The sequence below is a fragment of the Ochotona princeps genome, chromosome 21 (assembly GCF_030435755.1).
Source record: "Ochotona princeps isolate mOchPri1 chromosome 21, mOchPri1.hap1, whole genome shotgun sequence".
NCBI classification, from domain to species: domain Eukaryota; kingdom Metazoa; phylum Chordata; class Mammalia; order Lagomorpha; family Ochotonidae; genus Ochotona; species Ochotona princeps.
Genome location: NC_080852.1, coordinates 29,764,866 through 30,053,223, shown reverse-complemented (window position 1 = coordinate 30,053,223; position 288,358 = coordinate 29,764,866). Strand labels below are relative to the sequence as shown.

The window sequence follows — 288,358 nt, the reverse complement described above, 5'->3', positions numbered from 1 at the left end:
TAAAGTTTTTTATTGGAGAGACAAAGAGAAGGGACAGTGTAATCTCCCATCGGCAGGTTCCCTTTGCCTAAATACTTGCAATATTCAGGGCTTTTCTGAAACTCATTCCTGGTCCATCATGTGGCAACAACCAAGTCACTTTAGCCATTACGGCTGCCTCCTAGGGACAAATGAGCAGGAATCTGGATTCAGCAAGTGAATTAGGGCTTACGTGCAGGCACTCTGACATGAGATGCAAATATTTGAAATGGCACCGCAGTTACTGCATCAAACTCCTGCCCCTTTCATTCTTGATACTCCTAATGTTCAGTAACTACTTCTTACATCTCATGATGAGGATTTCTGCCTACGGGGATTTCTTGACATATAGCTGGATAAGCAAAACCTGTAGGATATGATGGGCACTAACTCAGACCTTGGGACTCACGGAAGTGACTCTTGAGCTTGGAGTAGAAGGACAAGTGGGAATTGGCAAAGAAGTTTACCCACAGGTATGCTTATCATTCTGCTGGCTCCTAAATAGTTTTTTCTCATTTTATTGATATGTAACTCATATATCATAGAATTCATACTCAAAAATGTATGTAAATGTCAGTGATCTTCAGTACGCTTATGATGCTATGCTTCTAATTCCCAAACACTTTAATTTAAAAAAAAGAAGCTGTGAGTCCATCGGAGTCACTTCCCGTCTCGTCTGTCCCTGGCTCCTGGCAACCCTTTATGTACTTTATTTCTCTATGGATTTATTGATTCTGAACATTTCATAAAAATATAGTCACATTATATGGTCTTTGGGACCTGGTTTATTTTGATCAACACAGTATTTTTCAAGTTCATCGGTATTGTGGAGTCTATCACTGCTTTATTTTTGCATTTGAATATTATCCTTATGATAGCGATATATTACATGTATTTATCCACCCATCAGTTGATAGACACTTGCACGGCTTCTGCATTGGATTATTAGAAATTATGCTGCTATGGGCACTTGCTTACAAGCTTTAATGTAAACATATGTTTTCAGTTTTCATGGAGAGACAGCGTAGAGCAGAACAGCTAGGGTCCATGGAAGCTCTATGCTTAAACGTTTGAGCAATAGTCAAACTCCTTTCCCACATAGCTACATCTTTTTACATTCTCATCAGCTGTGTAAGCACTGCAGTGTCTCCATGTATTTGCCAACTCTTGTTATTTTTCATGCCTTTAAAATTACACCCATCTGTATGAATATAAAGCAATACCTCCATGTGGTTTATTTTGCATTCCTTGAGTAATTAATGATGTTAATTATCTTTTTATGTGTTGATTGGCTTTGTGTGTATCTCCTTTGGAGATGTAAATGCAAATCGTTTGCCACTTTTAATTGCAGTATTTGTCTTTTGATTGTTTGGTTATTAGGATTCTTTTAATCTTCTGGTATAAGAGCCTTATCCAATATAGGATTTGCAAGAACTCTCTCCCATTCTGTGTGAATTGTGCGTTCTCAGTAGTGATCTTTTCTTTTATCTTTGACTTTTGATAGTTTAATTATATCTCTAGGTAGGAATCTTTTTGAGCTTATCCTGCTTGGAGTGTGTTGAGCTTCTTGGAAGTGTAAAGGATTTTTTTCAGCCTTTAGTTCTTGAAATATTCTAATGCCGCCCTTTTCTTTCCTGTTCCTGCAGGTCCCACTATGCAAATATTATCTGTTGCTTCAGCAGTGGTAGGGCTTCATTTATTTTCAACAAATGTCCCCTGGAGAAAAGGGAGTTCCCATGGGATGAGCTCTGAATCGAGTGCAATAAAGGCAGCTTTGCTCTTGGGTCTTTCTGGCGGGGCTCTGACCCCTCCAATAGTGACAATTCTCTGGTAACCAGCTTCAGAGCCACTCCCACCCCATAAGCTCCCCAGTGGCCGCCTGGGCTCGCTGGCGGCTGGGCTTGTGTTTTACTGTGAGTGTAAGCTGTAAGGTTTAAGGCACAGTTAGGGATGGGGGTGCTGCAACCGAGCACATTGGAATGCTGCTGAATTCGCTGTTCTTACTGAAGTTCAGCTGTTTTCCTTGAGTAAATGCTTTCTGGATTGAGACAAGCCTTTTGTTAATTTGCATAGTTCTGACCAAGCTGATCCTGATAATTGTTGCCAAGTTTATCATTGTTTTAATGGATGGAAGAATTTTAGATACTCTGACTGCATCATTTTCACTGGTGTCATTCCTACAATGTCATTCTTCTAAAAACTAAGTTGTTTGTATCTTAAAATAGACTTAGGCCTGGCATGAGAACAAAAATTTGTTTGACTTCACAAGCGTTATAATAATTAGAGCATTGTGAATTTTGCAGCTGGTATGAGGCCCACAGAATTCCTGGCAAAGTGATACCTACAATTAACGTGCCACCCTATACTAAAGAGTCAGAAGTTACAAAAACCCATTTTCCTGCACAAGAATAAAGACACCTATGGGGAAGCCAAATGGCTGTAGAGAATTACAGCTTTGTGTCTTATTAGCTCAGAACTTTCTCATGTAAGAGGTCCGCACTGAGGCCTGGCGCAGTGTCCTACTGGCTAAATCCTCTCCTTGCAACCACCAGTACCCCGTATGGACGCCGGGTCACGTCCCGGTTGCTCCACCTCCCATCCAGCTCCCTGCTTGTGGCCTGGGACAACAATACAGGACGGCCCAAAGCCTTGGGACCCTGCACCTGGGTGGGAGACCCAGAAGAAGTTTCTGGCTTTGGATCAACTCAGCTCTGGCTAGAGCAGCCACTTGGGAAGTGAACCAGTAGACAGAAAGTCTTTCTGTCTCTCCTTCTGTAAATCTGCCTTTTCAATAAAAAAAAAATAAATAAATCTTTTTTAAAAGTCAGAATCTATTTCTATATACTAAAGCACTGTAAAAACAAAAAAATCTTTTTATATTAATTTTTAAAAACAATCCTGGTGATTTTCAGAAGTATGAAATAGCTGTGCTTGTCCCTATTCCTCTGGGCAAACACAACTAAAATCCTTTGACCTTGTGTAGAGAACAAACATAAAAAGACTGCAAGATGGAGGGAAAGTGCAGACCATGGAGGGACCCCAGATGCCAGTTGGAGATTCACTTATTCACCTGCTTGGTTGGCAGGGTTGATGGCTGTCCTGGAGCTATCAGCCAGGACGTCCCTATGTGGCCTCTCCATATGATTGCCTGGCTTCCGTATAGCTTGGTGACTGGGCTCAAGAGTGAGCATCCCAAGGCAGCCAGGAAGAAGCGATGCTGGCTTTTCTGACCTCTCGTCAGATGTAAGCAACTACTCTTTCCACTGCCTCTAGGTCCACCCGAGATCAAGGGGAAAGAAAACACCTCCCAGTAGCAAGAAAGGGCATGGCGTTGCAGCCATCTTTGGAAGAGAAAATGCAGTTGTCCACAGTATTTCCTGAGCATCTATTATGGCTTTTGTCCTGTTTCAAGGGCTAGGAGATTCACAAGACAGAGTGCTACTAAATCCCTATTGGCTGGGTAGGGCTTAGTCAACTCCTGTTGGCTGCTTTCTGATTCATGGTGGCTCTGTCCTCTCTGAAATCAGAGATTTCAGATACTATGCTCTGTGTGTAACGCATGGCCCGTTCTCCTGGTGTGGGGATGGATATCTGATCTAGGCCCTTGGTCAGGAATGTAGAGGGCTGCCCAGGTCAAGGACCAACCAGGCCTCCTGTTGTCATGGATTCTCTTGAGTCTACCATCTCTGTCCTATTCTTGCTGAGTCCTCTTGGGCTTGAAACGCTGAAACTCAAGAAAATGTAACTTTTTCTCCAATCCATACCCCTTCCCTGAAGATGAACATGACCAGGCTGGTTGAATCAACAGGTGTGGCATGTGGAAGGGCCTGAGTGCAAGGGAAAATGGTAAGAAAAATCCAGTCCCTGTTTCAAGCTACTAATCCCACTCCAAAGATGACAAAAGTCAGGTGTAAAGAGATCAGATGTCATGATCAAGGCACACACTGTTCATATACAGAAATGCTGGGACCAGGACGCAATAAAATGCTACATGTAGCCAAAAGAATGACTTCCTGAGCAAGTATTAGAATCTAACATCCCATGTGGCATTAGCTGCACCTCCAGTGCCTAAGGCATGATATCAGATTGTGTCTTGTGGAAACCAACCCTGGCAGCAAGCCAAGAAAACCTTGTGATGCAAGATTATTCAACCTAAAGTACTGCCATTGCACCTGCTTGCTAAGCAGTTTCACGACAGACCCAGCGTGGTCTCCAGCCTCAGCATGTGGGGTTGGCACTTAGTCACTCCACCTTGGAGCCTGAGGAATGGGAAGTGAGAGCTACAGGATGTTTCTCTGGCTTGCTGATATATTCAGACTAGAAAGGCCTACTCTTTCTGTGCACCAAAGTGACCAGTTGCCTGCCATCTCTTTGCTGGCTGATTTTATTCAGACAGTGAAGGGAGGGCAGGTTCAGAAGCAATGACCTTACCCCACACGCTGGGGTGTGCTGCACTGCGGGGCCTTGGAGCCTGCCCTTCGATATAGGTGTCAGATGTCGGTACTTCTCTGCAGCCTTGAGCAGAGTGACGCAGGAATCCACAAGGAGCAGTGTGAAATTTAATATGCTGGGTTTTTTAGGCATTGCTTAGTTGAGGCTCTTTCTGATGCAGCTCTGGCATCCATCCCTTGTCATGCCTTTTCTCCTACAAAGGAAAGGAAGGAACAGCTTACACACACACAGGGGGCTAACAAGCAGCAAGGGTGTGGCTGGCTGACCCTGGGGAAGGGACTCCACAACCCTGAGCATCTCCAAGTGCCCCAGGATAAAGCTACTGCAGGGGGCGGGGCGTGGGGATAAGGAGGTGAGGCCCTGGGGCAGGGGAGGTGTTGCGGACTTGTGCCTTCTGGCAGTTTCCTGCTTCACGGAGACCTGCAGGGATGCTGCTCCTGCTGTCACACCTAGGAGCTCTGAGCTGCGTCAGGTCTCAGCCTCTCCCCAGCCCTGCCAGCTGAGACCTTTGGAGAAGGTCCTGGTTATTCTCCGCTGTTCAGGGATTTCCAAGGGGAGCCACTGAGGGGCGCCATCGCTTCATGAGACCAGCAGCCTGAGTCCAGCCAGAAAGGAGGCAGCTGTGTCTGTGGGATCGCGCAAGGGGGGGTCCCTCTGCAGCCGGGGAGCAAGGACACTTCTCCGTCCGGCGGGGTAGCTCTGAGCTCACTGTACTGATGGGAAACATCAGCCTGGCACACTCTGTCAGCTCTATCAGGTGACAGCAGGTCCATTTCCTCAGTGGTATTTATTATGTGACCAATCAAATGTATGAGAGCAGATGAATTTATTTGGTATAAAGAAGGTTGAAGTTCATGCATAGTTTCCTTGTCCTTGCATTTTTTGTGAATTTTCCCAGACTGCTTGCATCAGACAGCTCTGATAACATGGCAGTGTCGGTGAGGGGAGGCAGCGACCACGTGGCAACTAGATGCAGTTCTGGATGTCAGGTGCCCTGTCTAGGTCCACCTTTGGGGGCAGGAAATCACTCTGGTGGTCCTTCAAGGCCCCACCAACTGCCCTCCTAAGAAAGGACTTCATTTTACAGGAAAAAAATTAACCTTGCCCAAAGTCAGTCTCTATTTGGGGGCAATTAAACCAGACAACTGATCAACCCAGAGGTATACCCATCTGGACTTCTTGGGGCTGGTGTTACGGCACCAATCAGGTTAAGCCTGCAATGAATTTGACATCTCGTATGAAAGCAGGTTGGAGACGTGGCTGCTGCACTTACAGTCCAGCCCCCTACTAAGGCACCTGGAAGGGTAGCCAACAATGGTTCAAGTGTTTGGGCCCCTGGCACCTTCAGGAAGGTATTGGCTCTACTGTGTGCTCTTGGGTTTCTCATAGACCCTCTCTCGGCACAGACTAAAGGCAGAGCCAGGGCAAGCCCCTTGGGAAGAGGAACCTCTGTGCAAAGGGGTGCTCTCCTGGGGCTGCTTGGAGTCACGAAGAGCCACTGTGCCTCCCACTGCATGTAGAGCTGCCTGACATGTGGCCACTGACTTGGGGACCCTGCTCCCAGGAGCTGTGTCACCTTCCAGGCAAGCCCTCCCCTCCCCAAGACACCATATCTCTGCTTTAATCCCACTGAATTTCCCTATGCTTTTAAAACTACAAAACATTCATAGAAAATGGAAATGAAATACATATTAATTTTGTTTCAAGAAAGTTTTGAAAATCATGCATAGAGACACTTGTGAAAAAAAAAAAAAAAAGAAATGAAACTCATGGGATCGCCTATCATGGAAAACCATGCCTTGGGTTTCAAATCTTGTTGTACCAGAAGAAACTTCACCTTTAATTGCATCTCCCACTTGCGGGTGGGCAGAGAGTCAGTGAGGGGTCAGGGGCTAAGGACTCTCTGCAGCTAAGCTGCATGTGTCACGCAGGTCCCTGGGCACACCCATGCCTATCACTTTGCTTCGCATCGGGTACCCTACACCTTCACACCTTGCTTGAGACCAGCACGTGAGCCACAGCCCCACCCCAAACTCTACCACCTCTGATGCCTGGAGCATCACCCACTATGCTGTCAAAAGGATGCCCGCATGCCACCTGGGAGAATGGCCCACACTCATGCTTGGGTGTCTACTATCCCTTTGACTTATAAGCAGTCCTGCCTTTCTGATCACCTCTGTCTCCCCCTGCTAGTCTTGTTCCTGTGTTTAAGAAGACAAGAACTTGGACTAAGCCCAGCAGGGGCTCTCTCTGAGGCTGCCTGGGGCGTTGAACCCCACAACATAATCCAGCAGTCCCCCTGATCACTAACTGCTTGAAGTATGCTTGGGCTTGCCTTTCTGTTTCACATTTACAACAGCAAAGGAGAAATTAAAGTCAACTTTGGGCCCATCTTCCATAGACAACCTTCCCAGTCTTGGGTGTATTTCACTCTCCTCCTGTTTGCAAAGAATGTTTTTATATTGTTGGAATCATCTTGCAATATTTTTTCCTCTTCCTCTCCATTCATTTGCTTTCTTGGCTGGCCAGTCCCTGCAAACAGTGGGCAGCATATGGGAGAGGAATTTTCCACTACCTGGGGTTTTGGAAATCATTCAAAATGATTCTTTGGCATTTGTTGACTTTGAGATGTGTGTTTGGTTTTAGGAAGTCCTCTATTTAGAATCAGAAATTAAAAATCAGAATCAGAAACAAAATCGACCATAGTTTCCAGACACACACTGATCCCTATTAGTATTAGTGCCCACGGGAAGTGTGTGTGTTGTTGGAGCACCAAATCAACCAGGGCAAAAACAGGGAAATTCATGTTTGAGATGAATGAATATTGTATCTTGGAACCACAGTCAGGCCACCATGAAAATATGCTTCAGCGTTTTACGAATGTTGGCCATAATTAAAGCTAAAATAGCCAGAAGATAGTGGTAACATTAGTTGCCTGTCAGGCATTGTGGTGGGGACCACCCAGCGTCAAGCTGCCTTTAAGAAAAGGATTGGTGGGGAGGGCCCTGGCGTGGTAGCCTAGCAGCTAAAGTCCTCGTCACTTGGGCACTGGTTTTAATTCCAGTGGTCCTGCTTCCCACCCAGCTCTCTGTTTGTGGCCTGGGAAAGCAGTCGAGGACGGCCCAAAGCCTTGGGACCCTGCACCCGTGTGGGAGACCCAGAAGAGGCTCTGGGTTCTTGGCTTTGGATCGGCACAGTTCTGAATATTGAGGCCGCTTGGGGAGTGAATCATTGGATGGAAGATCTTCCTCTCTGTCTCTCCTCCTCTCTGTATATATGACTTTTCAATTAAAAAAAAGAAGAAGAAGAAAGAAATGGACCAACTATATATATAGTTTTAAGACAAGGATTGGGTTGGGGGGTTGCTATGGAGCCATAGATTAAGCCCTTGCTTGGAAAATCCACATACCCATATGCAAATGCCAGTTCAAGTTCCTCTGTTTGTAATCCAGCATTTCCATGAATGGAAGGCAGCAGATGAAGGCTCAAGTCCCCGGGGCACCGGTTACCTTGTCAGCCTGGCCCACACCTGGTTGTTGCAGGCATTTGGATGGAGAGTAAAGCAGCACGTGGGAGAATCTCTGTGTCTCTCTTCTCTCTCTCTCTTTCCTCACCTCCTCATCTTTGTGTTGCCTAGTCCTAAAGAAAACCAAAAGAAGAAAAAGGTTGGGTGTTTCTTTTTTTTTAAGATTTATTTATTTTTATTGGAAAGTCAGATATAGAGAGAAAGAGCGACAAAGAGGAAGATCTTCCGTCTGCTGGTTCACTCCCCAAGTGGCTGCAACAGCTGGAGCTGAGCCAATCCAAAACCAGGAGCCAGGAGCTTCTTCCAGGTCTCCCACGCGGGTGCAGGGTCCTAAGGCTTTGGGCTGTCCTCGACTGCTTTCCCAGGTCACAAGCAGGGAGCTGGAAGGGAAGTGGGGCTGCCGGGATTAGAACCAGAACACATATGGGATCCCGACTTGTTCAAGGCAAGGACGTTAACCACGACGCTATTGGGCCAGGCCCAAAGGTTGGGTGTTGTCTCAACCCCTAAGCCCCTTAGGAGACACACAGGAGAGGGGTAACAAACAGCTAACAAAAGTGAGTGGCCTGCCATGTGGCCAGTCCAGAGGGCAGCACGCGTTCGGGTGCATACGTGCCAGTGTGCAGGAAGCCCGGGTCCAAGGTTCTGCTGTGCGCGTGCCAGAAACCATTGTGGTTTCACAACGGCCTTCCGGCTGCTTCCCCCAGTGCCCTGTGCCGAGGCTGCCCGAATCCCATGTTCTTTCCTGACACGTCCCAGTGCCTTCTCTTCCCTTTTGGTTTGCTTGGATCTTTCCAGTCCCTCCATCCTCAGCAGCTCCAAAGCCTTCATTGTCACTTGCTTTTATTTTCAGAGCCGAAAGGCACCAGGTGCTCTGTCGTGCCCCAGCCGCAGTCCAGGGAGAGCCACACGCCCCAGCTGCCCAGGATGGCTCCAGACCCTGCTGCAAGTGCACCAGCTGGGCAGATGGCCAGAAAGGTCACCCTCGGCTTCATTTTAATAGTAAGATCTCTGCCTTCGAAGGAACTCAGCCTTATTATCATAACAAATAATCCAAAGAGAACAGGAGAGATAACAGACCCTATCTGCTCAGAGCTGCATGGCGAAGGCCGCTCCGCTTACTGCCGAGTCCAGAGATGCTTGCCTGACGATGGTCTCTGGCCTTGGCAGCCAGCAACGCAGAGAACTGGTGGTGCACAGCCACCTGAAACCGATGACTAACGGGAGCTGGTGCATCGACACTCCGGCTCCCTTAGCCTTTGGGAGAAGGGTGATTCCAAACACCTTGTCTCCAGCAGCTCCCAGAATTCCTCAAAGGGATACATTCCCAGTTGTCCACAGTGGCGTCTAGTTTGACACACCCTTCACGGCCTGTCTTCCCTTTGCTGTTTTCTGGGACAAAGGTGTGTCCTCCAGGAGTTTCTTTCTTGGCAAGACTGTAGGTAAGGAAGCCCATGTTTTATTTCTGGATCTTCTTGCTCCTCCGACCCACTCCTGTGCACCCAGAGCAGTTCCGACGTCTTCCTGACAGGGGGCAGTATTTAGTTTTTTAAAATAACCACAGTGACCTGTGTTTCTGAGCTTGCCAATGACTCCAGCTCAAAATAAAGAAAAACAAACTGAAAGGGAGATTTTAAATCACCGTGAAAGGAATGAAAGGCTGTGTCAGCATTTCCGTGGTAAAAGTGCCTTCGTTCAGGGATTTATCATCTCAGCTGTGAAAATATGCTTTATGCCAGCACTTGGCATGAGCAAGCCTCCAGTCCCTCACAATCTATATATTATTGACGATTTGACTTGCAGTCAAGCGGGAAACGTGGCTGCGTACACGCGGCACAGAGCACGCCTCTGGCCCTTGCGGCTGCTGAGCGCTGCCTGCCGTGGTCACCTCAGGGGGCTTGACACGCAGCCGTGGTGAAGACGCCGCCTGGCGTTCTGGAAACGGGTGACGCTGAGCAGGACGCAAAGTGATGGTCCTTGGGGAGTCTTGCGGCTTTGGAGGTGGCTCTCTGACCACTCACTGCCTTGCTCCTGCTCCCACTTCCCAGTCCCAAGGCCATCAACGGGTGGAGGGGGAAGTATCAGCACAGCCACCCTAGCCCACTGGGTGCTTGGCTTGTGTTGCGGATACCACTGCAGACCACAAGAAGCCCAAGGGAAGCTGAGGGGAGGCCTTGGGCGGCTGGCGATGTCCTGCGTTTTACCCAGTAGTTTAAGCCCCTGGGGTGAGAGGGAAATCAAGGCAGCCAGATCTCATTGTCTGCTTAAAGAACAAGCAAAACAGCACATATTTTGAGATCAGTCACAGCACAGCAAAGCCACCTCCGCTTTGCTTTCCATAAGATCCAATTTACAGAAACCTTACTATGTCCTTTTTTTGGAGTGGGGTTGTGGGGATGGAGGAAGGTTGTGTACCATAGAGAAGAAAAGCTAAGAGCAGAACATCCACATTTTATGAGCTGAAACCCTTGGGCTGGGTTTGAAGTGTTTCAAAAGGCCCCAGCGCAGGGCACTGACAGTAAAAGAGGTAGGGGAAACAGTCGGAAGCATTCAGGGAGTCGGATGTCCAGAGCGGGATACTGGGGTGTTCTGATGTGGGTTTTTTGGGGGGTGGGTTGGGGTGGGGGAGTGGTCTGGAGAGTCATGTGGTCTCCTAGCGACGCAGCCTACAGGTGGAAAGTCATGCATGGACTTGTCCCTGCAAGGGAAAGAAGCCCAAAGGCACACGGAGTTTTCATCTGAACATCTCCTAGGAGCCTTCCGAGAGGCAGGAAGGAAAGGGGTTTGTCTCTTGGGAGATGAAGACACCAGGTGGACATGAAATGACTGTGGTAAGCCTGTCATCTGGTCGAATCAGTCATTCTTTGATGCTAGCACTCTGCTTATTTGAGACAACGCAGGTGTGCTCTTTGTATCCAGCACCGTTAGAGCTGGGCTCTGGGAGGGTGCTTGACAGGGTCCAGTGTGCCTCACAGTTCCTATTACATTGGTTCTACCGCTACCCCCAGCCCGCTGAAGGGAAAACTGAAGTGCAGCCAGATTTCCTAACTTGCTGAAGCTCTGCCACAGCCAAGTGAGGCAACTCAGAGGTTTTGTAACTTGCTCCCCCCCACAGCTACAGCCTTCCCCTCATTCTACTGCTTGATCTGGCAGCCTGTCTGTAAATATGTACCCGCAGCGCTCCTGCCCTCTGCGCCCGTTACCCCACTGCTGAGAACGCTCTTGATCATTCTCAGTAAGTGTCTGCCATTTCACAGGGCCAAGGACATGCTGGGGTTTACCTCCTTGCTCCTCCGGATTCCGGGGATGTGACAGGAGACCTGCTGAAGCGATCACACAATGGTAGCCGTGATTGCGCAGAGTCAGGAGGGTCAGAGTCCAGACGAGGGAGGGCTGTCTGGGAAAGAAAAGGCAACTATAAGAACAGCTTGATGGTGAAATCAAACAGGACCTGTAATGCTACAGAGCCAGATGCCCAGTCGTCACTGAGTGAACTCTCCCAGGAGGATTTCAGAACAGAGCAGGAAGCACAGGAGAGGGTGAGCTGAGGATGGACTGTAAGACCGATGGCTGAGTGTGTGCCTTTTGCCCGTCCACTAACCATTCTCTTGTACTCACAAAGGTGTCTGTGGCCTAGATGGCTCATCTCCCACCTGCAGAGCTGTGCTTCTAGTGGGTGATGTTGACAGGGTGCGGCCGAGTTTGCCAGAGCAAGAACAGCCATTGGATTGAGGGAACAAATTATGGATCTAGGCAGTGGAGGAGACTGTGAGGCAAGCGAGACGGGGAAAGAGAGCTAGATGGGACAAGGCGAGAAGCATGGAGCTTGGTCTCAGGAGAGAGAGGAAATACAGACGGAAGGGGAGGGCGGCCCCGAGAGGCCAGCAGCGGCGGGAGCCCAGGAGACAGATGGCCAAGAAAGACTCCCTGAGGCGGGGCCGGCAGTGAACCTCGCCAGCACTGAGGTCTAAAATTTGACACAGGTTCCTGTTCCACACGGTGATACCTCTCTGCTGCCCCCAAGCCACCAGGACAGTCTGTTTCAGGCCTGCTTGGGGCAGGGGGAGCTGTGTCCACCCTCAGCAGAGCAGGGCCTGATGGGGCAGTGACGTGCAAAGGGCCCATGGGGCTAGAAAAGCAAGGAGGGGGATGCAGGATAGGTGGTTGTGAGGACACAGGGACAACTGGAATCGGGGAGCATCAGGTGGGGATGGGCAAGGGGGCTGCTCTCCTTGTACCAGCAGGCGAGGCTTGTCCTCACAGGCTGGGGACAAGAAGATCCTGGGCCATAATGCAGCAGGCCAGAGCGGTGCAGATGCTCAGGTGGCATCCTAGGCAATATTGAAACCCACACTGGAAAGTGATGGAAGTAAAAACACCCAGGATGCACTGTCAGGTGAGTAAGGGAGCAACACTCACACGCTTCTCCAGAATGTTCTCTGCACACGACAGTGTCATGGGGCGGGGTGGAGTGGGGGAGGGGCACGATGGTTCTGGCAGGTGATCTAGAGGGTAGGATGGGAGCTGGGTCCGCATGCTCCTGCCCTTGGTGGCAGCAGCTCATGTCTCTCCACATAACTCTGTTTTGTCCATACCAGCCCTGGGGTGTTGCCTCCTCCCACACGCTGCTAACTGTTCCTTGATTAATGTCCCTAGTTATCCACTTGTTTTTCATCCAAACCCCAGCTGATAATGTGTATACCATTGACTCACTTCTGTGGACATAAGGGAGTTGGCAGGATGAAAATACACGTTTGATTATGCACAGAGAAATACTAGAAAGATCCAGAACAGACTAACAAAAGTAGATTGCTATAAGCAGGGAGACTTGGCAGACTGGGGCAGAGGGGATATAAGATGTCTTGCATCTAAATGTTTTTAAGATTTTTAAAATGTTTTTAAGCTTTTACTTTTGCTTGAAAAAGAGGCAGAGGAAGAGAGATGAAGACACCGAATTCTTCCATCTGCTGGTTCACTGTTCAAAACCTACAACAGCTGGAGCTGGGCCAGGCTGAAACCAGGAGCCTGGAATGTCAGCCTGTCTCCCCCACAGGCAGCAGGGACTCAAGCCCTTGAGCCATGGTCTGTTGCCTCCCTGAGGGTACATTGGCAGGAAGCCGGACTCGGAAGTGGAGGTGGGACTCGAATCCAGGCACCATGATTTAGGATGTGGGTGTCTGTTCACCTCTCCATTATATCATCTTGAGTCTCGAGCCATGAGGATTATTATCTACCTGGGAAGAGCTGGCCTGTCCCCTAGGTCTGAGTGCTTTGGGAGAATCAGCCTGAGGCTGTTCAACCAGAGAGCTTTTGGTTTTCAGACAAAAAAGCCACCACGGCCCCAAAGGAAGGTGCTTCTCCGGCTGGCTCCACAGCGCCACAGCAGGTCCCCCATCTACTTCCCTCTCCACTCAGGCTCCCCTTGGGTCCTGGTCTCAGCCACTTGTGTCCTAGATGTGGTGCCATGGGGCTTGTCAACTGGCTAGGAAAGCTGGCAAAATTCACTCATGTCATAAAGTCCACCAGGGAAAGCAAACGTAGACAAGCGCGAGACGCAGCATCTCCAGCAAGATGATGCTGGCCTTTGCTGGGAGAGGGGTGGCCTGGTTTATGTGGCTTGCTACTTACTGAAAGCTCCTGAGAAGCCCAGCAACATCCATCCTGGTGACCTGAGCCCTTGACCAGTGCCTAGAGGACGCTACCCTCGCCTCATGCACGCACATTGGGCATTCTGCAAGTTTGTCTCCTGGGGGCCTTGGTGACAGTAGCACAGACACAGAGCTCAGAGCCACACAGGGAGAGACACCTGCTGGGATGCAGAGCTTGACCCTCACACAGAGAGAACCCTGACCTGGGCTGTCAGTCACGGGCTTTGTGGAATAATGGGAGGCCCCAGCATGGGAACAAAGCTGGTATTCACAAAGCTTAGCACTCATTTCCTCGTTAATCCTCCGTTAAGAGGCGGGGAGAGGCCAAACAGGCTTCCAGCCTTTTAGCCAGAAGAGCAGGGCAATGACCTGCCCTGTGTCATGCGTGAGTCATGGACAGACTGGGTCTACCCCTGACCTCTGGACCCTGGCACGGCATTATCGCCTGGCCCTCACCAGTAGGCAAGGAGGGAGAGGACACGAGCCGCACGTACCAGCTCGAGTGCTGCCCTGCGTTCCTGTGGCTCTGCCTGCTGCGGGAAGGTGTGGATGCTGGATTCACAGATGGGCCGGGCAGTTACCTGAGGCTTCAAGTTGTAGGCAAAGGCCTGCCTCCATGGGTCTGCCTGCTGCTGTCCAAATGCCTGCCATTAGTCCCCCTTTGGGGCTGGACATAGTTCATGGCAGCGCTGCCAAAAGCCAGCTCCTGGTCCAAAACATTTGGGGACTACTGGCTAAGTGACAGGCCAGAGCTGGCCCTGAAGCATTGTTCCTTGGCCCTGGTCACACATGACCTCAATCAGTCTGCACATTAAGGGTCGGTCACGGCCGGCTGAGTCCCGGGCAGGGACCCAGGATAGGTCTGTCTGACGTAGGAGGGAATCACAGACTTGCACTTGGCTTTGGGAGAAAGGGCAGGTCCGACCTCTTACATTTGTTGCCCCTCTGTCTTGTGCCAGGCTCCAGGAGCAAGCAAGCATGGTCACAATCTCACAGTCTCTTGGATGAACAATCTGACCTCAGAGAGGTGGACTGTCTGCTTGTGCCCACTCGGGACATGGTGGAACTGGAGCGTGAATGTTCCAGAACCTTCGCCCCTAGATTGACCCACCGACCGGAGCAAGCTGTGGGGATTGGCAGGAGGCGGGGATGAGCGAGACGTGCTCTGAGGCAGAGAGGAAACGGTGAGGTGGAGGCATGGGAAATCCTGCCGCCACACACACTTCACTGTCCGAACATAAACGAAGCTATTTTAAGGTCAAGGCCAGGATGTAGCTCAACAGCATAACAGAGAGAGAAAGAGAGGGGAAAAAATGTGTTTTCTTTTGCTATTTGGCTCTTAAAATATATTTGTCCTCACCAGTTAGAGCCCTGGTGAGGAACTGGCTCATCCTAAATTAAACCTTTGACATGAAATAAGAATGCCAGGACCCGGCGCCATGGCCTAGCGGCTAAAGTCCTCGCCTTAAATGCGCTGGGATCCCATATGGGCACTGGTTGTAATCCCAGCAGCTCCACTTCCCATCCAGCTCCCTGCTTGTGGCCTGGGAAAGCAGTCGAGGACGGCCCAAAGCTTTGGGACCCTGCACCCACGTGGGAGACCCGAAAGAGCTTCCTGGTTCCTGGCTTTGGATCGGCACAGCACCAGCTGTTGCGCTCACTTGGGGAGTGAATCATTGGACAGAAGATCTTCCTCTCTGTCCTCCTCTCTGTATATCTGACTTTGTAATAAAAATAAATAAATCTTAAAAAAAAAAAAAGAAATAAGAATGCCATTCGGTAACAGAGCAGGTCTCCTTCAGGCTCTGTAGCCAGGTGCCTCTCAGCCTCCAGGGTCCAGGCCGTTCCTGCTCCCCTGGTCTCTGCTTTCAATCATTGGGCTGGAAGGACCCACAGACAAGAGGGGAACGGGCCTGACAGAGTGTGCGGCAGAGACACTGAAGATGAAGGAAGGCAGGTGCAGCACATGGGGTTGGCTATAAACCAGCAGCCGCAGCAGGCAAAGCTTGGCTCACTCAGCTTCTGCACGCCCAGGGAGAGAGTTTCCTGTGTAAGGAGTAGTATGTGCTGGCCCTGCTGGCCCTGCTGGCTCGGGCTGTGCAGACTGCAGGGTGGAGATTCACGGCACACTTCCTCTGTGCAAACATGGTCTCCCCAGATATCTCCTTCATCCTTGGGAGCCGAGGGGTTATCAGCCGAGTTTACAGATGGGATACCAAGGCTCAGACAGGATCGACAACTTGGACCGAGGTCACGAAGTTCAGGGCCTAGGAATCCAGAAGTCAGGGTTTGCTCTCCCGGACAGCACTGGCCTCTGAGTCACGCTGAACTTCCTCCCCAAAGCATGCCTGGTTGGTTGTCTCGTTTGAGACACCTGAGTAGGTGACCTGGGGATCAAACCCCAGCCTTGGGGCCAGCACCGGGAAGCCTCACCACGCTCAGCTGTGACTAGCCTTGGGCGGGTCTCTGACACAGAAGTCCGGTTGGTGAGCCTGGTAGGGAGTGGCCAGGGCGGGACACCCAGAAAAGGGACAAGGGAGAAGACAGCTGAAGAGGAAGAGGAGTCCCTGGGGCCTGGCAGGAAGACACCTGCAGCAGCAGAAGCCTTGCTGTGTCTGTGGCCTGGGCCTTGAGGGATCCCCTAGGAGAGGCATTCAGAGTAACCGAGACTTGCCCTAGAGCTAGCCTTTGTGGCTGGGATCTCAGTGAATGTCCAAAGTGACCCTAGGTGATGATGAATATGCATTGCACAGTGGAGGCAACCAAGCCCTCAGAGTACACCTGAGATGCCTACCATTATTATTATTATTATTATTATTATTATTATTACTGCCTTTGGGGTTTTCCTAGTCTCATCAGGGACCAGCTCCCACCCACATGACTGCCCAGATGTCTGTGATGGCCTGCTCCATAATCTTTCTTTGGCATTCTCTTCTGGTTTCCTGGTGGTCTACACCCGGTGGAGTTGGTACAAAATATCATTCATCATGAGCTACACACTTAAAGGAGCTGAGATGTGCATTATCCAATCAGATCAGCAGACAACTCCAAGCGCTAAACCCTGCTGAGACCCGGTCAGGGATTGCCAGTGTGTGGATTTTAACAGAGGTCTGTTTTGCTCCTGGCTTTTCCACCACCACCTTCTGGGACACTGGGGGAGACGAGAGTCCCTCTGTGCTGTGGAGGGGCGCCCTTCCTGGAGCGGGTAGCTGTGAGAGGCTAGACACTCTTCAGCCGTCCCTGTTCCGGGCCATCGCAGACTTGCCTCCAACCAGCAGCACGACCATCAGCTCCTGTCCAGAGCTGTGCGTGCGTGTGTGTTTTCTTTGGAGCTGTCTCATGGAAAATATTAAACAGCTATTCAGGGAGGAAATCCAAAGAGACGCAAGCATTCCAAGAATTGTTGCGAGTGAAAATGGCTCACAAGGGCCCAGGTTCCAGGCATCGATTCGGGGACAAAGTGAACATGCAGTCTGTGCTCAAGCCCACAAATAGCTCTGCTGGTCATAGGTCACCTCAGAAAGGCTAGCTGGGACAAAGGCAGCAGGCAATGTTGCTCTCTCTCAGTTCCCTCTCCTATTTCTGCCTTCATCCAGCTTTATTTATTTTTTAATATTTTATTTTATAATCTAACATAGTTGATTAGGGTACAAAGGGTCAAGGGCTACAGAAAAGTGGGTAAGACCATTGTTTCCACACTCATATCATCATTTTTCCCCCTGTATCTGGGGTCAGGGGAAAACCACAGGGAGAAGCCCCACCCAGCCTCCCACCCATCCCAGGTCCCTGATGTGGGACATGCTCCGAGGGTCCTGCTCAAGCAGTTTTGATAGTTCAAACTTCTGACTTGCTGCCGATCTCACCATTTCAAGCACGATGAAATCTCTTCAGAATCCACTGGCTGACAGTTTCTCCATGGTTGGGGCTCTGAGATCAGAAGTTCAGTTGGGGGGACCCTCAAAGAAACTGCATCTGAGGTGACCCCAGACGCAGCAATGACGTGACTTTCTTCTTTCTTGGCTGTTGCTTTGATTTGTCTTTTTAAAGATTGAATAGTGTCCCATTGTGTGTGTTTCGTGTTTTTCTGTACCCATTCTTTTGTGAGTGGTTATTTATATTGGTTCTGTGTCTTGACAATTAGGAAGAATGCTACCAGGAATATCTGATTACGGATAGCTCTTCAACAAGCTGATTTTATTTCCTTTGGATATGTATAATTGTGTTGCTGGATCATATGGTCATTTGGCTTTTAAATTTAATAATATTTTCATTCCCATCACCAGCATACAGGGAGTCCCTTTTTTCATTTCTCCACCCTGTCACCAATATTTATTCTCTTTTATCCTTTAGATAATATCCATCCCAGCAGGTGTGAGGTGATAACTTGTGATGGCTTGAATTTGCATTTTCTTCCTAATTAATGAGGCTGAGCTCCTCAGTCAGCCACTCCAAGGCTGCTGTGCCTTGTTAAGCCAGATATTCCACAGGATAGGCAGGTTAAGTGCACACTTCCATCTTGTGATAGGTACACCAGGACTCAGCCCCATGGTGAATCCGGGAGCATCTGTTTGTCAAGGCTCCATCTCACCTTGTCACCTGTCACCTCCTCCTGATCCCAATAGCCAACGTCTCTCACCTGGATTACGCTGAGAGTCTCAAAACCAGGTCTCAGGCTGCCACCTTTCCCTGCCTGTGGTTTATTCTCAAGTTGAGTCAATAGGTGACTGCTGTGCTCAGATCCTCCAGTGGTTTCCCAGCTCAGCTGGCCACGTCCTCCCCTGCCTGGCACTGCAGGCCCTGGTCAGCCTGGTTGTCACCTGCCTCTCTCACCTCAACTCCCTTCCTCACCCTGATATGCTATTATTCCACATATTCAGACCTCTGTGCTGCTCTCAGGTCACCCCAGGGCTTCTGCACACAATCTCGCACCAGCTGGCATGCTTAGCCCCTCACCTCCAGGGGGCTCAGCCCTGCCTCTCCTTCACACCATAACCTGCATGTTGAGCTGCAACCTGCCCAACTTCCCTGCCCCCCTTTGCCCCAGCCAGTGCTTCCTCTGCTTTGATGTTTTCACTGCACCTGCCCTCAGCCGTTACACTCACACTACTTTTCTTATTCACTGGTTTATTGCCTGTCTCCTCCAATAGAATGTTCGCTGGGTAAGGACAAGGATTTTGTTTATTCTCATTACTCTATCTTCAGCACCTGGGAGAATGCCCAACACAGAACAAGCCCACAATGGATTTAAAGAGTGGGTGGTGGAGATAATTTCAATTACATTTAGAAAAATTCAGTGCTATGGCTTACTAAGACAAAAATGTCACAGGGAAGTCCATACCACGTATACAGAACAAATGTGGTCACATTGACATGAAAGGGTCACGGTGGCTTTGGTTGGTTTGTTTCCAAGGGGAGAGCTATCTATGATACTTTCTCTCTCTCATTTATAATTTATCTCTAATAAATACATTGCTTGTGTAACGAGGTAAAAGTAGATGAATTTTTTTATCTGCCCTTTGCCATAGTTGTAAGATGCACAGAAGCAAGGATTGTGTGTGCAGAGCGTATGGCTACTTCTAAATCCTTCAATTAGAGAATTTCTAAAGTTCTGGATACTCCATCTCTGACAAAATGGCTAATTCTCTGCTTACAAAGTTGTTATTTTTTAATTATTTTTATTGAGAGGCAGATTTTACAGAGAGAAAAGGAGGGAGGAAAAGAGAGAGAGAGCTACTGGTTCACTCCCCAAATGACCACAATGGCCATAGTTGAGCTGATTCAAAGCTGGGGAGCGACAAGGGATTTGGTTAGCACATGTTCCCCCAAAGGAGTAGTTCTTGGGGTGCCTTAGTCCTTGGGGGGTACTTAGGGGAGAATGAGGTGGAAAATGAGGTGGAGAACTGCTTAAGATTTTATCAGGGAAAAAAAAAAGTTGCTTTCTATCTGTTGTCTTTACAGCATAGCTGTACCTCTGAAAGCAGCTACTTTTGTTTGGGAAAAAGACTTTAATCAACAGCATGGGTTTGAATGGAGGCCTTGCAATTGAAGCTATGCCATTATTTTTGAGTGCTATTTTCAGCTCCTAAGGGAGTTGCAAGGGAAGGGGAAGGAGCAGAGGAGAGGGCAGGATGGAGAGAGGCAAGGGTCAGCGTCCGGCAGCCAGAGGCTGCCCGAGCGTCAGAGCCACACTGCCCCTGGACTTGGAAGTGGTATTGCTGAAGTCTAAGCATGCCCTCACCTCCACCCTGGCTCATTTACTCCTGAAGTAGCTGCTAGTCTGTTGGGCCCAGCAATGTAGGTTTTTAAAAAAATGTATTTGCATTTATTTACCTGAAAGGCAGAGATACAGTGAGAAAGGGAAAAGCAGAAAGACATCTCCTTTCGTTCACTCCCCAGACGGCTGCAACGGCCAGGAGCCAGGAGCTTTTTCTGGGTCTCCCAAGCACTTGGGCCTTCCTCTACTACGTTCCCAGACCATAAGCAGGGAGCTGGATCAGAAGTGGAGCAGCCTGGACATGAACTTACACCGATATGGAGTAGCAGCTCTGTTGGCAGTGGCTTTTCCCACGGTGCCACAATGCTGTTTCCCTGGAATGTATTCTTTGAGAGGGATATGCATCATAAACTTGACAATACCTGTGGCTTACAATTGGATAATGGAGAACAACCAGGAGTTCTCAGGGGTCCAGGGATACAGAAGGGACCACAACCCCCAGCCTCCTGAGATGTGCAGAGGTCCTGGACAGAGCTCTAACTGCCAGAGACGCCACAGCTTCCGACTGCTGCCACTTCTACCTGGGGCTCTACCAAGCCTGGGAAACCTCACGCACACCTGGGGTACACCACTAGGAAAGCATTGGGCTGCTCTTCTGTCAATAGCATCCTTCCCATCTCTCATCAAGTACCCTTACCTGACTTAAAAGGCGTAAGGGCAAAGAACAACAAATTCTTTTCTTGGGAAAAATATCGATCTTTTTCCTTTTAGAGACATTATTGCGTCACTAGTCATAACCAGGCTCTGATCTTTTTTTTTTTTTTTTTTTTGCATCAGGGAAGATTTTCAGACATCAAAGAGCTCAAAGAACTAACTGCGAGTGTGAAAGTAGGGTGTGGGGTTAGCCTTCGGTCCCCTGTGACTTTGGTAAGCATAGATCAGTTGCCGATTTGCTTGCTGCTTGTTGCCACAAACAGGCCGATGGCTGCCAACACTGGATATAAGCTGGAATTTTCCACTGCAAACCATTTCCTCTTCCTAGGCCTGGGCTTGAGCATGAGTGGCCATAGCTCTGACCATATGAGAAGGAACCCACGGCCAGTCTTGCATCCCAGGAGTATCTCCCTTTTTTTCTGTTTACTCTCTTGCCACTATCCACTGCCACAAGCGCCCGGCCAGCACAGCGTAGACCCGGAGAACTTCCATCTATTTCACTCCTTTCAACTTCCACTCCTCAAATGTCAGCCATGGCTGGGGCAGGGCCAGGCTGATGCGAAGCTGAAGCCAGGAGCCTGGGATCCAATCCAGGTCTCCCACCTGAGTGGCAGGGATGACTTGAGCTATTCCTGGCTGCTTCCTGGAGTGTGCATAAACAAGAAGCTGGCATCTGGAATGGGGCCAGAATCTGAATTCAGTGCCACCTGGTGTCTTAGCAGCTCTGACGAAGTCCCATCCTCCCCCAAATTCTCAGTGTAGCAAGAACGCTCTGGGTGTGTTTGCACACATGCGTGTGCATCACAAGTGCATATTCTCATCCTCAGAAAGAGACCTGGACAGACAGAAGTGTCATGTCAGCAAGCCGCTCGGCCTACTCTAGGCCCGAAGCTTCCCACAGCAAGCTTAGAAGTAGAGAGCCCAGGAACGCTTATTCAGCTGAGGCCAAGGTCTCCCATTGTACTTCCACCACAGTTAGCGCATGGGGAGAGTGCGGCCCCAGAGCAGGAGTGACAGTGGTTTGCTCAGGGAAGAGGAGCCACTGTCCAGCAAATATTCAGCTTGTGCTACCAGTTTTGCGGCTCTGCATCCCTCAGGACAAATACACATGCCGATACTGTGTCTGAAAGCATATGTCCAATCTGATACCGTAGCTGAGGAAGGAGGGCAGAACGAATCAGTCAACCACCCAGAGAAGCTAGACAGCAAGTTTCTAGGCAAATGGAGACTCTGGGTAGACTGTGGCAGCCCCAATGGACCTTGGAAGGATTTCCTCATCCTTGGATCAGCGAGATCAACAGCATGTCAGAACTATCGAAACCACTTGAACAGAACCGCAGGATGACCCATCCCTGGGTACTGGGGCTGTTGGGAGGCTGCGTGTGGCTTCTCCCCTTGTCTCCCTGCTCCCCGCAGATATAGAAAGAAGATAAGCAAGGTGTGGAAATAGTGGTCTCACCTGCTTTCCCCTAATCCTTGACCTTTCCCACCTTATCAACTGTGTAAACACCGTCAAAAACAAAAACCGTACAAGCCTGTGTCCAGTGACTTTGACTCCTGTCCATCAGCCCCTGGACTCACTTTTCAATAATAGTAACGGCAACAGTGCATCAGCAGTCATGTGGGTCAGCCATGTGCCTTGATTCGGCACCAAGCTGCTGATCATTCCCAGGCAGGTACAGCGTGGGGTGGGATGGGGGCTGGTGGGGATGGGTTTGTGCCTGAGAAACAAAATTAATCCTTGCTGCCCAGGAACCTGATGTAGGAGGAGAGTGTAAGACGCCACACCAGGGCATGGAGATGCCAAGCGGGGGTCCATGGTGTCTGCCTTCTCCTGCACACACAACACTGTGTCTTCTCTCTTGCCATGCCTCTACCTCACCCCACTTCCTCACATCCCTCCAAACCAACAGAAAACCTTCCCAGTCAGGGTGAAGAGGAAGCAGCTCTCCCCCAAAGGGAACAGAAACAGAGAGAGACACCAGATTCCTGTCAAACATCTCCCCGGGGAGGGGAAAGGCCACAGATGATAATGAAAATGTTGCTGGCTGCCATGACAACCGCAATCATCCACCACAGTGCCACGGGTTTGGAGGCAGCAACATCAATCGAATGTTTGTTTCTCCGGCATGACTCACATCCCGAAGAAGGTGGGAGCCAGCAAGGCGCAGCCTTGGGCCCCGCCTGTCACCAGCCAGATACCTAGAGTGGGTGGTGGTGATTGGACCCTTCTTTCTCCCATCCATCGTGGTGTTACCTACAGCCAGGCCCAGTGTCGAATTCTTGTTCTGCCTTGCCCAGTTTGGTTGCAGCCATTGGGAGTCATTGGGAATTGGGGAGGAAGGTGAGGCAGGCTCCCTCTGGCTAGAGGCCTGAGCGGCAACAAGGGGGTTATGGGGTTTGAGAAGACACTCAGCAAACCCAGTTCCTAGACTAGACTTAGGAAGATGGGGGGGCTGAATCACGCCTCACAAAGCAACAGTTAAAAGTTACACCTCAAACCAATAGTGAGGCACTCAGAATGATGGGCAGGGACAGGATTCTGCCTGAGAGCCCCAAATCCCACAGCTAAAGGTTTACCAGAAGGCCAAGCTAAAAAGCTGCGGTACCATGGGGTTCATCTGCTGTTTGTGCTGTCAGAGGTTTGTAAATGCAGACAGGAACGCTCTAGCATGGGTTTGCTCAGGCTGCATGCTGGGCTAAGGCCCAGGCCACTAGAAGGAGGCCAGAGAAGCAGCCACGGCTCTGAGGTTGACAGCAGGTGCAGACAGGTGCCATGGATACCTCACGAGTTGCCCTGCAACCAGATGTCAGGACAGTCTGTCCTCGTTCTGTTTCATTCCAAGACGTTGGGACACCAACCAAGGCTGAAGTTGGAGTCAGGATTCCTTTCCATTCCAGAACCTTTCTACCCCTCCCACATAAAGCAAGAAGCAGCTCGCAGGGGGTTCTGCATTTGAAAAACAATGTTGTCAACTGTGTGACATCCCCAACTGCAGGACAGAAGAAGGAAAAGACTCCCCAAGGTATGAGGTTGTCATTGGCCAAGTTCTTTAAGAGGATTGCTCTGGGCTGGGGCACATTGCAAAGGGGTTAAAGGTGGGGAGATGTGGGTTACACCTCCACTATCTGTCCCGTTGAGCACAGTGTGTGGCTGAGAGCCGGGTGGGGATCTGTGAACCCTACTTCTCTACTGGCTGACTGGATCGTGGTGGTTGATTTACATGTGGATCAAAAAACCCCTACTGATCCTGACGGGCTCTTACCTTCAGACTGCTCAGCAGGGAAGGCTGAAACAAAGGCTAAATTTGTTCACAGAAGAATCAAAGCAAAAAAACATCAAATAGATCAAAATGTAGAAAAAAAAAAAAAAACCCAAAACCACAAAACCAGCTCTAACCCAAGTTCTCCAATATTTCATATCTTCCAAAAAATTTCACAAGAGAAGGATGAACGATCCAAAAGGAATAAGTTCACTTTTATTTCCAATTAAATCCCTCAAAGTAAAAAAGTCCAGGGTGCCGATTCATCTCTCGCAGCTGTCAGGCAGCCTGGGGCCCCTCATCTTCCCTCTTACTCTTCCGTGTTGGGCTGGCCTTGCACTTCTAATGCGACAGTTGCTGTAATGTGCTTATTGCTATGGAATACAAGAAGTTGAATGTTCATTTCCAACTATCACATAGATTTACTAGGCTGCCACACGATCCTAAAAACAAACAAATAAATCCTGGTTTTCAAAACAAATGGTATTGGAAATGTTTAGCAGGTTCTTTAAAAGTTACACCTATATGTATACACTTGCCATACGGTGCAGCTACTCCCGTTGTAGGTATTTACCCAAGGATCCGTAAAACATCTTCACCCGGATGCATTCAGCGGCTGCTGTGTGTGTAGGGGCCTCCAACTAGAAACTGTCCAGATGTCCACCCATGACACGTGCCTACAACTGACATCAGTGCCTGAACAAATTGTGGCGCATTCATACAAAAGAATACCACCGGGCAGAGATAGATGAGAAACTGCTGATTTGAGCCACAGCGTGGGTGAATTACAATCATGATACTGAACGAAAAAAGCTGGTCCCCAAAGAGTCATGTTGTATAAGTTCATTTACATGCACGTCACAAAATGCAAATTCCTCCATTGTGACCAGAAGCTACGCAGTGGTTGCTCAGGGAGCAACTCCTAGAGTCAGGAGGAAGGATCTCAAAGAAGCAGGACAAAACTTCTTGGGGTGGTGAATGGAAGTTGGGGATGAGTTCATGTATAGCTACATATGCCCAAACTAACTGTATGCTGTACATATTTTTTGTTTGCTGTATCGATAAAAAATCTGCTTTTGTTAAATGCAAAATATGAGAATGGCGTGATGCGATAATGGGAGGTTAGTTGATCACTGTGCCTTAACCAGGAAAGCAGACAACATCTATGGAGCGACACTTTCCAACAAGGCAAGATTGTGGTCCTAAAAGAGAAGGGGAAAAATAAAGAAAAAAACATTGAGTCCTGCAAAACCACCAGCTCACTACCCAGGTCTCCCACATAGAAGGCAGGAGCCAAACACTTGGGGCATTTTGTGATGCATTCCCAGGCCATTAGCAGGAGTCGAATCCCAAGTGAAGCAGCCGGCACTCAGCCCCTATTGGGTGCCAGTGTCATAGGTAGACTAGGTCACAACACTGGCCGTAAACATCAAATCTTTGAGGCGCAATCAGTGCACAGGTGTGAAGGGATTTCTAAAGGGAGGGACAAGAACAGATTTGAGTAGAACCTTACTAATCAGTCGGTGGACAACAGGAGTCTGCCTGGGGGCATCATGCAATAATCTGCCCCAAGTGGGAATGGGCCAGAGGAAAGGTGTATTTACTTGTGACAAGTGATAAGGTAATGGCTTCTTTGTGGCTCAACAGGCTGGTCCTCTGCCTTTAAGTTCAGGCATCCCATACGGGCACCAGTTTGTGTCCCAGCTGCTCCAGGTCCCTGCTTATGGTCTGGGAAAGCAGTGGAGGATGGACCAGGTGCTTGGGACCCTACACTCATGTGGGAGGCCTGGAAGAGGCTCCTGGCTTTGGATCAGCTCAGGTGCAGTTGTTGCAGCTATTTGGGGAGTGCACTAACGGATGGAAGATCCTTTCCCTCTTAGTTGCTCCTTCTCTCTTTGTAAATCTGCCTTTCAAATAGAAATAAATAAATGTATTTTTAAAGAAGAAAGAAATGGCCTCTTTGAGAAGCAGTTGGCCAGGGATTTTAGAATGAGAATTTGGAAGGTGCGGAAAAGGGAAAGTAGAGGCTGCTGAGTGAGATGTCCCAGAGCATGTGCCGAAAAACAACCTTCAGCGATCAAATTATTTCCCATTCTCTGCCTGTGTCCACGTGGCCTCGCCTCCCCTGACTCCTAGACTCTGGGTGTCTGACAGGCCCAGGAAGAGTAGCTATTCTTACAAGCCCTAGAGCGAACTTCTTGAAAAGCTTGTTCATGACAGTGTCTTTAGAAGCATATTAGCAAAGCAATAGGACTAAATTAGTTCCAGACTTAAGGATTTTTTCTGAAGTTAGCAAAGTTTAAAAGTAAACCCTGAACAGGTTAAATGTTGTGTGCAGTCACCGTAGGCTGGAACAGAATTCAACAGTCACTCAAGCAATAAAACAAAATCCAGCACCCAACACTATTGCATTTGCATTATTTGGCATCTGTTAGAAAATTATTGACCATGTAAAACAACAGGACAATAGGGCTCATCAGGAGAAAGAAACAGAAAAAGACCCAGAAATGCCAAGCCTGATGGAACCAGCAAAGAAAGACATAAAAACAGTAATTATAAATCATCACTGGCCTGGTGAAGAACCTCACTACCTGGAACAAGTCCAACCTATTCTTTACAATGTTTATTTATTGTCTGTTTGAGAGGTAGAGAAACAGACATGCATTCAACAAGTCTTTAAAAAGTCCATGAAAAGGACCTGGCATAGTAGCCTAGTGGCTAAAGTCCTCACCTTGCACGCGCTGGGATACCATATGGGCTCTGGTTCTAACACTGGCGGCTCAGTTTTCCATCCTGCTCCCTGCTTGTGGTCTGGGAAAGCAGCCAAGGACGGCCCAGGGCCTTGGGACCCTGCACCTGTGTGGGAGACTTGGAAGAGGCTCTGGGCTCTTGGCTTTGGACTGGCTCAGCTCTGGCTGTTGCGACCTCTTGGGAGTGAATCATCGGACAGAAGATCTTCCTCTCTGTCTCTCCTCTCTGTATATCTGATTTTCTAATAAAAATAAATCTTTTTTTAATACATGAAAGCGTAAGCTATGACAAAACTATACAACTATTTCAAAATTGGGGTTTTTTGTACTCAAGTGAATTTCCCTCTTAATCTCATTTGCAAAAACATTTTGCAATATCCTTGTATACTGAAACAAACAAAATCAAAGTAAACAAACAAAATCCTACAACATAAAATCACTGTATAAGGTTATTTCCCTAACTTGGGGACCAACTTGGTGGCCTGCGACCTAGACTACCAGTCTCAAGAAAGGAAGCGAATTTTCTTCTCTTTAAATGGATTCAGGAGACCCAAAGACACCCCATTTTGGCCTTGCTCCCCCTCTTTCCCTTCTTTTTCTCTCCAGCCACTTTGAAATCCAGCCCCAACAATTCCCCTGACTTGCTGCCACGGACTACCTAAGCACCATGGGATACATGCCTTGATTTTCGGAATAGCTTTCCCAGTTACCAAGGTCAGGTCGAATGTATCCTGGGCACTTAACAGATGCTAAACACACATTATTTGTTGCCTTGGTCAGGGTGTCTCCAGCAAGCAGGATCTGAGCAAGCATGCGGCCTGGTTCATACACTGGAATTTGTTTAGAAGATATAAGCCCAGGGTCACGGAGGTGAGGGGAGAGGAAGGAAGTGAGGCAGGAGACACAGTCTTGTGACGGGAGACACTGTTCCCATGCTGAGCAGCAGCCTACGCGTCCTCTTAGCATAGGAAAGGCTGCAGAAAGGATTAATGGGCCAGGGTCACCCACAGGAAAAAGGAAAGATGCAGGGGTTTTTATCTGCAAGCACCAGCTTCCTATGTGCCAGGCCACCACTCACCCCAAGAGGAGCCACTGCCCCACTCACTGTATTGTTAAGCAGTGTGATGACTGCCCAGGGGACCAGATTCTCTCCTCCAGAGACAGTTTATCCAAACCCTGCATTGGTGGGGGGCATCCAGGTGCAGATGGGGCACCGGCCGTGAGAGAGTGTGAAGTGATACAGGGGCATCCACCAGACAGTTACCTTCCTGGCCCCTTTGCCAGCTTCTCAGAACTTCCCAGCATGGCTGGAGAAAGGCAGGAGCTTTGTTGTCTTTACCGCCCCAGTTCCTCCAACACACAATGTAGGTAGGGGACAAAGAGAGGCTGCACGCTGCTATAAGGTGACCTGGCCGACTGACAGACACACTCAGATCCTGGCATGCAAGACAGGGGGTGCTTTCTCCCTCCAGAAACTAAGATGGGCTCTCTGAGCTACGAGGTCACGGGGATGGTGGCTTTCACCTACCACTTAAGGACATGCAATTCCACAGGGCAGAGCCAAGGTGCCTAAGCAGTCATTGGGCTGTTTTTTGACAGAATAATAAAAAAAAAAAATTCCAACATCCTTGTTTACTGCTAGGGGAAGCGCTGTTTCCTCCCAGGGGTCCTGCTTGAAAGAAAGCCTGGGAATGCAGCTGCGAGAAGTCGACCCGCCATCCCATGAGAGCCTCGGACTCCACAGCACCAAGAGGCCCCGTCCAGCCATCCTTACATGTGAGGTTGGGTAGTGGGTGGGTGGAAACGTGGGCAGACGTGCGTGTGAATGGGAGAAGTGACTGCTCAGGTTTGGGAATGCCCGAGGGACATGGTCCGGTGCCCACTGCATCCCTGTGGGCTTCTACTGTCTGTCTTCCCTGTTCCCCCGACTCCAGCCCTCCTGCCTTGCTCTTCCCGCCAGGCTGTCTCTTTGTATTAAAGTGACATGGCGCAGCACCGGGCTGACGCTGGGAGGCTGGAGCTGTAATTGCGCTGACATTCATTGGCGTTATCCACTTATTGCCTGGGAGGAGATCTGTCTGATTTTGATCCCAGGAGGAAGAATGATAACTCGGCTCCGCGCTTGCCCTTCAAAACAAGATACCAGGCTGGGCTGCTGCGCCTTTGTGATGTGGGTCTTGGGTACCCTGATTCCTTGAGCGTGGCCGGGATTCCTTCCCAGGCCTGACGTCTGTGTGCGTGGGGCGGGGGGTTGGTTCGGGGTGGTGTGCATGTCATTTTCCCATCAGCCCCGGTGCTGGCCGCAGGTTACAGGGGCCTCAAATGACTCTTTGGGGAGAGCTAAGTGCCCCCTAGAAGTCAGACTTCAGCTGAAAATAACCTCACAGCTCTTTAATCACTCAACCTCTCTGTTTAAACACCCTCAGCTACAGAATGTGCATGACCCAGTGCAAAAAAAAATTTTTTTTTTTTTGCTGAAGACAAATTGAATTTGAAGTTATTAATCATAAAGCACATACTTTTCTTCAGTGATCGCTCTGACTTGTCATGGTATTTTTTTTAATTTGCCCTCTAATGCTGTTCTAAGTATAAATAATTGAAATTATCAGCATAAATGTGGCCATTAGTCTTTACATTAAGCTATTCTGGTTTTAAATGTACACATAAGAGTGTTTAACTCAGATGCCAAGCCACCTAAGGGACACAGTTTGCCTTTTGCAGGTCAAACATGCACATATATTTTCTTCCTGTGGGAACAAGGGGAATGCTTCATGAAATTAACTGTTGCTTTTCCCTCCATCTCTTGGTATACACACACACATCCCACCAACACCCTCTACCTTCACCGTGCTGAGGAGAAAGGACTGGAAGAAGAAGACGCTGTAGCTGCCCTACTTTCTTCTTCCCTCCTACGTCATAGTTTTCAGAGTAACTGGTTGGTTGGCATGGAAGTAACGTGAAGAACATGATTAGGATATCATTGGTTTCCTTCTGTGCTTGAGGCCAGCACAGAAGGATGCAGAGGATGGCCCCTCTGGGACGTCAGCAGCTACCATTCACAGAACTGCCAATCTTGCTTCCCTGGTACCCACTCTGATGTTGCTGGCCTTGTGGGTACCCTGGAATTCTGTGCTTGGGGATACTGTGACTGCTCTCTGCAGATGGGGCACCTGGAACAGCGACCATAAGAATCCTCACACAACTGACAGGCGTGCGCCCGGTCTCATTGTCTCCGTCAAACACAAGTTCAAAGACAGAAGGACTAGGACTTTCAAAATGGTAGAAATGAAGCATGTAGCCATACCCAGGGCCTTTCTGAGTGTGGGGCTCCGGGCTCCTGCACAGGTCTGCCCACGAGGTAGCTCTACCTGGCAGAAGCAGCGAGCTGATGGAGTGTTTTCAAAGACCAGAGGCTCGTTCCAGTGTTCCATGTGTATCAGTCATAGCATCCTCCTAACAGCCCAACACAGCAGTTAGGTTACCACTCTGCGGCCCAGATTTAAGACCTGAGACATGAAGACGTGAAGAGACTTGCTGAGGGTTGCAGATCATGCCACAAGCTGTCATCCCCAGAATCCATGGTCTAACCACTAAGCTCAACTGCCTTTTAGGGTAAATCAAAGAAAGGTTTGCAGGGAACCTTTCATGCCTGAACCTAGGTCTGCATGCCCGGGTTTAGAGTGGCTTTCCCTTCAAATGGGAATCCATAACTTTACTTCCTTAAGATGAAAATTTTGGTGGTTAGAATTGTGGCATAGTGAGTTAAACTACCACTTGTAGTGCTGGCATCCCATATGAGAAGCCACGGGCGATGCTCTGAGTCCTGGGCTGTTCCATGTTCAATCTAGCTCTCTGTTAATGAGCCTGCAACAGCAGTGGGAGATGGCCCAGGGTTTGGGGTCCTTACACCCACGTGGGAGACCCAGAAGAGTCTCCTGGTTCCTGGCTTTGCACTGCCCTAGTTGTTGCCATTTGGGGAGTGATCCAGCAGATGGAAGACTGATCTCTCTCTCTCTGGAACTCTGCCTTTACAAATTTTAAATTAAAATAAATAAATAAATAAATAAACAAATAAATAAATCACATTACATTTGCTGGGATCCAGGTCCAGGGGCTGAGAGACATTTGAAAGGTGACTCACCCTGGGAGCTATTGGAGTTGGCTGAGCCCAAAACCCAGAGAAGGAAGGCAGGGTCTGAAGGAGCCCTTTCTCCCAGCTGCTGTTGGAATTTGGGAGGTTGAGTTTTGTGCAGGAACCAAGCCAGGTAAGCCTTGGTTTGGTTTTCCTCTGCTTGGTGTGCACGGCATAGTGTACACACATATATACACACACACACACGGACACGTGAGACCAAGTGCTGCCTCCAGGCCACTGTCTTAGATACTGAGTGTCCCTTCAGTTGTCCTTCCCAGCATGGCTCCAAAGCATCCTGAGCCCCTGGCCTGGAGCAGAAAAGCCCTTCCTATCTGGATGCCAGCCAGGAGCCCAGGACGTCAGCAGGGAGGAAGGCCGCCCCGGGATGGAGGGAGCTGATAACTACTTGTCAGCACTAGTGCGGACGGGGAGCAGGGCTGTGGATGGGAACGGGAAGCGTGGGAAGGGCACAGAGGAGGGAAATACAAGGACAGATAAGCACTTGGCACAAAGTTCCCAGAACGAGAATGGAGTGACTCCATGCCCAGTGGCTTCCTGTGGACCAAAATCCTGCCTGTTGGGGCATCGTTAGGACTTACAGAGCTAGTCACCTGCTCTCCAACTAGCCATCCAAACAAGCATAATTTCAGTGGCAGCTGCATCGCCCCCACCCTGTGCGGGTGATGGGGAGACATCGTCCGGGCCCACTTGCTGCCATGCCCCCCGCCCCAGGCTGGATTGAAACAGCCGTTTGCCAGCCATGGATCCTGTTGCTGCTGTTGTTACCCGTGTTCCTTCACATATCCTCCATCCAAGCAGTGGACACAGAAAACCGAAATGTACCATCATGTGGGATCAAAACAAAAAATTCTAAAGTATAACCTAACTCCAGAGCATTTCCTCCAGACCGGGATGCCTGGGCTTGACGTAGGAACATGAGGAAGCGAGGTAAGGACTTCAGGCATTGTTCTAGCAGCAGGTGCAGCTGCTGCAGGCAACCCATCTCTGGTTGTTTTCCGTTTCCCCGGCACCTGGACGGCTCTCTGGACTCCTTCCCACCTTCTCCCATCCTCTGCCGCTCAGTGTGTTAGGAGACCGTAGTGACCGGCAACAGCAGGGCACAGAGCTCTTTGCTCCTCACATTTCCTTTGCTGCCTTGGCTTGCGACACTCTGTTTCTCTCTGGGTGTATTGTTTGGAAACCAACAGGCACGTGTGAGTGTTGCGTGCATGACGCCAATGTCATGCATAGTATGGGGAATGCCGCTCTGTTGACAAAAGGTGGCAAGGAAAGGGATCCCCTACCAAGGGGCTGGCTTTACAATCCAGGGACACACAGTGGACTGCTGACAGCCCGGCGCCAACAGCAGCTGCTCTGACAGCAGGAAAGACACCAGGCTTTGTGTCATCTCATGCAAGCATTCCCCCCACCCAAGCGGCTTTTTGGGGACCTTTATGCTTTTTCAGGGATTCCTCTTTTCTTTGGTTCTTTTTTTGTCACCCTCAGAATGGTGCTGGCCCCGGGACGAGGGAGTTGTTGTGCCTCTCAGCTTCAGCTTGGAATCCTGTGTCAAGAAGGAGACACAGGAGACAATTGTGGCCCCGATTAAAGTCAACAGGGATGATCTGCTGTAGAGCAGTGGGAAATGAAGGCACCTCTGTTTGTCCTCCCGGGTCACTTGAGGGACAGAGGAGAGTCCATGGGTGTGAGAGTATAGGACATCGATCGTTATGGTCTCTTGTCTTTATATATATATATATAAAAAAAATATATATATATATATATAAAGTAATATATACTAAAAATATACATATGTAATATATATTATATAATCATATTAAATATATAATATATACTCAAAATACATATCTATTTTGAGTGAACTGGCATATGGACGATTCTACCCCTGTCACTCCATCATTCTGCTTTTCACATTTGGTTCACTCCCCCAGATGGCAGAAGGAGCTTCATCTGGGTCTTCCACATGGGTGGCAGGGTCATCGGCAAGGAGTTGGATCAGAAGGGGAGCAGCCAGGACTCCAGCTTGGATGTCAGAGTGACAAGCATAAGTTTAAATGCACCATGCCATCATGCTGAACCCCTTACTTGTGTATCTATAATCAGGAAACCGAGATCCCAAATTATCAGCCGGTACTGGACCGCAAGGAGGAGCTCAACAACAAGAGCAGCAAAAAAAAAAGTTTTCTTCCTTTGATCATAGTTCTGTGTAACGTAATCAACAGTGTAGGTTGGAGGCAGAGAACCTGCTTGTGTCCTGGCTTACTGATCTCTAGATTCCAACGCTGGAGGGTTGGGGTGCTGAGTGCCCAGATGGAGGAGGCTGACCCTCAGCTGGCTGATTCTAGCTCAGGGTTAATCTTCTCCAACCACCAATCAGACAGGAAGCATCCTCTTGCTGGCTGGCCATGGAGGACCACTCCTTTGGAGCTGTTGTGTGTTGCCAAGGAAACAAGCACATCTTCATGTGAAGAATAATTGGCTCTGTAATAAAAATTGCCTATCTCTAAGGGAGCGCTAACTTGGAAGCCACTGGAATCATCCCCTGTTGCCACCCCCTTCTCACTCCTGCCCCACTTTCTTCTTGCCTAGCGGTCTTAATTTCGATGATCTATGAGGTGCCAGTCAGAAGGGTCTTGTGCTCTGTCGCAAGGCACTATAAAAAGGCAGATGTATGATGGTGTCATCCACAAATACCCTAGAAAGTTAAGTGTGAAATCCGTGTTAATAATGAATGTTCTCCTCTGAAGTAGGTTACGGTAATATCACCAGGGCTCCTTAAAATACCGCGAGGCAGCGGAGCCTCAGGGGGCTTGGGGGCACCTGACCCTACCTGTGTCAGTACAGGACCAACACATTGCCAAACACCATTCTGTCTCATCTGCAGAAACTCTCAAATGGAGGAACCTGATCTCCATGAATGGAAAGACTTTGGACAGTAAAGACTCTGAGAACACATAAAGGAGTCTTTCTCCCGGAAAACATGGTTCCTAAACCATCAGCACTCATACTCCTTCCCACCATTCTGTCCACCTCCCCTGATCCAACTGAGACCAGAACAAGAACAAAGACACAGCCTCTGATCGGGCCTTGCCTGCCCTCCCACCAGAGGGCCCTGCCTCCCGCTCCAGTGGCCACAGGTCTTGGCTCCTGTCTCCTACAGACTTTCCTGAAGATAGCCCGAAGGTGGAGAGCTGTCACAACGGCCCCAGCTTGTGTGCTTACAAAGCTGAAGCTTACTTGACATTTGTGATCCCTGATTGGCTTGTCTTCAAGGTTTCAAGAGAATTCCAAGCTCTCCTTTCTTGCTATAGATATGAAGTCCTTCTCATGTCTCATCCCCTATTGCTTCTCACCCCTTAGTAAGATCTGTCGTTTTGTTGTTTATTCATAGATCCTTTTGGGTGCTGGGCAAAGAGGCAGCGTGCCTGGAGACATGAGCCATGGTCAGGTCAGAGACAGAGAACCTACTTTTGTCCTGAGGAGATTAAATCTGCACCCAGACGTCCGAAGCATCTGCCAGGTCAGGTGTGGATCCAACTCCTCTTTTCTATAACAGGTCAATTTCTCTACCTTAAAAAAAAAACAGTCTGTACCATTATATAATCCAGGGGTTATCAGGCTATGCTGCTTCATGGTAATAAAATCCCTAGAGAAGTCTGGATGAAAAGAAAGCACACCATGGGGGCAAGGTATTCTTAGTAATCAAAGCAGTGTTTGGTAATTCCCTAACAAATAAGCTGACATGAGAGTTTTGCTCTGCATTTAGAAGAATGTTCCAGACCTCCTAGGCCCTTTATCTAAGAATCAAATGCCTCCAACAGTTATAAAACATTCCTGCCCCCAGTTTGTCTCACGACCTAAACATTTTTTTTTTTTTCTGGCAACACAATTTGGTAAAGTACCCCATGGATTCCAAGGAGTGCGACCACATGGGTAGCATTTTAGCGACAAGCTAGGTGGGAGGGTAACTTCAGGTCACAGCCACTCATGCCTCTGACCCTCAGGCTAACACCAGAGAGAGAGGAGAAAGGGGTTTGCAGTCAGAGGAGACATGCAGCTCCACCTGTGGAACGAAATGAGAGAAGTGCCAGCTATGTCCCTGTACTCCCTCGCCCCGCAGCAAAGGCTCACACCCAGTAGGATTTCAGATAAATGACACTGACCCTAATTAGTGTAAATACATCCCGAATATCTCATGGGACAAACTCACGCTGAATCACAATGTGTTGCTTTATTTGAAGCTTAAATGGAACTGGGCATCCTATATCATTTACTCCCTCTGGCAACATCACCCCAAGGTGTCCCCAAGAAGGAATTTCTCTCCACCCATTGCCTGTCCAGAAATAGGAGGTTAGATGATGGAGGAGGGCTGAGGCTACAGACAAAGCTTAGAGCTCTCCCGGGGAGCCAATGATCTGAAATCAGCTAGAATACACTGCCCAAGGTCCTTCCCCCATCAGACATGGGGTGAGGAATGTGTGCCCTTAATGCCAAGTCCCACCCACCTTGGCACGATGGCAGGCAGCTGTGTTCCTGGTTGGGAAAAAGGATATTGAGACAGAACCAAGATCAAGGTTCTTTAGCAGGGCCCCAAATTCCAGAACATTCTTTTTTTTTTTTTTTCAAACATTGCTCTTTAAACTTGCAGCCTTTGACAAACTTGCAGAAAAGTTTAACCATGTTTCATGTTTGCTTTTTAAAACCAGAACAAGGACAAGGTGCTCATCTAAAATGAAATGCCATGTGCAGATTTTAAAGCCAGGGCTCCCATCGTTCGCACCTGCTGCCTGGCACAGCCCTTCCCCACCAATGACTGCCTTTGAGCCCCGCCTTTGTCTTGGGAGCAGGCAGCACTGGCGTCTTTGGGGGCAGGCAGGTCAGGCTTCCACGGGCATACTCAAAATAGCAGGGGCGTCACAGAACCTTCTTCCCGATGATTTGAACAAAGCTCTTTCGGAAGCAAATCTGGAAACTGACTCGATTTGAAAGTCAAGGCCTAGAATGTGTTGGCTAAAGTCCCCAGACTCTACTGCCCACAGGGATCTGGTGGAGTCCCCAAATGCTGGGAGCCTTTATGAAAAATGTATAATTTCCCAGGCACAGATGTACAGCCTGCCAGGCAGACAGGTTCCTGTGTTCCTAGGGTTTATGTCCTGGAAGGGGTGGGCAAGCAAGAAATGCACAAGTAAACAGATTAGTAGAGGCCAGCATTGTGCCACCCCAGTTAAGCCTCCACTCGCAACAAAGGTGTCCCACATCCCAGTGCTGGGCCAAGTCTCACAGCTCTGCTTTTGATCCAGCTCCCTGCTAATGTGCCTGGGAAGGCAGCAGGAGGTGGCCCAAGGGCCTGGATCCCAACTGCCTATGTAGGAGATGAGGTTGAAATTCCACCTGGCCTAGTCTGGGCTATCGTGCCATTTGGGCAATGAAACCAGCGGATGAAATATCTGTCACTTTGCTGTCCGAATAAATAAATCTTAAAAACACAGATTGCTGAGCTCATGTCAATAGTGAAAAATTCTAGCTGCACAAGTGGCAGGCCAGGCTGCTTTAGGGAAGATTATCAAAAAGCATCTTCTGTAAGAGAAGTGGCCTGAGCAGCTAGCCGTGTGTCCCATCTGGGGTCCCAGTTTTCTGGTAGAGCATCTGCAGGCTCTGGGGTACACACTGAGGGTTGGAGGGGCAGCTTCTAGAACCCCGGTGTCTTTGGGCCGGGGTAAAGGGTCCGGGTTCCATTTGCAGTGTGGCTGGAGGGGCACATGAGATGCTTGACTACTGCCTGGGTGTCCCAAGACATGCACTTCTAATTTGCCTGGAGCTTCTTGTGCTTCTCCAGAAATCTACCAAACACCCCAGGAAGGTATTAGACTCTGTGAGAATAATTCTCAGGTCACCAAGGCCCCGTCTGCCTTTATGTCTCCCAAAAGGACCACCCACATCTGCCATGGCGCTGGACAGTCCTGGGTTGGGCACAGTGGCCACATGCTGATAGGCCCCAGCTTCTTGGACTGCCTAGAGCCTGATTTAAACATGTAGACCCTAGTTCCTCACGCTGTGGCCCCAGACCAGCTCTGCGGGCATCAGGTGGAGCCTTTTTAGAAGTGATCAATCAGGGGCTCGGGGCGTGCTCTCGGCTTCCCGCGTGAGGAGAGCCTGCAGGTGATTCTGACTCAGAGCTGGGAGCCACTGCTTTAGATGCTTGGAAAGACAGAAAAAGGAAGAAATCAAACGCGGCGTTTGCTGAGACGTGGTTCTCAGTGCAAAGTTAGATCAGAGCTCCGAGGACTGTGCTGTGACTGCTGCCCAAACCCCAACGGCCTCCAGGAGCTCACATCTGCATGGTGACTCTCCCGCTCAATGAAACAGGTTGGTAAGAACAAACTTTATGTTCCCATTCCCCACCGACCCACAGTTAGGTTGTCAAGTTCTTGGTTGTTCTTGGGTTGTACTTGGTTTGTTCTCAAGGCTGCTGGGAAAGGCTTTCATTCTTTTTCACATTCCAGACAGCTGACAAGATGGTGAAACCCCATCTCCACCCTCAAGTAGCTTGTATGAAGGAGACCACTGTGGTTTCTGAGAGGAAACTGACAATAGAGGGGAGCTTGATTTGGGGTTGAGGGGTGGGAAAGGGAGTGGTCCCAGCTTTGCCTGGAGGAACAGAAAAGAAACCAGGGCAGGGCAGGGCTCAATCCAGCCCAACCAGTCTTGTGGTTGAGTCAAATCTGGCAGGGTCAGATGGCAACCTTGGGCTCACCTTCCCACCTACTCCTGGAGGACAGAATTGTCTGGGAGCCTAAATACCCTCATGGCTCTGGGGACCCCTGTGTGTGCTCTGGGTGCTGGGCGTGGACTCCCAGCTCTTTTTTCTGAGCAGGGTTTTCAGTGGTTCAGTGATTGGTAGGTCCCAAGCCTGGCCTTCCCATCACTTCTCCTACCCTAGAATTCCATCCACTGGAAAGTGCTTGAAATTGAGCACGTTAGGGCTGGGACTAAAGCCCTGCCCATAGTCAGGACTCCAGGACCTAGCACCCAGCTCTAGTGAGTCCACTCATGCCCAGCACGGCCTGCTTTGATAACTCATTCAAAACCACTTCTGCCAGGCTCTGACCCAAATGCCCTCTGAGTCATCCTGTGCCAAATGGTTTTAATTATGCGGGAATGTTTAGCCTCACTGGGAATCAACTAGGCAACAAGGAACTCCTGTTTTCCACCTGTGAGATCAACAAAGCTTTGTGTTAAAGAGGTACGCAGCGCCAGTGAGGGGGCTGTGAGATGGGTACCTCTAACCCTACCGTTTGTGTGAGAATCAGGACATTCTTTCTGGAAAAAAAGCAGTCCAGCAACCTGTGTCAAAAACTGGTGTTAAAATTTGGCAGTCCAGCAGAGAGAAGTAAGAACACCATCGAGGAGTTAAGCAATAATTGCACTGGAGTTATGTGTATCCTGTACTGTGCACTGAAGATGCTCACCAAAACATTGTTTTAGTAGTGAAAAAAATCACAAACTACATTTACAACACTGGAGAATGCTTAGACAACTTAGAATCAGCCCATGCAGTATAATGATATGCATTAAAACCTGTTTTATAATGATTTTACATACCAAAGGAAGAATTTTTATATAAAAAAGGTATTTAAAGTTGGCAGAAAGATGAAATTAGAAGGTTTACATTGAAAAAAAAAAAAAACAAAATGGAAGAATCCACCAATATCTTTTGCAAACAAAGTCTTTTTTTAAAAAAAAATTTATTCATTTTATTACAGCCAGATATACACAGAGGAGGAGAGACAGAGAGGAAGATCTTCCGTCCGATGACTCACTCCCCAAGTGAGCCGCAACAGGCCGGTGCTGTGCCGATCTGGAGCCGGGAACCAGGAACCCCCTCCGGGTCTCCCACGCGGGTGCAGGGTCCCAATGCATTGGGCCGAAATCGACTGCTTTCCCAGGCCACAAGCAGGGAGCTGGATGGGAAGTGGAGCTGCCGGGATTAGAACCGGCGCCCATATGGGATCCCGGGGCGTTCAAGGCGAGGACTTTAGCCTCTAGGCCACGCCACCGGGCCCGCAAACAAAGTCTTTTAATCTATGCACAATTTTGTAATAACATTTCCTGTGGACATTTTGAAAACCCCCTCACATTCCTCATTATTCTAATTTATTACGAATACCCACTCATTAAAACAAGAATGAAAAAATATTATGGGGCACCAGGGGCATGTTTTAAGTGATTTCTACACCTTCTGTTTCTCCTTTGCTATTTAAAAAAAAAAAGATTTGAAAGACAGAGTGACAGAAGAGAGAGAGATTTCACATGTTGTTTCATTCCCCAAGTACTCGGGCCGTGCTCTTCTGGCTTCCCCAGGCATCTGAGCAGGGACCTGGATCGAAGGGGATGCAGCCAGGACTTGAACCAGCACCTGGGTGTGAACTGCTGGCATTATGAGTGATGACTTAACCCACTGTGCCACAATACTGGCTCCTAATTCCTACTTTCCTATTAGTGCCAAGTATCCTGTTTATCATGCTAACGTTAAAAACTAAATCACACACACAGACACCAGATGAAACTCCTTATCTTTATTCTTCTTTCAGACAGCTGCCTCCTAGACCAATCCTGGTGAGTCACCCAGCCCGTCTGGGCCTTTTCTTTTCTCTTTGCGAACTGGATATAATAATCCTGGCCTCACCACCTTGTCAGACAGCTGTGTGTCATGGCTGCCTTCTGCTCTTGAGCCCCCAGGTGAACACTAATTATTGTTATTACTAATACATTAATGTTTTTTGGGAGAAGTGAGTCACAGTGGCTGTGACATCGCTAGTGAGCCGCGCAGAAGGGAAGCATGCTCCCCAGAGACAGGACGGGACATGAAGAGAGTAGTGGGTGGAGGTGAATACCAACTAGTGCTTGGAACCCAGCAACTCAAACTCCGGAGCCCACCACTAGCATTAGTCTCACACTCACGTTGCAGGGGGCTGGGGCTTGGCTAATCTTGTCCGGGACAGGCTGGGTTGAGCCGCAAACTGCAATGGGGTTGTAGGTCAGTTCCACATGACCTCTCATCTTCCCAGCATTGGCAAGCGAGCTGGGGCATGTTCTTCTGATGGCAAGGGCAGATGCACAGGACAACGCACCCCGTTGCACAAACACCTTTTAAGCTCCTCTCTTGTATGTCTCATCTGCTAATATCCCTTGGACCAGTCCAAAGTCAAGGGTCGAGGCAAAATCAGTCTCCTCTTTCCAAGGTGATTGGAGAATCTCCATAGTGCCACGCATGGCGAAGGATATGGTGGCTATAGATGCAACCAATGGTGGAGAACTGAGGCCAGAAATTCAGCCAAGCACGAGGAGAGCTTGCAAGGGAACAAAAGTCATGGTGTTGTCTGGATGTGGTCTGAACATCCAGAGGAGGAGGGAGGGTCTAATGCGTGGACTCTGGCCTGCGGGAGGCAGCTGGGAAATGCCTTCTGCATATTTGTTCACCTGTGACGTGAACATTCATGAGGGTCAGTCTTGGCACTTGCTGAGGCCCTGAGCCAGAACACAATATACATAGGTGAGGATGGAGGTAGGCTCTTACTCCCTTTCAGCTGCTTTCCTGAAAACCGATTTCCAAACCCCTACCACCCATTGCCAGCTGTCTGCTCAATACATGTGAATTTGCTGTCTTACTTCTTGTGTTGCTATGGTTTTAAAAGGTTGTGTGTATTTTTATAATGTCAAGACGGTGTCTCAAGCACTTGGCCTGTGTGTAAATAGCTTTGTGATCTGAGTTCTCCCTGGGAGCAGAAAACAGGAGATGCTCTCGGGCGAGGCAAGAAGGTTGCATCTGATGATGTTGCTCTTGGCCAGGGGAAGGTGGGTTTGGTGGGCGCGTGTGGGCCCGCCAGGCAGGACAGCACCCGAGGAGGATAGGATGGGAGGAGGGTCCTACTAATATGCAAATGCAGATTTGCGGAGCAGGTGCTCTGCAGAGGCGGAGCCACTGGTCCGGATCTGGGAGGCAGGTGGCGATGCACGTGACCCAGGCTGTGGCTCTGTTTCAGCAGGGTGAGACAGAAGCATGAGCAAGCGTGGAGAACACAGCAGGAAGCAGAACCGGATGAGGGACCTGACAGGGCCAAGCCTGCTTCTGGGCTGCTTTGATGATGGTTTCCTGGGTTGGAGTTGCACTCTCAGCAGGGATGAGCAGGGCCAGGCTGCAGGGCTTGGGGAGTTGAATGCAGGTCAGCTGGGGTATTCTGAAGACTGGCTCTTCCCTCATACCAGCTGGAATCTGCATCAAGATTATTTATCTTAATTGAGACCAGATGACCTGGCCCAACTACCCAACAGGAGTCTGTTTTGCTTTCAAAAAGAAACAAGTACGCTCTGTGTGTATGTGTGTGTGTGTGTGTGGTGTAACTCTTGTACACTCATGGTAGCAGCCCTCTTACAGATATCTCTTAGCCAGAGCTCATCGCACCCCTCAAAAGCCAAGAATTGAACTTCAGCCTGATTATAAGAAAACGAGCATCAGACATATCCCCCGGCACCTGTCTGACTCTCTCAAAACCATCCGGGTCTTTAGGATTAGGGAGAGGTGAAGAAACGTCATGGCCAAGAGCAGCCTAAAGGGGAAGTAGTATCCTGAATGGGACCCTATGATCACTATTTGATTAACTGTAATCAATGAGCCATCCTAAAGGCAGAGGATTATGGCCAGAAGAATTGGGTGTGGCACCTATTGGAACCCTCAGTACTCAGTTACAACCTGGAGGGAGATACGTGACATGCATCTCGGTTCCTCGTCGTAGCATAACCAGAAGAGTCTTCGACTCCCTCCAGTTTTCCTGGGGACTAAATGCATCACACTTCTCCTGTGCTTATTTTAACCATCCAGAAAGAGTGTTCCCAAAGACAGGATTAGGCAAGCATCAGCTTAGATTTTTTTCTTTTTTCACTTCTTAAACATCAAATCTGATGGAGCAGGCTCAGGACTTGGTATGGTCTCCAAGGTCTTAGACATTCCCCCAACTCTACCTCCTCCCTGTAAGCTCAGCTGGGTCTCTTCCCCAACTCCTTCTTTTTTTTTTTTTTTTTAAAGATTTTATTATTATTGGAAAGCCAGATATACAGAGAGGAGAGACAGAGAGAAAGATCTTCCATCCGATGTTTCACTCCCCAAGTGAGCCGCAACGGGCCGGTGCGCACCGATCCGATGCCAGGAACCAGGAACCTCTTCCGGGTCTCCCACGCGGGTGCAGGGTCCCAAAGCTTTGGGCCGAAATCGACTGCTTTCCCAGGCCACAAGCAGGGAGCTGGATGGGAAGTGGAGCTACCGGGATTAGAACCGGCGCCCATATGGGATCCCGGGGCGTTGAAGGCGAGGACTTTAGCTGCTAGGCCACGCCGCTGGGCCCCCCAACTCCTTCTTTTAAGTGCCCATTCACTGCTGAAGTCAGAGCAAATGACTCGGTCAGCAAACTCCTCTCCAGAGGCCACCTTGACACAAGTAGATTCGTTGCCTCTATCCTGTTGTACCTGCTCTTTCATTCTCTGAGGATTCTATCAAACTTTGCATTCAGCACAAACTCCCCAATCTCCAACTCTACCTCCCATGCGCAGACCCATGGGCCCAGGTTCCTGATGGTCCAGCTACTCTCCTCCCTTTACTAATAGCCCTGCAGCTTGGAGCACTCTGCTAAGGAAAGGGATGTTACCACCTAACAGGATGCTGGGGAAACGTGTGTGTCCCTTGGTGCTCAGGGAGAGGCTCCCTGAAGAATGGTCCTGGGCCTCATCCAAGAGGCTGAGAGCTTGACCCAGGCTGCTTTCCTGTGAAGGCTTCCACCGCAGTTTCCGCCTCGCACAGCTGCTCTTGGCTTCAGCCAAGACTCAGCCTCACCAAAGCACGTATTATCCCTGCTCGTGTCATGCTCCCTCACAGGGGCGCCCAAACAAAGCAAAAGCCAAAGCAGTGTGTGACTGGGAGTCCTAAGCTATAGGCCAAATTTCCCAATCCTGTTTCTTAGAAGGCAGCCCTTGCTTTTTACTGAAAAAGTCCCCCATTTCTTTTCCAAAATCCAGAAACACATATAGGAGGTCATTGCAAAATTTCCCATTATGCAAATGGGAAAAGCATGCAGGTCCTTGGAGACGTGGAAGAACAGAGATCTGGGGCGTGCAGTCCCTCTCCCATGGTCTCTCTGGGTGAGCACATTTGCTTTTCTTTCCATTCCCCTTTCTTCATACCAGTACATGACCTACATAAATCACATGCCTAGTTTTTTGTGCTTTATTAGCACCCAACATGCAAAACCCCAGGGGATTTGGCAAAGGGCAAGATGTTTGAAATCACCGTCCTGTTGCAAGCTAACCTGTGCACCTCTAGGAGGCATTTGAAGAGAACTCAAGAGGCTGTGCCACTGCACTTCTTTTTCATTTTTTTTTTTAAAGATTTTATTTTATTACAAAGTCAGATATACAGAGAGGAGGAGAGACAGAGGAAGATCTTCCGTCCTATGATTCACTCCCCAAGTGAGCCGCAACGGCCGGTGCTGTGCCGATCTGGAGCCGGGAACCAGGAACCCCCTCCGGGTCTCCCACGCGGGTGCAGGGTCCCAATGCATTGGGCCAAAATCGACTGCTTTCCCAGGCCACAAGCAGGGAGCTGGATGGGAAGTGGAGCTGCCGGGATTAGAACCGGCGCCCATATGGGATCCCGGGGCGTTCAAGGCGAGGACTTTAGCCGCTAGGCCACGCCACCGGGCCCTCTTTTTCATTTTTGATGTGGAAATCTCTAAGGCCAGGGTTTGCTTGCTTGGGGTTGATGCTCAAGATTTAGGACAAGTAGCTCTGCTCAAGTATTGATGAATCAGAAAGGAACTTGGCCAGATCTCCTGAATTAAAATTGATTCCTGCTTCTGCTCTGGTTGGCCTGGCACTGCCCTTCTGGTGACAGAACTACAAGGTCTGTCAAGTCCTAATGATCAGAGTTGTAGAACAATGGCCATATTATGTAACATGGAATTAATTTAGTATTTGGCTATGAACCCTGAATTCATGCACTGTCTTGGTTTCTAGAAAGTGCTGATTGAACATAGGCTTGTTCCTAAGTGTCCCTGGTGATTAACTATAGCAGGACATCAGTAGGTGCATTTGGATTTGCAACGTGGGAAAACTTTGTTTCACTCTGTCTCACTTGTCCTCTGGTTCACTTAAGCTGGAGACAGAACTGGAGGTGGGTCAGGTGAGCGGAAGGAGACTAATGTAGGGATAACGAAAGTATAGGTACAAGTCATCAATGACAACCTGCCATGGACCAAACTGGGGAACCTCAAGAGGGTTTCCAAGCGCAAAGGGCAAGTATGGAATCAGACCTAAGAGAAAGGACCAAATAGGGAAGTTGCTAGTGAGACCCTTAAGGCAAGAAGGTTGACAAGTTCATGGCACAGTGGAACAGGTTGGTCTTAAACTAGGGCATCAGCATCTTCAGCACAGCTTTGCCAAGGGAAGCATGACGACCAGGAAGTAAAGGGTAAGGAAGCTATTTAGACTTGCCAGCTCTTAGAGCCTCCTTGTTGTGAAAAGATTTCTCCAAATGTTTACAGTGCACACAGCAAGTTCTTTCCAGAAAAGGCCTTCCAGCTGCCAATGCTAATGTGTCGGGAGGCCCGTTGTCATTGGAGGACTGTTTCTTGCTATGAAAACGCCTGATATGAGATAGGACTCGGCTGTCTCCAGGCAGCTTGCAAAAGTTTGCCAGTGCAGTGACTCTAAGCAGACTGCTGATGGCAGAAAAGAATTCTCCCAACGAACTGAACTGCTCTGCTCTGCTGGATGCTGCCTGTCTTCCCACTCTCCCTGCTTCTTAATAGTAACTGAAGAGAGCCATGAAAGATGACTGAATTTGGAATGTATGAACTGAAATTAGTGTGTGACCTGAATGATTTAGTGGCATGTTCCCCCAGCTCCCCCACCCTACATCTGTCATCTGTGCTGGATCTGGTAACTAACAAATTTCCTGCTGTGTGTCCTCACCTGGGGCAGCTGGAATGCCCACACTTGGAAGAAAGCAAATTTGTTGTTACTTCCAACCGTGACTGCTGCTGTTCTATCTGTAGAGTTCATTGCAGACCACCTGATTGCCCAAAATATTTAGTATTCTATCTTTACCACATCTGTCCTCAGATCCTGTGATTTCCTAATAACTAGATTGAAACACATACATACATTGAGATTCAAATAGGATTTAATACTCCCAGAGACCAAATGTGTATATGACACCCACTCCTCAAAGTCCTTGTGCAGTGACATCCCATTATTAAGAGAAGGCTCATCTTTTCTTACCTTTCAAAAGTGGGGGAAGATAAAGAAGGTGGGCAGTGAGGGCTCCTGTTCCACATCAGTGGGTTGATTGTAAAAACAAAACACAATGACAACCTCAGAAGGTGATTGTTCCTCCTGGAGAATTTTTTTTTCAAATGCCATTTCATTTCATTTGTCTGCACAGGTTATGAACAGCTGTGATTCCAAAGTCAAAATAAAACCCAAAGAAATGATAGAGAAATGTCCTTCTCAAGGCTGCCCTCGTCCATTTGGGTCCTCCAAGCCAGCCTCTGGTGTTCACAGCTTCACTCAACAGCACAGTTGTAGGCCCTTCCCAAATACCTTCATGCAAGATTTTCTAATCTTAGATGAAGGTCTTATTATTACTCTATTTCAGCAGTGTAAAAAGCTCCTGTATTCCTACCTCAGCAGTTGAAGTCAAATAAGGTAGATAAATGCAAGAAGTGACCCTGGAGGACTGAAACGACATCCAAAGTCCATGTTCCTGTAATCAGCAGCAGCACTTGACATTTCTCCTGTGCCTGGCTCTTAGGAAAGTGGTGAAATGGTGTTTGCTCCCCTCCGCCTGGCTGTTTCTCTATCTCTTCACACTCGCATGGATCAACAAGTCCACACAGCTCTTTAGTGAAGCTCTAGTTTCAGTTCTATACCCCATCCCCACCATCAAGAAACACAATGTTCTAGAGTCTCATCATATCAGTGCCTGTGGGATGGCTACATGGAGTCCAGTAGACACACCTGCAGGGAGGAGCTGGCTGAGTTCTTTAAGCCACAGTGTCTTCCAATGAGAAACAGCCCTCCAAATGTGCCTTCCAGGGAAACTTGGTATTAGTGGACATCCCAAATGCATAATGCTCAATATATTTATGGAAAGGGTTGTGATCCAGGGGTTGTGGCTGATGCTGAGTAGAAGTTTCTGCTTCCATAGATCTCACAGCCTCATGAGGACGATTACAATACAGTAACAAGAGCTGCTAGGAAACATAGAAGAAAGGCCCTCTCCCAGAAGGTTTCCCCAGGGAAGGCTCATCAAAGCTGGGCGCAGTAAGGAAAACAGATGCTGGGTGTGAGGGGTCTGAAGCAGTATTACCTGCAAAGGTACTGGGTTGAACAAGTCATAGTTCATTCCTTCTCTCCTCCAATTTCCTTTCCAGTTGGGACCTTTGGGAGATAACTGTGGTTGTGATTGTAATGGAGAACTAGTAGCCATAAGAGTTGGAACTTCTTGCAAAGGGTAGAGTTGTGGAATCTCTTATACTACAACACGTAGATATGGCCAGCTCTGCAAGGCCATATTCTGGGGTATGGTACCAGGTGAGAGTCAGGAAATCAAGACTTCTCTCCCTCCCAAAACCTGTAAGTTCTTGATAGACACCGCTTCATGCAATGGCTTTGGAAAACCCAGGCAGAGGGTGCTTCCAGGGTAAAGACTTGAACACGAATGACTCAGAAGTGAATCAACCCAATTCCCAACACAGAACAGGTGCCACACTGTAAACAGGATGACCTGCGGCCAGGAGTGCTGGAGGCTCAACCTATAGTGGGGTAGTTGGGGTCTCACCACCTGAGGTACAAAAGAAGAGGGTGAGAGGAAGTTACCAGAGCCCGGCAGGATTGAATTTAGGATAGAAGAGGCACCTGCTTTTGTTGAGACTCTGGGCACAGAGAAGCTTAAGGCATGGACCTGGAGGGGCACAGAAAGTAACAAGGCAAAAGGAAATTATGTCCTTCCTTGGGGTTCATGGTGGCCCCAGATGAACCAAGTTTTGTTTTCTTCTTTATACTATCAATTTTTCTGATATTCTCAAATAAGTGCTAACAACCCCTGGGGATAAGAAAATACTATTTTTACTTTGAAAACGGGGGGGGAGGGAGCGGGGAAGCAACACTAATAAAAAAGGAATGTGTCCCAAGGAGGCACCCTGGGGGAGTACCAAAACCTTCATTAACCAGTGTGGGAAAGGAGGCCTCAAAAATTCCTGTTCCAGTCTGAATAACCAGCCAACATGATCCCACAGATTGCTGATCACGAAGAAGGCAAATGCAACTGGCGGTGTCAAAGCAAGTTGAGGAAAAGAAGAATTCCTGGGCCCTGAAGAAAGTGGTGGCTGAACCCCTCTTGTTTCTCTGAAGTGAGTCTCCTAGGGAAGGATGTCGGCGGGGGGGAACATACTGGGCGGCCCAGGCATATGCAACCAGGCTCCATGTAACCCCTTCAGCATGGACCTCAGCAAGTCACTCACAGACTCAGAAGTCTGGGCACCCCTGGTGTGGTGTCAAGGCAGGTCCGTCCGTCTGAAAGTCTCTGTGAGGGTCCATGGCTTTATCAGCCGTCAGCCACTCTGCACATCTTGCTTGTAAGTCAGAGTTGAAGACATAGAGAGTCATAGACTGCAAGAAGGTGAAACACACACACACACACGAAACAGAAATACAGAACTCCTCAGGTCTCCTCTGCAGTGGCCCATAGCACCAGGAAGGCCTGCAGCACAGCTGGTCCAATAGTGGAAAGAACATATTTGTGCATTAATTGAGTGAGACACATAGACGGCCAAAGGCAGGTGTGATCTGTTTCTCTAATTTCCCATCAGTTGGCTTCTCTTCCATTTCTCCTTGTTATCCATGACTTGGTGCCCTGAGGTTTCTGCATCCAGGCCCTGGCCAGGAATCTCGTGTGGGGGCCATTCCCTTCTTAGGGAGGTGGACATCAACCCCACAGCTGAGAACTTTCAGAGACTTTGAGAAAAGCATCTGTGACACACAGTAAGGACACACGAGTCAATCTAAAGAGTGCACAAAATCGGTGATTCAGTAGCAAGCCTGCCTGCACACGTGGCCAGATTTTCCAAGTCCCCCTCAATCCTTTTTGACTTTGGCGCGATGGAGTCTGATGTACTTGCAACAGAGGATGAAGGCTTTGGGGCCAAAGGGAAATAGAGTTGCCAAGGAAAACTCCTCAGATGCTGCTCTCTCCCCGCCCCCGCCACCACCTCCAGGAGGGAAAAGAAGGCGCATCTGAGGCAGGCTCCTGGCTCTCCTGTTGGCTTGAGAGCATTGAAGCTGTCTTCTGCCACACGTTAAACCACCTGAGCATTGGCCTTCCACTAATGATAAGTGGGGTAGTGTGTGTGGTGGTTGCAGGGACCCCAGAAATAGAGAAAAGGTATAAAAATAGAGCATCTTCCCTTTTCATTGCTTAGCGTAATGGCTGGAGTGTGGTTGAGAAAGTTCAAGCACCAACTCCTCTGTTTCTTGTCTGAAGAGCCCACTTTCTTATTATCTTCTCCCCCATCCCCACCCTGCCCCTGCCATCCCCAGAGCCCTAGCTTTCTCGTGGCTCACAGAGTTCACCGACACCACTGTCACATTTATTTTAGCATGGTTTCTGATAGACGTACATGCTCAATCATCACCACCTGCTATTTTCATGATTATTGCTTTCCTTGTTGGGCAGCCGCAGATGACAAGGAGAAAAGACTGCTAAGTACCAATGTGTGGACTAGAGAAGCTTGGCAAATAAGAAGTAAATTGGCCTCTGCTACAGAGAGGCAGAGAGCCTGCTTCTGTGTTGGAAAAAGCCAAGGAAGACATGGAATTTAACACTGACTTGAATGAGAGTAGGTGCTAGGAGCAAACCTCGTAGATGGGTGAATATCATGGGTTCTACCGTCTTCATTCATCTGCATCAGTCATCCTGTCTTACTACTTCTACTTCATAAAATTCCCCAAAGTCAAAGCTATTGATCATGAGAATTAATTCTTTTGTCTAAGGGCCAGTGACTTGGTGGCAGACAGGCTGATCTAGGCTGGCCCCAACTGACTAACCCTGTTTCACACCATGGGTTGGCTGGGATTGACTCTATACTTAAGCATGGGTTCCAATGCAATACGTTTGTGTTTGTTCTGGGATTCAGGCAGAAAAGACAAGGGTGATTCAGACCACATTTTTCTCATTCTTGATGCAAAAGGCGCAGAAGCCCAGGCCAAACCACACAAGAACGTGACAGTCCTCTGCTTAACCCATATCCACACTCCTTCCACATCCAGAATGGGTCATATGGTCAAGTCCAACGCCAGTGGGATGGAGCAGTGTGTCTTCTGCCCACAACGGGAGCATATCGCACAGTTAATTGGCAAAGATGTCTGACCCTATTCCTGGGGAGTAGAGAACTGAGGCTAAGAATCCAATTTAGTGCAGCCCTCCTGTGCTCAGAGGACAACCAAGCATGTGGATCATTTAAGATGAAAACAAGTAAGTGTGTTGGCTTGTTACCTGGTGAGCTGTGGCTGAGTCAAGGGAAGCCAACGCATCATAGGAGGAGGTACCTGCACACATTCAAGCGTCAAGTCATCCCACACACACATTTACTGGACAGTTACTATGTCTGACTAAGACATAGTCATATGCATGTCGTATCTGCTAGGTACCCTGTTAAGAAGGAATGCAGACGAAGTGAAAGCAGACATTAGACAAAACTTAGAGTCTGGGAGCAGACACATGTTAACCAATTAACCACACTTAGGGGTAGCTGAATAAATGATAGGAGATCCATATATTGAAGCAAAACAAAAACTCTGTGATTTCAATTAGAAATGAGATCTGAAATTTTAATCCCTCCTTTCAGAAAAAAAGGCTTGTTTTTATTTAAAGGCAGAATTATTGAAGGAAGGATAGAGAGATTTCTTCCATCTGCTGGCTCATTCCACAAATGGCCACAACAGCCAAAGCTGGGTGCATAGGAACGTAGGAGCCAGGAACTTCTTTGAAGTCTCCCACATGGGTGCAGGAGCCCAAGGACTTGAGCCATAAGCAGGGAGCTGGATGGGAAATAGAGCAGCTGAGACACCATCCATCACCCATATAACATGCTGGCACCACAAAGGTTTAGCCTACTACAGCATGGCTCTGGTCCTTAATATTTTCCTTTAAAAGACACTTATTTGTAGAGCTTGCTACTGAAAAGATGCAGTTTAGGAGTGAGTAGAAAATGTGTAAGATGAGCCTGGGACATCTTAAACACTCAGAGGAAGCTCCTGCGTTTTGCTTGGCCTAGCCCTGTCTGTTGAACAGTGAATAGAGAGCTTTCCTGCTCTCTCTGTCTCTCCCTCTATAATTTTGACTTTCAAATAAATATTTTTTTAAAGATTTTATTATTATTGGAAAGCCGGATATACACAGAGGAGGAGAGACAGAGAGGAAGATCTTCCATCCGATGATTTCACTCCCCAAGTGAGCCGCAACAGCCGGTGCACGCCAGTCCGATGCCGGGAACCAGGAACCTCTTCCGGGTCTCCCATGCGGGTGCAGGGTCCCAAAGCTTTGGGCCGTCCTCGACTGCTTTCCCAGGCCACAAGCAGGGAGCTGGATGGGAAGTGGAGCTGCCGGGATTAGAACCGGCGCCCATATGGGATCCCGGGGCTTTCAAGGCGAGGACTTTTAGCCGCTAGGCCACGCCGCCGGGCCCAAATAAATATTTTTTAAAGCATGGGATATAAGCAATACTTAAAAAAACAAAGCAAACAAAAACAGGGAGTTTGGGGCTAGCACTTTGGTATAGCCAGTTAAGCTTCCACCCGTGGTGCCGACATTCCATATGGGTGCTGGTTCAAGTTCCAGTTGCTCCAGTTCCTAGCTGGCTGCCTGCAAAATGTGCCTGGGAAAGCAGTGGAAGATGGCCCAGGTGCTTGGGCCCCTGAATCCACATGGGAGACCCAGAAGAGGCCATTTGGAAAGTAAACCAGTAGATGAAAGATCTCAATCTCTTTTTCTCCTTCTCTCCTTCTCTCTCTCTGTAACTATGGCTTTCAAATGAATTCAGATACATTCCTTTTTTTAAAAAAAAAAAGTTCCATTTTCCTCGCGTCTTGCTGATGTGTATCATCTTTTGTCTTTGCAGTAACCGTCCTGACATGTGCAGTGATGTCTTATGGTTTTGATCTGTGGTTCCCTAACGATGCATGATGTTGAGCACATCTTTTTTTATTATATATATGTACCAACTGACCATTTTCATAGCCTTCTGGGGAAAAATGTTTATTCGGGTCCTTTGTCCATTTTAAAATCAGGTTACTAACTTTCTTGTTACTGAGTTGTCTGAATTCCTCACGTATTTCTGATATTAAACTTATATAAGATATACGATTTGCAACTATTTTCTGCAAGTGAATAGATTACCAGTTTGTTTTATTGACTGTTTCCTTTGCTGTGCAGAAGCTTTTTACTCTGCCATAGTCAAGAATGGGAACAAAAGAAATGTCAAAGATTTGACAATTAAGATGTGAGCCTTTTTGGATTCCCACTTGGGGGAAAAACAGCCTTAAAGAGATCTCTTTAAGAGACCAACCTAGTGTTAAGGAATATTTCTTATTTTTTTGTTAGGATGGATAATAGCATGGCAATTATGTTTCTTAAAGGTCTTCATCAATTACTGGTGCACATCCTGGTACAGTGAAAGAACATTTGGAAATCAGTCAGAGTGATGGGGACGGAACTGCTGTGAAGGTGAGTGATGAATGTCTAAGTTTCCAGGACGCGCTTCTGCCTGCTTGAAAGTTTTCATAATGTCACACTGAAAAATAACACATGAATATATGAGTAGGAATGGTGTCAGGTATGGGATCAGGCATCTCTGAGTGATCTCAGTATCTGTCCTAATTCCCTGTGCTTGCACCTGCAGCTGGGATGGGCAGCTCCATGCAGGCTCTGATCGGCCTTATTCCAAGAGGGAGACTCTGGGATAACAGTTCAAGGCTACCTAGAATTCTACCACCACACACGCTTCTGAACAGCAAAGGAAAGTGAGCAGCGAAATGGAATTTTCAAATCATGTGCCAGATAAGGGGTTAATGTCAAAATAGATAAGGAGCTCACACAACTGAGTAACAATCAATCAGTCAATATAAAAAATCTGATTTTAAAATTGGCAAAGGACCTAAATAGTATTTCCCCATAAGGGACACACAACTGGTCAGCAGGTATTTGAAAAGGCATTCTACCACAAGCAGTTCCCACATGTAGCAAAGTTAACGCCCCGTGGGTGATCAGCACAGGTGCCTTGTGTTAAAGGTTCAGGCCCAGTCTGTGTGAAGACACTGCTTTGTGATGGCTGGCAAGTGCGGAGTTGGGCTGCGGATTCTGTCTGGACATCTGTCGTAGCATTCTCCAGGCAGGCTTTGTCGGCTGTAGCCCTTTGAAGAAATGTTTCACATGATTAGATAAAAGCCTGAGCCAAAGAATAGACCATAAGGACACAATAAGGGGCATGATTGCAAATGGAGGATTCTAAAAATGGGTCTAGTTTGTTTCACAAGCTTGCAAGATCCCTAAGTGACAGAGAAGGAAAAGAGCCATGGTATAAGAGGGCAGACTTCATTTCACAGCAGCACCTGTTCACCTGAGCATTAAGATGACAGCCTTCCTGTCTCTTTACTGTGCCGTCAACCCTGTAAACATGAGTTTCCAAGCGTACAGATGCACACGCAAACAGGTGCGTGCTCTCCATTTTGTTGCAGATAAAAATAGCTCCTGAGCGTTGGAGAACAATCTGCTTTAATCCTAGGAGTTTGGAAAAACACTTGTAGCCAAGAACAGAATCTCATTATTGAAGATAATTGGCATTCCCCCTCAACCACAAGTATTTTAAATATTTAAATCAGCTCGTTATCACACAGAGACACCTCCTCAGGCCCAAGTCCTGTGTGAGCGTGAGAATCCAGTGTTTGTTCCCTCTTTTCCCAGTCTCTTCTCTGAGCTTTTGGGAGCGACTCTGCAGGATTGTCAAGAAATTAAAGGCACTTGACTTTCAGGTAAGATGGTCATCCATACTTCCTTTTTGGTGGAAAGAGCAGAGTAGGAAATATTTGTTGTTAGACAAGTGGCAAGAAGGATGGTTGAGCTTCCAACTGTGCAGGTAACCTGTTTAGCCAGGACCAGATGGTTTGGAGAGCTGGGAATAAGGAAGTATTCTCTATCTAGGTCAGCACCGAACCCAACCCAGGTCACAAATAACAGAGAACTGTTGGGCAGGATGAGTATTCAGAGGCTGCCAAAAATGAGCCTGAAACAGAAGTACTTGAATTTGGTTATCACTGGGCTCCTTTTTGGAAGCCTTTGGTCCCGAATGCGCTGATCAAGTTGCTGTGGAAGCAAAGCATTTTTCTTTTTAAAAATTACTGATTTACTTGCAAGTCAGTGTTGGAAAGACACAGAGTTGTCTTCCGTCTGCTGGTTTATTTCCTATATGGCTGTAATGCTGGGCCAAGCTAAAGTCAGGAGAGCTTCCTCCTGGCCTCCCACATGGGTGGCAGTGGCCTAAACATTTGGGTCATCCTACACTGCTTTTCCCAGGCTATTAGCAAGGGACTGGGTCAGAAACAGAGCATCCGGGACATGATCCGGCACCCGTGTGGGATGCAGATAGCAGCTTTACCTGTTGCACCGCAGTGCCAGCCCTGGAAAGTTTTCTTTAAAGGACAAATCTGCAATTGTAGTCTGTCCTCAAAGTTGACAGCATTATCATTGTCTTTCCAGAATTTTTAAGAAAACCTTAATGTCCAGCATAATAAAGAATGTAGAGAACCCTTTTAAATGTCATGAATAAGTAACAGTGATTACAATCTGCCTAGCTACAAGTTGATTTGATTATATATTAAAAGTTGTAAAGCATTTCCAAGTGGGTGGGAGAAGCATGATGAAGTCCATGGATTTTGCTCTTTGGCCCTCTGGGGCTAGTGATCAACACCACACACACACACACACACACACACACACACACATACACACACACACACACACACATACGCACATACACACTTTAACACAAGCTTGTTCTCCACAAAGGAGGTGAAAGCAAGCAATCCTAAGCTGAGCAAGGGCCCTCATACAGCATGCTAACATCAACTATCAGGGCAAGTGAGCCGGTACCCCAGCTTGGCCTGGAGTGATGTGCACATTTATCCATGGACCAAGCTCCTGACTCCTCCATGGCAGGATTAGGCATTAAGATGACACATGAGCTTGGACGTGACTATGCCTGGACCCACAGCCATCCCCAGGCAAGATTCTAGTTAGCACTTTTTGGCGCCACAGAGGAAGGAGATTTGGGAACGCCCAGGGCTGATTCTGAAGAACTTGGAAGTCAGCAGTATAGATTATATAGAATGTATTTGGATAAGTGACATAAGCTCTTGGGATCCTAATACTCCTGTTTGTAACATGGAGTTGGAAACAGAACTCCAGTAGAAGCCATGAATGCTAAATTTTATGATTAAACCCTAGGGTCTAGAAGAGTCTGTTAGCAAAGGCGTACAGATCCCTAGACTGAAAAGGAGCACCCAGAATTCAAACAGCAATGATTTCTCATCATATACCCACTAGTGCTCCCCTGCTTAGATTCCTGGAATAAACACCACTTATGCCAGCTTCTTTTGTGGTATGGCCCTGCAATTGTTCTAGCCACTGGGATACAATGGGAGCTTCGTGCACAACTTACTTCATTGAAAGGAGTAGTCCTCTCCACCTGCTGCTGCTTTTTTTTTTTATTATTCATTAATTACATTGTATTATGTGACACAGTTTCATAGGTACTTAGATTCTCCCCAACCCTCCCCAAACCCTCCCACCATGGTTGATTCCTCCACCTTGTTGCATAACCACAGCTCAAGTTCAGTTGAGATTCCCCCATTGCAAGCGTATACCAAACATAGAGTCCAGCATCTTATTGTCCAGTCAAGTTCAATGGCTTCTTAGGTATACCCTCTCTGGTCTGAAGGCAGAGCCAGCAGAGTATCATCCCAGTCAATTAAAAGCTCCAACATACCATCAGCAAAAATTTACATCATTATGGAATTAATTGACATAGTAATGAGTAACCAATATGTTAAAAATAAATGCGAGTTCTTAACCACCTTCTGTGACCACCTCATTGACATTTCAATTTTAGTTTATACACAACATATAACATACATAACATAACATGTTATACATAACATCATATCATCTTAAATTAAGGCAAACATGTGGTATTTAACCTTTTGGGATTGGCTCATTTGCCTTAGCATTATGGTTTCCAGTTTGGCCCATTTGGCCACAAAGAACTGCATTTTGTTTTTTTTTTTAATAGCTGAGTAGTATTCCATGGAGTAGATGAACCATAGCTTTCTTATCCAATCCTCTGCTGATGGGCATTTTGGCTACTTCCATGTTTTTGCAATTACTGATTGTGCTGCTATGAACATAGGAGTGCATGTTGGTTTCTCATAAAACAAGTGTTCTGGATATATTCCTAGGAGTGCTATTGCTGGATCATACGGTATGTTGATTTTGAGTTGTTTGAATGTTCTCCATACTTATTTCCATAGAGGCTGTACCAGCCTGCAGCCCCACCAGCAGTGGAGTAGGGTTCCCTTCCCCCGCCCCCCAACCTCACCAACAATCCACCTGCTGCTCCTTGCCTGAGGGCCAGAATACAAACTTGACAGCTGAAGCTTGAACACAATGGGTCTCCAAAAGTTCACCAAAATTAAAAAAAAAAAAAAACATGTTATGAAAAAACTCTGCATGGAAGGAATTTACAAGTTTTGCACCAAAATAAACTAATCTTTTAAATCCGTTTTCCGTGAACTGTTTCGAAGTATCCTTGTCATCAAATTGTTTGCTTAGAGCAACGAGACAAAGAGGAGCTGGGTTCCCTGACAACCTCACAGAGTCACCACACCTGCCCCAGCATCTTCAGCTCTGGATTCTCCTACAGGAGAGAAAGACAGACTTCTTTTTAAGCCATTATTGTGTTGGGGTGTCACCTACCGCCAGCATCACTCAGCTGTATTTCAAGCTGCTTTTATTTTTTGTCTCACTCTCTGGAAATGATGGTGCAGCAGCTTACCACTCCAACAACTTTTCACATGAGTATCTGCTAATAAATGCAGATAATAAATATCTGCCTCCCCCAGCTCGTAGCATCTTACTTCAGCCTTTCCCCATTTCGGTCTCCATTTTTTTTTTAAAGATTTATTCATTTTATTACAGCCAGATATACACAGAGGAGGAGAGACAGAGGGGAAGATCTTCCATCCAATGTTTCACTCCCCAAGTGAGCCAATCCGATGCAGGGACCAGGAACCTCTTCCGGGTCTCCCACGCGGGTGCAGTGTCCCAATGCATTGGGACGTCCTCAACTGCTTTCCCAGGCCACAAGCAGGGAGCTGGATGGGAAGTGGAGCTGCCGGGATTAGAACCGGCGCCCATATGGGATCCCGGGGCTTTCAAGGCGAGGACTTTAGCCGCTTGGCCACGCCGCCGGGCCCCGGTCTCCATTTTTCCTAGAGTAAGTCACCTTCCACCCCAGGGGTCCCAGCTGGTATAGTGCTCTTCTGTGGAACACCCACTGGAGCATCAAAGATGACTGCTATGAGAGAGGAATTAAAGGCATATAGCTCAGGGAGATGGTATTTGAAAGTCTTTAAGTAGCAAAGCTTCAGAGTCATTAATAAAGATCCAGAAAGATCTGCTTGTGAACTTTTGGGAATGAGTTTTTTTTTCCCCCTTTAAACACTAAGCTTATTTTAGTCTATCATTTCCTTTTATTCCCTTTGTTTATTTTATGATGAGCAATCATGGTAGGATAAAATAAGCTTGTCTCATACTATTTTTTTTCTGAAGACTTCTTTTTTCTGAGTGTTTGGTTAGAAAGAATCTCATTTATTTTGTTGCTAATGGTACTTGACTGGGAGTGTGTGTGTGCATGTTATAATGTAATAGACATTTTTGAAGGTCCTTCGGAAAGTTTGTAGAAAAATGGAATTAAAAGAAAAGTTTATTTTGGTGCAAAACACATTGGATTCTGTGCAGGGCTTTAACACAGCATGAATTTTTGCATGAGCCCTTTGAAGACCCTTTGCATGGATTTCAAGGATTTTTGTTTTATAAATAACATTTTAACTTCGTTTTTTTTTTAAATGAAAATGTTGAGGCTGCTTTATCCATGAGCATAATATAAATTTTACCATCTTAACTCATTGTAAGGGTACAGCTTGGTGATATAACCTCCACCGTCATCCGTCTCCTGAAATTGTCTTTCCTGTTGAAATGCGATACCCATTAAACACAAACCATGCCTTCCTCGTTATATCTCCTGCCAACCAGCATCTTACCACTGTCTTTGTGAATTTGCCCATGTAGAAACCTTACTTATTTGTGGAATCCTACAGTTGGACTTGCCCGTTGGTGTTCCTGGCTTATTTTACTTAGTAAAATCTCCCCCAAAATTCATCCATGTTGCAACATGCATCAAAATTTCCCTGCTTGCAAGGCTGTTGTATCCATTCGTCTATCAGTGGCCTGTTGGGATGTTTCTCCCTTTGGTTCTTGTGAATCATGCCATTTTACACATGGATATACATACCTAGTAGCTTCCAGGTTCTGCTTTTAATTCTTTTAGGAGTATGCTTAGAAGTAGAAGTGATGGAGCATATAGCAGTTCTATGTTTAATTTTTTCAAGGACTCCCCCCATCCAAGTTGTGTTAAGAATGACTTCAAAGTTAGATTATGGGGTGCAATTATTCTGCTACTGAGCAAAGCAATGTGTGCAACACTAGATTATGTACGCAAATTACCTGTAAAGTTTAAAATACAAATTCCGAATGCCTTATTCACTAAGACCACTAAATGAAATTGTCTAGCAGAGGAGATGAGAAACTAAAATTTTTATACGCCACCCATGTCACTCCTCTGTGGAGTGACCCCAGAGGTCCTCAGGGTGGAGAAGAAGGGTTGTAGCTACCTATTGCGTCTATTGCATTCATTGAAACAGACTAGCTTTGTTTAGACACTGGGTATGACTGGGTCACCTCTGCCAAGACCTCTTTTTGTGTTAGAAGCTTCTTGCAAGAAGATGAAAGAAGCAAGGAAAACTGTCTCTATATAGTTTCATGGAGAAGCAAAGTCATAGCTCCCAAACTTGTAGATTCATAGTTGTTGGTGGTGAGAGTGTCTTTGTGTTAAAACTCTCAGTGGTCAGAAATACTTCCTCAGGGAGATTTTTTTTCTTAAGATTTATATGATTTTATTGGAAAGGCAGATCTACAGAGAAATCTTCCATCCACTCTTTCACTCCCCACATGACTGCTAGGTTGGAGCTAAGCTGATCTGAAGCCAGGTGCTTCTTCCAGATCTCCTATATGGATACAGGGTCCCCAAAACTTGGGCCCTTCTCCACTGCTTTCCCAGGCCATATGCAAAGAGCTGGACCAGAAGGGGAACAGCTGGGAGTACAGCAGATGCCCAAATGGGATGCCAGTACTTACAAGTAGAGGACTAGCCTGTTGGGCAACTGTGCCAGTCCCCCTCAGGGGAGACCTTGGCCTGAACATCTCCTGATTAGCCCTGCCTGTCACTCTCTAATATTAAAGAATCCTATTGGGTGGTGTGTTGGCTCAAGCCTTCCCCCACCTACTGGAATCTTTTCACATAACAGAATTTCCTGGCTCAGTGGACTACAGTCAATGTGCAGGGTCACTTGATGACACGTGTGCCAACCCTGTGCAGGAAGAGGCAGTTGAACCTACCTCTTTCCCCACAGCATGAGTTATGGCTATGCTCCCAAAACTCCATGTTCTCCGCAATAGACATTAGTTTCCAAGGGTGCATGCACAACTTTCCCCCTTTGAGTACCAGAGTATTTTTAAAGATTTTTAAGTTTTTTGTTATCGTTTGTCTTTCATTCTAAGCCTAGAAAGTTTGAAGGCAAAATAAAGATAGTAGAACAGATGAAAAATAATTCCTAAACCCACAGCCCAGAGACGTTCTATTTTGCTGAATTCCCTTTTTGTGTTTCTGCATAGTCTTTGGTTTGTTAATCTATCATTCTATCAGAAATATCCCCCATGCAACCATAGATTCATAACCCTATTTTAGAGGGTGTTTGGACCCACAAGGGTTTACTTAATTCCTTCCCTGCTGATTAACATTTATGACTGGTTCTCAATTTTCTCTATGGCAAACAGTACTACAATGAAAGTCTTCAGTAGATACTTCTTATCCATTGTTTTCTTAGGAGTTAGTCAAGGAAATGGGATTACCAAGTCAAAATCAGGAGCATATTGATGCCTTTGAAATGAGACCTCTATGATTTATAAAAGAATTGGTAGCAAATTGTGCACCTATTACTCTCAAGATGCAAGAATGGACACCACCACGTAGACTGCAGCCCAGCGCTTCTCGATGAAGGGCCTTCTTATCTCTAGGATGTATTTGACAAGGTCTGGAGCATTCCTGGTCTTCATAACTTGAAGGATGTTACTGGCACTTGATGCATGGAGTCCAGGGATGTGACTAAGCATCCTGCAATGCACGTTACAGTTATATCCAACAAAGAATGATCTATCTTAGAAAGTCAACAGCATCAAGATGAAGAAAATTCATCTCTCACCATCACTTATGTCATAGTCCCCTGAGAAAGGAAAATAGAAGAGTCTTATCAGACCAGTTTCAGGGACCCAATGGTCAACTCCTGCTTCTTTTGTTAATGTCATGGGATGCTCGTGTTTAAAACTGGTCTAACACCAATGCTATTCGTCCTTGTCAAGATTTTTTTCTTCTGTTCCAGGATTTTATCTCCCCTTGAACAGCCTAGCACATCATTTAAGGATATCCCATTTTCAACTTAAAAAAAATCACAAATCTCTTCTGTAGTAGTGCCAGACCAGCTCTTCCTAATATCTGTTCTTTTTCTCTCTTCCATGATTTTAGAAAGGAGTTACTATCTGGTCAATGGCTTCTCAGAAAATACACTTCCTGAACTCTCTTGCAGCTATCCAATGGATTCTAAGTAGAAATTTCAATGTAACTTCCAGTTGTATCATTTAACAGAGACGGAAGAGTTAACCCCATGGCTTGAGCTAGAGCAGCCATCTTAGATCAGCAGGTGAATCAGGCTGGAAGACGGCAAAGGCAATGAGATAGAAGGAATTCAGGGCATTGGTAATCATGGAGTGATTCTTCCAGGCCTGCACTGCTTACCTCCAGGGTCCACTTATATGAGAGAGACATAATCCTGTGCTTGATATAAGCAGTCATTATTTTGGTCCTTGTTACAGCTAAAACGAAACCTAACTTGTACATCACCCACTTCCCTCATTTGACAGATAAAGACAGAGATTTGAATGGACTATATCAGGCTTGGTTTGTGATGCCTTTTCCTTCAGCTGTCTGGGAGTTTGCTGAATGAGCTACAGAATGTATAATTATTTCAGGGACATGGTGTATTTTTGGATACCTTAGGAGATTCATAGCAGATAAAAGTCTTGAGATTGGAAGAAAGCAAAGGTTTCAGAATATCTGAGGTGAGAATTAGGGTGCTGTCAGGACAGAGAAAATAAGATATCAGCCCGCATATTTCAGGGTTAGAGAAACTGAATCTAGTTAGAACTCTAATGACTCCCTGGATGATGCAATGATCCATTTTTAGCAACTGGCGTGTCTGAATGCAGCCTGTTTATAGAGCAACGTAATTAGTAGATGCTTCACGGAAGTGATTGTTGCTGGCTCAATTATTCTTTAATAGACTGGCTAGTCAAGGGGCTGCCCAAGGAGGAGAATCAACCTTGTTTTCTCCCCATCAGAATACTTGAACGTATCATTTATGAAAATGGTCACCTTGATTATTCCATTGCCCTCGCAAGGGAAATAAATGCACCTTCTCAGAATATGCAGATTTCTTCTCCCCTCTCCCTGCATTCCCAGCGTCCAGAAGGCAAAGAAAAAAGATCATTGGCATCCCATTAAGTCAGAAGAAAGCTGCACATCCCCTTAGCAACCAGCGACTCAGGCTGCTTCTGTGCAAACACCACTCAAGTCTGTGAAAAATTCAACTCAGCAGCCGGGTGGTCTGACATCTTTGCCCTTCTGCTTGCTCCTCCTGATGGAGCCACTGGCTTTCTCAATGTCTGCTCTCTGTGGCCACTTCCAAAAGCCCCACTGTGGGACTTCACAATGGGAGGTAAAGCTCCCCAGGGGCCCCCTCCACCTGTGAGCATTACCCTGTGCAGCTGGGAGGGCCAATCAGACTGAACCCAGCACCTCTGTTAACAAGAAACAAGCTGAAAGACAGCCATTCATTGCCATTCTCCTTTTTCATCTTCACGATGCCCACAAAAAATGTTTTTTCTTGGCTCTGGAACATCATGGAGCTAACACCTGGTCCAGATTTGCTTATAGTATTTTTCTCTAAGTAATTAAATTCTTCCTGGAAAATACGCTCACAGCAAAGGGAAGGGAAGGCTCCGGTGAGTCTGACTCTTGGATTTCGTTTCCATCTCTGGGAGGCCGAGGCAGCCCAAGCAGCCTTCTCCAGAGGCAGCTTCATGGCAGCAGCCAAGTGTAGCCTGGGTGGCGGTGCAATTCTTGTAGTGCCACAGGGCCTTGGCCGTGGCCCCTGGAGCTTGGCTCTGTGTCGTTGAAAGCTGCTTGCACAGTCAAGGAAAAACAACTGTCAAAGCTCAACCTGGGGTAGGTGTGGGTGGTCGTTCTTGCAGATACTAGATCCCTCAGGTCATGTTCACCTTCTCTCTCATTCTGTCTCCTCTCTTAGTCCCCTTCATCTAGCTACTTCCAACCCAGCATGAGCTGCCACCCTTCCCGTCAACCGCTGGAGCCAGCTCTTCCCCAGGCAAAGTCAGGGAGGTACATCTTTCCCAATGGCATGTTCTGTAGCATCACTTTGGTAGCCTGAAATCAGGCTGGATAAAAATTGTTACACTGTGGAAATCAGCAAGTCCTACAGATAAGGCGCTCTCACTCGTTAGAGCCAGTACATAAACATTTGCTACTATACCGGTCAAACTAGGATCACTTTCATGGGGACAAATAGTTGGCTACAACAACAGTAAAAAGGAGAGCGCGATGCCCAGACATAGATGTTCAGCATATACTCTGTGTTCCTGCACATGGTTCCACGGCCGACCTTTCACCACCCTGATCAATAGCTAGGCCAGCGTCTAGGGGACCCTTACTTACCGTTCCTCCTATTAAAATCTGCTTAGCCAAGGTGCCCTTCACCTAAGCCAGGCTGGCATATTCATTCTAGCTAGTAATGGCACCACATTTTATTTATGTTAGGTGAGTAATTTTTTTTAACTTATGGCATTCGATGTGCTCGCTCTAAGGAATGAGACTGGGGAAGTTCAGCTATACTGGCAAGGCTATCAGGTATTTAGAGTGGAGGAATCAATTTCTACTTTAAAAAATATTCATTTTTAAAATTTTTTTAAAGATTATTTTTATTGCAAAATCAGATATACAGAGAGGAGGAGAGACAGAGAGGAAGATCTTCCATCCGATGATCCATCCCAAGTGACCGCAATGGCTGGTGCTCTGCCGATCCGAAGCCAGGAGCCAGAAACCTCCTCCAGGTCTCCCACACAGGTGCAGGGTCCCAAGGCTTTGGGCCATTCTCAACTGCTTTCCTAGGCCACAAGCAGGGAGCTGGATGGGAAGTGGAGCTGCTGGGATTAGAACCGACGCCCATATGGGATCCCAGCACATGCAAGGCGAGGACTTTTAGCCTCTAGGCCACCATGCCGGGCCCAAATTATTTTTATTGTAAAGTCAGACATACAGACAGGAGGAAAGACAGAAAGATCTTCTGTCTGCTGATTCACTTCCCAAGTGGTTGCAACTGTCAGAGCTAAGCCGATCTCCAAAGCCTGAGGATCTTCCCGGTCTCCCATATGGGTATAGGATCTTAAGGCTTTGGGCCATCCTTGACTGCTTTCCCAGGCCACAAGACAGGAGCTGGATGGGAAGCTGGGACACCAGGATAAGAACTGGCACCCACATGGATTCTAGTGCGTGCTAGGTGAGACCTTAAGTCACTAGGCCACCACACCGGGCCCCAATTGCCACCTCTCAAATAGACTTTACATGTTTATTTCATGCTATAGCCACATCAAAACTCTGTTTGGTATATCCTCAAAATGTAACCCATAGACATACCACATGACAGAAATCTCACTGCTCAGTGAGCATACAGTGAAAAAATAGGTAAGATATATCTGTACAAAAAAGTGTATATAAATGTTCGTAGCAGCCTATTCCTAATTATAAAGACATAGGAACAATGCAAATGACTGCATGCTGACAGATGGATAAACTAGACAGTCTTTCCAGGTGATAAAGTAATATTTAACCATATAAAGGAATGAAGCATTGGTCCATCCTACAGCGTAAGTGAATCTTGCATCAAAGTCTAAGAGGCCAGCTAGCAATGACCACGAATTATGATTCCACTTATGTATGACATCTGTAGAGTGGAGAGATATCCTTGGGTAAGAGAGCTAGCCACCGAGATGAGCAGCTGCCAAACGCAACTGCAGGCTGCAGGGAGTGACTGCTAATGGGGATGCGGTTTGCTCTGGGGGTGCTAAAAATATTCCTTGATTTCATAATGGCAGTGCTTGCTTGACACTGTGAATGTAGTAAAAGCCACTCACTGTATAAAAGAGTGAATTTCATGGTAAGTGAATGACATCCATAAAAAGCCATTCTTTTAACAGTTAGACACACACCACACATATCAGATACTATTTTTTAAATGACTCATTCATTTGAAAGGTAGAAAGAGAGCTCTGGTCTACTGCTTCTGCTCCCACATGCCTACAACCAGGAGTCAGGAATACAGGCCAGGTCTCCCACACAGGTGGCAGGAAGTTCATTGCTTGAGCCGTCACTGCTACCTCCCTGGGCCTGAGTTAGCAGGGAGCTAGCAGTGGGAGCCAGGGCAAGAATGTGGGCCACTTACCCACCCCAGAGAGGATGCTCCTACCAGCCAATACAAATAATCTTATCATCTTAAGATTCATTTAAAAATGAAGATTTGTAGGCAAGCAAAAATGATTTTAAAAAAGATTTACAGGCAAACCCTAAGATTCTGGTTTGAAAAAAAATTTATTTTGAAAAATCATTTTCCGGCTGTCTTTTTGACAGATTAATAAATGAGTGCTTTTCTTAACATCCTTTAAGTAAAAATGCATATCTCAATGAAGAATTCCAGGACAAGTTAAATTAGATATTGGTTTGAACAAGTCCAATGTAAAAAAAAAAAAGCAAATTTTGGAAAATATCCCTCAGCTAACATCACTCATAATGGAGAAATTAAAAACTTCCCACTAAGGTAAGGAGCAGGGCAAGGAGGTCCATGCTCCACACTCTTTCTTAACATTGAACTGGAAGTCCTAGCAAATGCACTAAGACAAGGATTTTGGAAAAATAAAGAAGCAACACTTTGCTCACTCAGATGCAATGGAAGAAGGTCTCACTCGGGCTACAGCCTACACTTGTTCCACAGAACATCCTTCTCCCAGAAGACTCACAGGGCAAGAGTGCTATGGCATCTGGGTGCTCCCCTGGAATCCAGTGCATGGGGTACCCAGCCTGGTAAAGGCTCTGAATCGTCTGTTGAGAAGAGCCTGGTTGATCTTCATTGACCAAGCACCATGTTGGCTCCAGAACCTTCTTTGAGTAACTTCTGTGAGTGTCTGCAAGAACACCCATTCTGTAAACACTTTGGACCATTGCTCAAGGGAGAAGCAAACAGATGCCTGGAGTCATCTCTGGGGGAGCTGCGTTTTGGTTGTGGTGGAAGAAATGGAACAGCCCCTACCAGGACTATCTTCCTTTCTAGGTGGTTCAGGAACATTCCAGCTTTTCTAGGCCCCTGCTCTTTTTTTTTTTTTTTTTAATTAAGAGGCAGAGATGGAGAAGCAGACAGGGCTCCCATCCATTGGTTCACTCCCCTACTGCCTGAAACAGGAAGTCAACCTAGTCACTCTCATGAGAATCAAGTATTCAAGAACTCAAACCATCACCAGTTGCCTCCAGGGTGCATGTTATCAGGATGATGGAATGGTTCCGATGGGGCACACTGACATTGGAGGCAGGCATTTTAATCAGCATTTCCACCATTAGACCAAACGCCAGCTCCCTCTGCCACCATGCCCCCTCTCCATGCTGAGCCCCTTTTTGAACAAGCACTTTTGTGTGATTAGGACCAAGTACCTCCTAGGTCTAGGACTCGACTCTAGTTGATTCATACTTTCGCATTATTGTCAAAAATGAGTTGCTTTCAAGCATATATGATTTTGCTGTTTCTACTGCAGCAGAAAAGCACTGGACTAAGAACCATTAAAACACCTACAGGCTTATGGCTCTCCCTCACCAGTGAACTACCAGCTCCAACCAAAGTGTCAAAAGCTGTTCCAAGCAAATGGAAACAGTGTGCTGGAGCCCTCATAAAGGTGCTACCTCCACAAACCCTGGAAGAATTCCTGTGGCCTTCATGCTAGCCCAGCCGCTCCTTTAGTGTTTTCACCAGAGACTATAAGACTCACACAGGCCAAAGTGGCACCCAGGGTCTCGCTGGTCCTTGATTCCATAAAGAGGCTGATGTCTCCATCTCCAGTCTTCTCCCCTACACTCAGCGGCTGCTTCCAAGCTGCTCCCTTCTCCCCTCTGCCTGGCTGGTGGGTTAAAGACCAGCACAAAGCTGACACAGGAGGGTCTGCAGTCTTGGACACCCAGCCAAGTCTCAGTTTCACTTCAATTTCAGAGTAAACAAAGCTGGCAGCTTTCTCCACCTTGTAGGCTGTTAGGAGGTTCAAAAAAAAAAAAAAAAAAAACGTGGTAGACTAGTGGCTTAAGGCCTCGCCTAGCATGCATTAGAATTCCATATGGGTGCCAGTTCTTATCCTGGTATCCCAGCTTCCCATACAGCTCCTGTCTTGTGGCCTGGGAAAGCAGTCAAGGATGGCCCAAAGCCTTGGGATCCTGTACCCGTATAGGAGACCGGGAAGAGGCTCCTGCCTTTGGATCAACTTAGCTCTGGCAGTTGAGGCCAGAAAAATCTTCCTCTCTGTCTCTCCTACTCTGTATATCTGACCTTCCAATAAGAATAAACAAATCTTAAAAAAAAGAGTCAACTCCATTCTGAGGTGTGTTGTAAAGCCCAATGCAAAAGTCCTTTATTATTATCTATATATATAATTTAGTTTTTCATGTTATGCCTATCGTTACTGACTCTTCAAACAACCAGTACAGCTATTTGTCTCCTCATCTAAAACAAATAAGTAACAAAGATGAAGATGAACATTTTGCATTTCTACCCAGGAAAGTTTTAATGAAGCGGGAGGGGAGGGGACTGGTGAGCATTGTCTCTAGTCACATCCCAAGTTATAGTCTTATAGAAGGCTGCTCGGTGGGATGAAGGGGTTGGCCTAGCAGCAGAGAGGCTCTGGTCTATTTGTGGCTCCTGACTTCTCACTAATGTAGATCCCAGAAAGCAACAGTGATAGCTCAAGGGGTTGGATTCCTTTCCCCTTGTAGAAGACCTGGCCTGGATCCTCAGCTTTAGCCCTGGGTCCAGCCTCAGCCGTTCTCTCTGGAACGTGAGCCAGCAGATGGGAGCATATTTCTCTCTCTCAAGTATTTAGAAACACAGAAATAAAAGCAGACACGTGGGCCTGTGTGGTTTCATGGCTCCTGAAACATGTGCTTGCTTTGGTCATTAGCTGCAGCCCCGGCCCCCGCTCCTTTGGAAGGCATGGACCCTGAGTGTTCACTGGCTCTGATTCTCCATCGGCCCGTGTTCTCCTCTCCCTCCCTCCTTCCCTTCCTTCTTCCTCACCTCCCTGGAATGGAGGGCTACAAATACTTTTTGCACCTCAAGCTGTCCAGCTCCACTTTTAGAAGAAAACACAACCAAAGGTTGTTTTGCAAACCACTTGGGGAGAGATTTTTGTCCAGTTCTGCACAAATTTTGAACAGAAATTTTCCCATTCTCCTTGCTCCCCGCATCTACTCACAGAATATGCATTTCAGGTCAAGGATCCAAAGACCTCTTGATGGCAAATGGAAGCCAGGCCTTGCGTCCTTCACCCAAAGCCTCCCTACCACAGAGCATGGGTTCCAATGTTCTGAACTAGTCCTATTTCTGGTGGCAAAGTTCTCAGCCTAGAATCATCTTGGGAGAGTCATCCACCCAACCTCTCCCATCTAGAGAACTTCCATCGAAAGCCTGTAGGTTAAGAGGGCTTGTACTGGACCAAAAACCTCATGATTGTAGTGGGCTTGCTGCTGACCCCGCTGTCCCACCTGACCACCTTGGTAACCATACAGATGTCAGCCAGCAGGAAGGAGTCAGGAGGGAGAGCCAGGCGGCTCCGTGCCGTGTTCCCTCCAGAAGGGCTCTGTGGGGTGACGCCCAGAGCTACATCAAAGCTAGAAGTCATGACAGTCCCTCATAGTTGGCTATCTGCTTGCTCCTCAGTTGTGAGATTCAGTTTGTCAAGGCCTGTCATTTAGCTCATCTTGACACATCCATTTATAAAACACTGCAAATCTCAACCGCTTTGTCACTGATCTGTTCATGTGTGTGAACGCCCATGTGTAACAGTTCCAGTATTTATACCCATTTCCTCATGACCACCTCACCTCAAGAGCATGAAGATAAAGTAACTATTACCAGTCCTTCTTCACCTTTGAAGAAACTGGGGTTCGGAGAGTTGGAAGGGGTCCTCCAACTTAGCCATCCCACTGCTGGCACATTTGTGGCCTAAGTTACATGCACTTTTTATTCAGACAGTTTTGAACCTAGAGTCTTTAGCTGGCTTCAGCCTAGAAAAGTGTCTATGTATGAATATTTTTCTAGAGGGTGAGTCCACAGCTGTCCTGGGCTTTTCAGAGATGCAAGATTAAAACACTGCAAAGAACACGCTGCCAGCTTCATTTGGCATAGAGCAAGCATTCAACATTTATCTGCCGAATTGAACTGAGGATTAGTGGGGGGCATGGAGGTGGGTCCCAGAGGGACAACACTGCTTTCCCAGAACAGCTGCCCATGGGGAATAGCTCCCATGTTGCTATAGCTGAAGTCATGGCCATGGAGGTTGGGACAGGCTAGGTAAATGTTGTGTTGAATCTATAGCCAGAACTTTAGACCAATCCAACTCATCTGGAGATAATATGTTCCTTGTGAATCCTACAGCCAGAACCCTGGTGAGAGAGAGAGATTGATTTCCCATTCAGAGTGTGGTCCTGAATACTCCCTGAGATGAATGGACCCATTAAATTTACCTAGAAGCCAAAACAATCAAACCTTCCTCCATTGGCTGGCCTACGGCTCATGTCCACAATACAGGGAGATTGAGCTGGCCAGCCTTATACAGAGAAGTTAAATGAACAGGAATCTTTGGCAAAAGGGCTGAAACAAATGCACAGGTAGAGGTGCATCTTTGTCAAACCAGTTGTCATGTCAGCGATTGGACCAGGTTTGTGTATGCACTTTAAGGGGGCACTTTAAGCACTGGATATGATCACGGTTGAGCTCTGCAGTCAGAGACGTGGAGTACAATCAGGGCAGAAGACGAGGCCCTCCCTGCTTGGCTAGCAGGAAACATGAAAATATGTATGGCATTAAACGTGTAAAATCTGATTCACTTAGATGGTTTAACTCAAGAATAAGAAATTCCAAGTCCGTCCAGCTTCCAGTCCGGGTTCTTGTTGGCCTTTGTGTTGGACAGGATGTGTTTGAGGGGGGAGATTTCCGTGGCTGCTGAAACCCAGAGAAGCCTGGTGCCCCAAGAAGAATGAGTGGAAGTGTGTCTCCCGGTCAACATGGAGGCCGGAAGTATCCACCTGGAATACAGTCAGGAAAAACAACAGCTTGCTCAGATATTGAGCAGTCACGCTCCTGGGAAAGCTTTCCTGATAACAGATCTGAAAAGATGGGTGTTGGGAGGATGAATGGTATGGGAAAAAGTTGGGACCGAAGGAGCTAAGCAGCCAAATTGTATGTGTCTGTGCGTGCAGCAGAGCCAGTGGGGCGGTGGGGTGTGGGGGGCTGGACAGAAGAGAAGCTGCATTCTGTTGTTGGTAATGCTCTATGTTTAAAATTCAGCCCACGCTCCAGCTCAGTCCCTTTCAGTGCAGTTCTGGCACTAGACTGGGGTCTTGGCAGCTCTGCGGGTGACCCTGAGTATAATAGCATGGGAAGGAATATGTGATGTGTTTTGAGCTCCTTGAATGCTTCTTAATCAAGTTATGGTGAGGAGGTTCAAACTGCAGTGCTGGCATTATTTTAATTCACCTAGTGGAAAGTTATGGAAGCATATTTCATATAATTAGGGTCAGGAATGGATCTGGCATCATCTAAAGCAAATGCCCTAAACACAAAGCAGCTTTGGCTGGCATGATTTCTAGTCTTGAGAACTGCGAGTCTGGCAGTAATTAGTCAGGCCAGAGGAAGCAGTAAAGAGGCCACTGTTTGGCCACTCGCTGCCCAAGCCAGGGCCAGGAAGTGTGCAACTTCAGCAGCCAGCAATGAAAGGGCCCCTCTGGAATACAGCAAGACGCTGTGGATAATGACTTGTGTCTGGAACATCTCTGGAAGCTTGAGGAATGCTATTTTAATTGTGTGGTAGGTTAGGGAAGTAAGTAGCCCTTGTTTTAAAGATGCTAGGCATTCTGGGAGCTGGGTCTCCTTGAGGCTCACCAGGTATCCTGGAGTGAATTGGTCCAGAGTGAGAAAAAGAAAAGAAAGAATCCAGCATTACCAGCACAGTTGATGAACAGAAACCAGATTTGGAGTGGAACTGCAATACTTAACACAGATGCTTATATTTGGGATCAGAAAAAAAAAAAGGCAAAAAACAGTCCTGATTCTCAAAGCTGTTGGACTATGTACATGACAGGATGGCAAAGCAAGCCTCCAGTCAGCGTCATGGTGTTCTTGGGCCACCAGCCTCCAGGGAGACTGGCTGGCAATGTGGGCAAGCCTGGTGTGAACAGCTTGCTGGTGGACGCCATGGAGCCCGGGCAGACAGGCGCACATGGCACTGGCTGTGGTCTCCATGCCTTCCCCTCTGGCCACTCCTAGCAGGTGCCTCAGAGCTAAGAGCAGCAGGCTGGTCTCCAGGCATGTCCCAAGGGGAGAGTTGGTGGGCAAGGAACTGATGTCTATTAGGACAACAGAGCAGATGAGTGTCAGGATGAGGAGGGAAAGCCTCATAGAGATAACTCATCTAAGAAAATCCCAAATAACAGTGACTCAAACAAGATGAAAACTGCTTCTCTCCTGTGAAATATCCTGGACATTAGCAGTCCAGGCGAGATAAAACAACTTTTGGATGCAGTGACTTGGACTTCTTCCATCTCATTTCTCCACAATCCCTAAGTTCTTGCCCTTTTCTAAATAATCCAAGATGAATCATCATAACCACATTCTTTCTCATAGCAAAGGATAAGGGTGATGGTACTCTTCTATTCCCAAGAGGACAACCTGGAAATTTCACATAAAACTTCCACCCACATCTCATTGGTCATAAATAGTCACGTGATCATACTTACCTGCAAGGGAGGCAAGGAGCAAGGTGGCATGTCAGCCAAGTCTTTGGCTTTGTGCTACAAGTCTCCCACTTTATACTTCATCGTTTGCTCCTCCCCTTCCAGCTCTCTAATCCCACACTTCCTAGCCTGTGCTCCCTGCAGCACTGCAAAGTCTCTCTACGGAGCCTTTTTTGCCACATTCTGTGACTACCATTGGCACTCTCTTCTTGTTTGTTCTCTTTTCACAGTTTCTTCTTCTTTTGGAGAAAATTAAAAATAAGGAATGTAAAGGTTGCTTCTTGCAGGAACATTGGGGAAGCACTTTTTCCTCCATGTAATTCCTTGGTATCCTGCCCTTTCAACAATTACCTGCCTGGGCCAGCATGAGATCTCAATTGGCTTACCTTCCACTTTGCAGCACTGGCATCCTCTATGGGCACTGGTTCCTATACTGGCTACTCTGCTTCCCATCCAGTTCCCTGATTATGGAAGTTCCCTCCTTTCTTAGGAGGATGTCCCAAAGCCTTAGGACCCTGTATCCATGTGGGAGACCCAGAAGAAGCTCCTGGTTCCTGATTTCAGCTCAGTCTTTGTGACCATTTGGGGAGTGAACCAGCAGATGCAGGATCTTTCTCTCCATCTCTATAAATCTGCCTTTAAAAAACAATACAAACGGGCTTGGCAGAGTGGCCTAGTGGCTAAGGTCCTCGCCTTGATCCCATACGGCCGCTGGTTCTAATCCCGGCAGCTCCACTTCCTCTCTATCTCTCCTCCTCTCAGTACATCTGACTTTGTAATAAAAATAAAATAAATCTTAAAAAAAAACAATACAAACAAATGCCTCCCTAAATGCAATGGGCGCCTTTTGAACACACAATGTGCCTTTAACATTATCTGCATTCTCATGTGCTCCCCAAAAAAGTAAATAGCTAATTGCAAATACTCATTTAGGCTTGGGGATAGTAATGCAGATATACAGGCAGGAGAGACTGGACATCCCCTGGGCAGCAGCCAGACCACCCATAACAACAGAACTCTCACATAAGAAGTCTTGAAAGCTGAATTATGGCTTTTGAAGCAAATGACCCAGAACAAGCAGGACTTAATTAAAAACTGCTGGCTTTACTATTATTTGCTGCACCTTTCCAACTCAGGGCCAGCCAGCCAGCCAAAGTCAAGTATGTCCTCCTAAGCAATCACTTAAGCTGTCTGCCCTCAACAATCCCAATTTCTCTATACCAACACCTCCCCTCGGGCACTGAAGCCTTCTCATTTTTCTGTTATTGTATTCTCCCATCACCATGCTTGGCTTTGTTCTCTGCTGAAGGCTAGGGTTGGGGCTGATTTCCTTGCTGTAGTGAGCTCTGAATTGGGACCTCTGCTTGTCTTTCCACCTGTGTAAAGCTCACTGGGCTGCTGCCAGTGCAAGATCAATGCATGTTATGCTGATTACTGTGTATGAAAGGACTTCAAGATGCTCTTGGAAAGCAGACTTATAAGTTTTTGGGAGGTGCAAAAACTTTTGAAACTCTTGCCTACATATTTTTTTCATAATATGCATTCTTCCATGAACATTTGGGAGACTCTACGTATGAATGTATTGTAAAATTTGGGGGTACCTGATGCCCAAACCCCTGGTGCTAGCATACCATGTGGGAGTTGGTTCAAATCCTGGATGCTCCACTTTCGATCCAGCTTCCTGTCAAAGAATATGGGAAGGAGACTCAGATGAGATAACGGAGCTCTAGTCCCAGCCATTGTGGCCAGCTGAGGAGTGAACGAGTTTTACCTCTCTCTCTTCTGTTTAACTCTGCCTTGCAAATTATATGTAAATCTCTCTTTTTAAAAAAAAGTTGAACCAAAATAAGCTTATCATTTATTTCTGTTTGCCACAAGCTTTTTGAAGTCTTCTCAAGTACCTCACCCATTTAAAAAAAATCTGAAAACTTTTACTTGCTCACTTTCCTGATAAAGAAAAATGAGCAATAAAAATTATAAATGGTAAAGTGTGTGATCAAATAAAGTAAGTATTATCAGTTTCAATAGGTGGCATAAAGACTGAGAGTGTCTCAATCCCTGTTCAGGTGAAATGTCACTGACAGACTTCGGACTGTCTCTTTCGTTTTATCAAAGGCTATCATCACTATGCTGAGAAGAAAGATGAGAAAGAAAATCCAGTGTAGTAGTGTGTGTGCAGAGCTTCTGGGGCCCTAGCCTAGGCTCCAGTATCTGCCTGGGGCCTTGAAAGAGAGTTCTGGGCAGTGCTGGCCCTAAATGGTCCAACATTATCAGCAAGCGTGCACACACACACACACACACACACACACACACACCATGCTTTTTCCTCCATGTCTCTTACCTGGCGAATAACTCTTTGGAGTGATCTACTTCACATAAATAGGCAGAGGGGTGCCAAAAATTCATGGAAAATGTAATTTTAAAGATTTGGGTACAAAAAAGAATTTGAGATTCATGCAGTTTCCTCATAATATGCATCTTGCATGAACTTTTGGAAGACCTTTCCAAATGCATACATTTTAATAAAATTGACATCCAAATGAACTTTTTCATTCCACGTAATTTTGAAGTCCAGCTGTCCTTGGCAAATGCCTCTCTAAGACCCACCAAATGATGGTAGGAAACCCCACCACCGCCAACAGAACTCCAACAAGGAGCTTTCAGAGTACTGGATGGAATGTTCTGTTCTCTCTCACCAGGCCATGGAGAACAGCATTCAAATTAAACCTAGACAATTTTTTAAAAGATGTGTTAAATTTTATTGGAAAGGCAGATTGGAAAGGAGATACAGGAAGAAAGATTTTTCCATTAGCTGGTTCACTCACCAAGTAGCCGCAATGACCAGAGCTGAGCTGATGTGAAGCTAGGAGTCAGTAGCCATTTCCAGGTCTCCCATGAGTTTTTAGGGTCTCAAGGCTTTGGGCCATCTTCTACTGCCTTCCCAGGCCACAAGCAGAGAGCTGGATGGGAAATGGAGCAGCTGAGACACTAGCCAGTGCCCACATGGTATGTCAGCACATGCAAGGATGTATCCACTAAGCCATGGCGCCAAGCCCAAACCTAGACAATTAGAGGCTAAAGAATTCCCCCATCACCAGCAAAGCAAGTAATATTTTATTTTGCAGATTTTAATTCAGTTTGTTTGTAGGAACAAAGGGCACTTTCTTCCCTTATTTTGGCTGAATTTTGATAGAAGTTTTAAGGCACAAATAGCCAAAGAAGTCGATTGTAAAAGGTTAGGGAGATGTTTAGCACTGGGATTGGGCTCTGTCTGAAGTCTTTGTGGTACCATTTATTATAATGACATGGGCTATTCCTCCTGATTCCAAAGTTAAATTTTAAGCATCAGCGATAACTGCCATGCAGTGTACTCTAGCATGCATAAGGGAACACAGACAGAGTGTGCCAGAATAAAATATCAAGCCTTAATGACGTGACACTGAGTGAAAAATCTCTGGGGCTTAACAGACCTCAACAGACTAAACTTGTGGTTTTCACCAGGAACATAAACAAGATGATGGCTGGAGAGAAGGATACCTACCAGCAGACGATGGGTGTGAGCATCAACAGAATGATGTTAATTGATTGCAGTGTTTAAAAAAAAAAAAAGGCATTAAATATGGATGCCAGGAACAAACTAATTATACACAGTCCTATGAGCTTCTCACCCTCCAGGTGGAGCCTTACCTGTTTTGTGTTACAGGATCCTTCCATGCTTTCTTAATTAAACCCCAGCAGCCCTGGAAACAAGCTCTAATATTTCCTGTATTTTATACTCCCAACAGACATCCTTAGCCTGGAGGCAGGTATGGTGTCAACATTGCTGTAACCATGACCTCTTGACTAAGCCTAAGCAAGCCCCTGGCCCAAGACTCTTCCCAGTGAGACCCCTTTACCCTGGCTCTCCATCAGTCAAAAATTCTGCTCACATGCAACTTTTTCTCTCAGCCCTTGCCCTGGTCCCTGAGTGATAGCTTTGTGCTCTGGCCTCTCTCCTGTGGCAGTTGTTGCCCATCCCCTTCCACACTCCCTGGCCACAGCTTCCAAGTCCTGCTCCTCCTGGTTCCATCCTTGGTCTCACTTTCCTGGAAACCATTCAGGTACTCCCTGTCCAGCCTCCTACCTTCAGACCGTTGCCTTTTCCTTCTTTAATTTTTTTTTTAATTATGAGATACAACATGAAGATCCCACTTAGGATATGGAAAGCTACTAAAGATCATGACCTCTACACTAGAAATGTGGAGAACCAGATAATGTTCAGATGTCTTGAGTCTATCAGAGGTCACAAGAGAGCCAAGTGACATAAACGCCAAAGGTGACAAACCCCGTTCGAGGAGGCATAAGACACAAACACTATTTTGATTTTGGTAAAGTATGGAAGGAAGGAGTTAGCACAACCCACCATTACATGTAAAAAATATTCATAGTATCAACCTATAAAGCTTAAGGAATTATTGGAGAATTAACACCTGTGTAAATTACCACCAAGCCAAGAGACAGGGCACATGTTTGTTCCCTTCAGCAACTCAGCTGGTCTTTGTGGATGCCTGGCTTCACTCTATGCCAAGTGTGAGTCCTTAATTGGCGGAGTTGAGTTTGCCTTTTAAAAGTCTTTGTGGGATGGGGAGGAAACAAGCATTAAAGATGCTGCTTGGGATGCCTGAAAACCACGGTTGAGTCCCAGTTCTAACTCCAGCTTCCTGCTAAAGGTGATGATGGCTCAAGTTGCTGGGTGCCTGCTCTACCTGTGGGAGACTCAGGTTAAGTTCCCAGCTCCTGGGTCTGGCCTAGGTCAACATCGACTCTTGTAGGCATTTGGGGAGACCAACAGATGGAAGATACCTCCCTCTCTCTCTCCCCATCCTCTCATTGAAATAAATAAAGAAGTAAATAACAGTTTAACGAAAAAACTTTATAAAATGGAATCATACAATAGATCTTCTTCAGTAATATTGTGTGTATGAAATTCTACCCTGTTGCTGTAGCTATAATTTTTGCCTATGCAGTTTTGCTCCTGACTTCCCCCTTTAAATGTCTGTCCCCCACTGTGCCACTTAGTCCCTGCCTGCCCAATTATCATCCAGCTTTAGAAGTCAATGCAAATGCCACTTTTGTCCTCCAGGATGTCCTCAATAGAGCTCCCAAAGAGTGCCACTCCTCTACGACTTTGAACTTGCAGCTCTATTTCTCTCTGCTGTTCAACATGGTGGTTACTCATGCTGTGGTTTGAGTATGTTGCAGAGTGTGTCCTCAACACCAAACAACTGGATTATTCTATTCACGTGGAATCCTGCAGAGAGAGAGGGAGAAAGAGCGCTAAGTGCTCTGCCAGGCTCAGGTGGATAGTAAGTGCACTCAACAGAGGGACCCATCTCGTGCCTGCTCAGTTCCTGGGCTTAAAAGTTCGTATTTGGAAACTTCATCCTGAAATTCATGTCCTAATAGCATTTGTAGGTGGAGCCTTAGGCAAGGTTCTGAGTGTGGCATTCCCCCGCGCTGGCATTACTGCCTTTATGAGAGAACTGAGTTCGCAAGTTTGTTCTGTCTCCCCATGTGCTCTCCATGCCATTATAATAGCACAGCAGGTACAGCCTCTCCAGATGTCAGGCAGATGTGAGTACTGCTGGTGAACTTCACAGCCTGCAGAGTCATGGGTCATTGAACCTCTGGTCTTTCTAAAAATACCCAGCCCTGGGTATTTTGTTATAGCAACAGAAACAGACTCACACACTGTCAGTCTGCCTTCTTATTAACGTTTGATTATCTCCAGGATCCTGGAGATGCCAGAGTGCAGGACTGTAGCTTGTACTGCAAGGTACTTTGAAGGCCAAGTTTCCAATCCAAGCTATTTCCATCATACCTGTGTCTCATAGGGAAGAGATGCGCAGAACATCGGCTGACTCTGAGTATTATTTGGATTCAAGGTAAACAGAAGTTTCCTTTCTGGCTGTGTCAGATTAAACAAGTCGATACGTTATTTCATTTTGAATGGAAACAGAGCAATGTTTCTGTCATGAGTATTTTGAGAAATGGAAACTGGGGAGACTAAGTTGGTGCGTTTTTTCATGACCTGTTCTAGAGAACAAGGCAGTTAAGAAAAGCAAACAAAGTTGTCTCTTAGGTCTAAAAGGGGGCTTGAACTGGAAAGGGAAATGTCGGGGGCACCAAGGCCCGTGACAATTGTCGTGAGCCCCGAGTCTCTTGCCACAGCCTGGGGGTGGGGCAGGGAGGACCGTTGCCTGGTAGGAACCCTTTGCTTGGGTTGTGAGTCTTGCGTCTCTATTGTTGATTGCGCTCTACAGAGACAGGAAGTTGAAACCACCTGTAAGGTGGGAGGAGGAAGAAACAGCAAGACCCTCACTGTGAGAGCTGCGTCTCCAGGGACTGACTGAGCACGGGGAGGAGTGCAGGAGGGCATCTTTCTGGATTGTCTCTGGATTGTTAGAAATTCTTGAGGGAAATCAAAAGATTGGATAAATAAAGCACAGGAACAAAATGCAATGTTGCTTTCTTAGAAAACACAAAAACATTCACCCACAGACTCTCCCAGCTCCAAGGTTAGGGGTGCGTAGTCGGCCTCCCCGAGACCTCGCCCCTACTCCCCAGCCAGTGCCTTCAGCCCAGCAGCAGCTTCTCCCCGTCTTGGACGTTTCCCTACTTCTCTGTCTCCCGGCAAGGAAGCCTTGGCTAACTTGCCATGCCTAAGAGATATCGTTCTTATCTTCCCCATACTTGCCCACACCTAAATTCATTCCATCCACTGAGGGGCCTGCCTCGACTGGCTGTTGTGTTTGATTAATTTGTGATAAAGTGATAATGCTTGGGCTAATGCCTGAATTTTTTTGCTCGTTTCAAGAGGAAACATGTTTTAAGAGTTAAATGCTTGATCTGGCATTCTGCTTCTAAGAGTACTTCAAGAAGTTCATAGAAAAGGAAGCTGAAAAGTGAGTTTGTTTTAGGGCCAATTTTTTTTTTTGTGAAACCTTCAAAAAATTAATGAAAAATATGTCTTATGAAAACTTATTAATGAATTTCTAATTTTCTTTTGTAAGATTTATTTATTTTTATTGAAAAGGCAGATTTAAAGAGAGAGACAGAGAAAAAGATAATCCATCTGTTGGCTCATTCCCAAAATGGCTGAAACAGCAAGAGCTGAGCCTATCTGAAGCCAGGAACCAGGAACCTTTTCTGGGTCTCCCATGTGGTTTCAAGGTCCCAAGGCTTTGGGCCATCCTCGACTGCTTTCCCAAGTCACAAGTAAAGAGCTAGATGGAAAGTGGAGTAGCCAGGACATGAACTGGTACCATATGCGATTCTGGCACTTGAGAGGCAGAGGATTGGCTAATCAAGCTATTACACTGGGTCCCTCAACTTTTCTTTTGCACCAAAATAAACTTACCTTTTAATTTTCATTTTTCTACAAATACTTTGAAATACCCTCATGTATGCTAAGGAAATCGTCCTGAGTGGGAATTGGTGGAATGGTTAGGCCTCTGTATGGAACACCCACCTCCTGCGTTGGAATGCCTCACTTTGTATCTGGGCTCTACTTTCAGTTTCAGTTTCCTGTTAGAGTGTACCTCTGAAGGCAGTAGTGATGATTCCTATCCTTGGGTCTTTGCCATCCACACCACAAACACTTGGCTTCCCTGCTCCTGTGTTTAATCTAGATCGGCTGTGGCAGGAATTTAGGGAGTGAACCAGCAGATGGAACTCCAGCTTTTGCATTCATTTCTCTCTCTGTTGCTTAGACAAATCAACACTAAACAAAAGAGCTCACGGCTGACCCCTTCTCCACAGCTGCCTTGCTGGGGAAGCCTTGCAGCCTGCTGCATTGCCCAGAGCTGAGTTCCTTAGCCTCAAGGAAGGATCACCTCTAGTGCACTTGGAGTCCAGTGTTCCCTGTGGGATGGGCAGAAGCCAACCCCAGTTGACATCCTGTCCTTGCTCTGCTGCTTTCCCCACACCACCTTGCTTCTCTTCCAACTTGCACTCTTCTCCTGGGGAGCCTAATCTAAGACACAGGATAAAGTCATATTCATGAAAAAAAAGTATTTGTGAGTCACTGAATTTGTCAGATGTTGACAAGAAAGGTGGCCTTGAGGGGGGCAGACCAGAATAAGAGTCTGTTGCTTCTCACTCATGCTATTTTTTCCTCAATAATCCGTTGCCATGTGCTTATATGACTATGATTCAAACACTATAAAATTTAAAATAAGACAGTCACCTATACCTCAATAGGAAGTGATAATCCTGCATTTTAGTGGTCATCTGGATTTAATTTTGGTAAGTCTGTTCAGGAAATTCAAAAGCCATATTCTAGCTGGATTTATCTCTCTGTTTGTAGGTAGATACAATGTATCCTGTCATTTTCTGCTGGTAATTGCTTAAAGTTAGTAATTCTTAAATCTAGATACAGTGTGGAAAAAAATGGGGCTGCAACTATGAGTTACTAAACTACAGGACTTCCAGATTGCTTTAAAGCATGCCATGCTGGGAGCGCCGGGAGTGTTTTTGAATGCAGTGATGGAGGAGGGGGAAATTGCAGAAAGAGCTTAGAATCAGGCAAGTAAGAAGGTGAAGCAGGTTAGCCTACAAAGACTGGAACCACAGCAGCAGTCTAATAGAAGACTAACAGTCAGGGCTCAGGGGATGAAAGAGCTTCGATCATTTCTCTTCCATCTGGTATGTTCCGGAAGAAAGCATTGCATTGGGCAAGTGTTGCCCCCACACCTGCCCTTGGCCTTGCAGGACTCACAGCAGGACTCAGCCTCCCTGCTTCGTTAGCTGTGGGTTTCTATTGGAGTTACTGTCCCAGCAGCATCCTACATGATGTGGACCCTCCACAAGGAAACAGAAGTGCTGCTGAAAGTATGGACAATTCTTCCTGGAAGAGGTGAAAGCCAGGCAGTGACAGGAAGCATGCATGAGTCCAGCAGGAGGGAATGAATGGGTGAGGGAGGCTCTGGGCAGAGCTCACTGCCCACGGTTCAAGGCTGTGGAGCCCGGAGCAATTTTGGAAATGATAAGAAGCTTCCTTCCCCCACTTGACATAGCACCTTATTCTTAAAGGAGTCAGTGGTTGATACAATCTCAGGAAATGATGCAACCTTGGGTAATGAGGCCTTGGAAGCGGGGAATTGGCATCACCTCGATCTAGATGCAAAGCAAGAGCTACACATGACAGGGAGAGGGCCTGCAGAGGCCAACAGGGCCCCTCTTGAAGGATGCTGCCCTGTGCTAAAGAGCTCCAGGCAGGCCCAGATGGAGAGGATCCTTCCTGCACTGAACAGGAAGATTACAGACCTAGAGGCAACAGGAGAGTCCAAAGACTGCTGCTGTTATCTGGTAGAGGCAAGATAAGAGCTAAATGGGGGCAGGGTGGTGGGGGTAGTGAGTGGCAAGACCAGGGAGGCTTTGTCACATCAGAGGTCCTTGAGAACAGTCTTTTTTGTGCATGTTGGCAAGGTTCAGTTAGGATACCCAGAGCCATCTATGTCATGGTCCAGAGTAAGTCTTAAGATGCTAGGACCAACCTCTGCTGCTTTCTTGCCAGGTGGCCCAGGAGACTTCTCTTCCTGGGTCTCACTGAGAATAGTGTCCTTAGCTAGCTGGTGAACACTGATGGTTACACGACTTGGCATCTGCCCCACCTTGTTCAGTAAGATCCCTGGGTTTTGTGCAGGTATCTGCCCCATCTTATGGCTCTAGGACTAGAGCTCACCCCCAGGGTAACAATGATTGGCTTCCAGGCACACAGTCTACACCAGTCCAATCAGAATAAATGTTGGGAATCTCTCTGCAGGCCCTGAGGTTTCTACTATTTCCTACCGAGTTCAGTCATCTAGACATCAACAGCAACAGAGACACAATGTGAATTTCAAGAATGGAGCCACAGATGGATGGGTGACAGATCCAAGAGGCCAAGAGAAAATCAATCTGATGGTTCTGTTGGTACTCCTTCACCTTGAACCTGAAGCCAGCAAGATAGCCTAGGTATGTGACCACCACTACCCCCACACACCCATTACATAAACTCCCTATGCAACAAAATCACAGAAACAAACAGGCTCTTAGATGCCGAGCTCCCGAGTGATTGTCTTGACTTTGGCTCAGGGTTTGGTTTGTTGGACAGGGTGTTCATTAGTCAAAGAGGTCCTCAGACATGTGTGACAAGGACACTGAGCAGATCCAGATTATTGCAGTAAGAGCTGTGGGGGAGAGCACACGGTAGGTGGGTCCCAGCCTGGTGCTGGGAAAACCCTTGTGCATTGTCATCTCTGTGCCAGCACAGTTCACACTCCAGCTACCTCTCAAAGAGGTGCTTCTGCACAGGAGGTGCGCTGGAATCTTGAGACAAGACCATGAGGATGTGGGAGGAGCCAGGAAAGGAATCTCAGTGTGGCCACATAGGCTTATGACAGCGGCAGGATCTCCCGGTTTGGAGTAGCAATAAAGGGCCCAGATCTTGGTGTCATTTGCAAAGGTTGCACCAGCCTCTCCCCCAAAGGAGTGGGTGTTCCCTCCCCAGGATCACTGTCACCTTGGTGATCCCAACACTAATGACAAAAGCATCTGGTGCTGGACTGGCAGCAGAAGGCTCCATGGGATGCTGCCCCACCCCCTGGTGTATTCCTCAGTAGCATGTGAGGCACAGATGGTAGAGCCAGGGGACTAACACTGAACCCTGGGCACTGTGTAAACATGGGTAAGTGGCTTAACTGCCATGCCTCAGTTTCCACTCTGAAAAGTGCAGGTTTCCTTGAGCTGCCGTGTGATTAAATGAAGAGCTCTAAAGGCTAAGGACAGGGCTCAGCTTGCAGGGAGGGCTGTGGGTGGTTGGAATCAGTGCTACAAGCAAGCCTGTTTTCAGTTGACCCATGAGGCTCTGCCTTGAACCCAGATTTCTGATTCCCACTTGGGCATCTGGCTCAGCCAGGAACACAGGGTGTTAGTCACACACTCCCGGGCAGTTCATGTGGGCATACCCACACCCTTCCAACACAGAGGCCTGGAGCAGAATCTCCATCAATGGCACACTGGGCACACTGTTACTCATTGTACTCAGAAGAAGGCCGGGTGACTTTTCCACACCCCACGTCTGCAGCTGCACACAGCTGGAGACCCTGAGCAGCTGCTCATTGCCTGTTCATCAGTGTTCAGGTGATAGTCCCACTTCCTTTGCCTCCCATCTTTTGCTCACGTCAGAGTCTAAGGATGCTAAGTAAAGGGGGATTCAGTTGAACATCCGACCCAGTTTCCATGGTGGCATAACTTGAGTCTTCATCCACTTGGTGTAAGTGTGGCAGTGGGTCTTGGGCATGTGACTCCCAGAGGTTGGAGGTTCCTGTCAAGTGAATACAATTTGAGTTTGCATCACAGTTGTTCTGGGACCTGCTGGAGAGTCCATGTGTCCCATTCCTACAGGATTGGATGCTAATTGATGAACCTTTGGGAACCTGGGTTTCTCCCAAATTGGTGTTCCAGGACAGAAGGGTGGAGGTGAAACATTATTCATCCCAAATTACTTTACTCAGCATAGCGTAAGGGCAAGTTCTAAGCCAGGGGGATATTCCCTTTGCTGTAATGACAGCCTCTTGGCTAGGCTGTTCCATTAGTCTTCTAACTAATCTTTTGCCTTCTATTATGTCTCTTTCTAATCCACCCTCCAGTGGCTTCAGGGGAATATGCTGTGTGCTACAAATATGGATTTGTCAATCCCTTGCTTAACCGTCTCCTGTGGTTCCCCACATTCTAGACCAGAACTGTTCAATAGAATTTCTTGTGATGCTGAAAATGTTCTGTATTTGTACTGGAGAAGACAGTAAACCCTCTCCGCATGAGGCTACTGAGCTCTTGAATTGTAATAGGACTAAAGAACGCAATTTTTCATTGCATTTTAAGTTGAAAGTTGAATTGTCACATATGGCTACTGGGCACCATACTGGACAGCTCAGATCTAGAACATGAAATACAAGGACCAAACATGACCTAGCTTTCACTATCTGAACAGCTTTAGGTCCACCTCCTCTTCTCCCTCCCCACAACCAAGAATTCATTCATTCTGGGAATTCCAGCCATAACAAATGACTTACAACTCCCTAAACTGTGTGCTTACTTCACACTTCCAAGCAATCATATGTGCTGTTCTCTCTCCCTGGAATGTTCTCATATCTTGCCTAAACTCGCCCACAAGCTGCCTACTAGCCAAACAATCCTCCTTCAAGATGTGACTCCAGTTATCTCTCTATCAAGCTTTCCCAACCACCCCTAGATTCCCAAAGCAGAATTAATCATTCCTTCCGTTGTGCATACACAAACTGCTTTGAGGCTCTTCCAACACTCTCAGCACTGATGAGTTTCCCATCTGCCCCCACTAGGTAAAAGCAGACTGCTGGAGAGAAGGCTCTGCTCTGTGTCTTACTCTCTGTAGGGCCTCTCTTTGAGCCTCCAGTGCCTGCGACAAGGTTTGGATCATGGCTGCAGATATAAACACATGGCATACTTCGGGCTGTCTTGCCTCCATCCTCCTGTCATATTCAACCCAGTCAGTGCTTGGAGACATTTCTTTCTGTGTGGCCTTGGGAGTTAGGGGAAGTCAGGAGAGCAGATCTTCCTCTCACTGCCTCCAAAGATAGATGAGTCACGGAGCAGGCCAGAGCAGATAGAAGTCATGTTCACCACATTGTTTTGGTCACCCAACCGCCAACACTGATTCTCCAACACACTGTCCAGTATGAGAGGCAATGTTGCTCTTCCGAAAGTTCCCTGATTAAGTCAGCTCAGGTGGTTGGCTATTACGTTCTTTCAGAGCAGTCATGCAAAGCTCTGCAGGGCAGAAGGGTGTCTCCCTTTGCAAACAGACTGGTTGGGGGCCAAGGTTGAGCTGTCACAGGCACAAAGCTGTGGTGGAGGCTGGAGCACAGGAGCTGCTGGGAAAGACCCAGCTGGACTTGAAGGAGGGTTAAGTATCAATGGGTGGGAAACCCAGCATCATCCCTGCCAGCTAGAGGGACTGGGAGTGTTGGGCTAACCTGTGGGCTAGGGAAGAAGTCATAGGTTACCTTAGAGACTTGAAGCACTGTTGAGGGAGGGTCCTAGTAAGGATTAGGAGGCTGAAAATAAAGGGATGGGGGGAAGGGAGAGAAGGAAGATGGGAAGGAAGCCTTCCTCTCAACCTATGTGTGACCACAGTATGATACTTGTGTTTATAACAAGTGACCTCTCCAGGTATCCTTTGTATAGGGGACTCCCTGGGCTCCTGGGCAGAGACAACTCAGAATAAACTCCTCATCCTCTCATACACTCCTGTACTACTGGGATTGTATTCCACAGCTCAAAACATACAAGAGACTCATAAAAATATAGTATTTTAAGAATTATGATCATTGAGAGAAAATTTTTTCAGCCAGTAATTCACTCCCTAAATGCCTGCAAGGGCCAGAGTTTATCCGGGTCTAAGCTGGGCTTGGGACTACAATCCAGGTGTCCCGCATAGGGTGGCAGGAACCCAATCATTAAGCCATCACTTGCTGCCTCCTGGGGTCTGCCCTGGCAGGAAGCTGGAGAGAGAGGTGTGCAGGGTATCAAACCCAAGCCCTCTGATGTGGGACACAGGTGTCTTAAATGCTGCCCCAGTCTTTTCCATCCAGTGCACATCCTCATGGACTTCTGGATCAGAAAAAGGACTTTAGTGGAAAAATTGATAAAATCTGAATAGATTTTGTGATTCAGCTAATAATGTGACCCTGTGATTGGATCGCTACGGCAATGTAAGAAACATAGATGTGAAGGAAGAACATGCATCCTTGCTCTCCTTCCTGGTTGGCCTGGTGATTGACCCTCTGCCACCAACCTGCCTTACCAGCTGGGGTTCCCTGATCTTGGACTGTGACCTTCCAAAGCTGTGACTGGAAATTGCCCTTTATCCTTCGTGAGTAGCTCCGCTTAGGCATTTAAAGTAATGAGAAGCTTGTGGTCACAGCATCCCTCAGCACATCTCCCTGCCTTCTGCCTCCACACGCCTTCCCTTCTTCCTGCACAGCCCTTCGCTACCCATTTCAATGACTGACAAGATCAAGATCCCCTGAGTCAAGATCCCCAGCCAAGAGTGAGGACAGGCAGCATCGGGTGACAGAGGCAGAGTCCTAGGCCCACCCCCTACCTGCAGAGCAGAGCTTTAACGTGATTCTGAGTGACACAAGTGTACCTGACACTGTCAGAAGAAAAGAAATATTTTCAATTAAATCCTCCCTTGAGCCATCAGCAGCAGAATCTCCCTGCCAAAAATTGCAGCTTCCTGGGTCATAACCAAAACATATGGAATTTGAAATATTGGGAGGTGAGAGCCAGGAATCCACATGATTGGTGCATACCCCAAAGTGATTCTTTTTCATTTCATGAGCAAATTATGAATTGTGTAAGGAGAATCATAAATTACTTTAATAATTTATTGCTACATTATTGCATTGTTAAATGTTGTTAGCTTGATTCCAAATTAGTATTCATTGCTGTATAAATATATGGTACCAGCTGTTACAAAGGATCACCTTAATTTTGTGCTTGAAATTCGTGGTAAAAAAAATCATTTTTAAGATGGATTACTTATCATTTGACCACCTTACTCTGAAGCTGTCTGATCCTAGGACATCTTTCATTTTATATACTTGCCCCCACCTCCACATGTACACTTCCTGAAAATTTCAATATGATTATTTTGTGCTCGGAGTTTTAACATAAATACTACTTTTTGGTAGCTTCCTTTAATTTTTTTTTCACTCAACAATATGCTTTGAAGAACTTTCAAATGATGGAAAGTAGAGGGTTACCTTGCTATTTTTAAGAATATATCTGTTTATTTGAAAGGCAAAGTTACAGAGAGAGAGAGAGAGAGAGAGAAACAGAGGGAGAGATTTTCTATCCTCTACTTCACTGCAATGACTGGAGCTCGGCAGGTTCAAAGCCAGGAGCCAGGAGCCTCCTCTGTGTTTCCCATGTGAGTGCATGGGTCCAAGTACTTGGGCCATCCGTGTTGCCTTTCCAGGCCACCAGCAGCAGCAAGCTGAATGGAAAACAGAGCAGGGAGGACAGCGTCCACACAGGGTGTGGGCATTGCAGTCTTTACCCTTCTTGCCACATCTTACCCATCTTGGCTGTATCATGTTTAGAAATAGATTGCTGAAGCCATTAGTGAACATGTAGGCTGACTGCAGTACTTCTGCTTGCTTGAGTGACGCTATAATGAACATGCTCCAACATACCTCCTTGTATCAACCTGTGTGGATTCTGTTAGGGCAGAGGTAGTGACAGCTGGAAAGCAGAATTGCTGGTCATAGTGGTATGACACTTTGAATGGGAATAGCTATTACTAGAAGGCTGTAGCCCACCACCCTTTGTCTTTCAAGTTTTATCCCTTTGTGTTAGAGTTGGTTTAGTTTGGGGTGTTTTGCCACCAGAAAAAGATGACATTTGAAACTGAACCATGTTTGGTGTTAGAACTTATGCTCCAAAATGTTACAACTCACTGGCAATGTGATATTGCAGGCTAAACCTCCTCCTATGGTGCTGGCATCTTATATGGTTCCCAGTTCTAGTCCCGGCTGTTCCACTTCCTATCCAGCTCCCTACTTACAGCCCAGCAAAACAGTGAAGGATGACTCAAAACTTTGGGTTCCTGCATCCATGTGGAAGATGTGTAAGAACCTCCTGGCTTCAGGTTGGCCTTGCTCCAGCCATTGTCTTTAGTTTAAAAAAATATTAAAACTGACTTCCTAGGTCTGGTGCAACAAGCACTTACTGGCCTTTCTAAGCATTCCTTGTGACTTTGCTCATTTAACTCTCACCTCTACAGCCCTGAATACAGATGCCAGGCTGAGACCAAGACTGAACAGCCATGAAATAGGGACCCAAGATCCAAGGCCATTACCAGGTGCATACCCCCTGCCCTTCAGAGTTCTCAGAAGCAAGGGGACCTCATTAGACTCCCTTAAAGGTAGCTTAGAACCTACACGTTTATAATGGACACAGCTTAGGAAATTGCTGACATAGATAAGCCCAGAGGGTTTGCACTGTGGTCATCCTGCGCCATGGTTAAAATACATACCAGCCACTTTAGTAGCCAGAGGTTACTGAAAGGTTCAACGGGGCTGGGCTGGTAGCAGAGGCAAAAATGTCTGGAAAGTCATCATAGGCACTGTTGAAAATAAAGACGACCATTTTTGCTGTTGCATGGGTGACAACATAACGTGGTTCACTCTCCAGTGCTATGGAACTGGAGGGTCACTGTCTCATTCCTCCGCAGAGCAGGGCTTTCTCTTGGTTCCTTTGGGTTACAACAATCATCCTGAATTTAAAAGCAATTGCAGTCTTTAGATCATCCCAAGCGCAAAGCACTCAGCCCCTCCTCCCTTATGAAAAAATCTTTCTTTTCACACTTTTTAACAGCAAGAAAATGTGTGACTTTTCTTGATGAGCCAACAGCCAAAGGTGTCTAACAGAGGTCTGTCATTTTTTTCTGGTGGCAAAACACCCCAAACTAAATTCATCAGCAACTCTTCTGTTGGGGATTTTAAAATATTCTCTGACCTATATAAATTCCTTGTTATGTCCTCTACGACAGAGGAGCTCTGGCATACACCTGGGCACAGAGCAAGGAAGTTACATTGACCAGCAGACAGGAGCATGGAAATGGTCATGGCACTGTGGAAGTTTCCTATGCCTCTTGCTTCTACTCCTCCTGTGAAATACTCTTCTTCGCCTCCAGAACTTTGTCAACAGTGCATGTTGCTCTTTGAACATTGAATTGAACCTTTAGTTCTAAAAAGACAGAGCTTGGCTGTGGTTTCTGTGTAACCACCATGAGACAAACACACCCAAAGTTGGCTTGGTGACGACCCCCAGCGCCAGGAAACCCAGGCTTGTTAGCTTTCTTTCCTCGCAAAAATATAGAATGCACAGATTTATGCTATTCACTCATGTCGACGATGTACATGACATTGGTTCATGTGTGCAACATGTGATTATGGAATTCTTGCTCTGCTCAGGTACTCCACTAAGTTGTGAACAAAATGTACGAGGTTCATGCTCTCAGAGAATTGAAATTCTGGTGGGTGTGAAGGCACTGTGGGGGCAGAAGCTGTGCACCAGTCAAGAGCCAGGCACCCATCTCTTCCTGCTTTCTCTCACATGTTCTCACTGGGCAGTGGCTCTTATTCTACGACACGTTGGCAGCAAAGGAACTGTCACCTTCTCGAAGGCAGGAGAGAGCTCCAGAGTTTGAATATCTTGAAATAAGAGAGTCGATGACTCTGAGTCCTGAACATGGCTTAGACCTAAGGGCCCCTAGGCCTTCTGCTTTGTCTAAATGGCCTTTTGCCTGAGTAAGTACTATGCCTATTGAGTCAAATGAGGATGGTGATAATGGAACCAATATTTTCCTGCTAGAACGAACAAAGAGGGAATCTAGTGAAAAGACACTTTACAAATACAATGTGTTTTCACCATTAGGCCTGAGTTAATAGACATTTGGGGAAAATATGTTTTCATGTTCAAATCTTTGTTGCTTTAGATTAGCAAATTTTTTTTGTGTGCTTGATTTATGGATGAATTAAGCAATTCTTGAGAGCTAGGTTAGACCCTTTGGTCAATTTCACTTGGTGTCAGGTTAGATTCAGCTCCTTGGTTATAATAGAAATGTTCCCAATTTCATTCTTACTTTGAGTTTTGTTATTTTCTGGTTCTTCTCTTGGTCCCCAAACTCCCATTATCTTAAGTAACTGACAGTATAGTGTTTAGGAAGCATGGGATTTACATAAATAGCCTATGCCTATTCTCATGGTAGACTGAGTTGCTAATTAGCATCAGGTGCCGGCAATGGGCCCTTGTTGGGAAGGACCTCAAATGCAGTCCAGTCATTGCCCAGTGAGTCAAGCTCCCCTGTAGTATATGGGAGTAAGCATCAAGAAAGGAAGGCTGAGCAGTGTTAGCCGTCTTTGATCCTTCAAACACTGTTCTCAGCTCCAACTCACCTCTACAAGAGGCACAAGGGCCTTGACAAAGAGGACAAACCAAACCTCAGACTGGTTATCATATAGAAGGTAGCTGCTTAGGAAGAAATGTAAAACAGACTATAGGTGTCTGTGTAATTCATCCAAATTCTACCAAACCTTTCCATCCACATTGTTCTTGTAAATTACACCTTAGGGACAAAAGATATTAACACCTCAACAAATGTAGGGATTTTATACTGGACTTTTGGGTCTTGAAACTTACACATTCAGTCATTTGGTATAGTCCCTGAGCATGGTGCTTGTTGAATAATTACCAAGGATAAAGTACTGTGAGTACATTGGTAAAAGCTGAAACTCTCTACCCTTAGAGAGGAACTCAGAGACAACTGCTGTAGTGTGTAGGAGGAGTCACAGAAGATGATTTAAGTGTGCAATTGGAACTGAAGGTGACGGAAGGCTGCCCAGTGATGGTGGAAGAGATGTCAGAGGGTGTGACATCAAAGCTGACTCCCAGGGGATACAGAAGTAAGCAATGATGGAGGGCAGTGGGTTTTCATTTCTGTGTTTTGTCACTTTAGAGAGTATCACACAAAATAAGTCTTTCATGCAGGTGGGCTGGATACAGTAGGGAGTCTGACCTCTGACCCAAGATTGACCCCCAAGTGACCAGCAAGGCTAAGATGCAAATAAAGTTGCTTTCAGGCAGGAGTGGATTGTCACACATTCCATAATACATGTCCCCTACTCTGGCGCAGGAAGTCAAGAAACAAGTAATCCAGGTCATTTCCTGACTTTCTTTCTTGGCTCAGAAATTAGATATTGGGACACAAATAAAGCATTGTTAATAGTTCTGAAAATAGGAGTGCTAAGATCTCATTGTGAAAAAAATCACAACATGGTGCTTATGTTATGAAATTATGTGCCACCTCTCCTACCTAAAACAGTTTGTATGACATCTTCTCCAAGAAAGATCTCAAAGAATCATGGCAGAGAATTCTGAGTTTGTTGTGAGAATTAGGGTGGGGGTGGAGGTGGGGGCATGAAAAAAAGCATGTAGGTTATAGATGGAGGAAAGCTCTTTCTGTAAAGAAAACATTTGCAATTGAAACTGAGATTAGGACCCAGAAGTTACAAGTCTTTGGGAATGATTCAAATCTGTTTCTTATCCTGAAGAGTTGCTGTCTTAGTTCAGACACCTTAGCCTTTGGGGTTTCAGATGCCACAGGTGTAAACAGAAGTGAATGAGGATGTTTCTATGCCTTCCTCAAATATTTATTTAATGCCTACCATGCACCCAACAGTAGATGGAGAGAATAAAAACCAGGCTTCATTCCTGGTCCTTGAGTGGGGGTAGAAAGGAGAGCAGCATCTGGCAGAAGAGAATGCGCAAGTTGGTGGAAGTCAAAGGGAAGAGCCAGTGACATACAAAACACACACACGCACAGAGAGAAAGAGAGAGAGAGAGAGAGAGAAGGAAGAACCATCCTGGGGAGGTTCCACAAAAGGACAAGAACATGGGATAAGTGGGGCAGAAGGACTGGTATTTCCAAAGTAGAAACCCTAAAACTCTAAAACCCTGTGCTTTCACACATAGGTATATGACATGGCATTATATCCTACTCTATGACTGTAGTGTTTGTTTTAGATTTTATGGAGCTCTTACTAGGAATAAAGGATTTAGAATTTAGGGACTTTGGCAGGATTTTTTAAATCCACTTCTTATTGCTATTGGTCTCTAATCATAAGAAGATAAAATAATCCCTTAAGAATCCTTTAAAGTAAAAGGTTTTTTTTGAAAAAATAATATATATTTTTTGGAAAATCAGATTCACAGAGAGAAAGAGAGACAGAGAGAAAGATCTTCTGTCTGCTGATTCACTCCCCAAGTGGTCATGACGGCTAGACCTGAGCCGATCCAAAGCCAGGAGCTTTTTCTGAGGTCTCCCACACCAGTGCATGATCCCAAGACTTCTGGCCGTCCTCTACTGCTTTCCCAGCCCACAAGCAGGGAGCTGGAAGGGAAGTGAAGCAGCCAGGACATGATCTGGGACTCATGTGGGATCCCAGCACATGCAAGGTGAGGATTTAACTACTGAGCCCTGCACCAAGTCCTAAAATAAAAATTTCAACCACACATAAAACTGTAAGAAAAATTATAATGAGCCCTTCTATAAGCTGCTTTATTTTGTTCTCTTCATATCATACCATTTATCTGCTGGAATATTTTTAAAAATACAAACATCACTTTATTTAATGCATAAATATTTGATTTATGTTTATAACTTTTTAGATGACAAAGCTACAATGGCAGGATTGCGTAATATAGTATTTACAACATATTCAATGTTTCCTAGTAAATACAAATAATCTTTAATGGATTTTTGTTGCTCAAGTCAGAATCCAGAAAGACCTCCTCATGGTATTTTTTGAAAGGACTCCTGAAATGTTCTTTACAAAAGCTCTCCCTCCTTCCCCACTTTCTTGAGTCATTCATATGAGAAAGAGGAGAAACAAGTTACTTTTCCTGAAGTATATCTCCCATTTGGATTGGGCCGTTTCCTTCTGATGTCACTGAACATGTTTCTCCATTTCCTGTCAACTGGATTCCATTCCTGTTAAAGCTGTTGTCCTGGTTGCAAGACATCCCAGGAGGCGCAATGTACTTTGTGCAGTGCACCATGAAGGGTGTGTTTGTACCACTGCTAGGGATGCAGAGATGGACAGTGGGTTAACGCTGTCAGCCTGATCCTTCCATGATACTGTTCCCCGACATCCTTAAACCTCACGGTGGTGGATGATCATTTCCACCAGGGGTTTGGCTATGATGAAAAGCAAGGCTAGCTACTTCCCAGACCCCTTAGCTTCCTCTCTTAGTGTATTCCCTCGTTCTTTCATGACTTCTGACATCGTGGTGCCATGTGTCATGCGGTGTTCATCAGAGCAAGGTCATCATAAAGCCGTGCCTCTGAACTTTCTGTTAGCCACATCAGCCTCTTTTCTGTATAAAGTCACCCAGCCTTGAGTATTTCATTATAGTAACAGAAAATGAACTAATATAAATTCCTATCGTCTCTTTGGTTACTCTATAGCAGAATTCAAATAGAAAAGTCAGGATACACAGGCAGTTCTTTGCCTTCATCCATTTTCAAACGATCTTAATCCTTGACAGTCATTGTTTTTGATGTTCAAATTGTCCCAGATTCTCCCCTTCCTTCTCTCTTCCCCAGCTCACCCTGACTTGGCCAATGGGAACTCTTTCAAGTCAGCTTCTGTGCCATTTCGACCCAACTCCAATAGTCTGCATAGTTTCTTTATATTTGGGACGAAGAAGGAGCCTCAACTTCTTACTAATGCATTCTGTAGGCTTGGAAAATCCTCACGGTGCCCCACTTTCTTCCTATCCAGGCCAAGTAATGGCTCCTATTAGTTGTTACCAGTTAGAAATGCTTTCAGCAATAAGTAAGCAAATGAAGAGAGTTTTCCATTTATCCATAGTACAGAAAGTCTGGAGCAGGCAGTGGTTAACATTTGTTCAGCAGCTCATGAGGTCCCGAGCCAGCATCACTGTGACTGCTGCTGGCCACTCCACAGCTTTGGGATGGCAGCTCCTGTTCTAGGCGTCATGCCCACAGCAAGGATGGGAAGAGAGGAGGACGCCGGAGCCAACTGCAGCTGTCCCTTTGCAGCAGAAAAACAAAAGCTTTCCCCAAGCCCTCTACTCAGACCCGCAGCTGAATTCCACATAGATCTACTGGCGAGGCCTGGATCATGTAGCCTTACCCATTTGGAAGGGAGGCTGACAAAGTGAACAATTGGTTTTACTAGCTTAAGTAGTCCAGCTAGGCAAGGGAGTTGTGACTGGGAGTAGATGATAAGCAACTATTTCTGGGAGCGGGGTCTTGAGACTTAAATCCACTTTGCTTATCCTGCTTTGATTATCAATTGTTATTTTTTGTATGTTTAACACTCCCTAATGTTAAAGCAGGGTGGGGGGGAATGAAAAAGAATTGTGAGCTGAAACATGCACAGGTCTTGATTTGCATGACTTTCCTGAGGAAGTCAGCTTTAGCCGTTGTGGCATCCCAGCCCTGATGGCTCAGCTCTACCCAGTCCACCAGATGTAACCTCTAGCCACAGGGTCTGCCCTGTCAGGCATCCGGTCTGCTCCTGGCCAGACTCACCTTCATCCACACAGACACTTCATCTGAGTAATGATCCCCCAGGATGGCAGACCACCCAGTGGCCACAGTTCCCCCAGAGGCTGCCCAAGCAGCATACTGTCGGGGCAAGACCAGGGCTGGCAATCAGACAGCAGCGTTCTGCAGATGTGAACATACTGAGTTGCTTGTGCACTGAGTATAACACAGCTGCTTCTTGGATCCTTGAGTCCTGCTGTCCTGCTCCCTTGAGAGTCCCCTCCCAATTCAACCACCAAAGGTCAGCTCTGGCCTACCCTGCGACCCTACTCCAGCCAGCACCACAGCTACCCCACTTGTTCTGTGCTCATGCAGTTAGTGGTCATGTGGCTCCAAATTTAAAAATATCTTTAATATCTTGCATGAGAAAAAGCATTTGTCACTGTTCTTACTGGTCATTTCTCTTTGACTAGAAGGCAAATGAGTTAGCGATAATTAATTCAAGAAACAGAGATGGAGAATTCCATTACTGATAGTCTTGGTTTTCTTGAGGCTAATTAATACATTTCTTGTTCGAAAAGTTGGGCCAGGGTTGGCAATTGTGGCACAATGGGTTAAACTACCCTCCGTAACACCAGCATCCCATACAAGTGCCAGTTCAGGTTCCATCTACCCCACTTACGATCCAGCTGCCTGGGAAAGCAGTGTAGAATAACCCAACTCCTTGGCCCCTGCACTCATGTGTGAGATATAGACAGAATTCCTGGCTCTTGATATTACCCTGGTCCAACCATGGTGACTGTGGCCAAATAGGGAATAAACCAATGGAAACAAAGTCTGGTTCTCTCTCTCTCCTTCTGTAACTCTGCTTTTCAGAAAAGTAAGTCCATGTTTAAAAAAGAAAAATAAAAGGGGCTAGCACTGTGGCATAGCATGTTAAGAAAAGCTGTAATGTTTTAATGCCATATTTTTCCATTTAATATTCATGCTACAAGTAAAATAAACTAGGCACAAAAGGACTCATTCTTTAATAACCTTCCTGTTAAGTTAGAGAAACAGCACTAATTTCATGCAAAGTTGGGCAGTGGTTTCCCTTGGCAGGGTAGGGAAAGGGTACTATTGAAAGCTTCATGGGTGTTTTCTTGGTTATTTATTTCCATAATCTGGGCATTGAGAGAGCTGGTCACCTAATCCAACATCTATCTTCCTCTTCTTTCTAACAGGATTCTGGCTTGCATTGTTAGGGCTGGGGTGACATGTGACAAGTTGAAAACTACATTTCCCAGCCTCCTTTAGAACTAGAACTAATCAGATAATGCACTTTCTGCCAATGAGATTTGAGGACAAGTTCTTACTGGGACTCTTAGAAAAAGTATGTCGATCAACTTTGTGGCCTCTGCCCGTTATCCTTCCCTAATACTGTTGGATACACTGCCATCTGCCTTGGCTGTTCCAAATGTCTGTTCACATGTTTATGTGTGAGATTCTCCTATGTTGCCTGTTCACTCTTGCAACACTTACCAAACAGTTACTATCAGCTGAATGTGTTCTGATTAGGTATTATAGATTCAAACGTCCCTTTGCCAGGCCTGTAACTTAAGCTACAAGCTTGGAATGAAGGACAAATTTGGGTAAACTGTAGGACTTAGACCTTGGCTAATGAGGAGGTTGGAGCCTGCTGTTCATTCATAAAAGATATTACAAATTCAAATCTCAATTTGCAAGAGCTTCCAATTTTTTCAGAAAAACCAGAAGTCTTAATTTTATTTTCAAAATGAATTCTGCCAGGAGGTAAGACTTAATAGTTACAGCAGAGTAAGATGAGAAAGTTGTTGTATTCATTTTCTATTTGCTGCACAGGAAAACACAAAACTTAGCAGCTTAAACCACACACACACACAGAGACACCAATTCACAGTGTTTGCGGTCAGAAGTCCAGGACATTGGTTGGGTTCTGGGCCTCTGGTTCCGTTTCCAAGGGCTGTAAGCAAAGCATCAGTCAGGATGGGCTGGAATCTGGAGGTTCTGAGAAACCATCTGTTTCCAAGTTTACTCTACTTGTTGAAAGAATTGGATTCCTTACAGCTGCACAACCAATATCCTGTTTCCTGGTTGCTGGCTGAGGGTCACACAGCTTCTAGAGGCTTCCTGCTGCTGCTTTCTACATGGCCCCTCCACTGACAAAGGCAGCAGTGGCACGCTGAATTCTTCTCATGTTTCCAATTGGTCTGATTTCCCCTCTTAAAAAAAAAAATTAAGGCCTCACATGATTAGGTTAGGCCCACCAGAGAATTTCCTGTTTGCTATAAAATAGTATATAATTCATAGGAGTGGCATCTCATTACATAAACAAGTTTAACCTACACTCAAAGGAAAAGGGATTATACAAAGAGAAGAGTTCAGGGCCCGGCGCGGTTAAAGTCCTTGCCTTGCACGCACCGGGATTCCATATGGACGCCGGTTCTAATCCCGGCAACCCCGCTTCCCATCCAGCTCCCTGCTTGTGGCCTGGGAAGGCAGTTGAGGATGGCCCAAAGCCTTGGGACCCTGCACCCGCATGGGAGACCTGGAAGAAGCACTTGACTCCAGGCTTCAGATCAGTGCAACTCTGGCCATCGTGGCTGCCAGAAACTTAAGGTATCCCCCCTGGGTGACAGGTTTCCCACTGCTTGAACTATCAGCATTGCCTCCTAGGGTTTCCATTAACAGGAAGCTGGAGGCAGAAGCTAGATTCAGGACTCATGTCTAGATGCTCTGCTGTGGAACTTAAGCATCTTAACTGGTGTCCACACTGCCAGGCTAAATACACTGAATGGAAACATTTTACAAGAACAAAAATGAAAATTCAACCAGTAAAAGTACTGCTACCAAAATGAAAATACATTATGTGGACTCAATAGCAGAACTGAAACAGTAGAAGAAATAATAAGTGAATGTGATGACAAATAAAAAATGATCCAACTTGGGTCCGACTCCATAGCCTAGTGGCTAAAGTCCTCGCCTTGCATGTACCGAGATCCCATGTGGGCACCTGTTTGTGTCTTGGTTGCTCCACTTCCCTTCAAGCTCCCTGCTTGTGGTCTGGGAAGGCAATATAGCATGACCCAAGGTCTTGGGACCTGCGCCTGCGTGGGAGACTCAGAGGAAGCTCCTGGTTCCTGGCTTCAGATCAGATCTTGTTCCAGCCATTGCACCTACTTGGGGAGTGAACCAGTAGATGAAAGATCTTTCTGTCTCTCCTTTTTGTAAATCTGACTTTCCAAAAAAAAATAAATAAATCTTTTAAAAAAAATTTATCCAATTTCATGAAAAGCAGTTTTAAAGACTTGAGTTAATATAAAGTTTACCAACACATTAAAAGACCAAGCTCTCAATCTTTAGAACTATCATAAACAATAAAGAAATAAACATATTCCAAGAGTAGGACAGAATCTGTTGCTAGCACACATGCCTTAAAGAAAGGTTTAGGAAAATCTTTCTGTCTAAAAGGCAATAATAGCAAATAAAAAGTGGAATCCATAGAAATTTTTAAAAAAGCAATATAAATATTAATATGTGGATTAATATAAAAGACTATGTAGAGCCCAGCATGATAGCCTAGTGGCTAAGTCCTCATCTTACACATGCCGGAATACTGTATGGGCACTGGTTTGTATCCCAGTTGCTCCACTTCCCTTCCAACTCCCTGCTGTGTCCTGGGAAAGCAGTAAAGGATGCCCCAAAGCCTTGGGACCTTGCACCTGCTTTGGAAACCCACAAGCTCCTGGCTTCAGATTGGCTCATTTTCAGCCGTTGCAGCTGCTTTGGGAATGAACCAGCAGATGGAAGATTTTCTCTTTGTCTCACCTTCTCTTTGTAAATCTGACTTTCCAAGAAAAAAAAAAAAAATATATATATATATATATTTTTTAAAAAGACTACATAAATATAGTGTTATTATTTAAAAACTAAAGTTTCATAAAAGAGAAATTTCATTATTATGAAATTGTCCTTATTTGCAAATAAATCTTTCGGGGCTGGCGCAATGGTTCAACAAGTTATTCTTCCACTTTGCTGCGCAGGCATCTTAAACAGGCTCCAGTTTGTGTCCCAGCTGTTCTACTTCTTCTCTAGTTCCCTGCTTGTGGCCTAGGAAAGCAGTGGAGGATGGCTCAAGTCCTTGGGCCCCTGTACCCATATGGGAGAGCTGGAAGAAGTTCCTGGCTCCTGGCTTCAGATTGGCTCAATTCTGCCTGTTGTGTCCATTTGGGGAGTGAACTGGATGGAAGATATTCCTCTTTGTCTCTTTGCTTTGTAATTCTGCCTTTCAAATAAAAACAGAAATCTTGAAAAAAAAATCTTTAAAAAAAAATACTACAATGACCAGAACTAAGAAATGAGTTAGTAATGTCACATGCTACAAAATGTTGCAAGATCAAAGTAGGAAGACAGACCAAGTTAATGGATCGAAAAACTCATTGATGAGTTGCCAGTGTTCCCTAAATTGATGTATCTATGCAGCACAGTTTTGATTTAAAAAATCTATAAAAATTGACAAACTTATCTTAAAGTATACATTGAGAATCAAATGTACCTAAAGCAGTAAAACTCTTGCAAAAGAATAATTGGATGGCCTTCTCTGCTCATTTTAAATGCTATAATTGACTTAAGATATACCTACATAGATGAATATATGTGCATTCAATGGTACCCCACAAATATCTATAATCTTTCATGTGTCAGCTAAAAGGAAATACACTTTTTTAAAAAAAATACACTTTTTGTAAAACAGTAGTGTCAGGACTGTGTTACATTGCATGAGGACAGTCATGTCAAACAATGAAAATGAATAGGAAGACCAGAAAATCCTTACAACATACAAATTGAGCTTCAACACAGTGCCAAGACAATTCTGTTGAGAAAAGAAAGCAAAAATGATTTTGAAACAACTGATATCCGTATGTATAGAAGGACATTGTGATCCTAGAAGGTCAGCGAGCACAGGATTACAATTGACAGGATAACATTTGTAGGAGAACAACTGGATGGACGCCATTTGTGTGACTGACTGGATATCCTTTACATGAGAAGAACTGAGTGTGTACCATTCCTATAACTAAATGGATGTCATTTGTAGGAACAGCTGAGTGGACAGTACGTGAATGAGAATACTTGGTGGGATATACAAACCAAGAAGAGTTCCAAACAAAAGTATAGAAACAGTTGATGGGGTTTGTTGATAAACTCAGTACCTCCTCCCTTATCCCATATGCCACTAATAAACTTCGGCTTTGGACTGTCAGATTCCACGCGGCCTGTTATTGGTGTTATTATCATCGGCTCCTTGCATCAAGTCCATCGCTGCCAGAGAGCAACACATATGCAAAAGATAAATTAAAAAGTAAAATAAAACAAAAATTAAAAATCCTCACCTTACATTATGTACGGAAACTAATTACATTGGATCCCGAATACCTAAGAAATTAAAAACAAGTAAAAGGAGTGGATGCTCGGTGCCTTGGTTAAAATGCTGCTTGAAGTCATCGCTTCCCATATGGGGATGTTCGGGTTCAAGTCCCAGCTCCGTTCTTTATCGTCCCAGTGTACATGGTGGGAAGCAGCAGTGATGGCTCAATAGTTGGGTCCCTACCACCCGGTGGAAGATCCATTTGGAGTTCCAGGCTTGGCTTGGCTGGGCTCTGAGGGCTGCAAGCATTTGGGCAGTAACCCAGCAGATGGAAGACCTCTGTCTCTCTTTATTTCCATCTTTCAAAGAAATAAAAATAAATTAAAATTATTTTTTTAAAAAAACCTTAGTTCTTCCCCTAACTTGTTTAAAAAAAAAAAAACAACAGAAATGGGCAAAAGATTTGAGCAGATATTCAGTTAGAGAAAATACACGAATGTCTGAAAAGATGAAAACATGAATGAATGACAAGATGATCAACTCCATTATACATTTGGAAATGCAAATTCAAATCCTGAGATACCACCACACATTTAATGGAATGGTGATAAGCTAAATGCCAAGTGTTGGCAAGGATTTGGAGAAACTAAAACCCTGATAGGCTGCCGATGAAAATGCAAATTGATACAGTCACTTCACAAGCAATTTGTCAGTTCCTCGGAATGTGACGTTAATGAAATTACTTAACTCTTCGGTAATTTTACTCAGAAATATACCCAAGAGAAATGAAACTGTGTCCCTGCTAAGAGTTTTTGTAAATATTTATAACCATATCATTCAACTAGCAAAAAAAAAAAATTAGGAAACAAGTGAAATATTTGTCACTTAGTGAATGGATAAAGAAAATCTGCAACTCATTTTTGCTCTGTGAAGAAATATTACTTGGCAATCAAAAGGACTGACCTATCAATGCATGCCACAACATGGAGAAACCAGGCTGCGTGAAACAGGGCAGGCGTGAGAGAAGGCTCGCTGCAGAATTCCTTTGAGGTGACATTATTAGCAAGGGAACATCTGTTGAGGTGCAAAGCCTGACTAGTGCTACCGAGGGGTAGCGGTCATGATGGGAGAGAAAAATGGCGGTTGATGCAAGCAGAGCAGAAGTGGATTAGGGGGAGAGTAACTATATATTTACTTTAAAAAAAAATCATCGAACTGTTCATGCATTACTTATGAGCACATTTATGGCACGAAAATGATGGTCCAATGAAACTGTTAAAAGCAGAAATTTTAAATCTCCCTGTTTACAAATGTTCTTAACTCATGCAGACTCATAAAGAACTTCGATGGGGCAAGCATTGCGGCGAAGCAGGTTACGTTGCTGCTTGGCATGTGCTTTTACACACCTTCCAGACTTGGCTGTTTTGTTCCCACTGGACACCTAAAGGACCTCTGCATCCCATATTGGAATGAGTGCCTCAGGCGGGTTTGTCCTCCTCCTCCATTCTAGCTTCCTGCTAATGCATCCCAGGGGCAGCAGCTGATGGCCTACGTGCTGCAGTTCTGCCGTCCACTCCAGAAACCCACACGAAGCTCCTGGATTCTAGTGTGTCCTGGCCTAGCTAGCCCTGGCTGTTGTAGTGGGATCTGAGGAGTGAGCCAGAGAGTAGAAGCTCCCTCTCTCTCTTTCCGTCTCTTCCCCTCTCTCATCACCCTCTTTGAAATATATACATATATGAATAAACACAGTTTTCAAATCTTTAAAAAGTAAGGATCCTAGATGCAAAAAAAAAAAAAGCCTGTGGGTGAAAACTCTCAAAAAGAAATTTGAATACAATAAAATCCTGCTTCCAGGATGTTAAGATCCATAGGGAGAAAAATGCAAGAAAAAACAGAACCTGTACCCTGTAAGTGGGGTGTGCAGGGAATAATGGGGTTCTGGCTCCGTGTGGAGCTGAGAAGATACATGTTAGTCCCATTCCAGGAGTAGCTGCTGCTGCTAGTCCAGGAAGGACACAGCTGCGTTCCAACAACCTTATAAGAAAGGTCCCAGGACCAGTATTGACACCATCATTCCCACTTTTCAAAGAGGAAATAGATAGAGGTTATGCAATAGATAAGAGGTCATGCAACTTGCCTAGGGCCATACAGTTTACAGTGGAAAAGGGATTCCAGGTCAGACAACACCTGCTGCACCCCCTGGTTACTGGTTGCAAGCAAGCGAAGTACTGGCTTTAAAAATAGAAACTAAAGACAGAGTGATGGGGAGAAGGAGAGACCTACTGGTCCATCCCCAAGTGGCTGCAATGGTCAAGGCTGAGCCAGACCAAAAACCAGGATCCTAGAGCTCCATCCAGGTCACCCACATGGCTGTCAGGGGTTCAGGTGTTTTGGCCATCTTCTGCTTTAGCAGTCGCATTAACAAGGAGCTGAAGGGAATTGAAGCAGTGGTCTGATGCGGGATGGAGATGGGATACCTGGGGTAGTGACTGGCAGTTTTGCTCAACGTGTGCCATAACATGGTTTGTTAAAAATTTTGATTTGGGGTGGAAAGTGAGGAAGAGAATGAAGCCCTATCCACCGATTCATTCCCCAACTTCTTGCAATGGCTGGGAGGAGCCAGAAGACTGCAACTCTACCTTGTCTCCCACGTGGTTGATAATGACCCCATATACCTTAGTTATCACGGATGTTTCCCATGAAGCACTCTGAGCAGGAAGCTGGGATAAGCAGTGCAGCTAAGGCACTAAGCCCAGGCATTTTACTATGAGATGTGGACATCTAAACTGGCACCTTAGCTGTTAGGTCAAATGCCTGCCCCACTGGTGGTATTTCCAATTCAGCTTTGCAACTACTGAAATCACACACACACACACACACACACACACACACAGGGCCTGAACTGACAGCCAAGACAGAAGGAAGAGCTGCTGATGTTAGCGGATGCCATGGTGGTAGTGAGGGGAATTGTCTGAAGAACTCCTTAGGCCCTTCCAACAAACAAAGCCAGGATTAAGAAACACACAGAACCAATGTACAAAATGACTAATTACATATGCAAAAGAAAGTCCTATTAAATGTCACAACTCAAAATTGAACTGTACCTGCAAAACTTGGTTATGTGTTCTTTTAAATATAGTTAATTTAAAAAATCATGAAAACTAGCGATATCTAGGGAATATCACCTTGCTGCACTTGCTGATATTGGGGTGTGCGTCTCCAGGTGATGATGCCAATTCTCCAAAAATCTGCATGATGGTCACATCTTGATTACCTTGCAGCACCTGCTCTGGTTTCCTTCCAATAAGGAATTTTTCCCTTAAATTGGTGGCACGATGTTATTTTTGAGATTTTTGAGTTTCAGAATTGGTCAGGCAAGCCTACATGTTCCATCTTGTCATTTTGTACAGTTCTGTATATCTAATTAAAACTTCTTTCAGGTCTGTAAAAAGACCTAATGTGAAAAAAAAAAAGCGAGAGTGTGTCAAAAAAAAAAAAAAAAGCCTAGGGCAGTCTGGAGAAGGGGGTCCTTCATTAAAATAAGCACATTTGCTTAACTATAAGGGAAAGATGTAACATATTAGTTGGTACTTCTTTATTTCTAAATATTGCCCAAGCATAATCAGATTCTATTGCCACATTTATGGTACACAAAAAGGGGTCATGTTCATCCCAGCCATAGTCTAGCATCCCAGGAAGTAAGTGCAAATGAAGAAATGATTTACCATGTGGCTGGAACTCTATCTCCCTCTTTGTAAGAAAGAGTTGAGTTTATTTTAAATCGGTTCCTTATTTCCCCTCTTTGGCTTATTGTTTTGCTATTTTGATGTTCTCATTTCTTGCAAGAATCTATTCAGAACTTGAGTTGCACAGCAGCAATATAAATACTCTTATAGATCATGGTTACTGTTCTGTGGTTCCTGTTATGTCTGGGGGCTCACAGACCATAGTGGAAACTTCAACCACTGGGATTCCCTTGGGAACCACCAGAGTGGTATAGTTACCCATTCACTTGGCTACAGGGTTCCCTGAACAGGGAAGCAAGACCTTCCCTAACACAAAAAAGTGTGTGGTCTTCCTGCTTTCCAACAACCCAAAAAACGAATCTCACAGATCTAAGTGAGGAGCCCTTCTAGTTAGAACTTTGATATGTGTCAGACTTTCCCATGAGCTTTGCAAGTCACACAAGGGTCCCGGACGCTGACCCGTGTGCCCGCTCATTCCCATGCAGCCGCAGGAGGGAAGCTGGGAGTCCCCCTTTTAACAGTAAACCTTGCTTGTTATTCTGACAGTCACACTGCGTCCCAACCGCTCAGAAGGACAAAGCTGAGGAGGCCTAAGAGCCTGGAAGGATCTGCCCTTTCCATCCGGTGAATTCAAGCTAACTCGCTGGGAGTTGGAAAAGCTCTCTCCTGGTTGTGGCCTTCCTTGCGCCGTCCTTGGGAGAAAGGGAAAATGGGGTTGCAGACGCCTGCCTGGTGTCTTCTGGCTCGTTGGCTGTGTGAGGAACCACCAGAGGAACCTCCCGTGCACATTCACACATACATGCATAGTATAACTTCCTCCTTGGTCTCTGGGCGCTAGTTGGGGTGAGCACCTTGCGCCCCTAAGGCAGAGGGCTTCCCACCCTCTCATCTGCACCGACGGCTACCACTACTTTTCCCGGGCCATTGTTCCCGCATCGCTGGGGCTTCCTCCTCCAGCGTCCCCCCCCGACTTCCTTCCGCCACCCTCCCCGCAAGCCCCACGTGTTTTCTGGGGTCCCACACGCCACGCCGCCCGCTCCGACGCCCTCGGGCCGCCTGCAGGTGCGCCCCGCCCTCCCCGGGCCCCGCCCCCCGAAGCCCCGCCCAGGGGCCCGCGTCACGGTGACGCGCGCGCCGCGCAGGCGCCGTTCGGGGCCCGCCCTCCTCCCCGAGGCCGGCCGCCCGCCCGCCCTCCCGCCCGCTCGGTATTATGATAAACGCTGGGTGCGGGGCTTCGGCGGCCGGGAGGGAGTTGTCGGCGCCGCGGCCGCTGCGGACGGACGGCCGCTGTCCTGCTGAGGTAAGGAGGGCGAGCTGGGCCGGCGGGGCGGCGGGGGGCGCGCGCGGCCCGGGGGGCGGCGGCGGCGGCGTCGGGGATGAGGGGTGTCCGGGCCGGCCTCCTCAGCCGCCTCCTCCGCTGGTCGCCCCGGGACTGGACGCCCGGGGTCGGACGGGCCGCCCGCCGAGGGCGGAAAGTAAGTTGTGCGGTGGTCCGGGGAGGACGCGGCGGCCGCGGGCCTGGGCGGCGAAGGGGGACCGGCCCCGGGCGGCCGGCGTCCCTGCGGCGGGCGGGCCCTGCCCTTGCGGCCGCGGCGGGATTGCGGCACCTTCGGGGAAGCGCCCGCATCCCCGCGCCCCGCCCCGGAGCGGGCTCGAGCGGAGCGGGGAGGTCGGGGCTGCTCCGGGGGGTGCTTCTCCTTTCCCCGAGCGAAACCTGGAGAGACCTGGGACCGCAGCGCGGAGGGGTGCCTCGACCCCGACTGCAGCTTTTTTTTTTTTTTTTTTTTTTTTTTTTTTTTACAATGGAACCGTGGTGGGGGGGGGGGATGTTGTCCACGGAGAAAGGGAAGCGGGGTGAAGGAGGAGGAGGAACAGGGCCATCCCGAGGGACAGCTAGAATTTTTCGGGTTGGGAAGCCTGCGTTCTTCTCCGTAGTCATCGCCTGTTGAGTTCTTTTCTGGAACAGTTTTTTTTTTGGGGGGGGGGTCTGGGGGGTAGGTCAGAGTGCGAGGGGAGGAAGCCCTACCTACCCTCTCCTGTCTTGCATGGACTTGGGATCTCGGCGCAGTAGCAGGCTTAATTTCTGGTTTTATTTGTTTTTCTTGGGCGATTCCTCGCAGTTGGATCAGATAACGCTCTAGGAGCTTCGTAAGGAGTTCGGCCGGGCGCAGCCCTTGGGGGGAGAACTTGGCAGTGAGATGGTTGTATCTGTAGACGGGTGACGATTTGGGAACTTTGGAACTGCCAGGCTGGTGTCTCCCGCTCCAGCGTTCGCCTAGTCTGGAAAGAGGCGGCAAAGCCCAGGGCATGTGTTCTAGATTGTAATCAGAGTTCAGGTGCAGATTGGCTAGCCGGTGGTGATGGACCTGCAAGCGGCCGGGCATACTGTTGAATCTTCACACTGAAAAGGCCCCGCCAGGCATTCTGCAAAGGGCTTTGGTCGCCTTGTCCCATCCCAAATTGGTCTTTATCAGCGTGTTTATCAAAGTGTACTTCCCAGCCTGGGTTGTCAAGACTTATGTAATCAACTTGTTAATTTATAATCCTGTTCCATTGCTTTGCAGATTTATAAAACCATTCCCTTAAGGAAATCTGTCTTCAGCGTCTGCTTACATATTTCTCTTGGAGTTGGGTTCCTGGACTGGAATGTACTGTTCAAGTGGAGATCCCAGTACACTAATTAGGCAGGTTGATGGTTGTTCATATCGGTCTGACTGTCTCAGTGGCTGTCCGGGTGAGGGAGACAGGTGCCATTCCCATATGACAGGTCTAGAAATGAGACAAGTGATGGGACATCCCAAGGTCACACGTGGAATTGAATTAGAAATCAAGTGTCCAATGCCAACTTTCCTTGATACTCCCATCTTCAAGATTTTCCAGGCAAGGGTTTTGAGGGCTGCCTTTCAGTTTTTAAAATTTGCATAGCTTCTTTCTATTGTCTCATGTTGTGCACAGAATTACTGTACTTGTATTTATGGTTCTGAATACACTCCCCCCCACCCCCCGTGTTATTGCAGTAAGATCGATCATTAGTTTAAAACGCAGTGAGGGCCTGGCGCGATAGCCTAGTAGCGAAAGTCCTCGCCTTGCACGCAGCAGGATTCCATGTGGGCCCCGTTTTAATCCCGGCAGCCCTGCTTCCCATCCAGCTCCCTGCTTGTGGCCTGGGAAGGCAGTCAAAAATGGCCCGAAGCCTTGGGACCCTGCACCCATGTGGGAGACCCGGAGGAGGCTCTGGGCTTCTGGCTTTGGATGGGCTCAGCTCTGGCCATTGTGGTCACTTGGGGGGGGGGGGTGAATCATCAAATGGAAGATCTTTCTCTCTGTCTCTCCTCCTCTCTGTATATTTGACTTTCCAATAAAAATAAAATCTTTAAAAAGCAAAACAAAACATAGTGGAACTCAGAAGTTGTATTAATTTATATTTTTTTTAATCAGAAAGGTAGATTGGACTCCTGTGGCTCAGATTTGTGCCATAACCTACAAGAAGGGCTTTCACTGTCCCTGTTGAAATTGAAGAACATTGGGGACGTTTTACAGCCCTCAGGAAGAGGTTCTGTGTGTCCAGACCTGGCAGGGAATGTCTGGCCCGCAGGCCGAACAGGGCAGCCTCCGGCTGGGACTTGAAATTCAATCAATCTATTGCAGGCTGATTTTTAAGTTGATCATTTTGTTTGGCCCACAGATGATATTATAAATACCCACTGGTCCTGGCAGAAAATGTTCCCCACCCTGAACTAAACCTTCACTGTGGGTGTGTTTTTCCTACAGAAAGTGAAACTAAATAGAGAAGTTACTGAGTTTTGGAGCACCTCAGGGAACTGTAGTTGTTCTAGGTTTGAGTATAAATAAGGCATCTTTTTCTTTCCTGTGGGAGCTTATCTGAGGCTAAGAGCTCATTATACTGCCCAGGAAGAAAAGGGACAAGGGACCCTTCTTTGAGGCCAGGACCTGAGCAGGTAAATTCTTAGAGCAGCTTACTTAGTTGGGAAAGTTGAGTTGATTCTAGCAAGGTGAAAGATGCACTTAGCCTTTGGTCATTTATTAGTGAAGCCTTTGTGTTTCTGTTTTTGGGGCCCTGGGATAGAAGGTAGCAATAGACAGTAGACATGAAACAGTTGCTGTGTTTAGGAGTTAAAAAGCAGTTGCGGAGCAGCAAGGTAGACCAGAAGGATAAGAAGTGCTGCCTGTGGTGGTGAGGTCTGGAGAGGGCTGTGAGCACTCTGCCTTGGGGGTGCTTCACAGAGAAAGTGGTGGTTAAAGTGGCCTCGAAGGGTGGCTGAGAGGACCAGACCAAGTGGCTGGCCAAGAACTGAGACACAAGTGGGTAAAGGGGAATTGAGGAGGTAGAGGCAACACAGCTGTTCCTTCTTCAAAGCATTTGAAAGGATGTGAGGCATGGGGCCCTGGCTTTGGGAGGACGAGGAAGGAGTTTGGTGTTCTGTTGGGGTTTGGACAGAACTGGTGTAAAATCCCTCAGGCTTGGTGAGCTGGCCCTGGAAGTGTGTTTCTGTACCGCAGAGGAGGCTCGCTTCCTCTTGGCTTTCCTGCACAGCTGTGCTGGGGTGTGGCCTTGTATCCCATGGGAAGCTCACTGCTTGCCAGTGGTGGGGGAGGGACCGCTAATGAGGATCTCTGCTCTGCCCAGCCTGGCCGTTGGTTTCTCTGTAGTCACTTCCAGGGCCTGCTTAAAGCCGGCTTGGGTAAGCTCTTCCAGGACGACGAATCAGGCCGTTCCCTGTTTCTTTGCTTAGCCTGGGTACCCAGTCTCCTGGCACATGGCTGCTCATGGTTCCTTCCAAGTCAGAGGTCTAATCCCTGGGCTGTGATCTTGGAAGGTCTGGAGTGTCTGCAGACCCAAAGCAAGGGTCTTGGTGTGAATGCATATGCCCACTCCCTCTACATCATACTCACCTGGACTGATTGCTGTTGCTGTGCGGTTGTGCAGTATGAGAGGTGAACAGAGCCCTGGTGGGCCGTGGCATCTCTCCTGTGGACGGGCAGATGTCTTTCTCACACCAGAGGACTCTGTTCCTCAAAGGCAGGACAACTTCCCAGACCAGAATCGTGTCTGGGACATCATCCCTGAACCCAAGAGATAAACATGTCATCTTTGTTGTTCTTTAGAACTGTACCTGTTTTAAATCAAGAAGGTTGGATTTAAAGTGTTCATACTGTTCTAGAGCCAGAGGCAGATCTTCCTGTCTGTGCTAGCCTGTTGTAGAGACGCAGGAGGTGTTTGTTCCTGGTCTCTCTGCCCAGTCAGAATGGCACGGCCAGCTTCCGCTCTGCTGGAGTGGGGCTAGATGTCCCTGTGGGTTCCGCCCCCCCGGCCACTGATTTCTTGGATTCTGCTTCTGAGACACGGTTCCCCCACTGCGTCCTCTCGGTGTCTGTCCTCATATTAAAGACTAAGTAATCGTTCACCTGGGGACACCGCCAGGAGTCCCCTTACCTGTCCCCCAGCCTCGTCTTGCCTGTCCAGATGGTTGGTTAAACTATCAGCTGATTGCTGCTCCCCTGCCCAGAGTCCTTTTTGGGCCTCTTCTGCTGGCCTTGTTTGTTCATTGAATGAACTATGTCTGCATTTTAAGTAGACGCTGAGCTTGGCAAGCCCTGGGATAGACATGACCTTAAGTGCACTGAACTGACTGTTTATCCGGTGGTGTGGGGGGGTGGATTGTTCCCCTCGCACTGTTGATTGTGACCCCTTGGTTGTGAAGAGCTGGATTAACCAAGGACCTGGTGCCATGTGTGGGAGCTGGGGTGTGGAGGCGCATGAGGAGGGCAGGAGGAAGTCAAGGCAGAGACCTGTAAGCAGGGTACTGAAGCGTGGGCAAGGGCCAGCCAGTCAAGGCCCTTCCTGCCTAGCTGATCGGGTCTGCTGTGTTGTCCCTGTCACACTCTCAGGTCTCTTTCCTGGAAAGCTTCTTCTCATTATTGCCAATTTCAATTCTTAGCTTCCACATAGAGAGTAGTTTTCTCTGGGTTGCCTTCTATGAATTCCCCAAGGCAGATTGGAGAGAAAGAACAAACAGCTGCTTTTCCGTGTCTGTTCCTGTGAGCAGTTGTAAAGGAACGGCCCCAGTGTATTCTGCAGAGGTGTTCAGCAGCCAGAGTGTTGGGCCAGTTGGCCTGTGGTAACATTAAGACGGTGAGCTAGATGCAGCCCTTCAGATGCAGGAGACTTCTGGGAGGGAAGCCAGTTCTGAAAAGTTAGGGGGGAGAGAATTCTTGAATCATTTTGATCCCACTCACAGCTTGTTAATGTATATTATCCCATTTAGCTTTCACAATAACTGTCCAAAGTGGTAATTATCATTGTTTTATAGATAAAGACATGCCTGTTCTTACAAGTTGAGTAACTTGTCGGGCTCCAGTTCTGGGGCACTCTTTCCATTGAATTAGCATGTTGCTCTGCATATTTGCTGAACAAATGAGTTTTGATGCTTCCTGGAGCGCACCCCAGTGGTGAAATCAGTAAGAACAGTTCACCGTGTGGTACTTGGGCACATGGAGACTTAGGGTTGCTGTTCTGACCTCTCCAGTGTCCGTTCCCCCGCGTGTACACACACACAGTGTGTGAGGTCATGATATTTTATTCTCTATTGCCTAACTAGGGAAAAATATCTGAATATCTTGAACCTGGTTTATTGTTCTACCATGTCTGCTGTTAGAGAAACTTAGATATTTTCAAGGATGTTTTATTCTTAAAGTATCTGGAGAACATTCTTGGCAACAAATATTCATGGATATGTTAGAGTATACTATATTCATGGATTTCTTTAAGAAAATCAGGAGTTGTGCAGCCTTTTTATTTATCAATGGACAAAAGTAGAGTGAGTGAGTTTTCAAGCTACAGTTTAGCTCTCTGCTTCGCCTTATCTTCTGCCAAGTTTCCCTTCATCGTCTGACAGCATTATGAATGGCACGAAGACATCTGGAGTGAGGGTGGACATTCATTCTGCAGTTTCGGGGCACAATTTAGTTCTTTTGCTGTCCTGTGTTAAAAGTATTTACTAATCCTCTTACGAAGAAAAATGCTTTTTTAGAAGGAAATGGAGAGAATGTCATTGTAAAGTACATTACAATTGCAGTTTGGGAACAAACTAAGTTTTTAGGCCAAAAATAAGACCTACCTAAATTTGAACCTGAATTTCTTCCTGGGTTCTGGCTGGGAAGGAATCTTACCCTTCACGGTTGGATGACTTACTGTGAGATGCTCTTGTCAGGACACTCCTTGGTGTTGACGTGGCTGGTAGTTGCCTCAGTCTGTCTGAAAGGCTGTTTGCCTCTAATTCCCTTTCTCAACTTACAGATCGGTTTGTAAACATTTCAGCAACTTAGTAGAATTATTTGGTGGTAATGTTTATTAGGTGAGTCTCCATTTTGATTGCTGGGACGGAATTGGAGGAGCACCAGAAATGCCAGAGTACCTGAATTTGCCTTAGTGCTTTTGCTTCTTGCTAGTGAGAAAGGTGCCAGAGAGCTTGATTGTGTTGTTGCGGGGGAAGCGCGTGTGGCCAGGGTGTCCAGGGTTGGCGCGGGGCTGAGGGCGCCTGCAGTAGCTGTGGCCCTGCTTTCTCTTTTGCAAGGCTGTTATGATCCCTCCATTTCGTCACTGGTTGCGAGGAGCTAAATGATGTAACAACAAGCCCGGTGCCTCTGAAGGTGAAATTATAGTTCCTCATTTCGAGATTTGCATTCACACAAAACTAGAATTCTGATGGATGGCTGAGATAATTTTTTAAAAATTATTTAAGAAGTGAAAAAAAAGTTAGCTGTAGTTTTGCTGTAAATCTCACTTGTGTAAATACCTGTGTCAGTTAATGCTAGGTTTTTAGGAAAATAGTACGTGTATGGATGATAATGAGAGATCTGATGAGTCAAAACAAAAATTGATGTTTTATAGAACTTTGGAATGAACATCAGACTTCAGAAATTCTCTAATGAACTTTGTTTTTGCAGTGCTGTCATGTTAACACAGAGAATTTTCTGTGTGTTTAACTCTTTAGTAACACCTTTAATTAAGCTTTAGTATAATTCAAAGATAGATATATGGTGAGTTATTACTGTGTCAGGTTTTCCATCAGTTGGAAAGGCAGGTGTTGGTAACAGCTGGTTAAATGGTGAGCTGTGGCGGGTTCTTTGGAATCCGTCTTTTCCACATCCTTACTCACTTCTACTCAGAGTCTTTTTTTTTTTTTTAATTTTTTTAAAAGATTTTATTATTATTGGAAAGCCGGATATACAGAGAGGAGGAGAGACAGAGAGGAAGATCTTCCATCCGATGTTTCACTCCCCAAGTGAGCCGCAACGGGCCGGTGCGCGCCGATCCAAAGCCGGGAACCAGGAACCTCTTCCAGGTCTCCCACGCGGGTGCAGGGTCCCAATGCATTGGGCCGTCCTCAACTGCTTTCCCAGGCCACAAGCAGGGAGCTGGATGGGAAGTGGAGCTGCCGGGATTAGAACCGGCGCCCATATGGGATCCCGGGGCGTTCAAGGCGAGGAGGACTTTAGCCGCTAGGCCACGCCACCGGGCCCTCTACTCAGAGTCTTAAACTGCTCAGTTCACCTCGCTTCTGCTCAGAATCCTAACTGCACCCCAGCTGGCTTCTGCTTGCCTCTGCCAGCGGGCCAGGGGCTGCCTCACTCTACTGCCTCTTTTTCTCCTGTTTTGGCAGTAGGGTGCTTCTGCTCGCTGTGGAAGGGGCTTGGGGCTGCCCCTTCCTTAGTGGCCAGTCTCTTTGACAGCCTGCACTGGGCTAGCCTGTATAATCCGCTGTTGACTTGTACATCCCATGTTATTATCTCATTGGTAAGATTCTAAAGGACAGGGACTGTGTCATGTCCTGGACAATCAGGGCTGAAATAACTTGTTAATGCCAGCTAGCGCTGTGGTGCTCCACCTCCCAGACTGAAGGCCCTGCACCCCTCCCCCTCAGGAGCACTGTCTCAGAGGCGGCTTGTTGACTGAGATTGTATCAGTAGGCATTAGACAGTATATTCTCAGGGAAACTGACTCATTGTTTCATAGACCTAATGAAAAAATAAATTTGAATAATTAATTTTATATGGAAAGTAAAAAAGTTTAATAATGTTTGCCTTTTCCAGATAAAGAACAGTATGCATTGTCAAAAATTTAAAGAGAAAAGCATTAAAACAAAAACCTGTAATCTAATTTAATATCTAATGTTACTTAATATTTTGTTTTTAAAGTATAGGCATCCACATACATGCTTTTTAAAAAATCTGAGATCATATGCTATGAGATTTGGTATATGAATTTTTTAAAAATTTAACATTATGTTCTGAGAATTTCCCCTTGAAATAGTTTCAGAACTTAGCAGCGTGGTGTTAGTGTTGAATGTGTTATGACTTGTTCAACCACGCGTTTTCATCTCACATTGGCTCTTAGGTTATTTGTGGGGTTTTGTTTTGGCTATAGATAAGTATTACTGAACATTATTAGATATCAGAGTCCATGTCTTTATTTCGTCAAGACATGAAACTAATATAAATTGTCTGTTCCTAATCTAGAATACTCAAAGACAGAAGGGGTTTGGATATTCTTTTAGTCTGGAATATTTGCATGTACATTTACGATACCTTGAGAGAAAAGACCCACATTTTAAATACAGAATCCATTGATATTTCAAGCAAACCTTATCCACAAAGCCTAAAGATGATTTTATGTAATTTTTAAAATAATTTCATGCACGAAGCAGAGTGGGATTTCTGCTTGTGTCCTCTTGACTTTGGAGCGTTTCAGATATTCAGGCAAGGGAAAGGCTCGGCTTGTAGGGGATAAGTCGGGGTGTGAATTATTGGAGCCCTGTTGGTCATCAGTCTCCCAAATGGCTTTTTGGAAAGTTAACTTGGTAGGTGCCAAACGTCTTGGTTTATTGATTAAGCTTTTTTCTGTTCTAGGTTTTTTTTTTTTTTTTTTACAATTTTAAGAAATTGCCATCTTTATCGTAATAGCAGGAAAAAAGATGAGTGATTAATTGAGGTTTTGGTAGTAGAAATAAAAGCTTTGGGGGTCTGGAGTAATGGCTCAATGGCTAAATCCTCACCGGGCAAGTGCTGCGATCCCACCTGGGTGCCAGTTCATGTCCCAGCTGTTTCATCTGTTCCATTTCCCATCCAGTCTCTGCTTGTGAGCTGGGAAGGCAGCAGAGGATGGCCAAAGCCTTGGGACGAGCACCTGCATAGGTGACCCGAAAGAAGCTCCTGGCTTTGGAGTAGCTCAGCTTTGGCTGTTGTGGCTGCCTGGGGAGTGAACGAGCAGATGGAAAATCTTTTTCTCAGTATCTCCTCTCTGTAAACCTGCCTTCCTAATAAAAATAAATAAATCTTAAAAAAAAAAAAAGCTTTGGAGAAGAGGAAATTCAGACTGAGTTTTTAAATGTTCTGTGGCTTTGGTTTTCCCAGCTACAGTGAGTGAGTGTGGATTGGCTGTGTTCATTTGAGATGATTTCTACATGCCAGTTTTGTTTAAATTACTATTTACTGCATACTAATTTTGAAGTCTCGCCCTCAGGTAGAAACGGTGATATGCTTAGCATTTCCATCACTGTGACAAGAGGCAGGTTCTGTTTGAGTCTGAACTGTTGGCATTGCTAGTGTACGTCCTGACGCTTGCTTGTTAACCCCTTTCTGCCTGCTAATACTCTGCACTGCTCTATGTACGTTGGTGGTTTGGAATATAACCCAGTCCCAGGTGTGTCCTGGATTGCCTTTTTATTGAGAACTGTGCATGACTTAGGCCAGCACTTGCAGGCTGGAGTGACCTTGGCAGCAAGGTCGCTGTCCTGAGCCTGGAGCAGAATGCCCCTCATCTTCTGAGAGGCCCTCGAGGGTCCAGTAACATCGACTATTTGGAAAAACAGTCAATACTTCAGCAGGCAGCTACCTTCCCCTGAGAAAATGCTTTCTAAGAGCACTAGGAGACAGAGTTTGGTCAGTGGTGACATTCCTGCTGATAAACACAAGATTTTACTTTCTATTGTGTGGTTCCCGCCTTGATTCCATCCAGTGAGAAACTGAGGATTCTTCTGGAACTTAGGACCTGTTGACCTCTTGGTGGGTTCTTGGTCTTTCAGTCAGCTTGTAAGCTGATTCCCAGGAGAGGCGTGCGGTTCTAGGAGAGCGAACAGTTGTCTGCTTTGGATAAAGAGAACAACAGTGGTGACTGCCTGAGCGGCTGTGTTGGTTGTGCTAGACCTGGGGACTGTTGGTATTGCTGGAGGATTCAGTTTGATGTCTTGCGTTTGTCCTGTGCCCCATTTGTTACACATTTCTTTAAATTGTAGCAGTGAGGTGAGATTGGTAGTATTGATCAGGGAGTGTTAGTTCTGCCACTTCAGAGCATCTGATTGTCCTGTGACTAAGAGTTGTAGCTTTTGAGTTTTTGGTGTTTGAATTGAGATGCCAGAACATTTCCCTGTAAGAAGCTCAAACACAGTGTTAACAGCGGTTTTGCACAACTCAGCTGTTTATTGGATATAGCAGATTGAAAGCATTGAAATAGGTGTTTTTAGTGTGAACATGTTTGTGAGGTCTTTGTGGATTGAAGTATTAGTGGAATTATTTGCAATTGGAATTTATAGTATTTCAGGGAAATGTTGAGAGGCTGTAGGATTGCCCTGAGTTTTGTGCCTGGCCCCCTTTCCCGATTCCTGCATTTCTCACGCCCTGCCTTGGTCCCTGGCGGCATCCAGGGAGAGCCCCTTGGGTTCAGCATACTTACTGTCAGGTTCCTTTGTCCACATCTCTCCTGTAGAGAGGTGAGAGTAGGTGACATTTATTTGATGCACAGACCGGACTGCAGTGGTGGTGATGCCAACAAAAAGCTGAAAGTGAGTTCAGCAAGATAACAGGGCCAGTTCCACCCAACATCAGGTTTTGACAGCAGCTGCCTCTGCAACTTGCAGACCATGCGTGGGCCGCCCACACTTCCTTCCTCTTCTCCAGCCACACCTACATGCATCAGTTGCATCTGTTTGCTTGCTGGGAGAACATCAGTATATTCTTGCAACATACACTAGGACTTGTTTCTCAAACACCAATTTCCATTTTGTAAACATTCTTGGCTGGCTGACCTCTTTCACGGAGGTCCAGCTGGGTCCTGCACATGGATTACACATGCTAAGAAGGCTGCCTCAGGATGGCTGAATTTAGTTGTATTTAAGTGTGTTAAAAAATGTCAGCGTAACTATGTGGTTGACAAAAATATGGATTTAAAAGAACTCAGTGATGGGGAAATGTTCATCATATAAAGTGGGAGAAGCAGTTATAAAAGTTCATGTGCAGTGGCTTAGCTTTGAAAGGAAGCCTGAATGTAAAGAATGTATACTTGGGAGCCCGGCGCAGTAGTCTGTTGGCTAAAGTCCTCACCTTGCTGTGCCCCGGGATCCCATATGGGTGCCAGTTCTAATCCCAGCAGCCCCGCTTCCCATCCAGCTCCCTGCCTGTGACCTGGGAAAGCAGTTGAGGATGGCCCAAAGCCTTGGGACCCTGTATCTGTTGGAGACCCAAAAGAGGCTCCAGGCTCCAGGCTCCTGGCTGCGGATTGGTGCAGTTTGGGCCGGTGTGGCCACTTGGGGGGTGAATCAGTGGACGGGAGATCATCTTCTCTCTCTTCTCTGTATATGACTTTCCAATAAAAACGAATACATCTTTTTAAAAAGTTTAAAAAAGAATGTGTGCTTGGATCTGTTCAGCTAGCCTAGGTGAGGTCACAGGTAACTTTATTTTACTTTTCTGCATTCTCCACGTTTTCTGTAGTGAATTTGAATCAATTCATCCTCCTTGTCTTCTCGGGAGAAATATTTTAAAATGTTTAGAAGCCTCTTTTCCTACTTTTACATAACTACTCTTACCATGTGTGTAATCCCATTTTATTAACAATATTATATCTGGATAAATATTTGCATAGAAAATGATTGGGGAGGCTGTGTACCAGAATTGTTAACACAGAGGGCCAGATAGTTGATTCATTTTGGAAAAATCTCCTCTTTTGACTTTTTTGCCAGTCTGTACGTTTTACTTGTATTTTCTCACCTAAGCAGATACTGCTTTCATAATTGATTTAGTTTTGTGAAAGGTAGAGTAACAGAGAGAGACAGAGACTCTTCCCCTTGCTAGTTCCCTCTCCAGAAGCCACCAGTGGTCAGCTTGAGCCAGGCTGAGACCAAATCCCAGAACTCCTGGATGCCAAGCACTTGAGCTGCCTCCCAGGGTGCGTTAGGAGGAAGCTGGGTAGGCCGAGGATCCAGGTCCTGAGCAGCACTCTGATTTGGGGTACGAGAGCTCCAAGTGGAGGCATAGCCCATTGTGTCAGAAAGCCTGGCTCTGCTTCCACAATAGGAGCAGGAGTGCAGAGGGCAGTGACAGGTCAGGTGAAGCAGGTGGGATGCAGTGTGGGAGTCCTAGTTCTGTAAAGAGAAATAGCTGTATGCGATTTGTTGACCACTGAAATGTCAATAGTGCCGATTTTTTTTTAAGATTTATTTATCTGTATTAAAATGTCAGATATACAGAGAGGAGGAGAGACAGAAATATCTTCTATCTGTTGATTCACTCCCCAAGTGGCTACAACTGCTGGAGCTGCACTGATCCAAAGCCTGGAGCCAGGAGCTCTTCCAGGTCTCCCACGTGGGTGCAGGGTCCCAAGGCTTTGGGCTCTCTGACACTGCCTTCCCAGGCCACAGGCAGGGAGCTGGATGGGAAGCAGGGCTGCTGGGATTAGAACCGGCGACCAAGTAGTTTCCTGGCACGTGCAATGTGAGGGCTTTAGCCACTAGACTACTGCGCTGGGCCCAATAATGCTGTTTTCAGTTTTAGAATCATAGATTCCTGTTTTTAAAATACTTGCTGTCTTCTGCTGCCGAAAGGCAGAGTTGTGTTGGCAGTGGATCAGCCTAGACTCGGACTAGCACTCTAGTGGTAGTTAGTCACTGCCAGCTTAACCTGATGCACTCTGAAGGCAGGCATGGTGGGCCTTTGTAATTCTGTGACCCTATTCTGTTTTCCGAATTTCCTGTAATGTGGTGGGGAAAAATGTAAGGGAACATTGAGTCCTTTTTGAAAGGGTAAATTTGGTACATATTATCTTAATTTTTTAAAGCAAATACTTAGGTTTTACGAGATAGTTTATTGAAAAACCGTCAACCTTTGATGTCCCACTAGAGACGTCTTTTATCTCACAGTCTTGCAGCACTCATTTTCTTTTTTTTTTTTTTAAGATTTATTTTATTGGAAAGGCGGATATACAGAGAGGAGGAGAGACAGAGAGGAAGAACTTCCATCCGATGACTCACTCCCCAAGTGAGCGCAACGGCCGGTGCTGCGCGGATCTGAAGCCAGGAACCAGGAGCTTCCTCCGAGTCTCCCACATGGGTTCAGGAACCCAAGGCTTTGGGCTGTCCTCGACTGCTTTCCCAGGCCACAAGCAGGGAGCTGGATGGGAAGTGGAGCTGCTGGGATTAGAACCTGCGCCCATATGGGATCTCGGGGCGCGTTCAGGGCAAGGACTTTTAGCTGCTAGGCTACGCCGCTGGGCCCGCAGCACTCATTTTCAATTTAATATATTTTTAGGAAACTGAACAGAAATTTTTATGAAAGCGCAAGAGCCCTCCTTGGCTTATAACATTGAACAACTAAGCCTTGTCTGCCCGGGCGTTGAGTGTGCGGGCAGCTGTGGTGCTGGTCATAGTCATAGCCGCCTTGACCAAGTGCGTGCTCTGTGCTAAGCTTGTCCCATTAACTCTCTGGATTCTTGCCACAGCCTGTGAGGTTTAGTTAGCACCACTGTCTGATGAGCAGGCTGACCCCAGAGAGCAGGCCAGTCCCTTGCTGAAGTCCTTGCTGAGGTGGCCGACGACAGGGGAGCTGGGGTGCAGATCCTCCCTTGACCTTCAGAAGCAGTGCTCAGTCAGTGGAGAACCACAGTGCCCTGCCGCGGAGCCCGGAGAAAACAGACGCTGTTGCAAAGAGAAGCAGTGGGGCTGGTGGGGGAGACGGTGTCACCCTGGGTCTGAGGGCGCGGGCAGAGCCGTGTCACCCTGGGTCTGAGGGCGCGGGCAGAGCATCCCGGCCTGTCGCTGCCTAGACCAAGGTGTGGCTATGCTGGCCACACCTATGAGTGCTGCAGCTCTGCCTGCCTCTGCTTCTCCACTTTGCCACAGTGGACTCAGCTTCACACCTGGGGTCACCCCCTTTCCTCTCCCCCTTCCCGTGTGCTCTCTGCACTCCCTTCTCACAGGTGCTCAGTGTGAGCTCAGGCTTAGCCATGTGCTGGACACCACTCATCCTTAGTGCGTAGTGTGAAAGGCCTGGCCAGGATCAACATTTCAGTTGTGATTTTTCATTGTCCTGGAAGGGCCGGTGAGGCTGCCTCAGTGCTCTGCTTGAGTTTTGTTCTTAGCGGGAATTTCTTTCTCACCTGCCAAATGTCAGGCCCCCAAGGTGAAGGCGTTTTGTGTGTTCTGCCCTTGCAGGTGTCCTAATGGATTTCTGCTTGCTTCCTGGAGGGCTGCCTCTGTGCCTGTATGTGGGCGTTTCAGAGCCCCAGGGGAGGGGGCTCATGAGTGTGCAGTGGGCTCTAAAGCCCCGTGGGCCTAGGGCAGGCCAGAGATCCCACTTGGCAGCCAGGGCAGCCTCCCTGAGGAGTGTGGGGGAGCAGCCTGGGGCACTGGGAAAGTCGCATTCTGCTGTCACTTGGTGGGATGGCCTCTGACCTGTCTGCCTGGAGCAGTATCTGCACCCTGCACTCTGAGAGTTGGGTCCCACTGCTGCCTTGTGGAGCTGGAATTCCCAGAGGCTAGCTAGGGGAGCAGGGAGACTGGGCGCTCAGGACAGGCTTGGCCATTTTCTACTTTTGTCTGGAATCTGACCTTAGCGTTTGTAGTTTGACCTTAAGCAAAGTTAAAACAGATAGAACAGGACTGAAATATTTTCTTTTGGGAAAAAGCAACTGACAAAACACAGCGATAACGAGGACTAGTCAGTAGGCAGTTTGCCGGTGTGTCTTGGGCGCCTGGTATAAATTCACGTTTATTTTCTGTAAGCCACATTTTGACATGTGGCATCAATGTTCAGAATGACTTTCAGCCACAGAAAAGCTCCTCAGAGATCAGAAAATGACCTAATAATTTTGTACTGACTCAAATTGCCCTTGCTAGTAGAATTGGACAGCGGGCCATTACTTAAAAAGCTGTTTACTAACAAGGCTATTTGTCTTCCCAACCATCAGTTGAGGTAATCCCTTCTTCTGTGTGTGACTTAATCGTTTATTGTGGGCTCCAAGCAAGGGATGCCCTCACCAAGCAGCAGAATCTTCCATAGTGAGAGGGGTCGTTTTGCTGTGGGTTCCACGGGCTTGCTGGGGATTCCAGGTCACTTCCTTCTACCCTTTACCCGACGCAGGATGGGGAGGCAGTAAGGCATTGGCAGTGAGCTCTCTGGGTGTCTGAGACCCTGGCAGAAAGACTTGAACGATTTATTGAAATAAAATGGTTTTAATACACACCTCAGATTCATTCTTCAAGTCTTACTTATATGCCACTTTCCAGGAACACAAATTAATGGATAAGTAAGAATTTCATGTTAGAGGTAGCCTGAAGGAATCTGTTGAGAGCTAAAGTTGCGTTTGCAAGCTTGTGAAGTAGAAATTTAGATGTATTTGGGTAAAATTTTAGGAGTAATTACCACCCATATAATTAATTGAAGTTGGAGATTTAAAGATCTTATTTTCAAATTTTAAATAGATCTGTACTTAAGTTTCTTATGGTAAGCTGCTATCCAAATAAAGGGAATTATTTCCACTTGGATTTCCCTGCTAATGAAAAGTATTAAATTATTATCATTAAAATTGTTAACTCATATGACAGAGAAGATACATGGTAGGGAAGAGGTTTTTTCCTCCTCCTATACCCGTATATTATATAGGTTTTATCTGAGTAGAAACAGGATTGCTTTGAGTTTTTGAAATGAATTTGCAGAAACAGCATAGGGTAGGTTTCATTTCCAAGTCTTTTTTTACATCTGGCCTGTTTCCTAGGCCATGTTACTTAGAATGCTTACAGTAGGGCTCATCATTGCTGTCTCTTGAGAACACTGGCCAGGTGGTGTGGCTGTAACTGGGAATAGCAGTGCTGTTGATTGTCGCAGTAATGGCTACAGCGTTAAGCAGCATGCCAGGAGACCACTAATGTGGACTTGGTCAGCCTGTGGTAGCAGACCCAGTGTCTGAGGTACTGGATAATGGGGTTCGGATAATTTCTGAGGTGATATGGCTGGAAGAATGGCTCCTTTTGGAATTGATCTTTTCCTCTGAAGATACTATTATCCTAAATGTAACATTGATTAGAGTGGTCGAATGTTTGTAAAGGGTGTGGACTTGAACATCTGAAGTAGGATTTCTTGCTAATGTCTGCACGGAATGGAGTCTTTCGCATCCTCCACCAGTCTGGTTCCCCGGCTGTGAAGGTGAGATGGTGCTGCTTTGTCAGGAGTGTCAGTCTCATGGATTTGGTGCAAGTGCCCTGGTAGTTTTGCAATAAATGACATTCTCTGTTGTTTCAAAGAGGGATGAAGTTTCAAGGAACATACTAGTGCTTATGCTTCTTAAAGAAAAAAAAAAAAAAAGGAAAAAAAGAAACCCTACCCAATTGTGTGTAAAGATTTAGTGTCTTGGGATATGTTCCCCTCCATGGGTGAACTCTGGTTAGTCCTGGTCCTGCTAACAGGTACCTGAGAAGAGAGCCTTGTGCTGGAGTGTCAGAGGCCCCGTGGCAGCTGCAGATGTGCCCGGGGGGACACGGAGCTCCTTCTGGGGACTGCTGTGTTCCTTGGCGACTTCCTTTACTCAATTCTATTACATTTTAGTTAGGACAGTCCCAGTGGGAGTTAAGCCTAGGAGATTTACAACTTAATTTGTGTAATTATGTGCATGTATTTATTTCTTTGGAATCAAGATCAATTTTAAGAACCTAGTCTACCTATAGTTTTTCATTTTGATAAAGTTTGAGAATCTTGAATGCCATATGAAATTGGGTGTTTAAGATCAAATAGTCTTTAGGATTTAAATGGCCTGAAAGAAAGAATACATGGTCATTTACGCTCAGTATATAAATAGATCATGATGGGTTATATCTGAATGTTGGAAAACCATAACAGTGTAAAGAATGAGGAGTAGTCAGCATGTATTTGTAAGCACCTGGTGTGTGCCTTGTCCTTCCTGTGGGAGGCACCAATGACACAACGAGAAACAGTTGACCTCCTTCATATTTTGAAAGAAAGTTGTATCCCAAAAATGTAAGGAAGTTTTGAAAACTTTCTTGCTAGGTATAAGCCCTGTTGTGGTGTTGGGAGAATGGACTGGAGTGCGAGCTAGGGTAGCTGAACTAGGTAGGGTAGCCATCCTCAAGCACCTGCCGTCCTCTGATCAGATGCTGGGCTGAGATACCAGGACTCCCGTGAGATGCAGGGGTTGCAAGCCACTGTGCAGAGAATGGCATTCTAGCCCGGAAGATTGAAGAAGGCTGCACTGAAAGAATTTTTTGTGTGTGCTTGAAATACTGCTCATCTTTGGACAGTAGGGAACAATTGTTGGGTTTTATCCAAATGTTTTTAAAGACATTACTTCAAGTTCTGGAAATCTTATTTTAAATATTTATTTGAAAACCAAAAGTTGTAGAGAAAATGAGAAAGAGAGAGAAACACATCAGGTGATCTGCTGGTTCACTCCCCAAATGGCTGCAGCAGCCAGGGCTGGGCCAGACTGAAGCCAGAATCCATGTGAGTAGAGAGAGGCCCACTTACTTGGGTTACTTGCTGCTGCTTTCCAAGGCACATTAGCAGGGAGCTGGATCTCAAATGGAGTAGCCAGCTCTCTAACTGGAGCCCATGTGAGATACTAGCATTGCAGGTGGCAGCTTAACGCACTATGCCACACAGTGGTGGCCTCAAATTATTTGTTTTTAAATATAATTTATCAACTCCAGTTTTCTTATTTCTGATATTGCCAAAAAATTGCTTCCATAAAATTCTTTTTAGTTTGTAAAATTCAGCATGTAGTTAAGTTCTCAACTTTAAAAATACTAACTCTAAATAGAGAAATATGTTCTTACAAGTTACCTTGACTTATTTTGTGGCTTAATTTATTTACCTGAAGCCTTTCTGAAAGTATAAGAGACAAAATGAAGCCATGTATAAGTTTGTTATAGAAGGAAAAGTTACAGAAACTTAATTTTCTTTTTTCCCTTTTTTGCAGATGTCCTTGATGAGACTGAAAATGAGTTTCTTATCTTCATCTGATATTCTTATATGAGAAACTCCATCTCAGACACTCTGAATATTTTGCCTTCTGTTGACCAGCATGGCAGGATTCAAGCGAGGATACGATGGCAAGATTGCTGGATTATATGATCTGGATAAAACCTTGGGGCGAGGTCATTTCGCAGTGGTTAAACTTGCCAGGCATGTCTTCACAGGCGAGAAGGTGGCAGTAAAAGTTATTGACAAGACCAAACTGGACACTCTCGCCACTGGCCACCTGTTCCAGGAAGTGAGATGCATGAAGCTGGTGCAGCATCCTAACATCGTTCGCCTGTATGAAGTCATTGACACCCAGACCAAGCTGTATCTTATACTAGAACTTGGGGATGGAGGCGATATGTTTGACTACATAATGAAGCACGAGGAAGGTCTTAATGAAGATTTGGCCAAGAAGTACTTTGCTCAGATAGTGCACGCTATATCTTACTGCCATAAACTCCATGTGGTTCATAGAGACTTAAAACCAGAGAATGTAGTCTTCTTTGAAAAGCAAGGTCTTGTAAAGTTGACAGACTTTGGTTTCAGCAACAAGTTCCAGCCAGGGAAGAAGCTCACGACAAGCTGTGGGTCTCTTGCCTATTCTGCTCCGGAAATCCTGCTTGGTGATGAGTATGATGCACCTGCAGTAGGTAGGTAATGTTCTCTCCAGGGGTGGCTCGCTTGAATTCTGCCAGCTGTTTGATTGCCATTTATGCAAAAATGATTTCTAAGGGAATCTCAGTTACACGTGGAGTTTCGGGAGTGCCACAGATCCCTGAGGCTAGCAGTTGGTTTATTTCAACCTTCAAACGGTTAGTTTCTTTTTTTTTTTTTTAAATTAGGACACAAAGGGTCAAGGGTTACAGAAAAGTGGGTAAGAGCACTGTTTCCACATTTTTGTGTGTGTGTGTCTGGGGTAAGGAGGGGGTAAAGGGAGAAGCCTCACCCATCATCCCACCCCATCCCAGGGTCCCCGACGTGGGGCATGCTGCGAGGGCACTGCTCAAGTGGTTTTGATAGTTCAACAGTTCTGAATTGCTGCCAGTCTCGCCATTCCAAGCACGATGAAATCTCTCCAGAGTCCACTGGCTGACACAGTTCACCTCAGATTTTCACTGCCAACACATGTCTGGGGTAGGTGATCGACTTGTTCTGTCCTTCATCCTCTGTTGTGGTACCAGGCGTCCTCTGCAGATTCCGATGGACTGCTAAATGGCTAGTTTCTAAAGTGGATTTGTCAGCGCAGTGGAACAGGAGTGATGCTGAGCTGATCTCAGCTGCTCCCTGTGAGATCTCAGTACCATTCCCTTCTTAGCTATTTCTGGGAGTGACCCCCAGGCATCTCCTTCCTGTGAATATCCTTTAGCAATGATTGGAGACCCATATGTGTAAAACTACTATGAAATACTACAGTGCAGTGCAAGGAGTTTAGGTATTGGAATCATTTGTTAACTATGAGCTTGAATAGATAACTTGACCTCTCTCTCTCACACTCTCTCTTCCAATCCTTTATCCCTAAATGGGGTTACATTTGAGACAGGTCTGTCATTCCTGTGGTACCTTGTTTGCTTTTCCCAGGGGCCTGTGCAGTGGCTGTGCATCTTGTTCAGAACAGGAAGCTTGCATCTGAAGTGGCTGCAGCATGCTGGGTTCTGGAGGGGTCCCAGCCCCAGGGTTCCCAGCTGCCCTCTGCCTTCCCTCCCAGCACTACTTGTGGCACAACAAGTAGATAAGTAAACAAATGTTTACTTCTTTTCAGCTCATCAGCTCTATCCCTTTGGGATTAGATCTTTTTGGAAGCTCATGAATAAATTACTTTTACTTTTTAAGGATTTATTGACCTAAAAGCACACTCATTTCATTTTTTAAGTTTAATTTTAGAAAAATATATCCTTATGTTACATGCACATGATGTAGACTTTGTACATTTTATTTTTTAAATTTGCGTTCAGAAGATCGCTTGAATTTAGGTTACAGAAGTTTAATGACCAGGTCACAGTCAGCATTGAAGAGTGCTGGGGTGCGGTGCAGTGCAGTCTACACACTGAGACGCTGGCTTGTTTTTTCTCCCTTCACGTAAGCTGTTTCTGGAAAAGAAAGGGTGGATAAATGATTTTTATCCACTACAGTTAAGCTACACCAAAGTCTTTGATCAGAATATTGGATCCAGAGATTTTTGATTGGTGGGATCACCCTAATCAAAAAGGGAAACCCAGAATTTACAGAAGAGAAAACACACAAGTGTCTGACCAGGAGAGCTGCTCGGCCTCATTGGGACAGGGCACAGCAACGCCATGTTTCAGATGTGCCACACTGGGAAAAACAGGGCATACAAAGCCAGGTGCTGCTAAGACTATTAAGAGAAGGTTTGACATTTAGAAGGAAATCTGACAATATCTGCCAAAGAATGATGCATATACATTTTGTGACATAACAGTTCTTTCAGTCATTCTTCTAGAGATTTTCTTAGAAGATTTCTTTTTCTAATTTGAAGAGATCTACAGAGAGGAGGAAAGATAGAGGGTCCCCCATCGGCTGGAAGATGGCCACTCCCCTAAGGACCACAACAGCCGGAGTGAAGCTGAGTTGAAGCCAGGAGCTTCCTCTGGGTCTCCCGCATGGGTGCAGGGGCCTAGGACCCAGGTCATCCTCTGCTGCCTTCCCAGGCCACGGGCTGCATCAGAAGTGGAGCTTCTGGACACAAACCAGTGCCCAGATGGGGCATTGGTGTCCCAGGGTGGAGGACTAGCCTGTTGAGCCATGGTGCCGGCCCCTTGAGATCTTCTTAAAGATTTATTTTTATTTGAAAGGCAGATTTACAGAGAAGAGACTCAGGTTTGCAGAGAGGAGAAGGGGGGGGGGGGGGGAAGAGAATCCTCCATCTACTTGTTTACTCCCCAAGTGGCCTCAGTGGCCGGAGCTGAGGCGATCCAAAGGCAGGAGCCAGGAGCTTCCTCCGGGTCTCCCACATGGATGGGCAGGACCAAGGACTAGAGCAATCCTCTGCTGCTTTCCTAGATCATAAGCAGGGAACTAGATGGGAAATGAAGCAGCTGTGATACAAATGGAAAATTAGCTTGCTATGCCACTGTGCCAGCCCCAAGAAACTTTTTTCTTGTAATATTTATTTACTTATTTTAAAGTCAGAGTTGCAGAGAGAGAGGGAGAGACAGCAATCTTTCATCTGCTGTTTCACTCAGCTGCTTCAAAAGCTAGGGCTGTGTTAGGCCAAAGCCAAGAGCTAGGGGGTTTCTTTTGCTTCTCCTTTGTGGATGGCAGGAGCCCTAGTAATGGTGCCATCTTCCACTGTTTTCCAGATAGGTTAGCAAGGAGCTGAATCGAAATAAAGTGGCGGGGGCAGAACCTGGTGCCCATATGGGGTGCTGACTTTGTCTGCTAGACTGTGAAACCAGCCCCGAGAGGTTTTTAAAGAATGCTGTTAGCAACATGCTTCAATGTATGTACATCAACAGGGAAATAAATTCATACTGAATTCTATACATTGATGAAAATACTGTTACTCAACATGGCTGGGGTTAGTAAGTATGTTTCAGGGAAGGCTGTAAATTGGGCAAGAGAAACTGCTAGAGCATTTACTTAAAGCATGAAAAGCAGTATCTGTGTTGTTTAGGGCTGCACACACAGACCATACGCTGGAGACAGCAGAGGGTGGCTGCTTCCGGGGTGGTGAGATGTAGGGAGTCAGCTCGGCTGTGTCTGTTCCTAAGTTGGATTGTGGAAACATAAATGTTTGTTGTAATATTCTTTTTCCCTCTTTTAACTATTGCATAGTAAATAAAAATTAAAGCAGGAGAAAATGTTTGGAAGACTACGCCCCAGTTTGCAAATAGTTACTTTATGTTGGAAATAAGTTTGGTTGGAGTTCATGGGCAACTTTTAAATTTTGATACCTGTATTTTAATTCATTTAATGTAGTTATGTGGTTGAAATATAGAATTGCTTTAATGAAATACATATTTTTCTGTTAATGTACAGTGGGTTTTAATGCCCAAATCAATCAGTGATTTTTTTAAAATAGATGTTTAGAAAATGAGCATAGAAAAAATTAAAATTCTGTCATCACGTTAGCTGCCTGGTGCTGCTAAGTAAGCAGGCGAGGTTCAGTTTATAAGCAAGTGTTTTACAGCGCTGGTTACTGGTGTTGAGACCTTAGTTGTGATCTGTTTTATTCTTTTCAGAGAATCTTTGAGGTTATTTTTACCCTTTTTTAGTGTCAAGCATTAGAAGCTTGCTTGGTTGCTGTCACTCAGCATCTCGGCTACATCCTGGGCCGTCAGTGCTGGGTTCAGCTCCGTGGCCAACTCCTTGCTTCACCCAGTATTACTTAGACCATTTTACTATTTTTTTCAATTCAAAGTGCATAGATTTACTTGTGTTTTTAAACTTTTTTTCATTTCTAATTTTAGAAATTGAAGTTATTAAGTGTGTTCAATCAGTTTCTGCTTTGGGGAATATTTTTAGATTTTCTTTGTGGTTTAACATTACTTTTTGCTGTTTTGCTTTTATCATGTATACGAAGATTTATGCATAATTGAGTTTGTTCATTGTGTGGCTTATTCTTTTGTGTCTTTCTAATCTGTGAATTTTGTATTATATTTAATTTTGCCTCATAAATGTTACAAGTGTTTAAAAGCTATGTTAGGTATAAAGAATTTCATAATTATATGGTAAGTGATACCTTTTATCAGCGTCTTAGCCCTTGCTGTGTGAGTTCTATATTGTCATTATTTTAGGTTTATCTCTTTTTTGAAAACGTGCAGTTTATCTTCACACCCATTAGGGTGCTATTGTTATTTTTAAAAATTTTATTGATTGAATTGTTTTGAAACGGAGGTGGAGAGAAGGAGGGGGAGAGAGAGGGAAAGAGAGAGCTTTAATATGTGCTGGTTTGCTCCCAGGCTGGCTGTGGTGGGCAGGTTGAAGCCAGGAGCTGCATCTGCCTCTGCCATGTGAGTGCAGGGGTTCAAGCACTTGGACGGTCTTCTCCTGCTCTCCCAGGCGCACTAGCAGGGAGCGGACTCAGAAGTGGAGCAGCTGGGGCAGCTGTTCTTGCTATGGCACAAGGCTGGCACAAGTTTATTTATCTTTTTAAAACAGTATGTGTGGGCCCAGCGTGATAGCGTTAACAGGTAAGGTCCTTGTCTTGAACATACCGGGATCCCTTATGGGCGCCGGTTCTAATCCCGGCTGCTCCACTTCCCATCCAGCTCCCTGCTTGTGGCCTGGGAAACCAGTCGAGGATGGTCCAAAGCCTTGGGACCCTGCACCCACATGGGAGACTCGGAAAGAAGTTCCTGTCTCCTGGCTTCGTATTGGCTCAGTACAGGCCATTGCGGTCACTTGTGGAGTGAATCATCGGACGGAAGATCTTCTCTGTCTCTCCTCCTCTGTACATCTGCCTTTCCAATAAAAAAAAAATTTAAAAAAAAAGTATGTGTTCTGGACCTAACGTAAGTCAACCTTTCAATAGATGAATTTATTTATATTTGTTGTGATTGAAATGTTTGGATTTATTTGTACTATTTTTATTTGCTTTGTTATGTATTGGTTTTTCCCATATTTTGTTAAATTATTTGAGTTTTTCGCATCCTTCCAGCAGTTTGTGTCTCTTTGTGTTGGATTTTTCCCATTAATACCCGGAGTCCCTCAGTGCCCATGTTGTGCAGCCCTATTAATGACAGCCACAATTTACTTCTACTTTGTGGTTTGCTCTTGTAAAGGCAGATTTACAGAGAGGAGGTTCTCTGTAAATCTGCTGGTTCTCTGCTGGTTCACTCCCCAAGTGGCCACAACAGCCAGAGCTGTGCTGATCCGAAGCCAGGAGCCTGGAGTCTCTTCTGGGTCTCCCACGCAGGTGCGGGGTCCCAAGGCTTTGCGCTCTCCTCAACTGGTTTGCCAGGCCACAGGCAGGGAGCAGCTGGATTGGAAGCAGGGCCATTGGGATTAGAACCATGCCCATATGGGATCCTGGCACATGCAAGTTGAGAATTTAGCCGCTAGGCTATCCTGCCAGGCCCTCTACTATGCTTTTAATCATAAATGTTTACTTTGTTTATAGTAAATATTTGTTTTTGCTTCATTTTACAAATTTCTTGATCTGTATTCTTGGTTATTTTTACTTTGTTAGCTCTGCAATCCTTTCAGAAAGGATTCATGAAGGCATTCCCCAACAGCCTTTGTCTAAAAATGCCCTCACATTTGAATGACAATCAGGTAATAGAAATGTGGATTGAAATTCATTTTCTTGTCAATTTCAAATATACATGTTTTACACTTGCTTTTTTGTCCGTGTCTCCTTCCGAAGTTGCCAGTGACAAGTTGAGGCCTCTGTCTTTTGGTAGGACTCCATTTTGTTAATGGTTGGGATATATAATTTTTAACTCTTCTCAAAGCACTTTATTGAGTGGCTTTTCTTGGTTAGGAGGGGGGTCTTTCTTTTGTTAACTTGTTTCCTCCTTCTGTTGTGCTGATTTTCTTAGGCCTGTGGGGGATGTTACTAATTGTCAGTCTATTTTTCTTTAGGTAGCCTGTGATGTGTGAAAGGACAGGGTGTGGCAGGCGTGGCATCTGTTTTTACTGTGGGGGAGACTGTCGGTACCCCCTCTTGGACGCTGTCCTCCCCCTGTTCCCAATGGTTAGTCATTGCTCATGCCTGTCCCCTTGTCTCTCTTAGGCGTGCTGGTACTAATGTAGAGCTCTGAGCAGGGAGGAGTTAGAGCTGAGTTCCCCTCTAAGGTTGTCCTGAGGCAGTTCCTGCCCTCCCAGAAAGGAGCACCCAGAAGGTACGCAGGCTGGGTTTGGGACTCTGGTGTCCTCTTTCAAGGTGCTCCCACCTGCAGTCTGTTCTGTCAGGCCTAGGGATTAAGAGGGGAGAGTGGTGGCAACATCATGCTCAGTGAGCTGTTGGCTCAGCTGCTCCTGTGGGTTTCACTGAGTTAGAAGGGAAAGGGGGAAGGTGGTTTGTGTGAAAACTCCTAGCATCTCACTGCAGGCGTTGGCCTTCCTGTGGTAAGCTTGTGGTGCAGCGGTGTAGGTGGGTGGGAGAGAGCTCATGGCTGCTGGCTTTCTCTGTGCGTGCCAGGGCGCTGCCCCTGCCCTGCTGACTGGAGAGCCACTGTGGGCCTCTGCTGTGCTGAAGCTGGTGGGTACCTTGCTACTTTCCCTGTGGGGTGACCTGATTGTGCAAGACTCAGATGTGGTCAACTTTCTGGAAAAATCAGCAAAAAGCCTGTATACCACTCCTGCTTCAGTATTTCTCATATTTGTAGCTCAGCGTTTAATGGAAGTTATCTCGAGTCGTGATGTATGTCCTTGTGTGTATTAGTGTGCAACAAACAAGAATTCTTGGTGAGTCCTTATTTGCCCAGCATTCAAATGTTTCTCTTCGCCTGCTCTTAGGGAGACGGTGATAGACAGGAACAGTTTCAGCTGCTCGTCAGCACGTACAAAGACCTAAAAGTTAGTCGCCTGCTTTACGGTGAGCCTGGCTGCCCTGCTGCACTCGGAATAAGGTGGAGATGCACACACCCCGTTCTCAATCCACATGGGCCTCCTAGGCAGCTCAGGTGGAAGGAGGAGGTAGACTGTCCTTACCTGCAGGTGATGGGGCTGTCTATATGAAAATGCAAAGCAATCTGCCAAATTGTTACTGTTAATATGTAAATCTAACATCATAGATTAGAGACCAACACAGAAAAACTGATTGTATTTCCATAATATTCGGAGTCAGTGTGTGAGGAACAAAATTTAAAGCAGTGCTGCTGAAGATAAAGTGCTTAGGTGTCCATCTTAATACACATCGAACAAAGATTTATTCTGAAAATGACAAAGCAAAATGATACGAAAGAAGGCTTAAATAAATGGGGGGATACAGCGTTTTCATGTTAGAAGGCAACGCAGCGTGGGTGTCATTCCTTTCCAGTCCCTATCAAAAACCTGCAGTGTTTTTGTAGACATGGACAACATTTTCTAAAATTTGTATGGAAAGGTAAAGAACTTACAATAGCTTGTGTAATTTTTACAAGAACAAGGAGAGGAATGAGTGACGTGGCTGCTTTAAATAGCAGTTGGGCAGTTTCTTAGAAAGCTGATGGACTTGCCATGTGACTCTAGTTGTACTCCTGGGTGCTGATCCCAAAGAAATAAATACGTGTGAACTCATGAAAACCTGTACATGGGTGCTTCTGGCAACCCTCTGTGCAGTAACAAGAAGCTGAACAGCAGACTAGCGCTCAGTGGCAAGTGGTTATGCCGTCATGTTTTACTCGCATCGTGGAATATGGAATGCTGTGCACCAGTAAAAAGGAGCAAGCTATTGATACAACAGTTTGAACAGATCGGAAGGAAATTGCTACATGAAAAAAAAATCCATCTCATATTGCGTGCTATGGTTGTCAGGAGAGGGCCATGCAAGCATAGTATGATAGAGCTTTGTCATGATGGAACACTCTGGATCTGGTAACAGTTGCACAAATCAGCTCTTGTGATTAAATCACATGGCAGCTATAAGTAAAAGGATGAAATCTAAATGGACTCTACTAACATCAGTTTTCTAGTTTTGGTATTATACCATAGTTTAGATGTTGGCATCTTGGGCTTGACGTGGTGGCTCAGTTGGCTAATCCTCCCCCCTGTTAGTGCCAGGATCTCGTAGGGGCACTGATTCCTGTCCTGGCTTCTCCATTTCCCCTCCAGCTCCCTGCTTGTGGCCTGGGAAAGCAGTTGAGGATGGTCCAAAGCTTTGGGACCCTGCACCCTTGTGTGAGACCTGGAAGATGCTCCTGGCATATCAACTAAACTCAGCTCTGGCCGTTGAGGCCATTTGGGAAGTGAACTAGCAGACAGAAGATCTTTCTGTCTTTCCTCCTCTCTGTAAATCTGCCTTTCCAATAGTAGTAAAAAATTTTTTTTAAGATGTTAGCATCTGGAATTGAGTGAAGAATGTGTAGGATTGCAGTTTATATGCATTCATGATTATTTCAAAATTAGAATAAAAAATGTATATATATATTTTGTTCATTGCCTAAAAGACAAGTGTGTCAGCATGCATGTTGCTCAGGGTGCAGGTTTTTTTGTTTTACTTTAGCACTACTGCCTGATTGTGATCTGGGAATGGAGGGCAACACGAGGAATATACAGCATCTTGGCCGTGTCCACATGTGTGCTAACACGTCACTCCTGCGCTGCTTTTTGAGACAGGCATTTTAAAGCTGGACAGTCACTGCAGCTCTGATGTGTTCACAAAGGTGACAGTGTTTAATCTTAACCATGTTAACATCTGGTAATTTATTTTAGAGTGGTGATTGTTTTTCTGAGAGAGACAGACAGACAGACATAGTTATACACACAGAGATAGTTCCTCCAGTGCCCAAAGCACGGAGCTGGTAACTTGATCCAGGTCTCCCATTTGGGTGTCAGAACCCAATAACTGTAAGGGAAAAATAAATTTAATTTATTTGAAATGCAGTTAGGGAGAGACAGAGCTCTTCCATCTGCTAATTTACTCCCCTGAAGTCTGCCAATGGCTGGAGCTGGGAGCCCAGAACTCCACCTGGATTGCCCAGGTGGGTGTCGGTGGGTCAGGTGCTTGAGCTGTAGTCTGTTGTTTGCCCAAGCACCTTAGCCAAAGGAGATAGATCAGACATGGAGCAACCAAAAGTAGAACCAAAGTTCTCATGGCACGTCGGCATCTCAGGTGGCAGTTTAATGCACTGTGCCACAACACTGGCCCCGGAACCCAGTAACCTGAGCTACCCTTCCTGCCGCCTGGGATCTGCGTTAGTAGGGAGCTGGGGTTGATGGCCCCTTTGCTCCATGTGGACAAGGGCTCCCTGGGGATGTCTCCCCATTGGACCACACCTGATTCTACAGTAGTGGTCCTTACCTTTTCTCATTGTTAGGCTATCGACACATCTTGTAACTGTGTTCTTAAGAATCTTTGTTCCTTACTTAGTGCAAGTATATGTCTAAAAATGGCTCTCTGGTTGGTTGTGCAGAGTGAATTTGCCCCATCTTATGAAAAGATAGATTAGTGAAACATAAATTGAGATATTCTTGCTGTTGGTGTCTGTGCTACTTATAATTTGTGTAAAGTGCAATTTAGAAATCTTGCATCTTGGAGCATGCCCCCCATCTGGGACCTGGGGTGGGTGGGAGACTGGGTGGGGCTTCTCCCTTAACATCCCCCTTTACCTCAGATACATGAAGGAAACAATATGGAAATAATAGTCTTACCACTTTTTTTACCCTAATTAACTATGTAAAGATTGTCAAAAATATAATAAAAAATGGAAAAAAAAAAAAAGAAATCTTGCCATACTCAAGACCAGAGTTGTGGTCATCTCTTGCCCTCTGCTTTCTAGGAAAGAGCATGTGCTCGATAGATTCCTTCTAGAGAATGCTGGAAGTGGGTAGTGACTGCCCAGAGAAATAGGATTGTCACATTACGTGTATGGTTGCTCAAGGAACTCTTTCTGAAGGGTCCCTCCTAAGCTGTGATGCCTTTGATGCGACTGTGAGGTGTTTCAGAAGGGCCCACGTGAAGTGGCGCTTCCTCCTGGGCTGACGGGATTCTATAGTCTTTCTCTCAGGTGGTTAACTCCTTGCTGTTTCTTCAGCAAGCAGCTGGCGATGTGCTTGCGTTCCCAGCCTTTCCCAAGCCACACCAGCTCGGAGTGCGTGTGATCTCGTTTCCCGTCTCAGACTGTCAGAGGCCGGTGTTGAGGGATGTTGCACTGCTTCAGACCAGGACCTTTTCTGCACAGCGCCAGCGACTGGGTCACTTTTGTATTACTTAACTCTTCAGCTGTTTGTGGTTTGGATGCGACCTGGCGGGTCCTAGATGAAGACATTAGGTTTGTATCACACATGTGGGGAGGATCTGTTTAAGGGAACTCTTTGTGCCTCTCTGGATAGGGAAAGTCTGGAGTCTTGAAGTGACACTTTTGTAAACTTTAGTAAAAATCAGTGTGTCCAGTCATAGTTGCTGGTGTAATACTGAATTGTGGAGAGATGAACAGCAGGTCCGTGGCAGTGCGTGGACACCTCCCGCAGCCCACTGCCAGGCCAGCAGTCACAGCGCCGAAGGAGACCTTTGGTGCCTGTAACGTTGCCGTGTGTCTCAGAAAACAAAAAGGAACAAATGGTGATGCTGCCCCAAGCTTCATGCCTGTGAGAAATAACAAGTATTCCTGAAACTTCAGTTGAAGCGAGATTCTGGAATGAACCCTCTGCAAGTGGGTTTGGTTTTGATTCACGATGTTTGGGTTTTATAGTGTCAGTGTGCATGGTTAAGGGTTCCAGAAGCACGGGGCAGATTCTGTGCATCAAGACAGCGCTTGGAATTTTACAGATGAATGTTAGTAAGTTGTGTACTTGTAGTAAAGTTTCCTGAAGCATTAAGCATGCGTGCCAGGTAGAGTTGATGGGTACCACAAAGGAAGTGACTTGTCGTAGGAACTCAGCCATTGATTTCTACCATGTTTTGAGAAACCTGAAAAATATGATAGAAATCATCTGTGTGTGTGTGTGTTTAATATCGTTCTTGTTATGTTTTTGATTCAGATAAAATTAGTTGTGTTGGTTCTATTTTGAAAATGTTTCTCTAATCGTGGCATGGTAAGATTTAAATTGGTGGTTCTTAGTGGTCGCCATTCACCATTTTACCTGGAAGAGATTAAGGAAACAGGGCGTGGACCCTACCCTGGGATATGAGGATTTCTGTGGTCTCAAAGTCAGGCCTTCATCTGAGGTATACCCAGCTTTACCTAGTGCTGATTCTAATCTAAATAATACATAGATGTTCAATTTTTTAATTGTAATGTTTTTCAAAGAAGAAGTGGGAAAAAAATTAACTTGTTTAGATTGCAGGAGTGAATGATGTGTCTTTATGATTTTGGTAATTGAAGCTCTTGTCTCCTTTTTCTTCCTTCGTGCCCCACTTGAGGTTAGAAGGAAACCAGACCTGGGGTGTTCTGAGCGTTGTTCAGAGCTGTGTCCCCCAGAACCATCTGACATCTTGGGGGACCCTCTGCCTTGATTGCTTGTCCTAGTCTCTCCGAGGCCCTGTGGCTGTCTTGCCCTCATCCCTTCTGATGGACTGTTTGCTGGGACAGCCCTCCCCTCCCACCTCGGTTCCTCCTCCTCCGTTCAGGAAGGCCACCTCAGCTCTGGTGTTCTCTGGGCCTGTGTACCTAGGCAGGCATTTGTTTTACTGTGGTGTGATATCCTGTGTGTAATGACAAAGGTGTGCACAGCTGATCATTGCTACATGAGTGGATGCCAGGTCACACTGACCTGCATATTGAGGTGGAGCACAAGCCTTGAGCCTGGTTACGTCCTGAGTGTGCGCAGGGCTAATTGGCCTGAGCAGGTGTGCACTGGAGGAGAGGATGAGAGAAGGAGGGTTGAAGAGGCAGGTTTCCTTGCCTTGTTCCAGGCTCCAGCAGCTCTCAGGTATGAAAACCCCAGGCGAGAAGAGGCCGGGGCTTGACTGCGGGTGAGTGGGAATAGTAGTAAGAACCCCAAGGAGAGGGCGTCTCTTGCGTGGATGGGGGTGCGCAGCTGCAGGTCACTATGTGTAAGGAATGCATCACTTACTGTTTCTTGTAAAATTTAAGTCTGACCTTGTCACTCCTGGCAACTCTTCACATGCTTTTATAATCAAAGAAACAGTAGCCTTGCTGGTGTGGGTGTCTGTCTCTGTAGTCGGGGTGCTGGTCAGGACACCTGCACCCCGCGTTGAAGTACCCCAGTCCCACTCCTGGCTGCCACTGCCATTTCCAGCTTCCTGCTAACGCAGCCCCAGGAAGGTGGCAGGTGATGGCTCAGAGGTGTGCCACCCACATGGGAGCCACAGACTGAACTCTGCCTCCTGGCAGATAGCTCCTAGGGCACGCTGCTAGCAGCCCCTTGGCTGTTGCAGGCATACAGGCCATCTCGTGGATGGGAGCCCTCTCTGGGCCAAGTAAAACATGTGAAACAGGACAAGCTAGGAAATGGAAGTGTCCTCTGCTTATACTTTGACTCATCAGCTCGTCAGGTTAGGGAAACAGGTTTTCGTGTGGTAATAACGCTCTTAGCTAGTGACTCTTAGCAGTTAAATAGTCACCCGTTTTAGGTCAGTTCTTGAGTTGTGCTTCAGTCTCCTGGTTCAATTGCCAAATGCCCACAATAGCTGGGGCTGGCCCATGTCGAAGCCAGCAGCTTGAAACTCCTGTGAGGTTCCCATGTGAGCAGCAGAGGCAAGTGCCTTGGCTGGAAGCTCTGTCAGAGGGGGAGGTGAACTTGAACCCCGGTAGTCCTATGTGGGGTGTGGCGATGGCAAATACAAACAGCAGGCTAACCTGCTGTGCCATTACACCTGCCTCACTCCCCTCTTAAGGGAAGAAATATTCCTCCTGATCAAGTAAAATAAAACCAAACAAAACCTTGCTTCTAAATAGAGTATTGATGAAAAAATTAGGATAATAGAGATCTAGTGATAATAGGTATTCTAATACATGTTCACATTCTTCACTTTTATTAGTTCAAATAACCTGACAGTTTCCTAATTTCACAGTGCTCTGTCATGTTGCTCGAAAGTAACCACTGATCTCTTTACAGCAAAAGAGAATCTTCAGTAGCCAGGGTGCTGCCCGATTTTGTGCGCATACAAGTAGTTCTTGCTGTGCAAATAGGAGCTTGGATTGGGGAACTGTAGGCCATGAGCTTCCTTGGTATCCTGCTAGAAACAAAGGTTCTGGGAGGCTGGTGGGCCTCACAGGTCTGCAGCCTCGTGAGGCACCACCTTGTCCAGGAGTGGAGGTCTTGGGTCAGCTGCTGGGCCCGACTTGGCCTGGGAAGCGATTGCCGTGTGCGTGGTGCTCCAGGTCTCTGCTCCATCTGCAGCGGGTTGAACACTCGCGTTCTATTGCTGCTTTCCTGGATGAGGGCTGTGCTGAGAACAGAAAGGAAAGAAGAGGGGCTTCCATCTAGAACCTTGCTTCTGGTGTTGTCATTTCAGTTACTTTCTACCATGTAGATAATTCCCTTTAGAAATGGGTTTTTTAGAAAACCTCTTCATTCGCCATGATGTCCTCCTCCTTACTAGCTTTGTCTCGGATAAACCTGTGTCCTTGGATTCTGTTAGCCCATCCAGAGGACCCTAGAAAGAGCATGACTTGTCCCGTTCCTCAGAGCTGCTGTATGGCAGCAGGTGAGTCAGCGTTCCCCTGGGGATCCTGCCTAGCGAGCAGAGAGGCCCTGTGCGGGCCTGCCACCCCATCCACTGCTCTGCGTGACAGCCTCATCTCCCCACTCCTTCCACACGTGTGTGAGTTGGAAGGTTCTTTGTTTTAATCACATCAGTTCTGTTTGGTGATTTTTTTGCAACCGATGGCCTATAGCTGTATCAGAAATAAATACATGCTTTAAGTAGTAATATCAACATTACCTCTGATTGTTCAGATGGATGGTAACCTGTATCTACATCAACTGTCTTTAAAAATGAAAACGTAGAGAAACAGCCCCATGTCCCCGCCCCTTTCCCATTCCCAGTTTTGTAGCTTTGCGGGAGTCCTAGGGTGTCCAGCTGAATTTACAGTTTTTTTTTTTAAAGATTTATTCATTTTATTAGAGCCAGATATACACAGAGGAGGAGAGACAGAGAGGAAGATCCTCCGTCCGATGATTCACTCCCCAAGTGAGTCGCAATGGGCCGATGTGCGTCGATCCGAAGCCGGGAACCTGGAACCTCCTCCGGGTCTCCCACGCAGGTGCAGGGTCCCAGTGCATTGGGCCGTCCTCAACTGCTTTCCCAGGCCACAAGCAGGGAGCTGGATGGGAAGTGGAGCTGCCGGGATTAGAACCGGCGCCCATATGGGATCCCGGCGCTTTCAAGGTGAGGACTTTAGCCGCTAGGCCACGCCGCCGGGCCCGAATTTACAGTTTTATAGTTCATACTTTTACTAGCAGATTTCTCTTGTTGGGAAAAAATAAATATTTACCGAAATGACTTGTTCTCCTTACAACCAACACCATCTCCCTTCTGAGCCGGGGGTGTGGTGGCGCATCCTTCCTGACGCCATGTTGCCATTCTCAGTCCTGTCACCGCGCTCTGCTCCTGGGAGCGGCGGAGTGTCACCCTTCCGTCTGTATCCGTGCCCCCTGGATCTTGCCAGTTGTTCTCATCGTGAACTGGGGGTTTGGTCTGAGCAAGGGTATCTCTGGCTCATCCATGCCTGAAGCCAGGCCTGGCACACACAGATGCCAGGGGCCTGGCACTGGCAGCCCTGAGTCTTCCTGTGTGCTGACCGCTTAGTGTGAGTTCTCTCTTGATCCTTGCAGTGCCCACTGCAGTGTTAGTAGGAAGTAGATTGCTCTCAGTGTTGCCATTTTGAAGACCAAGGATACACAAATAGCTTGGTTGGTCATACCCCTCTGTTTAGTGTCATTCCTTTCTCTTTCCTTTGGCCCTTGGGTTGAAAAATAAAACGATGAAAACATTAAAAGAATGAACACGGCCCACGCCCTGGTCTGTGCTGGAATGGGTTACCAGACCACCTGCTCAGGCCAGACCCTGGGCCACTCAAGTCCCTCCTGTAAGATGCCTGCTTGTAGCCTGCACACATCTCCCCATATCCTTCACATCACCTCCGAGTTACGTGAAGTACCTTATGCTGTATGAATGCTGTGCCAGGGGTTACTAGATGGTTTTAACTGGGGAATAACAGGAAGAGAGGTTTGCTAATGCTCCGTGTGGATGTGATGTTTTAGAACAGTGCTTTGGTCCGAGCTTGCTTGGAGGGCGCAGGCCCATGGAATGCTGCTGGTTTAAGTGCTCCACTTTGTGTCACCCACTTGAGTGAACTGTGTCTAAGCCTCTCAGCTTTGAGGAGTTTTCATATTTAGAAATGATCTGAGTCCTAACTGGAAACTAGAGAAACAATATATTATTTCTGTCGCTTTGCTTTTCTCTTCTGACCTTGTCACTTCCTAATCAGTAGTGTGAAGGCAGCTGAAGCCAACAGTGCTGAGGGGGATACGTTCAAATAATTGGACTTCATTATATTTAGCAGAAAAAGAAAGTTTTATTCAACCAGATAATGGACTTGTAGCGATTTTTTTAGTTGATATTTTATTTTTAAAGCAGCAGCCTTTTATAATTGTATGGTTAGATGTCATCTCCAGTTTAGCTTAGAGAAAAAGCAAAGAAACAAAACTAGTTTATCTGCAGTTCCAGTTTGATTTGATAGAGAAAATAATATAGTTAAGCTCATTCTGCAAATGTTGCTATTTTGGAAGTTTTACAGGAAGAAACTACATTATTATATTCTGAATCCATTGGTACAATAGTTAGGCAGGATGGCAGTGGTAACATTAAACATTGTCAGTAAACAGTAGAAAACAGAAGTTTGTAGCTGTCCAGATTTTGAATGTTTGCATTACTTTATTGTTAGCCATTTAAGATCCCCCCCCTTTCTTTGGTAGAGGGGGATAGGCAAGTTCATTTTGTAAAAAACTTTTCATGTTATAATGAATATCAACAGATAGGTGCGGTTTGCTTGACTTTATTTAGAATGTAGGTGTTGTGTAAAATGAGGGGAGAAGGGTGTGGTTGGTACTTCCTTGCAGTGCTGGCTTGGGAGCGGGGCAGGTGACCAGCAATGGCAGGTGCAAGTGGTGCAGAGGTGGTTGGAGTTGAACATTTGTAAGCCATGTAAAGCTGCCCGGCTTTTCAGTAAGGGTTTACACTGGATGTCCTTCAGTCCTTTTCATCATTGTTCACGTGTTTAAATAGTATATATTTTCATTTGTTTCACTAATTTTTATTGGCACATTCTTAGTAAAATCTATTCCACAAGTTTAAAAATCACATTATGCATAACTTATGGGTTTTTGTTTCCCTCTTTGTTTAACTCAAGCCAAGGAATATCTATTAACAAGCAAGCTTCAGCTCTTTTGGAAAATAGAATTCCTGGGCATGTTAGCTTACATGGCAGCCAGCCTGACAAGAGTAGTAACAGGTGTGATGACATGTGCCCGTGGCCCACCCCTGTTTCTGTGGTCTGGCAGCCATCATGATTTGGTTTCTTTTTCTGTGAATGTTTCTATTACCATGTTTGTACTTCAGTTTCTGTAATGAGTGAATGATTTGTGGTATCCTTCCTATATTCTTTTCATCTAAAGCAAACAAAGTCCCTCCCTCTGATTGGTGGGTCTGTGCTTATTGCTGACAGAGCCAGGAGTGTGTTTCTTGTTGGGAGAGTCCGCAGACACTGACCAGTCCAGCCATGCAGCTGTTGTGAGAACCCTTGCGTGTGGAGTGCTGGGGGTGTCTGATGGAGCGCTTCCAGCAGTGGGAAACGTGCTGCTGACTTGTGTTCACAGCTCCAGGCAAACGGTAGCTCTGGTTACTTGTGTGGGGTGAGTGTTCCTAATCAGAAGCTTTGAGATCCAGAATACTCCAAAATCTGAAACTTTGTGAGTGGCAACATGATGCCACAATGAAAATTCTGTAATTGATCACATATGATGTGTTACAGTAAAAACATAAGTGCACTGAAAATCTGTATGTGAAATACAGATGAGCCATGTTTAGGTTTGGATCCTGTCCGCAAGATCTGCATGTGCCTTTGGGGCGAAGGCTCCTGGGCTTGTCCCAGGACAGCACCTTCCCTTCATCCCTGACCTTCAATTCTGTTTTCTGTGGAATGACCTCATTACCTTGGCCAGGATTGCGGCAAATGACAACTGAGAAGTAAAATCCTTTTCCCGTTTCAGAGTATTAACATTCTCATTTTCTTTCTTTTTAATACTATGGTGGGAAAAGCAGGAGCTGTTTTTGTTGGCTTTGGAGCCTGGATAGCTACTCCCTGGCTGGTGTTCTCCCCGTGAAGGGAGTTAATTTATCCATTCATTGTGCAATGGCAGGACGCTGCTTTAAGTGAATAAGAAAACTGAACGAGACAGTTACCCTCCTTGCCCTGGTGGGGCTAAAGTTTTCTTTCTGCCATGTTTTTGCTTTAATAAATAAATGCTTTCCACTGCTCAAAATAAAGTGGTATTGTTAACCTACTTTGATTGTTCTTAATGTTTTTGGTGCCCTGACTAGACCTATCATAACAAGCACATGTCTTCATTTTACAGATATATGGAGTCTCGGAGTGATCTTGTTCATGCTGGTGTGTGGGCAGCCACCCTTCCAAGAAGCCAATGACAGCGAGACCTTGACCATGATCATGGACTGCAAGTACACAGTGCCCTCCCATGTGTCAAAGGAGTGTAAGGAGTAAGTTTACAGAGTGGGAGGAACCTTGGTGCATTGGCATGTCCCACGTATTGGAGGGAACTGCAACTTCAGACATCTGAGCTACTTTGCATTTTAAATTAGTGTCTGCTGTTCAGAATATCTGGAGAAAAGGGCAAGGTGACTTGAAATTTAACACTAGAGTACAAAATGTGCTAAATTCTTCCCATAAGTACACCTGTTCTCAGAAGTCCATCGCACGCCTCTCCATCCTCCAGGAGTGGAGATGTTACCAAGCAACTGCCTTTCCCTCAGCAGACAGCAAGACTGCCCAGATGGTTTTACGTTCTAGAGAAGGGTTGGGGTCATTTCCTGTTTGACTGGATGAACAGTGTGTTGTTTAGGATTTACAGGCATGCCTCGGAGTCTCACTTCACACGTTCCTCCCCCAAGTGACTGAGCAGTTCTGTTTTGGTTTATGTGACTGCAGGAAGCATTAGTCAAGTAAGCTCAAAGTCTGATGTCCTTGTTCAGAAACAGTGATGGAATAAGCCTGTTAGAAATCGGCTATTTCTTCCAGATTGTGAATGCTGGTTTTGAGCTCTGCTAAGAGTAAAACCACTACTTGAAAGGATTTTGCTGTTTTAACAGTTTTCAGTTTCTCAGCTGGTAAGACTTTAGGAACTTTTTCTGTGATCCGAGTGCCTTCTTTGGCGGACGTTTAATAACGTATGTATTTAAACCCCACATTCACCTTCTGGCTTCTCCAATTGCCAATGTTGCGGCAAGGATCTGTCTTACAGGATTACTGTGAAAACCAAAGGAATGTGTGTATATACATGTAGTTTGTAATTCAAAGAGTATCTCCACAGTTAAAAGAGGAAAACATTTATTTGTAGATTGGCTTATACTACTCAAAATGTATGCATCTTCCCGTCATCCAGCCTAAGGAATAGAACAGTTATTACTCTCTCACAAGCCATCTCTGTTTCTCCTGTCAGAGTTAATGCATTTTGTTGAACATACTCCTGTTTGCATTTTGTGTTATCAGCCCTTGCTGCACGTGTGCCATCTCTGAGTACTTTATGGCTTTGCATTTTTTTTAATGATTTTTATTTTTTTTCTCTAATTTTATTTTATTAATTACATTGCATTATGTGATACATTTTTATATGCACTGGGATTCCCCCTGCCCCTCCCCAAACCCTCCCCCAGTGGTGGATTCCTTCACCTTGTTGCATTTCCACAGTTCAAATTCAGTTGACATTCTTTCATTGGAGGTATTTACCAAGCATGAAGTCCAGTATCTTAGTTTCCTGGTAAGTTTAATGGTTTCTTGTTGAGACCATCTCTGATCTGAAAGTGAAGCCAGCAGAGTATCATCCCAATCAGTTAAAAGCCCCAACATAATATTTACAACAATTTACAACATTATGGCATTAATTGACATGGTATTGATTAACCAATATGTTAATAGGAAAATGCAGGTTCTTAACCACAACCTGTGGCTTCTTCATAGACATTTCAGTTTTGGCTTATATTCAACCATGTTCTATACACCTTGAAATGGCTTAGATTGCTATTCAGCTGTCTCATGCCTATTTTAATTTTAGCATTTAGCAGTTTATAGCATTGAAGCCTAATTTCGCTGAACCTGGCTGTTTTTCGGGTGGTCTAACTCTATAATTCTAACAGGACATATGTCAACAGTTTTTTAGGAGGGATGTGCAGAGAAATCTTCAATACCCCAGTGAGGAGTAACTAATCTTTGTGTCCCACCCAGTGAGGTATAAGTGCATCCCTGTTGACCGTTTCCTGTCTGTTTCTAAGCTTTCCTTGTTGTTCTCTATCTATTCTAGTTTTGTTTGTTTGTTTGTTTTGAGGGGTTTCTGGAGCGATCCTGATGGTCATTACGAGAGAGGGTATGGCTTTGCACTTTTTCAGTCTTTATCTCATTCATTTTCAGGGGTTGATGAGGTGGTGTTTTTCCTCATTTGTCTTCCCCCACCCCCAAAATATGGAAAGTTATATTTTAAGGATTTTCCTGTTTAATCACATACAACATATTTGTATATTAATGTAATAAAATTTATAGTTAATCCTCATCTTTATTCTATTCCTAAATAATACAAACTTCTTGGAAGGAACACTGAACTAACACCTATTATGTTAGGTTTTTTTTCTAACTAACTGCACTAATTAGATAATTTTTACTATTCTGAATACCCAAAAATTATTTATAATCACCAGATGTTTGGTGGGAATTTTGTTCACCTCTCCAGCTGGGAGCACACATTAGTTATTTCTGATGTCTTTGCTGATGGGCTTTGTTGGCTTTCATCAGCGGTGTGTCGCATGTCCCGCACTCCGGACAGCGAGTGTCTGAGTGAAGCATCATGGCGACTCTCCTGCCCTCAGGGAGGTGGCGCTGCCCATCTCTGGCCGCCGTGCGTGTCCTGCCATCTGTGCCAGCTGCTTTGGGAGCTTCTATTTGTTGCAATTGGGGCATGTCAGGGCTTCCTGGTTCTGTTTGTTGTTGTTGTTGATGTTTTTTTTTTTTTTTTTTTATGAATTTGGAAAATTCTCAGCCATTTATTTTCAGATGCTTTTCTCAGATTTAGAATTTTGGTATTTTCATCCTACATTCCTTGTGTTTTAGTTTCTTTTCTGTCTGCAATATGTAATTACTCAACTTTTTCTTTAGATCAATTTTCTTTATGTCCAGTTTAAAATTCGCCCCTTTAGTTTTTTAGCTACAGTGGTTATTTTTGACTTATGGAAGCCCGTTTACCTTTTTCTGCAGACTGTAATGAGAACAATTGCAAAAAGCCCTTTTACTCTTTGATATGTTTGTTGTCTGTGTCTGAAGATTGCCGTGGGTCCTGACTGTGCTCTGTGGTGGGCCACTGGGCTGTCTTCTTTCCTTTGTGGGTTTTTTTTTGCCTGTAATATTTTGTTACTCTATTTGGGGAATCCCTTGAAGTCTTGTTTTACATTACATTCCCACAAAGACTGTTTCATTTGCCTTGTGTATTCTTATATCCATTACTTGTCCAGGTGTACTTGCAGAAGAAACAGTTTGATGCTAGTTTCAGCAGGTACACCGCATGGATGTTGTTAATTTGGACCGTGGGTCTGTGAGGACCAGCTGTGGTTAGACGTGTATGGAAGCAGTTTTCCCTGCGCATGCGCACTGTCAGTGCTGACCAGGGCAGGCGCATTTTCTTGGCTCTCTGGGCAGTGTGCCGCTTTCTTCCTCTTCCTCACCCTCTCCTGAGGCTGGCTGCTGAGCTCTGCACTGGGACAGTCACTGGACCACACACAGGTGGCTGCATGCACTGGCAGGTCAGCCACGGCCAGCATTGCTGTTTGCCTCCTTAGGGTCCTACTTTTGTTTGCTCAGTTATTTTGCCAACGTAGTGCCGTTCAGAAGTACTTCAGCAAGTGTCTTAGGTGCTGTGGAGCTGTTCCCGTCAGCAAGATCCTTTCCCTGACAACAGGAGGTGGCTCAGGCATTCTTTGTCATTGATGATCATCGAATCTCACCACTAAGCGGACACTTGATTCAAGCACAGACGGTCAGACCTAGAGGGAATGCTAGATGATAGGGCGTTGTGCCTTCTTTCTTTGACAAGTAATGCTGCCCCTAAACTGTCGTCATTCCTGCGGGGGTGTTCAGTGACAGGAGCCAGCACCGCTAACCCTTGCAGACGGTTTGCTGTAGCTGTGGTCTTCCCTTTTTTCCAGCCTGATCACCCGGATGCTGCAGAGAGATCCCAAGAAAAGGGCCTCTTTAGAGGAGATCGAGAACCATGCTTGGCTTCAAGGAGTGGACCCCTCACCAGCCACGAAGTACAACATCCCCCTGGTGTCGTACAAAAATCTCTCGGAAGAGGAGCACAACAGCATCATCCAGCGCATGGTGCTGGGCGACATCGCAGACCGAGACGCCATCGTGGAGTGAGTGCGCTGCAGGGCAGAGCCTGTGGGCTGGAGCTGGGCCGCTCCCCTCTGGCATTCCTGGGCTTGTGCCTGGTGCAGTTGTAACCTGTCTTGTTTTTGTACAGTGAACAGGTTGGCTATGGTAGCAGTGGCTGTGAACACCGTAGGCTTCCTCCCATGGGAGCATTCTCCTCATGTCGGGGTCCACTAGTGGTCCCCAAGGCACGAGTCGGGTGTCAGCATCAGAGTCCTTGGCCTTGGGGGTGCTGGTGCGTGAGCCCAGGTGCACAGTTGTCAGTGGCAGCAGAGTGACTGCACTTCCCACACAGTTTAGAAGTTTACTCACTGGTCTTCCGAGGCCTTGCTGCAGCAACCTGTTAATTAACACTCTCTACAAGAATTTAATTAAGTCCTTTAAAAGCAAAGTCAGACATTAATAATCTCTATGGAGTTTACAATAAAGGCTGATGTAAAGAGGCAGTGGCTTCTTTCTGACGACAGTTAACTCACATGACGGTTCCAACTCTAAAAATGTGAGCATTTCCATGGAGGCAAAAGCTGTTTAATGTGTGGCGTGAATGGTTCGACATAATGCAATAGTAGAGAGCAGGTATATTCTGGTAGGTAACAAAAGTGGACTGCGCTGGCAGAGCCACTCTGGCAGGGTTGGGGATCTGGCTTAGATCCCCTGGAGGAGGAGGGGCTGCATGCTGAGCCGTTGTTGCCCTGAAGCCAGCAGCCAGGTGGGGGCGCTGTGCTCCCTGAGGAGGGCAGTATGCAGGTGCATGGGGGAGGAGACCCAGGTTCTAACTCGGGTGCATGTGGAGCTTCCTGCAACTTTCTAGGGGGCTTTGGGGGTATTCACAGATGGACCCATACCTGCTTGAATGACCTCAGCAAGCACAGCCTTGGCTGCTTCTGTTACAGACACTTTGGGAATGTGTAGAAAATGGTTTTCCATTTTTGAGTAAAAGGCAATTTGTATCTTCCTAAATTGGCCTGATTTTCTTAGCTTAAATGCAACATGAATGTAATGGTGTCGTATAGAACTGTTTGATGTAAACTGAGCTGTAATTCCAAAGGGAAACACAGCTTGGATGGTGCGAGTGCCTCCTTCCTCCCACCCCATATCCCAGGCGTGGTGGGCACTAGAGAACCACGCGGGCGGCTTGCCGCTCCCTAAGGAACAGGCTACTGTTCTGAATCCCCGCTGCTCCTCCAGTTTGTCCCCTGCTCGCTAGGCAGCTACCTGGGCCTGGCTGAAGGAGCCTTGCTTAGGCCTTGGGCTTTGCTGTCTCCATTAGTTCTGGTCCCACTGTGCATCTCGGAAAATTTGATTTCTGCTATTGTGTCCTTCCTAAGTGTTCCTCTGTGTTTTAACTGACTGCAGATGGCTTCTGGGCCGTGCAATCCCCCGGAGCCCTCTCCAGCCAGCTGCAGCAGAGTGGGCAGGGCTGAGGGCCTGGATGGGCTTAACGCCCCCACCCTCTGGCCAGTGCAGAGCTAGCTACAGGAGGTGTTCTGTAAGATGACTGTGTTTGTTTGATTTGGTTTCTGTTTTTAAGTGCTTACTTATTTGAGATACACACAAAGAACAACATTTACTGGTTCATTTCCAAATGCCCACAGTGGGCAGGGCTGGGGGCCAAGGCTTTAGGCTAAGAGCCAGCATTCGATCCTAGTTTCCTGTGTGGGTGGCAGGCACCCATGAGCCATCACTTGCTGGCTCCCCATGTCTGCAGCACCAGGACGCTGGAGTTAGGAGCCAGAAGTGGGGCTTGAACCCAGGCACTCCAGTGTGAAACACAGTCTTAACTGGTACATTAACCACTAGGCTAAGTGCCGTGGCCCAGCATTACTTTCTCAATGCATGAATGAATGCATTGATTTTATTCACAGAAGAATTTAATGATGACATGCCCTTAACAATGTGGCAGTTCCCCAGGCCTGGGAACTTGTCTTGTCTTGGTTTTGTTCTCTTGTGAAGCACACGGGCAGTGCGGCAGGCAGTCACTTAGCACTGGACGTGTGCATGATGTGCTGCCATGGAAGCTCTGTGCCCTTCCCCGGGCCCCAGATGCTGGCATCCCACTCCGTTCTGTCAGCGGCCCGCACGGCCCCTCGCCAACATGGACGCATTTATGCAGTCGCTTTTTGAATTTCAAGAGTGACCTAAATTACTACTGACTGGGTTTTTCTGGGTTGCATTTTGCCTGCTTTTAAAGATTCCAAGGCACGAATGTCAAATCGATCGCACTTCGCGTGAAAAGCAGATCTGCCTGCGAGGCTCAGGCTACATCTCCCTTTGCTTTCTTCAGAGCCCTGGAAACCAACAGGTACAACCACATCACAGCCACTTACTTCTTACTTGCTGAAAGGATCCTGCGAGAAAAGCAAGAGAAAGAAATACAGACCCGGTCTGCCAGCCCCAGCAACATCAAGGCCCAGTTCAGGTGAGAAAATGTCACTCTTACCAAATGAATCTCAGGGTGGTGGGTTCGTCAGAGTGGTGATGGCCTTATTGCTTCCGCCAAGGCTGCCGTGGAGCAGGGGCTGTGCCCGTCAGCCTGGCCAAGAAAGGCCCTTCGGAGAAGCAGTGTCATGCCAGGCTGTTTTCCTACACAGCTCAGCTCTTACGTGTGTAATTGGGGCAACTTCGGTTAATGTCGTGTTCCAGGAACCTTTTCCCTCGGTTACTGTGAGCTAGTTCTTACAAAGGTCTAGGGTGTCCCTGGCTCCCTTGCGGTCTTAGATCAGCTGGGGAGCCGGCAGCCGCTCACCTGTGACGTGAGGGTGGCAGCGCTGTGCCGGGGGACAAGGCCAGAGTGCGGGTGTGCGGGAGGCCCCGGGCCAGGGCTGCCTGCTCAGTCCTTCCCCTCCATGCTTGAGGCAAGCTCTGTCCTGGGCCCCCGCCTCTCATTAGAAGTCAGTTTTCATGCCTTTGGTCTTGGGCAGGTTACTTACCTCTGTGTGTCCTGATTCCTTTGGAAAGAAAACTGAATCAAAATGGCCTGCTTCCCAGGCCTGGGTTTCCTCCGAGTGGCAGTCAGGGGAGTGACCAGCTGCGCATGGGCACTCCCAGGGAACTCCACTCCCTGGCTCGCTCATTCACAGTTCTTAGAAGAAGAAGAAGAAAAAGATAGTTATTTGAAAGGCGTAATTAGAAAGAAATTGTATCCCCTGGTTTACTCCCCAAGTGGCTGGAGGTGGGCTGTCTGAAGCCAGGAGCAGGGGCCCAAGAACTTGGGCTTCCTCCACTGCTTCCCCACACTGTTAGTGGGGAGCAGCTGGGACATGAACTGTGTGGGATGCTGGCATTGCAAGCAGTAGCTTAGCTTGCTGTGCCACAGTGCCCCCCACTCCGCCCCCTTCATGTTCTTGCCTGTGGTCCTGTTTGTCTCTGACCCGGACATGGCTGGGAAGATGAGCAGAGGTGTGCTCAGTGACGCGACCTGACGTCAGAACCATGTAGGCGACCTGGCAGGGCACAGAGGAGGGAGAAGGCTGCAGGTTGGGAAGGATGCCTCTTACCATTTCCCTGGAGCTTCGGAAAGCTAGAGGTTGAGCTTGGGTAACAACTTGGTGTGAGATGCAAACAGTAGCGTGTGGCCGGGGCTGCTGTAAACGTCCTGATTTCCGGGCAGCCACTGCCCCCTTGGGCTGGCGGGACACGCAGCACAGTGCATTCTGGACAGGGGCACAGCCTCATTTTCAGATTCATGGCGTTTTTGTCAGTTGGGATGTGGCAAAGTTTGCTTACATTTTTTGAAACTTGATGATTGGGTTTTGTAACCGGAGAAGCAGAGAATCGCAGGTGCCAGTTGAGTGTTGCCTTTTCTCCTCAGTAGCTATTGAAATTCCTTCGAGACTTCCCATTTGTGTTTGTAAACACTGAGCTTTTACACCATCAGGTAAAGCAGGAGCCCTGGACGCTTGAGGTGAGTGTCGCTGGCCACAGTGGCCCTGTGAAGGTTGCAATCTGAGAGGCCAAAGCACAGCGCCCGGGCCCGGCTTCTGCTTGTGCTCGCCCACAGTGCTTCCCTCGTGGGCAACGCTTTTGCACCGAGGCGGTGGCTCGGCGTCTCCCCCTTCTTTCCTGACAGTGACGCAGCTGTCTGGCCGTGTCAGCCCATCGCACCTCTGGGCTCCTTGCTCATGTGTACAGGACGGGGAGTGGGTTTGCAAGGCTGCTGCTTCCTCTTTTTGTGAAGTCTGTGGATGTCGTCCCAGTCAGTTTCAGCACATGTCCGTTGCTGGCACCTGCATGTGACCACGTGGCTTTTTCTGTTTCTGATCTGTTACACAGGCAGTCTTGGCCAACTAAAATCGATGTGCCCCAAGACCTTGAGGATGACCTCACGGCCACTCCTTTGTCCCACGCGACCGTCCCTCAGTCTCCTGCACGGGCTGCCGACAACGTCCTCAATGGCCACCGGGGCAAAGGTGGCCTCTGTGACTCGGCCAAGAAGGATGACCTGCCCGAGTTGGCTGGCCCAGCGCTGTCTGCCGTGCCATCCGCCAGCCTGAAACCCACAGCTGGGGGCCGGAAATGTCTGTTCCGGGTGGAGGAGGATGAAGAGGAAGACGAGGAGGACAAGAAGCCCATGTCCCTGTCAACCCAGGTGGTTTTGCGCCGGAAGCCATCGGTGACCAACCGCCTGACGTCTCGGAAGAGCGCGCCTGTCCTCAACCAGATCTTCGAGGAGGGGGAGTCGGATGATGAGTTCGACATGGATGAGAACCTGCCTCCCAAGCTGAGCCGGCTGAAGATGAACATCGCCTCCCCGGGGACGGTGCACAAGCGCTACCACCGGCGGAAAAGCCAGGGCCGCGGCTCCAGCTGCAGCAGTTCTGAGACCAGCGACGACGACTCCGAGAGCCGGCGGCGACTCGATAAGGACAGCGGCTTCACCTACTCCTGGCACCGCCGGGACAGCAGCGAGGGGCCCCCCGGCAGCGAGGGCGACGGCGGGGGCCAGAGCAAGCCGAGCAACGGCAGTGGGGGCGCGGACAAGGCCAGCCCCAGTGAGAACAGTGCTGGTGGGGGCAGCCCTGCTGGAGGCTCGGGCGGCAACCCCACCAGCACCTCAGGCTCCACGCGCTGCTGTGCTGGCCCTGGCAACTCTATGCAGCTGGCATCGCGCAGCGCCGGGGAGCTGGTGGAGAGCCTCAGACTCATGGGCCTGTGCCTGGGCTCCCAGCTGCATGGCAGCGCGCGCTACCTCCTGGACCCACAGCACGGCCTGGCCTTCTCCAGTGTCAAGGTCCAGGAGAAGTCTTCGTGGAAGATGTGCATCAGCTCCACGGGCAACGCAGGCCCGGCCCCTGCCGTGGGGGGCATCAGGTTTTTCTCTGACCACATGGCGGACACCAGCACCGAGTTGGAACGGATAAAGAGCAAGAACCTTAAAAACAACGTGCTGCAGCTACCTCTGTGCGAGAAGACCATCTCTGTGAACATCCAGCGGAACCCTCAGGAGGGGCTGCTGTGCGCCTCCAGCCAGGCCAGCTGCTGCCACGTCATCTGACGGCCCGGCCGCCGCTCGCTTCCTCCTCGGCCTGGGGAAGGGTGCCTTCACCCCCTCCAGCTCTTGGTCTTACTCGTTGAGAGTGGGTGTTAGGAGCAATTATTTATTACCTTTTCCTTTTCCTCGCCCGGCGAGGTGACAATGCATGGTCTTTGTGCATGCTGCTAGACGCTACCTTTCTTTTGCAGCCGACAAGTCTACTGTGTAATTTTTACATTCAGAATTTTAATGTGGATGATCAGGATTAAATCAAAATGTATATTTGGAACCTAGTATCCCTGGAGCGCTTAGAAATTTGATGTTCTGAACTTAGCGAAAACAATGCCTTTGTTTCTGTCAGAAATCTAAATTCCTGTCCTGTGACACAGTAACTCTATGGTGTCTGAGACAGAACCAAAGCAATAATGCTGTAAGGCCCGGGGCCCGAGCCGAGGGGCACCTGCAGGGTGGAAGCCAGCCAGGGTCCCGATGCCACCGGGAAGGCATGTGGCTCTGTAATATGGGAGAGAGATTCGTAAGGCAGCCGCCCGTGCCACCCAGCCCCACGAAGGACGAGCAGACAATCTTTGGTCATGTGGAGAACTGCTGATGTCTTAGCTCTGCATGTCTGGCCCTCCCTCCTGTGCGACACTGGCACAGAGGCAGAGGTGCCCACATGGGCTGGCGAAGTCACAGCTCCATAGAACAGAACTAGACAAAACTTGCAGGGTTTGCTTTTTAGGAGTTTGGTAATTTGGTTGTCTCTCTTGTGATTTCCATTCCATCCTTTGGCTCAGCTAGCTATGGAAATTGGCTCCTTAAAAAATACATATAAAAGGGTAGAATTCACATGTAGAGCAGACAGAAATGCACAAAGCCTGCTTTCTAACTGTTTTCCTAGAAGTCTTTTTCCTCTGCCTTCCTGCCAGCACAGTAATCGCAGAGCTCTGGCTCTACAACTGTCCCTGCATGGAGACCGTCTCACCAGCCGTCACCTCCGGGATGACACGCTCTCTGGGATGGTTTGTCTGGGAGGAGCCTGGTACTGTATGCCACGCTGTGTCTGGAGGGGTCATCCAAGCAGCGCTTGGGGGCACTGGAGCCCTTGGCACCTTGCAGCCCCTGTCACCCCCTTTTGAGTGGGCAGAGCACCAAAGGAACGGGTCACCTTGACCCAGTCTCTCCCAGGACATGGTGACTCTGCTACTTTGGGACTGTGATGTTTGACTGGGCACTCTCAATTTCACAGTGTACTTACTTAGCTAAGTAAAGTGTCACTTCACTATTTTTATTTCTAGTCCTAGGCAAGCTATGTTTGAGCTAGAGCTCTAGTTCCTTGTGGTATTTATAACCGAAAGAGGTGAGAATAGACGTGTGGGTGAAGCCATAGGACACACTGGCTTAAATCCCTGAGCAGGGATCTTCTAAAGGGCCAGAAGTAACATGTGTGGTTCACACAGATAGTGTGACATCTCTGTTAAACGTAGCAGAGAAGTTTCTAAAGGGCATTGGCAATAAACTCTTTGTTGCAGCTGTTTTCCAAGCAATGTAAATACTTTTTCCTGTGACTTGGGAGAGCCTTGCGATGGCACCTTTTAACTAACCTGTATGTGTTTGGTTCTCCGTGGTTTTTTTATATTCTGATGTATATATGGTGCTCACTTTAGGATCAGCAGTGTTGGCCATTTCTGCTGCATAGCTGTATCATAGCCTTATTAGTTGGGTGTGGTTGGTTGCCCCCTGGGTGTGTGGATGTCCGTCTGAGTGGTGTCTTACCCTCCCTCCTGTTCGTCAGTGGCTGACTGCATGTGTCGTGTGTCACAGTATGTCATGTGAAAGGGAGCGAGAAACCATGACATTCAGATACTATTGGACCAAACTACTTACTTGCTCTAAAGTCACTTGTACCCCTTAACCTGTCTTCAGAAGTTGCATAGTTACAGTAGTGTATAAATTAAATATTGTGGAAAAGCAGTTAGTCTTGTATTTTTCTGTAAGTGTGTGTATATATATTGTACATATATATAAAATTATGTACTTCTGGCAGTTCTGTCTGTATTTAAAGATGTGACAATCTCGACACCGATTTTAAGAATAGCCCTGAGGCTGAAATGAATGATAAAGCTATTTCCATCTGGGAAGAATTGATGTAACGAGTACAGAATTATCAACTGATTGGGTCAGTTGCTTCCAATGTTGGTTGTTTTTCCTCACTATGTGAACATCGATGGGTATGTGACAAATGGGGGGAAAAAAACGCCCAAGTAATAAAAAGTGGCATATTGGTGTTCAGCAATATAACCTGTGTCCCATGTGGCGTATCTTCTGTGTTCCAGCGCACCCACACCCGCCCTGCCAGATGTTTATGTGCAGGAGGGAGCTGGGCCCTCCCCCGCAGCGCATGCCCCCTCTGCGTCAGCAGCCCTGGGCGCCCTGCCTGCTGCTCCTGTCATCACTGCTCCCTAGGAAGCCATCAGAACTGGCGCCAGCCCCCACCTTCTGTTGTGAGTACTCACGTGCTCTGCCCCGCCCTGGGGGTGACCCCGGCCCGTCTCCCCGGCAGCTGTGGGGATTTGGCTCCGGCCAGTCTCTCCTTTCTCTTGCATCAGCAATCGCTGCTGCTCTCCTGGACCATTCCTAACAACAAAAACAGACATCTTCTGTCTCCAGCTGTCATCCTGATTTTCTGTTCCTTTCCTCCACTGTCCACCACCCAAACTGTTTTGCTTAAGGTCAGCAGGACTCACTCATGCTAACTGGTCAGTTTTCGAACACCGGCTGTACTGAGGTGTACTTCCTACAGCACCCAGCCCAGCAGTTGTGACATTCAGGTTGCATCACTTTCACTCCAGCTCCCTCCGGGAAGTCAGGTGCACAGCACACACTGTTCTCGATGCCACTGCGCGGTGGTCAGCTTCCAAGCCCCCTTGTGTGCGTGCACACACCCTCCACCCCCTTTGGGGTCCTCCATCACTGCCCTCTGCTCTTCAGTCCCTAAACTTGGAATGCCCCAAACCCTGACTCCATGCCCTTCTCCCTCTGTAGCGCAGCGTCTTGTTGAGCTTATCAAGGCTACTAGCTGTCTGCTGGAAGAACCCCAAAACATACTGAGCCCTCCGTCCCCGCCAGGAGCACCGAGTGGCAACAGCCTATTTGACTTCTCGGTTTGGATGCTGCTGATCGACCACGATTCTCCCAGGTCCTTAACCATTCTTCCTGCTTAAGCCTTACTCAGAGCACCCCATCTTGGCAGAGGGCCACTCCAAGCCCTCGGCGGTGTCGGCCGTTTTGGACTGGCCAGAAGTTGGGGCTTCCTTCCCCCTCCCTGGAGAATGTGCTATTTTCATTTTCACATGTGTATACATTCTTGCTTCATGTGGCCAGTTTTCTTAAAGAGATGACCAATTGAGGGGTCACAGCCACTGAGTGCAGGTCTGCCAGCAAGATACATCATCTTTTTGCTTGTCTGAAAAAAGCACTTCATTTACAAAGTGTTTTCATTGGGTATAAAAATTGGTGGGTGGACACTGGTTTTGTATTGTCTAGAGCTGGGTGTTGCTGCACTCATGTAAAGAAGTTCAGTACCACTTTGCCACCCAGATACTGGGAGTCACCTAGCTCCTCTTGGGCTTGGCCTTGGCACTCTAGCAGGGCGGACCCACAGCGGCCTGCAGTCTGGGCTAACCCAACTCACTGGCTGAGAGGAACACGAGCCTCCCGGGGCACCCGGGAAGTTCTGAGCATTGCTCAGCCTCACGCCCTCCCGTGGGCCTCTGCAGGCCCACGCAGTTTCGCTACACGCAGATGACCACTGCTTCCTCCGGCTGCGGGTGTCTGAGCTGTCGGTGCGGCTCTGTGTCTTTCCTGAGAATGTTTACATTGGTTCCTCCTTGGCACTCACACTGCTTCCTCACTGCCACAAGACCACCGGGCCCTGCCCCTGGGCTTCCCCTCCAGCCAGTGAGCCAGGCAGGCGCAGGGCTTACCTCGCTTGGGTTCCTGTGTGTTCTGTCGCTTCCCGTACTTGGCTTGCTTTTCCAGTTAAGGCAGAAGGGCCAATCACGCTCCCCTCACTCCACGTGAAGCAGGGCTGACCTCCAGGCCCAAACTTGTCCCAGACTAGATGGCCTGGTCCCTGTGTGGTGGCCCCCAAGACCCTAGGCTGTGCCCTGCCCACACTGACCCTCCCCTCCCCTCCTCTCCTCTCCTCCCAGGCCGCTGCCCTGGCCAGCCTTCTAGGGCAGGCCCAGGGTGCTGTGCTGGGGGCCCCGGGTTAATTCGTAGGGCCACTTCACGTTGACTGCCGCCGGGGTGGGTGCCACGCAGCCTTTGTGGACCCCTTCCCAGCACCAGAAAAGCCAGACAGGCCCTTCCCCAGCTCCCTGGAGGTTCCAGAGGTTCCAGCCCCTTGTGTCCCCTTCTCTTCAAGCTGCTCAAGTGGGGTGTGAAGGAGGCCTGGAGCTAACTGATCCCTGAGGCCCCGAGGTCCCTGGTGTCTGGCTGTTTCCAGAGGCACCACAGCAGGTCCTGCTCTAGTTGGGCATGGATTTGACAATCCCCGTCCTGTGGCCTTGGCCTTCCTGCTGGAAGAGCAGGAAACGCAGGGGGAGAAGGCAATGGCCCGGGCACCTAGCTTACCTCTCAGACGTGGGCACGCTATGGCTGGGCTCCCAAGCTGGGCTGCAGGGCTGGGTAGCCCTGATTGCTTCTGCGGGAACACGAATGGGGTTCTCAGGCCTCAGCCGGTACACCCCTAGTGGGGGATTGACAGTGGAGCCGTTGGGACAGACAGCAGGTCCCTGCCTGCCTGCCTGCCCCTGCAGAGACCCAGGGTCCATGTCACGGGCCATGACATGCAATGGCCGCATGAAGAGGCGGTAGGCTGCGAGGTGGATCTTGAGCTCAGCTTAGCTCAGCTCCAGGCAGGTGAGTCGGGCACGTGTGACAGTTGGGGCAACCAGTCCCTGGCCACCATCCACAGCCAGGCTCAGCAGAGTTGGAGGTCTGGCTGCTCTAGGCCTGGGGTGCAGGGCCCTGCCCAGGCAGGTGTGGCATGGGGGCCCTCTGGAGCCTTGGCAGGGCAGTGTAGAGCTGGTGGCCACAGGGTGAAGGGGCTGCTCCCTGAGGCTTCCCGATGGCCATCTCTGGACCTCGCTGACAGCTGGCCCCAGCACTCAGGTGCTCTGTGTGGGAACTGGGCCGATCCTCTCTGTAGGCTGCCAAGGATCCTGGCCCATGATCTGTGTCTGTTCCCTGTGAAAGGTGAGCAGGCAAGGGCTTGGCATCTCCAGACCCCTCAGGTCTCCTAGTGAGGCCGAGCCCCACCCTCTGAGCTGCAGGCCCTCATCTGAGAGGTGCAGGGCAGGGACCTGGTGCCCATGCCCTTGACAGCCTTACCTACTCGTCACTCCCTCACCAGGCTGTGGATGAGTAGGGGTCTCCCAGCCTTTGGGGACAGGGTGGACTAGGGGTAACCTGTAGCCTTCAGGGTGTTGGGGGAAGAACTGGGGTACGTTCTCCCTGGACTGGTGGCCACAGCGTGGGGTAGCAGTCAGAGGTGGCACAGCCAGGTCACCAGTGCGTCAGGTCAGTGGCTGGGAGAGCTGGGGGCAGGGGTAGGGCAGTGTTTTCAGATGCTGAGAGCTACCCAGGGGAGCAGACTGCAGGCTGGCCTACTCCTGGCTGGCTTCCCAGGGGTGGTTAGAAGACAAACCCGAGGGACACTGTCCCCTAGGTATGCCGGGGACCCTGAGAGATCAGCCACAGCAATGCAGCCTGACTCATCCCCGTGTCCACCAGCCCCAGGGGTGCTCCTGGCTGGGCTCCAGCTCAGGCACAGGTGCAGATGCTGCGCAGGGCAGTCCCGAGGGCAGGGAGGCTGGGGCCTCCAGGACCTGCTCTTCACCACCAACCTTACTCGTGTGGTTGTCCCCTCAAAGCAGTGTGGCGAGACAGGGATCTGGGGTCAAGGCCCTTATTTGAACTCTCCTCCCCCAGCATGCACAGGAGCCAGGTCAGGATGGAAGCTCTGGCCCTAAGGCCTCAGGCCTGTGTTGGTGGCTGCCACACACCGACACAAGCCTGTTCTGGAGACCGCAGGTTGAACTGGCCCACTGCTGCCTGGGGAAGGGCAGGGCCAAAGGCCGACTGCCAGGAGTCCATGCCGAAGGTAATGGCAGTTGGTGAGACCAGGGTTGTGCCCAGAGCTGGCACCAGGCAGGAGCATGCTGTCCCCTTACTTGCCCACCTTCCCCTGGGCCCCACAACCTCAGCAGCCTGTGCCGGTGGACAGCAGGAGCTGCCCTGGCCTCCTGGCTCGCGCTGCTGGCAGGATGGACAGGAGATTGGCCTTGGCTCCAGGGTGTTCCTCGCAGCTGGGCCATGGCCAGGGGCCTTGCAGTCATGGCCTCTGCTCATGAAGGAGGAGGACAGCATTACCAGATGGGCGAAGCCCCCTCTGCAGTCTCCAGTCCTATGACAGAGAGTCTGGGCAGCTGGCCCATGGACTGGCGTGGTGGGTTTGGTGCACTTGTGACCACAGCCCAGTGCCCCCCAGGGGAGAGATCCATTTCAGCTGCCACCTCTGGTGCCCGCCTTGGGCCAAGCCCCTCCTCCGCCACCATCTCACCACTGCACGAGGCACCGCCTGATCTGGGGCTCAGAGCATGGGAAGGCACGCAGGAGCAGAGAGGTGCAGGCTTTAATAGCTCAGTGACCACCGTGTGCAGGGTAAGTTTGCTGACAGAACAGGAGTGGGGGGGAGGGCGAGCCAGTGGGGTGGGGGCGCCTCAGTTCACTCAACTGCAGGACCCAGCGGAGCCCACCTTCGCCCCTGGGCTTCTATGACATGCACGGTGCACAGGCAGCACCCTGCCACAGTTGCAGGGCCATGGTGAGGTCGGGAGTGGCTGTCACCTTCTGTGAGGTCACGGTGCAGAGGAAAGTGTGTGGGGCACAGGAGGGACCTGCAGGGGCAGGGCGGCTGGCGCTCAGGTCGTTGTCTCCTGCCTGGCTTCCTTGGGCTCCTCCTTGAAGTTCTCGGCCACAAGCTTCATCTGCTGTTGAGAGAACACAGGGCCCAGGTGAGCCTACAGGTGAGCTGCCCTCAGCTGCTCGGGCAGGCGTGGGCCTTCCAGGAGCTTATCTCCATCTGGGTCTCCCTAGGGGCACTAGGGACCCGGACGAGAAGCAGAGTGGCTGGCACTTGAACGTGTGCTGCAGTGCGGGATGCCAGCATCACAGACATTACAGAAACCTCACTGGCAGCACCACAGCAGACGGTGAGACACTGATGTGGCTGGCAACTCTGCTGCCTTGACGTCCAGGAAGAGGGGTGTGGGGGGCAGGCCTGGGAGAGGACACGGTACTGCCTGAGGGGCACGACGTTGGCAGTGTGGCCAGGGCAAGTCTGTGCACAGGGATAGCAGGGCTGTGCGTGGGGTGGGGCAGTGGTGAGGGCTGTGGTGTGCGGAGCCCCTGGCCCTGGGCTGACATGCCCAGTCCTCATACCTGCCACAGCCCCGCAGCCCACTCAGCACCATCTCCTGAGAAGGGGATGCTCTCGTGGGCCAGGATGGAAAGCCCCTGCATCCACAGGCCTGTGCGCTCCCTGCCTCACTTTGACCTCAGGCGGCAGTCGCCCTGGCTGCAGCTTGGCCCTAGTTATGAATTGGGCTGAAGACACAGTCACAGATTGCGGTCACAGCTATTGACTTGAGCAAAGACACAAAGACATTCTGAGTGTAAATACTGCAGGAGCCCTGAGCACCGCAGGGCTGGGTCCACACTACACACTGCCTGGCCTGCGCGCAGAGGGGTGCCCTTCTGCCTAGATAAGGACCCTGTTTTCTCTGGATGCTGTCTCCTGCTAGGTTGCCTGGGTAGGTCCTGGAGGTCTGTGGCGTTTTGGGAGGTCCCATCCCTCCTAAGTCCGCTCTAGCATTCATGGGCAGATTTGAGCTGGGCCCCTGCAGGCTGGGCCCCTCGCCCTTGTGTACCCACCGCCCAGCTGGGCTCACAGGACTGCTTCTGATAGGCAGACAGGGGTGACCATGCAGTCACAGCACAGTGCATTGGCAGGTCTGCACACGGGAGCTGGAGTGTCCTGGCCCTGTGAGTCCCAGTTACAAGCCTAGCCATGCAGCATGCAGTGGCCATGGCTCTCCCGTGAGCCACTTCCTTCTTCTGCCAACTTGCCTTCCTAGCGCTTTGGGTCTGAAGGGAACCCTGACGGCAGAGCCGGGCTCACAGCCGAGCCTGGCACAGGGGTCTGCTTAAAGGCAGAGAACAGGAATCTTCCTAGAACCATATGAAATTAAGGGCTAGATAAATGAATGCCCTGGAACACTGAGGACAAACACCCCCAGCCTGTCACAGGGTCCTGTGGCCACACTGCCCTGGCATTCCATGGGGGAGGAAAACCAGAAAGGGGATCACAGGAGGCTTCTTTTGGGGTGTGCTGCTGCACAGGGCTGCTGTGAGAACCCAGGTCATCAGATGACAATGGGTGACGGGGCACCAGGCCTCGCAGCAGCTGCAGCAGGCAGCCCTGCTTGCCTCTAAGACCAAGCCCTAGTAGACCCTTGGGGGACTGCCCTGCCGTACCCCCATTTGCTCTTGTAGTGTGTTTGTGGTGGCTCCCTACGCCCCCCCACCCCCCCTCCGAGGGCAGTGCCTGAGAGACACAGAGTCTCCTAGGATAAAGGCTGGGCTTCCATGGACTACAGGCCACGGAGATGGGGGAGGGGTGAGCCAGGGTCCATGGTGTGGGGCTCAGATACCATCACCCCTCCACATCCATCCTAGAGCAAGGCTTCTTTCAAAGCCACAAGCCACCCAGCCTAACATGGCCTCGTCAGCTGGGCCGAGTCCATCCTCCCTCGCCAGCGGGGCTCCACTGGCCTCACTGGAGTTTGGTGGTCCCCAAGCAGGGCCAGCCTCTGAGACTGAGGGACACCTGGGGTGCAGCTCAACTTCCGGTGCTGCACGGCCTGCTGGGAGACTCCTGCAGCTGCAGCTCAAACATTAAGCTGGGTAGCGTGGCGCTTCTGGTCCACTGGCCTGGCCCTAGGTGGGCATTCAAAGGCCACGAGGCCAGGGAGGGGCCCTGCACTGATTCCGTACAAGAGCAGGCCAGGCGCTGCAGCCTCGGGCTTGCCCACAAGGAAGACAGACAGAAGCAGACATGTTTGGTGCTAGCCTGGCCTCTGAACAGCTTCCCTTGGGTAAAGTGACTGCTTCCTGCTGCCATGGGCTGGCTCTCCAGGAAGGGGCCATGGACCCTGCACCCTGTGACAGAAACGGCAAAGTGACGAGGACCTGTAGCTGCCATAGCCCAGCTGCAGCCCCTCCCAGACTTCGCTTTAGGCTTCTGATGTGGAATGAACCTCAGGGAACACTTGGTCCTGTGGCCACTTAATCCTGGGACCTGGTCAGACGGAGTCCCTGGTCTACGGGGCACCCAGGACTCTGCATTTGTAACAAGCCTTCATTTCACACTGGCCCTCGGCTCTCTGAGATAAGCAAGTTGGGTGCCCATGACCCCCCTCCCGGACCACACCGTGGCTCTGCTCTGGGTGCTGTGGGGCCCAGGCTGCCTCCTGCGGCTCGGCTCTTGGGCTCTGCTTTTTAGTAACAGGCTAAGGAGTGAGTGGGTGGGGGTTTCTTCAGAAAGCCTTAATTAAATCTTTCATGAAAATACATGCAGAATAATACACACAGGTTTTCCAACTACACTCACACAAAAATTCCCCCAACTCCTGGTCCTGTGGGCCTCCCCCCTGGCTGCTGGAGGCCAGTCACAACATGGCTAGCTTCCCAAGGGCAAGTGATTCAAGAGCGAAAAGGCAGCCAGCTGTCTTCCGCCCCCCCCCCCCCCGCCCCCGTAACCTCAGAAAAGACAGATCACCATTTCTGCAATATTCTACTGTTATGCAGATCAATCAAGACACACACTGTGGGGGCAGAAAACATCACTGGTGGCCATCTTGAAAAAAAAAACCAACAACAACCATAGTTATAGAACTATTGCTTTATCAGGAAACCAGGGCTTGGGACAGGATCGTTTTCTACAGAACTTTCCAACTTTATCATCGGATAACGACACGCTGCACAAAAGGACCTCTCAGACGCCAACATCTGTGGCTGCTCAAGATCCTGGCATGAAACAGCAGAACACTGACAAACAACCTACCCTCAGGCCCTGGGACTCTCAGTCCTCCCTAGATTCACTGTAATAGCTAAAACAGGCAGCTGCTGTGTAAATAGCTATTATACTGTAAAACTAAGGGAATAATGAAAAAAAAAAAAAAAAAAAAACCCGTATATTTGCTTAGTGTGGCGGCAACTTTGTTTTTGGGAAATAATTCTGTCCCACAAAAACTGTTTAAATTTCATGACCTGAAATTCATGGATACATACAGAATACAACTCAGCATTTGCTGGCTTGAAGCATCTGTGTTTTCATTTTGACTTAGGTATGCATTCACTCTGATGTTACTATTTACACCTGCAGGACCATCACTTGTGTGATTATTTTTCTTTAATTAGATGGTATTTTAAAATTCTTAAATCCAAACATTTCTTGTATTCTACATTCTGTGCTTACATGAAAAAGAGAAATGACCAAATATGCAGTTCTCATGCATTTGCAAATCTATATTCCCTAGTCTATCAATAATTATATTGTCAGCCCAAGCTCTGCATGCTAAACTCATTGCATAAACTACTCAGCCATATCCTTGAGATAGTACAGCATTAAAAATCCATGGAAAAATACTACTGTTTATTCTATTAAAAATATGTTTTCCTAACACTTTGAATTAGCATTGTGGCGTACATTAAGCCACCACCTGCAGCAGCAGCATCTCATACGAGCATCGTTTTGGATCCCAGCAGGTCCACTTCTGATAGAATTCCCTGCTAACACACCTGAGAAAGCAGCAGAGCACGGCCAAGGGCTTGGGCCCCAGAACCATTTGGGAGCCTGAGCTACAGCTCCTGGCTCCAGCCTGGCCCGGCCCTGGATGGTGCAGCCATCTGGGGAGGGAGCCAGTGGAAGAAGCTAGCACTCGCATGCTCTATAACACATAAATAAGTTTCTAAAACCAAAACATTAAAGTGTGATTTCCTCTATATGAGCTAATTAAAATTTTTAAACAATAATTTATTTTTTCTGTTGTGGTAGATGCATATAATGTAAAATTTAGCATCTTAACTATTCTTACAGTATATGATTTGGTGGTGTTAAATATGAAGGCTATTCAAAAAGATCATGGAAAATTCAAATCATTATGCATAGTTTCTATAAAACTAAGATGGAATGACTTTTTTTGGAGCAAAATGAATGTGTTTCTAATTCTGTTCTCCATGAACTTTCTCAAGTGTCCTCACATACAGCATTTTTATAAGCATTCTAACATTCTTAGAAAAACTCACTAAGGCACAACTCTTTCCTCTCTGCATTAGATGGAGCGATGTTGACAAGTACATCTCAGCCCTTGGAGAGCAGCGACCTGAGGTCTTAGTCTGTGGAATGACCCCTCCAACTCACAAGGTTCCCGTCCTACTGATACAGTGGCCAGGAAAATGCTGAATCTTATTTCAAAGCCTACTGCACAATTTCCAGAAGGAACACTAAGATCTGGCTCAGAGTTGGCCATGAGTCATAGATCGGGGGAAAAGTAATACAACGCATTTTACATTCTGCTTTGGAGGGAATCAATGAGGTAACGAGCTATTCATACACATTGTTTTCTGGGGAAGACTAAAAGGATGAGAAGGCTCTCAAGGGGCGCGGTCATACATGAACGTCTGAACGCCTCTGCGCGCTGGAGAGTCCTTCTCTCGCGAGAACACGGAGCGCAGAGTTCAGAAACCTGCCCATCACTGCTAAGGAGGCACTGCTGCATTGCCTGCATGTGTTAGCTGCCTTTCTGGCCACCGAGCCCGGGGCCAAGGCACAAGTGGTTGAGGCTACAGTCTGGCTTGCTGTGGGGTTACATCCAGCTGTCAGGAGACACCCTCACTCCTGACATCAGTCTCAGTCTTTTTTGAACAAGATTTGGATCTGAGCTTTCTCAGGGTTGGGTCTGAGGCCCATGTTTGGTGTGCAAACCCAATGGCTCACAGTACGTTCTGGCCCCAGGAAGGCACATGGTCTGTTTCCATTTTTGCCAGGGAATCTATTTTAAGACTTTTCTTATGTCGTGAAAAGGACATCATTTGTTATTTATTTAATGTATTGGCTTCTGAACTATGTGTGAGTCAACAAACTCAGTTTGATTAACCAGAGCTTTATCCACAGTCTACTGTGCGGGAGGGGTCCTCTCCCAGGTCCAAACACGCAGCAACGGGCACCAGGTCCCACGTCCCACAGTGTGCAGAAAGCTGTTCCCAGGCAGCAGGGTCAATGAGACTGGCCACAGAGCTGCCAACAAGCAGGGGTGCTTGGGAATCCTGCCGCAATCCAAGGTGAGAGGAAGAATGAGACAAGAGGCTAATGAGATGCAGAGGAGCCTACATTTGTTAGAGCATTAGTCATATTTAAAGAAGAGTTGTCATTCATCAACTGTAATGAAATCTGTCCAGGAAATCCCTTTGCCAGTGGGCAGTGGAGAACAATGACCCAGGAGAACCGTTCTGTACAGTCCATGTTGCAGGCATAGTTGTCGAACAATGCCTGGCTGACAGTCCACCTCCAGGACGCCAGGCGCTACTCTCCTCACTGCCACGCCCGCCTGTGTTAGGGTCATGCAGGCAGGTGGGCCTGCTGCTAAGCCCTATACCGTCGGACTCTCTCCTCAGGGTCCTGCTGTCCTTGTTGGGTCAGCGACACCTTCCTCCTCACCATCCCTGTGTCCTTCTGTCACCCAGCTCCAGCTGTAGGTCTTGCAATGTCTCCTCGCAGCCTCACTGACCTTTGAGTGAGGCTGTCTGCAGACCCCCTGGTGTTGGAGAGACTATAATACCAGAAGGTCCAGTCTCCTGTCCAGCAGCTAGCTGCACAGGGATGAGAGAAAAACAAGAAGAAACAGAGAGGCCATGGCAGAGCCAAAGTCTCCACATGGGTTATCTTTTCTGGGATGCAGGTTACTGGCCCTGGACCTGAAGTGGGCCCACAGGAACTGGGCCACCACTGGTTCAAGGGCTCTGACCCTGACACTGCTGCCTCCAGGGTTTCTTATAGGTCAACCCTTCGCTTGGACTCAACATTTCATTCCAAACTACAGGTTGGTGGGTTAGGATGTGCTGCTGTATTTCATGATCTCATTCTGCAGCACCTCATTGAGTGCTGTGAAATTCCACACTTTCCATTAATAATGCATATGTATATATTTATCACATCTTGAAAACAGACATAGGAAAAGTTCAGAGGCTCTTAGAAAATGTTGGAAAAATGACTCCAACACAACCAACCCTAGAAAACAAAGACAGTATTTTGTGTGGGTTGGCTCCGCTGGCCTGCTGGTAAAGGGCCCCGTACCTGATTTGAGACCCCTAGAGTTATAATCATCATAGAACTCCTGTTTTGTTCTTTTTACTAGTTTCCAAGGCTGTGCGCTTGCTCTCGCTTGCGCTCTCTCTCTCTCTCTCTCTCACTCACTCACTCTCTGTTTCTCTCTCTCTCTCTCTCTGAGGATCCAGGTGAGGCCCTGCTCCCTGGCCAAGTCCGTGCCAGACACCAGGAGGGCTGGCTGCCACAGCTGGACAAGCAGGGGCCGTTCTGGGCAGGTGAGTCCCTGTGTGCCACCCAGGCTGTCCAGCTCTCAGATGATTTCTGGATAAGGCTCCTTTCTGTTTTTAATTGGATCTTTTTTTTCTTTTTATTTATTTATTTATTATTTTAAATTCATTAATTACATTGTATTATGTGACAGTTTCATAGGTTTAATTGGATCTTAAAAGGAATAAGTATAGAATAAATCAATTTGAAAAGAAATAAAGGGCACTCGTGGCTGATATTTACTGTCTAAACCTCCTCCTAAAGGGCTCAGCCATCCAAGCCTGCTCATTTGAAAATGCCCTTTGCAGAGCAAATATTTTCCCCAGCTTGCCTCTCACCTTCAAGTGCATCTAATTTGCCTATACATTTAGAAATACCACGGTTTCTTACTGGACAGGAAAACCCTTCTAATTTCTGGTCCACTACTACATACACTGCAGCAGAACTTGGTCTAAAATTTGCGTGTTCTTAGGACTTACTTGGGCAACCCGGACTGACTTTGCTGGGGACATGGGGTGCCGAGCAGTAGGAGGAGCTTTCCGAAGGTAGGGCCATGGGTCTCACCTTGATTTAGAGAATCACAATTTTCAAGGCATAGGATCAAGTGGAGTACCTGTCAGTCCCGTGCAAGGACGGATGACTTCAATCTACCCTGCTTTGTCCCTAAAATGGGAACTGTGTTAAAAGCAGCAGTGGATATGTAAAGGTAACAGGTACAAGTACCAGCCATTTCTGTTGATGGCAGCGATTTCTCAATGGCAAGTGCTGGCTTCACATCACTCACCAGACACAGCCCAGCAACGGCCTGGGGATCAGCAGGGCTTACTCTGGAGTGTGTTCTCAGTGAGTGCTCTGTGACCTGGAGTCACAGGGCTGGCAGAAGCCCTCTGCTTCTGTATGTGGAGGGAGCCCTGTGACCCAAGGCTGTGCTCAGCTACAAGACAGGAAGTTCAATGTCACAGGGAGAGAAACGAGGAAGAAATGGAGATCCTGGAGACGCCACTTGCTTAGCCAGTTGGTGCAAGTTTCTGGAAGCCCTACACTTTCCAGGACTTGCCCTGGGGAAGTGGGCTGGGAATCCCTGTCCGTCGCCATGCACAGCAACTGGGGGTCAGCACGGGCGCGGCAGCCGCTATGGTCCTTTCTGGCCAGGCTTCCCTTGGACATTTATCCTGAGCTGGATGATTTCAAGGCACACACGAGAATGGAAAAAGGGAGGGAGGACTACTTCTCCTGAGTGCACAAGGTCCTGAGGAATCCAGACCACAACAGCGACCACTGCTCCTGCCCGTCAGATGGCCAGATACATTCAAGCTGCACAGGCGAGGACCAGAACTCATCCATCCAGCAAGCTGCTAAACACACTGAGACCCGACACACCCCTCTGGCCCTCAACACCAGCACCAAGCCTGCCCTTTTCACGTTAATTTCCCATTCTCAGCCAAAAAATAACCCACAGAGATGGCTCAAAATATCCGGGATTTTTTCCTTCCTTTATGTGATACAACACGAAGTTTTGGTCTGGTGTTTTGCTTCCCAGTGAAGACAAGTTCACATACATTTTACACTCGTAGGTGGAGTAAGCCTGAAGATCCAAAAATCTTTGAGCTGAGATGAAATAAGGGGTTGTAAAGCCATACCCACAGGAAACAGAGCAGCCCATGCACCCGCAAAGGCAAAGCTAAAAGACCTGTAATAGGGATTTCACATAAATGTATTTGCTAACTGGCGCCCATATGGGATCCCGGCACGTGCAACGCAAAGACTTTAACCACTACGCTATCGTGCTGGGCCCCAACATCAATTCTCTTTTTAAAGCTTGGGTGTTTTAAGAAAAACACACAATAAAGTCCTGGGTGAGGGCCCAGTGCAGTAGCCTAGCAGCTGGAGTCATCACTTTGTGTGTTTAGGTTCTAATCCCGGCAGCCCCACTTCCCACCCAGCTCCCTGCTTGTGGCCTGGGAAGGCAGTGGAGGAAGGTCCAAAGCCTTGGGACCCTGCACCCATGTGGGAGACTCGGAGGAAACTCTGGACTCCTGGCTTCAGATTGGCTCAGCTCTGGCTGTTGTGGCTACTTGGGCAGTAAATCAATGGACTTCCTCTCCATTTCTCCTCCTCTCTCTCTATATATATCTGACTTTCCAATAGAAATAAATAAATCTTACCAAAAAAAAACCAAAAAACCATCCTAGGTGAGAGGGAAGCTTAACTGACAAGACACAGGATCCCACCTTGAGCTGAAGTTTTGATTTGCAAATGGCAGCCAGAAAGTCACTGCCCCATCTACAAAATGTCACCAGAGGGGCTGGTTTTGTGGCACAGTGGTTAAGCTGCCACCTTGATGTCAGAGGTGGTTCAAGTCCTGACTGCTCCACTTCCAATCCTTGCTCCTTGCTGAGCAAACAGCTGACAATGGTCTGGCTCCTTGGGCCCCTGCACGCACGTGGGAGACCTGGCAGAGGCTCCTGGCTGCTGGCTCCAGTCTGGCCTAGCCCCACTGCCGAAGTCTGGTGACTGAACAAGCCAATTTCTGTCTATTTGCCTTTCAAATAAAATTAACTCCCCCCCCCCACATAAAGTTAGAGATCTAATCAATGATCAAACCTGACTGACCAAAACTCTGCCGGAGACACAGCTGCAGAACAAAGTTTAGCTTACGTGGCCCCAGGAGCTTCAGACGCCACGTGTCCACAACTTTACAGAATCCAGCTCTTTTGTTTCTTCCTTTTCCTGATTTGAAATCAGATTTTCTTTCAAATATCAAGCTATTGTTCCTTTCTATTCTCCATCTAATCTGTATCTAGCTGATGGAGGTTGACCATCTCTTCCGCTCTCTGTCTGCTACTGGCTTCATTTTCATTTTCCGTTTGTCCCATTCATCTTTTGAGTTTATCTATGTTTTATCACATAAAAGTTTCAAGCTTTATTAATGTGTGTCTTTACAGCTTTTTGTCCTAATTTGGATGGCATTTCTGACTGAAAAAAGTAACCTACATGGTTACGCAAAACCATGTCAATTCCATAATGTTACAAATTGCTGTTGATGTTGTATTGGGACTCTTAATTGACTGGGATGATATTCTACCAGCTCTAACTTTGGACCAGAAATGGTCTCCCCAAGAAACTGTTCAACCCATCTGGACAATAAGTAGCTGGACTCTATGCTTGGTATATGTTTGCAAGGAAAGAATCTTGATGGAATTTGAACTGTAATACTGCATCAAGGTGGAGGAATCCACCAGGGGGGAGGGGCGTGGGGAGGGGTGGGGGGATTCCCAGAGCCTATGAAACGGTCACATAATGCATAATAATTAATAAATAAAAAAAAAGTAACCTACACTTTTTATGCATGTTCTTTGGTTTATGGCTTCTATACTTAAATCTCCGTGCCTTCTGAATCTGGCGTTCGGAGCTTATAAAGAACGAGGTATAATACAGCATAATAATTTCCCACAAACGGCTGTCTGCCATTAAATCATGGGACAAATCTTCTTTTCCAGTGATTTAAAAAAAAAAGGTCATGTCTATCATAAACTCAATTCCCCATTTTATTTGGGGTCATTCATGGACTCTACTGCATTTCTTCTCTAAACCAAAATGCATTTACTGTAATGAATGCATTACTTAGAATACATTTTAACATCTGGCAGAAATGCAGTGTCCATTTTTCTTCTGTTTCAGAAGTTTCCTTGCCATTCTCAGATATTTATTTCTACACAATTAGGATTGCATTTCTACAAGATGGAACCTTTTGGTCCCAAGTGGGTTGAAGTGTTTTTCCTACAGAATAACCGTATCATTTTCAGAAGTCAACATTTGATGGCTTTAAGCTTCTTTTCCTGAAAATAATTATTTTTGCTTTATTGATCTTTTCTAATTGGTTATTTCTTGTGAAAACAAATAAGTGACTTTAGATAAGCATGCCTCCTTAGCAAATTTTACTATTATTTTTAATAATTTACCTTGTGCTTTTCAGAAATATATATATATATATATATTAGTAACAAACTCCTTCTTCCTCTCACACATAACCCTAGTTTGGTAAGTATCTCCAAGATGGTACAAGTTCAAACATGACTGGGCCCCCTGCCTTGGCTGTGATGGCTTCTGGGGACCCACTCAGAACACCCACGACACAACACCCTGCCTGGCACACACACTCACTGGTGACCCTGTTGGCCTCCAGGAAACATGGGTGGGTAGCAGCATCATCACCGGCCAGCTGTGAGGGAAGGCCCAGCTTTCTCCTTCCTGACTCTTATCACCAGTGTTCTTCTGGGGACCCTCCCAGCTAATCCAGGGCCAAGGCTGCTTCCACACGGGGCTCCCGGTCCAAGACACTGCCCTTGAAGTCCTCGCCTCTTTCACAGTGCCAGCGGAGGTCCCACCTCCCTCCCAGCTGCCTAAAGCTAAGAGAATATTTCTGAGCAAAGTGGTCTGCAGGCCAAAGAGACTTGTGTGAGTCTGAGAACCTGTACCCAGCATGTCCTTTCGGATGACACCGCCTTGCTTACACTCCCATGTCCCTGAAGACAACGTTCTGGACAGCCAGGGAACATCACCAAAATGCTGAATGTTGCAAGGTTTGTGGTGTGTGTGTCTTGTTTTGTTCTCTGGTAGAATGCAGAAGTCATTAAGCAAGAGTCTCTTCAATACAATTGTGGGTGCTGTTACCCACATGTTCTAATTTTCTTTCTCTTTGCAGGATATTTCTCAGGATTTTATTTACTGGCTTCTCCTCCCTTAATATGTCGTTACAGGACAGAATGAGAAACTATCGGGAGTGGCCCCAGGGTGAGGCTTAGAAATCCATGTATGTTCTTTTTCCAAGTGCTAGCTTGGAAATGCTAACAGCAATTTCTCAGAATTATGTTTCCTGTCATTTGCTAAAGAAACAGATCCAGTATCAGGACGGTGACTGTCTTACCTGCTGCTTAAGTGCCTCCAACGACTCAAATTCCAATCTGGCCAGTTTCACCTGGATATGCCGTGGTTTGTCAGGGATGGCAAACGCAAGTATAAACTTCAAAGCCAGGAGTGCATGCTAAAAACAAGAACAGAACACACACTGACGTGATACAGCAGACAGTTTGCACAAAGAAACAAACTGGCACCCGGCAGTCTTCCTGGAGCCTCTTCATTAACCTTGGGCAATTTATAATCAATTATTGTTGGCCTATGACATATTAAACTGGGCCCACAAGTCACATTTAGACTACCTCATGGCGGCCCATTCAATAATCATTGACTTTATTTTTTTTTAAAGAGTTATTTATTTTTGTTGGAAAGTCAGATATACCAAGAGGAGGAGAGACAGAAAGGAAGATATTCTATCTGCTGATTCACTCCTCAAGTTGCCACAACGATCGGAGCTGAGTTGATCCAAAGCCAGGAGCTTTTTCCAGGTCTCCCACGCGGGTGCAGGGTCTCAAGGCTTTGGGCCATCCTTGATTGCTTCCTCAGGCCACAAGCAGAGAGCTGGATGGGAAGCGGGGCCCATATGGGATCCTGGCACGTTCAAGGTGAAGACTTTAGCCGCTAGGCTATTGCGCCGGGCCCTACTTAATTCTTTTAAAATCAGTTGTTCCCATACATAAGTGCTACCCTCAATGTTCTACTGAAAACATCTTTCCAACGTCTTCTACTTCTGCCTTCATTAACAGTGCATCTGGCAGAGCAGCTCTGTTGTCAGCCCAAAGTTGCACTGTACCAGCCTTCAGGTTGATGTCTACGGAACAAGCATTGGTCTTTAATGTAAGGTCCCTTGAATTCTGGACAGCCCCAGTAGTGCCCAGGGCAATTTCTTTCATGATATAATAATCAATGTAAAAACTGACTGACTGTAATCAATTATAACCTTAAGCCGCGAACTCCCGGAAACGCAGAGTATATCAGGGTGGCATGAAAGCCTCCAACTTGGTTATTATATGTCCCTCCTACTCCGGCATCCAAAGCGCTTCTCTGTTACACAATGATGAGAGGCAGCAGCAGTGAGCAGCTGATGTGCACACGCCACTTATTGATGCTTCTCCAAATCTAGCATCTTCTGGTGACCCATGATCAAGCCCTACAGACAGCCAAGCTGCCTCTGGGATGGTACCCAGGGTTGCTAAGTATTAAAAGCTGGGAATTTTCCAATTTAAGAAATAATTTAAAAGGTATTTTTAAAAAGTGGATGAGCGAGAAGGAACGGCCTTTAAGAAATGTTGCACTGGGGGTGGAGCACAGGTAAGTCTAGGCAGAGGCACAGCTGTCTGAATCTCCCAGCCATGTGGTGGTGGCTGGGGGAATCCGTGCTGAGCCAGGCTTCCTGCTGCGGATCCTAGCTCTATCCACCGCTGCCAGACAGTGGGCAAATCCTGAGCTTGCCCAGGTCCAAGGCCTGAGAATTTCCTCTATCCACAGTGATCATACTGTGGGCAGATCTCAGGCAGATCTGAGCATGCTCAGGACTCTGGCTCCGCCCACGACCACCATGTTGGTGGGCAGAGTCCAGGTAAGTCTGGGGGTGTCTGAATCTCCTAGCCACGTGGTGCCTGGTGATGCACTCTGGGAACTTGCAGGTTAGGGTTTACAGGGAGTTTGGAAGTTGGCACAGGTGGCAATGAGCAGGGACCATAGGGTTCATGTCCAGATGAGGAATGACTTATCTGGAACTTCCATGGACAAGGCCACTCTACTTGAAGGGCTGCCAACATGGAACCCATCAGAGAATGTCAGAAAATGGAACAGGTTCTGTGAGACCGGGCCATGAAGCTGACAAATACGTGAGTGAATCAGGTCTGGGGGTGGAATACGGGCTCACCCATGTGGAACAGCAATCTGTTGGCACACACAAGAACTGTGCCTGGGAACAGCCCTGGTTGGGGAGCTAAGGGGACACCCTGGCTGGGCAGGAATTCCCACTGGTGAATGTGAGAGCCCAAAATCAGTGTCTTGTCCAGGGCTGAACATGGTTACAATCTCCCTTAGGATGGTATGGCCTTGGTCTGGGAGAAGTCAGGCTGGGTTAGACTCCAACCCTCACTGGTACTTGAGAGAGTCAGAGTAGGGTGTAAAATGGGCTGGGCTAGGTCTCGGCTCCCGTTGAACCATGTGAGAGCTATGTCTGGGCACGGACCAGGTGTGGATGGGCTGCAATACCCAACAATTAGAACTGGAAAGGGTATGGGATGATTGGGCAAGGACACCATTCCTGCCAGGACAACAGGTGGACAAAGTCAATCTGGGCCAGGGACCCACTGGTATGTACAAGATCTGCCACTGGGAGGAGACCAGATAGAGGAACTTGGTGAATTCTTTTGTTAGTTTGCAGTCCCTGCAGGTAAGCATGAGAACCAAGGCAAGGAACAGCCCAAACCAGAGCAGGGTACAGTACCTACTGGCATACATGTGGGTCAGATCAGGGGGTGGGCCAGGCTGGGCCAGTTCTTAACATCTACTGACAGATCCGAGAACCAGGATGGGGTATGGGAGGGGACAAGTGGGGCCACATCACCAGCCGGTTCACACTGAAGCCGGGACTGGGGGCTGCTGAAACACCCACTGGTAAATGCCACGGGAAGATGACCCATGTCAGTCTGGGGAGGTGGGTGTTGGATCTTCTGAGCCCTGGGGATGGTGGGGCCCTTGGGCCTGCCAGGGAGGTGGGTCCATGAACCCCAAGGATGGGGGAGCTCAGAGGGGCTTGTGTCTCCTGGTCCAGGTCACTGAGCCCACCTGTCTGGTAAAGGCTGGGTTCGTGAGCCCTGGGGGCGGGGGGGACCCCGTGGGTCCTGGGTTGCATGGCCTGGGGCCATAGGTCCACCTGCACGATGGGTGCTGGGCCCTTGAACCTCAGGGGTGGGGGGGGGTCCGGTTTGGCCCTGGGTCTCCTGGTCCAGGTCCTAGGGCCCACCTATGTAGTAGGTGTTGGGTCCAAGAGCTCTGGGTGTGAGGAGGGGGTTCCACTGGGACCTGGGTTTCCTGGCCCAGGTCCTTGGGCCTGCCTGTGTGATGGGTACTGGATCCATGAGCCCCAGGGGAGAGGGTCCAGCAGGTCCCGGGTCACAAGGCCTGGGGCCCTGGGATCGCCTGTGAGATGGCTGCTGGATCCATGAGTCCCAGAGGTGGGAGTTCAGCATGGTCCAGATCACCTGGCTCAGGTCCATGAGCCCACCTATGAGAACTGGTCTTCCTCAGTATAAAGGATGGAGTACTAGACAGCAGACCATGGTGTACATGGAGGACATGGTAGCCCATTGAGGCCTGCAGAGGACATCTGGTAACATAGCAGAGAATGGAGAACAACAGAACATATGGACAGCTACCCCAGCCAAACGATGACAGCAAATATCTGGGCCATTGGAGACTGTAGGGTCGATGGTGTCAGCCAATGGACATTGGAAGTGATTCCTCTTCCATAGATCAGCAGCACTTCAAAACTATCGCATCCACCTGGGCAGAACCTTCAGAACATGCGCCACTGTGACCCTGGGCTGATATTGGTTGGCCTTTCCCCATCTTTGGGTACTGGGATGCTGGGGGTTGGGTATTGTCTATCCCTTTATCTCTCTCCTCCCCCCAGAAATGGGAAGAAGAAACAGAAAGCTTGGAAACAATGATCACACCCACTTCTCCCTAACTCTCGATTCTTCCCTCCCTAATCAACTAGGTAAACAACATCTAAAATTAAAAAAAAAAGAAAAAAGGGAAAGAAATGCTGCACTGAATTGCTAAAAAAAGATAGCCAAAACCACAAATCCTTTACTGTGATATTTTCAAAAGGAGGACGAGAGCTGCATAATAAGTGTCTTTCTCCTGGAGAAGCACAAAGCGGCAAAGGAAACCAGCCAGCAGCCCAGAGCAAGGCACCATTCCGGCAGAGGACTCGGAAACCGGGGCCGGCCACACACTGCTGGGTGTTAACAAGCCCTCTGGAGCAGGCCATGTGACTGCCACAGCCAAAGCCAACACCGGAAGAGACAGCCTCAGAGGTCTACAGTGTGAAAACAAGGAGCTAACACGGCACGGACCAAGTGTACCAGCTGAAATACTGAGCTAACAAGAACCTGGATATAATACACAAAGGACAGATGAATTATTTAGACAAGACCACGCTTAATCATATTTCGTTATGTGAGACTACTGAGATATCACTTTATACCTCCAATGGAAATATTTGGCAAGAAACACATTCAAGCTAGTGGCTGAAAATAAATATTGTGTTTTTCAGATCCCCACCTTGACTGGGTTCTCAGCCTCCTTCCACTTCTCCTAACAAACCTGTACCTATTTCCTCTTCCCCAGCATTGAGAAACTGGGAGAATAACCCCCTAAAGGAAGGACACATGGCACTGGGACAGTGCAGTAGGCCTTCTCTGGGATGAGGATGAGCCATCCAGAGCTCAGAGACCTGGCTCCAGGTAAGACAGTGCCAACACTCTACTGTGGGGCACAGATTTGATGCAGCCACATCCCCTATCGGAACATTCTGGTTTGAACATGCCAGCTCCTCTCTGATTGGGCTTCCTGTTAATGCCCATCTTGGGAAGGAACAGGTGACGGTTCCCATACTTGGGTTCCTGCCACCGAGACAGGGTTTCGGGCCACTGGTTTCAGCCCAGCCCAGCACTGGGGAGCAAACCAGAGAATGGAAAATTTCTGTCTCTCTGCCCTTCACAAAAAGCAAAAGTAACAATTAAAAATTCAAGAACTTCATAAATTGAAAGAAGCAGCTGACATTGATTACAGTTAATCAAAGGGAGAGGCCATTCAAACTTGTCTAAATACAGAATATGACTTTTAGTAGTAATTCTCTACAGCTTATTTTCCTAAAATACAATAACATCTGCATAATGATTTTGTTTCTTTTTTTTAAATTATTATGCTTTTCTTTAGATGGCTAACATTATGAGTGCCCTCTATTTTTAGAACTTAGTGGACATGCTTTGCTTTTATATGGAGAAAGGAAAAAATTCTGTAAAATAGAACAAGGGATCCCACATTGAATTACATATGTTCTGCTCACCCCTTAATCCTGCTTGGTCATAATTACCCATTTTGTCAGTAAACAGACCAAAACCAGAGAACTGGGTCTTTTCCTCTGGAGTTGGAGTGTGAAAGCAGCTGGGGGAACTGGTCACCTGGACTTCACTGGTTCTGCAGGAAGGTAAAGAGTTAGGACCCAGAACCAGGCTGCTCAGAGGGTGGCTGGCGTTCACCGCTTCCTAACCACACCTCGTCTGCCAGGCTGATGCCCCCAACCTGGCCTTGCCCCTGGGACTCCCTCCCCTCACAGGTCTATTTCCTTTAACAGACCTCTATGTCAAAGTGAAAACACCCCCGGGAAGGTTAAGAAACACGAACCCTTCAGGGATATTGGCTTATCGTGATTAGCGGGTACTGATCATGTCCCTTTCCCTGGACAGTCCTGGCGAATGGGAGCCAAGTGAGAGAGACGCAGCTGCGACTGGCTTCAAGGAAGAGGGAGAAGCACAAAGACCCCACGTCAGCGCCATGGTCAGGAAGGAAACATTAGGACTGCCCCACCTCCACCCCTCCTTCTTACTGGCTCCTTTATACAGGACTCAGAATTTTAGTTGTGTCAGGATGGGTTCAGTAAACTGTGTGGCCTGTGTACCAAAAGATCAATTTTTAAAATAGTTTAGATTTCCCATACAACCATTCTGTTCAAGGCAGGGAGCTGCTTTTTATTAACTGAGCTGACAGGACAAAACTGTTCAAAAAAAAGTATCTCAGCTATTTTGACTTGTTTAGGTCTAAGAGAAAACCCAAGATGAAACAGGAATCTACTCACGTCAGAACAGGTGAGTGCCTAGCGTGTCTAGGAAAAGGACAAAATCGTTTTGCCCCATGACCGTGACCTTCCACCAAAGCTTTTCAAGGGAGACTCTTGAAATGGGAATCCCAATAGAGTACAGCAGAGAAGCAGCTGGGGGCATGGTGGGAAGACGGGCAGAACACAGAGCAGTTGGCTCCCCACAGCAACATGCTCTAAGAGATGACTATAGGGTGTCTGGGCTGGGAAAGGCATAGAGAACAGGACTAGAGAAAACTGGCACACAGAAACACAGTCTTCCGGTGCCAGCAGTGAAGCCACTGTGCCTGCAGGGCCTATTCTAGCACTGGAGCCCAAGACCATTCTCACAGCAAGGGACCTGCTAGGCTCAAGAGAGCAACCCAGCAGGACCTGAGGCTATTCCAGGCTCACAGGCCAGAACAGCATCAGCGACATGGCAAGGCAAAGCCACCTGCAGTACCGGGGACAGACACCAGAGGCAGTGAGAGAGTCTCTGGCAGACCTTTCTTCTTTTTTTTTTTTTTTTTAAAGATTTTATTGTTATTGAAAAGCTGGATATACAGAGAGGAGGAGAGACACAGAGGAAGATCTTCCATCCGATGTTTCACTCCCCAAGTGAGCCGCAACGGGCCGGTACGCCAGGAACCTCTTCCGGGTCTCCCACGTGGGTGCAGTGTCCCAAAGCTTTGGGCCGTCCTCGACTGCTTTCAAGACCTTTCTAACATCCCACCCACGACCCCCGCTGTGGCAAGTGGTTGACAGGCTCCCCAAGCTCTAACTAAGCTGATTACTGAAGATCACCCCTGTTCAAAGCTGAATTCAAATGACAGAGATAGCTGCTTTCTAAATGCCCAAATCGCAGCAAAACCGAACAGGAATATGCAGAAACAGGGAGACACGACCCAGATAAAGACACAACTGCCCCAGAGCTGAGTCTAAAGATAGGAAGATTTATCTGTCAAAGAATGCGTAAGTGTTACAGAAACTCAATGAGCTACAAGCAAATGTGAGCAACTAAATGAAATCATGACAGCAAGAACCAAACAGAAATTTTGGAATTGAATAACTGAATTGAAAACATCCCATGAAGGATTGATTCATTAGCAGAATAAGTAGCCTTAAAAACAGGACGCTTGAAATCACTGCTTTTAATGATTTGTTTGTTTATTTGAAAAGCAGAGTTCCAGAGAAGCAGAGACAGAGAGAGCTCTTCCATCTGCTGGTTCAATCCCCAAATGGCCCAAGAGTCAAGGCTGGACGAGGCTGAGGCCAGGAGCCGCCTTCCAGGTCTCCCACATTCATGGCAGGGTCAGGGACGGGTCACCTTTCATTACTTTACCAGGCCATTAGCAGCAGGCTGGCTCGGAAGTGCAGCAGCTGGAACACAAACCAGTGCCCTCCTATGGGATGTATCACAGGCAGCGGCTGAACATGCCGCTCCACCAGGCAACCCCATGAAGTTAGAGTTACAGCATGGTTTAGGCTTTACCACCACATGGTTTCTTTCTAACTCCTCAACTCTGCTATTCCTTGTAGCATGAAGGCTAGCCACAAGTGCACTTGCACACGCGTGCGTGCACACGAACACATACACACATGTGCTGTGGCCGTGTGCCACCACAGTTTTATCAACAGCAGGCAGGGAGATCTGGTCCCTAGGCTGGAGTTTGACATCCCTTGGCACAAAATGTATAGGAAGACAGAAAGCTCACAGCAATTATTTAGTTACTCAATTGATTCATATGAGTATTTGCTAAGATATGAGAATGAACAACCCCACTGGGGTCCCCCACTGTCCCTTGCCCTCCTGTGGCTGCTTCAGAACAGCAGAGCCCCCCTCATCTGTATGGTGGGGACTCTGTGGCACCCAGCAGGCAAGGAGCAGGACCCAAGCTCCTGGGCTGCAGGCTGGAGATGCCTCCAGTCCTGCCCACTGCCGTAACCACACAGGCAGCTGCTGTACCCACAGGGCGGTGAGGTGCACCACTGTGGCTGAGCAATCAGGGTTGGCCTTGGAAATAACGAGGCAGTACTATCACATACACAGTGTGGGCCTTTGGTGTGCCCACAGGGCCGGACCCCAGGCTCTGCTTAGAGGTCAAGGGAAGGATAAAGTCTACAAAAAGTGGCTGGGCGGGGGTTAGGGGGGTGTTGGAAAATAACATAATGAGAGAGATAAGAGAGTAGCTATTACAAAAACATCTGAAGTTTATACCACTTAATAGAATCCAGGTTTGGAAAACAAAATATCAATTAGACCAAATAAATGGGAAGAAAAAAATATTAAGTATTTCAAATGATCTATATGTTTCACTGGTGTTTCCCTTTTAAATATCGTCTGTATCCTAGGGACATGCTAACAGTGTAAAGGCCACTGAACGGTGGGGTTGTTGGTTGGCCCTGTGTGACAGCTGGCCATTCAAGCTTTGTCAACCTCTGTGTTACCACAGAACCCACCTGATCACAGCTTTAAGGCAATTCACACGTATGAGGCTTGCTCTCCTGCCAGTCGGAGCCACGTTTCATACCCAGAGCAGTTTCTAGGCCAGACTTGATGATGGGAAAGGAAGTGAATTCTGTAGGAGGATTATGTGTTACTTGGAGCTTGCCTTGTTTTTTCAGTAATTATTTTGATCACTTGACAAGCTTTAAAAAACCAAACAAAAATAAGATCAAGCAACTCTTTTTAATAACTACGTGCCCAAAAGTGCTCTTTAAGGTCTGGGAGGAAAGACTGAGGTTTGGTTTTACTGTACACTTATTCATTTACTTTAATTACACCATTGTGGACCACTGGGTGAGTGTTTAAGTCACACTGGAGAAACACACTTTCAGGACGCGGTGCCCCAGGGGCCAGACGAGGGTGGTTTCTCTACAACAGTCAAGTAGGACTCACGCCCGACCTAATGCTGGGCTGCCCAGTGACTGAGTCCTCCCCTCCCCCGGTCTTTGCTGGGAAGGTAGAGCTAAATGAAACTGCTGCCCCCTTTGACATACGCCAACTGTACCTGAGCTCCTGCCAGCCAATGGAAGACATCAAAGGGATCTGGTTCCTGGCTTCAGGCTGGCGCAGCCCAGGCTGTCGCAGTCATGTGGGGAGTGAACCAGCGGATAAAGAATAAAGTATCCTTTCTTATTCTGTCATTCTTTCAAACAAATACATTTTTTAAAGGGAAAAGGAAATTAGATATGGGGATCATGAAAACTAGTACTAGCATGCTGTTAACCTTTGGGTAATAAAAAACTATTATAAACTAAGTTTACTCAACAGCTCATTTTATCATATGCTATCTCCTGAAACTTTTCAGGTAAAACCTGAAAATTCTTTTCTAGAATTATACATTTTTTTAAATGATCATATTTTCTGGTTCCTGCTGGTTTATCTTCCTGAAGAAAATATGATATTTGGCTTATTACTTTTCATCAAATCAGCCAGATAGACTTACACACTCTGCTGCCAAAAATGTAAAGAGAATCTGAACTACCTTTGACAAAGTCAGGTTTACACAAGGGCCACTGAGTGATAACCACGGTTATAAAACAGCAATGACAACAACTCAGATCCCAGCACACTGGAAACACCAAAGGAGAGGAGCTACTTATGGCCAGACAAGAAAAGGGCTAAAGCCTTACAACAGCAAAAAAACAAAATATTTTCCCCAGCTATTCTGAAATTAATATTTAAAATGCACAATAATCGTTCTTCAGCATCCCTGGGTGGCTGTCTGCAGGAACCTCACGGATATCAAAATCTTAGGAATTCAAGTCCCATATACACAATGGCACAGCGGCTGCATAGAGCCCATTTACATCTTACAATTTAAGTCAATGACAAAAATTCCCAATACAATGTATGTGCTATGCAAACATTTGTATTCCTTAGCAAATAATGCCAAATTTTAAAAGGCTGTCCATGTGTGGCAGACACAACTCTTTTCCCTGAATATTTGCTAGCTGCGGTTGATGGAATCTGTGGAGATGGAGAGCCTGCTGCACCAACACTTCAATGTGCGTCATGAGACATGAAATGGAATATAGTTACATGATTGGGGAAAAAGGAGTATACAGTGGAAGACCTCCCAGCTGGCCCTGTCTGCTCAGTGCCCCGCTCTGCCTCCTGCCCTACTTCAAGTATAACAGGAATATACTAATATCTTCTCCATTTTTACATAAAGGACTACATAGCAAAACTCCTCTATACTTCATTTTTTAGTCCTTTGGTGTCAGCATTCTCTCCATATTGGCACAGAGACAGCATCCATAATATGCTAACCACTAGTGAACCCTTGAAACGGTGCCACTATTTTGTTAAGAATGCTCAAACACATTTCCTCAAATATCTGTCATTTATGCACATGTAAGTCTGTGGAATAAATTTCCGAAGGCATAATTGTTGGGTCAAGGGATGCATTCAGATGCAATTTTTTTGTAAGATTATTCTTTTTTTAACATGAAAGAATTAATAGATTGTTATCCGTCAGTTCATTCCCAAAACAGCTGCAAGGGCCGGAACTGAACCGGTCCAAAGCTGGAAAGCCAGGAGGTTCTTCCGGGTCTCCCACGTGGGTGCAGGAGCCCAAGGCCTTGGGTCATCCTCTTGGCTGCCTTACCAGGCCATTAACAGGGAGCTGGATGGGAAGTGGAGCGGCAGGATATGGGATGCCAGAGCTGCAGGTGGAGCAGTCCTCTACGCCAACACACTGACCCCATGCTGCTGTAACTTGAAACAGATTTTTATCAAACTGTTCCAAATATAGTATTGAGTCCACGCGATCACAGCAGCTGAATGTAAGTGTACTCATTCCTCTACAGCCTTGGTGACCCAAGTTCACATCCCCTTGTGGGGGAGGGGGTGGCAGTCAACTAAGGAAGAAAAACAGGAAGCAGAGAGACACTGATTCTGCTCTACAGGAGTACATGGTTTCTATTTAATTTATTTTAGAATATGGTAGATTTTAATGATGCTCTTTTTTATCGAGATTTTACTTTGTAGAGTGGAAAATTTGCACAAAAGTATAAAGGGTTCTCGTATACCACCCCTCCCATTTCCTATTTCCTCCTCTTATTCACATCTTGAGCTTTGTGAATTTTGTGCTGTTCATTTGCTACATTTGATGATCCAATACCAATATATTATGTAACTGAAGTTCACAGTTCACATTTGAGCTCAGTCTACTGGTTGTTACACACTGAATGTTGACATCCTGCGTATTTCATACAAGGAGTCCTAACCCCAAAGTGATGGCTTTAGGAAGGTCAACAGGTTTAGAGGATCATAAGGTTGTGACACCAATGATGGCTTCGTGCCTTCTAAGCAGTAAAAGAGATGCAGGAGGGTCGTTACCAGAAACCAGATCTACTGGTACTTTGATCTTGAAACTCCCACCCTCTAACAGGGGTGAGGAACCTCTTCCTCTGCAAAGAGCTATTTGCATATTTATAACAGCAAATGTGAGACATTTGTGATAAAGTGATCAACTTAAAAATTAGCCTGCCAGAAGACTTACTGAATTTTGAGTCCTGTCTGCAGTTGCCTTGGTAGGACCGGACCAAATGATTTTGCTGAAAGGCCTTATTCAGCCTGCAGGCTGGCCATGCCCCACCCATGCTAGAACTTTAAGAAATAGATGTCCTTAGTTTAAGCCATCTGCTCTGCAGTGTTTCGCTACAGCAGCCTGAGCTGAAGATGACACACACGTCATGCCATCACCCTTACAACGTCCTGCACCATAGCTTCACAGTTCACCTGTCCATTTGGCTCCCCTCCCCCCGAACTCCTGGCAGTGGCTGGATATTGTTCTGCCACTTGGTTCTGCCTTTCCCAGAGTATTTTCTATTTGGGATCATACAGTATGTAGCCTTTTCAGACTGAATGCTCTCACTCAGCAACATGCATTTAAGCTTCTGCCATGTTTTTCACTGCTTCATTGCTCATTACTTTGAAAAATCACAGGATTTGGTCTAGCTATTTGCTGCAGGATATCTCAGTGGCTTCCAATCCTTAGCAATTATGAATGAAGCTGCTGCCACTGTTCACTCCAAGGCTTCTGTGTGGACATGATCTTTCAGCTCATTTGAGTAAATCCTGAGGCTCCGAACTGCTGGATCCCAGGGAAGAGAAGCGACCAAACTGTCCTCCCAAGTGGCTGGCCCACTCTGCAGTCTCACTGCAGTGAACATGCCACGGAACTGTTGTTTCCTTATTGTTCATGTTAATGAGGTTTTTTTAAATCCATTTTTGGTATAAAGTCTTGACTAGGTACAAATTTTGCAAAGATAGCTTTTTTCCAGTCTGTCAGTTTTCTTCCCATTTTCTTCACAGAATTTTTTTGCAGAGCTTAAGTTTTTAATTTTAAAGAAGTCCAACTTGTTCTTTTGTTCATGCCTTTGGAAATGCATTTAAAAAGTAATTGTCCAACCTAAGTCACCTTGGTTTTCTCCTATTCTCCCCTAGGCATTTTCTTTTTTAATTTTTTTGAAAGCATATTTACAGAGAGGAGGGGAGGCAGAGAGAGACCCTCTATTCTCTGGTTCACTCCCCGACATGGTCACAGCACTTGTACTGGGCCAGACCACAGCCAGGAGGAGCCTGGGGCGTCCTCCGAGTCTTCCAAGCACATGGGACAGCTTCAGCTATTCTTCCAGGTATATTAGTAGGAAGCTGGATCGGAAGCGGAGCAGCCAGAATTCAAACGAGGGCCTATACGGGATGCTGGCATTGCAGGTAGAGGTTCAACTTGTTATGCCACAATACCAGCCCCTTTTCCAGAAATATTACTTTCTTTTGACTCACATTTAGGTCTTTGATTAATGTGGGGCATTATTTGGTGAAAGACATAAGGGCTGTCTCGATCGATATTTTTGCATGTGATGTCCAGTTGTTCTAGGACCTTTTATTAACACTTTCTCCATTCAAGTATCTTTGCTCCTGAATTTGACTACATCTAAGTCTGGCTCTTTATTTCACTGGTTTTTTCTCTATTCTTCCACCAGTACCACACTGTGTTTACAATCATAGCTTTGTAGTGAGTCTTGAAATTGGGTTGTATCAGTCTTCGAACTATTCTTCTTTGCTATTATGCTGGTTCTTTCAGCTCTTTTTTGGCATACCATACAAACTTCAGAATCAGTTTTTTGATAGTTATAACTCATTCAGATGTTGACTGGAACTGCATTCAGTCCATACAAATTCGGAAGAGATGACTTCTTAATGGAGAATCATCTTCTCCATGAATATGGAATATCTGTCCATTTATTCACATTTTCTTGATTCCTTTCACTACGATCATATCATTTTCATGATCTAGCTCTTTTTTTTTAAGATTTGTATCTAAGTATTTCAATTGTTTTGGTGTGTCTGTTTTGAATGTCAAATTCCTATTCTTTATCATTGGCATACAGAGAAGCAGCTGCCTTGTATTCTAACTAGCTTTTATTGTTGTTATAAGATTCATGTATGTCTACATATGCAAGGCTAAGTGTGGTATATTTGATCCCTGAGGTCTGGCTTCTCATCCATGCCAGAAGTACACATCTTAGAGAATTTGCTAATTGTTAAAAGGAAATCTTATATTAGTAATTTTGTGATTTGCAACACATTTTTAAAAATCAAAGAACTTACAATAAGATTCCTGAACAGAATATTCAAGTCCACAAGAACTAGAGTCATCAAAAGGATAATCTGCACTGTAGAAAATATTAATAATGACAACATCTCTTTTTCATGATGCAACTGAGCAGTCAGTTTAAACTCTGAGGTTCAGGAAATGAGGGCAAATGGCTGGGAGTGAGGGGGAGGTAGGCCGGGCTGCACCACAGAAAGGGGCTGCTCATTCTCTGAGACATTGCCTGCCATCCTTCGGAGGGACACTGGATGGAACTGATCTGCTTGGCTGGCTACTCCTGTCCCTTCTGAGCACCCGGAGGTCCCTTCCAAGGCCGCACAGAGGTTTCTACACGTATGACTTTTCCAAACAGAATCACTCCAACACACTTTGGCCCCACATTTTTTTTTTTACTTAAGATTTTTTTATTTTTGTTTGAAAGTCAGATGTACAGACAGGAGGAAAGAGAGCAAGATCTTCCGTCCACCGATTCACTCCCCAGGCAGCCACAACGGCTGAAGCCAGGAGCCAGGAGCTTCTTCTGCGTCTCCCATGTGGGTGTAGGGTCCCAAAGCTTTGGGCCATCCTTGACTGCTTTCCCAGACCACAAACAAGGAGTTCAATGGAAGCGGAGCCACCAGGACATGAACTGGTACCCACATAGGATCCCAGCACGTACAAGGTGAGGCCTTAAGCCACTAGGCCATTGCGCTGGGCCCTGGCCCCACTTTTTTCTTTCTTTTTTTTTTTTTTTAAGTAATCAGATACTGAGCCTAAGTCCTGGGGCACAAATATGATATTAATTAAAAATTATAAGGGGCTAGTATTTTGGTGTTGCCGGTAAAGCCTCTGCCAATGACACTGACACCCCATATGCATGCTGAGTTCAGTCATGGCTGCTACACTTCAGGTCCAGCTCCCTGCTAATTGATGGCTACCACGGTAACTGGGGAAGGGCGGAGTTTGCCTCCAACCAAACCTGGAATGAATGGCGGAATTCTGGCAGGCCCCTCAGGCAGTGAGACCACCATTGCACCAATGAGAGGCACATACCCATATCCCCCCACCAATAAGGGTCGAGGCGACCCCCATTACGGATTCTGTGTCAAGGAGAGCTTAACAAGCCCCTTCCCGTCTCTTCCGCACTCTTCTTCCTCTGCAGCCCACTCCTTCACGTCTGTCCTTTCTGCTGCATGGGGAAGGGAAGCCCGTGACCGTGGTTCCCAGAAATAAAGGCCATCTAAATTCTTTTCATATATTTGGCTGAGTTATTCTTTCCCTGGTGGTCGGTGAATCTAACATTTTGGCCAGTGGTGAATCTAACACTAATGACCCTAGAAAGCAGCAGAGGACGGCTCAAGTCCTTGGGTCCCTGGATAATCCCCGTGGGAGATCCACAAGAAGCTCCTGCCTTCAGCCTGGCCCTGTCCTGGTTGTTGTGGCTAGGGAACACATCATTGGATAGAAGACATTTCTCTTTGTCTTCCACCCTCTCTTTGTGTAACTCTGCCTTTCAAAAAAAAAACGAAAATCTTCCAAAGAAAATTATAGGATCTTGTGGAACATGAGGTAGTGCTGACTCTGAAGAGTAATGTGGCCCGGGCACCACCATTCTGGAGTGTGTTCAAAATGCAACAAGAACAAAGAGCTGAGTTCACTCTTAATACACAGAGATGAGGATAAACAAAGAAAACTGCTAACACTAAAAAATAATCCACCTTCATAGCTGCTACATGATGAAATAATTAATTTCCTTAAATAGAAACCGCCATGCTGCTTTTACCTACTCCTCAGCTAACTTGGGCTGACTCCCTCCCTGGGAACCTGGCGCTCAGCAGGTGCGGCAGAGTCCCCAGCACCTGCAGTGTCATTAGGAGAAAAGGAAAAGGACATTACCAAAATAGAATCTTCAGGCAGCGCCGTTTATAATTCATGGTAATCTCAACTGCGCTTTTGAATGTCATCTTTTATATAAAGCATGCATATTTTACAGTTCTGAAAGTTCGATGTTATACTGATGACACTTTTACCTTGAAGGTGTGAAAAATCAGCTAAATCTAGGCATTTTTTTCACTTGTCCTGCAACAGGAGCCCTTACACAGCCCGCCAAGGAAGCCAACCCACAGCTCTGCGTCCACAAGGGGCACTGGCTTTGGGGGCCCAGAGCTCCCCATCATGAGGAGGAGGGAGGTCATCTACAGTAGAGCCAGAGATGGAGATTCATGCCAGAGTGAGAGGCAATGACCCAGGTTTACTACACAACACGGATTTACACTGAGTGAAAAAGAACGAGAGATTTAGAACCAAAAACCTGTCCACTGAGGAGAATGCACAGCAAACAACACTATTTAAACAGATGAGCAGAAGGTCACAGGGGAAAGGAAGGACCTACACTAAAAATACCACATGGATGCTTAAACAGCAGCGGAGACCTATAGACGTGGGGATTAGCGCAATACAGTCACTTATGCCAGGAGGCAAAGAGTAGGAGCAGAAGGAATTGGATCCTGCATGTCAGTGATGCTACTCACAAGGCACATGGAGAGCCGTGTTCTGAAGTGTAAAGTGTGCTGAGCTGGTGAGCTGCCCACACTTGTGATGCATGCTGAACAGGTGTGAGCTGCCTACACTCATGACACATGGAGAGGTGTGAGCTGCCTACACTTGTGACACATGGTGAGCTGGTGAGTTACCCACACTTGTGACACATGGTGAGCAGGTGCACTACCCACACTCATGACACATGGAGAGCAGGTGTGAGCTGCCTACACTCATGACACATGGAGAGGTGTGAGCTGCCTACACTTGTGACACATGGTGAGCTGGTGAGTTACCCACACTTGTGACACATGGTGAGCAGGTGCACTACCCACACTCATGACACATGGAGAGCAGGTGTGAGCTGCCCACACTCACGACACATGGAGAGGTGTGAGCTGCCTACACTTGTGACACATGGTGAGCTGGTGTTACCCACACTTGTGACACATGGTGAGCAGGTGCACTACCCACACTCATGACACATGGAGAGCAGGTGTGAGCTGCCCACACTCATGACAATGCATGCTGAGCAGGTGTGAGCTGCCCACACTCGTGACACATGCTGAGCAGGTGTGAGCTGCCCACACTCATGACAATGCATGCTGAGCAGGTGTGAGCTGCCCACACTCATGACGCATGCTGAGCAGGTGTGAGCTGCCCACACTCATGACGCATGCTGAGCAGGTGAGCTGCCCATGCTTCAAGCTTCCTAGTGTTTATGATCTGTAGCTCTTGCTCCAAAGCCATCCGTAACACATCATGACAATGCATCCAACAGCAAATTACCAATCTATCAACTGGGTGTTTATAGCTAAATTAGCTAATGCTAAATCAAATGAAGAGTAAAGCCTTGATATGATTATGTTATGAGATAAATTCAGGGAAAAGAGTAGCTTGATTGTGGACAAACAATTCAGCTAAGGAAACACCCCCCACACACCTCCTAACCATCCATATCAGAGTTAACTGTGACAGGAAGCTTACCACAAAACTGGGCTCACCAAGCCTGTGATACATACTGGCACGCATGGAACCAGGGTAGGGGGCAGGCCTGTTGTGGGTAATGGGGAGTCACCCAAATTGGCTGCAGCTCCCACTGGTTTGCATGAGGATTGAGTATGAAGCGGGTAGGATCGAGCTGGACTACAACACCCATTGGTTCACGTGGAAGACAGGGCTGGAAACAGAACTGACCCACCAATTGCAAAGACCAGCATGTGCATAAGATGACTGGGGCGACGGACGGTGCCGGACTCTGTACTGGCAAACTCACACAAGAATCAGGTTTGGGATCATGTCAGATGAAGTTTCTTTTGAGATCCTTCCAACTGAACTGCTGATCTCAGAACCCAACCATGAAGAGACTATGTCAGCCAGTGGATTCTGAAGAGATTGCATCGTGCTTGGAGTGACGAGATTGGCAGCAATTCAGAACTGTTGAACTATCAAAACTGCTTGAGCAGGACCCTCGGAGCATGCCCTACATCAGGGACCTAGGATGGGTGGGAGGCTGGGTGGGGCTTTTCCCTTTGTTCCCCCCCTGACCCCAGATACAGGGAAAATAAGGATGACATTAGTGTGGAAACAACGGTATTAGCCACTTTCCTGTAGCCCTTCACCCTTTGTACCCTAATCAACTAAGATCATTTAAAAAAAACTGGGCTCACATTTATCTTTCAATATATCTATTAGCTCATCACACGATTTTTGTGTCACACCTCTGAACTACAGATGACATTCTAAAATACAAGCAGCAGTAGGTGGAAGTTAAATGAAGGTGTTTGGAGCAGCTGTTTTAAAGGGCTGGGTGTTCGGGGAGAACTTGTGGTGGTGTACCTGGGGCCTGGGACATGTTGATAGGACCAAGCCTTCTTTCTTCTGGAGCAATTTTTGTGGGATCTGGCAATAAGTTTCCCTCACACTGAGTCTCACTGAGCTCCCAACAGATGAGCTAAGAAGGGCAAAAGGGTTGGGACCCCACGTTGTTCCCAACTTGTTACCTATGAAAGAATAGAGAGCATAGGCCTCCTGTGCTAGTATGACCATTGTGGTTTGCAAAATAAAAAATAAGAAAAAAAATGCTGACCCCAGGGGACCCTTGCCAAGAAAGACCCCTACAGCACTCACTCAAGAATATTCCTAAAGATCAGAAGCAGGCACCCTTCTCCACACCCTTTCCAAGGAGGGGCCGAAGCAAGATCCCAGCATACCTGCATGTCCCTTCCTGAAAGATGTTCCCAGCACAAGGGCATGTAGCTCTGCCCAGGGTTCAGACAGAAGCCAAAATGATTTGATTTGTTACACAAAATTCCTCCAAACTCTTTTATTTTCTACCAGAATAAAATGTTATCGAAGTTTTTCCACATAGAACAGATTTCTGCACAAACTTTATATCAGCCACAAATGCCCAGTAAAGAGCAGCAGCAACTAACAAACACAGGGTGTCTAATCTCCCATTAGGCTTCTGTCAGTGTTTTGTTGTGCTGTAAACTTACGGATGACTCCGTGAGAGTGAGACAAAGTCTGGGAGCTCTGTGGCTTATGGAGACCAGCGAGCAGCACTGCTAAACATGAGGTGGTCAGGCTGGTCCAGAGGCCACGAGGTGCCAACATGCCCCACCTTGTGTGGCACTTCTCTCCGCCCCACCTGCCTGCAGACTGTATCCTTTGTTCTAGTTTGTTTGGCAGCAATGCCTACCATGAGTTAGAGTACCTGTGTGTAAAGGATCTGCTTCTCGGGTGGGTCTCGGTCTGTCTCTGTCTCTCTGTCTGTCTGTCTCTCTCTCTCTCTCTCTCTCTCTCTCTCTCTCTCTCTCACACACACACACACACACACACACACACACCCTTACAGGAAACAGATCATTCAGAAGACAAGAAGACAGCAGCGGATGCAGAGGATGGTTTCTCCCACCCAAGCGCAGACCCAGGTGCAGTTCCAGTCTCTTGGCCTTGACTTCTTACAGCCCTGGCTGCTGCAGCCGTTTGGGAAGTGAACTAGCAACTGGAAGATCTTGATTCTGTTTCTCTCTGTAACTTCAAGAAAATAAATCTCCCCCACTGAAAAAGTAAGTGAATAAAAAAAAAAGAAAAAAAATCCAAGAAAACAAACACTATTATTTTGAAAGTTAAAAAAAAAACACAATTAATAAATCTCAAGCTAAATACTAAAAGGAAACAAAATCAACAAATATTAGGAATAAGAGACATCAATTAAATATTCTATAAGAATGAGAATAATTAAAAAGTAACAGGAATAATGCTACATCAATACCTTAAACAACTGAGATAAACTGCTTACAAGTACCAAATGATCAAAACTGGCACAGAAAAAGAAATCTGAATGGCTCCCCGTTTCACTGAGGACATTGAGATCATCATTAATGAATTATTTGTAGCCCCACATGGTTCCACTGGAGAACTATACACAACACCCAGTGAATAAATGCAACCTGTTCTCTACCACTGCTCGCAGCAGAGGAGGAGGGGACTCCTGGGCGGACAGGCCCGCTCTGCTGCCAGACTCTGATGGAGACAGGGCATAAGGATGTGTTGTCTTCAGCAAAGTATTAGGAAATCCAATCAGGCGATTCATATGAAAATATGACTAAGTGAAGTATAACTCAGGGGTATCAGGTCTTATATTAGGAAGTTCAGCAATCCAACACAGCATATTAGCAGGATAAAGAATAAAAATAACCCAACCACATCAATGTATGCACAGAAGTTTTGAGAAAATTTCAACACACATACATCCTCAAAATTCACTGTTGGCGGAATTCAAAGATCCCAACACAGCCAACAGGTAAAAGGGCTGCTAAGCCTTGAACACAATTTCGCTCTCAGATTTATTCAGGACTTTAAACCCCAAAGTCAAAAACGTAGAGGCTCAATCAGGTGCAAACTTCATCTGAATGTGGTGTTTACAGGCAGGGCCTCGTGGGGGACCCTTACTTCACTTGGGAGCCTGCTCTCAAGAACCAAGACTCTGATAGTCAGAAATGAAATTATTCTAAATAAGAGCTGCATTGAGGTCAGAGTAGATGTCACAGTCACAGACACCTTCTCCAGGAGTCGCTCAAGGGACTTCTAAAGACACTTCTGTGCTCAGTGTTTAACGTTTTCATGATGACAAAAGCACTTAAGAGTTCTTGTGAGAGTTCACTTATGTTTCTCTATGTGCATTTGTATGGACAGACAAACAAACAGACATGGATTGCTTTTTAAAGCACAAGCTGGCTCTTTCCTAGCTGCCTGCAAGCTTCAATAGAGAAGGAATTTGATTGTCTGCTTATGTGATGCCCAGAGTCATCTGGAAACATTCTTGGACACCCTGAGCTAATCAGCTAATGTGAGGTCTGACAAATGTAGATGCTGCTTCACTTAGGGGAAACATAAACAGTGGGGATTGCATTTTTTTAAAGCACACTGTAATTTATAGCAGCTTCATTCATAATTGCCCAAATTCTAAGCAACCAAGACAACTTTTGGGACAGGAATGGATAAACAAATCGTGGTTTATCCATACAAATGGCATGTTGCTCAGTGATGAGGAGAAATAATCTGTGAGCCGTGACAAGACATGCAGAAACCTTGCAAAGATGCTAAGGAGCAAATCATCACACTACATGATTCTAACATTCTGGAAAAGTACAGAGGCAGCTGCAGAGATGGATTGTGGCCAGGGACTCGGGGGCCAAGGGGGAGGGCAGGTAAGTGGGGGAGCCAGACAGACTCTGAAGATGGTAAAAGTACCCCCTGATACCATAATGTGGATATATGACACTACACATTTGTCAAAACCTACAGACTTTTCAACAAAATCACAAACCCTGATGTAAACTGTGGACTTCAATGAATAACATATCCTTATTGGGTAATCAGTTGTAATAAGGGTAGCACACTACTATATTAAAAGTAAGAGAAACTGCGGGACTGAGGCATAAAGGAAAACTTGTATTTTGTGTGCAATCTTGCTGTAAAACTGCTTTTAAAAAATACAGTATATTTATTAAAGTGTATTTAAAAATTTCCACTGTAAATCTAGACTGCAAAGGTTTAAATGTGGTATCAGTCATATTCTGATTGTAAAATATTTTTTAAAGATTTGTTTATTTCAAATTCAGAGTTAAGAGTTACAGAGAAGGAGAGAATTTCCATCTGTTGGCGTGGCTCCCAAATGGCCACAATGAGTCCAGGCTAAACCAAGATAACACTAGGAGCTAGGAATTGATCTGGGTCTCCCCCATGGGTGGCAGGGGCCCAGGAACTTGGGTTATCCTCGGTTGCTCTTCCAAGAAGTGGAGCAGCCATTGTAAGAATCAGCACCCATATGAGAGGCCAATGTTGCAGGTGGCAGCTTTTCCCACTACACCACAATACCAACCACAATGGAGAGATGCTACAGTAAGTTCCTCTCTTAGGTAACACTGATGTGATGACCTGGAAAACATTCAGAAAACCATTCCCCTCTTCCCCTGGTTGGAAACCTATTACAGAAATAATACGTGTTCAATCCCAGGCTTAGTTGACAGTAAAAAACATAACAAATTTTAAAAATAGTAAGAAATTAAATATAAATGAAACACATTATTATCATATTAGGGGGAGGACAATGATTTAAAATTGATAAAATCTATGCTTAGGAAATGGAATACTTTCTCCAAAGTCTAAATTTTCTGCTCTTGATCTGAGACCTCATCAGTGCCCTGACTAGAGAGAGAGGACGGTTTGGGGGGGCTCTGGGTGAAGAATGGATATTGAATTCTACACTAGAACCAGTTCTCACATTGAGTTTCCTATAAACAATAAAGATTATGATCCCTAAAGGCAAGTTTGTGGGGGTGGCAGGGAAGACTATACAAGGAAGACCATATCCCCTGAGATGGAGGGCTCTACAGTCTGTGACACAGCCCTGGACGTGCCACCAAGAACAGAGGCCCAGAAGCCTTGGGCAGTGTCATAACACAGATGAGTAGAAACCAAAGTAAACATATGCAAATGCTGCCTTCCTGCTAGCTTGCATGGACAGTTTTGGAACGGCTGGAAGAGTATTATTATATTGTGTGCGACTCAAAGAGTATAAATCAAAGACCTCTGGTTTTAGCAGAAAGCACTTTAAGCAGAGGCAAAATAATGGTCACTGTCTCCCACCAGGGATCTAAAGAGCTGTGTAAGGCTGAATGGTAAGCGGCGTGCCACATGCTTGAAGTGTCAGCTCTGCATTTTTGTATTTGAAGCGTCAACCCATAAGAGAAAGCAGACAGGTTCAGAGGACTCTATTACTGCACTCGCTTATCCAGACTCTAGGTGTTGTTCTCATCTGGGTGGGGAACATCTGGACCATGACTCATAGAAAGCTTGTCAAACCATTTGCTCTGGCCACACCAAGGGAACCACAGATGGGACTCAAATTGCGATAAATCTATACCCAGGGGTTTTTAAGTTGACCTTTGTTATGGCCTGCAAATGAAGTTACAAATATCCAGATGGCCTTTGGCAGAGAAAAAGTTCTCCACTCGTGCAAAGTCAATAAAACCTCAGAGGCTCAAGGCAGGAGATGAGGGCTTTTCATGCTGGCAGCTAGAAGCTTCCTGGCAGACAACAAGCTAAACAATTTGCCCTTGATTACATTTTGACTTATAAACAATTTTAATTGGCTAAACCAAAACTTTCATTATGAGACATATTCACTAGCATAGGTTCTCCATGGTAAATGTGCACTTTAAAGCTTAATTCAGAGAAATTAAGACAAATGCTGGTTAAAAAGAATAAATATATACATAAATCCAATGTCAACTATCATCAAGTAAATATTTTGAAAATAGGTTCTCTTAGAGTTGTTCTAATACATAAATTTGATTTGGGGGCTTAAATAAATTTGCCTTTACAGTTATGACAGACTCAAGTCACCACAATAAACAGATGTCACTATCATGATACAAAATGAATGTTTGATCCCCAAAAGTTTTTCCAAGTAATCTATGTCATCTAGTCAAGACAGTGGCTTAGAACTCAATGTTTTCTACAATCTTTTTATTATCAATTATTTCATAGAACCTCTTTTCATAATTATTCAAACACAGTTACAATGAGAGTGGGTAGTGGGAGAAAGAAGTTATCTTAATCTCAGTCAGAGTGAACCATCAGTGTATACATCTGGATTATATCCTAGGCCTTGCCCTACGAAAAAGCATTATGTCTAAACATTTGCAAATGTTCACATAGCGGTCATGGCCGTCTCCCCAAGATAAAGACTTGGGTACAGATGCAGTTACACGATGGTAGGCTTTTTCCATTATGGGGACGGGCCGACAGCTAATTAATCATGCGATGCGGAACACACATGGCTCCATCTCAGTCTTGGACCTAATGCACCGAACCTGTGACCCTTTCCTCTTAGGGATTCTTCCTTTGGTGTAACTCTTAAGAGTCAAGGTTTCTCCCAAAAATAAATCCCTGTAATTCTTTCTAGGATCGTACAACTTTAGTTTTTAACATGTACATATTTAGTTGAATTGAATGTAATCAGTGTCCCCAAATAGCTTGCCATGTGTCTCAAAACCATTCAATGACCAAGTCAACACTTTCCCACTGTCCCTAGCTGTATTTCTGATGACTGGTGGACTGTACGTGCTCTTCCGCTCACCTGTCTATTCACTGGACCCCTCCGATACTTTCTCAATGACTGTAGCTTTATAACACATGATAGGGAAAGCCCATCTCAATACATTATTGATATCCATTATCTCACTTATTCTATTTGATTTACTCATTTTATAATGTTGGTAATTGGTTTTACTTGGGAATTAAATCTGAATGATGTTTTAGCTTATCTACTTTTACTCTATACTTACTATGTACTTATATCTAATTAGAAACTAGTGAGAAGCAAAAATGCCCCATAAAAGAACTGTTGGTGGACCAAAGGTTGTTGCCAAGCTTGCTCTGTTATAGGGACATCCTCGTGCCCAGTCTCTAAACACTACTGTACCCTGGCATAGAAAGGGTCCCAGGGTCTACACTTGATGTTGCTCTCAGCTAGCAAGATACACAGCGGTCTATCAGTATTGTTAAATTTAGTTATCATGGCATCGTATCAACTTTCTCAGAAAGGGACATTTTGGGCTAGCACAGTTTTAGCCTTACTTTTTCTTTCCTTTCTGTGAATTTTCTTGATTTGTTCCCCAAGTTCAACATCTTTCTGAGCTCCTAGATCATTTTGTGGAACTTTGAACAAGCAAGATACACACTCAATAAGCATTGAAAACAACTTAACTGAAGCGTAGCTTAAATCAATAACCCTACCTCTGAATTCATGGGTAACCATACTAAGAATTTTGGAAAAAGAAAAATATTGTAAAGTCTTACAAATCAACAAAAATATTAAAAACACATCAATAAATAATTTAATCAATCCAGGTATTTCTCTCAACAGCAATACCTACCATGCATCTACCACATATGTGTGTATCTATGGAGGTAGATGGTCATAGTACATGCATTTGTGTCTATGGAGACAGGTGCTCATGGTACATATGTGTGTTTATGGAGGCAGCTGGTTACAATACATGTGTGTTTATTTATGGAGACAGACGGTCATAGTACATATGTGTGTGTCTATGGAGGCAGATGATCATAGATTTCCACATCTTTCCCAAAATCAATCCACTGAATAATCTACAACGTCTCTTTGGAAAGATATCCTAAGGCAGGCATTAGTTCACCCTGGAAGGTTAGCTATAATAGTGCCCGACTATTTATCTAACCAGCAGGATGCATATATTCCCTTCAGTTTGGACCGCATCCAATAGTTACCTCTTTTTCTCTAATGTGGTTAATTTTTTGTGTGTGTGCATTTGGGAAAGTGATGTATTCACATTGCATAAAAAATTAGACAAAGGCTGCACTGAAAAGTACAATTTCCATCCATTGCCCTTCTGTTGCCTTTACCCATCATACATCATTCTTCCTAGAGAAAACCCTTATTTTTCAGCTATTGGTTTAACACTCAAATGAGACCTGATTAGTCTGACATGCCATTGAAAAGATGCAGTCTGCACACCGTTAGGAAAACTAGCACTGTACTGGTTACACTTTCCCCTTCTTATCTATGAGTAAGGAAATGACTTACAAATTGTTTACCCAACAAGCATTCATCTATTTGCTGAAAAGCAGAGACAGAGACAGACAAGCAGAGAGGAAGACAGAGATCACCCTCTGAGGACAGGCTTTCGGTGCAGTGGTGAAGTCATTGTGTGGGATGCCCACATCCTACATTTGGGTGCCTTCTTCCAGCTCCAATGACTCCTGTTTCTGATCCAGTTTCCTGATAATACATACTCTAGGAAGTCACGGATGCTGGCTGAAGTACTTGGGTCCCTACCAACCACATGGGAGACCTGGACAGGGTTCCTGGTTCCTAGCTCCTAGCTCTATCCTGACCTGACCTGGCTACTGGAGGAATTTGGAGAATGAATCACTGGATAGATCTGTTTCTCCACCTTTCAAGTAAAACAATGAAAATATATGCATGTTTCAAGTTTAATAAAAGAAAATAAGGGAACTCAATCTGGATACTGCCCCCTTGGGACTCAACTAGAATCAGGGGTGGAGCCTGAGCATGGACCGAGGGATTCCCAAATGTGACACAATGTCCCAAGCAGCATCTTAGCTGCTGCACCAAGCACCTCCCCAACACAGCCTGACTGAGCGCCTCCCCTAGGCCAGGTGTTGTCCTCGGTGACAGGATCACCTCCACCTTCAATAGCACCTCCTTCGGACAACAGCTAAGAGACTTGTTGGGTTATTTTCTAAGCATCAAATCAATGTATCTTCACATAAATGTAATGAGTCAGTCAAATGGAATCATCTCTACATAAATTCAACTCTAATGATTTCCTCAGATCCTAGGCCAAGATACTAAATGTGTAGTAACATCAGAGCAAGAGTGAACCACCTGATGACAAATGACTCCTTATCTGAAATGTTCTTACAACACCTAGTACTGTCAGGTGACCTTTGGGACGATCATTTGTAACAGCGCAGTGGAAAATGTAGAGGTGACATGGCCTCCCTGTTTGGACAAAGCACAGTCCTAATACAGAGGCAAGGGGCCTGTTCCTGGCTTCAGACAACAAGGAAAGGAAGTGATGCTGGAAAGGATTTAACTGTATTTGGACAGAACTCTAACTTCTGCGGGGGGCAGCAAGCCTACACAACTAATGCACATAGGTGGGTTAGGGTGGAATGTCTGGAAGCCATGTCACCTCGGCCAGTCCCTACATTTTAAGTCCAGGTTTTATAAAGCTTTTACCAAGGGTCAGCATCTCCTCTGTTTTCCATACCTTCGCCCACTGAATACACACAATAACACTGTGAGGTAGGAAGGCTATTTACTCTTTCGACACATGAGGAAAGGGAGGAGAAGAGAGGTTCCCTAACCCTGTGCCAGGTGTCAGAATTAGGTAGCCAACTGCAGGGGCCACATCGAGGTCCTGGGAATGGCAGAGGGGACGCTCAGGAAATCATGACTTGAAGCGTCCTTGTTAAAGCTGCCTCCTCAGTGCTATGGTAATACTGGATTCAGTTATGGAGCCCTAACCACTGAGCCACATGTTTTACAGATTAAGGGCCCCACACTAACATCATCCATTTAACTTGGATGCTTTACTCCTCCTTCCCCACACAATTTTATACATTAGGAATTTGAGTTCTGAAAAAGTTATTCTTCCTAGTTAGTGAGGTCTGAAGTCTGGATCTTACCTAGCAGATTCCAGAATCTGTTCTTTTTTACTATACCACAATGCCTCTTTCTGCACGGTGAGGACAGAATGTCAACACCCAGCAAGACGGTGGATCTGTTCCCTGGGGCCTGTGTAAATGCCTCATTTTAAAATATGGAATATTCACACCAGGCATATGCAGCAGGTGGTCTAATTATAAGCTGACGATGATTTTTGGCATTGACAAAAGCTTGGCAGGACCAAACAGGTAGGTCCTCCACATCCATGGGCTCCTCCTCTGGATTCAACCAATCACAGATTGAAAATATTGGAAAAACATGTGTACCGAATGAGTGCAGACTTTTTTTTTTTTTGGTCATAATTTCCTCAATAATTGATTACAGCAGCTATCTACATAGCAATCTAGAGATGACTGATAAAGTATGCAGGAGGACATGTGTAGGTTCTACACAAAAACTATGCCAGTTACAAGGGAAGCGTCAAAGAACTTCATTCTCTGCAGAAGGTCCTGGATCCAATTTCTTTTAGACACCAAGAGACAACAGTGGTTAGAAACAAAATCTAATACATCACTAGACGTCCAAATTCCATCCGTATGTTTAAGTTACAGCATCCAAAAGCAAAGGCAGGTGGTGGGCCTGCCCCTGCAAGAATGTCTCTAGTCAAGGCACTAAACAAACTCTATTGAACCATCTCAATAGCATGGTATATACAGTTTCTAAATCTATCTTCAAGGAAACAGATTCTTAAGTAAATCAAGATACCCTAGTCATCAAATTGACAAATTCGTCTTTAAGAAAAAGTTGCCTCTGAAGAACAAGTTTCATGCTTCCTTTTGTTTATTAACAATAACAAGCTGTATTTCCTCTCCCTTTTCACTGGAGCTGATGGGAAAACTGAAGAGGGGTAGCTGAAGGCCAGCTGTACAGACTACCAGCCCTGCGTGCAAGCACAGCACACACCGGCCACACTCCATCAAAGTCGAAAGCCCTCATTACCCTACCATCTTCACAAGCGCTTTGTGGCTTTCTTCTACGAGGAGGTAGAAGTAGAAATAAAAAAATAAGCATTACACTTTGAGGCAGTAATTAATCTGGAAGTTAGTCAAAGATAATACTGTAGAAAATGATCAAATTTACTGGACTAAACATTCAGGAAGAAAGAAGTGAATTTTAGTGAAATGTGATTGGTGCTTTTGTTCTGAAGAAAAAACTTTCTTTAAAAAAGAGAGGAAGGAGACATTTCTGTAGACACTTCTAAATATTAAAAATTGAACAGACTAAGGAGGGAAAAACTCACCACGTGGTTAAAATCAAAATGTAATCCTGGAACTGGAGACTTCCGGAATAAACAGACATGCAATTCTGCCCTCTTCCTCCCAAATCTCACTGAGATCATGGCCCAGGGCTAACTTTCACCACTCAGACAGCCGGGTAGGAACCCAAAGCCACTGCTGCTTCCTTCTCTGAGTTCCTACGCCCAATCTCTCCTGCTTCTGTGGGACTAACTGCTTCTAAGCAGCGGGCTCCTGGGGGCACAGCCTTCCATCAGGACAGCAGCTAGACAGCAAGGCAAGGGCTGCTGGGTGGAGGCCAGGCTGGTTGCTCCTGGCCTGCCCCAGGGAAGCTCAAGGACAGGACTTTGGGGCCTCAGACCTGTGCAGAAGGGCAGGGGACTCCCCTGACCCCTCTACCAGCCACAGCCAGGCCCCACCCCTTCCCCTGCTCAGTAGAAGACCCCACCACCTCCCTCCTCTCTGTATCCCAAGCTGGGAGAAGAAAGTTAGCCAAGATTATGCCATTCCCCTGAGGGAATTCAGAAGCAACAGAGACACAGCAGGAAGACGAGGCAACAGACACTGCCTTCATAGAACAAGGTACAAAAAACACTCAGAGCATCAGACAGAGAAGGTCCAGGGCCCTGAACACCTGAGAGCAGACATTCAGTCAACTGCAAGACTTATCTGAGGACATCTCACAGTAGCATAAAATGAACAAATGGAAAATGGGAGGGAAACTCACAACAAATGGTTAAGTCCAGAAACGGTCATAGAGATCCAGAAACACAAGCGGGTGATACAGAAAGGATAACTCTCAGAGGCAAAACTCAGGAAATTCCACAGAGCTGAAGAACAGGTGTTTGCACATGTTCAGCCCCTTGACAAGTGAGAAAGACCCCTCAGAGGCCCGTCTGAAAGAAAGCTCAAAACATCAGCCTCCAACAGCTTCCAGAGGGACACACAGGCGGTGTGAGCAAGGGCCTGTACCAACCAGGGGCACACAGCCGTCTGCGCCTTAAGGATCCCCTGTCTGCCGTTCACCTGGCAAAGGGAGGGAGAGGGTCCCAGATCAGGGTCGGGGAAACGGGGAGTGTGGATGAGAGTCCCCTGCACCCTGTGTGGCAGCACAGCACCACTTCAGGAATCCCCTCTCCCAGGAAAACAAAAGGCAGAGGGGCTGCCAGGAGACAGCCAAACTCAGGAAAGAATCAATTCAGGAACCAGAAAACCAGGGAAGTGGAAAGGCAGGCAATTTTTAACTTGATCATGTGAGAAGCATAAACACGTGCCATGCTCACTTAACAATTATATCTGCATAACGATACAATTCCCAAGCACTGGTGTAACCAAAAGTTTTGACATAAAACTACACTGGGAGGAGGGAATACAAAAAAACACTCGTTTTTTTATAATGGGAATGGGGAAATCAATAAAGCCGAAAAGGATATTAGAAACACAGAGGAATATGGCAGAAGTGGACCAGACACTGAATAACTGACTCTAGGAAATTGGAAAAGGGCAGTGACCCATTCTCTTGCTACTACTCTTTAAGGAGTATTTGACCTTTGAAATCATGAATATGTACTGCTTTTGTAAAAATAAAACCTGGTTTTAAAAGGGAATGGGGTATGCTGGGTCAACTGAGGCTTTCAATGTAGCAGGCACGGAGTTGGAGGCCTGCACACCTCAGGACTGTTAACTCAGGTAACCACATACACTGCCTGCCTGCCGGAGTGAGACTGGGGGGCTCTGTGCTCACCGCTGGAGGGGAACCAGGCCAGGGGGAGTTGGAGCCAGAGCTGGGGGCCAGGAGAGGGAGAGAGGGAGAGAAGAAGAGAGGGAGAGGAGGAGAGGAGGAGAGGGAGAGGAGGAGAGGAGGAGAGGGAGAGAGGGAGAGGAGGAGAGGGAGAGAGGGAGCGACAACAGAGGGCGGCCATTTTCCGGAAGAACCAAGTAAAGGGGAGGCAATCCAGTAAGTACGACCTCGATGTAAAGAAAGACTGCTTATTAAATATGGCTTTTAAGAGATTACATTTTGATCACGTTTAAGAATTAGTCTAGCTTATCTTCTCTTAGGAACTAACAATTTCACGCTGTAAGCTTCCTGCGCTCTGGGAAGCTGATCACTCATCACTAGCAAGGGCAGGACTCCAGCAAGATGGCAGCTCTTTTCCTTCAAAACAGAACCAACACAACACCTCTTTCTTTGTTCATCTGTTGGGTGGCGCCCCCTGAGGCAGCTCCACCCCAGGTGAAAAGGATGGCCTTCCAAGACAGGCCCTTTTTCTTACTCAGTTCATAACTACATTTTATACAACCTCGGGATCTTGGCCTTGTGTTTTGCTCTCACCATTTACACTGTAAAATGGTATTTCATTGGAGGGTTTAAGCGTCCAGAGCTGGATTCTCACATGATCGTGCGTGCTAGTTTCAAAACAGCAGAATTTCCTTTGGCAGATGAGAAGAGTGGAGGTGTGGGCAGGTCTCTTCATCCTTGAGACGGTTTCCAACCATAGGGTAAATGTGTGTTCCACACCAGCCCCCCGAGCTTTGAAAGACACACACTCTCATCCATTGCTCTATGTGAGCCCGTCCCCATTAGGAAACATCCACTTTTCTTTACCCGCCTTCAGTCATTAACACCTGGACAACTAAAACTTTTTACAAAATTAAAGGGATCTCTCCTTAGCCACACAGCCCCACCTAGGAGAGCAAGAAGACCCCACCACCTCTGGATGCTGGCGGGCTGCTCACTGAAGTACATAGACAGAACCACAGAAGCGACCCCAAAGTGTTTGCATGAGGAAGAAATCAAGCTAGCCCAGGCCTAAGCTTAAAGGACCCGAAAGTGTATGCCAGGAAAGGTATTTTAACATTGATTTCCAATTTTGTGACATGGACTGACACTGCATCCCTATGAGAGAAAAATTCTCAGTTGTGAATCATTAACAACCTGGTAATGACTTAAAAAAGATGCAGGTACCCTAAAATTCTCTGCTTGTGTGGTGTTTTCTAAGAAAGCATTAAGCCATGAAGCCCTTCTGTACTGTGAAGTGTGTGTGTGGTTGGGAGTGGGAGCAGCTTCTGAGGCCCTAAGGACTGGCCCAGGTGCCATCTGGCAGGGTGCGGAGAAAGCAGGAAGATAAGGGAGCTGGTTTCTCCCTTACCTCGGGGGTGGAGGTAAGCCCCTGGGGGTTCTGGCCTTGGGGGCTCCCATGCACAAGATGGGTGACAAGCAGCAGCAGGCAGAACAACCCTCACCCCAAACCCAGCGGATGATGGGAAACTGCAGAGGCAACAAGGTGACCTCACCTGGGGAGCACTCCCACTTGCTAGTGGGACAGACCTGCCCTCTCGCACAACCTGGGAAGCAGGTGGTTAGTTCCTGATGTTCAAGAGCTCAGCCAGGGATCTAAGGTGCCAAGCTTGGCACAGAGGAACCTGCCAGCACCTCCCCAGTGCCTTGCAGCCTGGACTACACAGCTCACTACAGCTGAGATTCCTGCTGTCACCACTTGGTTTTTGTGAATACAACCCTCTCCTTATTCTTGCACATCCCCAGGGAGGAGGAAGGCGAGAAGCAGTCAAACAAGTAAGACTGCTCCTTTCATCAAATGTGGTCCAAAGGGGAAGAAAATCTGAGAAAATGGGATGCTGTAACATTTCCTGTCTTAAAAGCTTGAAACAATGCAATCCCTGGTATACATGTGTGGAAGATACACACACATTGTTTCACCAACAAATGGTTCTGCAGTGCAGTGCTGCTGAATAGTTTTGAATGGTCTCAATGATCACAGAGTTGCCAGACCTGGAGGCCTGGGGTGAAAGGTACAAACCCACGGTCATCATTAGCATTCCCCAGAGTTCCACGGCTCCCCTGGAAAAGCCCCTGGAGAGTGGACTTCCCCTTGCTTTCCATCTAAGATATCTTCATACTGCTGGTAAATGGCACATGTGTGATGCTAGTAACAAAGAGAGGGGAGCTATATCAACAAGATTCCATCTAGTTGGTACACATCACTTTTAGGCATTCTGGCAAAACAACAGGTGCATGGAAGATATAGACCCTAGTCCAAAATGTTGATCATCTAGTACAGAGAAGTCCTTAACAAACATAACACATTTCCATAGCAACAGTTCACACTTGCCATCCCAGGCAACTGATGGTAAAGACAATCTCTAGACAGGCAAGTGAGCTCCAGGCAAGGCTGGCTAGAGGAGTTTCAGCCCCCAAAGGACACACACGACTTCAATAGGCACGCAGGGAGGCTGCGGAGCAGAAGAGGGCACTTTCAAAATTCAGTAGCTCAATCAGCAGCAGGTCCCAAAACTGGTGCTGCCCAGGAAGAAAAGCTAGAAACAAAAGGTTAAAGCACACTTCCCATGACTTCCTCACTTCATCCCATCAAAGACGCCATCAACATCAAGAGACATCATTCCCTTATGGACCATTAAGAGAGAAAAACGCTGCCCATTAAACCACAGGACGACATACTCGCCTCACACAGAATTCTGTTTTGAAGGAGAGCGCTCAAGCCTCTTCAGACGTGTGTTTCTGGTTGTCACTCTTGCATACTTATATAGAATCCAAAGGCATAATTTACTGGCTAATGCATTCCTCTCTCTCTTTTTTTTTAATCTAGAGCCCAACACTTCTAAAGCAAGTTCCATCTCAGGGTTGAAACGCAGGATCACCTTGTGTGAATGGCCCTGGAGGCAGTGGTGTGGAGTGGTTCTCCCCAAAGTGCAACACCCAGGACTTCCTTCCAGGAACCTGGCACCATCTGAGGTTTCAACGTTGGCACTTTCCTGGTTTTACATCAAAAGGAGCCAGTTAAGTTTACAGCACCAACCAGGACTGAAGTTCCACACACAGGTGCAATTGCCAAATCATGCCACCAAGAGTGCCCATGGGTTATCATTCAAGCCTGTCCATCTATTGACAATGGTAACCACAGCACCGCTGTCCCTGGCCTGACAGCTGCTGTAAAGTGCATTCCACTGCTGAGGCGTCAACATGTGAGGTGCACATTCAACACAGCAGCTCCTGTACCAGCCGGGAGGCTCCCACTCCAGCCAGACGGCCTGGGCTACCCCTCCAGCCCCGCCCCCCAGCCTACCTTTGTGGTAACGCACAGCCTTTCAGGCAGGTGATGGCTCAGGTGTTGGCTCTCTGTCATCCACCCAGGAGGAACAGACTGGGCTCTAGGCTCCTGACCTTAGTCTGCTACAATGTTGGCTGTTGTGGATACTTGGGAGTGAACTAGCAAGTGAGGGCTCTCCCTGGGCTTTTCTGTCTCTCTGCTTTTCAAATAATCACATGTTTTTTTAGCATGCCCTTAAAATCAATGGAATATGTGATATAATCTCACATTTCTCCCACAAACGATTATTCTACATATATATACATATAAAAACCATTCCTGAATGTGATCACCTAAAAACAGGATTTGCCTTTTAAACACTGATCAGATGCATGAGTACATACAAACACACTCACAAAATCATTATAGAAACTAACCCAAAGAAAATATTCTTAATTGAGTCAGCATAACCTAAGGGGGCTTGCAAAGGACTATACTAAGAAAGCTTGCTTTCGGAATTGTACAACTTCTTATAGCCCACACTAGAATGACATCCAGAAAGGGTAAAGTGGCGAGGGTGCTGTGTGCAGCACTGAACCAACTCAGATCTCTCACTGAAGAAATCCATTGTGCTCTGAAATAGGAGATGCAAAATCGTATACATTCCCACTTCCAAAGATGGGCTACCTAAGCAGCTCCAGTAGTGGAAAGCTGGAGGACTATTTCCCACCCTTTAGGATGGCTACTACTTAAAAAAATAACATGCGCAGTGAGCATAGGCAGAAATTAGAATCGTCACGCACTGTTGGATGGAATGTAAAATGGATGGCTGCCATGGAAAATGGAATGTGGTTCTTTTAAAAATAACAAAAAATAGGGTTATCTTATGATCTAGCAATTCTACTTCTAGATACATGTAGAATTGAAAGCATGGTCTTAAGAGAGATCCACGCTTATAAAACATTATTCATAAAAGCTAAAATGCAGAAGCAGCCCAAGTATGAAGTATAGATAAGCAAAACAAGGCAAATATACGTTATGGTTTGGAGAATAGCTTGGATGTCCCCAAAGGCCCATGTGTTAAGAGCCGAATCCCCAGATGTTAAACTCATGTGTTAAGGCTAGAACTTAATTTGGTTATGGTGTCTGAGGGTAGGGCCTTGGAAAATGATGAGATGGCCTGAAGTTCCCAGGCTGGAACCAGGGAGTGAATCACAGCGGCCTCACAGGGAGGGACCACATGCAGTCCGCTTCTAGGCTCACCACCAAGTCCCTCATTCACCCTCCCAATGCCACTCACTGACCTCATTAGATGCCAGATTACTACATCTGCCCAATCCCAGACCATGAGCCTCCAAACCCAGAACCTGCAAGTGGAAACATACTTTCCATCTTTCTAAGCAGCTCCTCTTGGCTATTTGTTAGTAACAGAAATCTAACATAAGATGCAGTGGAATAGTATTCAGGTTTAAAAAGGAAGCCAATTCTGACACATGCTACTACATGGATGAGCCATGAGGAAGTTAAGCCAAGTGAAATAAGCCAGTCATAAGAAAGACAAATATTTCATGATTCTGCTTATACAAAAATGAGGTACTTTGTACAGTCAAACAATTGAAACATAAAGAATGGCTGCTGGCATGATCTAGGGGTGGGGGAGTTACTATTTAATCAGTATAGAGTTCCTGTTCTAAAAGATGAACAGAGCTATGGAATGGATGGTGGTTATGGATGTAAAACCTTATCAATTTAACATTACACTTAAAAATGGCCAAGATGAGGGCCAGCATTGTGGCACAACATGCTAAGCTACCACCTACAACATGGAGATCCCAAACGACACTGGTTCAAGTTCTAGCTGCTTCACTTCTAACCCAGCTCCCTGCTAAAGGTCTGTGAAATGCAACAGAGGATGTGGCCCAAGAGTCTGGGCCCAAACACACACGGGTGACCCAGATGAAGCTCCTGCCTTTGGCCTGGCTCAAAGCTGGCTATTGTGGCCGTTTGTGAAGTGAACGAGACAATGGATGATCTCTATCTCTCCTCACCCCAAATCTCCATCTGCTTCTCGAATTCTTTCAAATAAATAAATAAATCCTACAGACAAAATGGACAAGCTGGTCATTTTTGTGTTATATGTATTTTAACCCAATTATAAAAACTGGACAAAAAATAACAACAGCAAACTAAAGAATATCACTATAGTTATAGGTAAATAAACCACTGGCTGGAGGTATCCTTCTTTGTAACCAATAAAATGAAGCTATCAAACCAGTACAGGATTCAGAAATCAGAACAATATGGGCTCCCTCTAGTGGCTTACAACACCTTCAAAAATCCTTAGGCACCAACTTCCTAATTATTATTTATTTATTTATTTATTTATTTATTTATTTATTTATTTTGCTGGGAAGGGAATATCACCTAGTTCTTTTCCTTTTGGGGAAATCAAGTGTTCTAAACATATCAGTGTCAATAATTCATCCTAGCAGATGGGATGACAGAAGTAGGCACAAAGATTAAATGTGATGACTTGAAAGCCACAAAGCAGTTTCTCTCAAGATCAATTTCCCCTTCAGGATCAATCAGAAACTAAGCAGCAACAAATGCAGGGACAGGACAGAGCTACATCACACAATACAGGAAGATGAGAGACAGAGAACAAAGACCGAGGTACAATCTTGACAGAAAAATTATGAGTTTTCTCATGTGGTTGGGAAACGAATTCTGAAGAAACTGTAAGAGTTTCCAGTCAGTCATAGGGAGCCCCACCTGAAGTTCACAGGCTGCTGTGGCTGCTGTGCCAGTCAAGGTGTGTTTGGGTTCCTTGCTGCTTCCTGCAAGAAGGGATTCATTCTGTCACAGCCACAGGGCCCACTGCAGGGACTGCACTCCTCGCAGGCTCTGTGCGGCTGGGGCAGGAGGATGTTCCATGACGTGGCAAACCCAAGCAGGCAGCCATTTGCTGAGAGGCCTTGTTGGATAAAGGTGGAAAATGAGTAATGTGGGGGGGGGATCTGCAGATGGGGAAACAAAAATCCAATCTGAACAGGGAGGCCTAGGGCAGAGGACTCAAAGGAGAAGCAGGAAACATTTCCACTCAGATGGGGAGTAAAACTGGTGCCCGAATGATGGCAGCTGCGGCTGTGCGTCACCTGCTTTCTGCCTTTGCTAACACAGCCAACGAAGGGTCTCTTCGATAAAGCATCAAGATGAGAAACAACAGAAAATCATTCTTGAACTCATTTCTCAAAGACTAAAAGTTGGTCCAAAGTATCATGCAAAGTTGATGGTAAAAATCTGCATGAGGCTCTTCTGAATTCCACGGTTTGACCCACCTCAGTAAAATGAAGGTAGATTGCATGAAACTAAACACAGTTCCTTCAGCAAAGACTAAGAGCGTTCCAGCATGCCCGTAATGCATGCCTGCCTACTGGATTCTGATACACTATAAAAGCCTGATACCAAATACATTCATATTTGAAATTAAATTTAGTAAAATCCCTATTTTATGGTTATCTTTACTGACTGTTAGGCATCTATTTCTAAACAGAATCAATATGTTCTTTCACGTCGTGTTTTCTTTGGAAAAATAGATTTACCTTCAGAGACTGCTTTGTCAGAGCGTCCTCTGGCTGCAGGCCGCATTCCCGAGGTCGGTGCAGCACTGAACTCACTGACACGTGCATGCTTTTCCCAAGACGTCATCATCTCCAGGGGCTTACACGGGTGCCAGAGAAACCCCAAACTACACCCCATCAAAACCCCGTGTGTGAGGTGTGCTTGATACATCAGCTGGCTCACAGCACAAATGAGGTAGCACGTTTTCTTCACATGCCTATTTCACTAAGCCGTCTCTCAGGCGACAGAACCAAAGCATTGTCATTTTGTGACAGCTACGCCAGAGGAAAAAGTGCCACATACACTTGCAAAGTCAGGAAATCAAAAACCATCCGTCAGGAGGATTGTCTGAATATGGCATTATTCTACAGTTCTCACACCACCTGTTTATGTCCCACTATATAGCATGGTCCTTAATGGTGAAGGTTGTACTTTAAAAATTTTCCCTCTAGGACCAAGACACTAAGAGTATGTAAAATAGGGATAAAAGACATTTTTACGGAGCAGGAGTTTGGTTAAGAAGCCAGTTAAGCTATGCATATCCAACATTATAATTCCTGGGTTTCATAATCAGTTCTGGCTTCTGATTCTGGCTACTTGCTCCGGGAGGTGGCAGGTGATGGTTTAAGTCATGGGTCCTGACACTCACATGGGCAAGCTGGAATTTGTCCCCAGCTCCCAGTATTGGTTCCCCAGCCACTGCAACACTGGGGAGTGAACCAGTAGACACGAACTCTCTTTCCCTCACGCCTCCCCCTTTTTTTCTGTCATTCAAATAAAAAGATACTTATGAAGGAAATCATTTTTATTTTGTCCTGATTCTTAAAACAGCTAAAAAGAAGAAACTTCAACTGTAAATAGCTGAAAAAAAAATTATTCTCTCTTCTACATTTTCAGGATAAGTACAGAAAATCTAATGTTCCTACAAAACTGCAACTTAAAATTAATGCGATTTAGGTTTGTTTACCCCAAAGTTAAAAAAGATATAATCCTGATACAATCCATATCATCTACTCCTTATGACACAAACCATTTATCATTTTGCCTGTCTCAGACCTCATAATCCCATCCTCCGTGTTGCAGGGGTCAAAACTGGTGGTCATCCTTGCCACTTCCCTTGTGCTGTTTCCCGCCGTCAGCCCATTATCAAATCCTTCCGCTGCTGCCCAGCTATCTCCGTCACTTTCACACGCATTTCTCTAGCACAGGCCTACTTCCTCACTGCCACGACCTCCCACCTGGGCTTTCCCATTTGGTCCAGCCAGATGCCACGGACCCCATTCACAAGCCAGTCAGACCATCTACTGCTCTGCTCAGAGCTCTCTGGAAGCCCCCATGCCACCCAGTGTTGAGCCAAATGCTTGCCTGAAACCTAGCAAGTCTGCCTGATCTGTTCTCCCACTCTCACCACTGGACTTCTAGAAGCATCTCCCTCGACTTTATCCCTCCGCCAATACAGGGCAGCCTTGCCCATCCCCTCATGTTCTTGAGGACACCAGGCCAAGCCCACCTCAAGGTCTTGATCGTGCTCTGCTCCTCCTCTAGGCATCAGCACCACTCTTCCGTCACATGTCTTGACTCGGCCATTACTCTCTCCGGGAAGGCTTCTCAGATGCCTTTGCTAAAATTGCTCCAACACTCTGATCTTGACACCACCCAACCCCCTTCCTCGTTTCATTTTCATTTTTCTTCGGAGTGCTTATTAGTGATTGACACATTGTATATTTCATTTGGGTTTTGGTGACCTGTGTTTGCCCTGAGATACATGATCCATGAGAAGAGATGTCTTCCTTGTGTTCACTGCTGTATCTGTGATGCCGAGAAGGGTCTAGCACTGAGCAAGTGCCATTATGTCCTCACTGAATTAACTGAAGGAATTATAGCTCCCATTCACTGAAGATTCTAGAGGCCATTTCAGTTTTCTGAATCAAAAATGTTCCAATGCCATTTTTGGTTAGTAAATTTGGTAGCATTACCTTTTTGCCTACCTACAAGCTAATAATCATGTTTCTTCATCTCTATAAAGGAGAAATTCAATGGAGAGTTCTCTTTCTAGAGTCATGCATCTTGTTTTTCTGGGGATTCCTTAGGATTTTCTATGTAGAGTATAAGAACATGTTATCTGCAAACAGAGATGGTTTTAGTCTTTGCTTTACAACCTATCTGTCTCTGATTATCTTTTCTTGCCTAATCAAGTGTCTTGGCTAGACCTGCCAGGGCAATGCCGAACAAACTGGCCAGGGGTGAGGGTGGGCAGCCCCTTCCCGTCCCTGACCGGTCTTTACTGCTAAGCACAATGTCAACTGCAGGGTTGTGCGGACGCCCTTTATCAGGCTGAAGAAAGGAGATGAATTCTGAGCTGTTGCTGACTGTCAGGCCTTTCCTGAAATTTACAGGAAAGCTTATCTCTGAAAGCTGGGCCTGGCTATAAAATGCAAAGTGGTAAAGAACCCTCAACTGCTCATTTCTAGGAAAAATGTCCATTACAGAAGCGGAACGTCACTTAGCTGTGCGAATGCTGCTGAGACAGTGGACAGGCAAGAAGCTCCACACCCAAGGAAATGTGCTCAGCATCAGTACTCGCACGGGAAAAACACATCACAACCACAGCGAGGGGCAGGCACCACAGCACACAGAACCAATCCTCTGCCTGCAGTGCCAGCATCCCATACAAGCGCCCATTTCAGTTCCAGCTACTCCACTTCTCATCTAGCTCCCTGTTAATGGCCTGAGAAAGCAATGGAGGAGGGCCCAAATCCTTGGGCCCTTGCACTCATATGAGACGCCCAGAAGAAGCTCCTGGATCCCAGTTTCAGACCAGCTATGGTGATTGCAGCCATTTTGAGAAGTGATATCTCTCTCTCTTTCTCTTTCTCTCCCCGACTCCCTCTTCTCTTTCTCCCTCTCTAACTCTTTCGATTAAAATAAATAATAAAAAAAGACCCACAAGGAAACAGTGACACATACCTACCAGGAAGACTGTAATACAAAATTAGGGAAAGTGTTGGTGGAAATATAAACTGGACCCCCAAACTGTGTTGGTATGATTATAAAAGGGTACACAGTTCAGGCAGATGATAGTCTAGGGGACCTCAACAAGGTAAGAATAAAATGATCACAGACCCCAGGAAGGGGCCCTTGTCCATGCCCAAAACATAAGGTGGGCAGTTTCTGGCTGCTAAAGTCAGATATTCTCTGGACATGAGAAGGGGATGTGGGTTTTCAAGGTTCAAAGTAAATGATTCATAGACACCACACCATGTCTTCAGGTGAAGCAATACACAAGATAGTAGAGTACATGAAAAGCAGGCTCCCAGGAGAGCTCAGGGCCCAACCTCCTACACCCAGCAGGAAGAGCTCAGTGCTCAGCCCGCAGGAACTGAGTGCTGCTGCAGTGTGGAGAGGGGAAAAGCAGAGGAACCGCAGGGTTTCTGTTCACCCTGCCCTCAGGGAAGAGCCAGGGAAGGCTTTTACAGACAGCAAAACCAGATTTGTGTTTCCAGATAATCACATTTAGAAGCAGAGTGGGTTGGAGAGCATGGTGACTGGGGAGCTGCACACCAGTTAACATCATGATGCAGCAATTAGTGCAAGAAAGGATGCAGACCTTCCCTGAAGTTACGCAGACAGAGCAGAGAGAAACAGTCCAGATGAAGCCACTGCCCACATGGCAGCTGGCTGAGTGTGCAGAAGCAGGGCCGTTAACCCCAAGCTCTGGCAATGGCTGAGCAACTGAGCCTTGGATTGCTGGGTCAAGGACTAGCTTGTGACATTCAGGGGGTGGCAGCCTGGCTATGTTCCCTAGGAGGCATTTAGGAATAGAGCAACAGCCAGCAAGCGAGGACAAAAGCCTATACCCAAGAGGGGATGAAGCAGTGAAGAGGAAGCCTGGGAAGAAACCCACACAGGTGGAGTCCGACAGCAGCTCAGGATCATGACCAATAAAGAAAAGGCAGAGGAGCAGGAAAAGGAAAACCACAGAGCAAACCTCTCAAGGCAGCCAAAGCACGGAACTCTGGAGTGGACTCAGTCAAGCACCTCCCGCAAGCACTGTGCATGGATCAGGTCTGCTTATCTGCACAGGCCTCTGCTTCAGCAGTTCCCACATAGATAATGATATCTCAAGTTTCTGTACATTTCTTCCTAACAGTACATTTTCTGCTCAGTTTTGAATATCGGACTGCTTTAGGGAGAAACTTAGAGAAAACAGTTTTATCAGTACTTCCTCTTTAACTCTCAACTCCACCTTTTCCCTGGAAATGCTGAGAACTGGCTCTCAGACGGTAAATGTAGCAATAGCTTCAGCAACACTTGCCTGGCTTGGCCCTGGTTACCAAGGATTCCCTCCTTTCCCAAGTGCCCTGGGATGTGACTGGATGAAGGGAGAAAGAGTGTGGGTAGGAGGAGATAGCTACCCTCCAGAAAGCCACACGCACCCCTGGGTTTGTGCTTGTCCACGTGTCATGAGGTCCTCCTGCCTATTCGGCAAGGACCTTGGCCTGAACAGGAGCAGAAGCAAAGGCAAGATCTTCTGCCAAAGACTCCTGCCTCCATGGCTGAGCTTTCTCTGCTACTCAGCCTAGGCCCACTCAGGATGCTCCCTCCCCCAAGGCACACCCAAGGCACCACTGACCCCAGGGATGCTGCTCCCCCATAGGCTTTCCAGAAGGATCACTCGCATAGGCCAAGTCTGCCGCTCCCCTGAGCCACTGCAGGTGTACCTAAGCCACTTCCTCTCCTGGCCCCTCTGACACATACTCCATGCTGAGCATGAGTGAGAACCATCCCTCTGCTGAGCAAGGCAGGAGTGGTTTTCTTTTGTCCAACTGCACGTGATGATGAGGTCCCAACCACAGTCGCATTCCCATCCCTTGCCTTGCCCTCAGCAGTGACTACCCAGCGCTCTTAAGAAAAGGTCTCCTCAACGTGGTGTCAGAAGTGAGGTTAGCTGGCCTCTGTGCCTCTACAGCCTCACTCACCCCACCTTCCTCCCTGCACCCATATATCCCTGGAGAGACTCTCTTCCCATGTCTCAAGCATTCCCCTGCAGTCCCACCTCCCCAGCTTTCACTTCAAGCTCTACTGAAAGTCACTGTTCCACGAAAATAGTTTCTCCCCAGTTCTGGACAAGGTCAAGCTCTCCTCTCCAGCCCAGTCACATAAAATCCTTCTGCATGATGATTTCATGCTTTATGCCCGTGTCAGGTGATGCCCCAGGATCAAAGACCAAGCCTGTTTCTGTGTAGCACCCAGACCCAGCTGCACTGAACACCTAAACACCTGCTGGACAAACCACCCCTGCAACCTGGAGGTATGTTCATCGTCTGGTCAGAGGCGAATGAACTTCTCTTGTCCACAACGATGGAAAAGTACTGCAAACACACTAGGTGGAAAGCAGGGAGAGGGAGGAGAGTTAAAGAGGGAAGGATGTTTTGTGTCTTCTCTCCTTTCTCCTGGGAGGGAAGGGGGGCATGTAGGGTGAGCAGAGCCCCAGCTTTCATATCCACTTCACTCAACCATGATTTTTTCTCAACATCAATTTTTGAGAACTCTGAGGACTTTCACCTTGAACTTCAGGTTTTCTGAAAATTATTCCTTCCAAATCCAAGAAGCTGCTGCATTGCATGTGCCAACATAATCTCTCCACGTCAGAGTTATGCATTTTGTTTGTTCTGTAACACTGTTATCACTTCTATCTTCAAATGACAATATTAAATATACTCCGGCATATTCACACAACGTACTTAGAAAGTATTAAGTAAAAAGTTGTTACAGCCAGCACACTCTGAGAATTATAACCAACGGAATGATTAAAATTATCAAGCTTTAAAGACTGCCAGCTTATTTCTTCAGTCAGGGATATGATGAACATATGGACTGTTGAATTATCTTTCCTGTTTTAGAGTCACTTTCAAAATTAGCCACATATTAATTGCCCTGCTCACTCACCAAATCTTTAAATATCTACATCTTTTATTAATCTAATTAGCCATCATTTTTGACAATTTCTTCACTGGATTTGGAGCTGGGATGCTGGAAACAGTGTATTGGAGGAGTGCCACGGCCCCTGCCAGCCATGCACAGGCTTCCGCAGGCACATCAACACCGTGACACAAAATGACGCGTCACTAAGTCAGGGACCAGGGTTGGAAAACAATTCCAATATCCCGAGATGATTAAATATAGATAGATAGATAGATAGATAGATAGACAGACAGACAGACAGACAATTTACACACAATTTAAACGCAGGCAAGCTAAATGGCAACAGAAGGCCAGAGAGTGGCTGCTCGTACTTGGTAGCCACTAAGAAGAGATTTCTGGTATACTTTTCTGTGTCTTACAAATGTATTGAATTTTTGGAAGTTCACTGAGTTTGTAACTCACAACCAGTGCCTATCCACCCATCCATCACATGCTTACAAAAGCTCCTCTAGAATAATAATAATAATAATAATAATAAAGCACTTACAATAAGGCAGGATACAGCATCTACATTCTCACTTCAGTCCTACTTCAAACAGTAATAGTTTCCTTAAGTACTCCCAGGGTCTAAAACAATTTCTAATATGCCATTTGAGTGCAACAACACTAAAAAAGGTATATGCTTATAAAATACATTCATATATATGTGCACATGCATTTGTGCCAGGGTACTTCAAAAAGCTCATGGAAATGCAACTGAAAGTCTCGTTTAGGTCCCAGTGTTATAGCACAGTGCATGTAGGCAATGTTGGCAAGGTCAGCATCCCTTTTGGTGTGCCAGTTAGGGACCCAACGACTCCACTTCTGAGACAGCTTCCTGCTAAGATGCCAGGGAAGCAGCAGATCGTGGCCCAGGAACTAGGGCCTCTCCCACTCCCATGGGACACTTGGATAGAGACGCAGACTCACGGCTGCGACCTGCGCTCATCCTGGCTATCGCAGTCATTTCTCTGTGTTTTCCTTCCCCTTTGTCACTCTGCCTTTCACATAAAGAAATTGAAAGCTAAGCTTACTTAGAAAAAAATAAGTTTATTTTGGTGCAAAATTTTTGAATTCCATGCATTGTTTTTTCCCACATGCTTTTCCTTGACCTTTTCAAGTATCTCATATACAGCACATATAATGCACACACACAGCACTGTGCTCCGCTCTGCAGTGCCTCAGCAAGTGTACACAGCACTTACATCACCAACTTAGGGCTTCATGCATGTAATGGACTGCAGGGACAGGCTTTCACATTTTGTTCGATGCTTTATATTTATAAAAATGTCCCTTATCCAATTAAACTGTAACAACATGTCCAGTCTGCCCCTTATGGATGACATAAAGATTTACTATTACGTTAACAATAGATGTTGTAGTAAGCTGGGTATAAATTAAAATGAATATAATAATTCAAATAATAAAAAAGAAATATGCTGCAAATCAAACGGAAGGTGAAACAGGCTCTCTTCAGTTTGAAAATGACTATGTTGAAATTGTCTGAAAACATCAAAGCAAATTCAACATTCTTCTGGATATAACAACACTATTCTGGAGCTTTGGGTAGCCATAGGATAATCCAAGTCTCTCCATTGATCCTCATTTTAACAACATACAAATTAAATAGGTCAATAAGGAGAGGAGTAACCCAGGCCATCCCTCCTCCCTGCAATATAATTAGCAGACAAGGACTGCCAGGACTTTCGTATTTTATAAAAATAAAGAAACAGATTCCCCACACCGATCAGCTCCAGAGCCCACAGTTAAGTAGGAAGTCAGGCAAGACTCTAAGAAAAATACAGAGGAAGCAGAGGTAGACAGGTGTGTGCACAGGCGACTCCGACCTGCAGGCAGGGTCTCCTGCAGACGCAGGCCACGGTGTGAAAGGCCTAAGCTGAGGGCCTACATTAATTCATACTAACGTGCACTGTCCTTACTGCACTCAAGGCAGGAGGATCATTGCAGTCATCAATACAAGCATTCTAACTTCCAACATGTCCCCTCGCTGCCTAACCAGTATGTGACTTTGTCAGAGATAAAGTAAAATGATTCTCAAGAACCAACCTACATTTTTAGAGCAAACTTTTTGGAGAAACATCCTTAACATTGTTTTTAAATATCACAAGTCCTGACTTATTCTTTGCTCAAAAAATTCACCAAGCTCTATGTCATTTCAATATTGGTTTATCTATTATTCTAGGTTTTCCAAACAGTTCTATGAGAACGGATGCGAAGGGACTGTGATGACTCAGTAAGATTCTCTTTGATGTCTGACAGTTTGGCTTAATATTCATACTTTAAAGCATGTAGGCAGACACTCTGTCTAGCGGTTAACGTGCCTCTTGGGATACCCACACTGCACCTCAGAGTGCCTGGGTTTGAGTTCTGGCTCCTGTGATGTGTAATGCCAGAGGCAGGGGAGAGACCCTCCACCTGCCAACCCATGGCAGATGTGGACTGAGTTCCTGTCTCCTATTTCAGCCTGGCTTAGTCCTTGTTGCTGTGTGCATTTGGGGAGTGAATTAGCAGATGAGGGATCTGTTTATCTCTGTCTTTTAAAGAAAAAAAAAAAACTTGTTCTCAAATATTTTGAAAGGTTAAATGAAAAGATACTGTATTACATTTCTGTTAGTTAGAATAGATGTATGTATACATATGTATGTGTATATGATCATGACAGGTCTCAAAGAACACAACACCTGATCTCATAATTCCATTGTTTATATCACTAAAAATACAACAGTGAGAAGTGCTGACAGCTGTGTCCCCCGTCCAGTGATGTTTCACCCACGTCACTGACAGTCACCACGGCCAAATCACCAGTCAAGTCCCATGTGTGACGCTGACTCTCACACGGTAGAAACATATTCAGCCAGGGTTAATCTCAAACATTCCCATATGGTTATTAAAATGCTACGGAGATAAAGGTCGAATGGTCAGAGAAACTGGGGGCTCAGACTGTTGCAAATATTTTGCTTCTGACTAAACCTTCCATGTTTAATGGCTAAAAATTCTTCCAAGGATTTGGGGTGTGTGTTTGGTGGCAGGGGCAGCCACCCATCACTGGCTTGCCATTCTCTCTCACTTTGGCACTGCCTTTATACTAATTAGGGAAATGCAGTATTATGGAGGGAAGAGCAGATACAGTCTGACCACATCCCTGGAAATCAAAGTTTCCATCAACTGTCTTACAAGCAGAACAGCTCATTCTGTAGGACAGTAAGTCCTCAGCTCATGACTCCCACAGACGTAGCTACTTCTGCAGGGATACACAAAATTCTCAAAACTCTTTATTTCCAAAATTTTACTTTCTACCACACAATAAAGCTAACTTTTTGGTACAAATTTCAATAAATTTTAACACATGTAGCAATTCATACACATATGACCAAAACTGGGGTGCAGAACAGTTTTATCATGCCCCAAAAACCTTCATGCTCTATCTTTAGAGTCACATGAAACACTAATTAATTCACACGACTTTCAAGCATTTTCCCATGAAAGAGAAAAGCAACCCAACAAGAACAACCTCTCCAAAGCCTGTGGAATCAGCAAGTCAGTGATTCAGGCTTCTGGGTCTCAGCGGCTTCTTGCAGCTCAATGAGGCGGCAGGTTCACACGGAGCACACACTACCCTCACCATGTCAGCTGGCACTGCGCTGTCCACATACAGTGCCAGGGAGATGGTCTCTGTCTTCTAGGCTGAGGGGGCTACAGCACCCGGCCAGGGCCTGAATTCAGGGGGGGCTTCAAGACCCAGAACACAGCCCCAGATGCCATTAAAGCAAAGTGGACCCAGAGAGCAACCTGGGGTAGAGCTGGGGAGGTGGCTATGGAATTAACGGCAGAAGGGCAGGGCCGCACATTTCAGATGATGGGAGATGAAGGGGGCAGGGAGAAAGTGAGATGGGCAACACGTGGAAAGGAGAGAGGCTGAGGCCCGGAAGACCCTAAGAAGTCCACTGGGAAACCTGTGTCGCTGTCACGTGACCACGCCCCCCTTCCATGATCTCTCCTCAAGGTAAGTGATCTGAACAGAAACGGCAAAGAGCATACCATTTCTCAGCTTTTAAAATTCTATGCCATTAAAAAATAAATAAAAGCCTCCAAGTTCTCTAATAAGTGGTCTTTCTATCAAATTACACTATCGACAAAAACTAATTATTATTCCTAAATGCACAATTTTATGTTTAAACAGGATTTGGCCTTCGGAGCAGCTTTTAAAAAATGCATTCCTAGTAAACAGGTACACCTATAGAAAAGAAGCCCACAACACATGGCTCCCCTGCCTTGACCACAGTCCAGGCCTGGTATTGTCCTGGTAAAGAGCAGCACCAAACAGTTGTTATTCACAAGCTGCTTTTGCTCTTGCTAACCTGGAGGTGAAACTGATCGAAACCTGAAATAATAAGCTTACCAATCACTTCTCTTCAACCTGTCATTTATTCATGATGTGAGAATTTCTCTCACTCTGAAAAGGTCAAAACTGTTTTGTAAAATAGCATTCAAGTTCAAGTTCAAGAGCATGAGAGGTCCTCTTACATATGCATTCCCTTACATTTAAAAAAGTGCCTTTTAAATAGTCGATAGCACTCTTACGTGTTCTCAACAACTAGGCATAAAACAAATTCACTAAGCCTTGCTCAAATGTCAGTGTTCATCATACGCGTTTACTGGCATGGTAAACCTCCCCGGAAGCACATGCATCACTCCGTCATACAGGCTGTCTCCAGGGAAAGGCAATGCCGACCCCAAGACAGAAGCAGAGAGATGGACCACCATGGTACACTGGGGCCTCTTAAGTTGTAAAATGTATAAAGCTATTACAACTCGAAGAATAAAAGTTTGAATAACAAAAGTTACTATTTCTATAAGAGAATATCTTTCTAGTTTTCACACACTGTCAACGAAGATCAAAAATGAAACTGTATCAAAAGACACTACCAGGGGCCAGTGTGGTGGTGTATCCGGCTAATCCTTCATCTACAGGTGCCGGCATTCCATACACGTGTGGGTTCTAGTCCTGTTACCCCACTTCCGATCCAGCTCCCTGCTAAAAAGCAGCAGAGAAGACCAGGAAGAGGCTCTTAGCTCCCAGCTTTGAACCAGCCCAACTCTGGCCACTGCAACCATTTGGGGAGTAAACCTGTGGATGGAAGATTTGTCTGTCTCTCCCTTTCTCCATAACTCTTTCAAATAAAATAAATCTTAAAAAATAAAAGACATTATCAGATAGCAAGCCACGTCAAAGATGAAGCTGTCCACTCAGGAGGTATGCATGGCAGAAAATGACTTCACTGCAAACTTGATTCAAAGTTCTATGTATATGGAGAGCAAGTGCGAGAGTTTAGCAGGAATACCTGGGAATGCTGATTTCTCCCAGAAATAGCTAACTGCATACTTTATGTCTCCAGGAATTCTTTTCACCTACATGTGTGCAAATAGGAGGAAGGAGAGAGAGGGAGGAAGAGAGGGAGAGAACATGAATGAATGAGATGAGCAGCACATATCCTGTCCGCTCATTCACTGACTGGACAATGTTCCTGACGCCACCAATGCACACAAGGGGAAGAGGCTACCTCCTACAGGACAGCCCTCCCCACTGTTCCGGTGTCCTCCTGGAAACAGATGAGCAGCTTGACAGGCTCAGAGTCGGGCCTAGGCACCGCTGCTGTTCAGCAGCACGCATGCCAGCCACATCCAACCACTTGCTCAGTGTTCAGGCTGGCGTGTTTAACTGAAGTGCAGCAGTCCAGCGCAGCTCAGCCACTGTTTGTCACTGTCTCTACCTCTGCCTTCCAAATCCATAAATCTTTAATAAATAGATTAATCACACAGAGCCACCAAGTGCAAACTGGTTTTTGTTTGTATGTTTTGGGGGGATTTTTTTAGGAACTCTGATAACTGACATCGCCCTTGACCCCTTACTCATTGTGACACGGAGATTCTGGATCATTCTCTGTGCAGCTTTGGGTTGCCTCTCGGCAAATCCTATCGATTCTAGAGACACAAGGATGCTATTTGGCTTCAAGAAAGGTTTAACGCAGAGGCACCCTGCTTTCTGCACAATCATTTGCATCTTTGTGCATGACCTACATTCTGAAAACAACAAAGCTTACACTAGCTGATCGGGTTTTTTGTTCTTAGTTATGGTTAGAGAATTCTCAAATGTCTGCAAACCATGCCTCACCTCATTAATTTCCTCTCATCAGCAAAACAATACCCAAAACCAGTAGCTCCTTTTTTGGTGAATACATGTTATAAAGACTCAGAAGCAAGTGATGCTCACTTCTCCCATAAACATGCTCTTTTCATCAGTATTTCTAAAAATTCAATTAAAAATCTCATTTGGAATTGAAAAGAGCTACTTGTTACATAAAATGATTTTAGATGAATTGGTTTTAGGTTTTAAAAGGTTTCCTTTTTTAAAAAGGAAAAAAAAACTACTACTTTCCTCTTACTAACTTACAAGCAAAAAGATTTTCTAAAATATTTTATACAGTGAAACACTTTAAAAATATTTATTTTATTTGAAAGACAGAGTTACGGGGTAGGGGGGAGAGCAGAGGGAGAAAGAGAGACAGAGAAATCTTCTATCTGCAAGCTAAATCACAAATGGCTCCAAGAATCGGGGGCTGGGCCAGGCTGAAGCCAGGAGCTTCCCTGTGGAGCCCACGTGGGGACTTGGGCCATCTGCTGCTGCTTTCCCAGGTGTGTGAGCAGGCAGCTGCACTGGAAGTAGAGGAGCCGGGACTGATACTGGAACCCATGTGGGATGTCAGTATTGGTAAAGGAGGCTTAGCCAGCGGTGCTGTAACTCCAGCCTCACAATTTTAAATTTATTTTAAATTGACACAAAGTAAAAATCAGTTATCGGCACATCTAGCTCTTTTTCCAAGTGCACTGAGATAGGAAAGCACTGCCATAACGGAGATATGAACAATTCCATCACTCTGATGCATGCCTCTGAACCCTCTCCTCACCCCGATTCCCTGGCAAGCACATTCAGTACATTTATTGTCCAAATTTAGACCGGATGCACATTATAGCAATTTCTAGGACAAATCCAACAGCCACACCAAGGACTCTACCTACAACCTTGCTCAATGTCCTTGCTAATCCTCGGTGGCCAAAAGGTTCTCGGGCTGTGGGCAAACATGACTGATTTATAAGGGAGCTGCTCTGCTCTTTGTGCTTCCTTTTCAGCAACTGGTTAGAACAAAGGAATATTAACAAACTGCATTCTCTCCGCTCCCACCCCTTCACCTTCCTGCTGTGAAACGTGCCTTCGACCCGACCCGAGTTCCTTGCACCAGCGACCACACCATGGGCTTAATTACTAGCACAGATGGTACCAATTGGTTTCTGTGGGAAGTGCCGAAAGGGAAAGGACAACGGGAAGTCCTTTGTGCATGAAGAAGTGCTCATAGCCAGGCCCACTGGGGACAGCCTGAAGACAACCCCATCTTCATTCAGCCTGAGTTTAGACTGCCAGAGGACAGCTGTGACCTTCAGATTCCAGACATCCTACTTTAAAAGTGTACACACACACACACACACAATCACACGTGAGTGCAAAAGTGGCACTTTGGGTGGGGATCATGGCAGAGCAGATTCAGACACACCATCCCAGTCTTGGGTAGTCTTGGGTTTGCAGTCTGCCTCTACTTGCAATCCAGCTTCCCACTAATGCACCTGGGAGGCAACAGATGCTGGCCCAAGTCCTTGGGTTCCTGCCATTCTCACGGGAAACCTAAATGAAGCCCCTGTTCCCAGATCAGGTGAGGCTCAAGCCCTGCTGCTGTGGGCATCTGGGTAGCGAATCAGCACATGGAAAACCTCCGTCTGTCTGTACCTCTATATGTCTTTCAAATCAATTTTTTATCATTTTTTTAATTTAAAAAAAAACACTATTTCTGATTCTTGGAACATAATTTTTTTAAGGTTTATTTATTTATGTCCAAAAGAGTCACAACAGAGTCAGGGGGAGGGTGGGCTATCCTCTGCTGCTTTCTTAGGCCATGAGCAGGGAGGCAGATGGAAAATGAAGCAGCCAGGACTTGAGCAGGTGCCCACATGCGATGCTGGCACCAAACGAAGAGGTTTGAACACCCTCACCACAGTGCTGGTCCCCAAGATTTTCTAGTTAATACATGAAATTTTCTTAAGAGTAAACATTCAAAGATTTCTTCTTGTGGTTCTTGCTATCTTTGGAAACAGTCCACTTTCAGCACTACATGCTACCTAACGGGATTGCAAACACATCTTACTGACTGAGAAGAAAATGCAGTGGCTACACTAACGCCTTACATCTGTACTCACGTTGGAGTCCACCTAACATTCTCATATGGCGCCTAAATGAGTTCAGCCTTTGTGACATGGCGGCTTGGGGAACTACAACAGAAACTAACGCCCATCCGGAAGTGGGGGAGTGCTGGGCAGGGCCAGAAGCAACCATGAAAGAACAATAACAATTTATCAAAATAAGCAGAAACATGACAAACTGGCCAAATCAGAACCATTTTGCAGACATAATTAAAATGCAAATGCTTATGATGCTGAAATAAAGTCAAGACTGATCTAACTTATAACATGAAGGTCCAAGGCCAAAAACGGCTCAATGTTTCCTGAGTTGCAATTTGACCTACAGTACCGACCTCACCTTTTAAGTTTGGGATACAGGTGGGTATTATTATTTTTTTTAGCTTTTATATATTTACATTTTATTTGAAAGTCAGAGAAATCAAGAGGAAGATCTTCCATTCACTGGTTCAACATTTGCCAAATGCCAGCAACATCGTGAGCTGGGTCAGGTCAAAACCAGGAACTAGGATATACGTCTGTTTCTCCTATGTGGGACACAGGGACCCAAGTGCTGAGCCATAACTGTTGCCATCAATAGAAAGCTGGAACTTGAATCAAGCACCTATGGGATTCAGGCAATTGAAGCATCATCTTAAGCAGCAGCCAAACACTCATCCCAGGAAATTAAAGTGAGGAAGTGGCTGACTGAATAGGGTCTAGCCACAAATGAACATGATTTGTGGGTCATTATTTTAAACTGAGGGAAAAAGCAACAAGAGAGGCATCAAAAATGAGTGCTGAAGTGATGTGCTTGCCCACTTCCCCAGCAAGAACAAGTGGGACTTCTCATCTTCTTCCAGTCCCCAACACAGCCTGGAAATGCGTGGAGGTTTTTTGATTGAAATAAAGCATGTCATGTGATAGTGGACAGGTCACCTTATAGGACCACTGCAGCAAAGCCTGGCAAGGCTGGCAGAAGAAGGAGCCTGTAGGGATGGCAGCCATCAGAAACCAGGACTGCCTGACCAGCTTGCAGGGAAAGATCAACGTGGTGGATTGGAGAACAAGAGGAGAGAGGCCCCAGAGGGCTGGGTCTGGACTTGGGGCCTGATGAGCACGGGCAGAGGAGAGACCAGGGCCGTGGGGCCGGAGGTGGACACAGCGGAGCACAGCCTTTGTCCACACACAGGAGTCGGGCTTTCCAGGAACAAGCCACTTCATCCTCCCCACTGCCCTGGGTAGGGGTAAGGACAGGACTTAAGTTCAATCTCATGACCTCATGATGAGAAAATGTGACCAATTCCGTTTACAACCTATTTACAGAATGGCCAAGGAGAATTTATGTTAGTGAGTGAAGATGAAGGCTGCACTAAGTTCATGGCAAGCTCGGAGACCCCAGTTCAGGTTAGCCACTACGCCCCAATCCCCAGGCCTACCTTAGGTAACCCCCCACTGTCTCACTTTCCCTTCAAAGAGATTCTCTGCCACACAAAGGCTTTTGGGTTCAAAACCACTTCACCCTCCATTCAGTGCTGCGGACAGGAGAAGCTTCTTAGATGCTTACAATTTACTTCCGCTTCTCTGGAGCAAAACTTGTTTTTCTACACTAGATGGGGGAAGAAATGGAAACCCAAAGTGCTTTCTAATCTTTCCATCCCCCGAAGGCATTACAACCTGGGAAGGCAGAGAAGGGCAAGCACTGGCCGTTGAGTGGGTTCACATATATGACTGGGAAGTTCACACCTTGCAAGAGCAAGGTCAGGAAAGCACGAGAGGAAGCTGCTGAGTTTGGCAGCCTGCTGTTGAGGCTGGATAGCCCAGCGGCAAGGTGACAAGACACAGCCCAGGGGCCAAGACCACAAGACACAGCCCAGGGGCAAGGTGTTCCCAGAAGGCCCTGGAAGCACAGACCAAGAGGAGAGGACAAGTCCACCAACATGAGTCACAGAAGAGGTATCTGAGGTGTTTGTGGCTTTCTGGAGGATTTTCAGGAGACTGTGAATGCTATGCTCCATGACTTCACTTTTAGGAAAGCGACGCAGTCCTGAGTGCAAAGGATGCGTGGGGAGGGCAGAGGAGGCCTGGACATGCTACCCCCAGACCTTTGTGTTCTTTTCTGAAAACAACTCTAATCTGGAAGTAAGCCCATCTCTTTTTAGAGGTGGGAGACTGGCCTTTTTCTATACTTGCCAGGGCAAGAAACAGGTTCAAGCTAACCACTGTGAGATCTCAAATACCACACAAAGCAATTTGCAAAGAGTGGACCTCAGCAAGTCAATTTCCATTTCCAGGGCACTGGGTTCTTCAATGAAATCAATACTTCCCATTGGGCCAAAGTTGTAAAAGCCAAGACCCCAAGTCAGTAACACCAAGGACACAAACAGCCCATTTAGTGGCATAGACAGGACTAAGAATTCCTGAATTCATTATAAAAAATGGTTTAAGTAGGGGAATCCTAAAAAGGGTCATTCTTACAGTAGAATTTTAGGAAATACTTCAACACACATTGATTGGCAGATCATGTGGTGCAGGCTCCAGGCCTTTGCTGAGAGGGTGGTCCGGCTTTAGGAGCACTCCCGTAGGTGCACACACCAGCAACACCCAGGAGACCACCCAAGGTTCTGAGGTTTGTTTTCTCTGGAGAGGAGTGGAAAGAGCAGAGGCATTAGGGAAGCCGTGCGAAAACATAATCTGGAAGCTGTCCACAATCTCATGATTCTTCCCCAATCTTTCGTAATTATCTCATCTTTATCCAATCTGATAGCAATTTGCCTTTATGGAGTCCTTCCAAAGGTTTTCACAGAAATGATGGCTCTTTCTGTGTAGCACCCACTTTTCATCAGTTTTCATTCCACTTCATTAAATTATGCCAATTACCGTAACAAGCATATCACACAAAAACAGACTTGGGTACAAAATTCCCCTTGCTGAGCACTCATGGATATTCTCACCGTACCCTGTTGTGCTCTGCAGGTGGGATAACCTGTCCCTTTGAGTACCACAAGAGAGAAGAGAGAGAACTGGGTCATGTGGTCATGTGAGGAAGGGCCTTTGACAGCCTGGGGGTTCTCTCAGCATGACTCTTCCTCAAAACCTGTCTAAAGCTGGTATCCCTGGCATATAGTAATCACACAATCAATCTGTGTTTAACAAAAGACTCCACGTTGGCCACCTTTATTTATCCCCACAATATTAGGAGAACACATACAATAAAAATCCAACAGGGGGAATGGCTGACAGAAAGACCAAGATCTTAGCAAGGTTATCACAGGAATAAAAACAAAAACAAAACAAAAGGAGAAGAAAACAATCCAGCTCCATGACTCCATTCAGAAGTAGCCAGTTCAGGGCCTGGCGGCATGGCCTAGCGGCTAAAAGTCCTCGCCTTGAACGCCCCGGGATCCCATATGGGCGCCGGTTCTAGTCCCGGCAGCTCCACTTCCCGTCCAGCTCCCTGCTTGTGGCCTGGGAAAGCAGTTGAGGACGGCCCAATGCATTGGGACCCTGCACCCACGTGGGAGACCCGGAAGAGGTTCCAGGTTCCCGGCTTCGGATCGGCGCGCACCGGCCCGTTGCAGCTCACTTGGGGAGTGAATCATCGGACAGAGGATATTCCTCTCTGTCTCTCCTCTTCTCTGTATATCTGACTTTGTAATAAACTGAATAAATCTTAAAAAAAAAAAGAAGTACCCAGTTCAGGGGCTGGCACCTGTGGCTCAGAGGGTGAAGTTGCTGCCTTTGGCACCAGCATCCCATACAGGTGCTCCACCTTACATCTAACTCCCTGCTAAGGCACCCAAGGAACTCAGCAGGAGACGGCCCAGGGACGGGGCCCTGCACTCACATGGCAGGCTCATGTGGAGTTCCTGGTTCCTGCTTTCGGCCAGTCTAGCCTGCTGGTCGTGGTCCTTCGGGGAGTGAACAAGCACATGAAAGATGTCTGTCTATATCCTTCCTTCTGCCTTTCAGGTAAATAAAGTTTGTAAAAGACCCTAATTCAAAAGTCAAAACTCATTTACCCTCCCAGAAACTTGACCAGATCAATCAGTTTGTTAGTGGTCGATTTAGTATCAGGTTAAGCTTTGAAAAATTAACCTAAACTAATTAAACTAGTTAGTTTTAATTAAAACTTTCAGAGACATGAAGATTTCTCTGTGACTTTTCTTAAAAAAAAAAAAAAAAAAGACTTAACAGCTAACAAATACTGAATTACTCATCTTGCTTTGTCTTGTAATAAATGGTCTCTTTATGCATTAATGTATTCATTAAAAGAAAAAAGATACAGAGGTTCAGCACGGCATCCGAGCAGCTGAAGTCCTCTCCTTGCATTCAGCCCTGCTTCCCATCCAGCTCCCTGCTTGTAGCTTGGGAAGGCAGTCAAAAACAGCCCAAAGCCTTGGGACCCTGCACCCATGAGAGAGACCTGGAAGAGGCTCCTGGCTGCCGATCAGCTCAGCTCCAGCCGTTGTGGTCACTTGGGGAATCAATCATCGGATGGAGGATCTTCCTCTGTCTCTCCTGCTCTCTGTATATCTGACTTTCAAACAAAAATAAATCTTAAAAAAGAAAAGGTACAGGAGGAAGTAGAAACTGAATCCATTCAAAGGCACGTAGCTAGTCTACAGTGTAGCCACCAGGTGAACCCAAAGCCGATGTTCTCAACCACTGTGCCATACTGTCTGAGTTCATCTTGTCTTATAAATATAATCTTGTCATTCTAAGGGTTTTCTTTATACACTTCTCCAAAGGTACGTTATCAAGGTCTTCAAATTTAAAATACATTCTTAAATAACTTTCACTAACTGTATTTTCACCACCAAAGGAAAAAAAATCCACTACATGACTCCTGCACTCATTAACAAACACTGAACAAAGGGAGGTTTAATCACTTGCAAATACAGGAGTGGAAGCCATTCAGAGGCTGCTTCTCCAACGCCACTGCCAAGGTGCTCAGGAAGCCCAGAGCCCGGAGGAGCGGACACGCTGAGGGCAGAGCAGTTGCACTAAATTCTAACAGCAACACACGCAAAGCGTGTTGGGATGCCCAACAATGGAACGGGAGATCACAGGGAATCTGGTGTTCTATGGCGGCACTCTGAGAGTGTGTATGCAGAGCTTGGCAAGCAGCATGCGGGGCTGCGGGGCTGCGGGGCTGCGGGGCCAGAAGCTGGTGAACCAGGCCATGTGAGAACCATCAGCACATGCACAGCAGGTGCAAACCCTCAACAACGCTGTCTCAGAAATGACTCTAGGTGAGAAGCCTCAACTGAAAACATGCCAATAGTGAGGGAGAGAGGGAGGGGGAGGGGGTTGAGGGGGGAGGGTGAGAAACAGAGAGAGAGAGGAGGGGAGAGAAGGGAAAGAAGGGAGACAGGGGGAGAGAGGGAGAGAGGAAGGGAGACTAAACAAATATTCCAAGGTCGAGCTTGGCAAGCCTTGATGGATGCGACGACTGTGGTGTGGCAGGGTGAACAGGGACAGAGAAGAAAAACAGAGTCGGGGCACAGGATGCAAGGAGGTCCTGAGAGCCGGAGGTGCACAGCAGCTTCAAAACAGACAAGACAGTCAGCATCATCATAGACAAACAGGCCCAGAAGAACACAGCCAGGAGCTGGCAGAGGCACACGGGGCTACCTCTGAAAGCTAAGCCATGAATGGGTTGCTATTAGAACAGGCACGGCTGCGTTGCAGGCTAATCCTGACTGTGGCACCATCGGCCCAGCTGAGAGCCAGACTGTGTCCCTGCTGCTCCATTTCCAATCTAGGCCCTGCTGACAGCCTGGGAAAGCTGCAGAGGAGGGCTGAAGCACTTGGGTCCCCGGAACCCACATGGCAGACCCAGAAGAAACTCCTGGCTCCCACTTTCAGACTGACCCAGCTCTGGAAGTGGCAGCCTTTTGGGGAATGAACCAGCGGATGGAAGATTATCTCTGTCTCTCCTTCTCTCTGTGATTCCAACTTTCAAGTAAAAACAAATCTTAAAAACAAACAAAACCAGGGGTGTTAGTTAATTGTGACCAAATCTGACTTCCGCCACTTCAACAACGTGGTACCCATCACTACCAATGCCCCCATTTTACCACTGGGAAAAACTGAGGTCCACAGAGATTAAGAGGAAAAGCTGAGATTCTAATTGAGCCACTACTTGACTCTTACATCAAGTTACTTGTTCACTGTGCCACTGCTGGCGTCGCAAAGATGACGACAATACTGGTAATAGAGATACATGAGAGTTGGGCCCACAGGACAAGGTAACGGCCTCGGGGGCAGGGCAGGGCCACAATCCACATCTGTGGAGCGGCCAATGTCTGTGCGTGAATGTTAACTTTTCCGGAGGGAGGAGAGGAGGCGGCACATATGCATGACGTGTCCAAAATTAGTGAGACACCAGGAAGGGCATACAGGAATGATTCATGTGTCCAAGGCTGCTTTCAGTGTGAACTAAGAAAGTAAGCCCAGTGAGCAAAGGCATGAAAGAATGATCACAGCTCAGTTTGTGCAGGGGCATCTTTACCCACTGCCAACAGGGAAGGGGCATCTTTACCCACTGCCAACAGGGAAGGGGCATCTTTACCCACTGCCAACAGGGAAGGGGCAACTCTATGTCCAACCAACTCTTGGGGAGAAACAGAAAACATGACAATTGCCTATTTTTCACAGAAAATGCAATTAGATGTTATTTTTTAATGGAATTAAATGATTTAGCAGCACGCTAACAGGTCATGAGGATCTAAATATTAAAATTTATATTCACCTCCTTAGAAAAAGAGCCAGTACAGTAAGTAAACTGCTAGCGTTCACTTTCTGGTATTGAAAGTTCTCGAGGCGAGCCGAGGGCTGCGGGAGAGGACGTCTAGCTCGGATCCCGAACCCAGTCCGCCATGTGCCCATGGCTCATGGCGGGCTGGGCCCGGACATGCCTGGGTGCGGCCTGCTTCCTTCTGGGTGCAACTCGGGACTGAAAACAGAACCAACACAGCAATTGCAACCACCAGCTGATCAGGGTGATGGACTGTGCCGGGCCCTGTGCTTGCTAGAACATACAAGAATCTGGTCTGGGAATACCTCAAAGTATCTTTGGAGATCTCCCCACTTGAACTGCTGGACTCAGAATTCTAACCAAGAAAAGACAGAAGACAGAATAGGACAATCATTCATCTCAGCTACATGTTGGCAGCGAAATATGGGACAAATGGAGACTTCATGATGGACCATATCAATCAGTGGACCACCTCATCGAGCGAAACTGGCAGTGACTCATAACTGGAGAACTATTAACTCCACTTGAGCACATATCTCAGAGCATGCCCCACATATGGGACTTGGGGTGGGCGGGAAACCGGGTGGGGCTTCTCCCTCAATATCCCCTTTTACCTCAGATACATGATGGAAACAATATGGACATAATAGCATTGCCCACCTCCCTATCCCCCTGAACCTTTTTTTTTTTTTTTTTTTTCCTTCTCTTTCTTGATTTTCCTTCAACTATAGTTAACTATGTAAAGATTGTCAACAACAATACAATAAAATGGATTATATATTAAAAAAAAAAAAAAAAAAAGAAAGTTCTCTATTACAGAATGAAAACAGAACTTATTCATTTAAAAATATTCAAAATAATATCTAACATTTGATTTTAAGTTATTTTTATTTTGTAGAAATTGGAAGGAGCTTTCTTTTAATTTTGAATTAAAAGTGTGATTCTTGGTTGAAATTAAATAAATGAAATTCATCCCACAAGTGAGGATAATGATTACTTAAGGGAAATTATTTGGATATTGATTTAATCTTACAATCTGAACTTTATGATTGTGTGTTATGTTTAACATGCAAAAATGGACTTTTCACTGTTTCATCTAATATTCGGGGGTAAGCTAGTATCTCAGTCTATGGAAAATCTAATTTACAAACAAGTGTTCAAATATTACCAGTTTTTAAAGGCAACACTAGATGGCAGTAAATACACAAAAATTGTGATGTCATTCTTCTCAGAATATAGCAATGATTATTTTTCCTTTACTCAATTTCACACTGCAATAACTCAAGCTTTAAAAAAAAAATGGGGGGAGGAGGGAAAAAAAAGGAAGATTTTTAAAAAACTAAGAAAAAAGTTCAAATTGCTTGGCTTTCCCCAGCTGTAGGCAAGTGCCTAGGTTGTCGTGTACCTAGGCAAGTGTCAACACTTCTACTGGTTAAGGCCAAATCTGTGTTAACTATACCAGTGTGCCAGCAGAGTTGCATATTCTAATAAAAAAAAAAGATGTGGGAAGGTGCAGGACGCTGGGCTGCCGACACGCCACCCTGGCTCCTAGAAGCGCTGTGCAGCTGCATGGATGGGGTCCAGGGACAGGGAGCTGCAGATTGCCCAGGGAGGAGGGTCTGAGGTTGTGTTGGTGCAGGAGCTGCTGAGGGCATGCTTAACAGGTGAGGAGTGATGAAGGAAATGAACAGACATTTTCCAAAAGAACAAATGCAAATGGCTGATAGACATAGGGAAAAAATGCTCAGCTCCTTAGCTGTCAGAAAAATACAAAAACCACATTGAGATTACACCTATCTCCAGTGAGACTTGCCTACATTCAGAATTCTACTAACAACACCTGCTGGCGTGGATGTAGGGAGAGCTACCCTACTTCACTGCTGGTGAAAGTGTAGCCTAGTACAGCCATTACGGAAATCAGTACGGAGCATGCTAAGACAACTGAAAACTGACCTACCATATGACCCAGCTATCCCACTTCTGGGAACATGACCAGAGGAAACAGACTCTGTATATGAGAAAGTGACCTGTAATCCTATATTTACAACAGTACAACCTACAATAGCAAAGAAATGGAATCATCCCAGATGCTTGATGAAAGAGGAATGGATAAAGAAACTGTGGTACCTCTTCTCTAGAATTCTACTCAGCTATTTTAAAGAATTAAATTCTACCATTTGCAACAACATGGACCCAACTAGAGACCATTACATTCAGTAACATAAACCAATCCCAAAAGGACAAACATATGTACTCTTTGATATAAGGCAACATTCATGCAAAATACAAGATCAATAGATATATAAGTAAACATGTATGTACACATATATATCTAGAAGAACTGTGTCATGGAGACCAACATACTGAGAAGGGAAGACGCTGCAGTGTGCATCTCTACTCCCAAATAAAAGATGGACTCCCAAGGAAACTGTTAAACAGCTCTTGACAACAAGATGCTGGACTCTACCATTGTCTATACCTTACATTGTCAGGACACACGTCAACAGAAAAATGATGGACTTGTGACTATTGCTGAAGGTCTTCCGTACTGTAATAACATAGGGAAAAGCAGTGGTGGGGGAGCCTGCACCGGGCTCACAGCTAACACTTCTAAAAATCACAAGTAGCTATACCTTACTACAAGCACATTATAACAAATATGCTCCCAAATAGGCAAAGCAATCTTGAAAAAGAACAAGGTTGGTGGTCTCATATTTCTGACTTCAAAAACTCTCTACAATACAGAGCTGTGATAATCAAAGTAAGTATGGGACTAGCATAAAGAGACTGGAAATAAAACCTGATATACCTGGTCACATGATGCTCCACAAGGCATTCATTTTAAATGAATCAAAAATCTAAACTATACAATTATTAGAAGAAAATAAAAGGAAAAACTTCAAGACACTGGATTTGGCAATGATTTCCTGTGTATGATACCAAAAGCATGAAAGAAAAGAAAAAAAATGTGAGACCAACATGAAGCCAGTTTTCATGCCAGAGGCATCCATTTCAGAGAGCTGGTTCAAGTCCCGGCTGCTCCACTTTCTACACAGCATACTATCAGTCTAGGAAGACAGAGGAAGAGATGCCACCCATGTTGGGATATGAATGGAATTCCTGGCTCCTGGTTTGGACCTGGCCCAGCCCTGGCTACTGCAGCCATTAGGGAGCAAATCTCTGTATGGAAGAGCTCTTGCTGTCTCTTGCTTTCAAATAAATACAAGCTGGACTTCATCTGTATTCTGTGCATCAAAGGATATTATCAGAATGAAAAGGCAATTCGTGAAATGGGAGAAAATATTTGGAAATCATACAAACAATATAGGATTGGTATTTAGAATGACATCAAGAATTGTGACTCAACATCAGGTTGAAATGAGTTTATACAGGATGTGAGGGGCTGACGCAGTGGCATGGCATGCTAATCATCTGACTGAGGCACTGAAAACCCATTATGGATGCTGGTTTGTGTCCCGGCTGCTCCACTTTTAATCCAGCACAGCTTATGGCCTGGGAAAGCAGCAGAGGATGGCTCAAGTCCTTGGGTCCCACACCCACATGGGAAACCTGGAAGAGGCTCCTGATTCCTGGCTTCCAATCAACTCAGCTCCAGTCATTTGGGGAGTAAACCAGCAAATGGAATCTCTCTCTCTCTATCCACCTTTTCAATACAAATAAATAACTCATTTTAAGAAATGAAAAGGACTTGAACAGAAACCTTCTATTGGGTGAAAAAACACTGAGAATCATCGGTCATTGAGGAAATTCATACTAAAACTATGAGATAACCTCAGGCCCATTAGAGTGACTCATACTAAAATAAATCAACAACAATTGCTAACAAGGATGTGGAGAAACTGGAACCTGTGTGCAGTACTGGTGAGAATATAAATTGGCACAACTGCTGAGGGGAATGGTTAGCTGATTCCTCAAAAACCTGCACACAGAATACATGATCTGACAAGTTCACTCCTGCAAGCATGCTCAAAAGGAGTCAAAGCAGCGACCTGAACAGGTATGCACACACCTGCGGTCACAGTTCACGACTCACCTCAGTGATTCGAGTGACCACCGGCAGGTGGACAGATAATACAACACGTTGGACACACATTGCATGGAATATTACTCAATCACAGATAGAGAGGGGGAAAACTGCCGCTTCAGATGCCTCTGTCCCATTCTGGAATGCTTCCTGCTAATGTGCACCCTGCAAGGCAGCAAACGATGACTGCAGTCTGCACCATGTGAGACCCCAGGATCCTGGCTTCCACTCAGACCAGTCCTAGCTGTTGCGGGCATTTATGGAGTAAGTTAGCAGATGGAGAATTTCTCTCCTGCCCGCCCTGTGTGCTTCTCAGATAAATAATTCTAAAAAGGAAGAAAATGTGGACATAGGCTCCAACAGAGATAAACCTTGAGGATATTATGGTAAGCACAGTAAACCAGATAGAAGAGGACAGATTTGGATCCCACTTAAGCGAGCACACAAAGCAGTCAAGTTCAGAGACGGTGGGTAGTGGGTGCCGGGGCTGGGAGAGGGGGGAAGGGGAAGGGGAAGTTAGTGTTTAAGGGAAGTGGGATTTCAGTTTGAGAACGTGAGAAAGTTTTGAAGACAGGTGGTCACGATGGCTGTACTTCATGGCACAGAACCACACACTTAAAAATGATTAAGTTCAAGTTGTATGTATTTTATCCAAACTTCTTAAGATGCATTGAAAGAATATTTCATATTTAGTTGACAATCTTCTCCTACCCCTCAACCCTCAAACTTACTCTAGACGATGTATGTATTAGAAAATAGTGACAATGTATCAGTTGTCCCTATTAAAAAAAAAAAAACAAAATAATCACCCTTTCAAGGATTTACTCTAGGTAAACAAAGCAAATACTTCTTACTAAATAGAGGCATAAATCCAGAAGGTAATAAAATAGTTCACAATCTTGCTGGTATTTTTGCCAGTGGATTAATGTTAGCTTGGAAATACTTTTCTCCTACTATTCATTTTTTTAAAAAAAATCCATAACACCTTCGACACTGTTTTGGCTGAAACCCATGGGTTTTGATATTTCTGTTTTTATTTCCATTTCTTCAGAACAGTTTTTTTTCTCTTATTAAATTCTTCACTGACACATAGATCACAGTAGCATCACTTCATCCAAGGTTTTTTGTTTTCTTTTTCACTTCTTTATCAACACATTGGTTATTTAGGAGCATGTTACGTTTTTTTAACTTTCTTCCTATTTTTTATTTTGTTTATGGAATGTTTAATAGAGACTATTATGTCAAGTTGTGAAAACACAATGCAGTATGCGCATCTCTACTTCCAAATCAAACCGACTCCCAATGAAACTGTTGGATATATCTTGACAATAGGATGCTGGATTCTCTGCCAGTGTCTGTACCTGCAATGTCATGACACACTTAAATAGCAAAATGATGGACTAACGACTGCTTATGAAGGACTATACCACTGTAATAATATGGAGGAAATCAGTTGGGGAGAGGGAATTTGGAGAGGGTAGAAGCAAAATCCCAGAGCCTATGGGATTGTATCATAAAATTAAAAATAAAATACAAGGGGAAAAAAAATAGCAAAGGCAAAGCCAAGCAGCAAGTGGTACTTGTTTGCCTCAACCACTCCCCACAGCTGCTTGCGGAGGCCAAGACCTGCTTCACAGCATAGCACACCTCTGCTCTGTTTAGGGCAGCAAGGAGGTGGTTTTCAGGTTCTCTCTGTCTCTCACAGCTTCTAAGCTTCCCTTGCTCTTGTTCTCAGTTTACCAGGAAATAGCCTAAGAACCAGTTCCACCTGTACTTTAACACCAGTGCAGAGGTCACTGGACAAGTACCTCTTTGCAAACTACCTGACATTTTGCTCAGTTTCTCCTGAGTCTCAGAAGTTTTAAGTTAGGAACAAAAGATTTGGTAACCCTGAATGCATTTGTTAAAAAAAATAATAAGCTTCTAAATCTACAAAATTGGGGTTATATCCTAAATCAAGCAGGCATGCAATGAGCCTCGCCAGCTGGCTTCTCACTGCCCTGTTCTCACACTGCTTCAGGTAGTAAGTCAGCCTTGCACATAGCACTTAATCCTTTTCAAGTCACAAAATTCAAACAGATCCACTTTCATCTTCCAGGGCCATTGTCTTTCCCCTTCTACTCGTTGCTGTCAAAAATAATCCTCCAAGACGCACAGCCTGCATACAGCATCTAGCATGATCACAGATTCCTATCAACTATGATACAAGTACAAAATCTGAAGCAACATAGCGTATTCTCCCCAGCCCAAACTGGAAATGCAAGTTACACATTTCATTTCCTCCACTCGGTCCTAAGGCCTTTGGCATGAGTGTGACACACCACTCTACAATCCTACTGAATTTGGCTTTAAGAAACATCTGCAACCATTCTACTTTTAAGGTATCTGATGATGAAAGGTCACAACATTCTGGCGAGGATATCACTAGCAGAAAACCAAATTCATGCAAATTCTCCCATTTGCATCTGCTGAGTGCTTTATTTTCAAGATGCCAAAGGATCTCACATTCCAAAACATGGTAAATAAAAGGAAAAGCTGAGATGTACACAACTAGCCTCTTTGTACACTGTGTGAAATCAGGTGTCGTCCTACAATTATACTGTAGAGTGTGAGAGTATGCACAATGAATTTCATACCTCTGGACAATGACACACAATCAAAAAGCAGTTCTTGGCATTTGTGACATTGTGACATTTCTTTGGAAAAGGCTAAGAATACGTGCTAAATTCATGGCATGTAGCTACTCCGTACCGAACAGGTACACACAACAGCTGGAAAAGTCACTTCCTATTTGCACCACTGCATCTTGGGTAATAACAAGGCAGGCACAGCCCAAATCCTCATGACTTCATTAGCTGAGCTGCTCTGCTTTCTCAGCAGTGTGTGCACATTACCGAGCTGTCAGTCAGACACAGGACAGGTCTGCCTCAGGACAACAGGGCATCTGATGTGGGTGCTACTTAGAACAGGCATAAAGTTTCACTTACCTCCACTGCTACCACGATCAAAATGAGGTCTGCCTTTGACTCGGGAAAGAGGGCATTCACTTGTGGTGACATTCCAATCAGCGCACAGTTAGTAACCACAGATATAACACTCATTGTCTCAAAAGCCAACTGAAAGGAAAACAAACAAAACAAATGTGAAATTAAGAGCAGCAATGACCACTTTGCTACTTCCTCTTCCCTTTTCCTAAGACCTAGAATCAAGACCGATGTCTTTACTCTAGCTCAAGCACATCTTAAACTTTGGTCTCTTGTGCTTTCTGTCTTTCCAGATGGCAGCAGCAGAGACCAGAATGCAGGACCTGTCCAGCACACTCTGCTCCACTCACAGGTAAGGGGAATTCTGAAGAGGGCCCGGAGTTTCACATTCAAGTATCAGTTATTAACAGTAGTCTCCTTCCTGCACAACTCAAGGAAAGTCAAGTGCCACCCACCCACACACACACATACCCCCACACACACACACACCACAGCAAACAGCCTGGGGCCACAAGGACACTGCTGAGCATGGAGGCCAAGGACGGTGATCCTGACTCCTCTGTCTCCTTTTTTCCCCAATGGAAACCACTGATCATTAACTACTTGAAAATTCAGCCACTAATTGCTAGAAACACAAGGTCTTTATTTCCATTATATCTTCAAATGGCTATCTGCATAATGAGACTATTTACTTCCATATGTTAAGTTTGTGAGTCATTATATCTTCTTATTGATAGCAATTTTCCAGATTCTCTTGAATCTTCCCAAAGAAACACTTTCTCCAACCACACTCGGTTCTCTTCCTTCCAGCTTTTTGTACTCAGAATTCTTACTTTCATCTACCCCAGTGCTACTGGGCTTCATTGTTATATGATCTCTTCTTAGTTTTGCTGCACTTTTATCATCTGTGCTGATGTTTTCAAAGAACCAGTTCATTGTTCCATGGATTTTCCCCATGATTTTTCCATTTTCAACTCACTGATTTCTATCGTTCATTGTTTCCTCCCTCCTGTTTATTGTGGGTTTATCTTGATCCTCTTTTTTTAATTTCTTAACTAATCTCAGGTTGAGGTTCTTCCCTTTATTCCCTGTGGGCATTTTTTTTTTTTTTTTTTTTTTTTTTACAGTTTATTAATTCCCGTGAAAAACTCGCAAATCTCCGCAGATAGTCACTGCAAAATCTACTCCTTCGGCTTTTTGCCAGCACCAACGTTGGCCTTGGCAGTTCCCCGGACCTTCTTCATCCGGTTCTTCCTCTCCTTCCGCTGCTTCCTCGAAGTCTTCTTTTTCTCATACAGGCCATGTCTTGCGAGTCTGTGTTTCGGCTCGTTTTTCTTGGCGTAGTCCAAGGAATCGTAAATCATGCCAAAGCCCGTTGTCTTGCCACCGCCAAAGTGAGTTCGGAACCCAAACACAAAGATGACGTCGGGCGTAGTCTTGTACATTTTGGCTAGCTTCTCCCGGATTTCTGTCTTGGGCACGGTCGCCTTCCCAGGGTGGAGCACATCGATGACCATTTGTTTCCTCTGAAGCAGTCGGTTAGTCATGAACTTCCTGGTCCGGATGGTGACTGTGTCATTCATGATGGCGGCAAACCCTTACACAGCCAGGGAGCAAAAAAGCCCCTGTGGGCATTTTGAATCTACGACTTTACAACTCTTGTCAAATTTAAAAATTACTTGGCCATTGTTTTAACTACATGTTTGGGCCCTCCCTTTCTCTGTTTCTTTTATAACTTTGGTGACAAAAAAATGTTAGCTCTTCTGTCATACGCATCCAGTTCCCTGAGGCTATGTTCACTATTTTCAGTCTCTAGCTCAGAGTGGGGACTTGTCTAAGTGCCTGCTTCCTGATTCTCTTCTCCCTCCCTTCCATTCTACTGCTGGGCCCATCCACTAAGCTGATGTCAGTTACTGTCTTTGTCACTTCTATGTCCATGCGATTTTCCACTCTATCTTCTATTTATTCACTAACACATTCTAATTCTCTGTTGTTCACTTTCTCTGAGTGTGTCCACAATTACTTGTTATAGAATCTCTACATTGCTTTGAATTTTTTGTTCAGGGACTGGTGCTGTGGCATAGTGCATAAAGCCACCACCTGCGATGCTAGACTGTCATCTGGGTGCAGTTTGAGGCCTGACAGTTCCATTTCCAATCAAGCTTCTCGCTAAATCGCCTGGGAAAGCAGCTAAGATCCAGATGAAACTCCTGGCTTCAGACAGACCCAACTCTGGCTGCTGTAGTCGTTTGGGGAGTAAATGAGTGGATGGAAGGTCTCAGTCTCTCCCTCTCTCTGTAACTCTGCCTTTCAAATAAACAAATCTTAGAAAAAAAAAAAAACAGCAATACAAAAAGATAATTTTTCCATACCTTTGCATATATGTCATCTTGATGGTGGAATCTGTTGATTGTGTTTTTCTCATTCAGTTTGGTTCTTTGTGCAAGTGATTTGTTTTTACAGTAGCATGTATATTTGGGGTGTTGGAAGACTATTCCAGCTGGCTCCATTGGGATTACTTCCAGCCGGGGAAGTAATATCTTACACTACCAGGTGGCAGAAGTTCAGGGTCTCCACTTGGACAGCCCTGGCACCCAAAGTTACAAGACCCTCACAGCTGCTGCTGCACAGGTGAGCATTCTGGCTTTCACCCACACCATCGTTGATGCCACCTCTGCTGGGAGCAGCAAGGCACCTCAGGGTATTCCCAGGTACTCTCCACTGTGCAAGGTGTGGTCAAAAGCCATTTGGGGAGCAGACTGGAGAACAGAAGATCTCTTAGTCTCTCTCTCACACACACACTTTCCTTCTCTGACGACCAGAGGATGGAAGCTTGCTCACTCGCTCTCCATATAAATCCAAGTAAAACAACACAGATCTTAAAAAAAAATTACAATAATTACCTGCCACACACCGATATTGGCTGAAGGTTCTGCGAATGGACGTTTGAAGACCCTGCACATCTTTAAGGCATCTGAATTGATTTCAGTGAAGTTATTCAACACAGCAAAGGCAGCTGCTAACGGGTAAACACAGGAGAAAAGACTCACATAACCAAACTGCAGAAATAACTCCAGGTAGTCATCGAAGGTTCCCTGGAAATGTAAAGGACAGAAAAGCAGACATGGTTTGATGCCATTCTGGCTTCTAATTTTGTTAATTAAAAAAAAAAAAACTCTGGAGCTTCCTCCAATTCTTTTCTTTCAACCACAGAATTTATTTAACATAGAAATTTCAGAGTAAGTCTCTGAAATAAAATAATTTAGTACCTCATTTATGTGTGCCACATCATTGAAGGATTACATACTTTCTAAACAGAAAAGTTGGTTTGCTCTTGCTCAACTGAAACACCTGACCCAGTATCACTGTCAGAGATCTTTCACAGCAGTGCCTTCCTATCAGTTCCTGAGTTCCCCTCCTATGGCAGAATACTAATTATTCAAACTTCATGCTGACAGAACAGCACCAATAACAAAAAGCAGCCAGCAAAATTTGGCAGAATCAACTCTTTGGGTACTCTGAACACCACACAAAGACTTGGTAGTAACCCAAACAGTATTTAGTCAAGAAAGCTGCCTAATCTTATAACATTGCTAACTTAACTTTACTGTGACTCCCTGCTCTCCAGCAACCTTGAGAATAGCTACATACTCCAAGTACCAGAAGGAACAGAGCAGGGACCTTCTGAAAGCCTCACCCCAAAGGATAGTCAGCATCAGGCCTGGCCAGTAGTGTCTGGAAGAGCCCATGCCAAAAGCTTATTTTTATTCAGTTTCACAGAGTGTCTCCTGGTGCTAAACATTTCTCCCCAGTGGCATTGGTCAAGTGCTCAAGATCATGACTACATGGAGCAATGGGTACCAGGTGCAGCAGACAACGAACCAGCCAAGGAACTCTAAGGACACACAGAAAGCATAAGATGTTCACAGGGGATCTGAAAAGCTCCAGCATTCTCCTGCAATTTACCAAACCTGGCACATGCTCAGGAAAGCCAAGAAGCATTCAGGAAGTGAATGCCACGGCAGAGCTGTAAGCTTCCCGGATGAATGATGTGCTGGTATGCCCTAACACAAAAACAAAAACCTAACCAATGTACAGAACACTTGGCACAACTGCAGAAGGCAATCAATTGTACACAATATGTTCTCCAAAACAGATGATGCATTAGGCCATAAAATTTAAAAAATCCTGTCCATGATGTAAAAAAGTTAGAAATTAGTAAGAAGTCAGTGTGGGAAACTCAAGTATCTGGAACTTGAACAACAAATTCAAAAGACAACAACAAATGGGTCAAAAAATAAGTCCTGGGGCTCGGCAGCGTGGCCTGGTGGCTGCTGGTTCTAATCCCGGCAGCTCCACTTCCTCTCTGTCTCTCCTCCTCTCAGTATATCTGACTTTGTAATAAAAATAAAATAAATCTTAAAAAAAAATAAGTCCTAAAAAATTAGAAAACACTGTAAGAAAAGTGGATATAAAATACAGCATACCAAAACTTATGAGATGTTATGGAAGAAGTGGTCAACAGGAAATTTATAGCTGTAAATGTTTATTTTTTTTCTTAAAAAATCTCAGGGCCAACTTTATGGGACAAAGGAAACTTTTCTGAAGTAGCACGGCTGGCATATTGGTGACCGACTGATCACCTCGGTCACCATCCTCTCAACAGGACCCCGTCCTTCTACTCAGAGGCCACACTGAGCCTGTGGGTGACAGCAGCTCCTCTCTCCTGTCTTGAGAATGAACGAGACCATGTGCCGTAAGCTGCACAGAGATGAAATGACACAGTCAGCTCTCCTGGGGCCTAAGGCCATGCCCACACCATGACCTAGGGCTTAGTTCCTAGCATCCTCAGGCCTTGTGGTCAACCAGAGCATGTGCAATGCTAATTTTAGTCAAGGAAAAATACTCATTCCAATACTTCAAAGCAGCATTAAGCGCTAATATGTTAAAGTTAGGAAGTGTATTTGTTACCTGTCTCTCTGAATCAATCTCTCACTGAGATAAGCACACTAGGCTCGGTAGCTCAGAGCTTTGGTGTCATATTCCACATGTCTGCTCAGTCAGCAGCATTGCATATTTTTATTTTACTAAACTAGAACTCTCAAACACAGTAAAAGCATTTTAAAAAGGAGGAAGTACCTCTTTCATAGGCTCTGACTATCTGACCAGCTCAGACATCACACACCCTTAGCTCAGGAGACCTCGGGGAATGACCCCTGGGAATGGGGGGAATTACAGAGGGTTTCGTTTTCCTGACTGACTCTGCCCTGAATTTTCCAAGTTTTCTATACTTTTATCATCGTGTTTATTAAGTTTCAGCCAAACTGTTTTTCTCCCCAAGCTTGGCAACATTATTTCAGAATCATATATAACAGTCAGGATGGAATTACAGAAATGCAATTCTAAATTCACTGATTTCACGGAGGAAAAAAGGCAAGCAGAGGAAGGATTAGTTCACAGGAAACAGTCATCTGAAACAAACATCACCCCAAAGCTTTCCCCCCCCAAACATATGAAGCGAGCTGAACAAGCAAGTGCTGAATGCCATTCGGCGGCAGAGTCGGAGGGGGGTCGTGCAAATGATGGGGAACTGCACCTGGGCCAGGGAAGAGGGTCTTGCTGAGACCCCGAGCACAGGCACACACCCAGGCCCCACAAGGGAAACTGGCTAAGCTTCTAGCACTTCATGTCAGACAGCCTGCACTGGACAACAGAAACTTTCTGAATTGGAAAAGCAAAATCTTGAACCTTGCTCCTGATTTAGTCACCAAGGAATTAATGACTTGGAAGCACCAGTAGTCTGTCGCAACTTAGAAAAAGCCATGCCTCCCTCAACAGTGCCCCTCATGAAGAGACAGTTAGATGCTGAGAGATGCCAAGAAAGGGAAAGGCCTAGGACTCTGGCACCACTACCTTATAAACAGCATTTGTTGGATTCATCAGAATTGCTGAGGAGATGGGAACGTTGCTTGCATGACTGTATTCCACTCCCTGGCCCAGGAGAATCCACCTGAAGAAGACTAAGAATTTGATCTGGGTCACGTTAGGGGAGGATGTTCTTCTCCCAATTTTAGGGAAACTGCAGAGGTGGAAGCAGATGCTATGTGACCGTTGGAGGAGAAGCAGGAGACTGAGGACAACACGATGGCCATTACTGCTCAGAGCTGCGAGGGACAGGAGGGGGACAAGAGGGGGACAGGAGGGAGTCAGGACACAACAGCAATGGAAGTGGGGGTCGGCCCGGTCTGGCAAGCCGCTGTCAGCTAGGATACCTTACCAAGGGGATGCATGAGCTACAGCAGCACCAGGCTCTGACTCCAAGATAAGCCTGTCTGTCCCGCTGAGAGGGCATGGAATGAAGACCACAGCAGGACAGACTGCTGCTTCTAGTTCTAGAATGCAGAGATTAAAACCTGGTCCAAAATGCCACTTCCCAACTCCAGCAAGGAAAGGAAAGGGTTCTGTTATGAGGTGAACTACACTGAGTTCTTCAACCATATTAAGCATGTACTAGAGCAATTTAGAATGGACAGCTGGCTCATGCGCTTCTTTCTTCGGAGAGTTGTGTGTGTGTGCCTGCCTGTGTATTTTCGAACTACCTCATATATAAACATCAACAGCGTTGCTCTTCATGATGTGTTGTGAGTTTGTATTACAAATCACCTTTTCCTCCAAACAGCCAGGACAGAAAACACTGGTGCATGTCTGTGTACCTTGATCAAAAGATACATAAACACTCAAACAAAAAAGACAGCTGCGTAGGCCACGAGGATCAGAAAAACCACAAATCAAGCTTCCTTCAGAGCCAACAACATGAGCCTCAAAGGGACCAACTCCCCAACCACAGGCCAGCCAAGCTGCCAGCATCTGTACCCCGAGGCACAGAAGAAGCAAGGACAACTACTCACTCCCCTGGGTGTAATCCAGATCAGGCTGAGCAAAGCCAAGGGCTGAGTCAGTGCTCTCTGCCCTAGAAAGCAAGCTGGAAAAAAAACCACATGCACAGCCCAGAACTGTAGCTTCCATGGACAACATGCTACTGGTTCTGTCAGCATTCCCACTGTCACCACAAGGAGGGCGCTCTGGCCCACAAACTGCTGGCTAGCTCTAGACCAGGGACTTGGAGCAGCCACATCACATCAATAACAAAATGATGTGGGGAAAAAAAGCCAAGGAGGAGGACAAATTCCAACTAACAATGTAAGTACACACTAAAATTGGGAAATCATGAAAATCAACAAAGATACTAGAGATCAGGAGAATTCCGAGTGAAAAACAAGACTCTAGAAGTTTAACAATAATACACAGTCACTGAAGGAGCCTCTGAAGGCCTATTTTGCCAATACCAAGAATAACATCCCAAGAAGGAAGCTGCAGTGTGTAAGAAACGACAAACTAGAGCAAACGTGAACTCAGCAGGCTCCCATCCCTGAAACAGCAAGCTGGTGAATGTCGTCAGAGCTTGACAAGTTGCACTGGGCACACAGTGAGGTTTTTATGAGCTAGGTTTTTTAATATTATCAGCAACCAAATTCCCAATAATCTGCTGATAGCTCCTAACAGCAACTTAGAAATGCCTCTGTCTTAAAAAAAGAACTCCTTTATATTTGCACAATAGTACTAATGAAAATTTTTTAAAAAGATAATCTTCAGAACTGCTTTTTGTTCCCTGGTGACGGGCGTAAACTGTGTCACTTCGGTGAGCACATTCTGTGCGTGTGAAGCGTCAGGAGCGAGCAGCAGCGCTGCCTCCCCAGGGGTGGCTGCCCTCTCCCCTGCTCAGCATGGGCTCTCTGAAGCAGCCCCTCACACTGCAACTCCGCGGGGCAGTCCCACAATTCTCTGCACTCGCTCTTTGGTGTAGTCAGAAGACAAGGGTTTCACCAGAGCAGCATCAGTGCACAAAGCCACTGGGTTAACTGTAAGGTTAGGGTTCGTGGCGTGGACACCTTCTCAGAGGCACGAATCAGATGGTCACACCTGAGCCAGGTAAGTGTTTGCTGAACATCCTTTGAATTGGGGGCATGACTGTGCATCACTTTTGGTCAAACATTTAACCTAGCAGTAGTCCAACTTACCAGGTAAGTCCCCATTTCTTTCTCCAGGATGACTTGTTCAAACAAGGGAGCGTCAATGTCTGCCTTTAACGCCTGCACTTTCCTCTTGAGCTGCACCCCGTGTTTCCTCTGCAGCCAGTAAGGAAGAAGGGATTCCACAATCTGGTTAAGGATCTGAGAGGTAATCAGGAGAGTGGCCAAACTCTGGAAAGAGAAGCACACTGAATCACATTTGGCAGCAGAGCTTACGGAAACCATCACACATGCACAGTGACACAATGATGAAGATGGAATCTTCAGCAGATTAATACACTATTGGGCTATTAAAAAAAAAACAGTATTGGAGAAGCTGGTACGGAATGGTGCTTCCAATGCATGACTTTTCACAGGAAAGTCTTGACTTAAGCCACAAATATGATGCCAATAAGAAATAAACAGTCAAGAGTTGGCAAGAAAATGGAAAATCACTTGAAATTGTACTCCTGTCATCTCAAGCTGATTGCAACAGAAATCTAAAGGAGGGTGCCAACTTTGAAAAAAAAAAAGAGTTTGACTAAAACTTTAAGAAACTAAATCATAAAACAAACATTCTCCCTTACTGTAGAGAAGAAATGAAAGAAAAGCCATCTACAGTTCTACACCATGATGCACAGTGGAGCATCTTAGGGTTATTTCTTTCTAATCACACGCAAAAACATTGTAATTACTTTACACATGTACAGCTCTTTACTGCTTTTCTTGTCCAATATATTTGGAGCATCATCCCAGGAAAATAACAATTATTTTTAGGTTGGCGCATACAGTGCTGCTAAATGTAGACATTTCCAACTTTCATTATTAGAAATGTTGTTGCTTGGGTCTCCACAATCATGAACCTTTATTCCACCTTTGGTCATGTCCTAGGGATGAGCAAAGGCTGTTGGTAAAGCCATCCATGACTCCCACTGATTTCTGTGTCAGTTTCTGCTTTCCCATATCAATTCAAATGTTTTCATCACATACTACACCTTTGCTTACATCTCGTTTTATTATTAGTTTTTAAATTTTTTTCCATCTTTCGTTGTTTGTTCGCTTGTTTATCAGGGGAGAGCATGAACGCAGCCCCCCACTACCACAAACTATGCAGTCGAGTTTCCCACATTTGGGGAAATCACAGGGGTCAGCACGCCTGGAGTGCAATGGGTGAGTCTCGCCCTGGGAAAAACACCTTTGTGATCGCGGTATCTCCCCTGCCAGGTAAGTATTATTATGGATTTTTTAAAAGAGAATACCAGCCCCCCCTGGCCTTTGTTAAATAAAGATGATTCTCCCAAGGGGAAGAAATGAGAAGTTAAGGTGGGCATTGGTGTAGCAGTTTCAAACACTGCATGCGCAATCTGAATTACACATCAAAGTGAAACCTTGACTCCATTTCAGGATCCGGCTTCCTTGCAGGTAGTGGCTTTGCCATTTGCATGGGAGCCCTGAACAGAGCCCTGGCTCCTGAGACTGGCCACTGTGATTATTAAGGAATGACTAGCAGGTGGGATATTTCTTTCTCTCTCTCTCTCTCTTTCTCTCTCTCTCTCTCTCTCTCTCTCTCTCTCTGCCTGACAAAATCTAAAAAGAAAAAAAAATGAGAATTCATAGTCTACTAATACTTTCATGCTTGCAGATCAGAGAAGGAATATATTTTTATTAACTTCAAATGCTTTATTTTGAGCTGTTTCCAAAATTATTTCTTAGAAAGCAGCAATTTATCTAGCACAGTTGTTAAAAGCACAACATTTAATCTTACTTCTATGCTTTTCCAAGCTTTAGGACAATTACAAAATCTTTTAATCTCCCCTGATTGTACAAATGTTTGAATTTCCTAAAGGCTTAGCCCAAGCTCTCTTATAAATACTACAAAAAGCCTAGGCTTCAAAAGGCTGTTCACTAACAACCTCAGAATACTAAAATCAGAAAATAATAGTTCTTTACTGATATCTGGCTCAAGCATAAAAAAAGAATAACTTAGAAATCCATAATTAATTCTCCGTGCAGTATTCACTGGTACTATGTGATTCAGAAATGGCAATATACTTAACTAAGTATGAGAGGTCAAACATTTCATAGAAGATGCAACACTGCGTAAGATGCACTGGTCTCAAGTTCAACGGCCCATTCATGTAAAAATGAAATCTGTTAACACATGTAAGGCTATACCAATTACCGTCCCGACCAAGACACAAAAGTACCAAAGTTCAATTAACTGAACGTTTTTTTGTCAATTGTTTTGGCAATTTTTTAAAGTAAACTATATGACTGAATTTACTACCGCACATGATGGGTTTTTCAAGTTGATTAAGTTAAACTCATTTCTTTTCAGTTGAGTATGACACTGAACTGAAACTGTTCATTTCTTTTAAATTTAGAATTGGGATTAAAAATATATACAATTTTAGGGGCCAGTGCAGTAGTGTAGCAAATTAAGCCTTCACCAAAAAGCCCTGGCTTCCCATATGGGCGCCAGTTCAAATTCTGGCTGCTCCACTTCTGATCTAGCACCCTGCTAATGGTTTGGGAACGCACCCATGTGGAAGACCTAGAGAAAGCTCCTGGCTTCAGACCGGCCCATCTCAGGACACTGCAGCATTTTGGGAGTGAACCATTGGATGGAATATCTTTGTCTGTCTCTGAAACACTATCTTTTAAATAAAAATAAATCTTTATATACGTGTGTGTACATATATATACACATTTTTGAAAGATTACATTTGTAAAACACTACAGTTTTAAGAAGAATTACATTTACTGAATGTAAGGAATCACACAAAGATGTAAAAGCAATGCTTGATACTCACTTGGCGTAAAAGCTTCATATCCTTCAGGACAAAGGCGATATAGAAGAGCGAAGCAAAGCAATTTAGAAAGTTGAACTGTGGAAAAAGACAGCAGGGTGAAACACTATAGCACAGGGCTTTCCTGCCATTGGAGGCACAGCACTGAAATATCATCAGGGAACCCCAGTCTGCATGGGCCACCCAACTAGGAAACCCTGGACGCACAATCAAGGCATACCTCGGAAAGGTGCTAAGAGGAAGATCCCAGAATGGAAGGAACACACAGCACCAGTGCATCTTCAGCTCCACCCTCCCAACACAAGAGGGACACCAAAACCTCACATTCCCCAGTCCTACCCTAGCAACCCAAGGAATCCAGGCGGATTCACTCCTCCCCTGCACAACCAGCCAGGGATCACGAATCAGGAACACCACCATCAATCAGCCTCATGGGAAATGTCCTTCTCCTCCAGGCCTGAGACACCCCTGCAAAGGGCCAGGCAGTCTGGCAAGAGGACTCCACTGCCACAGCAGCCCTGCCTTGGGACCCTCTTTGTCCCCAATCCTAAGACTCTTCCCCATACTCATCAAGACACAGTGGGGGCAGCTGGGCAGCCCAGTCAAAGGCACCCACGACAACTAGGGACCCACCATAGCGAGCCTCTCTGTGCTCACGAGCCTCATACAGACACACTCAAGAATGTGGGAGGTACTAGCAAGAGGCCTGGCCTGGGAAGCATGCCTGTCCCATGGCCATGACCTCTCCCGGCCTGTCAGATGCAGGTGTATGGGGCAGCCCGTCAGGAAGAGCCTGCCACAAACTGCCTGCGTTCATGGAGTAGTTCTCCTGCTCCAGAACTTGTAACTAACCTGGCACTGGTCTTCCTTGTACCTCCAGCATCTCTGGCCCAGAGGAAGGCGGTCATGTGTCCCAGAGGGAGCAGGTAACACATGAAGACTTGGGGAATCACCTGAAACTGGGCCACAGCAAGACCATCATGGTCCCTGGATGGCTGTGCTAAGTTAGAGCAGAAGGGGAAAAGCCAAGGCTGGGAAGGCTAGAAAACACCATCCCAGAAGATCAAGGAGGAAGAACAGGCCAACTTCCAGGTCCGTTTTCAAGGCAGTACCCTACACTCTACCTGGTGCTCCCGAGTATAATCTTTCTCAACAATCCCATACACACCACAGGTTCAAGTGCTTCTGGACAACGAGAACACCTAACCCTGGCACTGAGTCTGTACCTGCATCTCAAACATTGGGTCTTGTGCAGAGTGCATGAGGCTCTGAGCTTAGAGGACTTGGTGTGGAGCCAAGGGCTGGAGCCCAGGCTGTTTCTAAATGAGAGTCTGGAGCCTGCTCTCAGGAGTAGAGAACATGAACTGTGTTCCACCAGATTGGCTGGAAGCACCGAGCAGACTCCACACACTCAGACACATGACCCAGGGTGAAGCAGAGCCCCTGACAACAGCTGGTCACTGTTTTACTATTTGTAACAACAGTGGGAAGGGCATGTGAGCTTTGACACAAACAGCCAACAGTCTACACAGTGCTTCCTCTCTGCCCTCTTCCTCCTACCCAGCAGAACATGACAGAAACCCTGAGAGCCTTGGAAATTTAACTAACAGAAATATATCTAAACAGTGGTGACTATTTTTATCTAACTAGAGGGGTGGGCACTTGGTACAGAGGTTAAGATGCCCTCGAGTGCCTGGGTTTGAGTCCTAGCTCTGCTTCCTGCTAAGGCAGACCATGGGAGCAGCAGTTGATGACTCGAGTACTTGGGTCCCTGCTACCTGTGCAAGTGCCCTAGAATGAGCTCTGGGCTCTTGGCCTCATCCTGGCCCAAGAATAAGAATGAACCAGTAGTCGGATCTGTCTCTGTTGCTCTCCTAAACTGTCTCCTTGCCTTTCAAGCAAATACAATTTTTTAATTACAAAGATGAAAAAGTAATTGGAAATTGGCTCTAATTCTATTTCCCACATTTTGAAATCTTATTCCACACATGCAGTTATAATAAGACAAATGAATATGGATGTGCACGCATTTATTAATCCTCGCCTATTTGCACAAAGTATCCAATATCTTTAATTAGAAGCAATTCTTCCTACTTATATCCCTAAGTAATAAATTAATATGAACCATTATTATAAATTAAAGTGGATTTACACATTGAAAACCCTACTTACCACTAAGACCTTCAGAACTAGATGATTCTGGTAGGCAGACTCCAATCTGTGGTTCTCTAAAATATTAAAAGAAGATGTCATTTCTCTCAGATAGGAAAACAACGGGGATGCACCTGCGTGATGTGAAGCAGGAAATGAGAGCAAGCGTGTGTGCCGCCAGAACCACAGTCGCTGAATGGGTCCTAGGGTATTAGCCACAACGCCTTTAGCAGAGTGTCATCAAGACAATTTCCACCTACTTCCTGCTTGGCAAAGCACACAGCTACAGTGTTAGGAGCTGGTGTTGGACAGTTAGGTCTGCCTGCACTTGGCTCTGCCATTTGCTGCCTGCACCCTGTTATCTGTCCACATCTTTACCCAGAAAACGGTGAAATGACCTGAACTGCACTGTTCCCAGAGGAGGAGAAAGTGAGATCCTGAGGACTGAGTACTTAGCAGGGCACCTAGCACACAGCATCTAATTGGCAGTCAGTGAGAGCTAAGGTGACCTGGAGACATCGGCCCTCACAAAGCCCCAGGACCTCTTCTGACAGCTTCAGTGAGCCCAGAGCTACAACTATGCTCCCTGTGAGGCAGCAGCTGCTACATGAGCCAAGCACACTCCTCCCAGGCAGCTAAGCCATGAGTACAGACCATCGGGACTCACCCCAGGAAGTCAGAAACTCGGCGGCATAACGATAGAGGCGGTTCATGATCTCAATCACGATGGCGTAGATGATGCTGGGCACGTACAGCAAGAGGCTGGTCCACTCCGACTCGCTGCTCTCATGCAGCCCCAAGGCCCAGGTCTCCATGTCGAAGTAGATCATCATGACGTACAGGGAGAAGTAGAGGCAGGCGCACACGAAGGGCAGGGAGACTAGGTAAATACGCATTTGTCTCTTGTAGGTGGAGTAGAGAGGCTCCTCCCGGCCGGTGACCGAGTTGACCCCCAGGACCCCGTGGAAGCCTGGCCGGGGCTCCTCAAACTGCCTCTTCATGACCAGAGTCCCCCACCTGTAGGTCATGTTGGCACAGCCGCGCTTCCACACCTCCAGGATCACCGTGGACCAGATCAGGTTGAAGGAAGCAAAGACCACATACTTGTCATAGTCTTCCCACACAAACAGGTAGTAAGGCAGCCCAATGACGGCCATGGGGATTAAGGCAAAAGTGAAATATTCCAAAAACCCAAAGTAAAGAGCGATGGTTTCTCCGAAGTAGCCACGAATGTTGTCTACGATGGGAGGAAAGAAAGGATTCATCTACAGACTGCTAGAGACTTTTTTCATCATTTCAAGCTTATTATTTTTTTATTATTATATATATTTAGCAGTTTATAGCATGCAAGCAAGATTTTACAGAACTTCATGTGTTTTAGGATCATGAGAAAAGACTTATAATTCTAACAAGCCATATATTAACAATTGAGGAGTAGAACAGTCTTAGGCAGGTGCACAGAGAAATCTCCCAACACCTTAGCTAGTGAGGAATACCTGACCTCTGCATCCTACCTAGTGACGTCTAGGAAAGGTCAAGTCGGGAGCCTGACCAGTAAGGTACAGGCTGAGCAATTATAGGCCAGCCGACTTTTTCCTGTCTGTTCAAACCTTTCTATATAAGTCTCTATCTGATCTAATTTGGGGGCTCCTGAGTGACCCTGATGGTCAGTGCAACAGAGGATGGGGAACTAAGGACCAGAGAAAGCTCCCCTCCTGAGTCCAGAAGGAAATTTACAATTCTTCTATCTCCGAGGACCTCCCGGGACTCATGGCTGTTGTTCCAAGGTCATCAGACCCTATGAGGAGGGTTCTGGGCTGCTTCAATCCCATGTGGGAGATCCAATAGGAACTGGCTGACCTCAGAGTTCTCAGCCTCAGAGGGCACTCAAATTCCCTGTGATCTCCTTGGCAGTTGAGATTTGGTCCTTGGTGCCCATTCTGACAATCCTTGCTGAACTATCCACCGCTTCCGTGGCAAATCAAGCTTATTCATTTTCAAGTGACGATCACAACAGAATCAGACGGCCTTCCTGTTTGGGTCTCAGGAAAAATGCTTGTGCTCCAGCTACCATCACCTGTACCAGCCTGTCCCCACAAATGCCCGACCACCCAACACCCAGCCTCCCCATCAACTCACCTCCTCCCCTGACTTTCTAGGAAGCAGCTGTGAGTTAGCGTCACCTCACACATTTTCGAGTCAGTATTCAAACTTAACTCCACTTAAATGCCAAGACAAAAAGAAAAACTGTTCTAACCATAAATTAGGATGACTCTTGTCACGGAATGATTGAAAACAAAACTCTTTCTTTCAGAGGATAAAAGTAAAAATTCAAAATACAATTTTAAATTTGAATATTTAAAAAAACTTATGCTCATGGTTCTAACACTGTAATGGTTGTTTTCAGAAAGGAAATTTGGAAAGGATTCCCTTAGAAACTATCAAAAGAGAAATGTCATTTAAAGAAAATAGTCACAACACTTCTGATAAAGATCTATCAACTTACATGGAATTCACACTCTTAAGAAAATGTAACCAGGGCCCAGTGCAGTAGCCTAGCGGCTAAAGTCTTGCACACACCAAGATCCCATAGGGGTGCCAGTTCTAATCCCGCTGGCTCCACCTCCCATCCAGCTCCCTGCTTGGGGCCTGGGAAAGCAGTCAAGGATGGCTCAAAGCCTTGGGACCCTGCACGAGCATGGGAGACCTAGGAGAAGCTCCTGGCTCCTGGCTTTGGATCAGCTCAGCTCTGGCCGTTGCGACCGCTTGAGGAGTGAATCAGTACATAGAAGATCTTTCTCTCTGTCTCTCCTCCTCTCTGCATATCTGATTTTCCAATTAAAAAAAACAAAATCTTAAAAAAAAAAGAAAATACAACCAAACCACAAGATTTGAACATCCATGCTAATACAACTTCACATAATGTTTAATACATACCAAATAATCATAACTGTATTTAGAGAAAAAGGACCAGTCCTGTAATATATACCAGAATATTTATACTAGCTAAAAAGATGTTTTGCTATTCGCCTACCCTTTACAGGAGCATAGCTAGGCCCACTCTTACTATAAAAATACAAATTTTTTATATACAAAATGCTGACAAACTCAATTCTTATAAAACCTATTTTACTCTGACATACATTCATAAAAACCACTATGAATTGCCTGCTACTCCGTGAATTCCAAAAGTGTAAGATTTAGTTAGTCTAGAATAGTATTAGAAAGTAAAAAAAACCCAAATGGGGGCAGCAGCAGTGCGGCATAGCAGTATGGTGGCTGAAGACACCGTCTGCAATGCTGGCATCCCAAATAGTCCTCATTCAAGCCCTGCCTGTCCCACCTCAGACCCAGCTTCCTGATAACAGCCTGGGAAGACAGAGGCGCAACACTTGGGCCTCCACCACCCATGTGGAACACCTGGAGGAAGTTCCTGGCTCCTGGCTTCAAAGTCACCTGGCCCACCCTGCTACCTCCCCCAAGAAATGTGTTCTTCCCACTCGGAGTGGGTGACCCCTGCCTATCAGAGCCCTATCTGCACGGCACACAACTCCCGGGCTGGGGGGAACTTTCCATCGCAGCGTTTTCTGAGAGCGCAGCGGCAGACACACACCTATGGGCTGATACTTCAAAGCAAAGCGGGTGTACCAGGAGTCCTCGAGCTTCTTCAGGGCTTCCTCGTCGTGCAGCGGAAACAACTGCACCACAATGCCAGAGGTGAGTAATCTTCTCACTGTGGAGAGAACATGGCAAATCACGTCAAAGGGACTGTGCATGGCGCCCAGGCTGCTTCATTCAGCAAGTACTCCGAGTACAGTGCGGGCACAGAGGCTTCCTCCGCACAGGGCGGCGCCATCCTGCCTGCTCCAAGTGTGTGTATCAGTCGTCTTCATCACTCTGAGGTGCGATGTTAAGCTAATGTGAAATTTTGTATCATATAAAAGCACACATATTAAGATGAGACTCTCTCCCCATTCCACTACCATAAAAACTTGGTGTGTGACCCGACTTCCAAACATGCTTTCATAAAAACTAAATGTATACTTTAAAAGCAAAAATGGGGCCCGGCGGCGTGGTCTAGCGGCTAAAGTCCTCGCCTTGAAAGCCCCGGGATCCCATATGGGCGCCGGTTCTAGTCCCGGCAGCTCCACTTCCCATCCAGCTCCCTGCCTGTGGCCTGGGAAAGCAGTTGAGGACGGCCCAATGCATTGGGACACTGCACCCACGTGGGAGACCCGGAAGAGGTTCCAGGTTCCCGGCTTCGGATCGGCGCGCATCGGCCCGTTGCGGCTCACTTGGGGAGTGAATTATTGGACGGAAGATCTTCCTCTCTGTCTCTCCTCTGTATATATCTGGCTGTAATAAAATGAATAAATCTTTAAAAAAAAAAAAAAGCAAAAATGGAGTCATCACTTTGCTTTGTAAACTTTTCTCGCATAACAGTATTTAATACTTTTAATGTCAATATAGATAGAATCCCAAACACCCATGCTACAGAGTCCCACATTTCCTTGTATGAAATGCCATAATCTAACTGATCCTCTTCTGGAAAATGTTTCCCTTTTGTGCTCCTACACATAATGCTAATATTCACGTACAAGTGTCTTTTGCTACTCATCACAGACTGGGAAACAAGTGGAAACAGACTGTGGAAAAAATTTTTAGCAGTGTGGCCTCCCATGAGGGTGAAGCTAAAGGAAACAGTCGTTCATTCTGTTTGATATTATTTCCAATGTTGCTGATCTGAAAACCAAGATTGACATGCAAACAGCAAGTATCACAACCAAATCCAGACTTCCTTCTTTAGGCCATCGTTTGCCTGGCACAGTCGTTAATGCTTACACACGTGGCGATAAAAGACAATGAGCAAAGGCAGTATTCAGTGAGAATGGGACATTCTCTTCCCCGCAGAGTAATTACTTGGAGGGACTCACTGGGGGAGGAGGTTGGGTGGCATTCCAGTCCTTGGGTGAACACGTGCTCACTGTAATGGAGAAGTCCAATGCCTTCAGCCACTATGGAGAAAGAGGGAGCATTTTCCATTGGTCCCTCCTACAGTCTCCCGCCAAAGAACGGGCTGCTTCGAAGACGGAGCAGGCATCAAGAAAGGATGCTTTGCCTTCCTTGTCTGTTTTTGACTCGGCTATGTCATCCATTGGTAAGCTGTGAGCTTCTTGAGGTTTTGTCAGTCCAACTCTTATCTCCTATCTTCCTGTCACCTAAGATGGTGATAAAGAAATCAGTCTGGGGCCCGGCGGCGTGGCCTAGCGGCTAAAGTCCTCGCCTTGAAAGCCCCGTGATCCCATATGTGCGCCGGTTCTAATCCCGGAGCTCCGCTTCCCATCCAGCTCCCTGCTTGTGGCCTGGGAAAGCAGTCGAGGACGGCCCAATGCATTGGGACACTGCACCCGTGTGGGAGACCCGGAAGGAGGTTCCTGGTTCCCGGCATCGGATCGGCGCGCACCGGCCTGTTACGGCTCACTTGGGGAGTGAATCATCGGACGGAAGATCTTCCTCTCTGTCTCTCCTCCTCTCTGTATATCTGACTCTGTAATAAAAAATAAATCTTTAAAAAAAAAGAAATCAGTCTGAGACCACCCCCTCCATGAGAATTGCAAACCAATGTTTGGCATGCAAGAGAAACACCATGTCCATCTCCAGTGCAGAGAAACTACATGTGGCAAAGAGAAGCACTGTGTCCGCGGGTCAGGTTCTCATTCTAAAAAACCCTTTGGAATAACTAAAGAGCAAACCTAGCCTCTTAGAAATGGAGAAAAAAGAAGGGGGAGGATAACAGAGATGAGATATCCTACACTAGCTACAAGAAACGGTCTGGGTTCTGAAACTGATTCTTAGAACCCGGCTCTTACTAGAATTACGTCTCACAAGTAAGCTACGCTGAGCAAAGGTGTTTGAAGGCTGGAGCTGAGAGGCATGACTGAAAAGGCTATGTTCCCCAAACACCAACAACTGGAGTGCAAAGGACATCTGAATCAGGTGACAGCAGTCTCCCCAACCTGGTGTCCCGACTGTTATCCCCCGGGGTCTCCGTGGCCTTTTCTCCAACTGCCTGGATTGCTCAGTCCTTCCTGGTGATGCACAGGCCAGCTCATCCTCTCCTAGTCCCATCCTTGTCCCAGCCTCTTCAAGGTTTTAACCTAGAACTGACTTAAGGCATCTAAATTATTATTTTTACTGTGTCTCAGTTCTTTTGAAATACATGACTCCACTCTATGGTAGGAGTTTTCAAGCAGGCTTAAGACCCAGTCTGGGGACCTCTAAAAATAGAAGGAGCCAAGGACTGAGAACAGGAGGCTGCAGCTCTAAATTACTGGGCTCCTCCTCTCCATCGCTTCTGGTTTCAGCTTCTAAAAATAGAGGGTTGCCTTTTTTTTTGTTAAACCCTTCAAGCTTCTTGTGTCAGCTAAGAGGGTAATTACTAGGAAGCAGTCTTCCTTTCAAGGGAGAATAGGATGTTGTGCAGGCCTGTTTTAAGAAAGCAACAACTTACAGTGGGCTCCTTCCCTTCAAGAGTACTTGAGTGATCTCTGGTCAAGTACTGCGGTCATGACTATTACAACCACTGAACAATTACCCAAACAATCACTGTCTGAAAGACCGGAGTCTATGGTGGCTGGAAGCTGTCATTTTCTCCCATGTTTTCCTATTCGCCTTTAGTTTATGGCTTCTTTTCCTCATTGCACTATTCTTGGTGTTCCTTATAGTGCGTTCTGCAGGGAGTTCTGTGCCAGTTTCTTGGTGATTATTACTTGCCTTTTAATGCATCTCTGTTTTCCGGCCTGGCAGTTTTTGGAGGAAGTGTGGCTTGGAGAAAGGGTTGCTGGGGACGCTCCAGCAGAGAGTGGGAACAGCAAGGCACTTACAGCTTGCCTGGCAGTGTGCTTGCCCTGAGTGGCCCAAGTCTCTGCAGCGAGCCTCAGAGCAGCCCTGTTCCTACAGGAGTTTTTGGTTCCGTTTATCACTTATGCCTGTCTTTGGCCAACCAAGACACACGGCGCCACAGCTAGTCAGCGGCAGCTCCGGCTTCCAGGAGGCAGCTCCTGACCGCTACACAACAGCCCTGTCCTTCTGGCCCTCCAGCCTCACCCTGCCTACCTGGTGGTGGTGCTACGCAGGGGGCAGACATGCTCCAGGGGCACACCAGGCACCCGGCTTGGCCAGAACACCAGGCAAGGCGCCGCTGGTGTTCAGGAGTACCCTGCCCACTGGCCCCAGGTTCACAGGGGCCTGGGATCAACAGACCCTGGGATGATTTTCTGAGTTTGTGATTTGCAGAGATGCTTTTCTCCCCCTTCCTTTCATCAGAAATAAAGGTTTCTTCATGTTTCTTGCTTGCTAGGTTTTTAAATCAATGCCACGAATACAAACAGGCCAGAGGTATCTTTCTGCCACTATCTGTAACCATGATTTCCACATTCTGTATTTAGGTAGTTGTTTGGTGCCATTCCAAAATTCTTAGATCTTTCAGATCATCTTAGCAAGAAGGAATATTTTCAGACTGCTCAATACTACATCAAATAAACTACACAGCAGGCTGGGGCTGTACATTGCTAACATAAGCATCCTATTTCTTCCTGTTTCTTCGCATTGATCAGATCATGTGAGGCCCCTGGCTGGTTGCTGAGCACCGGCAGCTGGACTGGCATCCACAACAGAAGCAATTTTGTTGCTGGTATGATGTTTTGTAAACAAGGACTATCCCTCACTCCATTCCTCCCTTCTTTCTCTTTAAGCAACATGAAGAATATTTTATAAGGATTAAAAAGTACATTCCATAATTAAAATTGACCTAAAAACTATGCAGTCAACAAAATAGCTGGAAAATTCATAAAACAATAGCATGATAAAAAGAGCAAACTGACAGAAACATAATTGACAGAAACAAATATATAAGGCTGTGATAGATCAAGGCAAAAAAAACCCCACAAGGACCTGCATAGTTGCACAGCGAGTAAAGCCTCCTTCTGCAATGTTGGCACTCCTTATGGGTGCTGGTTCAAGTCCTGACTGGCTCCATTTTCAATCCAGCTCCCTGCTAACGGCCTGGGAAAAGCAACAGAAGATTGGCCTTCTGCACCGATGTGGGAGACACAGATGAAACTCCTGGTTTTAGCATGGCTCAGACCCCAGTGTTATAGCTATCTGAGGAGAGACTCAGTGAGGTAAAGCTCTCTCTCTGCCTTTCCCTCTATTACTGTAACTCTGTATCTCAAATAAATAAAAATAAATCTTAACAGGAAAAAAAGTTGGAAGGATACAAGACCTAAATGACAAAGTTAATAACATATATGTAGTAGAAATTTTCAGAAATGCAATAAAACATCTAAACAGTCAAGTCAGACCAATACAGATGCAAAAATAAAATTACAACTAGAGTTCAGCTGGAAAGTGATATTCTGTAAAACAAAGCACAATGTGCAGTCACTTGGGGAGTGAATCATTGGATGGAAGATCTTCCTCTCTATCTCTCCTCCTCTCTGTATATCTGACTTTGTAATAAAAATAAATTAAAAAAAAAAAGACAAAGCAGAATGCTCATGGAAAATGTGTATTGTTAAGAACACTATGCATGGAGTTTGAATTTTTGCACAAAAATAAACATATCTTGCAATTGCATTTTTCCATGAAGTTTCTGAAGTACCCTCAAATGAACCACACTTTCTATATTAGTAAAAATAGATTTATAGGGCCCGGTGCCATGGCCTAGTGGCTAAAGTCCTCACCTTGAATGCCCCAGGATTCCATATGGGTGCCGGTTCTAATCCCGGCAGCTCTGCTTCCCATCCAGCTCCCTGCTTGTGGCCTGGGAAAGCAGTCGAGGACGGCCCAATGCATTGGGACCCTGCACCCGTGTGGGAGACCTGGAAGAGGTTCCTGGTTCCCGGCATTGGATCGGCGCGCACTGACCATTGCAGCTCACTTGGGGAGTGAATCATCGGATGAAAGATCTTCCTCTCTGTCTCTCCTCCTCTCTGTATATCTGACTTTGTAATAAAATAAATAAATTTTTTTAAAAAAAGATTTATAATAATATTCCTATATGCTACAAAAAAAGTATCTGACAAAACTTATAGGCACACACACAAAAAAATCTTAAAGTAGAATAGATACTTTCTAAATATGATAAAATTATTTAAAGTCAAAAGTCAACAACATGCTAAGTGTTCAAATACAACAAGACTTTCCTTGATAAACTGACAGAATCACTGTGGAGGGAAATTTGGCAATATCTACACCCAGTGACACATACACTAAACCACATGCACTTGTGAGAATTCCCTACTTTGTTTATAGTAAAAGGAAATCGAAGGGAAAAGATTTAAAGTTCATCAATAGGATGACACCCAGATAACAGAATGCTGGGTGGCCTATCAAACTAATGAGTCAGACCTAACACAGTCACCTAAAACGATGACCAAAACACAACTTCTCAATAAAAAACCAAGACCAAAAAGGATTCATACTATAACCTCCTATTTGTTTGCATACAGTGTTTTCCTGAGCAATATTTCTCCCACAGTTTATAGTTAAGAACGGCAAGGGGGATTTGGAACTTGGGATAAGAGAAGGACCATGACCTACATTTGAATGATTATACATTTGTTTAATTTTTTTCAGTTGATAAAAATAGAAACAAATGTGAAGAATACATGGGGGAAGTATCTCCTGGTCAAATGTTTTATAAATTAAATGCCTACAGAATAATTATCAGCCCTGCTCTGCCCAGCATTCTGAATAAATATCACACATTACCAAAAACTTCCACTAAAAAGTGAAAATATAACAATTTATCTCCAGAAAACACTCCAAAATGTTTGAAGAAACAAAGATTCAAATTTGGAAAAATTCTATCAACAGCAGGCCAAATACCCATCATAAGACAGGAAGCTAGAGGACTCATGAGAGAGACCAAGACGAGAACATCTTAGAAGTCCTTCCGCTCTCCCTCTGGTCTCAGGACCTCAAGGTGACCAGAGGAGACACAGCATCCTGTGGGACGGATTCTTGCCCCAAAGTTCCAGCTCATAGAAAACACAGAGAAGAGGAATCAGGAGGAAGCAATGTGAGCATGTAGAATCAGAAGCAACCTATAGGACAAATGGCCTGGTCACTTCAAAAAAGCCCATGGCACGATGGGGAGAAAGTGCAGAAGGCTAAAGTTGTATACGAAAAGAGGCTGAGAGACAACAACGAAACAAATGATGTGACTGTCGACTGCATCTTATCTTGAGCACACAAACTTTAAAACACCAGTGGACAACAGGTTAATGTGGACATGGACCTGGTCACATGGAGCTCTTCCCTGCGTGAAGAGCAGAGAGTACTCCACATGCGTTACAGCAAACCAGACCGGGGACACCAAGTTGAACACCAGGGCCTGCAGTGCGTGTTAGGCAGCAAAAATGCTCTGAGATCTTGTTATTCTCTGGATTTGCTGCAAACTAGGAATTGGGATGTGTAGCAAATGCTTTCATTCTGCAAATTAATATTCTCTTTAAAATGGGATTACAGGAAACCACAAAGATGCAAATAGCTGATTTGCACTCAGGTATTATGCTATGTTGTAAACGTTAGACTTTCTCATGTTTACACATGTTCTTACACACTGAGATCAGAGGGAATGGACAGAGAGCCCAGGAACACATCACTTCGCCCACCAATGTTTCCTTACAGCACAGTGCTGGGGTGTAACTGTTCCTAATTTTAACTGAGTTATCAGTGGGTTTGTTCACAGCTCACTGTACATCATCATTAGGAAATGGAGCACCACACTGAGCAAAACATATTCATTTCCAGGTACAATAAAATAAAGCAAAGAGCAAAGACATGTCTATGAAAAACAAGTTACTGAAAAATTGCCTAACCTTTTTAGTAAAAAAGGAAAAGAGTGGGGGGAAGTCTCCATGATTTTCTATTTACTCCTATTAAGAAAAAAATGATAGTTACACTAAGATGTGTATTAATGAAACTGATTGACATAATGACTTACACAATGATTTCCCGGGATACAACTTCGCCTGGGGGTAACCAGGGATCATTTTTTCATCTCTAGCTCTCAGATTTTCAAGTTCATGCTTGATGATGAACTGGCATTCTGCCATTGTGAGGAAATCATCATTGTTATCTAAAATAAGACAAAAATTTCTAGTTATTTTCTCAGTAATCAGAATAAAATTAAACACTCCAATTAAATTATGAACATATAATAAAAGTTAGCAAACTTGATACACTTATTCAGTTTTTCAATATACAATGTTATATAAAATATACTATATAACATGGTACAGAGATTTTAAACAACATACACTTGCTTTGATTTCATTTAGCACCAAGGAAAAGGCAGCATGCTCTTGAATTCTAACTGTATTTTTAACCAGGGATGGAATGAAGAAGTTTGTCCACATGGCAAAATTCTCAAACTCTCAAGCCATTCTATTCCTTTCTGAAGTGAAACACCTCTCTCATACGGGGCAAAGAAAAAAATTATGGTAGGGCCCAACGCAGTGGCCCAGCGGCTAAAGTTCTCGCCTTGCACATACCAGGATCCCATGTTCTAATCCCATTCAGCTCCCTGCTTGTGGCCTGGGAAAGCAGTGGAGGACAGCCTTGGGACCCTGCACCCGCGTGGTAAACCCGGAAGAAGCTCCCTGCTTCAATCGGTGCAGCTTGGGCCGTTGCAGCCACTTGGGGAGTGAACCAGTGGATGGAAGATGTTCCTCTCTGTCTCTCCTCCTCTCTGTGTATCCGACTTTGCAATAAAAATAAATAAATTTTTTTTTAAATTCTGGTAAGAAAATAGTCTCACTTTTTGATAGCTGAATCTTCTTGTTAAGATGCATTCCCCTTAATCATTGAGGTAGAGTACAAAACTCAAGAGGGAATCAGTCAAAGGAAGCCCAATCACAAGCAGCCCTGAAGGCTCTGGCAGGGTCAAACTCTCACCCTGATGCCACAGCGGCCCCGGCTTCCTCAGATCGTCCTAAAACTCTCTCTTCTGGAAACTGCTTTGCATCCTAAATAGAATCAACTGCACTGCCACATTTAATAGCAGAAAATTCAGGAAGTGAGGTTTCTAGAATACTGTACCTTTGTATTTCTTATAAGCTTTTTCTATATCAAGTCAGTAAGTTCCAATCACTGTAAGAATTAGAATGTAATGATATAAATGAGCCACACATAAACCTTCTCATTTGTGTTCCATCACTCCAGAAGTGGCATAGTATGGCCTGGGGCCAAATCTGGCTTGCCACATGGTGTTTCATTTCTCTGTTTTCAGACATATGATAATGTGTATTATTAATGTGATTTCCCATCACAATTTATGATGTTAGTCTTCTTCGCTTTGCATGGGGCCAAAACAGATCCACTGATTCCCTGACAACACCAGGAACGCCACCAACACCAAGCATTTTCAACTAAGTCCAACAAACAGAACTTCATTGTTCTCCAAATAAAATCCAAGCACACTGCATCAGATACAATGGCTGTGAATCATCTGCCTTTCTTGACAGGGAGAGAGGGATCCTGACACACTTCCCAATGGCTTCAGCCCTTACGCTTCCCAGCATGATTCCCTTTGCAGAACTGCTGAACAGGTTTGCCTCCAAGGATGGGCCCAGATGGCCTTCCTGGTTCTGCTTCTTGTAGCCAATTCTGGTCCATGCGTGTCTGTAGAGTTTCCTGGAAGTATGCAGCTGATGACAACTGTCCCTTCTGCTGGCCCATGGGTCTGAGTCATCAGGTTTAATAAAGTTTGGTTCAAATACTGGTTACTCAAAACCATGTCAATTCCATAATATTGCAAATTGTTGTTGATGTTATATTGGGACTCTTAATTGACTGTGATGATATTATACCAGCTCTGACTTCGGACCAGAAATGGTCTCCCCAAGAAACTGTTCAACCCATCTGGACAATAAGTAGCTGGACTCCATGCTTGGTATATGTTTGCAAGGAAAGAATCTTGATTGAATTTGAACTGTAATGCTGCATCAAGGTGGAGGAATCCACCAGGGAGGAGGAGAGGGGGAGGGGTGGGGGGATTCCCAGAGCCTATGAAACTGTCACATAATGCAAAATATTAATAAATATATATATATAAAAAAATAATAATAATAAAGTTTGGTTCAAGCACAACCTCACTGATCCACTAACCTATGCTCTGAGGTTATTCTACCTGCAGGGGTGAGTCCATGCCATGGAGACCATGTGGTCCACAGAGCCTATTGACCTGGGTTCTTTACTCTAGTTTCCTGACTCGAGAGTATTGATCAAAGACATCTTGTTGATAAATGAAGTCTGACAGAAGTTAAGTGCTGGGACTTACCATCAAAACCTTTGAAGTTGTGTCGCGTTCCATACGTGAAGGCTCTCATGGCATCATCATTGCACTCTTTCACCAGCCCCACGGCTTCGGCCCCCAGCAACAACCGAATCTTGGAGGCACCAACAAGGTACAGGTTCTGGTTTTCTAGTGTTTCTTTCTCAAACTTATTTAGCAATGGCCTGAACAACAACTGAGCACCTGCAAAAACAAAGCACCATCTTAGAGACAGAGGCTTTAAAAACCAATACTGTCTACGCAGATATGCTTCTGGTTTGCTAGAAAGAAAATAAACTTTAATAGTAATTTAAAATTGCCTTACAGGGCCCGGCGGCGTGGCCTAGCGGCTAAAGTCCTCGCCTTGAAAGCCCCGGGATCCCATATGGGCGCTGGTTCTAATCCCGGCAGCTCCACTTCCCATCCAGCTCCCTGCTTGTGGCCTGGGAAAGCAGTTGAGGACGGCCCAATGCATTGGGAACCTGCACCCGCGTGGGAGACCCGCAAGAGGTTCCTGGTTCCCGGCTTCGGATCGGCGCGCACCGGCCCATTGCAGCTCACTTGGGGAGTGAAACATCGGACGGAAGATCTTCCTCTCTGTCTCTCCTCCTCTCTGTATATCTGACTTTGTAATAAAAAATAAATCTTAAAAAAAAAAATTGCCTTACAGGTAACTAATAAGTACGAATTGGGGATTTTTTTTTAATGAATGCAAAAACTGGAATATATAGCAATAAAGGTTGACATCTTCTTAAATGAGAAGTAGATCTGTTCTATTTGGGTATCAAATTGCACTGAATAAAAAAAAAACTGAGAAAAGATACAGCTTATGAGTATAAATAAGTCAGAATTTAAGAAAACTAATTTCAAATAAAATATTTCAGAAGAAAAGCCACACATGTAATGTAATTACATGGATTATAACTCTGTGACTGTTAAATATTAAATAGTAAAAAGCAATGTAACTTTCCAGTGACTTATCCCATAAATTTCCAAATCCAATTAAGTTCTTCTTTTAAAAGATCAGTTTCAGTGCTTGGTGTGATAACCTAGTGGCTAAATCCTCTCCTTGCACACACGAGGATCCTACATCGGCAGCAGTTTGTGTCCCAGTAGCTCCACTTCCCATCCAGCTCCCTGCTTGTGGCCTGGGAAAGAGTCTGACTACATGCACCTCTTCCTTGGTACCACAATCACAACACACAAAGAGCAATCGATGCATCCATGTTCTTTCATTCCACAGAGCAGGAGAGGACAGGCCAAAGCCCTGGAATCCCGCACCCAAGACCCCTGCTGTGCATCAAGCACCGTGCTGGGTATCGTGCTTAAAGCTGTGAAGAACATCACTCACAGTCCCAATCAAGTCTAATAGAGGCTTACAATCTAATGTGGAATTAGGATGTATTTTAAAGGCCTAGGCAGATAAAAAAAAAAAGAGAAGAGAAGAGAAATAAGCGTTACTAAATAAATGTGTTGAAAATTGTAAGCCATATTCTTGCCTTCCATAGATGTAATCAACTTTGGATGTAAAATGTAGTTGGACCTAGAACGGCTGCATCTATTCTGAACTTGTACACACTTTTTTTTCTTGCCAATATTCCCTAACAACATGTAGAACAACTATTTACATAGCTTTTACATTGCATGGGGTACTGTAGGTAACCTAAGACAGTTTAAAGTTTTCAGTAGAAAGCTCAGAGATTTCGTGTAAATATTAGGCCATCTCACGTACCGGAAGTAAACATCAGAATATCTACAGGGCTAACAGTGTCACTCACCTCCATCTTTCTTTTTAGCAATAATTCTGTTTTTCAGCCATTCTTTGGTTTCTTCTTTGACATCCTGAGCAAGTTCTATGACTACCAAAGGTGTAAAGGAACTCTCAGGGGTATCCAAAGCTGATAAGGTCACTTTCATCTTTGACAAGCTTGCTAAAAAATAAAATAGAAGGAATGGTTAATGTAGCAAAGAGAAACAGGCTGTGGAGAGTTTGTATTTGCACTGTATTTAAACCCACTTCTAGCTTCCCAGATCAAGACAAATTTCTCATCATACACTGGCACCAACATAGTCAGTATGGAACTATTACAAGTCCCATAGGGTGTGGGCACTTTTGGAGTAATCTGGAAAGAGCTGATACTGGCCTGAACAGTAGCAGAGGAGAGGTCAGGACACATTAGGGGCAAAATCCAGAGACACTGACAGCTGAACAGACTAAGACAAACCGACACTGGTGAGTGGGTAACAAATGGTTACACTGAGAGCATAGAGAACTTTCTAGGACACTTAGTTAGAAGAGGGGCTAGCATTCCCTCCAAAATCACATTCTAAAACTTTGACACCTTATCTAAAAAGCAGAAGCCAAGGCTTCCACTTCTAAGACAGAAGAATCCAACCACACACCCTTTGGCTGAAGACCACTCACCAACACACAGACGCTGGGTACAAAATCTGTCGTTAGTACAGAGCATGCCAAGGGGAAGGGTCGGTGAATTTTGCTTTAAGCTGGAATCTTAAAGAGCACAAACTGAAGATAGCAGTGGGCCTGAAGCCCTGCACGGAACTAAAGCCTGGAACAGCATTGACTAGCGGTGGAGATAACTAGATATGCAGGAAGCTGAAGAGAAACCCACTAAAAAGGATACGCAGAGGCCACTGGGCCAGGAACCAAGAGACAGAGTTCTGACAAAAAAACTTGAAACTAGGAAACCAATTTTAACAGGATTCTAGAGTTGAAAAATATGTTGAAAAGTGAATAGCCTAAGGGAAGCTTGACTGAAAACTGTACTAACCAAACATAAATGCAATACACAAAGTCCTTTATTAAGTGTCCACTGCATACAAAGTAGTGTGCTAGGTGCCTACATGTACGTGACTCATTTTAATCCTAACAGTCCTATGATTTTTTCACTTTTTAAAAATTAAGGAGGTGCCTGGCTTGGTGGCTTGGCAGCTAAAGTCCTTGCCTTGAATGTACTGGGATCCCATAAGGGCGCCGGTTCCACTCTCGGCAGCTCCGCTTCCCACCCAGCTCCCTGTTTGTGGCCTGGGAAAGCAGTCAAGGACGGTCCAAAACCTTGGGACCCTGCACCCGTGTGGGAGACCCAGAAATAAGTTCCTGGCTCCTGGCTTCAGTCAGCTCAGCTCCGGCCATTTTAGCTACTTGGGGAGTGCATCACCAAACCAAAGATCTTTCTCTCCTCCTCTCTTTCCAATACAGGTAAATAAATCTTTAAAAACAAAACAAAACAACCTGCCCCTACAGCCCCTTTCACCCCACCCCCAAAAAGAAAGTATCCCTGAGAAAGTGAGAAAGTGAAAAAGACTGCTTTCCCAGGCCACGAGCAGGGAGCTGGGCGGGAAGTGGGGCCGCCGAGATACGAAGCAGCGCCCATGTGGGCTCCTGGCATGCAAGGGGAGGACTTTAGCCATTAGGCTACTGCGCCGGGCCCTGTGGGGGGAGTTTTAATTTCTTTTATACTTAAAAAAAAAAATTCCAAGTTCTTAGGCATCTTAAAAAATGGCTCAAAGGGGAGGAGGTAGGGAGGAGGTGGAGAAGCAGAGACTGAGAAAGCAGAAGGGACGGAGGGAGACAGCAGGAGAGATGAGGGATGCCATATTTTAGCTCTGCTACCAAGTTTGAACAGTATGGGCATCAACTCAGAGAGCCGCCATTGGAGCCAATGAGGTAGGCCTGAAACCCATCCTCCCTCTAACAGGTTTTCCACATGAAGCTCTCTAAAGCAGTGATCCCATCTGGGGGCAACTTTGAGACTTTCTCAAATTTCTCCTAATTCTGTACTTCTTCGAGGCTTTAACATTCCTACAGTACAATGCAAATCACTTCGTGTGCACAATCACGAAGCAGCAGCCAGCACTGAGTAGGGTGTAGCATCCTTCTTTGGTGGAAATCACTGCCTCATGCAATCTCATTAGATCCAAGTTATTGGGCTTGGACAAAGCAATCCACGTATTTTGCCTCTAACAAAAGGTTTTGTTTTGGGCAACACTTCTAATTCAATGCTAGATTCCAATTATACTCCAGAGCCACCCAGGAGCACTACTTAAAAGCCCGGGTTAAACCAAACATGCTGGGTTCTGCGAAGGAAATTAGCTCATACAGGATGCAGTGTTCGCCTCCAGTGAGCTAATAATGCAGTCCCAACAGTTAGCACACAAATGCCTTGGCTCACGCACAGCAAGAATCATATTCCACACAGGAGAACAGCACAGGGCACACCAACGCAGTAAGGATAAAGACAGCGTACCAAGACTGGCTGGAGCAGAGCGGGAGGCTGTGTACTGCAAGTGCAGCCAGTGACAGGTAACGGATGCCCTGGCTCTCACCGACCCAGTGAAGGGATCCCTGCAGAGCCTCCAGCAGAGGCCTCCGTGTCAGTCATAGCAGCTGCAGCAGGCACCCTGAAGGTACAAGAACACAGGTGTTCTTCATAGCATTCCCCAATTCCTCATGAACCGTTAAAGTCGTGATAAAACTCTGGGGCAACATGCTAATGTGCTAGTAGAATTTAAAAGCAAAGCTTTATCATCTTAAAAAAAAAAAAACAGAGCTATCAAACACAAGAAACATTTACCATGCACTATGAAGAGCCAAGACATGATAGGACCCGAAGGAACAAAAGCAAACAAAGTCTACAGCTTTCCTTTGAGGAGCCCTGGTCTAGCAGCAGGTGTGCATGAGGCCATTCTGGCCCAGCGCCAGGTGGTAGCGGGAATAGCCCAGCGCCAGGTGGTAGCGGGAATAGCCCAGCGCTAGGTGGTAGCGGGAACAGGCACGCATTGTGTGGGAAGAGCCTAAGCAGCAGAAAGCCTTCCCTGGAAAGAACTGGGAATGAAAAGTTGCGAAGTGGGAAAGAACACTTAGTGGAAAGAGTCAAAGTCTTCAGTGGAGTATGTGTAGACTATTATCAAAGATCAAAGGTTGTGAATATTTATGCATTGTGCAACTTCAAAAATGTTCCTCTTATTAATAATTACCAGGTCATAAAACAGCTTGATTAATTAAAACTACAGGGGCAGGTGTTCGGCCTTAGTGGTTAAGCCTGATGTCCCACAGGGAGGGACCTGGGTTCATTCCAGGGCCTGTCCCCTGAATTCCAGCCGTCAGCTGACTGCCTTGGGAGGCCCGGCCTTGGTCCCCAGCCCCAGTGTGAGCCCTGGCCCAGGTCTGCCCACTGTGGGCAGTGTGGAGTAAACCAGCCGAGGAGTGCACTCTTTCTCTCAATGTCTGTATGACAAGTACATTTTTTAAATCGGTTTTAAAATTTTTTCTGAACACTATTTAAAAACTCACAATGAACACTGGCTGATGAATCTTCCATGAGATATCATATGCTGCTAATTATGCAAACCACACCTTAATAAATTTGTGCACTGGGTGAAGGATAACAGCCACTAATCCTACACAGAGTTCTTACAAATCAATAACAAATACAAAATCATGAAAATATGACTCACAAAAGAAATACACCAACTACACTTGAAAAGATTCAAAATTACTGATAAAAGAGATACAAAATAACAAGATACTCTGTCCTTTTTAAACCTGCCCAAGTTAGGCAAGCTTTGTAGCTCAGCAAGTTAAACCACTGCCTGAGATGCCTGCAACCCAAACCGGAGTGCCAGCTCAATTCTCGGACATTCTGCACCTGCTATCTAGCCTCCTGCTAACGTGCCCCCGGGAGGCAGCAGCAGGTGCTCAGGCGCTTGGGTTCCCTCACCTGAGACCTGGATGGAGTTCCTCCTGGCCCCTGCCTTCAGTCTGACCCGGCCCACGAGACGAGAATGCGGGGGTTCAATCAGCACACATACAACCTTTCCGTCTCTTTCTCCCTTCTTCCCCTTCTCTCTCCACCACTTTGTCTTTGAAATAAGTGACTCTACCATTCAAATATATATATAATATATCTTACATATATATTATATGTGTGTAAAAATGGGGAAAATTTTGGATAAAGAACTGGGGTATTCTCATACTTTGAGGACAGAGGCTGTAATTTGAAACCACCTTTCCAGAGAGCAAATTTAAAATTTGGGGAAAAAAATTATACTCTTCAACATCGCACTGAAGGGAGGCCCCTGGACAAGGACCTTCAGCTTTAGAACCAGGACCAGCTAATCACCCCAAGCAAAGTCACCTCCCAAGCCTCCAGAGATGCAGCCGGGGCACTCCACCTCCTGAGAGGCTTCTGCGGCCAATTCACAGCCCGATAAGAGAGGTACAGAGATTTCCTGGATCACACCTTCCACCTGTATGTCTCCTTGATGATTTACAACCGCACAGGAAGAAAATTAAAAGGTCCCTAGTGGATTCCATAGACCCATCAATCAGCACTCAACTTATCCAGGAAATGAAGACAGACTTCCTCCTCTCAGGCAGGAGAATTCAGGTACGAAACTAGGGAAGTCCCGGGGCTTCCTAGCAGGCTTGTGTTAGCTCACAGATCTGCGCCATATCACTCAAGGCAGGAAGGCATGCAGATCTGTCCCGGCTAAGGACAAACAGCCACTGAACCCAAGCTGGGATACTGGAGTAGAGCCTCGGGCTCCACCAGGCCATCAGTGAAGTTTCCAGCAGGTGGCCCAAGACTCTGCAACAATGTAAACTTCCATCAGGTAGCCTAACACTTAACAGACTTGTAATAATGTGAATTTCCTGGTTTCACTCATTGCCTCAGGTTACACAAGAAACCACCATTTGCAAGAAATGAATGAAAAGCAAATGAGAAGCCTGTGTACCACTTTTGCCACTTTTTGTGAATCTAAATTATTTCAAAAATTTTTGGAAAAGTAGATTCTATTCCGTATAAACATTCTGTTTTCCTCTGTGTAATACATCTACACAAAAACCTACAGACTAAAACCAAGTAGACTGATACACGCGGGCAGCTCTAGACGGATGCTGAGCTAGTAACCGGAAAAAACAAAGAGCTTATAAAAACAAAGAGCTCAAAAGAACTTGTGTGATCTGAACTAAGAAACTTTAGCACAGCTATCTCAAGCAATATTGAATCTTCATCTGTAAGCACACTGTGAAGTACAGAGCTGACATTCTAATATCTGGTAAAAGAATTAACCCAGAAAACGGACACAACCATTTAAACAGCTGTTTACAGGCTGGGTGTTATGTCACAGTGGATTAAGCTGCTGCCTGGGATGCCCTAATCCAACATCTCCCAGCATGCAGTGTCAGTCACTCCCTGCTGATGCTCCTGAGGAAGGTACATGACGGCTCAGGGAAAGCAGATCTGGATGGAGTTCCGGCTGTAACACGGTCCAGGTGCAGGCCCAGATGTTGCAGCTATTTGAGGAATGAGCCAGCAGATGATAGATCTTTCTAGAACTTTCAAATAACCTAAAAAAAAAAAGTGTGAGGCCTGCGCCATAGCATAGCAAGTAAAGCTGCCACCTGCAGCAGCAGCAGCATCCCTTCTGGGTGCTGACCCCAGTCCCTGCCGCTCCAGTTCCCTGCTAAGGGCCTGGGGGAAGCTGCAGAAGGCGGCCAAGTGCTTGTGCCCCTGCCAGCCATGCGGGAGATGGAGAGGAAGCTGACAGGGCCAACCTCAGCCCTGGGCATTCCAGCCACGAAGGCAGCAAACGAGCCGATGGGTTTCCAAATAAACCTTAAAAGGAAAAATGCTTAAGAATTTGCAGTGATTCGGGTAAATGCCAAGTTGAAAAAAATGTCAAATGGGAGGGGGAAAAACAAAATATAAAGAAATGTGACAATGCTGTTCTGATTACGTATATTATGTACATTTACATATAGAAAAAATACAAAAACTGAAGAATGCATATGAATGCTAACCGAGGAGGTAAAATTACCAGTGGGAGGGGAAGGGAGGGTGTTAAATTCCAGTCTATATCTTCCAAGTTTTCTGCAATGAAACGGCACCTCCCTGGGTTTTGGCACACACTTTAATTTCCCAGGCCCTTCCTACCTCCTTTTATTTTCGCCCTTTTAAGTTTCAGTCTACGGACTCTGGCAACCACAGCTGATCAGAAGTGACTCTACGCAGCTCATTTGATAAACTTTTCTTTAAAAAACCTAACTCACAGAACCGGACGCGTCGTAGAAAACACTTCGTCTTTCAGATTGGAGTGACTACATGGAAAGTAGACCATAAATGGAAAAGTAGTTTTAAATGGAAACAAAAAAAAAAGAAAAAAGGAAACCCACAGGGAGAGATTTTTAACTCAGGATTTAAGTTGAAACAACTGCCCGGCCGTCGGGATTCTCAGGTGCAGCGCGCGCGGAGAACCAGGTGCAGCTGCAGGTGGCGAGCCCCGCCCCACACACGCTCCAGGAGCCGCCCCCGACCCGCGTCCTGGAGCCAGGCTGCACAGCGCGCCCGGGGCACACGCCTGGGAAGCCCCTCACCCCCACGGCACACGGCCAGCAGCACTGCTGGGGCGCGGACCCCCGACCCCGCAGCGCCCTCCGCTCCGCCTCGCCCACCCCTCCACGCCCTCGCCCACCCCGTGCCCGACGGCGACCACCCCCCAGCTCTCACCCCTCCACTCCCGGCCGCAGCTCTCCTCAGACCTTCACGCCCGACCCGCGGTTCCCAGCTCGGGAAGGAAGGGCTGCGGCTGACAGCAGCGCCCAGCCGGCCGCGGCAGCCGGGCCTCGGCCACCTCTCCACACACACACACACTCGGGCTCTGCGTGGCACAGGCCGAGGGTCCCTCACCGGCCGCCGCGGCGCTCCACGTCCTCGGGGGCGGACCCGGCAGCCGGCCACACCGGGAAGCTGGGCGGTGGACCGGGGGACCCGGGGGCGGGGCGGGCCTGCCGGCGAGCGCCGTAAAGTACCGGGCGGGGCGCGCCTCGCGGGGCCGGCCGGCGTAACGCACGGCGGGGCGGGGCCTAGCGGGGAGGTGGGGCCTAGCCGGAGAGGCAGGGCCTCGGGAGAGGAAGCGGGGGGCGGAGCTTCAGTAGTGGAGGTGGGAACTAGCGAGAAGCGGGGCCTCGGCGGGAGGAGGCGGGACCTAGCTGAGGAGGCGGGGCCTAGTCGGGGATGCGGGGCGGTGGAGGAGGCGGGACTTCGGCAGGAGAGGTGGAGCCTACAGGGGGAGGGGGACCTCGTCAAGAGAGGTAGAGACTAGCTAGGGAGGCGGAGCCTCGGCGGCAGAAGCGGGTCCTAGATCAGGAGGCGGGCCTCGGCGGCAGAGGCGGGACCTAGTTAGGGGTGCGAGGCCTCGGCAAGGGAGGTGCGGCTAGATGGGGAGGCGGGACCTTGCCCAGCAGTCGCTCCGCACGGGGCAGGGCTTCTGTGCAAAGGGGCGGAGCTTCTCTGAGCCGGTCAGCCGAGGGGGCGTGGCCGGAAGAGGAGAGGCGGGTCTAGTTGAACTTATCGCTGGGGTGGGGACCGGACTTAGCTGGGCTCTCAGTGAAGGTGGGAGCGACTGGGGAAGGACCTCCCGGTTCAACAAAATCCAACTCTGTGATCACGTTCACGTTTCAGGACAAGTCTTGACCCACTTCAAGTGATGTAAAGCCCAAGTCCTTAAGTCATGGCTTGAATCTCACCTCCCCACCTGGGCTCTTTCCACCCCTCTGCTTGAACACCTGCTGTCCCCGTCCCACTCCTGCCTGGGTCACTTACTCTCCAGTTCTCCTTCCCATAGCACCCGAATTTTATAGTAAATATGTCGCCAGTCTCCCCAGAATGTAAACTTCACAAAGGCAGGGTTTGGGTTTGTTGTGTCTTTTTTTCTCTTAATCAGTTTTGTCCACAGATAGCCCCTGTACCAAGCAGACAAGCAATAAAACCATGAAGAGGGGTGGGAAGAGGAACGAACGCATGCTTTCTCCTGCCACACACACAGCTCAGGTCAGACCAGTGCCTCCCAAATCTTGCAGCAGGCAGGAGGCTGAGCTGCTTTCTGCTGCTGTCTCTGAGCGCGGGATGAAGGCAGGCAAAAGTATAAAAAGTGCAGTGGCACTTTAAAGGGACCCCTTCCCCCTCTTTAGGAAAACTCAGGAAAGAACTGAAATGCTAAGTGCTTGTAAGCAAACGCATTTGGGGGCAAAGGGAGGTAGAGGGGAGAGGGGGCCTCAAAGAAATGCCCAAATGGCCCTAGGCGATGCTGTGCCCTTTAGAAAAATATCACAAATGCAACTAGTTCAACCAAAGCAATACTACTAGGTCAACTGTGGTGGGGTGGAATGAGTACCATCACACTATAACATCCAATCAGATGTTGTATAACTGAACATGTGTTAGGAAACTTAAGGCTCTTTGTGCTGGAGTATTGAGACAACACCCTGCTCCGTGCCAGGGCCCAGAATTTGGAGAAGGCCCTTTCGGTCCGTCAGTTTTCCTGTTGAGAGCCTTGGCGTCTCCATAACATAACAGACAGAATGCCACTGTGCTGGGAGAGGAGCCGTCTGTCCCTTCGCAAGACCTCTGATGCTGTCAGGGTAGCCCGTGGCCTTGTTGACAGATTCTCCCATGGCTGACCTCTCCTAGGCCCCGCAAGTTCTCTGAGAATCAGAATAAAGCCTTCATGAACTTCAGCAGGTTCTGACAGTAGAAAGTCATAACTGCTTACTTCCTGCCTTCTAACCTCTGCATATGATTTCAACTTTTAAAAATATGTAATATTCACACTTCTATATACATTTACAGAGTGAGGGGGGAGAGAAGGAGGGAGAGAAGTGAGAGAATCTTTAAAATTTTTTTAATTTATTTTTGTTTGGAAGGAAGATTGACAGAAAAAGAACAGAGAGAGAGAGAGAGAGACCCTCCATCTGCTGATTCACTTTCCAAATGGCTGCAATGGCCAGAGCTGGGTGGTTGGGAAACCTGGAGCCTGGAGCTTCCTCTGGGTCTCTCAAGTGGGAGCAGAAGCCCAAAGACAGGCTTTCACTGCTTTCCCAAGTGCATTAGCAGGGAGCTGGATCAGAAGTGGAGCAGCAGGGATTCAAACTACACCTCTATCGGGTGCTGGCTTAACCTGCTGTACCAGGTGTCTGACCCCTCGTCTCATCTTCTAATACTTGTTTGGCTAGAAGGCTTAGAAAAAGTAGAATTTGAATAGAAACAGTACAAGTTCCATTTATTTGGGCAATCTTATTTTACAATCACAAATAACAAGCAAACTCTTTCTGATAAACACTTGGACCATGCAGATGGTAGAATTGATGACATGGATCCCTACATGCCACGGGATGTTTTGCTGCGTACACCAAGTCACTGTCCAGAACCAGGGCAGGGATTCCTCACGCCGGCTCTCTCCTTCCCAGGATTTCCTTCTGGTTTCCAGGAGCCCAGGCGTCCATTCCTCTGTCCCAAAGAGCAAGTTTCCTCTCACAGTCTGGAGTGTCCTTCTCCCTGTCCCAGCTGTTCTACTTCTGATTCAGCTCCCTTGTAATGGTCTGGAGGAAGCAGCAGAAGATGGCCTAAGTGCTTGGGTTCCTACCACCCACGTGGGAGACCCAGAATAGGGTTCTGGTTTTCTGGCTTCAGCCTGGCCCAGCCCTGGGCATTGCAGCCAATTAAGGGAGTGAAACAGTCTCTCCCTCTCTCTCTGTAATTCTGACTTTCAAACAAATAAATAAATCTCTTTTTTAAAGAGTATAGTACACAGTTCAGTACTTAAACAGATTTTTAATCCCATTAGCTATACTGAGTATTTTCAATTTGTCCACATCCGCTATCCATCTTTCTCTGTTCTGTGTAGCCCAGCAGGTTAACCTGTAGGAACTATAAGAACAGGCTTCCACGTGTACTGGTATCTAACTGGGTTCAGTTTATGGAGACATTGGCAAGAGACTGGAGGAATGGAGGAGAGTGAGGTCAGAGTGCTAGCCCCTTGGCCGTGCCTGCGCTGAGTCATGGCAAGTTGGCCATGTCCATCTAGGGAAGGCCACAGCCCCAGGCAGGCAGCCCTCCTCTCTGGGTTGAGTAACTCCCTCTGCTTGCCCTTCAGGCCTGGAGTGGTAATGACTGCTGGCTGCTGCTGGCTTCCAGGCCCTTTCACCATGCCTTCTGATTTTCCTAATCTCTGCCCACACATTTAAAACTCTGATAGAACGTTCCAGCAGGAACATGCCATCTGTTTCCTGCCAGGACAAAGATTGAGGCCTTGTCCATGTTTTGCCACCCTTAATATTCCCTACTATCACCACTACATAGTTTTTATATTAGATTTGGTAACTATCCTAAACTCTTTCCAACAAGACTTAATGGCAGTGATTAGAAATTGGCTTTTTCATGCCTGAACAGCCTTGGGAAGGCATCTGTAATGTAACAAAGATAATTTAGAAATGAAAAATTTAGCTTCTACAAGATGAATAAAAAGCCTATATAAAGAGTAGTGGTTTTGATGAGAATCATCCTGATTATATAAATCTGTGTTTAAAATATAGCATTTAACAGGTACCTTTAATCAAATTCTAGTCAAATATCTTACTTTGTGTTTAAAGTGTTTCCATATCTCAAGTAGGAATAGAAAGGAAAAGAAAATGATCTCTACGTTTTGGCTGCAAGACTTTGGGTGTTTTCCATTTTGTATGTGGGAGTGCAAGACAGATTTACTTTCTGCTTAAAAAAATCTTATCCCATCCTCCTGAACGAAACATGTAAACATCCCATACCCCTGTTGTGCTGAATACTAACATCTATTTGTTACAATAGATGAAATATCATCCAGGTATTTTTAATGTCCCTGGGAAGGTGCTGTTTTATTTCCACTATGTCTTTACAGCAAAGCTATAACACAGAGTAATGACTATTTGACATCTGCTGAATAGCCCAGGACACAATTTGGCTCACAGTACTATTCCAATTTCTGGTCTTAGCAGGGAACAAGTTAAATGTCTCGCGGGTCTTTTCTGTGTCTTGCGTGTATCTAATACGTGCTTGGAATCAAGCCATTGAAGTAATAGAATTCCTCTATGAAATTGCACACCTGAGGAGAAGTGTTCATTCTAAATATTAGATCTTGAGTAAGACGGGTATCTTAACTCTCAAAATTTCTATCATTAGTGTCAAGAGCGACAAAGGGTTTGGAATTTCACTGTACTTGCAAGCTAACAAGTTAGCCTGGCATAGCTTTGTGGATCAGACAATATTACTCATCTTGTAGCAGTCCAGTCGGGCTCCACATTCGCTTCAGTTTTTCCTATCCTGTCCACGGGAACAACACGGATTCTCCCAGGCCAATTCGCACACTCAATGGATTCGCATGGTACCTAAGAAACTCCGAGCTTCAATAACCCTGGTCAGGTCATTTAAACATGGATTAATTTGTCTATTTGAGAGGCAGGGGGATAGATAAAAAAAAAAAAAAGAGGAAATTCCTATCCCACTACCTTCTGATGCTCACAACACCTGGAATTTGGAATTTCATCCAGGTCTCCTTTGTGAAGAACTCCGTGACTTGAACCATCACCACTGCCCACCAGGGTCTTATACTACCGAGACGCTGAAGTCAGGAGCCAGAGCTGGGGATTGAATCCAGCTCCTCTTACAGGAGATGCATTCTCTTGTATCTTAATTGCTAGGTCAGTGACCTCTCCAAACTTCAGGCTTTTGAAGGTAACTTGCTCAATCCAAGACAGATACCATCTTTATTATCTGGAACAGCAAACAAACCTACCCTCTGCTTCCTCGGCAGGAACAGCTCTATTTTCAGGGTTGTTTGCCATACAAAGAGTGTCAGTGCCCTTACACAACAGATCCAGAGAGAATGATTTCCCAACCGTTATGAGTAGCCCTGGCCCCAGCGAGATTCGCAATAGAAACACCTTCCACCTCTTACAGAAGCAGCCAACCTTCAGGGTTGCACAGACTTTGAAGGAGGACAAGTCTACTGATCTCCTTCTTGCATGTCTTTTAACAACAATAAAAAGTTAAGATAGGCAAAGTAAAAACTGTCAGAGTGAGTAGTGAAAGTAACTCTCTATATCCAGCTCCTCTGAAGTCAAGAGCTCTTGCTCTCTCGCTGTGTGTATCTCTGCACATGTGTGTGTATGCACCTTCAACTTTCCCTTACCTGGAATTCTTGTCCACTCATTTTATTCCCATTAACAAAATGCAAACAAAAATAGGCTTGAGAAGTCTAAAGCTACAAACGCTTCTGTTTCGTCCAAGGACTTTCAGATTTCCTGTCTTCATTCTCTCTCCACTAGTAACCCATCCCCAACTCCAGGAGACTCAAGAAACATGATTCATGGCCTCATGGAGCTCACACACATGTGTGTAGGGGAGTTATATGTCAGAATCACACAAAGTGTGTTACAGATGGGCTCTTGTGACACATCATGCTTTTTCCCTAATCTTGGTGAAAAATGAGACGCTTACCAGCACTGACATGCACACTTCAAGGTGAAGATGCTGAACTCACAGGAATCCAACAGCAGTCAGGGGCCTTCCTACGCCCTCTGCACCTGGCAAGTGCTCCCGGTGAGCGCTGCGGTCCTCAACAGCGTGCAGTTGCACCACAGTGCCACCAAGTGGCGGGGTGGGCAAGGTGTCTTCCGACAAGCAATACCTCAGGGAGGAGCATCTAGGGTCTATTGCTGTTGAACAGGTTTCTCCAAGCTGCAGCAGCTTCACATCATAAGCAGTATTACCTCACACCATTTCTGAGAGTTAGGAAGGTAGGGGTTGCTTAGCTGGGTGGTTCTGGCTCAGACTCCTCTCCTGTGGCCGCAGTCCTATGGAGTGGCCTCCCTAGTGGCTCGTACTCAGGACTGTGGGAGCAGACCTCAGCTTCTTGTAGGCCTATCGCGGCACAGCAGCTGTCTTCCCACAGAGTCTCCACAGCTACACACCATCATCTCTTTAGTCGTCGTGTTGTAAGCCAGTTGCTCAGTCCAGCTCAACTGCAAAGGGGCAGGAGAACTGGCTCCCTCCTTTCAAGGGAGGACCCAAGAATTTGACATTGTAAATCCCTGCAATGTTGCCAGCCCAAAGAGCAAGAGGCCTCTGCCAGCTGGTCCCCACAGCTGCTGCCCCTTGCTCTGTGTTCATGCCATCTCCCTGGTGCTCAGGTCAGAGATGTGGATCCCACTGCCACCTAGACAAGCTGAGCAGGCCAAGTGCCAGTTGGCAATGGAAACATAGTCGGTGCGGCTGTTCCAGAAAGTGGGTCCAACGTGTTAGTCTATTATCAAACACGGGTCTGTTGCAGTGACAGCTCAGCTCATTTGGAGAACCTCTTCGGTGTTGTTTCGTCCCATTGACACAGGTGTATCCTTGCTTGCGTGAGCCTAATCCTGCACGTTGGTGTCAGAGAAGTTGTGATTTTAGAGTAGAAGTGTGGCGGTAGGAAAGAACACACAAGGGGCCCAGGAAACAGTGTTTCCGGACACTGTCATTCCAGGGTGTGCCACTTTACAAAGCTTTGCCTGAAGAGCTGGTATGTAAACATACAGTCATGCATGGATTAGAAGCATTTTCAGTTCACATTACCTCTCACTGTGATTGCAGGCTTTCAGGGGATGAAGAAGTAGTGGAAGAGTGTACTTCCAGCAGCGGACATGTTGCTTGGGGATGCTCATGTCCCATCATGGGGTACCTGGTTTCCAGTCCCAGTTCTGCTTCCAACCCACTTTTCTGCTAATGCCCATACACCCTGGGAGGCAGCGAGTGATCGTTCGGCTACCCGAGTCCTTGTGACCCCTGTGGGAGACTTCCATATTGAGTTTGCAACTCATGGTTTCAGTTTGGCCTACCCGCCCCCGACTCCCCCGCAACCACCACCACCAATGGCATTTGGGGAATGACTCCATGAATAGAAGAGAAAAATAAACGGCTTTTAAAAGAAAAAAGAATATACCTCCAGAGTTTACTGTACAAAGTTCTCTTAAAGCTCCTGCACATGTGCACAGAGCGTGGAAAACAGAAGGCAGCTGAACAAGGTTGGTGGAATTGAAAAAAAAAAAAAAAACACAGGTTAGGAGGCAAAAGGAGCCTGCCACCCCTTCCTGGCACCAGTTTAGCTCCCACTCTATCCCCTCAGCTCCCACTCCCTGTTAGCAGGCACGTTCTCCTTTCTTTCAGGCCTCCACATGGAATGTATGCAGACTAGAACCTATGTTAGTTACCAAGAAGACTCACGCAGGTTTATTTCCAAGGTTCCAACTCTCTCATCATATAACAAAATGGCAAATTCTTTCCTTGGCAGTATGCTACTAAACAAAAATCTTTTAAAATACGTTTTCCCTGGGACACATTACGGTGATAATTGAATGTTCATAATGGTGAGCTTGCAATTCTATTAGACTCTGAGAATGAAGAGAAAGAGCTGTTTTTCAGTAGCATTTCATACTTAGTGGATTCTGTAATTCTCACATTTTTGCTCAATGGGCTTGGGGGATGGTCTAATTTGCCAGTTACGCCAGTGAATGGAGGTTTTACTGTGTTGCTGTGGTACTGACATGGCAAGTTACTTAGATGTGTGTTAAGGCAGACTCTGAAGTGTATGCCAAACAGCACACCCTGACAGAGACTCAGCTGCAGGGAGATGTGCCCGGCTGTAGCCCCTTAGAACCCATCTTCTTCGTTCTAGATCTTTAAAAAATCTGCATTACTGAGATTAAGAATAACAACAAATAAATTTGTAGATCAAACTAACATTCTTACGGTTACATATCCTAATATGTTCTGACCAATTTGACATAGGATTAATGCCAAAAAGTTGTTGGGACTGTGTGTGTACTGAGGATACAGGAGGGTGATCTTTGCTACTCCATGTCACTCATCCTCCAATAAAATCTTATTCTTTCTTGCTGAACCTGTTCTTGGCAGACTTATCACCCTACTTCATGACAATTCCCAGTCATTGCTTACTGTGGGGGCAAAAATCAAGTCTGACACCTACATTTGGCAACTGAGAAACTAAGATGCCAAAAGGCTATTTGACTTGGCCCACAGCTATGGTAGAAGCTTAGTTACAGAGCCCATTGAGAGCCTTTGTGTCCCAACTCCCAAGAAAAGCCCTTTTGTGACAATGTGCTTGGCCACCCCAATGCCCACTGTTATTGAAATTCTCCACCTGGCGCAGCTGGAATACCCTAAACAGTGCTGGAAAATGGAGTTTTAGTAAGTGCAGTTGGCACAGTTGAAATGCTATGGGTTCCACTGAAAACATATAACCTGGGAGTGATGTTGTGGCTCAACAGATTAAGCCACTATTTGTAGTGCCAGCTGCTTTGCTTCCAATCCAGCTTCCTATTACTATGCCTGGGAAGGCAGGTGACAGTTCCTCAGGTACCTGTGTTCTTGCCACCCACACGGGAGATCTGGATGGAATTCCTAGCTTCTAGACCATCTCTCTCTGTCTCTCTTTTTCTCTCTCCCTCCCTCTCTCTCTCTCTCTCATGCTCTGCCTTTTGAGTAAATAAATCCTTTTTTAAAAATGCATCTAAATTGGGCCCGGCGGCGTGGCCTAGCGGCTAAAGTCCTCACCTTGAAAGCCCCGGGATCCCATATGGGCGCCGGTTCTGATCCCGGCAGCTCCACTTCCCATCCACCTCCCTGCTTGTGGCCTGGGAAAGCAGTCGAGGATGGCCCAATGCTTTGGGACACTGCACCCACGTAGGAGACCTGGAAGAGGTTCCTGGTTCCCGGCTTCGGATCGGCACACACCAGACTGTTTCGGCTCACTTGGGGAGTGAATCATCGGACGGAAGATCTTACTCTCTGTCTCTCCTCCTCTCTGTATATCTGGCTTTGTAATAAAATAAATAAATCTTTTTAAAAAATGCATCTAAATTGAAAGGATTTTAATAGTGTTAGGCAGAAACTCAGGACACACATTGTCTATTTGGGAAGATGTCTACCTGTGCAAGCAATCTAGGAATTCCAACCTTTTCAGGAGAGTTCCTCCAGATTTGGTTCATCTCTATGTTGAAAGTCATGCTCATAGGTTCATTCTCCAGGATATGACAGGTGCAGGAAAAAAAGATTATTTGGCATGATGATGATATACTTTGGCTAAATAAGTATATACAGATACCCACATTCACACAGTTAAACCATTTGAAAATAAATTGTGAACCCACACACCATCCAATTCCTAAATAGCTCAACACACTTCTCTTAAGAATAGTCATATTTAGAACAATATCTGGGGCACAAGGCATTCGTGAAATCAGGGTATCATTGTTTCTAGACCATTTAAATGAACAGATGTAAGAGAGAGAAATATGCTCTGGCTTGAGTGAAACTTTCTTTTTTAATTATGTGGAGGGCAGAGACAGAGACAGAGAGACAGAGAGAGAGAGAGCTCCCAGCTGCTGGTTCACTCCCCAAACTCTCATAGCTGGCCATGCCAAAGGTCAGAATTCACATGAGTGGCAGGAGCCCAAACACTTGAGCAGTTAGTTACCTGCTGCTTCCCAGGGCGCATATCAGCAGTCAGCTAGAATCAGGAGGGGAGGCAGGTCTGCAATCCAACTCATGCACTTCATTTCGGTGTGCAGGCATCCCAAGTGACGTCTTGAATATGGAGCTGTATGATCACCCCTAAATACACTTTGAAGAACTGCTTTAATGTGGCTCTTCTCCATTCAAATCTAAACGTATCATGCTGACATATTTGTGTTAATACTTGCTGTGACTTGTCTTACAGCAAGGGACCATGGCTACGCCTCAGAGTGAGCCTCCTCAGTGAATGGCAGGGACCCCAATTTCTTGGGTCATCATGGCTGCCTCCCAGGAAGCCAGGGTCTGTAATGGAACCCAGATATCCTGATGTGGAACTCAGGAGTCTTCACGGTCAGGCTAAACGCCATCATTAAAATTTATTTTCTCTTAATTTGGAATCCTATCTTGGTTTCTTGTCCACGTAATATTATAAGGACAGAAAGTTACTGCGTGAAGTTTAAGATTTCTTTCTATTCATTTATCCTTAGATCATATCCCACTAGGGGTGCATAATGAGAACACTGAAAATAATTCTGTTCTTTGTGTAGCTGTTGGTGCCACATTTGAAATAGAGTTAGGCTCATTTGTCCCAATTTGTTTTCCATTTTAGGATTTTATTTCTGTCTTCTTTATTTCAACTTTCTTGTAGATGTAAAACATTTCCATGGTCCCAAAGTTAAAAAGTATATGAGGGGTAGCCAAATTTTCGCTTTCGACCCTCTTCTTTTGTTTCGCTCCCTCTAACTCCATAGATAACTATTTTTACTTCTACTCTTTGTAAACATGAGTAAATATCTAAATGCATTCTTTTTTCTCCCTTTTGTTGTAAGTGTTAAACCCAAATATTACACGTTATATGTGCAGTTGCGTACTGTTTTAAAATCTAAAAACATACTATGGCGGTTATTTCAGTCCACCTACATTTTCTTCTGTCTCCTTGTGATTGCCTGGTCTCCAGCTTGTGTAGGTGTGACAGTGTGAGGATTCTCCCCTGCTGGTGGTATCTCATCTTTGCTACTATGGACAATGTCATGTTGCTTAACCTTGTGCAAACCTTATTGTTTGTTGTGGTACATTTTCAGGGTAGTTCCTGGAAGTGAGACTGCAGGCTAAGGCACTTATACTTGTCTTAAATTTTTTGCCAAGTCCTTGGGCCTGGCACAGTGGCCTAGCAGCTAAAGTCCTCTCCTTGAACGCGCCAGGATCCCATATGGGCGCTAGTTCTAATCCCGGCTGCTCCACTTCCCATCCAGCTCCCTGCTTGGGGCCTGGGAAAGCAGTCAAGGATGGCCCAAAGCCTTGGGACCCTGCACCCGCGTGGGAGACCTGGGAAAATTTCCTGGCTTCAGATCGGTACAGCACCGGCCATTGTGCTCACTTGGGGAGTGAATCATCAGATGGAAGATCTTCCTCTCTGTCTTTCCTCCTCTCTGTATATCTGACTTTGCAATAAAAATAAATAAATCTTGAAAAAAATATATATATATATACATTTTCTTTTTTTGCCAAGTTCCCTTCCATAGGGTCTGCCTTATACACACTTGTATAACAGGCAATGTCATCCACCTCTTGGGTTGCAGGAGAATTCTAACGGCTACCTCTCTTCCTGTTGGGGAAATTGAGCCTCATTTTTTATGCCTAAGGGGTGACTTAACACTGCTTTCTCTCTCCTCTCTCCTCATGGGGCTCTCTGTGGTGCTTGTCTGTAGTTCTCTCCATTTTTGTTTTGTTTTGTTTTGTTTTTTTCCATTTTTACCAGCGGGTTGTGCACTTGCTGTCATGTGTGACATGACTCGCCAGTTGCCACTGTTGTTTCTCAGTCTTTGCCGATGGTGTTTTGCTTGTTTTAAGGGAGTCAGCGTTTCACCAATGTTTTCCACTTTTTGCCTGGCTTTTGAGAGGGCCCTCCTTAGTGGGAGGTGATAAAGTCGCTTGCCTACATCACCGAAAGAATGCAGCCCAGAGATCAAAGAACACACATCTGGAGAGAAATGGGATCAACTCTCTGAACAGTAGATCAGTGGATCAACTTCCCCAAGGAGATCTGTTGTCTCCCCCTCTAGGGGAACCGGAGAGATATCATACACGCACACACACACGTGTGCATGTGTGTGTGTGTGTGTGTGTGTGTGTGTGTGTGCTGTCCTCCACGGCCTCTGCAAACCTGCCTTCTGTTCTGCAGGCTGACCCCTATGCATGGCATCAGTCAGCAGCCTTGCCCTTGGCTCCTGCCTGGGCACATGTGGCAAGCAGGAGTCACTGCTAGGAGACTGGAGCACCATGGAACAGAGGCTGAGCATTGCTTTGGCAGAGGCTGTGTAATGCTGTCCACAGCCACAGCCACATCTTTAGCAGGTCAGCCACCGTCCTGGCTGTGATTTCTGCTGGGTTCTGAAAGGCCCTTCCCAGCACTTCTGTCCCCACCCTTCTTCCGGGCCAGGAAAGTAATGACTTCCCCAACTTTCCAGAAGTGCCTGCCCCAGGCTGTGTCACTGTCCCCACTGCGTCCTCTGCAGAAAGGCCCTCCTGAACCTTTTCCAGGTACGCTTTCTTGCTCTTTGTGTTTGCCATCTGTGCCTGCCAGAGCCCGGTGGATACCAATAGCGTCACCAAGTCACAGCCATTTGTCAGTCACAAACTTGGGCAATACAGCTCTTTTCTACCACCCCTAAATTAGAAAACTTTCAGAGCAAGGCAAAACAAAGTCAAGGAAGCCACGCCATGAATTCCAGAGCAATTCATCTTGATGATTCATTATTCAGCCTGAGGATTCTCATTATTCAGTGTGCGCAGCTCTGGTCTAATTTGTGGTGGGTTTCAGAAATCAACAGTTTGAGGTTAAACTCCTTCAAGGCTGTTGAATAGAATTTCATTAAGAGCATCCATAGAATAATCTAAGGAAGCGTTCTCTGCCTAGTGGTTGCTCTAAAGTCAGATGCAAACATGTCCTGTGTATAGTGTGTCCCTAGAAAGCAGACTAGGAATACTTTCTGGGTGCACTTATTTATGCTGATGTTTTCCACACACAGCCTTTAAAAGGCTCTAGCAGGTGTAGTGCATGGCCTACCTAGCAGTTGCAAGGCCTGCATCCTATGTGAGAGCGTTTGGGTCCCAGGTCCATTCCCAACTGAAGCATCCTGCTAATGTATGCCTTAAAATGCAGTAGGTGATGGCTCAAATAGTTGGGTCCCTGCCACTCACGTGGGAGACTTGGATAGAGTTCCCATCGTCTGGCTTCTACCTGGCAGCTCTGGTCAGTGTGGCCACTGGGAAGACAAACCAGTGGATGGCAACTCTCTCCTTTGTCTCACTGCCTCACAAATAAATAAAAATGGTCTTTAAAGGATTCCAGTGAAGTATCTCTGTCCATTGTAAGTGGCTCAGTCCATCAGCAGGCAATGTCTGTGGGAAACGTATTATTTTACTGAGTCACGTTCAGTTGTAACTTCACTTTCTTTTAGCTAATATTGCCCTTTAAACTGTGTTTTAACTGTTTCACTAGAACACTGCATGAAATCAAAAGGATGCAGGCGTTTTAAGTTACCAAGCTTCTAAAAGGGGCCAGGAGAAAGAAAACAGAATGCTTCTGCTTGGTCCCACCCTCGTCCCTGTAGATCTGATTGTAAGGTGAGTGCTATTTGCCCCTTGGATTCTAAATTTCTCTTTGAGGTAAAGGATTAAGATAATGTTCTGGTGGGAAGGGCCCTGGAAGTCCAGTGATCCAACCTCTGTATTCTGCAGGTTTCAAAAGGTGTTGTCCTCAGAGTCAGAGTCACAGCAGCTCTTCGGTCTCCACTTCCTTTGCACAGGTCATTCTGTGTGTTTACTCTCAGTCCTGTTCCAGAAAGTGGCAGCTGTGCTGGTTACACAAAGCCGCTCCTTTCAGGCCTTGAGGGCCACCCCAGAGGCACATCTGTAATGTACAGACTGACTTGTTGGGAAAGTTGGGAGAGAGGGAAGATGTCCTCTCCACCTGAAGGAGAAAAGTCTTTTCTATCTGCCATTAAAGCATCTTTCTTTTCTCCTTTGGACCAATAGGTACTATCTAGAAGATTTCAATGTGTTCTGATTTCCAGATACACAGAAACAATAGGACATATGTAGATACATAAGAGGAGATGTCCTGCGGGACCTGTCTCTTGTGACTAGGACGGCTGAGAAGGGATACAGTCTGACATGTGCAAACTACAGAACCAGCAGAGCTGTGGTGTGTACTGGCAGAGGGAGGGAGCATGCTGGTGCAAGGACAGGTGTCCAGAGGCAGAAGAAGGGAGAGAATTTGCCCTTCCCCTGGCCTTTTGTTCCGACTGGGTCCTCAGTGGATGGGACGATGTCCCTCTCTGCACCCCCCTCAGAAAAACAAGGGTCTGATCTTCTGAACTGAGTTTACTGATTGGAATGTTAATCTGTTCTGGAAACATCACCATCCCCCCACTAACACACACACACACTACCCCCATATTCCCAGAAATAATGCTTTAGAAACTACAGGGTATCCCTTAACCCAGTGCAGTTGCCACATGACGCCAATCATCATATTAGACCGCCTAATGTACAAATCCCTCCGTGTCTAATTCCAATGCTTTACAGCCAAATCCCCGTGGGATCTAGATGGCACTAAACTGCAAAGTTCAGTATTCTTGGGCAAGCTCTTATCAACAGTGTGACATAGAGCAAGAGATGATTTTTCAGTTTTGTTGTCTTAATTTTTAATGGGGATATAAGAGCTCAGAATTCATGGGTTCAGGTAAGGATTAAACATGTTTAATACATGAATGCTTGTTAACATAGTTGTGGCCTCTACTACTGTTCTGACCATCACAGGCTGTGCCCCTGTCATTGTCACATCCTTCCCTCCCCTTGTACTATGAGTCAGCTCTATTCATCTTTTTTCTTTTTCTTAGATCTTCCATCCATTGATTCACTTTCTAAGTAGCCACAACAGCCGGAGCTGAGCTGATCTGAAGCCAGGAGCCAGAAGCTTCTTCTAGGTCTCCCACGCAGGTGCAGGGTCCCAAGACTTTGGGCTATCCTCAACTGCTTTTCCAGGCCACGAGCAGGGAGCTGGATGGGAAGTGGGGTATTAGAACTAGTGCCCATATGGGATTCTGGTGTATGCGAGGTGAGAACTTTAGTCACTAGGCTACTGCGCCAGGCCCCAGCTCTATCCATCTTCCAGGATTAAGCTGAAACTTATCCCCACTGAGAGACCTTCCTCACCTGTCTGAGTCTACGCTCTTGCCCTCCTCGAGGCTCCTACTAAATGCAGGTGTATCCCTTATTTACCTGGATACAAAAATGAGCATGGAAAACATCAACTAACGTATACTTATTGTAGCTGTGCCTCTTGTCTTTACCCATGCGAGTCCACATAATTTAAGGGAAGGAGCCAGGCAGCTCCTAGGCTTCAGGGCAACAATGTGCTGACTCTTGAGGTTCCCAACGTACTTGCTAAATGAATGTTGTCGATTCCCTGGATGTTTACATAGGCAGAACATTGCCTAACTTCCCCTTGGGCACCTAACAAAAACCAGTTGTGGATGGCAGTAAAATCAAAGGAGTGAAAGCAGACTTCAGAACTCTCAAGGTGTGAGTAAAACAAAAGACGGTAGGAATCACAAAAAGCATTCATGACTCAAAGGCCACAGCTAGTGGGTGACAGCGCAGGGATCTGAGCTCAGGACCTTGGCTATTATGCTAATTAAGAGCCAGTTGTTTCAGCTATGGCTTTATTCTATGTGTATTTATTCAGTACCTACTCTAGGTCGAGTGGATTTCCTCCCTTACATGAAGCTAACTTATTTCACCTTCACAGCAAGTTACCTGGGAGTCAAAACCATCACCCCCATTTGTCTCGAACAAGAAAGTTAAATGGACAACAGTTATTTATACAAGGCCATCACGTGTGAACCAAATTAGAAACCCATATTGGTCCTGCCTCAGTGGGGCCACCACCTCCTTGTCCTGCAGCAGCAGATGAAGATTCTCATTTTCCTGTGCTAGTTTTCCCCGAGTTTAACAGATGAGATGCAATGAGATATGCAGGGTGGAACGTTCAGAATGCCTGACTCCAAGCATGATGGCGTTACGATCTCTGAAAATCTACTCCAGCAGCGCATCACAGGCAAAACTGTCAAACCAAAATATGCAAGCTAAGGTCTCACTGTAGAAAAACACCCAAGTAATGATAGGAATAAGTGAAATGTGTGGCATTTTTAACATATGCTAATATTATTTCCCTTTCCCTAGCTCCATGGTCATCTTGAAAACCAACAACCTTGCGTTCACAGTAGCCACAAAGGTCAACAGCCTACCAACCAGAAGGGACAGAGCAGAAGTATTCTTTTCCAAGCACAGTGCTGTGTGCTGAGCTGTCTGGCAGTTCAGTAGGGGCTGGCACCGTGGTGCAGTGGACAAAGCCTCTGCCTGTCACATCAGCATCCCATGTGGGCACAGGTTTCTGTTCCCACTGTTCCATTTCTGATCCAACTCTCTCCTAATGGTCTGGGAAAAGCAGAGGAGGATAAGCCAAGTGTTTGAGTCTGGGCCACCCGTGAGACGCAGAGGAAGCTCTTGACTCCTGGCTTCAGCCTGGCCCAGCCCAGGTCACCGTGGCCCTCTGGAGAGTGAACCAATTATTGGAGGATCCTGTGCTCGCTCTCTCTTTCTTTCAACTAGACAAATAGATCTGAAAATTTTCAATAGAACTGCTGTGCTTACCAGACAGACAGTAAATCAGCTATCACATAGTTATGTGCTGCAAAACAACATTTTGGCTAACAATGCCTGATGTAAGATTACATCACCCAGTAACAGTGTCACTTAATTTTTGTTAATACACATGATGTTCACACAATAACCAAACTGCCTAAGGACAGATTTCTCACAGTTTATCCCTGTCATTAAGCAATGCATGATTGCATGTTCAAGGAGCAAAGGAAGCTGTGTTTACAGAACTGAAGAAAAGCATGAGAAAGATGTCTCATGAAATATATAGTGCCAAAAAAGAAATGAGGAGACAGGTGTGCAATCTAATTCTGCCATGGTGTGAGTTATTGCAAACTCGAGTTTTTAGGTGAATCTTCAATGGTTTTTATAATAAATAATCTTGATGTTTTTAATTAAAAAAAGAAATGGAAGTTATAAAATAATATAAAAATAGTGAGTTGAAAAATACAATAACTAATTTTAAAAAATCACTTGATAGACTCAATACTGATTGAACTGATCAAGAAGAATCAGCCAATCTGATGAAGGGTCAATTGAGGTAATTCTGTTGAGCACCAGAGTTTTATGAATAAGATTGAATGGTGTGAACCACCTTTTGGACAACATTACCCATATAAATATACATGTCATAGGGGTCTCAGGAGGAGAGAAGTGAACAAAAATAGGGCAGAAGAATTATTTGGTGAAATATTGGCAACACCTTCCCAAATTTGATTAAAAACATTAACCTACACATCAAACAAATTCAATCAGTCCAAAACAACAAACGCAGAGATCTACATCTGGATATCAAAAGGCAGAGTGCCTCTTGTGAACCACAAGAAACAACTCATCATTTACAAGGGAGCCTCAATAAGATTAACGCCTGATTTCCCATCAGAAATCATGACAGTCAGAAGGAAGTAAAATGACATATTCAAAATTTGAAAGGAAAAGAATTTCAGCCAATGATTGAATATTCAATCAAACTACCCTATAATGATGAACAAGAGGGGGCTGGCATTGTAGTATAGTAGGTTAAGCTGCGACCTGCAATGCTGGCAATCATTTGACTTTCTTCTTACTCTCTCTTTAAATCATAAAGAACTATAGAAAAATGCAATCAGAAACTATTTTTCAGAAGTTAAAAAGAATAACTTCAATGAAGGCAGGACTGTCATCAAAGCATTTCTGGGTAGGGATTAGAGCGGGGCTTAAGGAAGACTGCATCTGTCAGAATTAAAGCACAGGGCCGTGACTGTCCAGGTTCAGGTTGTCTCGAACGTTTTTCCATAGCCTTCAATAATTATCTTCAGCCAGCTGCTGTGCTTGGATGGTTTGTGTTAATTCAGCTTTTGAAATGTCTTGTCTTGGAAGTCATGTGTTGTATTAACACTAATGTCATAAATGAGCAATTTACTATCTCTGAAAAGAGGCACACACCAAAGTTATATTTATAATAACAAACACCTGTGTTAATTTCCTTACACGAAGCGCATAATAGTGGCCTCCTCGAGGCGGCGTCTTGTGATAAAAAGACTAACAAAGTGGCCATCGCATCGGTTATTTCTTGTCCCTCTGAATGTGCAAGCCAGCACATGTTCTTTGCAAATAATATTCTGTATTTGTGCAAAAGCTATTTTTCAGTAAGTGTATTTTGAGAGCAGCAATAAAATCAGGTGCTGGGTAAGACACCTGAAGGATGTTTAGCATAGAAATATAGTTCGCAACACTTAGCAAAAATAAAAAATTAAATTTGGTGATGTTCAGTGTAAGTTTATAAATAATAGCTAGCTACTATGTGTGCTACGCATCCCCACTATCACAGAGTTGATAATCTTTTACAGACGGAAACTGTGTAAGCTTCTACCAGAACAATACACCTTAGAAGGTGACAAAATCCAACCCGTGAGAACAGCGGTGTTTAATTGTGCAATGTGTGTGAAGTCTACGCTGTACGGAAAAGTGCAATTTGTGTGATACATGTGGCAGATTGGTGATTTACTACTGTAATTTTTTTGGAAGGTAGAAGTTAAAGGGCTTAGGGAAAGAGGGTTTTGTTTGTTTATTTGCTAGCAGAGAAAGGGATTAGTGGAAACCTTGGCAAATTCACTTGGGGGCAGGCTACACAACAAATTCGCAAAAGGAGAATTTTCCTCTTCTTCAGCTTTGTGCAGACAGGCTTATTGGAGTCTCATTTCATTCTAAATACTAAAGATAATCAGTTTTTTGCAATTGTGCCTTCAACCATTCGATGTTGAATTTTTCCTTGCCTGGGCCTTAATAACATCATGTAAGATCTATCTTGTACCACTTCCCATCCAGCTCCCTGCTTGTGGTCTATGAAAGCAGTCAAGGACAGCCCAAAGTCTTGGGATCCTGCACCTACATGGGAGACCTGGAAGAGGCTCCTGGCTCCTGGCTTGGATCAGCACAGCTTGGCCATTGCAGCCACTGGGGAGTGAATAAAGAGGAAAGATCTTCCTCTCTGTCTCTCCTCCTTTCTGTATATTTGACTTTCCAATAAAAATAAATATTTTTTAACAGAAAAACAAAACAGACAAATCCCCCACTTGCAATGATCAACAAATTTCATGTCTCAAGTTATGACAAGCAATTCATAAAATTCCTGAATATTCTAACAATCGATTTTTGTGAACGGACACAAGCCATTCTAACTATGCAGATAAATGAGGTCACTGGTAGCTTTGCACCGGTTTAGAACAGCCTCTTCACTCACTGCTCATTCACTCAGATCGCCAGCAACGTTCTTCCGGCTGCAGCAGTAGACAATCACAGCCCATTTCATTGTAGAATCAGTGATGGGCGGAAATTGTTTTCTTCTGTACATTCCAGCAAGACCTAGAACTAAGAACATCATTTTGCTCAATTACTTAGAACCAAGTGTTTAAGGCATCAGAAACAGATTATTCCCTACTTGTCTGGACAGGTGATAGAGCCAACATGCCAATCGCTGTTTGTTTTCTGCCACCAGCATAGACTGAATGGGATGGGCATTCAAAGCTGTGCTAAACTTCGACTATGTTTTCAAAGCCATGAGTGGATGAATTAACAGGCAACATTAATGTCAGAGGGAATTATGGGTATGCCCACTTTCTTTTTGGTATTTTATTAACTTGCCCTTGTTAAAGATGTTCTGGAGCAAAAATAATGACCATGATTGGTGGGTTTTGTTTTTGCGAATCCAAACCTTGGAAAGGCAAATGACATTCAACGTTTGCAAATGCCTAATGTTTCATCATGGACTTATCAGGTAAAAAAAAAAAAAGAAGAAAAGTAAAAGCTGAAAGATCTGAAATAAGATACATAATTTTCTTTTTACAAAAAAACAATTAATTTTATTGAGAATTCAAGCCTTAGGCTCTTTTATTGAATAGAATTAAATGGAAGGTGAGGAAAAGGAGCATTGTTAAAATTCTCTTTTCCCAGGTTGGCACAGTGGCCTAGTGGCTAAAGTCCTTGCCTTGAACGAGCTGGGATCCCATATGGGTGCTAGCTCTAATCCCGGTGGCCCCGTTTCCCATACAACTCCCTGCTTGTGGCCTGGGAAAGCAGTTGAGGATGGCCCAAAGCCTTGGGACCCTGCACCCATGTTGGGGACCCAGATGGAGATCCTGGTTCCTGGCTTCAGATTGGCGCAGCTCCAGCCATTGTGGTCAGTTGGGGAGTGAACCAACAGACGCAGGATCTTCCTCTCTATCTCTCCTCCTCTGTCTGTATATCTGACTTCGCAATAATAATAAACCTTTAAAAAAAATTCTCTCTCCCCATCATCATGATTTTAAGTTCCCTGAAGCCAGGGGACATGATTGAAATTCAACACTTGACTCTCTGATCCCTTTCTTTCTTCTTTCTTCCTTATCCCCACCTCCGACGGCACTAAACTTGACACTGGGCAATCACTCCTATGGATTCCTTCTCAGTTTAACACAGAGTTTCCTAATGCATAGGCAGAGTCTGAGGAAGCCTGCCCCTGGGTAACCAGGCAAAAGAGTAACATTTCATCACCAAGTTATCTTTCAGGCCCAGAAGAAAGAAACAGGTGGCTTTCAGTGACTTGAGAATCTAGGTGCAACCACTATGATCACAGCCAGGACAACCGAGCGCATGGTAGTGCCCAAGGACCGACCTTTCCTAATGGTAATGCCAAGACCTGCGGCCCACAAAGAGCTTAGGCCTTATGATCATAACATGTGATACATGTCAGGGCACGTTTTTAAACTGCCCCTGTGTGTGTGTGGTCAGGTGCTCTCCCCAACATGTGATGGCAAGTATTTCCCTCTTGCCTACTCACTTCTCCTGAGAAGACTTCCCTCTGCTCCAGGAGCTGTGACTTTGCAAATGACTCCTCATAACCTCCTTTTTTGTGGCAGATAAGTTAACCTTGTGTGTGACAGCTGTTTGCTGGGAAGTGATTCCATAACTCAGATGGGTAAGATTACATACAGAGTCATGTAAAATATCCCAAGGACATGAGAATGGGAGTTGGTACAAGCTTATGGATTGTTTCAGAATCGTGATTGGATTTGATTATATGTTGATGGGAGAGCTGACCATGTCTGATTTCTGGATAACCACCCCCCTGGAACTGATGTAGGAAGGGAGATGACTGGCAAGGAGGTGCTGAGAATTACTGGCCC

General features: G+C 46.3%; 3 protein-coding genes, 1 long non-coding RNA gene and 1 other non-coding gene across 7 annotated transcripts; 1 reads left to right on the top strand and 4 right to left on the bottom strand.

Moving 5' to 3' along the window:
• Positions 1-102,889: 102,889 nt before the first annotated feature.
• On the top strand, positions 102,890-149,204 carry SNRK (SNF related kinase). 2 transcript variants are annotated; one of them, XM_058679045.1, is made up of 6 exons: positions 102,890-103,036; positions 121,016-121,709; positions 139,207-139,348; positions 143,054-143,266; positions 145,567-145,701; positions 147,555-149,204. In XM_058679045.1, the coding sequence occupies exons 2-6, from the start codon at positions 121,121-121,123 to the stop codon at positions 148,774-148,776; spliced, it is 2,301 nt and encodes a 766-aa protein (XP_058535028.1). In that variant the 5' UTR covers positions 102,890-103,036; positions 121,016-121,120; the 3' UTR covers positions 148,777-149,204. The 2 variants fall into 2 exon arrangements, with proteins under 2 accessions (XP_058535028.1, XP_058535029.1); XM_058679046.1 differs by lacking the exon at positions 102,890-103,036 and adding an exon at positions 103,189-103,211.
• Positions 149,205-151,320: 2,116 nt separating this feature from the next.
• LOC131482872 (uncharacterized) lies at positions 151,321-153,561 on the bottom strand. Its single transcript, XR_009247363.1, has 3 exons — positions 153,394-153,561; positions 152,742-152,787; positions 151,321-151,392 (listed from the first exon to the last, which is right to left on the bottom strand). It is a non-coding gene; the product is annotated as an uncharacterized LOC131482872 (long non-coding RNA).
• A 1,878-nt stretch (positions 153,562-155,439) lies between these two features.
• ANO10 (anoctamin 10) lies at positions 155,440-267,404 on the bottom strand. Of its 2 annotated transcripts, none has more exons than XM_058678398.1 (13): positions 267,300-267,404; positions 260,364-260,516; positions 258,592-258,789; positions 256,255-256,389; positions 248,857-248,976; positions 245,911-246,480; positions 245,265-245,320; positions 243,096-243,170; positions 240,292-240,474; positions 235,117-235,308; positions 232,217-232,345; positions 167,406-167,522; positions 155,440-155,813 (listed from the first exon to the last, which is right to left on the bottom strand). In XM_058678398.1, exons 2-13 carry the CDS (start codon positions 260,500-260,502, stop codon positions 155,745-155,747), a joined length of 1,983 nt encoding a protein of 660 aa, XP_058534381.1. In that variant the 5' UTR covers positions 260,503-260,516; positions 267,300-267,404; the 3' UTR covers positions 155,440-155,744. The 2 variants fall into 2 exon arrangements, with proteins under 2 accessions (XP_058534381.1, XP_058534380.1); XM_058678397.1 differs by having other exon boundaries at positions 267,258-267,369.
• On the bottom strand, positions 233,370-233,836 carry LOC131482817 (small ribosomal subunit protein eS24). Its single transcript, XM_058678399.1, has one exon. It carries the CDS (start codon positions 233,794-233,796, stop codon positions 233,395-233,397), a length of 402 nt encoding a protein of 133 aa, XP_058534382.1. The 5' UTR covers positions 233,797-233,836; the 3' UTR covers positions 233,370-233,394.
• LOC118760318 (U1 spliceosomal RNA) lies at positions 241,351-241,514 on the bottom strand. Its single transcript, XR_004996716.2, has one exon. It is a non-coding gene; the product is annotated as a U1 spliceosomal RNA (small nuclear RNA).
• Positions 267,405-288,358: the final 20,954 nt, after the last annotated feature.

Bases quoted from the DNA above. Each gene is read 5' to 3' on its own strand.
- SNRK (XM_058679045.1), top strand. From the start codon at position 121,121: ATGGCAGGATTCAAGCGAGGATACGATGGCAAGATTGCTGGATTATAT. The intron at 121,710-139,206 runs GTAGGTAATGTT...TTCATTTTACAG, and splicing joins GTATGATGCACCTGCAGTAG to ATATATGGAGTCTCGGAGTG. The intron at 139,349-143,053 runs GTAAGTTTACAG...CCTTTTTTCCAG, and splicing joins GTGTCAAAGGAGTGTAAGGA to CCTGATCACCCGGATGCTGC.
- LOC131482817 (XM_058678399.1), bottom strand. From the start codon at position 233,796: ATGAATGACACAGTCACCATCCGGACCAGGAAGTTCATGACTAACCGA.
- ANO10 (XM_058678398.1), bottom strand. From the start codon at position 260,502: ATGAAAGTGACCTTATCAGCTTTGGATACCCCTGAGAGTTCCTTTACA. The intron at 245,321-245,910 runs GTGAGTCCCGAT...TTAATATTTTAG, and splicing joins CGAGTTTCTGACTTCCTGGG to AGAACCACAGATTGGAGTCT. The intron at 155,814-167,405 runs GTAAGACAGTCA...TTCTCTCAACAG, and splicing joins TGGAGGCACTTAAGCAGCAG to CAGATGAAGCTTGTGGCCGA.